This window comes from Vulpes lagopus, chromosome 15 (assembly GCF_018345385.1).
Source record: "Vulpes lagopus strain Blue_001 chromosome 15, ASM1834538v1, whole genome shotgun sequence".
In the NCBI taxonomy this organism is placed as follows: Eukaryota; Metazoa; Chordata; class Mammalia; order Carnivora; family Canidae; genus Vulpes; species Vulpes lagopus.
In genome coordinates this window covers 33,589,920-33,878,277 of record NC_054838.1, presented here as the reverse complement: position 1 = coordinate 33,878,277, position 288,358 = coordinate 33,589,920, and the positions used below count along the sequence as shown (strand labels likewise).

General features: G+C 38.9%; 4 protein-coding genes across 9 annotated transcripts; 1 reads left to right on the top strand and 3 right to left on the bottom strand.

Annotated features, from left to right (window-relative positions):
* Positions 1-8,585: 8,585 nt before the first annotated feature.
* On the bottom strand, positions 8,586-9,470 carry LOC121476069 (single-pass membrane and coiled-coil domain-containing protein 3-like). The gene is made up of 2 exons (XM_041729812.1): positions 9,403-9,470; positions 8,586-9,207 (listed from the first exon to the last, which is right to left on the bottom strand). The coding sequence occupies exons 1-2, from the start codon at positions 9,468-9,470 to the stop codon at positions 8,586-8,588; spliced, it is 690 nt and encodes a 229-aa protein (XP_041585746.1).
* A 56,446-nt stretch (positions 9,471-65,916) lies between these two features.
* Positions 65,917-117,471, top strand: CCDC90B (coiled-coil domain containing 90B). Of its 3 annotated transcripts, none has more exons than XM_041730215.1 (9): positions 65,917-66,447; positions 72,831-72,950; positions 73,949-74,052; positions 96,758-96,811; positions 97,505-97,546; positions 97,638-97,709; positions 98,016-98,069; positions 99,873-99,987; positions 116,983-117,471. In XM_041730215.1, the coding sequence occupies exons 1-9, from the start codon at positions 66,348-66,350 to the stop codon at positions 117,036-117,038; spliced, it is 717 nt and encodes a 238-aa protein (XP_041586149.1). In that variant the 5' UTR covers positions 65,917-66,347; the 3' UTR covers positions 117,039-117,471. The 3 variants fall into 3 exon arrangements, with proteins under 3 accessions (XP_041586149.1, XP_041586148.1, XP_041586150.1); XM_041730214.1 differs by having other exon boundaries at positions 65,919-66,447; positions 96,758-96,859; XM_041730216.1 differs by lacking the exons at positions 65,917-66,447; positions 72,831-72,950 and adding an exon at positions 88,058-88,168 and having other exon boundaries at positions 96,758-96,859.
* A 1,934-nt stretch (positions 117,472-119,405) lies between these two features.
* Positions 119,406-189,328, bottom strand: ANKRD42 (ankyrin repeat domain 42; the record flags this gene model as incomplete). The annotated part of the gene is made up of 12 exons (XM_041729913.1): positions 119,406-121,863; positions 125,411-125,552; positions 128,642-128,768; positions 143,694-143,866; positions 147,504-147,609; positions 152,493-152,618; positions 157,158-157,358; positions 171,691-171,826; positions 173,703-173,822; positions 176,796-176,903; positions 184,999-185,162; positions 188,275-189,328. Coding segments are annotated over 12 exons (2,547 nt in total), but the record flags the coding sequence as incomplete, so codon positions are not given.
* A 7,579-nt stretch (positions 189,329-196,907) lies between these two features.
* Positions 196,908-220,278, bottom strand: PCF11 (PCF11 cleavage and polyadenylation factor subunit). Of its 4 annotated transcripts, none has more exons than XM_041729987.1 (16): positions 219,758-220,278; positions 215,912-216,037; positions 213,835-214,023; positions 213,308-213,502; positions 211,089-212,206; positions 210,509-210,689; positions 209,915-210,398; positions 207,811-209,375; positions 206,083-206,182; positions 202,911-203,030; positions 202,209-202,314; positions 200,419-200,602; positions 199,762-199,917; positions 199,407-199,499; positions 198,859-198,894; positions 196,908-198,017 (listed from the first exon to the last, which is right to left on the bottom strand). In XM_041729987.1, exons 1-16 carry the CDS (start codon positions 219,947-219,949, stop codon positions 197,802-197,804), a joined length of 5,061 nt encoding a protein of 1,686 aa, XP_041585921.1. In that variant the 5' UTR covers positions 219,950-220,278; the 3' UTR covers positions 196,908-197,801. The 4 variants fall into 4 exon arrangements, with proteins under 4 accessions (XP_041585921.1, XP_041585922.1, XP_041585924.1 ...); XM_041729988.1 differs by having other exon boundaries at positions 202,209-202,311; XM_041729990.1 differs by having other exon boundaries at positions 197,108-198,017; positions 202,209-202,311; positions 210,308-210,398.
* Positions 220,279-288,358: the final 68,080 nt, after the last annotated feature.

The following is a 288,358-nucleotide window of genomic DNA, read 5'->3' as shown; positions in this document are numbered from 1 at the left end:
AAAACATCAAGCCACTCTCTCTTGGAAATGAAATTTAGCATTCCAAGCTGCCATACTTCATTTGCTCCAGGTACAAAACCATCTGAGTATCTTTCTCACTATGAATCAAGATACTTTCATAAGCAATAACTCAATTTGGAGACAATTGCCCTTGGGAAGGGAAGGATGCAGTACACTCATATTTACATTTCTGAAACTTAAGACATGGGCTCAGTCAGCTATAATTGAAAACCAAAGTGGGAGGGCACTCCTACAGTTCATGCTGAGCCATGCTTGGCTGGGGAGGTGACCAGATTCACTTCACAGTCCTCTAAGTGGAGAACTTCACGTGAATAGGCACAGATTCCCTGTCAAAATTCCTGGGCTTTAGTTTCAGAACTTGCTGTATGATAGGTGTCTTTCTGGGCAAGCAACCTTCTCTCTTTGCATTTCAATAAAATAAGGGATTTGGGCTCTCTGACCATTTGAGTCTCTTCCAGCTGAAACTATATTTTATAAACCTGGAATTCATTTTGGATGCTTACAGAGGATTAAGTAAGGCACATTAAATGTCATAGGTCACTTGCTGGTTTGTTTTGTCTGCTGAATTTGTTTTTTATAAGACATCATTTTTCATTGACTTTTTTCATCTTTAAGGGGGTGATTTTACTTAGGATTTAACACTCTGTATAGAGTATGGCATGTTGTCGATATGTGGATGAATATTTTTTACATCTCTGTAGCATTTTACACTCTCCACAGCAATTCCACTCTCATTATCCCCCTGGTTTTCACCATTAGCCCCTGAGATCAGAACAATATTATTGAAGCAGTGAGGAAAGGCATGAATTTTGAAATCAAGGAGCCTGAGGACAAATTCTAGTTCAACCCTTTAGAAGTCCAGAGATCTTAGGAAAGTTTCTTTTTTTTTTAATATTTTATTTTATTATTCATTCATGAGAGACAGATTGAGAGAGAGAGAGAGAGGCAGAGGGAGAAGCAGGCTCTATGCAGGGAGCCCGATGTGGGACTCGGTCCCGGGACTCCACGATCATGCCCTGGGTGGAAAGCAGGCGCTAAAGCGCTGAGCCACCCAGGGATCCCCCTTAGGAAAGTTTCTTAACTTTTCTGAACCTTCCAGTTTCCTTATCTACAAAAAGGAAAAGATGGTAACAATAAAATGAGGTTTTTTTTGTATGAAGCACCTAGCAGCCTAATAGCTGGTGTTCTCCTTTATCTTGGGAGGCAGAAGAAGGCTAGAGAATAGGAGACTCTAATAAGGTTAAGAGCTACCCAGGGCAACATCAAACAAGAGGGAGGTGAAGACTGATCACATTTGAGACACTTGGAAAAAATGTACTTTGATTTTCTCATTTGTTTGAAAGATAAGGAATGTATACATATAGTAAGTGGAGAGGGACTGAGGAAAATGTCAGTCTACACTGGCCAGCTCAGGAATTCTGGAACATCTAGGCAGCCCAATCATTCATCCTTGTATCCAAGGAATATCGAGTATTTACTATTAACAAAAAGACTTGCCAGGCCTCTAGTGGGGAAGAAAAAAAAAGAAATTTGGGGGTTAGGATGAAGCCCTAAAGGCAAAGATTTCTTTTCTCTGTACCTCATGGAAGTGATGGAGTTCACAGAGCTGGTGATAGGCTCTGGGAGGGTTTCTGAGTCACTGGTTCACTCTAGCACTATCCTGGGTACTAGTCAGTTGGACTAGCCCTCTTATCCTCTTGAAGTTGCAGATGGTCTGGAGGGAACACAGCAGTGACCCGGGAGAGATATGAGGATTCAAACAGAGGTGTCACTGAAGGGAAGGTGCTTCTGTGTGGGAAGGTCACATATGCTTCCCAGGGAAGGTGATGTTAGAGCTTAATCTTCAAGGTAAGGCTTATGAAGAGTTGACCAGACTGATGAGGGGAAGAAATCTCTCCAGGCAGAGGTGAGATGGAGCCTAGAGCACATAAGAAACCACAGATAGTTAGGGATTTATGGAGGCGTAGAAGGGGCAGGACCAGAGAGATAGGTGGTCAGGAGGAGGAGATCCTAAAGGCTTTGAATGAAATCAGAAAGGACAGAATGCTATAGGCAGTGAGAATCCAGCGTGAGGAAATGAGGAAGTAATCCATCCACTTGCTCTTGGAGAGATCCTGCTAGATCCTGGACCTTCGTGGGAGGGAAAGAGAATGAAGGCTAACCAGATGCAAACTCACGGAAATTTCCTAGTCACCTGAATGGGCAAAACTCTTGGTTATTTTTCTTTAAAATTTAGAGGGAAATTAATCACTTCTCAAAAACTTCTTATTTCCAGGCAGCTGTTTTAGCAGGCAGGACTTGAAATGAGTTTAAATGTTGTCTTTCTCACTTATTATCTGTGTAGTAATGGATAGTAATGGACAGATTTCTTAAACTGCCTGCCTCAATTCCGTCATCTGTTTAACGACAATTTTCCTATCTTGAGGGGTTATTGTGAGACTAAGATAATGTATATAAAGGGCTCATGTTCAAAAGTTAACTTGATAAGTGATATCTATATTATTCCAGAGTCAGTGCTCCAAGTTCATTTAAATATGACTTAATTTAGGGTGTTCAATCTATAAAAATTCAATCTATTTGTGGCAATCCAGGAACACATTTACCCTTTAAAGGGAGATGCGCTAGAGTCTTCTCTGTAACTCTCTTATCTGTCCCTGAAGGTCAAATTCTTAAAATGTTGGGTGGGAGTTGAAGAGGGAAAATAGGCAGGAAACTGTTAAATCATTCAATTATATGTTTCATCTGAATCGTTTGAATCATATGACGACACCTAACCTTTCTCAGTTTTCCTTTGATTTTTCTCTTTATAGCTTTAGTCACCTCAGACAAACCAATTAAACTTCATAAACCCTTGAAGGATTATGTGTTCCCAGCTCAGCCTCACTTAGAATTTCAAATGAGACGCCATCTTCTCAGAGAATACTCAATTGTTCCTTTATCAACTCCTGTGATTTCTCAATGTCAGTCACTCAGGCAGCCTTTATTAGGTGATTTCTATTCTCAGTGGATAACATAAAAAGGAGAAAAAGGCATATCATTCAGATGCAGAATTAACAGTCTGGGCGCTTTGCAAAGCCTCCACAGGGCTTTCTATACCTTACAGTTTAAAACCACCTTACAGTCTACAAGTCACTTTGCAGTTTTTAAGGCACTATAGTTTTTAGTCCTTGCAGGAACTCTGGTATGTATTACAATCAGCATTTTGCAGATGAGGAACTTTGCTCAGTGAAGGTTTATGACTTACTCACAAGATCTAGATTTTGCAAGAGGCAGAATTGGTGCTTCATCCCAGGTCTCTCTGACTTGAGGTTCAGCTCTGCTAAAACACAGTGGCCTGAAAACCTGAGCCTGAGAAACTTCAATGAAAAGGCAAATTATCCTAAGTTTATTTAAAGACCTTTTGCAACCAATGCAGCTACATCTTCTCTAGAGGAAATGTAAGTAGACTTACTGAGTTACCACAATAGGTGAGCACAGTTTGGAAATGTGTCTCTGTTTGCTTAACAACTGCAAAATGGTTTAAAGGCTTAAAAAGAAGTTTTCTTTTTTTTTTTTTTTTAAATTTTTTTTTTTAAATTTTTTATTTATTTATGATAGTCACAGAGAGAGAGAGAGAGGCAGAGACACAGGCGGAGGGAGAAGCAGGCTCCATGCACCGGGAGCCCGACGTGGGACTCGATCCCCGGTCTCCAGGATCGCGCCCTGGGCCAAAGGCAGGCGCCAAACCGCTGCGCCACCCAGGGATCCCAAAAAGAAGTTTTCATTTAACACATGTTTATTGAGTTCCCTGTGAGCACCTGACACCATTGTACGTATTGAGAATATGACAATGAACAGAATAGACAAAACTCTCTTGCGGAGCTCACACGCTAGAGGGGGAGATGAACAGAAAACAAAAAAAAAAGCAAATATATAAGATGGTGATAAGTGCTGTTGAGAAAAATAAAGCAGGAAAAGGATTGTGGGGTGCTGGGAGGCCAAATTTGGATGATATAGGCCTCCATAAGGAAGAGCCTTGGAGCTGATGTGGGGGGAAATCCAGCCTCCACCACTTAGCAGCCTTGAGTTTTGAGGAGTTATTTTAATTACCCCACGTGAGCCTGTGTGTCTTCATCCATTGGGCCTCACAAGGTTATTAGGAGACTCAGTAATGAAGGTAGTACTTCGTGCACAAAGTAAGCATTAGTATACTTCCCATCTCCCCATTAACACTGTTCAAAGATAAGCTGAGGCATATGTTGGGAGGAAAGCTTTTCCCTTTTGTCCTTCTAGGTTCTTTGGCTGACCCTAACAAGTAAAATGACACAAGACAGATAAATAGGAGGAAAACAAACTTAATTTCATGTGTAAGTGATCTCATAAAAATGAGACTCAAGTCACCAAAGCAGGCAGCTTTTAACCCTTTTAGACAAAGAAACAATAAATTTGTGAAGAGTTAACAAGACAAAGAAGTTTGGGCTTGCTGCAGCAAATTAATGAAGAAGTAAGAAGATTTATTTATACAGTCTTCTCATCCCTGAGTTCTCTCTCCGGCAATAGGTTACCTCTACACTCAGGTGTAGGGAGGTTACCTTTCACATAGGAAATTTATTTCCTGCTCTCAGAGGACAGAAAATTTTCTTGCACTGGCTATTTCTTAAGTAGCTTTAACTCAAAATAATCAGTATGCCAAAGTGGCATATTTGGGGGCTGCCTATCCTAAACCAAATCACATATTGAAATTTTTAATAGTTTATTTGAGCAAAAATCAGTTCTATTTGGCAGCACCAAAATGAAAGTGGTTAGGAATACTCCACCCACTGGAGTCAGGGACCCACAGAAGTTGTGAAGTAATAATAAGTGTTGTTTTGAGGCGATTTGTTTTGGGGCAATTTGTTTTGCAGCCACAGATAATCAATAAACCTCTCTTCCTTAATCATATTTTATTCACATTTTGGACATAAAAAAGCCAAACAAATGTTTCATCCTAATTTTGAATTTTTTAGAACAGATATCTGAAGTGTTGATTTCAACTTTTTTACCTTTTTTCATCCTCCAAATAGAGATCTGTATGACTCAAAGAGATGTTGATGGATTCTCATGTGAAAGAGCTCTTGAGTTTAAGAAGCTTTCATATAAATAGGGCATATATTTTTTTAAATAAAAGTAACACTTGTGTTTAAAAATATAGAGAGTAGGGCAGCCTGGGTGGCTCAGTGGTTTAGCGCCACCTTGGCCCAGGGCGTGATCCTGGAGATAAGGGATCAAGTGCTGCGTCAGGCTCCCTGCATGGAGTCTGCCTCTCCCTCTGCCTGTGTCTCTGCCTCTCTCTGTCTCTCTCTGTGTCTCTCATGAATAAATAAATAAAATCTTTTAAAAAATAGAGTATACAGAATTAAAGACAAAAGATATTTTTCCTAATCCCAGTATTACTTTCTAGAAACTATGACTATTTTTTAAAGATTTATTTATTTATTTGAGGGAGAAGGAGAGAGCATGAGGAGGGACAGAAGGAAAGAATCTCAAGCAGACTCCCTACTGAGGACAGAGCCTAACTGGGGGCTCAATCTCACGATCCAGGGGATTATGACCTGAGCTGAAACCAAGATTCAGACATTCAACCACTGAGTCACCCAGGTGCCTCAGAAATAATGACTATTAATAAATTTTTATAAATATTTATTTATTCATTTTAGAGAGAGAAAGAGAATGAGAGCTGCAAGCAGGGAGAAGGGTAGAGGGAGAGAGAATATTCAAGCAGACTCCCCACTGAACATGGAGCCCAACATAAGGCTCAAATCCAGGACCCCAAGAACATAACCTGGGCCAAAATCAAGTGGGCCACTCACCCAACTGAGCCAGCCAGGCACCCCTAACACATTTTTAATCTTTCTAGGGAGTCAGTTTCTTACACATATACCACATAGGTCCTTTTCCATGTATACAAATGGAAATAAATTATTCATACTATTAGATGCCTTGTTAGCACAGTAGGAAGCACTTCAGTCTCGTACTATTAATTTTTTCCCCCTAATTCACCCTGGAGATCTTCCTTTACTAGCCCATATATACCTACCTTCATGGTTATTTTGTAGTCAGTGGTGTGATTGTATCATAATTTAACTAGTTCCTTGCTTTTGGACCTTTAAATTGTTTTCCTTCTTTTTTAAAACTATTAAACATAGTGCTTTAATGACTTACACAAGACAGTTAAGTCTATAGAAAGATTCTTAGCAGTGAAATTGTGGTTTAAAGTATGTATATTTGAAGTTTTTATGAATATTAATAAATTCCTCTTTAAATTAATGCAACAGGATCCCTGGGTGGCGCAGCGGTTTAGCGCCTGCCTTTGGCCCAGGGCGCGATCCTGGAGACCCGGGATCGAATCCCACGTCGGGCTCCTGGTGCATGGAGCCTGCTTCTCCCTCTGCCTGTGTCTCTGCCTCTCTCTCATCTCTCTCTGTGTGACTATCATAAATAAATAAATAAATATAATAAAATTTAAAAAAAATTAATGCAACAATTTACAATTCCATTTTCAGTATATGAAAGTGCCTAGGGGGTTTTGTGTGTGTGTGTGTGTGTGTGTGTGTGTGTGTGTGTGTGTGTGTTTTATCCACCCTCACCAACACTGGGTGTTAACAAACTTAAATTTTTGCCCATCCCATAAATGAAAATCACAAAAAAATGTTTCTAGAAATAACTCAAAGAGCTTTGGTTGGCTTCTGACCAGATGCTTTTATTTTCAATGTTTTTTTTCTGAGGACTATTAGTCAATACATATTTCAAGGGATTTTACCTTTAGATTTTTCTGATGATCCTGTGATTTTCTTGTCTGAGTCAACACATAGTCCATGGCACAGTGATACTTTTAACAACAACAACAAAATGTCAAGAGCATGATTTTAACCCATTTTACTGTGAGTAAACTCCCTCTTAGAGTAAGTGTGAGATATCAAATAGTTTCAGTGGGTGATACTCATTGCAGTGAAACTCAGTATCAGGGGAAGACATTCCACATTCAGAAATAGACAACAGACACAGAGGAAAGTCACTAGTAGGCCATTAGATACAAAGCAAAAAATTCAGAAGACTAGTGATATTCCTCTAAGATATCATTTTTTTTAATGTTTTTAAATGGATCAGGTTTTCATCATATATTCCTTATCTTTTCCTCAGGAAAAAGACCCAGATTTCTGAAAGCAAAAACATTTCTTAGATTTGTTTAACTTGAAATCTCTTTAAGTATAGGTATATGATAGGGTTGGATGAAACAGAAGTTAACAAGAAAAAAATATGGAAAATCAAGGAAAAGAAAAGGAAGATAGCTAACATCTTAGGGAGCACCTATTATTTGACAAATGCTTTATGTCATTATCTCTGAATATTCACAAGATCCCCACGAGATGAATCTTGTTATCCCTAGGTTCATTTGCTGGGGCTGCCATAGTAAGGTACCACAGACCAGGTGACTCAAGCAACAGAAGTGTATTGTCTCAGAATAGCACAAGAATGGAAGAAGTCTGAGATCAAGATGTTGGCAGAGTTGGTTTCTCCTGAAGTCTCTCTCCTTGGCTTATAGGTGGTTGTTTTTCCCTATCTCTTCACATGGACTTCCTTCAAGGTGTTTAGATGTGAGGCAGCATGAATGTTATAAATATGCACTACAGGGACTTAACCTACACACTTTAGCAGTGGTCAACAGACCATAGACCACACATTGCTTTTATAGTCACTCTAAAAAGTAAAGAAGAGTGCCAGATGTGATCTTGGTAGGTGACACTAAGCACATTGCCAAAAATCAGAGCATGAATGTATGGGCTGCACTCTGAAGGCAGAATGTGATGTGGGGTCAGTATGCCTGTATATTGTATTTATATTCCCAAGTTTTTTTTTTTTTTCAGGGTCTTCCAGTTTATTGAAAATTAGCGGGCAGCCCGGGTGGCTCAGTGGTTTAGTGCCGCCTTCGGCCCAGGGCATGATCCTGGAGACCCGGGATCAAGTCCCACGTCAGGCTCCTTGCATGGAGCCTTCTTCTCCCTCTGCCTGTGTCTCTGCCTCTCTCTCTCTCTCTGTCTCTCATAAATAAATAAATAAAATCTTTAAAAAAAAATTAACCTTAAAAACTGAGGGTCAAAATTATGGTAGTATTTCTATTTCACTCAAAGTCCACAGTTAGTGTCTAGGCAGAAGTTACTAAGTACATCCCCTTAGAACTAAATGATGTCTGAAGCTAGTGGCAGAAATAAAAGTCTCCTCATTCAAATAAATTTTAATGATTTGGGGAGTTAGAAAAGGAAAAGGTAACCCCCACGCCCACAGCATTTAACCTAAAGTTGATCTGGTAGGGCAGAGTAAGAAGGGATCCTGGGATATAATCTTTTACCTCTAGCACCAACCAATGTAGGCATTTGTTGTTGATACAAAACTCTGGAGTCATCTAATTTTAGCATCTCTTAAACCATCTTTCCAAATTGTTAACTGTATTTCTATCCATGTTGGAAACGCACAGAATATGAACCTAACCAAAGGAGCAAAACACTATATTGAGATGTAGAAAAATATTCCAGGGGCACAGTGGTTGTTCATTTCATTTGCTGGTTCACTGTGTTGGTGACCTCAGTAATGGCATGACGATATTTTTCTGAAGCTGACTTGAATTCCACCAGATGTATCTCATAACTTTTAATGGCTGCTTGAAGCTGTGTTTTCTCCACTGCTCCCAGGATGGCACAGAATATCATATCTATGCCAAGACGAAGAACAGCAACTCCTATACTACCAAGGAGAGAAGCACCAATTTGAGCTAACACAGTGATCAACTTGTTAATTATGCCAGTTGTGACAGTTGAGCCTACAAGTTTAACAGCGACCGCACTGGCTGCAGAAGTAGCTTCTCCCAGGATGACTGAAATGACCTTTTGTATTATTGCAATTTTCTCTGTTTCCCTTCCTTTAATATCTCGAAGTTTTCTGTAAAGTGTTGGCTCTAGTTTATCTTTCAGGGCGTCATCAACCTTTTGCAATTCCTTTTGGATTTTCATCATGGCTTGGATGATGATGTCAGAGCTTTCTTTGATGGTCCCATCTCTTTTCATCTCAACAGAGGCCAGCTTGTACCCCAAGTGCATGTTTAAAACCCCAATCAGCTTATTGGTGGCATGGAAGCTATCAGATAGGCAATCAAGAAGCTGCTGGTGGGGATCCCTGGGTGGCTTAGCAGTTTAGCGCCTGCCTTTGGCCCAGGGTGCTATCCTGGAGCCCTTGGATCAAGTCCCGTGTCGGGCTCCCAGTATGGAGCCTGCTTCTCCCTCTGCCTGTGTCTCTGCCTCTCTCTCTTTCTATGTCTATCATGAATAAATAAATAAAATCTTTAAAAAAAAAAAAAAAAGAAGAAGCTGCTGATGAAGACAGTTTACTTCTTGGCTTCTCCATGGGTTCTCTGGATAGAGGAAGTCACTCTGAGCCATATTTCAGATATAATCTATTTGGGTTGTAAACTACACAGATCTGAACTTGGATTTCTTTTTTTTCTCCTACAAATTTTCCATTCAACTTTTTCTCTTTTTTTGATCCTAGTTCTCAGATATTATCATGAAGTGAAAACTCCAATTTCTGACTTTGAGTTTGGAAGACCATCAACTACATTCCAATTCGATATTTAGGTGAGAGGAGTCTTTCTTAGCCTGAGAAAGTATGAAATATCTATTCCCAAGTTTCTATACTTATCCAACCTAACACCCCAGATACATATATTCTTCCTATAATTATATATAGGAAGACAGGTGTAACACCATGAAAAGTACAATCTTAAAGGGGCAGAAATTTATTTATTAATTAGCAAGCATTTATTCAACAGGCAGGATAGGCACTAGGAATAAAAATATCAGCATGACACAGCCTTTGCTCTGGAATTAGCCACAGTCTGATGAGGGAAGGTACTATGATGTGAGATGGAGAATTCATAAGTTACAGACAAGGTCTCAGTGAAAGGCTTGGGGAGATCACCAGTGAGAGAGGACTTTCAAGGGGTGGAGGTTACAGAAGATAGGATCTGGAAGGCAGTTATTGAATTGGTTCTTTCATTCTGGTTATACTTCAAAACTACAGGAAGAGATTGGATTCACCTCTTTTCATGGAAATGTTTAGAATACTTCTCTTCGTGTTTTTATGTAATTTGGACAGTGAATCATGGATTGTCATGATTCTTTGAAGTTTTTTGAAGGCTGGAAACAGACCTAACCCAAGCACCTTGGAGAATCTAACACATAATTGTCACTCAGAAAGCATTTTTCCAACCAGATGAAACTATATATATATACAAGTTAAAGCTCTTCTCAGTATTAGACTTCAGTTTACTTCACTATAAAATAAAAGATATAGATATACTAGACCTGGTAATTTCTGAGGTCCCTGCTAGTGTCAACAGTCTATGACTTCACTTTGCATACTTTCTTAGAATATTCATTATCTTGGGTCAGTTAAAGTCAAATATTTGCAAATTAATTTATTATAAACCTGTGGATCCCAGCTGTTGAGAATTTGGCAGATGGCTGATTTCTTTCTGTCTAGAGCAGCTGAGGCTATGTCTATGAGATGTCAAAATAACCATTGAGCTCTGTCAAACAGCTCATCAGTGCTGATTGAAGAGAGGGCAGCCAATTCCCCAGTCTGAAGGGAACAGTCAGTTTAGTTAAAATGCTTACTCTTATGACCTCAGGCAGATACAAATCTCACTCACTGGCTTTTTAGTGTCCTCAAAGGCACTGGCTCAACATCCCTGCTAATCACTGGAAAAGGAAATTATGATAGAGATGCGTGCCTTGAGATCATTTATGTAAAAGCATTTTGCAACTATACTGTGCCATCAGAATATGACTTACTATATTACTGTTAATAGTGGTGGTCTATGGAAAAAATCTGGAAAAATATACAGCAAACTGTTAGCAGTATTTATATGTAAAACATGAGATTAAAAGATACTTTCTTAGATATGTGTTTCTATCATGTTTGAATACAAAGCAATGAATTCATATAAATTTTATACCAGAAAAACCAGCTGAGAGAAAAAGATAAATAATGTGACCTCCTCTAAGTGTAGTATTGTTTTTGGAAAAAATTTAACAACCTCTCGTCCCTGGACAGGGACTTGCTTGTAGTCCTGATGTTGCCATGTACTAGCTGGTGGGGACAGCTCAGCTACCTAATATCTCGAACCTTATTTCTTTATGTGTAAAATGGGGATAAAACTGTCCAACCTCCCGGACCCAGTGAGAGAACTTAAAATATAAACCTGAAAACACAACAGCCTAAAGAAAATCAAAGAAGTATTATTATCTTACTGGATCTTTCCAGCAACTGCATTGTTTTTGGCTAGATTTCTTATCTCTCAATTTATGAATGATACAACAAAAACCCAGACAGGTTAAGTAAATGGTGTTCGACAAGCAGGCTAAGTTCGCCCAGGGGTTTATTTTCTATTTGCATATTTTTATGCAAATGTTTTTATGCATCTGTTTGTTTGCCTAGGCCTATGGTATCACTTGCATATCATTTTCTTAAAAAAAAAATCCAAAAAAAGAATACAAGTATAGAACTCAGTTAAATCTACCATTAGCAAAAGAAAAGAGCCATGGATTCAAGCCCTATTGAAGGCTGCCAAAAGTAATTTTCCCCAGCTTTATTTATCTCCATAAAGCAATTAAGCAGAAAGCACAAAAGAAGGGAGAGGAAAAAATAGCTCATTTTAAACTTAAAGCAAGCTGTATTCTTTGCGTGGTCTCTTCCCTTCCCCCAAACCCCACTTAAGCTGCACCCTCTAGAAATGCCTGTGAGTTCTTAACATATTGAGGCTCCATCTCACATTTCACAGTTCCTGAAATGACAGATAGTGTACAGGTTGTCACTGTGAATGGCAGATCCAAAGGCTGGGGGCTTAACTGACTCCATCATTCAGAGGGGAATTGCTGAAAGCTATTTCTTTGCCATTCCAGGTAGGCATGGTTGGCTCTACCTCCAGCCAGTGTTTGACCTTGGACAATGCCTATAACATTTTTGAGCCTTCTTTTTTCTTATCTGTAAAATAGGTATCTTGATATGTACTTCATAGAGTTGTTTGCAAGAATTATATGAGAGAATGTGTATAGGATTAGCTGAAATTAATACTAGAGTACCTGGTGGGGGGGGTGACATATGGTACAAGCTCAAAAACTGCTTATTGCCTCTAAGAAGCATGATGGCATTAAGGGTTTAGTCCTTTGACGCTGATCCAGGCTGCATTAAGTGCCGGCTCTGCCATTTACTGGTGTGTACTTGACAGAGTCATTTTATCTTCTCTCCTCCTGTCCTGTAGGGTGGAGATAATGGCAGTGCCTATATCATAAGGGTTATAACATGCTTAGAACAGTGTCTGTTAAATAAATTGCAGTGAGCTCATACATTATCTAAACTGCCATGTGGGAGCTAAGGAAGCAGAGGGAACCATCTGAGGCACACTCACTGCACAACTGTCCTATGATCCAACAGCACCCCACACCTCTGAATCCATCTCTATTCCTTCTGGCAACTTCTCACTCCCCACTTTCTCCTCCCTCAGCCACCTGCCTTCTGTCACTGACTTTGTGCCTGTCCTTGAGTCTCTTCAACAACCACACCCTGCATTCAAATTCCTCAACAGAAAGGACCTTTCCCTCATGGCTCCCTTTTCCTAAGTCACCCCAGAAGTGTTTGGCCTCCCTCATGAACAGTTCTCAGTGATGATGACCACAGTTGCAAAGTCATAATCCAAAGCCCAGCAACCACTGTCCCAGGAATGTGTCCATAGATGTGGTGAATGTTTTGAATTATGGTTTTGTAACAATCATAGCAATAAGTGGTATTCTAGAGGAATCTATAAAGTGCTTGGAAACCCAAAGGCTGTTGTGCCCAAGATTGCGAATCCGAGAAACCACCAAGGAGCCGATACTGATGCAAGTACATGAGGGTTTATTTACAAGCTCGAGCTTGGGTCCAAGTATACTCCATACAGCAGAGCAGGGACTTGGACCCCGAGACTAAGAAGCATAGTAGTGTTATAGGGGTCCGTGGCCAATGAGATTGTAACATACGCAGAAAGTTGCACAGTCATGTTGGTCCACACGCAGGTGGCCAATTGAATTATGATTCACCCTAGGTGACCATTTGAACTGGCCTATTATTCTGGTTAGAATTGGCACACAGGTTTGGCGGGCAAAAGAGGGGTTTTCATTCCTTGGCAGTTAAAGGTCAGAGGTCCCGCATTCCTATGTGTGCTGGTTTCTGATAAGGTTGTGCTTAATAGTTAAACTAGGGTGAGGGAGTGCCTTAAACAACAGGCAGGTCGTGTGGGGGTTTTACGTGAGACGGCAGGTGTAGCACAAAATGGAGTTAGTCCTGCTCTGCTTGTCCAGGGGTAGGGGATTTTTGTTAGATTTCCTGGGTCCCACAAGGCAAGAAAGGTAGGTTAGCCCTGGGGCAGAGTTGGGAGAGCATGCCCAGAGCAAGGCTCATTTGAGCTGAGCCTGGAGGGATGAGTAGAAGGTTGTAGGGGGACAGGATGGGGAAAGTGTTCTAGGCAGACGGCAAAGGGTGGGCAGATGCAGGGAGATGTGAGCAGCGGTAGCCTGTGCACCTTCCCTCACACGATTGTCCACTCATCTCTCCTACACCTTTGACAGCACTTTTTATAAACTTCTCACTTCCACTGAAGCTTTCAAAAAAATGCAACTCAACTTTTCTGCAAATAAGTCTGTTTCATATTTCATCAATTTATATCCCATGTTATCGAATTATATAGTAACCACCACCACAGTGGGAATGAACAGGTGAGGATCATGTAGAACTAACTCATTAAATAGTAACTGATAACTAGTAACTCAATTAGTGGGAGTAAACGTCCACACACACAGTAACCTCTGAACTGCAAGAACCCCACTTTCCACAGGTGTCACTGAGAACGTTTGCAGAGGAAACCCAGAGCCCCCACTGACTTGGGAAGGTGGTAATGTGAAGATTAGGTAAGAGGGTCCAGGGATGCATTTGGGGTCTTTGGGAAGAAAGATGTAGACTAGATACAGCAGCACTGCCACAGGTGACCAAGGCTAGATACAGAAATGCTTCTTGGGGACCTCCTCTCTTCTGGGCACTCCTTGGACTAGTGGGCAGTGGGCAGTCCACCTGCCTGTCACCACCAATCTGGCCTTGCCCATAAACTCAGCAGTTCTTAAAGAGACAGTTCCTCTGATCTCCTGCAGGCTCGCTTCCTGCCATCTGGTAGGAGGTGGTGGTAGCCATGGAGTTTTGCCAGATCACAGCTCTGTATATACCTGGCAGATAGAAGGGAGTTTTGCATTTTATGGTGGAAGGGGGAGACTTGGAATCCCTGTGCTCATTGTTCATGGCATGCCATGACTTCAGAAATAATATATACACAAAGAAGCATGTTAGGCTTGGCAGACCCCCGGTCCCTGAAGCCATGTGCATGCAAGAACAGCCTGTACTTCCTGGGAAGCTGGCCCCACTCCCTTTATGGGATGCTTGCCCAAGAAGACAACAGACCTGGTCTGCCCCTGTGGCCTGGTAAGAAAGGCATGCCAAAGCAGACATGTCAAGTGACTAGGGACAGAGAGAACAAACAATAACATAAAAATCAAGGAGGCTCAGGCCTCAACCAGAAGAGAGATACACATGGAGTGAGCTGGAATTCTATAAATGTGTGGTGACTAGATAATATATCCCTCTTTTGTTAGGTGTGTGTGTCATCCTGCCCTTGGGAGCCACCAAGCCTTCCCTGTTTGCAAAGCATGGTAACCTATAATTGCTAATGTTAGGATGAGTCACAATAACTTAATTGTGTGCTTATTTGTTGATATCTGCATCAAAATGAAAATCCCACAGGAGGCAGGAACCATATATCTTATCCTTAGATTTTCAGGAACTAACAGACATAAATGCTCATAATCATTTGACAAATGAATAAAGGAATGAAAAAAATGAATGACAGTTTTAGAACATTTTTTTAAAGATTTATTTATTTATTTTAGAGAGCAAGAGAGCATGAGTGAGAGGGGCAGAGGGAGAGAGAAAGGGAATCTCAAGCAGACTCCCTGCTAAGTACAGATCCTGATGCAGGGCTCGATCTCAGGACCCTGAGATCATGACCTGAGCCAAAATCAAGAGTTGGATGCTTAACTGACTGGGCCACCCGCACATCCCTAGAACATTTTTATAATCACTATCACACTTGATCTTCTATCTAAAACTCTGTGAGTTAGGAAAACAGGCTTGGGGCGCTTATTTGATTCAGTGTCTGCCTTTGGCTCAGGTCGTGATCCCAGGGTCCTGGGACCAAGCCCCATATCAGGCTCCCTGCTCAGCGGTGAATCTGATTCTCCCTCTTCCTTTGCCCCTCCGCCTGCTCATGCTTGCTCTATCTCACTCTCTTTCAAATAATAAAATCTTGAGGAAAAAAAAGGAAAAGCAGGCTTTAGACACCCCATTTTATAGATCAGAAAGCAACCTCAGTGAGGCCCAAGTAGGATCTGGAGTCAGTGACAAAGCCTTTTCTCAGAGCAGAACTTCAATATCAGATCTCCTTCCCTGGGAAGAATCAAATGAGAAAGTATACCCTCCTGATGGGGAAGAGGAGACAGAGATCTCTGGTGTGACTCTCTGGCTTTGTGGACAAGGACAGTAAGGCCTTGAGAGCTAGTGGCAGAATGGAGGCTTGAACCCAGATCCCCCAACTCCTAGCCCAACACACTGTCATTTTCAGCACACAGAGCCTCCCTCTGCCTATCTGAGTATTGGTCCAGTTGATCTGGATGCTGGTACTGACAGAGTGACAGGCAGGAAAACGATGATAAAAGGCCAGAACAGACAGCATGGTGCCTATGTTGCTGTCAACCATGCCAAGAGCGGGGCGGTCACCAGCCCAGCTGTGCCAGACACTGTTTTGGTCCTGGCAGCTGAGAAACAAACTGAATCCAAAGAAACCGGATTCTTCTGTTGAGTTTTCTTCTCTGGAGTCTCAGCAGCTTTTCCTTCACTTAAAAATGAGACTTCAGTTTATCCTCCTACCTTCTCCCACATATCACATTAGCAGATATTTGTCCCAATAACAGGAAAACCATGCCCATGATTAGTGCTGTAGCCAGAGTAACTTGCAAAGTTTAAAAGAGGTGAAAGCGAGACAGCCCAGCAAAGCAGCTCTCATATAGGTCATGCCCTAGGATTGGCACCACTGAGACCCCACCCACACACCCTTTGTCCAAATCTAAGTCCATCAACAATACAGAGTTTCCAAGACACTACAGCTTTGACCCTGCATCCATCTGTGGGCTTTCTCTAGGACGTAAAATTTGTTCAGCCTACAAGGTAGCCCAGAAGTATCATCCAAGGACAGTCTTCCACCAATGAGAGACGAGAGCCCAGAAAAATGCTCCAGCTTCCACACCTCCAGATGAGACAATTTAAATAATTACCCAGGTGGCAACTTATCTAAATAATTACCCAGGCATCTTTTAGCAGAACACATATAACTTCCTGATGCTGGGAGCTATAGGAGGCATTTTTAAGTGGTTTCTCATCTCTGAAGGTCCAACAGAGCCAGATGACTATTTTGCAGGACGCTGTAATCATAATGATGGTTCCCATTACATGCCAGGTGTTCTGCATTTCTCATCTCTAAGTCTTATAATAGCCCCATCACAACAATATTATCATTCCTCCATGTTACGGACGTGAAAGCTGAAATGTGGAGAAATTAAATTAATTTAAAATTAACTTGCTTAAGGTCTCACAGCTGGTCAGCAGTAGAGCCAGAATACAAACTTGAATCTGTTTAGCTTTGAAGGAAGCCTGTGAGTTCTCTCCAACTATCTCATGGTGTCTTCTAGAGCTTAGATTGTATTCTTTCCCACACTGCATTCCAGAGAAAAGGGTAGGTTGAGATAGGAACTGAGAGTCCAGCTTCAAGGAAAGAGTCTGATCCACAGTGTCTAAGGATCCTTCCAATTCTATGGCTCAAAGACAAAGAGATAACATTACCATATTTGTGCTTGCAATCATAAAATCCTCTATACAAATAATTTTCTATTAAACCTCAAAAATTTCTCTGATTCTCAGTTTGCAATGGCCTATGATTATTTGTTTCTATTCACCTCTCCTCACCTCTCTGTACCCCATCTCTAATTTAAAGAAGAGCCAAAATGTGCAACCATTATGAACTTCCTGGAAGAGGTAACTGGATGATTAAAAGCTTTATCTAATGCAGAAGTGGCACATTTTTTCTGTAGGGGACCAATAATAGTATATATTTTAAGCTTTGTGGATCACATATGGGTCCCTCTCAACTATTCGACTTTGTAGCATAAAAGTAGCCATTGAAATGAAATGAAAGAACATGACTGTGTTCAAATTAAACTTTACAAAAATAGGCTGCAGGTTAGATTTGGCCCTTAGGGCCTAACTTCTCAACCTTCTGACTTTGTTGCTAGAGACAAATAAACAAAGGAGAGTTAATCTTTAATGGATATAAAGTTTCAGTTTGGGAAGAACTATAGATGGATGGTGGTGATGGTTGTACGATAATGTGAATGTACTTAATGACACTGACCTGTACACTTAAAAATGGTTAAAATAGTATGTTTTATGTTATGTATATTTTGGTCACAATTTTTAAAATATGGTTAAGAAAAGTATGTGTATAGACAAGAAACTTGGAAACACAAAAACATTTGCTACATTGGGGTAGGCTGTGGGTGACTTTCTCCCATATGTTTGTTGCTATAAAGTGTTTGCAAAGAATAAAAACTTTAGAGAAAAAAAGTGGGCAAAGGACATGAATAAACTCTTCTCCAGAAAAAGATATACAAATGGCCAATAAGCACATGAAAAGATACTCAACATCATTAGTCATTAGGGAAATGCAAACCAAAATCAGGAGGTACCACTTCACATATACTACGATGGCTTTACTACAAAAATAAATAAATGACAAGTGCTAGGGAGAGTGTGGAGAAACTGGAATTTTCATACACTGCTGGCAAGAATATAAAATGGCGTGACTGTTTTGGAAAACAGTCTGGCATTTCCTCAAAAACTTGAATACAGCATTACCATACAACCCAGTATATACCTTTGTTCCTAGTTATATACTCAAGAGAAACGAAAACACATGTTCATGTAAAAAATTATACATGAATGTTCACGATAACATTATTCATAATTAGCTTACAAGTGGAAACAGCCCATCAACTGATGAAGGGATAAACAGAATGTGGTATATCCTTACATCCCTCCCACCATCAACCCAACTCTTCTTGTTTTCCCATCTCCTTATCATCCGCCAGATGCAAGATTCTGTAGGTTACTTCAGGAGACAGGAATGACAAAGACAGTTTAACAGCTACCAGCTAGTGCCACAAGTTATTTAGCTCCAGCAATGACCTGGGAACAGAATTCTGAAAGCTGGACCTCCAGGTGACTCCTGATGGCTAGAGTAGCTCTTTTGCATGTCACTTCTGCTAACACCTAGGCCACACATTTGCTTCACTCACACTTCTTGGATGAGTGTAGCAGAAGCTAAATATATAAGAACCACTCTGTCATTTCTCAGCTCCTTGGCTTTCTGGGAGTCCTTTTCCTATTCACAGAATGGCTTTTGAGTGGAAGTTTTCTTCAAGACCCACGAGCTGTGACTTTGCGCAACGAAAGTAGCTGCAGTAGGTCTTCTATATCAATGCTCTGCTCACCTCAAGTCCTGATAAGTTTGGAGGAATCTTCAGATTGCCCAGTTCTCTGCTCTCAAACATGTATATTGACAAGGACACTGGTCAAGAAAACAAGACTCAGCCTCTCTGTAAGGATTGTAGGGGTCTTGAAACATCATTTATTCCATATCCCTGAATTTCCATTATCTCCTACTCACAGAGACAGAACATCACTTTCTTTTTCTTTCTTTTTCTTTTCTTTTTTAAGATTTTATTATTTAGAGACACCTGGGCAGCTCAATAATTGAGTGTCAGCCTTCGGCTCAGGACATGATCCCAGGGTCCTGGGATTGAGTCCCATGTCAGGCTCCCAGAGAGGATCCTGCTTCTCTCCCTCTGCCTGTGTTTCTGCCCCTCTCTGTGTGTCACTCATGAAAAAGTAAATAAAATTCATGAGTGACACAGAGAGAGAGAGGCAGAGACATAGGCAGAAAAAGAAGCAGGCTCCCTGCAGGGATCCAGTGTGGAACTTGATCTCAGGATCCTGGGATCATGACCTGAGCCAAAGGCAGATACTTAACCACTGAGCCACCCAGGCACCCCAGAACATCACTTTATTGACAGTATTTTAAGTTCTGGCAGTTACTAGTATGTGCTCTTTCATGCCCTTTACAAAGTACTTTCACATCAATTATTTCCTTTTTGTGTATGTGCCTTTTTTTTTTTTTTAGTCTAAAATCGGCCATTTAGTTCATTAAGTTCTCCTTTATTATAAAAGTTAATACTATAAATGTCTCTCTAATTACTGATTTACCTGAACCTCAAAAAAAGTTATAGTCATTTTGTTATAAATATTCATCTCCATTATGCTTTCTCACTTAATCCATAAATTATTTAATAATGTGTTTTTTATAATTCCTTACCAGTTTCTTTTTTAGTTATGACTCCTTGCACCCCACTCCTTCCCCCTAATTTCAATTTCAGTACTCCCTTTAGAGGTTCTTTCAGAAAGGGTCTATGAGTGATACATTTTCTCATCCTTTATGTGAAATTGTTTTCATTTTTCCCTCCCTGTCCAATGAAAAGTTAACTATGTATAGAATTTGAAGTTGGCAGTTACTTTTTCTCTCAGGATTGAGAAGATACTTATTCCACCATCTCCTGGCCTTTATTGTTGACATGGAGAAGTCTGTGGATTCTCTGTTTTTCCTTCTGACCATATTTAAGATTTCTTATTTAAAAAATTTATCTTTGGTATTTTGCATTTTTACTATAAAGTAGCTATAGTATATATTTTAAATTATTGTTATTATTTTTAATATTGCTTGGGACTCTTGGGGTTCTTAAATCTGAAGATGTCTTGCATAACTTCCAAAAAATCCTCAGCCATTATTTTTTAATGTTACCTATTATCTGTCTCTCTCTCTCTCTCTCTTTCTCTTTTTTTTTTTTAGATCTATTGATTTATTTTAGAGGAAGGGAGAGGGATTGAGGGAGAGGGAGAGAAGCAAACTCCCCACTAAGTGAGGAGCCCAATACAGGGCTCCACACAGGATTTCATGTAGGACTCGGATGGGGATCAATCCCACAACCCTGAGAACACAGCCTGAGCCAGAACCAAGAGCCAGATACTTAACTGACCGAGACCTCCAAGTACCCCTATCTCTTCTCTTTTTTATTTTTAAGCTCCTATTTTTTTTAAGTAGGCTCCATGCCCAATGGGAGCCCAATGTAGGGCTTAAACTCATGACCCTGAGATCAACACCCTGAGATTAAGACCTCAGCTGAGCTCAAGGGTCAGGTACCTAATCAAGTGAGCCACCCAGGTGTCCCTTGAACTCCTATTAAACTTCTATCCTCCCCATTTATTAATATTTCACTATATTTTCAATATATTTATCTCTCAGTGCTCATTTTCTCTTTGCTCATAAATTAGATTCAGTGGTTCTAAAAAACAGTTTAAAGGGACACCTGGGTGGCTCAGTCAGGTAAGCATTTGCCTTCGGCTCAGGTCATAATCCCAGGGGCCTGGGATTGAGCCCCACATCAGGTTCCTTGCTCAGTGGGGAACCTGCTTCTCCCTCTCCTCCATGCTGAGGCTCTCTCACTATCCCTGTTGTTATCTCTGTCTCAAATAAATAAATACAATCTTTTAAAAAAATAAATAAAAGCAGTTTAAAGAATCTGTTTTACCCATTTACTGACTTAAAAAATTATCACAGCTCTCCTTTATTAGAGGCACAAATCATTTTTTTTTTTTTGCTTTAGTTTTATAAATCCTCTGGTACTTTTAAAATCCACCTGCTCTTTTTTGCACAGTGCCTTTCTTTTCTTGGAATTTCAATTTCATTTTTGTACTTCTTCAGCTATCTTTTAAAAATACTTACAGTCTCTCATACCATTCTGTTATAAAATTCTTGGAATGCTCTCATTTTTGTTCATTTTGGGATTTTTGTTCATTGCTTTATTATGGATTTTAAAGTTTGTGATCTTAAGCTCATCTCCAACCAGGCTTTGCTATTAGAATCCTGTAGAGCTCAGGGTGAGGGAGTGTTCCTCTGAAATGAGATTGTGGCAAAAGGCATCAGGAGCCAACTTGAAGCAGCTCCCACTGGACACATATGGAGCATAAATAAAAAATAATATCTAGGGGTGCCTGGGTGGCTCAGTCAGTCAAGTGTCTGCCTTCGACTTAGGTCATGCTCCACAGCAGGCTGCCTCCTTAGCAAAAAGCCTGCTTCTCCCCCTCCCTTGGCTGCTCCACCTGCTTGTGCACATGTGTGTGCTCTCTCTCTCTCTGTCAAATACATAAATAAAATCTTTTAAAATAATAATATCTATAATTGTTTGGGATGTGTCATATATATTTAAAGTTGAGTTATGGCACATTAAAAATTCTATTAGTCACCTTTGGAAGTGTACACTGTGTAAAAGTAACTAGAGTTGATAAGAAGTGTTTCTTTATAGAAGAATTCCAACTAATAGATGAAGAAGCAATAATACTATGAGAAATCACTATTTTGTAATCTCAGTTGATATAATAGTTGTCAATGATCATCGGTGACTGCTAATGTCACAGAGAAGTATGCATGGTCAAACATGCTTTTAGATAGAAATACATAACCCGGGATCCCTGGGTGGCGCAGCGGTTTGGCGCCTGCCTTTGGCCCAGGGCGCGATCCTGGAGACCCGGGATCGAATCCCACGTCAGGCTCCCGGTGCATGGAGCCTGCTTCTCCCTCTGCCTGTGTCTCTGCCTCTCTCTTTCTCTCTCTCTCTGTATGACTATCATAAATAAATAATAATAAAAAAAATTAAAAAAAAAAAAGAAATACATAACCCCGTTGTCACCATTGAAACTTTCATCACAAACAAGGACCATGAAGTTTTAGGTCTTAAATAGGAGAATATGATTTTAAGCACTTACCATGTGGATAGGCCATTAAGCTTGCTTTGTACTGAGTTATCAACACTGTTTTTTAAAAGGCAAGTCCCTGAGATTGAATAATTTTCCTATAGCACGTAGCTATACAATTCAAATATAATATCTTGTATTCTGGAAGCCCGGTTATTTGGGTGCATCAGAAATCTCAATGTGTTGTTTTTTTTTTTTTTAATATGCTTCACAGGTAACAACCCATGCCTACCCACTGGGTGACGACATGGTGTTTACAGCCATTTGTACAACAACCTCCTATACCCATCAATCCTGCCCCTAGGCATATAAACCCAGCTTTAAATAATCTCATAGAGATAAATATATTGAGAAAGAAATTTTAACACCCACAGACATTAGCAGGACTTAGTTGAGCCAATGGCGGAATTATGGCATTTTCTGTGAACCCAAGCATAATTTTACAATAGCAGTTTATTACTCATAGTCTTAGAGGATGCTTAGAGCCATAGAAAGAAAGTAGCCAGGCCTTGACGAGAAATAAAATCAGGCATTTCAAGAGAAAAAATCCTAGAAAAGTCCATTGCAATTGTCCTCTTCTGACTGATACAATGAATTTTATTAGTTCCTTTGTATTAATGATGTGGGGACCTAACCAGTTCAATCAAAAGTCCTTGTTTTTAATCCTCTCTGCCATTTGTTTCTGGTACATCAGGTTCCTGGGTCTTTTGTGAAAAGGCTGGGAATGGGGATCCCTGGGTGGCGCAGTGGTTTGGCGCCTGCCTTTGGCCCAGGGCGCGATCCTGGAGACCCGGGATCAAATCCCACATCAGGCTCCTGGTGCATGGAGCCTGCTTCTCCCTCCGCCTGTATCTCTGCCCCTCTCTCTCTCTCTCTCTCTGTGACTATCATAAATAAATAAGAAATTAAAAAAAAAAAAAAGAAAGAAAAGGCTGGGAATGAAGGGCAAAGTGTCATCATCTGAATGGAAATCAAGCATGAGAACGTATTATAGGCCCAGGTGAACTGGAAATGAAATAAACAGTCACTATACCCCAAACAGGAAACCACTAATTAGATTTTTTTAGCTGAGCATAAATGCCTCCTAAGCTGCATGTTAATACAGAACTCACTGTATATTGATTCAATTTACTTGAATTAAAGGATGCACTGGCTAGATGTGTCCCCAGAGGCCTAATTGTGCTGAACATGTTACATCAATGGTTGTATTGAAATGTAAATAATGCCATGAGCCACTGTTTGTGTCTACAGTGTCTTGAAGCTGGTCATTCTAAATTAGAATTTTTACTTTGGCCTTGGGAAAATGTCAAAAATGGCCAGAACTCATTCCTAGATCAGACAACTACATCTATATTAGTAAAACACAAAGTAGGCCCATAAATTTAAGTCCCTGGACCAGTCTGATAATCTGTTAATTAAGAAACTCCAGCCATGAAACAGTCCTCAGTAAGGGTGTGAGATTGACAAGCCCTAGGGTTGTTGTCCGGTGACCAAAAGCTCTAACGCATGGGCTGCTTAAGACAATTGCATTGTATCAGGAGGGAAGCAAGAAGGATCAGAAGGGAGCCCAGCAAGGACATAAAGAAAGAGTAAATGCAAAGCAGGGAACTATTTTACTTGGTGGAAATGCAACGCAGGAAGCTTAAACGCATAGCCCTTGAAGACATAAGCCTAACATTTCATCTTCACATAGCTGAATTCAATCCACCATCAGAATAAACTGAGAGTCTATCAGAAATACAGAACTTGAAGGATAGGGCAAATATGGTAGGTGAAATTCTAACCATTGGAGATTTGTTTTATGTTGACCACTGTTACCAACTCCATCAAGAATATTTGTCTATTACTGCATACCTAAGTACATTCAATGTTTCCTCCCACTTGATTCCAAAAGGAATGATAGAAAGCAAGTACTATTATTTTTCCCTTTTTTCAGATGAGGAACTTTGAGGCCAAGCCCACACAATCAGGAAGGGGCAGAGCCAAGATTCAAACCCAGATTGGTTTGGTTCCAGTGACCATGACCTTTTCCTCCACTATACTGTTCTGGAGAAAATAAGAACTTGTCATAAATTGTGCATAATGATAACTTCTGACCCCAGATGTAACCTTGGTTGAAAGCTATGCATCTTGGAGTGCCACACAACTATCTGACAGAGGGGCATGAGGAGAAAAAAATCCCAAGCGAGTTGAACTTTGGAACAAAAATGTTAAAGCAGACTATAAAGAAAATCAATAGATTTATCCAGGTGAATAATTAACCCATTCCTAAGGAAATAGAAATGTAATAACTATATTTAGACAACCCAGTAACAAAGATGCAGTGTATCCTTCAAAAGGAAAAAAGAATGGCAAATCTCATATATCTTGGGAACAAAAAGTCTTTGAAAAAAATACAATGGAAAATTTTCAAATTAAAAAAAAAAAAATTAGACCAAAAACAGAAAGCAAAGCCAAAAAATAGTAGTCTAGGCACAGATGAAAGACTTTGTGAATTAGAAGACAGAACTTTTTAAATTAACCAAAATGTGGCACTGAGAAGCAAAGGGATGAGTAATATAAAAGAAACATTAAAAAAACATGGAGAATACATACCAAAAGAAAGTCCAACACAGATCTAATAGAATGTTCAAAAGGAGAAATTAAAATAAATGGAGAGAGAAAAATCTTCAAAAAAATTATGATTGAATTTTTGTCAAATCCAGTTTGTTCTCATACTTCAAAAGTTCAAGGACCAAGCAAGATTTTTTAAAAACATACTACTATAGCTCAGTAAAACTTGTGAAGATTAAAGATCAAGTAAAAGTATTCAAGCCTTCAAGAAAATGAGAATTGATTGGCAGGAGTGAAGAGTAGGAGCAGCTAAGAGACAGTGACGTAGTCCAGGTTAAGAGATGGTTGGATAGGACTGGACCCAAGGGCATTGTTGAGAAATTAACTCATTCAGGATATATTTTGGAGGTCAAAACTAACAGAATTTTATTCCTTTGTCTAATAAAGATTAATGAGTGCCGATTATATGTCCACATTCTGTTTGCTAGAGATGTAGCAGTAAATAAAACAAGTAGAGTATGAGGGAAAGAGAGTAATTAAGATTGATTCCTACATTTGAAGTTTCAGCAGTTGGATGGAGAGTGGTCAGTTTCATTGAGTTGGGGGCAGCAATTAGCCCTAACTGAGCCCTATTAAAATATATATGGTAGGTGCTTTATTAATATTATTTAATCCTCACAATAAATTTATGAGATACATATTTTATCCCACTATTTTATACACAGAGAGGATAAATTAGTCCAAGACATTGCAATGAACTAAGTCAATATTCAAACACAGGTCTGTTCAAGGCCATACCACACCAAACAGCCTTATGATTTACAAAGTGTTTTCAGGGCACCTGCATGGCCCAGTCATTTAAGTGCCTGACTTTGGCTCAGATCATGATCTTGGGATCCTGGAATCAAGCCCTGTGTGGGCTCCCTGCTCAGCAGGGAATCTGCCTCTCCCATATCTTCTGCCCCTCCCTCCCTCTCTCTCCCTCTCTCAAATAAATAAATAAAAATTTTTTAAAAATTACAAAGTGTTGTCATACCTGTGCCTTGATTCACTCTCACAGCAATCTCATTAGATAGAGAAGGAGCACTCATCATTTTCCCTATTCCATGAATAAGGAAATTAAAGTTTAAAGAAGTTCAGTGACTTGTCCTGGGTCATGCAGGTAGTAAATGACAGGTCTTAGACTCATACGCAGGCCTTCCCTTCTCCACCATCTGTAATCTCTCCAGTATACTTTGATGATGTCTCTAAAACCAGAGCCCAGGTAATTTCAGAGAGGGCAGTGAACAGTGTTCCATTCCTGATAAGGAGGAGACCCTGAAAAGAGGCAGAGAGTAAGGAGAAGAAGAAAGGAAATTTACCAAAAATGGATAAAGGCATCAAGCTTCTCCAAAATCATTGTATCTCAAAGATTGGTCTCTGGATTATTAGCATCAGCATTACTTGGGAAATTACTAGAAATGGAAATTCTTAGGCCCCACAATGGACATATATCAGAAACCCTGGGTGTAGGCCTGGCAGTCTGTTTTTACAAGCCCTCCGGGTTTTGCTGATACAAGGCAGAGTTTGAGAAATACTGTCTTAAATCATTGTCTTCCCAAGACTATGCCCCTTTTCTAGCCCAGCTGAGTAAGACCCAGCATCCTTGAAGTCAACTGCTTCTATTTCTAGCAGAATAGTGTGAAAATGATGCTTAAGTCTGACACTGAAACCCACATCTGAAACTTTAGGGAAAAAAATTAAAATAGAGCTTCCCCAGCAAACCCTTACCTAAGATATCTACCCTTTTCTTCAGTGTGTTTGTGAACCCTGACCTTCTAAGCTCAAGGTCTGTAATTTAATTTTTCTTCCTAATTTTATTGTCTTGCCTTACAGCATGTTCTGCAAGGGTCCTTCCAGGAAATAACCAGGTTAGCTCCATGCCGATTTCAAAGTTGAATTAAGTAGCATATTGATGTGGCCTCCAGAAGATGAAATTAGTAGTGTGTCATCAGATATTCACAATCATGAACATTTTTTAAGATTTTATTTATTTAGTTATAGAGACAGAGACAGAGTGAGCATGAGCAGGGCAAGAGGCAGAAGCAGAGGGAGAGGGAGAGGGAGATTCCACACTGAGTGCAGAGCCGGACACAGGGCCAGATCTCACCACCTTGGCATCATGACCTGAGCCAAAACGAAGAGTGAGATGCTTAACTGAATGAACTACTCAGGTGTCCCCCTATTTTAAAGACTCTTGGCTTCCTCACCTTTAAATAGTAATCCTAAACTTTCAGGGTCATTGTGAAGACTAGACACAATATAGTGTTTGTCACCAGTATATGCTTAATAAATGGCATCTAACCTTTTGATATTCTCAGCTTAACCTATTATATCTAAATTTCCTAAATGGCCCCAAGTAAAATTTTTCACTCTAATAAAACTATGAATGTCCTGGGAGAATAATAGGAACTTAAATTTTTAATTTTAAGAATCTTTAAATAAAGGAGAATAAGCACAGTAAAAGAAACCTCATATTTCTCTTTTTCTCACAATACACCAAGTACGATGGATAGTTCTTAAAGGCTGTAGGTTGTCACTATCTAAGTGGCATGGAAGAGAAGGAATCACTAACAGAATGTCCCTGGTAGGGGAGTAAGTGTGCACAAAGTGGAGCCCTTGAGGACTACTAGGAAAGTGAGTGGTTTCCATCTTACCTCTTCTCTACCAGAGAGGGTAATGCATGTGTGCGGCCTGTGAACTCAGACTGCCTGCCTTGGAATCTGGGCTCTTCCTAGCTGCATGTTCTTGTGCAAGTCACTTAATATTTCTGTTTTTTTTTTAATATTTTACTTATTTATTTGAGAGCGAGACAAAGATAAAAAGAGAGCACAAGTGGGGAGGAGAGGAAGAAGCAGGCTCCCCACTGAGCAGGGAGCCCGATGTGGGTCATGATCCCAGGGTCCTGCCGAAGGCAGATGCTTAACCAACTGAGCCACCCAGGTGTCCCTCCCTTAATATTTCTGCACCTCATCTCTAAAACAGAGACCAAGCAGCACTGAAATTACCTGGCACATGAGATTAAAATGTTTCCGATGGTTTCATGTGATCCAAGCACCATCTAAATTTAGATGTATGAATGTGTTTGATCCTCAGGAAAATCAGTCCTAGGAACTCTCATCATTTTACAGCTAAAGAAACTAAGTACAAAGAAGTTGAGTGATTTCCCCCCAGGGTCCCATAGCTAGTCCGTTGCAGGCCTAGGATTCAAACCCAGACAGTCCGGATCCAGAGCCTTCTTTTTATCTACCATTCTATATGTCTCCCTTACAACACAGAGGAGCAATTATAATTACCACCACCACCACTTCTGCAGATAAAGATGTAAGGTACTTGTTCAAACTGCAAAACAGACATTGACTAAGCACCCACTGTATTCAGAACACAATGTCAAGCACAGTTCTAGAACTTTGTCTCTTCCTTCAGCAACTTCTAATCTATTTGAGGAGATTAGATACACAGAAGTAGGCCAGAATTTGCTCGCTACTTATCAGATGTGCAAAGGAAAATGAGGAGGAAGGAAGGAGAGAGAGAAAAGGATCCTGTAGCTCTCATTTCCTATCATTTCTTTCACCTTGCTCTCAAGCACTCATCCCACTCATGTGATGGGGGAGGATGTGAGGGGAAGTTGGAAAACTTAAAACCTAGGGGAAGATGTGCTGCTTCTCTCTGTTTCCTTCTAGTTCCTGCTGCCTCTGCTGTTCATTGTTCCATGACTAGCATCCTGTGGGCCTTCCTCTTTCTCACCAAAGTTAGAGACTGAGGTCTTGCTCACTAGCTTGACTCTACCCTGGATTTCACTGGAACCACTGGTCCTCCAAGGCATCTGCAAGTGCTTTGAGGTCACCAGTGTGGGTGGATCCCTAGGACCACAGAAACCTAAAGCCAAACTCTTGGCTACTCCTTTTGGCAATTCCTATTCTACCATCTGAGTGCTTTGTAGCCAGGGATGCTATGCCAAATTCTGGACTTCTCTTTGGGGCTTATAATGTCTTTGGGTCCAGTGTGAGGAAAGCAGGGCACCAAATCATATGTTTTCTATCTTTATGCTTCTATCATCCTGTCCACTGGTCTACCACCATCCTCAATATCTGATCCCAGAGAGAGAGAGGAAGGTCATTTTTATCTGCACTTTGTCTCTCTTCCTGACTCCCTTCCTACACCCAGAACCTTCTGAAGGGTCTTCTGATTTCCTCTTCCCCCCAGGAAGGGACATGCCTTATGTCATAAACTCATTCCAGCCTTTTGGTCTAGTCTTATGAGAGAAAAAAATTATGGGAAAATAAACAATTGAAAAGAGGTGAAAATGCAGCAGGATTTATTTTGAAAATATTACGTCTGTTACATAGACAAAGCAGTAAGCTGCCACAGGGGGTTAAGCACGCTTGATAAGGTGCTTAACATTCAAAGGAGTTCAAGAAAGGACCAGTCATCAAAGTTAAGGTAATCCAGGAAGGCTTCCTGAAACCAGTGAGATTCAGGCTGAGTTTTAAAAAAATTTATATTCCTTGGACAAATAGAAAAACCTGAAGCTGGCACCACAGGAGGAGAAAACCAAGTGAGCAACGGCATGGTGTGTCTAAGGTTTCCTGTGCACACCAGTTTGGAAGGAGCAAAGGGTTGTTTAGGGGAACAATGCAAGACAAGAGATGGTCCTAATGGCCAGCTCATGATGAACTTTGAAAGCCAGACAAGGTTCTGTCTGAACCTTCTGTCAAATGTTGCCTTTTCTGTTCTCAGAGGAACCCTATTATGTAGGCAATTCCTGTAACCCCATTTTACAAATGAAGACACAGAGGCTCCAAGACATTCAGTGGCTTAAGACCAAACAGCCAGTTAGTTGCGAAACTTTTTGTCACCAAGTCTCAATCTTCATACAGACAAAATGAAGTTATATTTAATGGCCAGCACTTCCATCTTCCCCAATGATGTCTTGATGAGAAGTTGGTACCCATATACCCAGAGTCATTTTCAGCCTCACCAACACACACACACATGCACACACAGAGTTAGTCTAAGATGAGCATGGATTCTTTATGCAGCTTGAACTTTCATTGTGTGTTGTAGGCATGACAGATACTGTTGGTGCTCACAGCTGAAGGCATACTGAATTTTCTCCTCGACATTTCTACGGATGTAGTTTACCAAGCAAATCCCTCTTCCATATTCCATAGGCTCTGGAAACATGACTACACAAGGTACAATCATGTAGTGTTGCTGTTACAAGCCCCATTCAATTTACTTTGAAATGCGATTAAAAATTGCTTCTGTCAAAGTACAGGTCTTGGAAATGAGAAAAGTCTGTTGGGTTGTGGCTGTAGCTGATGGGCTGTCATTGCTTTAGGCCATGGATGGAGACCAGGCAAGGCAGAGGGCTCAGCTTGGGGACAGTCTGTGGACAGGGGATGAATGTAAGGCTGTAGGGAAGCTAACAGACACAGGGATGGTGGGTAAGAGCTCAGAAGGGACCAGACTAAGTCAGAATGCCCCTCCCAGCCTCCGCTCGAGGCTCCCTCCTATCATTATGATGACTAAGACTCTCAAAGCAGTATTCCCTCTCTATTCAACATCTCCACTTGGGAAATTAATGAAGGTCTGGGTATCCTTGAAATGTTTACATTCTAAGTTTCCCTTAGCCTAATTACAGACACCTCATCACAATTAGGTTAAGTGTATCTACTCCCGATCCTCATCAATTTCTAGCACAGAGGTACGGATTGTGTGATTCACTTTTCTCCTTTCCTTTTCATTTCCTATTTTTAGCTTTTTCTCTTCAACTTCTTTCAGAAAATGGGGCGGAATTCTCAGCTGACTCTGTATCTTAATGGACTCCTGTTTCTCTCGCTTTTTTCTTGTTTTTAAGCCTATTTACTTATATCATGTAATCATAGCTGCAAGAACAAGCCCTTTCTTCTCTAAACCCTGCACCAATGCATTTGAGACAGGAGCAAAGTATATTAAATGTCAGGGCTTTTTAGCAAATATTCATTGTGAGAGTCGGCCCTTGGGTGCCACACAGAGAAGGCCGTTCTAGTCATAGGTGTTTACGGGCAGGCCACTACATGAACTCAGAGCTCCCTCCAGCTCTCAGATTCTATAAGGCAGGCCAGCTTCACTGGGTTTGACATGAGTGCTGTCTTAGCATTTGTCTGCCTTGTTTTCTGCACTGGACTATAGCACAAAATGAGATCCTTTCTGGTCTCTGTCCCCAAGGACCATCTGTCCATCCAGAGGGGTGCACAGACATATTATTGCTTTTTCTTACCTTTTGAGCATATTATTCAATTGCTACATCTCAAATTCAATTTTGCACCACTTCCCCCTACACAGTGGTCCTCAGAATACATTGTTTTCCCACATCTTTGGACATTTACACTTTGATCTCTCTGCCTAAGACACAGCCCTCCTAGAAAACAACCCCTGGAAAGTCTTCCTTAAGTCTTCTCACAAGCGTACAGATGCTTCTTTGTGCTTTCATATTTCATACATGCAACCAACTTTTAGGGTAATCTTCATACTGGAATAGAATTGCTTTTTCAGAATAGAATGTCTGTTTCCAGAGAGGATGAGGTGCTGGTGAATAAGAACTGCATTAATCACGGTCTCCAGAGAAGCAGAACCAACAGGATGTGTGCATATGGAGAAAGAAAGTAATTTATTTGAAGAAATTGGCTTATGTTATTGTCAACACTTAGCAAGCTGAAAATCTGATGGGGTGTGGGGTGGGAGATGACAGGCTAGAGACTCAGGAAAGAGTTGCTGTCAAGTCCAAAGGTAGGCTGCCATAGACCAGAAAAAGGCAATGCTTCATATGAAGTCTGATGGCAGTTTGCTGGAGAATTCCCTTTGATCAGGGGAGGAGGTCAGCCTTTCGTTCTATTCAGGCCTTCAACTGATTGGATGAGGCCCACCCATATCAGGGATGGCAATCTGTTTTACTCAAAGTCCATTGCTTTAAATGTAAATCTCATCCAAAAACATTCTCACTGAAATATCCAGGATAATGTTTAATCAAATATCTGATCCGCATGGCCCAAACAGGTTGACACATAAAATTAACTATCACAGGGACTTTGCCCCACATTTGTCTTTGATGTCCTCAGCATGCAAGCAAAGAATTAATAGACAGGATTCCTGTTGTCTCAGAGACTTGAAACATCCAGTGTAGTATGACCCACACATTTCTTTTTGACTTATTAGATTACAAAATAACCCTATTTTAAAGATTTTATTTATTTATTTGAGAGAGACAGCATCAGCATGAGCAGCGGGAGGGGCAGAGGGAGAAACACACTTCTTGCTGACTAGGGAGCCCAACCTGGGGGCTCAGTCCCAGAACCCTGAGATCAATGACCTGAGCCAAAGACAGACACTTAACTGACTGAGCCACCCAGGCACCCTCAAATACTCTTTATAAAGTAGTAGTATTCTATTTAGGAATTGATGGAAAATCTGGACCTGTAGGCAAAAATGTTAGGAATGAATCCTGTTAAGAGAAAAATAAGTCTCTGTCCAGGAATGAGAAAGGGTGTGTCATGGCCATCCCTAAAGCTGAGACATGTGATATATCCTCTTATGGCCCTTCCTCAAGACCTCTGAGTGGAAATGGAAATACATCCAGCAAGGACTTTCAAACTAATCCCGGGGCACAGCCTGCACCTCCTCTCCCATTCCTGTTACTCTTAAGCCACATGAACCAGAGGTAGAGATAGTCATTGATGGAGTGCGAGGTTCTGTCTGATAAATGCAGAGAAGCCACTTTCCTATTTCCTCATCCTTTGGTCTGTGTTTGACTCTTTAAACCCTATGTATGTCCCCTGGACTCAGGGGGAGAAGTGGATTCGAGGTGCCATCGTAAATTGTACTAAAATTATACTCAAAAGTAATAGAATGTTTTTAAAAGACCCATAATGATATCATAATACAGAGACCACGTGTGAGCATTCTATCTAACCAGCAATAAAAGAAGATATTCCTAAAGTTGCTTGAAGATTTTATTTATTCCAGCACCTTGTTAAATGGCATTAGTGAACTGAGCTCTTACTTTGGGATTCATATTTGTGGTTTTAATGTAGCTGTAAAGTTTTCAAGAAGAGCAAAGTGAACACTTACTCATTCATTCAAAACACATTTATTGGGCAGCCCTGGTGGCCCAGCGGTTTAGTGCCACCTTCAGCCCGGGGTGTGATCCTGGAGACCTGGGATGGAGTCCCATGTCAGCCTCCCTGCATGGAGCCTGCTTCTCCCTCGGCCTCTCTCTCTCTCTCTCTCTCTGTCATGAATAAATAAATAAAATCTTTAAAACACACACACACACACACACACACACACACACATTTATTGATGCCCTGGGTTAAGCCATGAAGATGAGTAAGAACTAGCTTCTGTCTTCAAAGATCCCGGGGTTGGGGGGTAGGGGGAGGTGGAGGCAGCCATATACATATGGTTTGGTAGCATTGTGTTAACAAAAAACTGGAAACCAACCAAATGTCTCCATTAAAGATAAAATGGAAAAATAATTAAGAAGTAGGCCCATAACCCCTAAACTTCGGAAACTAAAAGTGACTTCATAACTTATTTGGCAGCAGAGCCTGACATGAACTAACATGAAGCTGCTTAGTATCTGTATTATTCCACTTAGAGTGAACATTTTCTACATTTTAACTAGAAATATTCACGTGTTTGATTACCAAATGTCAATCAAGACCTTACTGGGAATGTTATGTAATTGATGGAATATATGTCTTACTACCTTTTAAAAAACAAGCAAAAAAGACTTTATTTGGGGGACACCTGGCTGGCTCAGTCTGTAGAGCATGAGACACTTGATCTTGGGGTTTGAGTTCAAGCCCCACATTGAGCACAGAGCTTAAGAAAGATAGGAAGGGAATGAAAGAGAGAGAAAGGGAGGCAGGCAGGCAGGCTGTATTTGGAAACATATCTGGCCCCAGGGATTTTTACTAAAGTCTGAGGACCTGCATATTCATATAGTGGGATTCTACTAGCAATGAAAATGAAAGAGCTGCATATCAACATGGTTGAATCCCAAAAGCATGCTGAATGAAAGGAAATGAGTCACAGAACAAAACATCCATTTTGATACGTTTCCCTAAAGTTCAAATCCTAACAAACTTAACACTATATTGCTTACTAATACACATTTTTTACCAGTAACTAAAATTGTAACTAAAAGCAAAGGAGTCATACACACAGATTCTGAAGGGTGGCTCCTCTGTGAGGAGGAGGGACCCACAGTATGAAAGTGATAGAGTAGTTGGTGCACTAGCAGAATTCTGGCACAAAAGCTTACTGAAGTCACTGCAGGCAGGATCCCCACTTGGGACATGTGAGGGAGCATAGGAATGAGCCAGTTGGGAAGAGAGATGGAGTTATAGGCTCTGCTAATTGGGAGGTTGCTATAGCCCCCCTACAATGACTTCTTTGCAAAATTGTTATATTGAACCCATGTATAACAGGACTGGTAACTCTGTTTTCTAGGTTTTTCTTTCTCTTTACCCTAGTTTTAGCCTCACATGCCCTGATTAGACTACAGTGGAGTTGCTTCAGATAGGAGCTGGCAACAGGGGATGGTCTAAAAATAAAGGCTGCAGTGGTATGGGGAGCTCTGATGAGAAAGGATGCAATTAATAATCTCCACTCAACAGGAAGCCAAGGTATAATTGATTCATCTCTAAGTTTGCATTCCAGATGTTATGAGCATTTCAAACAATTTATGAGAATTGCTAATGAGAATGCAAACCAATTTGATATTCAGAACAGTTAGCCTCATTAAAAACTCATCACAATCTCTACTCACAATCCCTCTACCTCATTCTACTTTTGCACACAGAAGCTGCCTCATTGGATCTGACTGTGATGAGCAGAGCCTGAGGATGGAATTGCAGAATTCTTAAATGTCATAAACTTTACAGTCAGATGGCAGTGCCCTCAGTAGTACTTGGGGAAAACAAAGTTGTGATTGGGAACAGTGGTAATGGAAAATATTATCTATCACATTATCCTCATTGTAACTCACTGCAGATTTTCATTCATCCATTTATCCACTCATTCTTTCCTTAGACAATGTCTTAGGCACTGTGCCAGACACTGTAGGTTGGAAAGTTGAATATGGTCCATGCCCTTAAAAGTGCTTCCTATTAGAATTTAATATAAACAAAAGAATAGATGATTATAAGCAATATAATTAGTGCTGTTATAAACACAAGGGCCACCCGCTGGACAATTCTATAGAATAGATTGCTATTTATTAATAGAATAAAATTGACTGTGTTCCTTGGAGATGTGCATTAAGAGGACCAAAAGTGCTGCTAAAATACAAGGAAGTGCTGGGCAAGGACAGAAAGGGCTCCACTAGAAGGTGGTATTGACCTGAGTTTTGAGCAATGAGTAGCAACTTCTCACATGAAAGAAGGAAAGGAGGAGAGAAGCATGAAGGAACAATTTTGTTCCATATGAAATAAGGTTTGTTATTCTGCTTGAATTTTTTTGACAATGAAGATATTGTTTCTATTCCCTGGCAGTTCCCTTCATTCTTGAGAATTTTTTAGGTATTAAGAGTCTGTAATTTCCATTTGGACAAGAGAAAATTCACAGGGTCCAACAGACCCACTATATGTAACTATCCTGGGTAATCTGGAATTTGAGAGCCTATGTGGGAACAAATAAATGTAAAGAATAATAAATATAACTTCTATTGCTTGAGTGCCCACTCTGCACCAGCCCCTAAATGGGACACTTTATAAATAACCTCTCAGTGAGTCCTTGCAAAAAATGTAAGTGGTGTGCTTTATAGATGTTGTGCCTGAGGCTCAAAGCAATAATTTATCTGTCCTAAATCACAGAGATAGTAAATGAAGGACTAGTTTTGTTTGATTTCAAAGCTTTGCTTCAGTGGAAATGAAATGAATTAAGAAATAGTATAGCTCGGGATGCCTGGGTGGCTCAGTGGTTGAGGGTCTGCCTACGGCCCAGGGCATAATCCTGGAGTCCTGGGATTGAGTCCCACATCGGGCTCCCTACATGGGGCTTGCTTCTCCCTCTGCCTGTCTTTGCCTTTCTCTTTGTGTGTCTTATGAATGAATAAATAAAATCTAAAAAAAGAAATAATAAAGCTCTAAGAAGTCATACAAAATTCTCCCTATTCAGGATCTCTCTATTTGTAGTTGTGTAGGAGAATCTAATCCACTCTGTTGCCTCCCATGACCCACTGAAGGACCCACCTCTCCTCCCGTAAATGTAATCAGAGTAAAATAATAGTTTTTAAATTGTTTCCTTTTAGAACCTTATCTCAAGTGAAGCACATTTTGAGAAGCATTTCCAACACGTCTTTATAGGTACAAATCATCTGTATAACTTCCAAAGAAACCACCAGACAATAACTCTGGCTTCAATAAAATAACTAGAAGTTATTGTGTGTAGTGGATTTTATTACTGGTGAGAGTTACACAAATATATCCCACTTTCTCCATTGTATAACAACAGAGCCTAGAAAGCACATTGTCCAATAGCTCAAGGGAATAAATAAACAACATTGATATTGAACCACAATATCCCCTGGCGTAAACAACAAAAATAAGCCTTCACTTTCTCTTTTAAAAATTCTGAACCATTGCTTCCTCAAAACATTTCTGAATCAGAAGCTTGAGTAAAAAGACATTCTCCTGTAACAGTCAAGGTTCTCTAGAGAAACAGAATCAATAAGCTGTATATATAGAGAAAGAGAAGTTTATTTTAAGGAATTGGCTCACACGATTGTGGGGGCTGGCACTCCCAAATCTGCAGGACAAACTGGCAGGCTGGAGACTGAGGGAAGAGTTAATGTTGCAGTCTTGAGTCTGAAGGCCATCTGGAGGCAGAATTTCTCCTTTCTCACAGGACCTGTCTCTTCTCTGACAGCTTCAAATGGATTGAATGAGGCTCATCCACATTTTAGAGGGTAATCTTCAGTCTACTGACTTAACTGTTAATCATATCTAAAAAATACCCTCACAGCAACATCCAGACTGGTGTTTGACCAAGTAACTGTGTACCACTGACTAGCCAAGTCAATACATAAAATTAACTATCACATCTCCCATATCCCAAATCTCAGTAAATGGCATGCACAACTGCCCAAGTAAAAAATATGAAATATTCTAGATCCCTTCTCTTCCCTCATCCCACATACCCAGCACTAACTTCTAAATATTTCTAGACTTAGTTCCTTCCTCCTCATCCCCATGCCTATCACCAAACAAACGTCTCCTACCTGATATATTAAAATGGCCACCTAACAGGTCTTCTTGCCTCCTCCTCTTATGTTTTGGAACTCTTTTCCCATCTTAAAATGCTTCAGTGATCCTTCATTGTTTTCTAGATAAAATCCAAACTCCCTGAATCATCACCTACAGGCCCCTCAAGATCTGGCCCCTATCTACTTCTCCTTCATCTCCTTCCTCTTAATCTTACACACTCCAAACATGGATAGCCACTTGCAGGTGCCAAACACTCCATGAATTTTTCACATTGTGGTGACAGTTCACATGCTGCTCTCTATGCTGGTAATGTCTTGTTCCTCTGGCAAATGTCTGCTCCCCCACTATCACATCCCAGATTTCCCTTCTTCCCTGATGATGCCCATTTTGCCACCCACACCATGTACAGTACATAGTTACATTCTCCTTTTGCTAAGTTCCCATGGTACTGGGTTAATACTTCTATTAATGACATTTCATACACACATAACGTGTCTATTTATATGCTTGTCATCACCATTAATATGCAATCTTATTAGAAGATTAGATTTTTGTCTTTATTTTTGTATTCTCAGTTCAAAAGACAAAGCCCAGTATAGTGCCCATCACTAAGCAAACACCCAACAAATGTTTGTAATGACCTTTTTACTGGTTTGTAAACATCTCCTTCTAGATTTAAGCTCTTTAAAATATGAGAAAAATAATTGTGTATTTGGCTTACCTGATGCTTGGCATAGTGCCTGGTGTGTAGGAGACAGCTAATAAAGATTGGTCCAGCGAATGGGCACTTTTGCCATTAAATTTAATCATCTCAATCTCACGCATTCTTCAATTTTTCTTGTACTGAAGTCGTCAGCGAGGTAGAAAGGCTCTTTTTGGCCTACTTTTTTGTTGTTCTTTCTCCTCTTTACCCTCAGCCATCCTAGGGCTAGTAGAATATTGGATACATGCCAGGGACCCAACTGATAATTTCTGATTAAATGATGATTAGGTTTTACACCTATTCTTGTGTATTCTTTTCTCTGAAGCAGAGCTTCCTTGTATCAAAACTTAACCCTGAACCTATTATAGTGAACTGTCGAAAATCAGGCTGAGTGAATCTATCCAACAAAGTCCACTCTGTCCAGAAGAGACGGAGTTCATATCTCTTGTGTTTAACCTGTACACATCTCAGGAAGCCACACATGCACACTCTCCAAGAGGATTACATTTCATCCTGATGCTCAGATGAATGATGAGGGCAGAGACAGTCAGAGGGAGGAAAGCCTCTGTGGAAGAAGAGAGTTCCATGTAGGTATCTTGGGGTGAAAATAAAGCCAGAGCTTCATGAAGTTGTGACTTCGTCTAGAACCAAAAAGCAATACCTTACTCCAAACTAAGCAACTCACTGGTACCTCTTGGGCACACATCATCTGGAAAGTGCCTTTTACATCAAGAGTCTTTGTTTAGACTTCTCGGCATCCTAGCCACACGCACAGCTAAAGCTCTGGACTCCCATATCTCACTCCCACTTTGACTCCTCACTTCTTTTCTATTCCTTTTGAGTTTGTCTCCTGTTTCTAGGTCCAAGGTCAAACCTGCAGGACCTAAAAACAAATATGACTTCTCCAATGTGACCCTCTTGAATGTGGTTTTATAGAATAAGCAGTTTATCAGAATGAGAAGAGCAGGGACTTTGGGTTAAAACAAATTTAATAATAACTACTCCACAGACAGTGTTTTAGTCCATTAAAGCTCCTATAACAAAATGCCATAAACCGAGTGCCTTATAAACAACGAACATTTCTTTTTTAAAAAATATTTTATTTATTTATTCATGAGAAACACGAAGAGGGCGCAGAGACACAGGCAGAGGGAGAAGCAGGCTCCATGCAGGGAGCCCGATGTGGGACTCGATTCTGGGATTCCAGGATCACGCACAGGCTGAAGGCAGCGCTAAACCGCTGAGCCACCAGGGCTTCCCACAACTAACAATTCTTTTTGCAGTTCTGAAAACTGGGGAATCTAAGATCAAGGTACTGGCAGATTCAGTGTCTGGTGAAAATCCATTTCCTGGCTCATAGATGGCATTTTCTTGCTGTGTCTTCACATGATAGAAGAACTAGGGAGCTTTCTGGGATCTCTTTTATAAGGACATTAATCCCATTCATGAGGGCTCCACCTCTATAATTTCAGCACCTCCCAAAGGCCCCACCTCTAAATATTCCATTGGCCTTTTGTTAGGTTTCAACACTATGAATTTTAGGGGAACACAAACATTCAGATCATCACAGGGTAATTTTGTGTATTAAATGAGATAAATAAGAGTGGCTATTATTATCATCATTCCCCTCTTTCTCCATCTGTATCTCCTGGTCCTCCAACCTAGGGGTAGATGGGCGTATAACTAGACCCAGCCAGTTGTCCCATGCTTTCCTTCTAGCCACAGTAATTAGTTGACAAATGGGCATGTGGCCCAGGCATAATGAGCTCAATGTTTATGAGATTTGAAAACGGATGATGGGAGATTGAGTCTCACTTTTCTTTGGAATCATAATGACATAATATTCAAAGAACAAAGTCTATAACCATTTTTACCAACACATAGGAAATCCCTGGCTGAGAACTAAGCCAATAGACAAAATCCTAACAGATATACAGGACTATGTCTTAATATGTCTGAACTTCAGAATCCAGCAGTACCTAAAGCTAGCTAGGCTCTTAGTTTTTCCAGTACATGGATAATATATTATCTCTCTTTTCCTTACTCTAATTTGCATTGGATTTTCATAATAGGCAACAGAGTATAGAGCTATATAGAAAAAGTGCATCTCCTCAGATTTCAGTGGCCAGATTCCAAAGGTGAGCATTAAGGGAAAAGAATAAAAGTCCCTACTTACTGCTGTCTTTTCTCAGATCACATACCATCTGGCCTTTCTGAAAAACTGTACAGTCTAAGATTTACTGTATCATGTATTATATATCAAGAGGATATATAACAGGAAGGGTGATAAGTTTTGTACAAAAGGATCTAAAACATTTCTCAGCCAACAAGAAAATCAGACCATGTCTACAGATCCATCCATCTGTGTATCTGTCTGGGTCTGGTCAGAAAAAGAGAAAACACTCTAAGCATTTCAACAGAAGGACCCTAATATAGAGGCCTCCTTATGATTTATCCTGGTATTCAGAGATCTTAGAAGCCATGTAATTCACCTCCAATTTTGTATAGTGAGAGAAACTGAGGCTCAGAGAAAGGGCAGGCATGACCAGAAGTAGAGCTCTTAGAGCCAGATCAATTCTAGATTCCTATCCAGCCACCACTTGTCCCACCAGAAAAAGGGCAATCATGCATTTTCAATGCCACCAATACCACCCCTTAGAAGCACTGATAGTGTTAAGACACTGGACTTTAAGGATCTTCTTCTTTCATGCTTTGAGATCCTGAGTAAGTGACTTACTTGCTCCTCAAAGTGTGCCCTCAGACCAGCAGCCGCAGCAAGACCTGTGAGGTTGTTGGAAATGCAGAATCTCAAGCCTCACACCAGACCTACTGAACCAGAATCCAATTTTAATGAGATCTTCAGATAATTTATATATACATTAAAGTTTGAAGACTATTGACTTAAATTATCTGAGCCTCAATTTCTTCATCTGTTAAATGAGATAATAGTACCTACCTTGTGAGATTGTTCCAAAAATTATCAGTAAGGTATCTTGGAAACAATAAGATGCCTTGTCTTAAAAGTTCAGAGATTTTCTTCAAAGAGGTTTAAAACTCAGCCATCTGGCAGCATTAAAATAAAGGAAATCTCCATATATGGTTTCAATTTAATTCAAATATCTTATAACTTATGGTAATGATTACAGCAGGAGCTAGAAATAATTCAAATTAAGAAATAATATATTTAGTTGTTGGCTCTTGGGAGAGACTGCCTGGCTTTGCTCATTCCCTAGAGAGGCAATGTGGAACAAGGAATTTACCCTCACTAACTTCAGTTTCTGCATCTATAAAGTGAGGATAATGATGCATCAGGTAGTGATGAGAATTCTGTAAAATAATCCATGTGAAGCACTTGGCACAGGGCCAGGCACATGGCACATTTCCAAAGAACATCAGCTGCCAACACCACCATCATTATCTTTGTCACCATCATTCACAATCATGTCCTCAATTATGTTACCCAATGACTGTGACCTGAGAAGATCTCAGCACAGACACTCCTGATGAGAGACAGGACAGGAGCCTCTCCTTGACATGAATAGTCAATTGAAACCTTCATTTTCCTTCCATAAAGATATACTTATCAGTGGCGAGTAAACTCAGATTTCTCATATTTAAACTTCTTTAACTCCTTACTAGTTCTCTTTGTCCTGGCTAATTAAGTAAAAAATAAAATTAAATAAAAAATAAAAATAAAATAAAATAAATTTTTTTGCAAAATGTCTTATAGAGGAAAGCTCAAGATGGTTACATACAGGCTGCTAACTATGTTTTTTATCTCCTCCAATGGAGCATTAATTGTAGCATTTCAGCTGCTGAACAGCTACATCCAGTTCAGAATTACTAACTAAATTTTCACAAAGTTTTTATACTATCTGCAATGTGAATTCTCCATAGGGGCTTTGCAGAATACTAGGATTCTAGTTACTTAATTTATTCTCCTGCCCCACAAATTATATAGAAAGAGCCACTTCCATCTTTCATATCAGAACAAGTTCCAGAAAAGGAGATTTAATCAGCTCACATTTGGGCACACATACTATATTACCTCAATACCACCTTTAGGAAGTGACTGAGTCCCAGAGATTTCGATAGCTTAGTAAATGGTAACTCAGTGACCTTGGTAACTGGCCCAAAGTTGCATAATTGGTCAGAAAGGGCAACATTCAGGTCTTAGAAAGTTCCAAAGTCACAGAGTCCAGTGTCTCCCCACCCATAAAATGATGTTATTCTTCCCAGTGTTTGAACTAACTCTTCTGCTGTAGTCCAAGCCTAATCACTCTTATCCTGGCACCTGCACACAAATCTTCAGTAATTCCTTTTTAAGTCTCACTCACCTTCCCCTTCTCACAGATATCTTTTTGGGAAAAATTAGTCCAACCCTACTAAGCTCACAACCTGCCATCTTTGAATGGGAGGAGGTGGACCAAAGTGTGATCTGTTCATTCCCTTGAGGGTTAGGGTACAGAAAGGGGAGCCTATAAATTGTGAATACCCTACAATAACAATCTAGGTTTTTCCATCTCTGAGCAAAAGGGAGTAATTACAGACTCTTGCTTTTGTATTACACCCAACAATTTTCAAAGCACATTCACATCTTTTGAGCCTCCCAACCATCCCATGAAGAGGGAAAAGCAGGAATTATGGTGCCTCATCCTTTCAAGTGAGTAAAATGAGGCTCAGAAAAGCTAAATGGTGACAAAGCAGGAAAGACTATCCACTGGAAAAAGGACACTCTCTTCAATAAATGGTGCTGGGAAAATTGGACAGCCATGCGCAGAAGAATCAAACTGGACCATTCTTTTACACCATACACAGAGATAAACTCAGAATGGATGAAAGATCTAAATGTGAGACAAGAATCCATCAAAATCCTAGAGAAGAACACAAGCGATACCCTTTTTGAACTTGGCCACAGCAGCTTCTTGCAAGATACATCTATGAAGGCAAGGGAAACAAAAGCAAAAATATATTATTGGGACTTAATCAAGATAAAAAGCTTCTGCACAGCAAAAGAAACAGTCAACAATACTAAAAGACAACCTACAGAATGGGAGAAGATATTTGCAAATGACCTATCAGATAAAGGGCTAGTATCCAACATCTATAAAGAACTTATTTAGCTCAACAGCAAGGAAACAAACAATCCAATCATGAAATGGGCAAAAGACACGAACAGAAATTTCACCAAAGAAGACACAGACATGGCCAACAAACACATGAGAAAATGCTCCGCATCACTTGCCACCAGGGAAACACAAATCAAAACCACAATGAGGGATCCCTGGGTGGCTCAGCAGTTTAGTGCCTGCCTTCTGCCCAGGGCATGATCCTGGAGTCCCGGGATTGAGTCCCACATCAGGCTCCCTGCATGGAGCCTGCTTCTCTGCCTGTCTCTGCATCTCTGTGTGTGTGTGTGTGTGTGTGTGTGTGTGTGTCTCATGAATAAATAAAAATAAAATATTTAAAACACAAACAAAACCACAATGAGATACCACCTCACACCAGTGAAAATGGGGAAAATTAACAAGGCAGGAAACCACAAATGTTGGAGAGGATGTGGAGAAAGGGGAACCCTCTTGCACTGTTGGTGGGAATGTGAACTGGTGCAGCCACTCTGGAAAACTGTGTGGAGGTTCCTCAAAGAGTTAAAAATAGACCTGCCCTATGACCCAGCAACTGCACTGTTGGGGATTTACCCCAAAGATACAGATGCAGTGAAAAATCGAGACACCTGCACCCCAATGTTTATAGCAGCAATGTCCACAATAGCCAAACTGTGGAAGGAGCCTCGGTGTCCATCAAAAGATGAATGGATAAAGAAGATGTGGTTTCTGTATACAATGGAATATTACTCAGCCATTAGAAACAACAAATACCCACCATTTATTTCAACGTGGATGGAACTGGAGGGTATTATGCTGAGTGAAGTAAGTCAGTCAGAGAAGGACAGTCATCATATGGTCTCATTCATTTGGCAAATATGAAAGAATAGTGAAAGGGAATAAAGGGGAAAGGAGAGAAAATGAGTGGGAAATATCAGTGAGGGTGACAGAACATGAGAGACTCCTAACTCTGGGAAACGAACAAGGGGTGGTGGAAAGGGAGGTGGGCGGGGGATGGGGTGACTGGGTGACAGGCACTGAGGGGGACACTTGACAGGATGAGCACTGGGTGTTATGCTATATGTTGGCAAATCGACTCCAATAAAAAAAAATATACAAAAAAAAAAGAAAGAAAGAAAGAAAGAAAGAAAGAAAGAAAGAAAGAAAGAAAGAAAAGAAAAGAAAGAAAAGCTAAATGGTTTTTCCAAAGTCACAAAGCTAGTGAGCAGTCAGGCTGGGACCAGCTGGAACCAGGCTATCTCTCTCACACAATGGAAAAGAAAGCTCAGAAAAAAAAAAAAAAAAAAGGAAAAGAAAGCTCAGGATAGATCATGCCTTAAGCTACTGTTAGAAATGCTCTGATCATCACTTGCTGCTTTAATGGAGATAAACTGGCAATCAGCTGAGAACAGGAATAGAACATGAACCTACCATCACAAGGAAGCCTGGGGTGGGACTAGATGTAGAAAGCAGGAGTAGAGAGGAGTTACTAGGACAAATATCTCAAACTCCATCATTTTATTAAGACAAGATCAGACCATGCCAAACCAACCCATTTGCAAGTGTTTTGGGCTCTGGTCCTAGACCAGGTCCCTGGGGAACAGGAACTTTTTTAAGTCTCCACTGGCCAGCACTCTGCTGGGCACAGAGTAAATTCTTATACAGGTTTCATGAGTTAATTGATTGATTAATATGTGTCCATACTAATTACTGGTTTTCTTTCATAAGGTCATTGCTTTCACCTTTTGTTTTTTCCCCTCTATTGTCCTCAACCTCTAGCCCAGGTCAATGTCAAATAGTGAAAGCTTATCACTTTTACTTATCACTTTTAGCTTATCAAATAGTGCAAGCAGCCCTGGTCCTGAGACAGCAGTTCTCAGCTGAACCAGCCAGCAGTTCTATTGTTCATTCCTCTCAGACACATCAGATTTGACACTTCTCCCAGCAGAGAGATTTCTTGTTGCAAAACAAAATGAAATCAATACAGTTTTATTAGCCATCCAGTGTAATAAATTTGACCCAGATGACAGCCTCTAGGCTGAGTCTAGGCTGAGTCTGAGATCCCAAGGAATGTGTCTAAATATTGTCCATACCTCCAGCCCTCTCCTCTCTGTCCTGAGCATAGTCACTCTGATCCCATCCTTTATCACCTCCACCTGAACTTCTGCACAGTCTCTTAATCACTGTCCCAGTCTTCGCTCTCTGCCCTCTGCCCTTTCTGCACCTGGTCTCAACATTTCCCCCATCTATGGCATTCAATGTCCTTCACAATGTGCACCCCCCCACACACACCCCCGATTGATTTCTCACCCATCCTTCCTCGCTTGACCACCTACAGATCAATGGAGCCATTCCCCAGATAGCACATGAACATCTCCACCTCTGGGCTTTGCTCATTCTAGTCCCTCTGCCTGGAAGGCCCTTCTCTGCTTCTTTACCAGAAGAATTCCTACTCATCTTTCAAGGCTCAATTTTTCTGGGAAGCCTTCCCCAAGAGCTCCCAGAACAAGATGGTTACTCTCTCCTCTATGTGCTCTCAGTATTTTATTTATATCCTGATATCTGGCACATTACCTTTTAATTTTCATTTACCTGTCTATTTCCCCGCTTGTAAATCCCTCTAAGATGGAGTGTCAATCAACCTCTAGACATCCTTGAATTCCCCATGCCTACCTTAGGATCCATACCAGGCACACAAAAGTGTGTTGACCTGCACTGAGAGAGTTACTGAGGATTGCCCAAATCTCTGGAGGACTCAGGAGCTATTGATTGAGGCAATGCACATGTTTCATGCTGGTAAGAACTACTGACAGTTAAGGACTGTCCTAAGAGTATACAAACCAGTGAAGCCTTTTAGAATACAATATAGGAAAATATTTCAACAACATTTTAAATGTGCAAACTCTGACTTGGCCATTCTGCTTCTAGAAATTCTTCCTATAGATATTCTCACATTCGCTCACTAAGCAATACCTACAAGAATATTCAGTGCAGCTTTACTCATAACAGAAAAAAAAAGTGGGTACAATTTAAGTTCCATTAATAGGAACATCAGCTAAAAGGATAATGTGTAACCTATACCATGTAATACTATGCAACTAATAAGAATAAAATAGACCTGTAGGTACTGATTCAGAGATGTCTGAGACATGACAGTGAGAAAAGCAAGTTGTGGCATGCTGGAAAAAAATACCCCAAACTGTTAATAGTGGTTATCTTTAGGAAATGGTATTAGAGAACAATTTTATTCTGAACTTTTTAGATTTCCATACTTTTTTATTTCCAAGCAAGCAATACATTTATAATAAAATACACCTTTTTTAAATTAAAAAAAAAATTTAGCAGAAGCCTCCCCACCACCTCTCCAGCTTTCTGACTGGGTGGTCTGAAAGATAAAGCCTGGGACTATCACAGGCTAGAAAAGCTAGAACCTGCTTTACTGCAGGTGCTCCATGAAGGAGGCACAGCTGTAACTGATGATCTTTACCGGTTACCAATCAAGTCCCTTCTGCTTAAACTTGGTGGCTGTGAGGGAAGGTAAGGAAGAAGAAGAGGGGGCAGATGGAGCTGAGCAAGAGGCAGGTAGGTGGAGAATTCTGACATCAAAAGCTGCCTCTGCTTCTTTGTCCCCTCAAGGCTGCATCATCCAGACTGGAATAAGAAAAGAAATGAACTGCAGGGACATCTATTAACTGCAGAAACAATCCTCCACCCTCACTTAGGGTGGCATCCCCCTCATCCCCCTATTTAGGTCCTGGGCAGGGTCAACCACGACAGAGAATTCTGTAGACACAGAAGCTGGCCTACCAAGTCACTGCCTGCAGAAGGCAGACAGGGACATATCTCCTTGGAAAGGAAAAGGAGAAAACCACTGAGTGAATTCTATGAATTGATAAATCGCCTTATCTAATCTTCCTCTTTGGATGTGTCCTTTGTTTCTGCTTTAAATGGTGGAAAAGGGTACATGTCTAACAAGTTTAGTCAAAGAAAAAAGCAGACCCTGAAAACGAGTGTTAAGCTATATTATAGATGCAGAGAAGATTATTAAAATTATGAGAAAAAATATGAAAATATTGCTTTTTCTGATAAATTTAAAGTCTAGATGAAAAATACCACTCTATTAGAAAATAGACATTGCCAACAATACTCAAGAAAAAAAGGAGAATTTCTGAATTAACTATCAATAAACAGGGAAGATTTTTTTTAGAAGAATCTCAGAATATCCCCTTTTAAAAGACCGCAAGTCTAGACAGTTTTGCTAGAGAGTTCAATTAAATCTTTAGAGAATAAATCAAAGGCAACAGCAACAGAGAGCTATAAAATACCCCCAAATAAGCTTAATAATATGAAAAAAACAGTAAAACTTACTGACAGTAGGTTTTGATACACCATATTCTGAATTAAAAGGCTTGATATTATGAAAATATTGATTTTCCCTAAACTGATCTATAAATAGAACTCATTTCCAAGAATAATTTCAGTTGGATTTTTTTTAAGATTTTATTTATTTATTCATGAGAGAGAGAGAGAGAGAGAGAGAGAGAGAGAGAGGCAGAGACACAGGCAAAGGGAGAAGCAGGCTCCATGCAGGGAGCCTAACGTGGGACTCGACCCTGGGTCTCCAGGATCAGGCCCTACCTAGGCTGAAGGCAACAGTAAACCGCTGAGCCCCCTGGGCTGCCCATCAGTTGGATTTTTTAAGAGAATTTGGAAAGAATGGGGAATACACTGAAAAATATTTTTAAGTTTTAAATCATTTCAATCCAAATATCACCTTTACTTATCATTTTCTTTATAAAACTTGTGTTTTCTAGCTAAGAAGCACCACTTCCTTATTTTCTCTTTATTTCTATAAGTAATTAGCTTTCTCTTGTTGAACTATTTCATTAAAAAAGAAACAAAATTCATTATACTGATAAAGAATGGTATGTTTGACACTTGTTACATACCTCACCCTCTGTATGAATGCATACAGTAGATATTAACTCATTCATTCTGTCCATTCCTGTATGAGATACCTTCAGTCATGAAAAGTACCATTTCTTTACCAAAAAAGTACCAAATCTCCACCATTGAATCTGAACATCCCAATATAAAAACTGATTAAATTGAAAAGGAAAAATTTTTTTAGAATCAGTGAAGGATGCTATGATCCCCACAATATCCATAAAAAAATTTTAAAAAGCTTGTTCAGATTTAAGCAACTTCTCTGCTGGTTTCTTCCATGCTCTGGCTTGGAAACAACTTGTGTGGATTGTGTTTCCACTTCCATCCCCTTCCCACAGTTAGAGCTGGTTCTTACTTGTTCATTCATTTTTAATTAAGCATGTGCATAAAAACTACACCACACTCTTCCTAGTAGAAGCATCCAATTTACTCAATTCCAAAAAGGCCATACCGTCTCAGGGACCAGATTCTCTGTGTTCAAAGACAATTCTAATATTTCATACTACCTAAGGACAGGACCCCTATTTCAGGTACTAAATAGAGTTTCCCTTTTATGGCAAACCTCTCATGTTTGGGGGAAGACTGAATGGGAATACTTGAAAGGAGAAGCAGAATTCCTTTTTTTTTTTTTTTAAAGTAAGTTTGATTTCTCTATGCACCAGCCCTGTACATATGTGAATGCAATCCTGTTCCCCAAGTCTCATCCAAATTAAACTACACTGTCCCTTCAATCCTATTTTTTCTGACATGATTTTTTGCAATGTCATGGGCTGAGCTATTCTGTCAAAAATGCCATTTGTAACTGGTTCTTTTCTTTTCTTTTTTTTTTTTAGTTTTTATTTTAATTCCAGTTAGTTAACAGAGTAATATTATTTCAAGTGTATAATATAGTGATTCAACACTTCCATACACCACCCAGTGCTCACCACAAGTGCGGTCCTTAATCCCCATCATCTATTTCACCCATCCCCCCACTCTGGTAACTATCAGTTTGGTCTCTACAGTTAAGAGTCTGTTTCTTGGTTTCTTTCTTTGTTTCTTACTTGGGTATGTTTCTTTTAAAATGATATGTATTACTAAAGAGTCAACATAGAAAAAAAGATTATGAAAAAAATATTCACAGCAGAAACTAGAGGAAGGATTACTATTTCTCCAGTATATAAATGCAACAAAATTATATGCCATACACTACAATATATAATTTTTTAAAATGTATGATCCCAATTCATAACTGGACAGAAGATATGAGGCCAAAATTCATACAAGAGGATTTACAACTAGTAAGCAAACATCTAGAGAAATAACCTCATTAATAATAAAAACAATAAAGACTGAAAGTGATTATGAGGTGCCATCCTCTACAAGAAATTAGTAAAGAAAAGGAAGTTTTTGTCACAATAACATTCAGTGATGGTAAGGGCACAGAGAATTCAAATACCAGGATAAATTTATACAACTTATTTATAAAACAACTTGACAATATATAAAATAAGCAATAATATTTATGTTTTTATCCAATAAAGTCAGTTTTAAAAATTGAAGTCAGTCTTAAAAATGGAAAATATTTTATATTGTTTATAAAAGAAGCCTCAAGGGGCATGTGGGTGGCTCAATTGGTTAAGCATCCAACTCTTGGTTTCAGCTATAATCACGATCTCAGGGTTTTGAGATTGACCCCCGTCGGGCTCTGCACTCAGCAAAGTCTGCTTGAGATTCCCTCTTTCCCTTACCTGTTGCCCCCCTCCCCCCTCCATTCACTTGCTCTCTCTTTCAAATAAATAAACAAAATATTTTTTTAAAATTTAAAGACTCAAATCTCCAACAATAAGAGATTGGCTTTAAAAATTCAATCTAAATGGTCTAATATAATGGTTTAAAAGCCTCTGTATGCACATGAGAAAATGGCAATAATGTACAACTCCTATTAAACAGGCAATAAAGTTACTATTAAGTTTTTTTAAAAAGTAAGCTATAAAGTTGTATGTACACTGTTAATTTTTTGTACTATGTTTTAAAGGAAAGAACTCATAATAAAAAGAACTAAATAAATACACCAAAATGTAAATAATGTTTTGTTAAGATAGTGGAATTACTTTTACTCTTTTTTTTTTTTTTTTTTTTTCACTCTATCTGGAAGAGTACATGGTGATGGTGCTGTACTCTGGGAGGCTACAGTTGCAGAAATACCTAACACCTCTGCAGGAAAATTCAGTTAAGTGAATCTCTGCTTTGACTAAGAAATTTTATCAAAAGCATTTTTAAAATCACAATAATGCATTTATTTCAAAAGCGAGTATTGCCAAAAACAATTTTCCTAAAACCACTTTACTCCAGTTTCTGGAGGCTGGTAAAAACATATCAGTTCGTGAGGAATGCATATATACTTGTATAAAAAAAATGTCATGGCTATTTTCATTTGGGAACAGATCTTGCAGTTGAAATTATAAATCTGTGCCATTTTTACCAGAAGAAGATAAAAATATTAAAAGGACAGCCAGGGTGATATCTCGTTAGGAATAACTTCCCAAACAGCTTCTTTGCTTTTCTTACTCCACATGCTCCCTATGGTGGAAAGGGTCTGAGAGACCCTCCAATCTCACTTGGGACTCTGACCCAATTCTGACAGTAAATAAGACCTTGAGGAAGTTAATTTAACTTCTCTAAGCCTTAGTTCTTTCATCTGTGAAGTGGGAATGAAAATACTGAGTTACAGAGGTGTTGTATTGGAAGGAGTAAGTGAGAAAAGGTGCGATTACAAGAACCTTGCAAAGCAGATGGTTGGACCCAGTACAGTATCCCATCCTCCTAACAACCCACAGGGTTCTTGAGGGATATGTAAGTGAGAAACAAAGTCCAGCAAAAGAACACCCCTTACTACCAGGAGGCCATGAGAGCCAATGCAGATTAAGCTACATGGAGGGCTCCTTTGTCTACACAGCCTGGATGGCCAGTTCAGAGCTGAGTGGTTTCCCTTGCTCCTTCCCTGTTGGCCCACTGGAGAATCCCAGCTCTTATATTTCACATGGAGAGCTAGGACCAGTGCAGAAAGGGCCCTGGACAACAAAAGAGCCTGAGCACACAGGAGCCAGAGCAAGAGGGCATCTTGCAGGCTTGCCTAGGTAGTAGGGCTCTGGGCTTCACAGGCTATGGTAGGAAAAACAGCTGCTGGCCTGTCTCACCTTTACCCAGCACGGAACACGGTGTTCCAGGAACATGAGAGAGCAAGAGGCAGAGGGCTGCTGTGTTCCCTTAGCAGGAAACACTGGAGAAGAAGATCCTAAGAAAGCAGCTCTATGTAAGATCTTTACATGGTTCAACACAGGGGTGCTTGCCTGGCTGGCTCAGTCCAGAGCATGCAACTCTTGATCTCAGGGTTGTTAAGTTTGAGCCCCATGTTGGGTGTAGAGATTACTTAAAAATAAAATCTTTTTTTTGAAAAGATTTTATTTATTTATTTGAGATAGAACAGTATGGGGAAGAGGGGCAGAGGAAGAGAGAGAAGCAGGCCCTCCAGGGAGCAGGGAGCCCAATTCAGGGCTCAATCCCAAGACCCTGAGATCATGACCTGAGCTGAAGGCAGAAACCTAACCGAATAAGCCACAAGTCACCCCTTAAAAATAAAATTTTTAAATGGTTCAGCCCAGTGGATGCTCCCCTCCCTCAAAACACATGCAAACATGAGCGATGTGTAGTGATGCTCTTCCTGCATAAGGACAGGATAAGGCAGCAGCAGGGTCTGACGAGAATACCACCCCCACACACAACCCAAGTAACACGAAGAACTGATAAAGAGTCAGTCACACAAATTCTGCTTCCCTTACCCTTCTGGGCTCTTGGCATTATTGATATGAAGGGGAGAGTGGAGCTTATCTATTCAGGGCGGGGTCTGGGTTTCAGCTAATTGGGAGTAATGAGGGAATCTGAAGCAAGTTCCCCCCAGCTCTCACTCTGGAACCAGCTCTAGAAAGGATAACAGGCCTATAGCTAATCTCTCCCTCGAGTCTTGTTCCCCTCATATTCACTGTCTACACTGCAGCCACAGAGATCTCCAAATTGTTCATCTGATCACGCCACAGCTCTACTGAAAGTGCTTTGGTTCTTACTGAGTACAGAATAAAGTTCAAGTTTCCTGGCATGAAACTGTGGAAGGAGCCTTGGTGCCCATCGAAAGATGAATGGATAAAGAAGCTGTGGGCTCTCTATACAATGGAATATTACTCAGCCATTAGAAATAACGAATACCCACCTTTTGCCTACGTGGATAGAACTGGAGGGTATTATGCTGAGTGAAGTAAGTCAGTTGGAGGACAAACATTATATGGTCTCATTCATTTGGGGAATATAAAAAATAGTAAAAGGGAATAAAGGGGAAAGGAGAGAAAATGAGTGGGAAATATCAGTGAGGATGACAGGACATGAGAGACTCCTAACTCTGGGAAACGAACAAGGGGTAGTGGAAGGGGAGGTGGGTGGGGGTTGGGGTGATTGGGTGATGGGCACTGAGGGGGGCACTTGATGGGATGAGCACTGGGTGTTATACTATATGTTGGGAAATTGAACTTCAATAAAAAAAATATACACACACACAAAAAAAGTTTCCTGGCATGGAATTCAAGGCCATCCTGTCATGCTCTGCCACTCGCTAGCTCTATGACCTTCACTGGGTTCATTAATTACTCTATGTTTATGCTTTCTAATTTGTAAGCCAAGAATAATAGAGTCCCTATCTCACAGGGATTTTGGAAGGATTAAATGGCATAATGCACGTGTTTTTCTTAGAGCATGGTATATGAGAAACACTCCAGATATTTAGCTTTTATTACCATCAGCAGTACCATCAGCACTATTATTCCAAACCTATGTTCATGTTTTCCCTTTGCCTACAATGACCCGCCTGACCTCGTATACCAGCCAGCTCCTACTCATCCCTCAAGATCCAACCCAGCATTGCCTACCCCAACCCGACTTCTCTGAATCCCTAGGCTAGGCACAGTTCCCACAGCTCAGCTCTATCATGACACTCAGCACACTGTACTTGTCTGTGATCTGCCTCCCTCGGCACCCTGAGCTCCTCAAGGATGGGGACTGTGCTGTAGTTGTCTTTGAACTGCCAGGCCTAGCAGTGCATAAATTATACCATTTTTTTTAAATTTATTTATGATAGGCACACAGTGAGAGAGAGAGAGAGGCAGAGACACAGGCAGAGGGAGAAGCAGGCTCCATGCACCGGGAGCCCGATGTGGGATTCGATCCCGGGTCTCCAGGATCGCGCCCTGGGCCAAAGGCAGGCGCCAAACCACTGCGCCACCCAGGGATCCCCTAAATTATACCATTGATTTTTTTTTTTTTTGGATGGAAATGACCCTAAAAGTATCATGCATCCAACACTATGTGAGAAACTGTGAGGAAGACAAGAGGAAAGGATGAATACTTAGACTACAGGAGTATATATGCTCAATATATATGCACAACCCTGCTTCTGAGGCTCTGGTTCCTTAATGCACCTCCTGCTCATAATGCATCCCCTGCACCTCTTGGGCTCCTTTATGCCTGTGTTCAGGATATCTCCCTTCCCCCAAGGTAAGGCCTGTCTTTCATCTCTCCAAGGGTGGATTCACACATCCATTTTCCTTACTACTACATATCTCTTCAATAAATGCCCCATTCTTGGGGCACCGGGGTGGCACATTCAGTTAAGTGACAGACTCTCAGTCTTGGCTCAGGTCATGATCTCAGGGTTGTGGGATTGAGCCCTGCATTGGGCTGTGTGCTCAGTTTGGAGTCGGCTTGAAATTCTCTTCCTTTCCCTCTGCCCCTCCCTCTCATGTGCTCCCTCTCTCTCTCTTTCTAAAGTAAATAAATCTATTAAAAAAAAAAAAAGGAAATGTTCCATTTTTTTTGTTCTCACACCAACTTCAATGCCCAAGAGGCTGGAGAGCAGGCCTTCACACACTCCTGACAGCCATGGAGCTGGCATGACACTTTGCTATGGTCACTATTTGCTTAGTGCTTGATCCTTCAGAAGGAGGGTAGGACAAATCACTGCTCAGACATAGACTCAGATTTGGGCCAGCAGATCCCACACTGTTATTGAGGAGACAAAATAAATGAAATCTGAGCAATTTAGGCCCTGGAAGCTCATTCACATATATGTCCTTCTGATTTCAGTAGTATCCTCTCCAGCTCTTTCTGTGATGATGATTTTCCCATCCTCTACCCTTCAGAAAGGACCTACAGTGCAGCCTCACATATGCATTTCCAGCCTCAAGTATCTGCCACAGTAACTAAGGTACAGTGAAAACCAAGTTCTTTTTTTTTTTTAATTTTTTTTAAAATTTTTATTTATTTATGATAGTCACAGAGAGAGAGAGAGGCAGAGACACAGGCAGAGGGAGAAGCAGGCTCCATGCACCGGGAGCCCGACATGGGATTCGATCCCGGGTCTCCAGGATCACGCCCTGGGCCAAAGGCAGGCGCCAAACCGCTGCGCCACCCAGGGATCCCCGAAAACCAAGTTCTTATTATTCCTTCCTGTCCTGATTTTATTAACAGTTTTACACTTGCTGTTACTTAATTTTCTGTTCTTACACTGGCTCACATATTACATCTAGGAGGCAACCTGCCACATATTGACCCACAAAATGAGAACCTAAAAACTAAAAGATAAAACCAAGAGTCTAGATAAAGCTAAGAATGATTTTAATCACTCTTCAGGGATGTGAGAGGAGAAGAAGCCTGTGCAATCACCACCATCAGACCAGCTAATTTCCAAGGCCTTCAGCTCTGAGAATTTTTGTGAGAGTGGCTTTTGCCTAGAAGGATAATCTTGTGATGGTAGGCCTAGCCTGATTCATTGCCAGGATCTATACTCTCTTGTCTGCCAGTGGTTGGGTGCTGGGGCTGCTGCTTTACTCCTGCCTGCAACACCATGCTCACTTGGCACCTAGAGCTAGCCCTGTCCAGAGGCAGGCCTGAGAGTTTCAACCTCAGCATCTCTGTGCTATTCTTTAGTACCTGCACTGACCCCAGGGGCAGGACCCATGCCTCTGCACCTCTCCCAGCTCAGGCCCTAAACACAACAGGTTCTCAGAGCTTGTTCTCATTTATTGTTTGCTGAATGAATGAGGCAGTGTAGTTCCCTCTGTCTCATCCCCATCCCAGCAGCCTTCCCAGCAGCCCCACTGTGGCAGACATGGTGGTGAACTGGTTTATGTGGGGCTCTGTAGAGTGCTCTGGACAGAGGCTGCAAAACTAAAAACAGAACTGCCCAAACTCCTTTTCCCTGAAGTTCCAAATGTGATTTAGTTTCTCTCATCAGATGCCCTGGTCTGAAACTTAAATTCAGAACAGAGTTGCATGGGGAGAGACACACAGCATGAGTTCTCAGGGTAGAACAGAGTCAGACCTGCCTTGGATTCAGAGGCAACAACTGTGGCAGCAGCTTCCTGATTTGGGCAAAGGCAGCAACTCTACAGTGTGATTTGAGGGAGTCATTCCTGGAAGCTTGAATGATATTTTTTCTTTGGTCCTCCCAGCAATTCTGAGAGCCATAAGTGCTTTTCTCCAAGCCCCTTTGTGCCAAACAGGTGAACAGATTTTGTTATTTCTAACTATGACCCCTCATACCCTTTCAGACTGCTCCTGGCCTTTCACCTTCCAAAATTATTCCTCAGACTCAGACTCACACTCTTCATCATGGATCAGTTTACCCAAGACATACTAAGAACTTGCTCAGCTCAGGATCCTGGGCTAGATGCTGGAGTCATGGGCATGGATTGGCCTAGTCACTGTCCTCCAGGGGTTTATAGTCTAGTGAGGCAACTAATTATGTAACCACATATGTATCCATCAAAGAGAGGGACTCCCAGAAGGTTTTATATGAGAGATACTTATATTCCGGAAAGCTCACTTGGAAGGCAGCCTTTCACCAATCCACAAGTGTTCACTGCAACTACTCTGAGCATCTTCTGGAAAGTGAAATAAAGATGAGTAAATGTTTTATGAGGTGAGGAATTTTTAAATCTACTATGAGAAAACATTTGCTCACTATAATGAGGCTGACTTCCAGAAGGACAACAAAACACACACATGCCCCACCAACTCTACCCTGTTTCTTCATAATATAGGCTTCCGTTCATTGCTTACAACAGTAAGAGATCAAGATCTTACCCACATGTGGCTGCTTGAAAAAAGAATGCTCCTTGTCTTGGAGATTCTGATGGCCACATTGTACCATTTCAATCCTATTTCCTATTAATCTTTCCTATGTAATCTTTCCTAATAATTACCTTGAGGCTTGGGAACATCCAGCTTTCACCATCCTGGAAACATGACCTGCCCTATTTCCTGTGCCTTTCCCCCTCTTTAACCCTTCATAGGGCTCTCCTGCCTTGTCAAAATTATACCTGGCTCAACTGAGTACGGAGATCCTTGACATATGCAGATGTTAACATTCTCCATTTTGAGCATTTTCTTTTTTAATTAAAGATTTTATTTATTTATTCAAGAGAGACACAGAGAGAGGCAGAGACAGGCAGAGGGAGAAGCAGGCTCCACGCAGGGAGTCCAACGTGGAACTTGATCCTACGTCTCCAGGATCGCACCCTGGGCTGAAGGCAGTGCTAAACTGCTGAACAGGCTGCCCCATTTTGAGCATTTTCAAATCACCCTAAAGGTTGAAGACCTGGGCTAATTTGAAATTTTGTTAAGGAGAGAGTTTAAATCACTGTCGGTTTGGAGCTGGTATACAGGAAAGTGTTACTGAGCCAAAAGGATGGTGAGATGATTTTGTATAGACAAGACCCTGGAGAACAAAAGAGGATAGAGAATGGTGGCTCTTCCTATCTCCACCATCACCGTTATACTACTCTGTTAGAAAAGAATTTGTAAGAGAATTGACAAGAGACTGGAATCTAGTCCCTGCGTCCCAGTAAAAGGGTCTAGGGAGATGTAAGTTAGTCTCTCAAAGAAGGGAAAAAAGGAAGGCTGTGTGGGGCAGATGGCCAAGGACCAAAGGACCACGGGAGCAGGACCAAAGCATTGCTGATTGGAAATCAGGGGTCAGGCACAGTTGTCAGGGAGAAGCTCAAATCCTTAGGGCCAGAGAGCTGACCAGGAACCCAAGAGTCTAACTTCAATTGTATTTCCATAGTCCTTTGTCACATCTATGAATAGAGCCTGATAGGATCACAATATTTCTGTTATGTGTTTTCTGAATTCTGTGGGATAGTATGAAGCTATAGAGGATTCCTCAAGTACAGACATCTCAAAGACCTTGGTAAGTACCCTATGAAATGTGAAGGTCTGCTGGACTTGGTGAGTGCCTCCATCATGGTGCCCATTACTTGGGGGAGCTGGGGATCCTACCTTCTCCAATAGACAGGCCAGTGACTTTGTTTTGATGGTCTTTCCTGCTCTCTATGGAACCACAGATCAAAGTGGGGCAGTCATGGCACTTGTCCAGTTGACCACATTGATTGGTCCGGAAGCAAACTCAAATTAAAGCTGGCCTATGAAACTTTTCCCTCTAGATATTTGGACATGAGACCAGAGAAAACTCAGTCACTCTCTCTCTCTGGCAGCCAAAGTCAGATGTAAACTTCAGAGCTGTCAGGAGCTGTTTTTCTGCCATATGGGAGAAGCCAGACTGTAGTTGAAGAATAGTAATAAATACTAACACTTTTAAAACACCTTCTATGTACTGGGCACCATGCCAAGCCCTTTATGTGCATAACACCCCCAGAGGTAAATAATATGATTATCTCTGTGAATGAGGAAACTGAGGCAAAGCAAAATTAAGTAACTTGCTCAATATCAGATAGCTAGCAAGTAACAAAGCCTAAGGTCAACTGGCTCCAGAGCCCATCATCATAACCACAATTCTACCTTGTAGAGCTGGCAGGCATCAGGGAATAAAAATAAGAGATGACAAGAGACCTGGTCATTTTCAAGACCCTATTCCAGCTGTTCCAGGCTGCATATGGAACCATTCTGCCCTGTGTGTGTAGAGGAGGACATGTGCAACCAACTCATGGTTGGCTCTCAGGGTGAGTTTCTGCCACTAGCAACCAGAAAATTCCTGACAAACATAGTGTCTCCCCAACATGTAGCATGGTGTCCACCACCCTCTTGCTCTAAATCTTCCTAGACAACTCAGTAAGATACTCGACTGGACAACCCACGTGCGATTCCAAGTCCAAATAAAATCATATTATTAAAACCTACCAGTATCCTTCCAGTGCCCTAGGAGAAAGTCAAAACTTCTCTATGTAGCATACAGGGTCCTTCAGGGTCTTGCTCCTGCTTCATTTCTCACCATTTCCCTGCCCCTTTCCCATGTGATCTACGACTAGAAAGAGAAAAATGAATTTCTGTGCTCTTGTGTGCTCTTCCAACCCCACCACCGTTTTATCTAAGCTCACCCCAATTGCTCACAAGTAGTGTGCAATGATTGGTGTCTGCTTCAGTCCTGCTACTATCTTCTCCAGAGACTGAATGCCAAAGGCAGAAGTTCAAGACGTTAGCACTCCCAAAAAAGGACTGCTCACCTGGCTGACTTCCAAACACTGTACCGCCAACATTTCTGTGCTTCAACTACCAGAGATTTGCTAATTAAAATGACATATGAGAAAGTGCCCTGGATGGTGCCTAAAACATAGTAGTTGCTCAGCATGTGATACTATCTTTTCCTTTTTCCCCTCTCTTCATCTCCTGGGGTTCCTATTATTGAAATGCTATTGTCCTCATCCTGCCCTTATGAAGGCAACTCACAACAGACCCCTACTTCATCTTCCCTGTGGCATATCTGAGAACTATCAGGCCTCCTGTACAAGTGCTAGTATCTGACAAGAATGGTTCAAATCCTAATGTTTTTAGGTCAATGTGGGTGCTAGTCTGGGGTCTGGGTCTGTGTGGCTGCAGGTGGGTATCAGAGAACATAGCTGTGAAGAGGGAAGAGCTTCAGAGCTTCAGAGGCTGACACCCCAGCAGACTCGATTGGGCCAACCCACACAGCACCTTTCCCTGACCCTAGAGTCACTATAAAAAGAACAAGCTCAAAGCAGGCTGTTCTGGAAGTACCGTTCCATCTTCATAGCAATTCTATTTGTGTCAGCTGAAAAAAGAGGGCTGGAGCATCCCATTCTGGTACAATTGGAACAATTACCCCTTAAATGTGATAATTACAGTTTGATCATTTTGTAGGCAAAGGCGAGATTGGTTCCAAGATTTTTTTCCTCCTTGTTGGAACTTTCTGTAAAGAAACTGCTTATGTTCCAGAGCCACAGGCTTCAGATTTCAGATCCAGATGTGAAGGTCCCTGCTCTCTAAAAGGACATAACTTCTGATATTTATCTTTTGTACTGTGCTGCTGTATTGAGGAGTGAGCCAAGGCAATTGTCCGGGTAATTTAAACCAGAAGAGCTAGGCCTTTGCATGTGCCCATCAACTTAAGAGCTGGCCATCTTGTCAGAAATTATACTGACATCTTGGTATCCACTTGACCAAGGTGGCAACATAGTGGTTTGATCAAGGCTTTAAATGTAGAAAAAAACCAGTATTCAGATCATATATTGTATCTATAAGCTGCATAACTGGTCTGCCCATTCTGGACATCAGAATTTTATCTGCATGATTCAAGGTTTAGAACCTTAATCATGGCCACAAAAAAGCTGAGAATAAACAAACCTGACCTAACAAATAAAACATATAAAAATTATTATGGGGGATCCCTGGGTGGTGCAGTGGTTTAGTGCCTGCCTTTGGCCCAGGGCGCGATCCTGGAGACCCGGGATCGAATCCCACGTCAGGCTCCATATATGGAGCCTGCTTCTCCCTCTGCCTATGTCTCTGCCTCTCTCTCTCTCTCTCTCTCTCTCTCTGTGACTATCATGAAAAATAAATAAAATTAAAAAAAATTATTATGTAAATTTTTAAAGCATAAGTATACATAAAACCAATTATAACCACCACACTGGGATGGGAACGTATCTTCAAGAATGGTGAAACCATTTGATCCTTAGCCAGGTATATCTAAAGAAATATTTCTGCCCTCTTCCTGTCTAGAAGGTCTTCATTTGTCATCCTGATTCTGCATTATGATCCTTTCCTAGGCCCACAGAGCCCATGTTCCACACATACTTGCCTTTAATGGCCACCTGTTAGTGTTGAGGTTTTAAGAATTCTCAGTCTCTCTTTCTGGAGTATTTCCAAGCTCATCCCTTAAGTGCTGATAGAATCACTATAACAGTATTTCTATGGTTCATTTATGGCCATAATTCCTAATATGACAAATACTCACAAAAAGTTCAAATTTAACGAGGTTCACAATCCTGCTGAGCTTTCTGCAGCTTCTTGGAGCTGAGCAGTGTCACAAGTGTCCCTTGGGCATTAGAGGAAGGAGCACCACCTCCAGGTCAAGTGCCATCTTCAGGAGACTCCTACCACCCAGAGGCTTTCTACCCCAGGCCACTTTTCACTCCTGCCAATAGCACTTTGGAGTATTAAAGTTTCTCCACTTCAAATTCTCGTATATCTAGCCACACCTGTTCTGTTCATCTGTAGAGGATACTCTTTTTCATCTCTGGGTCTTCCAAAAGCAAATGTCTACCCCTTTCACAAGGAATTCCCCATCCACTTCAAAAAGAAACAGATCTTCCCTCAAAAAATTGAACAGAATTACCATATGACTCTGCAATTCCACTCCTAGATATATATCGAAAGACTGAAAATAGATACTCAAGTACATGTACACACATGTTCATAGCAGCACTGTTCATAATAGTCAAATGTAGGTAGAAACAGCCCAAATGTCTATCAGTGGATCAATAGATAATTATATTATATATCCAAAAAAATATTATCCAGCCATAGAACAAATGAAGTACTAATCTTCTACAGTGTGGACAAACCTCTGAAACATTATGCTAAATGAAAGAAGCAAACACAAAAGGTTGTGCATCAAATTGCTTTTATATAAAATACCCAAAATAGATAAACCCACGGAGACAGACTGCAGGTTGGAGGGAGCTAAGGGCTCGGGGGAGCAGGGAGTGGGGAGAGCCTGTTTACTGGGTAAAGGGTTTTCCATTTTAGCGATGGAAACATTTTGGGACTAGATAGAGGTGGTGGTTGTAAAACATCGTGAATGTATTCAATGCTACCGAATTGTTCACTTCAAAATGTTTAGTTTTGTGTTATATGAATCTTACCTCAAAAAAAAATTTTTTTTTTAAGGAAAGAGGCTAAGTTACAGAAGAAAGAGCTACCAGTAAAAGAAAGACCATCTTGACAGTAGGAGCTGAAAAGAGGGTAAGAACGATGGTATAAAAATAACGAAGAGCCCGCCAAAACTCCCCACGGTGGTGCAGCTCAGCTCTGCACAAAGTCCAGGGCTCCTGTCAAGAGCCAGGCAGGGCAGCAGGTGAAGGCCTGAATCGGGAGTCTGGAGCCAGAGCTCTGCCACCCTGCACTGGCTCCTCTCCACCTCTGGGTCTCCGCCTCCCTCAGCTCTTGGACCCATTACCTGCTCAGGAAATCAAAGCTCTTATTAAATGGGCATTCAGAACAGTTCCCTGCAGGGTAGGGAAGGAGTAAGAGAAAGTGAGCAAAATGGGTGTTGGGGGTGGAGGTGGGTGTCATTGGAAATGTCATGACTGGCACAGGATCTTGATGCATGAGAAATGGCGTATGTGCTGCCCCTTCCCTCTTCTGCATCCATAGCAGACATTGCCAGTCAACAATGGGTATTCTTTCCCATGTGGCCTCATACAACTCAATGCTTTGTTCCAAGCAATCGGTCGGAGAGACTTGTCATGAAGATGAAACCTATTTACCACTCCTCTGAGAAACTCTGTTTTCTTGAACAAATGAAAAAAAGATGTGGAATAGCTTCTTGGAGGATGAGAGGTCATGTGTCCCTCATAGTAGCCATGATCTCACAACCCATGCCCCATGCCCAATGGACACAAATGGTGGAGGGGTGACAGTGTGACTTCTCTGTCCCAAGTGCAGAATGTTCAGTTCTGATCGCCACCTCTTACTTGCTCTGTGGCCGGGGACATAGGTCACCTCACCCTTCTGAACCTCAGTTTCCCCATCTGTAAAATAGGAGCAATAATACCCAACTTATGGAGTTGCTAAGGAGCTCGAATGTACTTATGTATAGGAATGAGCTCACATGAAGAGATAAAGCAACTCCCATGTATCAGGAGTTCTTTGAGAAGAATGTCTCACTCTATGGTTAGGGAGGGGAACACTTGGACCACATGAGGCTTTGGTGAGATTTGCCAGCTCTCCTCTACCCCAGTGTAGAAACTGGGCCCTGAAGATGAGGAGACCCTGAAATCCTATTTCCCAGCAGGTCTCTTTGAGATCCAAGGCAGCCTACTGTCCCATGAGGAAGGTTTCTTTGATCAGGCTCTGCAGGTAAGGGATTATTTCTTGCCAGGAAAGAGAGGTTCTCGAAGATCCTCCAGGTCAGTATCTGGGACAGGAGACCTCTGTGAAGTATATGGCCCTGACTCATCAAGTCTAGACAAGAGGACTAAGCAAATAACAGGCAGAGACCCTTTCTTTTTAATCCAGTCCCCAGCCTAACACCCTTCAGCAATTCATCTTTATGTACAGATGGAGTCAAAGAGAACTTGAAGGCCAGCCCCACCTTTTCCACCCTCCCCTTCAGAATCCCTCTATCCTCAACCCATTGCTCCAGCCATTCTTTCAAACGAACCAAACTCTCTCACACAAAATTCCTGGCTTTTGCAAGCAGTGTTGATTTTTGCACGCCCATACCACCATCCACCAAATCCACTTAACCAAATTACTCATCCTTGCAAATAAAAGACTTCCCAGAGCTCCCTGCTTTGGGTAGTACAAGCCTCTCTTACACATTCACTTGGCACCCTGATCCTTCACCATAGTATTGTTTACAACTAGTAACAGTATTATAGTATTGATAGCAATATGGGGGCAACAGATTATGTCTTATGTCTGGATCCTCACAGCTTAGCAAAGTGCCTGATATCATAAATAGTACTCAATAAGGATGAATTGAAGGAATAAATTAAATGAATCATCAGTGAGAGACACTATCAGGCATGATGTAACATTGCAAAATATAATGATGTTTTAACAATTCTTTTGTTTTCTTTTTCTTTCCTTTTAATCTTTTTCCTGATTCACTATAATCAGCAAACTTGTAATTGGTTGCCATTGCCAGCTTCCTAGTACAATCAGGACAAAAAGGCCCCAGACCTGTGAGGGATGAGGGTTTGTGGTCCCTTTCAAGATACGAAAAATATGATATTAACATAAAATAGTACAAGGGCCCCTGGGTGGCACAGTTGGCTAAGCCTAATGATCAAACCCCACATCAAGCTCCAAGCTCAGCAAGGAGTCTGCTGAAGTTTCTCTCTCCTTCTACCCCTCCCTGTGCTCACTCTCTCTCTCAAATAAATAAATATTAAAAAAAAAAAAAAACAAGCCAAAACTTTTGTGACAATGGGCTCCTCTGATTCAAGGATTATACAAAAACTATAAAATTAGTTGCAGAATTAAGGACAAATGATTGTCTTCTGTTCTGTCCACATACTCCCCCTAGTGTCAAAAACTCAAAGTAAACTAAGGAAGGAAAAGGAGGGCAGCCTCAGTGGCTCAGCGGTTTAGCATCGCCTGCAGCCCGGGGTGTGATCTTGGGGACACTGGATCGAGTCCCATGTCGGGCTCCCTTTGTGGGGCTTGTTTCTCCCTCTGCCTGTGTCTCTGCCTCTCTCTCTCTGTCTCTCATGAATAAATAAATAGAAGCTTTTTTAAAAAAGGAAGGAAAAGGAGCCCACTGGGTCCCATCTGTCTCTCAAGGCCTCATTCACCTGATTTGAAAAATACATTAGGATTTCTTCATATTACCTATTCTGACCAAAAAGGACCAATGTGAGGAGCGGTCCGGGCTGTATCTTCTCTCCTTGAAGTCACCAGAGCTACATCCTCAGAGCTAGAAGGCCACTGACCATCTCTTGCAGTTATGTCCAACCTGGGTTCCCAGACCTCTGCACTTCAGAAGAAAAAGTATTGAAGTCCTCATGAGGGACCTGGAATTTCACATGCCTGAAGAAATTGTACCATCACTGGAGATGAAACTGAAAACCACCAGAGAAACTGGCAAGTACTTTTACCTTCAGCTGAATGTTATCAGTGTGGTGGTGGATCAGTATTGTCTATCTTCTACTCACCAAATGGTAATTATCCATGTCTTAAAATAAAAATAGGAAAACAAGCAATGATTCATATATGTGATTGATAAAGAGTGTAAGATATGTTTAAACTTGGGGCTCATAGGAATAAAAGTGGCCCTTCACAATGAAAAAGCTAGGACCCACTTCCCCGCTAAGCTATTGGCCTGTGAGGTGTGAATAAATCAGGCTGCTTTCAGGGAGAGAGCACTTCTCATGGCCAGGCCACTTCATCAGGCATTGGGAGGAGCATTGATTCATAAGCCTGTACTAGTGACTGGCAAGTAGTATTTCCTGGAACGGTACTCAATCTAGCTATTACCAGTTTGGGCTTAAAAACATTCAAAATCTCCTGAGAGTCTATTGTATAAACCCAATTCCTCAGTCTTTTTTATTCTTGTTTTCAGTGTTGTCTCCCCCAACATTGCTCCATCTTCCAAATGACTTCAATGTGCCGGTCTATAAGGTCTCCTCACCAAACTGTGACTATACTTTGAACATTTACTGATTCATTCAACACATATTTACCGAAGGCTCATTCTGGGCCAGGAGTTATGCCAGGTGTTGGAGAAAACGGTGACGGATAAGAGTCTGCCATCACGGAGGATACAAATAAGAAGAACAAGTGCACGGGCAGGGACATGGGCTGCTTGCTGCAGGTGATCCATGAAAGAAAATAGGATTGGCCCTTCTTTGGTCACGTGACTAATCAACTATTTCTGTCCTGGAGGTTTACAGTAATGTAAATAATAACCAGGAAGTGTGAATACTTTATATATTCAAAAGTATACTTTTTCCATAATCATTACTTAAGGTAATTAAAAATATCGTGGTCCCACTTACTGGTCTCTATCTTCCAAGTAGTCTGTGAACTTCTCCAGAACAGTGATCATCCCTTAATTGACAGAATTACAATCATATTGGGTATACATACACTATGTATATATCATTACTTTAATATACGTGTGTCTATATAAAGATTTTTAAAATGATTATGTCATATTAATGATTATATAGTATTCCATGATTGTATAATATTCTCATTTGTATAATAATTGCAACCACATGATTGCATAGTATTCCAATTTGGGACAGTAGTGCAAGTTGTTAAATCACATTGAATATTTAGATTGTTTCTAATGTTTTACTGTTATAAATAACATATGGGTTGTAGTTTTTAAAAACCTTAGCTACATATATGATTTTTTTTTTCCTTAGGATAAAATTTTTAGAAGGGAACCTCTGGCTATTCGCCTTTTTAAATTTCATATATATTATTAATTTTCAAACGTATTGCGCGTATACTCTTGCCAGCAGTGTGAATGACCCTATCTAATTACATATTTGCTGGGATCAGTAATTCTTTTTTTTTTTTTAAGTTTAATAAGTAAAGCTGGTAGCTCTTTATGTTTGCTTTCATTTAACTGGTGCGATTAAGTTGTTCTTTTTTTTTTTTTTCCTTCAATCTTTAATAGCCATTTATATTTCCTTTCCATAAATTGCCTGTTAAAGCCCTTGCTGGCAGGAACCAAGTGCTGTTCCTTTAACGTGCCTCCGTGCTTAGAAGGGTGCTTGTTATGCAGCTTGCCCACAAAGCTTTGAAAACAAACAGGTACAACAATCCAGGGCCAACTGTTTACATCCTTGTGAGAATAATTAAGCCACTAAAACCTAACGATTGTGACCACTTTAGAATTTACGAAGAACATATTAGCATATCTGGACCCCACAACTACTGTGTGTTGTTGTTTTCAGCGTATTTACTGGGTGGAACAAAGTGGTGAAAATCAGGTCCACTGTGGCAACAAATGGTTTCCGCCGAGACAGGGACGACGTTCGTCCTCCTGTACACAAGAGGGCGAAGCAGTAGGTCGTGAAACAGCATGAATGAGGCCCTCTCTGGACTACATTTCCCAGGTTTCTGCGCGACCTCCCGGAACGCTCCGCGGACGAGGATTTAGGTCCCAGGCTTCCGAGCGGTAGGATGTGACTCCGTCTCTCAGCCAGGCGCGCGTGATGGCCGCTGGCTTTCTCAGGGAACTCTTGCTGTTGAGCTGTACCTCATTGCTAGGAAACGGCTGCTAGAAGGTTCTCAGACGCGGTCCCGCTTCCTTAGGGCGGTAACGTCGTGCGCCGGTCGGGAAGGGGCGGTGGGAGGAGCGGAGCCGCTGTGAACCATGCTCCTGGACTGTGGGTCCGTCTGTGAAGAGGCCCATCTTTGCAGGACGGCGGTTGGAGTCCGCGCTGGCGGTGCCTTGTGCGGCAGGCGGAAAACTACACTTCCCAGCATCCTCGCGGTGCCAGAACTACCTTGCCCGAAATCCTGAGCGTGATTCCGCCAGCCTTTCGCCTCCTCCCGCCGGCGCGAAAGCAGGAGATGTGGAGTCGCTGTGTTCGGTGGCTCCTGCGATCTGAGGGTCGTGGGGACCGCCGGGTTTGGAGCCCCTGCGGGCCTTTCTCGCCGGCCTTGCGGAGAGGTGAGACGAGGGCGACTTGTCACCAATGCCTGAGCGCTCTCTGAGGAGACAGCCAATGGTTTCTGCTTGCTCGGCCGCGCGGTTAGGCGAGAGGGTCACGCCCCTCCCGGCCCCGCCCGTGGCTGGCGACCCCGCCACTGGGTCTTGCCCGGTGGCTTTGGGGCGGGAAGGGGGAGGGCCGAGTAGAGGACCGCCTTCCCGTTCCGATACCGAGCCTCTGAGAGCCTGGGGTACCGACCAGGCCTCCACAGTGCGAGCGCCCCCCAAGCCGCTTTCTCAGCTCGTTTGCTCCCGGCTGTCTAACGAGGCCCCGCCCCCTCGGAGCTCTCTCGGGGGCGATCTGTGTCCGGAGAGTTGTGGTGTCTTTCGTGGCCTGTTCGAACTTGGGTCGTGGTATTTGGGCGCTGTCTCGAGTCCACGTTTTTCGTAGACAACAGCATACATCTCCGGTCAGGCTGGCTTTATTTTCGTTGTAATTTCTAGTAGTCTGCAATCATGTAGCAGCCATTCAAAACAGAACGTGAATTGCTGGAATCCGCAAGTGTCGAACTTGTTGGCAACTCTTGGCATTGTGTCCTGAAGGACGTCTGACTTTATGCTGAGGGACAATTCCAAGATCTCCCCTCACACACACACACACACACACCCCTTTATAAAAACTAAGGCTGTCCACAGAATAGGCACTTCGTACTAACCTTGGCATTCTCTGTTCACTTTCTTAAATCTTCATTGCTGTGTGAGGTGAGCCACCCAGTGCCCACTGTACGTGGTGCCATTCTAGTTGCTTCATTTTACTCAGGAAGATTGCAGCTGATCTGCCGCCTATTAGACCGTGCTGTTGAGCTTCCAGTGAATGTCACAAGATACTTCGTTACATATTTTAGGTGTTTACTCCGCATACACCTTATGATGGACTTTACAAAAAGGAGGTAGCATTTTTTTTTTAACCCTGGGAAACCACCCCATTCTCAAACTTATCTTTGTAAATGTTGAGAGATAATGTGTTTTCATTTGAGTATGTAAGCAAAGTATATTAAACAGTTTTGGAGAATGAACTTTGAAGTACTAGAAAGCACTTCATAAGTAAACAGTGATGTCTTACATATTTGCTGAGTTACCCTGCTTGAATCTCACTTTCTTGGAGAAGTCTTTTTTTTTTTTTTAATATTTTATTTATTTATTTATTTATGAGAGAGAGAGAGAGAGAGAGAGAGAGAGAGAGAGAGAGAGGCAGAGAGAAAGGCAGAGGGAGAAGCAGGCTCCATGCAGGGAGCCCAATGGGGGACTCGATCCTGGGACTCCAGCATTCCACCCGGAGCTGAAGGCAGACAGACGCCCAACCGCTGAGCCACCCGGGCACCCTGGAAAAAATCTTAAGTGCCTCTTTACACCTAATGTGATTTGTGTCCATCATCACTGAACAAATGTTAATTGAATGCTTGCTGTGTATTTTAAACTTGCCTAATAATGTCAGTGATCAAGGAATTTGAAAACCCTGAACTGTACCCACAGAAGGATCTGTTATTTAGTCCAATTTCTTTTTTAAAGATAAATAAGAGAAGGCATGGGAAGGTGAAGCAATTTGTCTAAGTTTTAATAGTGTTGGATTCCTATTTCATTACTGTTTCCTAAACTTAGCAAAATAGAAACCCTGGGGGTACTTTTTAAAAATACATAGTTTTAAGCCCTACTCCAGAACTACTGAGTCAGCATTCAAGGGTGGAGCCCAGGGATTTCTGTGTTATTTATTAATTTTGGTAATTGTGATGTACCTAGCAAAGCATATGTCAACAGAACAGCATATAGAAATTTATATTAATAACCAGCTATGTCACTGAAGTGTTACAATTCTAAAGTTAACACTAAATTAATATAAAACTTGTGGCTTAAAAAAACAACTTGTGGCTTAGATTTAATGAGACAGCATTTTACATGTGTTAATCAAAAGTAAAATCTGGCCTTTTCTGGCAAAGAGGCAGCTTGGTGCAAGGTAGACTAGAGTGCTAATTCAGGATATACAATTTAACAGCTTTGTGATGCTGGTTAAGCCTTTCAACCCTGAGTTTGTTTCTCACTTTAAGAAAACCACAACATAGTATGTATGAAAAGGAGGGTTTGGGGTTTTGTACAGTTGTGGAAGTTCTGGGAACTTTTAAGGATCTGTTATCCCACCCTGAGCTAAAAACAGTGATTCTGGTTACTTCCTTTCCTCTACCTATTAATATGCTTGCAAAGACTTACTCTTAAAAGTGCTTATGAGTTATTCATGAAGCTCTACTGTGGATATCAAATTCCATTTCCTTATTCCCTCCAAAGAAGAGTACTCTGAAAGTCCTACTGTAGGGGAGGGTGTTGACACCTACCTCTTAGGATTGTAAGGATTTAGCCAAAGATTACGTAACTATACAAATACACCTAAGGAATGAATGTTCACAGATCACTCTGTATTCTCCACACCCTCCTCATCCCCAGAGTAAATAGAGCCCAAGGTAGAAGTAGCAAAGGGAGCTCATGCCTTTGTGAATTTTGCTCATCCTGTTCCTCGTGTCTTATTAACTCCTCTTTAAAATTTACTATAATTGGTATCTTTTCCAAATAGCCATTTTAAAAAATATTTTATTTAAATTCAAATAATATGTAGTGTATTATTAGTTCACAGGTAGAGTTCAGGAATTCATCAGTTGCATGTAACACCCAGTACTCATTACGTCAGGTGCCTTCCTTAATGCCCATCACCCAGTTCCCCATCCCCCCACCCACCTCCCCTCCGGCAACCCTCAGTTTGTTTCCTAGAGTTAAGAGTCTTATGGTTTGTTTCCCTCTCTGATTTCATCTTATTTTACTTTTTCCCTCCTTTCTCCTATGACCCTCTCTTTTGTTTCTTAAATTCCACATATGAGTGAAGTCACATGTCTTTCTCTGATTGACTTATTTTGCTTGGCGCAATACCCTCTAGTCCCATCCGCGTTGTTGCAAATGGTAAGATTTCATCCAAACAGCTATTTTTACCCCTTTATTCTCATTGAGGGCCAAATGTCTCTCCTCTGTATTCCCTAATGGATATACCTTGATGGCACATGATTTAAAACAACAGCCTTGCTTTTCATTGTACCCACAACACCTAACACAGTTCTTATCAATCAGCAAGTACCTACTGAGCACCTGGAATTGTATTAGGCATTGGGGATTCCATGATGAGCAAGAACAGGTGTAGTTCCTGCTCACAGGGACTTTATAATCTAATATAGTGGTTGGCAAAATTTTCCTGTAACAATCCAGGTTGTATTTTAGGCATTGTGGGCCATATGGTCACTTGCAACTACTCTCGTCATGGTCGCTTGAAAGCACCATAAGTATAAAGGACTGGCCATTACTTTTTCATCATTTGGCCATTACTTTTTCATCATTTGAACTTGACTTTATATGTAGATACTGTTTAAAATTCTCATGGTTTTCATTCATAAGTAAATGAACATGGCTGCATTGCAAACCACACTGGTTTGCTGATCTGATCCCTGACCTAGTAGGAAAGGTGAAGAGTTAGCCATCCTATAAATGTGTAAGTTGTGAGGTGTGGCACAATAATAATGTTCTAGGATACTGTGAGAAACCCTAACAAGAAACACCTGCCCTAAAAGAGCACAGCACTTTTAGGCAGGCTTTCTGGTGGAGGAAACATTGAAACTGAACTTTGAAGGATAAATATGAGCAAGCAAGAAAAAAAGAGAGTTTTCTCAAGTTATTAAGGGAATTAAAGAATTAAGAGTCCTTGAGAGTGGAGGGCCAAAAATGAGCACGGTGGGACATGAGACCACAGGAGCACCCTGCAGAGATTTGTAGCCAGTGTTGGGTATTTATATGATCTCCCATTATCAGTAGGAAGCTTCCCTTTGTGGAAGGAAGAGGAATTGAGCACTCATCTGCATAGCTCAGAGACCATGAGATTTCAGGCAGTTATTTCGCATTTCTGAACCTGTTTTCCTCATCTATAACATGAGAATTTTAAGAATAAATAATAGGTGTGAATGCGGTATCATGTTATATAAATAATATTCCCCTCCCCTGCAGTAAACCCCAAATAAAATACTAAACTTCTATTCAAGGATGAGTAACTATGGATACAAATCATTCTGAATGCAATTGTTACTGGAAATAGTACTGAAATCTGCCCCTTTTTTTCCCTCTGATTTTTTTCTTTTCTCTTCCTCAGGTCTAATATTGACACACAAAGGCACATCACTTAATCACTTAACTCTTCTAGATGGCACTCAAAGCCAAAAAGGTTGCTGACCACTGTGCTAATGTGTGTGTGTGTGCGCGCGCGCGCGCGCACGCACGCAATATTGATCCACCTTTACATCTTATCCCTATTATCTCTAAATAGAATTTATCTGAGTATTTGAATTGATGTAAAGGACTGGTCATTACTTTTTCATCATTTTAGAGTTTATATTTAGGTACTGTTTTTAAACATCTCTTTCCTGCCTACTAGTCCACAAAGTCAGTGAAGATATCAGTTATATCTGGTTTTGCTCATCATCCCCTGTGCCTGGCACTCAAGTATTTGTTGGCTGAAAAAAAATACACAGGAAAGAATCACAGTTTCCCTCCACTACGTAGCAGAAAAGTAATATCTGAGGTTGCAGCTGTGTCTTTTAAGTGTCTAGATATCTTAAGTGGTTTAAGATAAGAAAGAGCATGAACATTGGAGTCAGAAAATCTGAATCTGAATTCTGCTTCTGCCAATGACTCTGTGACTTTAGGTAAAATGCTTTACCTTTTCTAGATTAGAAAGAAAGTTTTGTTTTTTCTTAAAAAGGTGGATGATACCACCTTGCCTTCATAGTATATAAAATATCTAGTATATGGGGCACCCTAGGTGCCTCAGTCTGTTAAGCATTTGCCTTCAGTTCAGGTCATGATTCCGGGGTCCTGGGATCAAGCCCGGGTCAGGCTCCCTGCTCAATAGGGAGTCTGCTTCTCCCTCTCCTCCAACTGTTTGTGCGCTTTCTCAAATAAAATCTTTAAAAAAAAAAAAAAAAAGTATAGTACCTAGTGTTTAATAGTTATACTAATTAGCTGTTATTTTATTTAATACGTAATAGTAATGAAGTTCTAGGTAGACAGAGTTCTTTCTGAAAGAGAATATGTTTTAATGAAATTCATCACAATATATGGAAAAGGACCATACTATTGTTTATGTTAAAAATTGGAAATTTATTGAAACGGGACATTTGTTGCAAAAATGAGCCAATTTGCTAGGGCTTTTATGTTGATAGTAGTAAATACTCCAGGATTTTTTTTTAAAGGTCGTATTTATTTATTCATAAGAGATACAGAGAGGCAGAGATATATGCAGAGGGAGAAACAGTTTCCCTCTGGGGAGCCCGATGCGGGACTCGATCCCAGGACCCCAGGATCATGACTCGAGCCAAAGGCAGATGCTCAACCACTGAGCCACCCAGGTGCCCCTTTATTCCAGGATTTAAAATCACATTCATTGATTGTTTCAACAATAAAATATCGTAGCCAGTTATTTGTCAAGCACCATTCTAGGTACTGAAGGCACAGTGATGAAAAATGGAGCTTACATTCTGGTTCAGAGAGACAAACCAATGTCAGATTAGAGCTGAGAACTATGATGGAAATAAAATGGATATGTAAGAGAGTGGGCATTCAAAACGCTACTTCAGGGGCACCTGGGTGGCTTAGTTGGTTAAGTGTATGCCTTTGGCTCAGGTCATGATCCTAGGGTCCTGGGATCAAGCCCCATGTCAGAGCCCCATGTTGGGCTCCCTGCTCAGTGGAGAATCTGTTTCTCCCTCTCCCTCTGACCCTCCCCCTCCCCCTGCTCATGCTGTCTCTTGTTTTCTCTTTCAAATAAATAAAATCTTAAAAAAAAAAAAAAAGCTACTTTATATAGGGATGTAGGTATAAATAATTACCGTAGCTCTATGAAAGACTTCTGAGCCCCTGGGAGAGTTGAGTGGTTTCTACTTTTCTAGTAATGAGAGATCTGGCAGTGATATCCAAAACCTTTGATGTATATTACAACTTTTACTGACTCTTAGCATATCTGAATACTAAAAGAAAGAAAGAAAAGAAAGAAAAGAAAGAAAGAAAAGAAAGAAAGAAAGAAAGAAAGAAAGAAAGAAAGAAAGAAAGAAAAAGAAAGAACATTTACTGAATGTTTGCCATGTACAGAATAATGTTAGAACTTTTCAGATAAAATGGTGGGCTGCTCAGAGGAATCTGTTTTCTTCCTTGAAATTACAGAATTGCTAAGAGCTGGAACTGTATGGTAAATAGAAGAAATGCTTTAGAAGGTAAAGGGTAATACTTGTGTTGATTACTAAAAGGAAAAAATATGTTTTCCTTTTTAGACTTCGTCACCACCACAACCAAGGAAGGATATGATATGAGGCGAGTGGACATAACTCCTTTAGAACAAAGGAAATTAACTTTTGATACCCATGCACTGGTTCAGGATTTGGAAACTCATGGTGAGAAACAAATACCTCTTGAAAGAGGAATATTAACGACAGTCATAGTAAATTACCTAGTGAAGATAATATTATTATGAACAATTAAGAGTCCCTTTAAATACAAGTGCAATCCATACAGGGGAATATTCTACAGTCATAAATTTGGTGTTGCTTGAAGAATACTTACTAATGTGAGAAATATTCAAGATTAAGTGAAAAAAAACTTTATATAAAATTACATGTATGATTTCAATCATGTAGAAAAGAAAAACTAGTCTCTAGGCTGATAATAAAGTTCACATGGAAGTTCAAGGACTGTTTAAGAATAGCAAAAAAGAAAAAGAACACAAAAGATTACCAGATATCAAAACAGTAATTTAAATTATGTGATAGTACAGGAATAGAAAAGTTGATGAATAGAATGGCATTCAGATAGACAGATACAGATACTTTTAGCAAACAATAAAGAAGGCACTACAGATTAGGGAAAGGAAGGGCTGTTTAACAAATTGATAGGATACATGACTAGCCATTTGAAAAAATAGGTAAGATACGTGTACTGAAAAATAAGTTCCAGATTGATTAAAAGTCAAATGTTAAAAAAAAAAAAAAAGCGAAAAGCTACTAAAAACACTAGAATACAGACTATTTTAAGACTTTTAGATTGAGGAAGCAAAACATAAAACTCAAAAGCAGAGGAGACTGACAGAAGTGACTAATGAAATACTTCAATTTGTATATCAAAGGGTATCATTCATAAAGTTAAAAATATTGGGAACATACATGACAGTCTATTGCTTTAATATACGAAGAGTTCATAGAATTAAAAAATTCGGTAATCTTATAGAAAAATGGGCAAATTTTAGGCAATAATAAAGTTTCTTGGCTGAAAAAGTGAAATTTTAAATATAAATAACAATGCATTGCCATTTTGATGAAGAAAGTTATCCTAGCTGTTTATGTTGCTGTGGATATGCATTTTTTAAAAAGTGTAAATACATATTTTCTATATACAGGATTTGACAAAGCACAAGCAGAAACAATTGTATCAGCATTAACCACATTATCAAATGTCAGCCTGGATAGTATCTACAAGGAGATGGTCACTCGAGCTCAACAGGTAATATTTTCATTATTACCAGTTCTGACAGTTTCATCAGATGATCTTTTTTTTTTTTTTTTTTTTTTTAAGATTTATTATTTGTTCATTCAGAGAGAGAGAGACAGGCAGAGACACTGGCAGAGGGAGAAGTGGGCTCAATGCAGGGAGCCCGACATGGGACTTGATCCCGGGTCTCCAGGATCACGCCCTGGGCTGCAGGCAGTGCTAAACCGCTGCGCCACCGGGGCTGCCCTGATGATCTTTTTTATACTGCATCTCCAACTACCCACTCAACCTCCTAAACACAGCTTTATCTTATTCTCTACAGAGGGTCCAAAGAAAAAAAGCAAAACCCTTTAGAAAAGTCAGTATCTAAAGAGTGGGGTGTTAAAGTCCCCTACTTTGTTTAATTACTATTGATTAGGTCCTACATGTTTGTTTTAACTGTTTTATCTATTTGGGTGAATAAGTATTTACGATTATTATATCTTCTTCTTGGATTGTCCCCTTTATTATGATACAGTGTTCTTCTTTGTCTCTTACCATCTTTGAAAGTCTATTTGGTCTAACATAAATGTTACTACTGCAGCTTTCTTTTGACATCCATTTGCATGGTAAATGTTTCTCTGTCCCCTCACTTTGAGTCTAGGTGTTTTTAGGTCTGAAAGGAGTCTCTTATGGGCAGCATATAGATAAGTTAAAAAAAATAAGTTTTTTTTATCCACTCTGTCACCTTGTGTCTTTTGATTGGGACGATCAGTTTATTAACATTTATTTTATTTATTTTATGTATTTATGTATCTATTTATGTATTTATTTTTAAGATTTTATTTATTCATGAGAGAGACAGAGAGAGAAGCAGGCTCCATACGGAGAGCCTGACGTGGGACTCCATCCGGGGTCTCCAGGATCACACCCTGGGCTGAAGGTGGTGCTAAACCGCTGAGCCACCCGGGTTGCCTTTATGTATTTATTTTAAGATTTATTTATTTTAGAAAGAGAGCAGGAGCAGGAGGGGTGGAGGGAGAAAATACTCAAGCATACTTCACACTGAGCATGGAGCCTGATGCAGGGCTCAATCTTACAACCCTGAGATCACAACCTGAGCCAAAACCAGTACTCAGGCACTCAACCGATCTTACCACCCAGATGCCCCCTACTATATTTACATTTTAAGTGATTATTGGTAGATATTTTTATTGCCATTTTGTTACTTGTTTCATGGTTGTTTTTGTAGTTTTTCTCTCACCCTTGTATTTCACAGTTTGCTGGCTTTCTTTAGTGATAAACTTGGATTCCTTTCTCTTCTTTATTCTCTGCACATCTATTACTGGTTTTTGATTTGTGTTTACCATTAGGTTGGTATATAACACCTTGTCCATACACCAGTCTATATGAAGTTTGTGGTTACTTAAGTTTGGACCCAATTTTTACTACCCACCCCCACACATATTAGGTATATGATGTTATATTTTACATCCTTTTATTTTGTGATTCCTTTGACTGACTTTTACTTATTTTTACTGCTTTTGTGTTTCTTGCTTTTTTCATACTCTCACGTATGGTCTTTTTGGTCAACTCATATAGTTCCCCCTTTTTTTTTTTCATATAGTTTCCTTTATTAATTCTTGTAGGGCTAGTTAAGTGGTCATGAACTCCTTTAGTTTTTGTTTGTCCAAGAAACTCTGTATCTCTCCTATTCTGAATGATACTCTTGCTAGATAGAGTATTCGTAGATGCATATTTTTTTTCTTTCAGCACTTTGAATATCAGTCATGCCACTCTCTTCTGGCCTACAGAGTTTCTGCTGTAAAACCCACAGATAGCCTTATGGAGTTTCCCTTGTATGTAACTGTCTTCTCTTGCTGTTTTTAAAATTCCTTCTCTATCACTATTTTTTGTCATTTTAATTACTGTGTGTTTTGTTGTGGACCTTCTAGTCTGTTTTTTTACCTCTCTCTCTCTCTGCCCGCAGCTCCCTTCCTATGGCAGGGGACCCATGGGATTCAGTTCCCTACAACCTCTGCCTTTTCTCCCCTCTTCTATGGGGCCTCTTCTCTACATTTACTTGTGGAGTTTGTTCTGCCAATCTTTGGGTCATTTTCTGGGTTATTTGCATTGATATTCGTGGGACGAGGAGAATTTAGGGTCCTCCTACTCTGACATCTTCCCTGAAAGTCTTAGCTATTGACATTTTTAATAAAGTAATCTATTTTTGTTTAATTTTTTGTTTATTTATTCATGAGAGACACACAGAGAGAGGCAGAGATATAGGCAGAGGGAGAAGCAAGCTCCTTGCAGGGAGCCCGATGTGGGACTCGATCCCAGACTGGGATCACGCCCTGAGCTGAAATCAGACGCTCAACCTCTGAGCCCCAGGTGTCCCTAAAGTAATCTATTCTTAAATCAGATTTTTAAGTTTACTTAAAATCAGTGAATTAAAACTGGTTTGCAGAATTTTTATAACATTTTTTTTTAAATTTTTATTTATTTATGATAGTCACAGAGAGATAGAGAGAGAGGCAGAGACACAGGCAGAGGGAGAAGCAGGCTCCATGCACCGGGAGCCCAACGTGGGATTCGATCCCGGGTCTCCAGGATCGCGCCCTGGGCCAAAGGCAGGCGCCAAACCGCTGCGCCACCCAGGGATCCCTGGTTTGCAGAATTTTTATACTGGCAAGACAATTTAAACCTACACTCAAAATGTTAAATTTTGGTGTTTTATTACTAGTATATGAAATTAAGATCATGGAGCCTAATCCAATTGCTGACTCCACCTCTAGCATAGACTAAGGCACAAAGATGTCATGAAAGATGGCTTTGAGGCTTAGGGCCATCAGGCATACAAAATTTGTACTTGATCACTTCAGAAATACTATTTTATGTCAAGTCTGCTCAATCCAAGAACTCAGTTATGTTCTCATTTCATGTAAAAACTGAGTTATATTCATTTTCTTCACAATAGTTAAAAAGATAACACAATAGATTTGACTAGTTGATAGTGGATTATATTTTTCTTATAATTTATTTTATTTTTTTTATTTTTTATTATTTATGATAGTCACACAGAGAGAGAGAGAGAGAGAGAGGCAGAGACACAGGCAGAGGGAGAAGCAGGCTCCATGCACCGGGAGCCCGACGTGGGACTCGATCCCGGGTCTCCAGGATCCCGCCCTGGGCCAAAGGCAGGCGCCAAACCGCTGCGCCACCCAGGGATCCCTATATTTTTCAAATAGTACTTGAAGATGGACACCTGTGCTGTTTTGTAGGCTTTTTTTTTTTTTTTTTAGATTGTATTTATTCATGAGAGAGACACACAGAGAGAAGCAGAGACACAGGCAGAGGGAGAAGCAGGCTCCATGCAGGAAGCCCAATGTGGGACTCAGTCCCAGGTCTCCAGGATCATGCCCTGGGCTGAAGGCAGGCACTAAACTGCTGAGCCACCTGGGCTGCTAGGCTTTTTGAGTTACAGACTATATTTAAAGGAAGAAAGGGAAATAAAAAGAGGCAGTTGGGGCCACAGTACAATTCCTTATTCTCAAGTTCATATTTCATGAGAAATCTATAATTACATATTCAACTTCTTTCTATGTAGTCTTGGTAATAAAATAACATTTTTATTAAAGATTTGAATAACGTTATAGTTAATGTCTTAGAGCTCCTTTATAATGACATTTTGGGGGAGTTGTACTGATATCCCTTAGAAACTACTTCTGTATGATTTCTGAACTAGTTCTCATGAGTATTCCAAGCAAAACTGCGTAAAAGAAAATGAACCACCTCCCCAGAACATAGATGTGGGTTGTTAGGGAAGGCAGTAGAGTCAGGGATGTCTCTTGTACCAGTAAAAATACTTTTTTATATTATGATGGGATTTTTTTATTTGAGTATAGTTGAAATATAGTGTTACATTAGGTGTACATGATAGTGATTCAACTTCTCTATACAGTATGCTATGCTCCCCACAAGTGTAGCTAGTACCTACCATCTGTCACCACACGATGCTAATTAATACACATTCCCCTTCATCCATTTTGCCCATCCCACCCCTTACCCCTTCCAGGGTTGTTGAGCACAAGGACCAACAGAAAATTCCTGAGATGTTGTATGGTGCAACTTAGTAAACTTATTTAAGTAACAAAGGAGCAGGACCTGTGGGCACAAAGGGCTGCACTTTTTACTGTACAAAGCTGGTGGTTATATGCTTAGTACTTAAGGGAGAGGGGACAGAGAGGGAGTATTAGATCATAAATGTCTTTGAATTTCTACTCTTAAAACTACCTTTGTAAGACTTCTCTAGTGTTTATCATTCATTTGGTTTACTATTAACTATCAGTGAGTTATACAGGCAGTCATGAGACCTTTAAGGATGTATCAACCGGCACATAGTTGATCTTTATCAAAACTGCAGGTTATAGATCAGCCTTCAGGGCCAAAGATGAACATTTTTCTTCTTCTATTCCTCATCACCTCCCATCCCCTGCCCTCTGGTAACAGCCAGTCGTCTATATTTATGAGTCTATTTCTGTTTACTTTGTTCCTTTCTAAATTTTCTAGATTCCCCATATGGTGTTTTGTTTCTCTGACTTATTCACTAAGCACAATATCCTCTATGTCCATCCATGTTGTCACAAATGGTAAGATACCGTTTTTCTTACCACTTACATCATTTCATATATATATATGTATACACACACACACACACACACACACACATATATATATATGTAAATAAATATATGTACTACATCTTTATCCCATTCACATATCCCAAATGTTGATGGACATTTCATTTGCTTTCACATCTTGGCTTTTGTAAAATAGTGCAGTAAACATAGGGGCATAGATCTAGTTAAATAATAAAAATTCAAGTAAGTAAATTTTAAAGATCTAATTGACTTTATTAAAGTTTATGAATTGAGCAGCATCCAATCAAACAAGTAGAGGGAGAGCTCCAAAGAGCTGTATAAAATGAAAGGTTTTTATATAGGAGAGTGGGGCAAGAAAATTACTAGCAAAAGATAAGGATTATTTCAGGCCGAGGCTGCTTTCCTTTAAAGGAAAAGCAAGGTGTCTTACACGGATTACCTCATCTTTTCTTAGGGGTTAAAGTGAGCCCACAGGCCTGACTCATTCATTGGCACTGATCCAAAAATTCCTCACCACTATTTCTGGGAGATGTAGAAACTGCATTTGAATTAGGTATTAAGTCCCATTTTGGGAACTCAGTCCAATTGACACCATTTGGGGCCTGTGGGGGTGTTTTTTGTTGTTATTTGCTTCTTTAACAATTCCTCCATGTTGATCAGACTCTGAACTCAATTTAGAGAAGTGATCAGATTTTAGGATTGGCACCACTCTCAGCCACTGCTCTCAAGTTCCCACAGTTTTTGTTGCTCTTCTTTGTGAATCCATAGTTCATGACATTTTTATTTAACCTCTGTGATATTCACAGGTCATGTCTTCTAGTTCACATTCTTTAAGTTGGTTATTTTTTGTTTGCTTGTATCATACATTTTCCAGTCTCAGATCATTTGCCAAGTGGTTAGCAACTGCAAACATACATTTTAAAGCTTTTGAGAGAATATAATACCCCAGGGAAATTATTATGTGTACTATAAAAGGATAATTTCCAATATTTGGAGTATACTTTAGAGCCATGGTCCCTAGACCCAAACCAATAAAAATCAAGTAGGTCAAAGAAAGAACCAGTGGAATGAGTTGCCTTTTTTTTTTTTTTTTTTTTTAAATGAGTCGCCTTTTTAAGCTAAGTGGCTTGTTCTTATGTAATTGAGTTTTAACTTCCCCAGAAGTGTTATATCCAGGCACTGAAGATGGTGTTGGCCACAGCATAGACACCTCCTTACTCAGCTAGAAGATAATCAATAGCTATTCTATTATCAAGGACAAGTTTGGCTACAGAATTAAGGATCTTTGTTGGGCTCTATTGCTTTAGCAGATTTTATAATAATTTCTGAATTAAGGAGTTGTTCTTGATCATAGGCTCATTTACATTTATCCATAAACCGGGAATAGGGATCTGCCTAAAGGGGTAAATCCTGAATCACAAGGCATCCTTTTTTTTTTTTTTTAAGATTTTATTTATTAGAGAATGAGGGAGGAGACGAGCAGAGGGAAAGAAACAAGCACACCCTGCAATGAGCATGGAGCCTGACACAAGGCCCAGTCCCACAACCCCAAGATCATGACCCAAGCTGAAATCAAGTCAGATGCTCAACTAAACCAGCCACCCAGGTTCCCCAGTGGTAGATCCTTTTTAACTCAATAATGTAAATTCAAAGGAGTCGACCAATGAAATGTCATTTTGCTTGTGAAAAGTTAGGGGCACGCATGTTTTTCTTAGCCCAAAACAAAAGAGGTTACCACCCCTTAGCAACTGTATTAGGAGGTACATTATTTTTGCTGGCCAATACCAGAGAAAAGGAAAAAATGTCAGCTACTTCTCCTCCTTAGAAATTACATTTTGAGGTCTCTAGCATCTTTTAATTTTGCAGCATTGTTAGTGGTCTGGAGTACTTGGTAAAGTTCCTTTCCACAGGCCTCAAAGGCTTCCTTCTTCTGATGATATTCTAGGATAACCTGTCAGTAGGCTCTAGACCATAACTGACATATTCCTTTGAATTAGGATCCAGGAAGACTTCTCTAATCTGTTGATAACAGGCTTGACCATAAAACATTAGAGGGAGATTTACTATAGCTGGTCATACCAGCATGAGACAATAGGAATCTGCAGAATGTTGTATACTAATAAAATTCCAAGAAGCTTGTAAGTTTTGTGCTATAACTCCTATGATCTGTCCCAACAATATGAGTGCTTTGATCATTAGAGGTAGTGGAAAGTACACCCCAAGTGAGAGACACATTTTTTTTAAGAGTTTTGTTTTGTTTTTTACTGTGAGGGCATCAGCGTTGCAGCAGGGAAAGGCTTTTACCCATCCAGAAAACACACAATAACAAGGACACTGATAACCCATACTAAGTGGTGGGTGAATGAAATCTGGCTGCTGGTATTCAGAGGATGCAGAAGGCAGTCTGAAGCCTCTGAGAGCAAACAAAAGCAATTTTTCCAGGATTATGGACAAAACAGGTCAGACCTTGCTGGTAGTCTATTTATATAGTTTTACATAAGTCTTCACACCAATGCTTACTGATAATTTGAGTCATCTTGAACGTACTGTGGTGAGTGAAAGTACACAAAAAACAGAAAATGGGGTTTTGTCAGGGAGCTAGGAGGAACCAAGCTGCTGTCTTGGGCTGCCCATACACCCCTCTGTTTATTCCGTTTACAACCATTATTTGCCCATCTTAATTTTTCTTAATTCAGGAATACACTGTTACCATGTTATAAGGATGTTAGGATGGCAAAAGTCTGGCAGTTAGGTGCTATTTTTGCAGAAGTAGAATGGACTTTGTCCATGTGTGCCACAATTTTACAAATATAATTTTTTAATTTTTTATTTTATTTATTTATGATAGTCATACAGAGAGAAAGAGAGAGAGGCAGAGACACAGGCAGAGGGAGAAGCAGGCTCCATGCGCCGGGAGCCTGATGTGGGATTCGATCCCGGGTCTCCAGGATCGCGCCCTGGGCCAAAGACAGGCGCCAAACCGCTGCGCCACCCAGGGATCCCCAATTTTACAAATATAATGAAGGCTTAGTATTAAGTATTTGACAGTGCTTTCCATGTAATTTGCATATCAAACAAACCTAACAAATCTTTTGGTTTATGCAAAATCTTTTGGAATATGGTTTAACAATTTAACAAATTGTTTAACAAATCTTTTGGAATATGCCAGGTCAAAAAGACTTTATTTATTTATTTATTTATTTATTTTTGAAGATTTTATTTATTTATTCATAATAGACATAGAGAGAGAAAGAGGCAGAGACACAGGCAGAGGGAGAAGCAGGCTCCATGCCGGGAGCCCCACACGGGACTCGATCCCGGGACTCCAGGATCGCACCCTGGGCCAAAGGCAGGTACCAAACCACTGAGCCACCCAGGGATCCCCAAAAAGACTTCATTTAGAGTCTGATTTGGAAAATTTTCGAAAATACCAAAAACGACTTTTAAACATTATTTATTTTAGGGAATATGCATGTGCAAGCATGGAGGGAGGGGCCGAGGGGGGGAGAGAGAGAATCTTCAAGCAGACACTTTGCTGAGCACAGAGCTGGACTTGGGGCTCAATTCCATAACCTTAAGATCATGGCCTGAGCCAAAATCAAGAGTGGAATGCTTAACTGACTAAGCCAGTTAGGCACCCCAAAAATATCAAATAAGATTTTAAAGCACTTGCCTAAATAAAATAACATATTATTATGAAGCTTAATATTTAGAAGAGAAAGGAACTTTTACAGTCTTATCAAAAGCAGACCAAAAGTCCAAGAAAACTTTGTCCCTTTACTGGAAAACTAAATTCTAATTTTGCACTGGCTTACTTTTCATAGTAAGACTAATTTTTAAATAATAAAAACTTATTTTAAACAGTTTAACCACACATTAAAATTCCCTTTTCACCAAAAAAAAAGAAAAGAAAAATGTCTTCTTCACAAACCTTCTATAATTTTTTTTTCTGCATTCCATTTCTGTCCTATATTTAGTAATAAACGATTTAGTATTGTCTTATTTGGAATTTTTTTTCCAAAAGGTTAATTTTTATTTGAAACTTTGGATTTTATCATTGGCAACATACCATGTAAATTCTTTTTTTTTTTTTCGTTTTATTGTAGTTCAATTTGCCAACATATAGCATAACACCCAGTGCTCATCCCGCCGACTGCCCCCCTCAGTGCCCATCACCCAGTCACCCCAACCTCCAGCCCACCTCCCTTTCCACTACCCCTTGTTCATTTCCCAGAGTTAGGTGTCTCTCATATTTTGTCACCCTCACTGATATTTTCACTCATTTTCTCTCCTTTCTCTTTATTCCCTTTCATTAATTTTTATATTCCCCAAATGAATGAGACCATATAATGTTTATCCTTCTCTGATTGACTTATTTCACTCAGCATAATACCCTCCAGTTCTATCCAAGTTGAAGCAAATGGGGGGTATTTGTTGTTTCTAATGGCTGAGTAATATTCCATTGTATACATAGACCATGTCTTTATCCATTCATCTGTCGATGGACACCGAGGCTCCTTCCACAGTTTGGCCTTTGTGGACATTGCTGCTATAAACATTGGGGTACAGGTGTTCCAGCGTTTCACTGCATCTGTATCTTTGGGGTAAATCCCCAGCAGTGCAATTGCTGGGTCATAGGGCAGATCTATTTTTAACTCTTTGAGGAACCTCCACACAGTTTTCCAGAGTGACTGCACCAGTTCACATTTCCACCAACAGTGCAAGAGGGTTCCCCTTTCTCCACATCCTCTCCAACATTTGTTGTTTCCTGTCTTGTTAATTTTCACCATTCTCACTGGTGTGAGGTGGTATCTGATTGTGGTTTTGATTTGTATTTTTCCCTGATGGCCAGTGATGCGGAGCATTTTCTCATGTGCTTGTTGGCCATGTCTGTGTCGTCTTTAGTGAAATTTCTGTTCATGTCTTTTGCCCATTCCATTATTGGTTTGTTTCTTTGCTGTTGAGTTTAATAAGTTCTTTATAGATCTTGGATACTAGCCCTTTATCTGATAGGTCATTTGCAAATATCTTCTCCCATTCTGCAGGTTGTCTTTTAGTTTTGTTGACTGTTTCTTTTGCTGTGCAGAAGCTTTTTATCTAAGTCCCAATAATTCATTTTTTGCTTTTGTTTCTCTTGCCTTCATGGATGTATCTTGCAAGAAGTTACTGTGACCAAGTTCAAAAAGGGTGTTGCCTGTGTTCTCCCCTAGGATTTTGATGGACTCTTGTCTCACATTTAGATCTTTCATCCATTTTGAGTTTATTTTTGTGTATGATGTAAGAGAATGGTCTAGTTTCATTATTCTGCATGTGGATGTCCAACTTTCCCTGCACCGTTTATTGAAGAGACTGTCTTTTTTCCAATGGATAGTCTTTCCTGCTTTGTCAAATATTAGTTGACCATAAAGTTGAGGGTCCGCTTCTGGATTCTCTATTCTGTTCCATTGATCTATGTGTCTGTTTTTTTTGCCAGTACCACACTGTCTTGATGACCACAGCTTTGTATTACAACCTGAAATCTGGCATTGTGATGCCCCCAGCTATGGTTCTTTTTTAATATTCCCCTGGCTATTCGGGGTCTTTTCTGATTGCACACAAATCTTAAGATGATTTGTTCCAACTCTCTGAAAAAAGTCCATGGTATTTTGATAGGGATTGCATTAAATGTGTAAATTGCCTTGGGTAACATTGACATTTTCACAATATTAATTCTTCCAATCCATGAGCATGGAATAGTTTTCCATCTCTTTGAGTCGTCCTCAATTTCTCTCAGAAGTGTTCTGTAGTTTTTAGGGTATAGATCCTTTACCTCTTTGGTTAGGTTTATTCCTAGGTATCTTATGCTTTTGGGTGCAATTGTAAATGGGATTGACTCCTTAATTTCTCTTTCTTCAGTCTCATTGTTAGTGTATAGAAATGCCACTGATTTCTGGGCATTGATTTTGTATCCTGCCACACTGCCAAATTGCTATATGAGTTCTAGCAATCTTGGGGTGGAGTCTTTTGGGTTTTCTATGTACAGTATCATGTCATCTGTGAAGAAGGAGAGTTTGACTAATTCTTTGCTAATTTGAATGCCTTTGATTTCTTTAGGTTGCCTGAATGCCGAGGCTAGGACTTCTAATACTATGTTGAATAGCAGTGGTGAGAGTGGACCTCCCTTTTGTGTTCCTGATCTTAGGGGAAAGGCTCCCAGTGTTTCCCCATTGAGAATGATATTTGCTGTGGGCTTTTCATAGATGGCTTTTAAGATGCTGAGGAATGTTCCCTCTATCCCTCACTCTTCAGAGTTTTGATCAGGAATGGATGCTGTATTTTGTCAAATGCTGCCTCAGCATCTATTGAGAGGATCATATGGTTCCTGTGTTTTCTCTTGTTGATATGATCTATCACATTGATTGCTTTACGAGTGTTGAACCAGCCTTGCATTCCAGGAATAAATCCCACTTGGTCATGGTGAATAATCTTCGTAATGTACTGTTGGATCCTATTGGCTAGTATCTTGTTGAGAATTTTTGCATCTGTGTTCATCAGAGATATTGGTCTATAATTCTCCTTTTTGGTGGGGTCTTTGTCTGGTTTTGGAATTAAGGTGATGCTGACCTCATAGAACGAGTTTGGAAGTATTCCGATGATGCCCTGGGAGCCTGAGGGCATCATTGCATTCTATCTTTCGGAACAGCTTTAGTAGAATAGGTATGATTTCTTCTTTAAACGTTTGATAAAATTCCCCTGAGAAGCCATCCGGCCCTGGACTTTTGTGTCTTGGGAGGTTTTTGATGACTACTTCAGTTTCCTCCCTGGTTATCAGCCTGTCCAGGTTTTCTATTTTCTTCCTGTTCCAGTTTTGGTAGTTTGTGGTTTTCCAGAAATGGGTCCGTTTCTTCTAGATTGCCTAATTTATTGGCATATAGCTGCTCGTAATATGTTTTTAAATCGTTTGTATTTCCTTAGTATTGGTGGTGATCTCTCCTTTCTCGTTCATGATTTTATTTTTTTTATTTTATTTTTTAATTTTTATTTATTTATTTATGATAGTCACAGAGAGAGAGAGAGAGAGGCAGAGACATAGACAGAGGGAGAAGCAAGCTCCATGCACCGGGAGCCCGATGTGGGATTCGATCCCGGGTCTCCAGGATCGCGCCCTGGGCCAAAGGCAGGCGCCAAACCGCTGCGCCACCCAGGGATCCCTCGTTCATGATTTTATTAATTTGAGTCTTTTCTCTCTTCTTTTTAATTAGGCTGGCTAATGGTTCATCTATCTTACTAATTCTTTCAAAGAACCAACTCCTGGTTTTGTTGATCTGTTCCACAGTTCTTCTGGTCTCTATTTCATTGAGTTCTGCTTGAATCTTTAACTCTCTTCTTCTGCTAGGTGAAGGTTTTATTTGCTGTTCCTTCTCCAGCTCCTTTAGGTGCAAGGTTAGCTTTTGTATTTGAGTTTCCAGTTTTTGGATGGATGCTTGTATTGTGATGTATTTCCCCCTCAGGACTGCTTTTGCTGTATCCCAAAGATTTTGAACTGTTGTATCTTCATTTTCATTAGTTTCCATGAATCTTTTTAATTCTTCTCTAATTTTCTGGTTGTCCTTTTCATCATTTAGCAGGATGGTCTTTAACCTCCACGTGTTTGAAATCCTTCCAAACCTCTTCTTGTGGTTTAGTTCTAGTTTCAAAGCATTATGGTCTGAAAATGTGCAGGGGACGATCCCAATCTTTTGGCATCGGTTAAGACCTGATTTGTGACCCAGTATGTGGTCTATTCTGGAGAAAGTTCCATGTGCACTTGAGAAGAATGTGTATTCAGTTGCGTTTGGATGTAAAGTTCTGTAAATATCTGTGAAATCCATCTGGTCCAGTGTATCATTTAAAGCTCTTGTTTCTTTGGAGATATTGTGCTTAGAAAATCTATCAATTGTAGAAAGTGTCGTGTTCAGGTCTCCAAGTATAAGTATATTATTATCTAAGTATGTCTTAACTTTGGTTATTAATTGATTGATATACTTGGCAGCTCCCGCATTCAGGGCATAAATATTCATGATTGTTAGGTCCTTTGTTGGATAGATCCTTTAAGTATGATATAGTGTCCCTCTTCATCTCTCACTGCAGTCTTTGGGGTTAACTTTAATTTATCTGATATGAGGATGGCTACACCTGCTTTTTTTACCATTTGAATGGTAAATGGTTCTCCAACCTTTCATTTTTAGGCAGTAGGTGTCCTTACATCTAAAATTAGTCTTTTATAGGGGATCCCTGGGTGGCTCAGCGGTTTAGCGCCTGCCCAGGGCACGATCCTGGAGTCCCGGGATCAAGTCTCACGTCGGCATGGAGCCTGCTTCTCCCTCCTGTGTCTCTGCCTCTCTCTCTCTCACTCTATGTCTATCATAAATAAATAAATACATACATACATACATACAAAATAAAAAAAATAAAATGAGTCTCTTAGAGACAGCAAATAGACCGGTCTTGCTTTTTTACCCAGTCTGAAACCCTGCGTCTTTTGATGGGATCATTAAGCCCATTCACATTCAGAGTTACTATTGAAAGATATGAATTCAGTGTCATCATAGTACCTATGCAGTCCCTGTTTTTGTGGATTGTTTCCTTAGACTTCTTCTTTCCTTACAGAGTCCCCTTTAATAGTTCTTGCAGAGCTGGTTTGATGGTCACATATTCTTTCAGTTCCTACCTATCTTGGAAGCTCTTTATCTCTCCTTCTATTCTGAATGAGAGCCTTGCTGGATAATGTATTCTTGGCTGCAGGTTCTTCTCCTTTAGGACCCTGACTATATCCTGCCAGCCCTTTCTGGCCTGCCAGGTCTCTGTGGAGAGGTCTGCTGTTAACCTAATACTTCTCCCCATAAAGGTTAGAGATCTCTTGTCTCTTTCTGCTTTAAGGATCTTCTCTTTATCTTTGGAATTTGCAAGTTTCACTATTAAATGTCGGGGTGTTGAACGATTTTTATTGATTTTAGAGGGGGATCTCTCTATCTCCTGGATCTGAATGCCTGTTTCCCTTCCCAAGTTAGGGAAGTTCTCAGCTATGATTTGTTCAAATACACTTTCTGATCCTGTGTCCCTTTCGGTGCCCTCTGGAGCCCCAATTAAACGTAGATTTTTCCTTCTGAGGCTGTCATTTATTTCCCTTAACCTTTCCTCATGATCTTTTAATTGTTTGTCTCTTTTTTCCTCAGTTTCCTTCCTTGCCATCAACTTGTGTCTGTGTCACTCACCCATTTTTATACCTCATTAACCCTCGTCGTTAGGACCTCCAGTTTGGATTGCATCTCATTTAATTGATTTTTAATTTCGGCCTGATTAGATCTAAATTCTACAGTCATGAAGTCTCTTGACTCCTTTATGCTTTTTTCTAGAGCCACCAGTAGCTTTATAACTGTGCTTCTGAATTGGCTTTCTGACAGTGAATTGTAATCCAAATTCTGTAACTCTGGAAGAGAGTACTGTTTGTGATTCATTCTTTTGTGGTAAGTTTTCCTTCTCATTATTTTGCTCAGTGCAGAGTGGCTAAAAACAAGTTGTAATGGAAAAAGGAGAAAAAGAGAAAAAGGGGGGGGACAAATAAAAAACAAGGAGGGGTAACCTCTGATTCTATATACTCTAAGTCCCTAGACTTCCCCTGGAACTTTCCAGTGCTGCTTGGTCAAGAACTTGCTCTTCCCCTGTCCTTCCAGCTGGTCTTCTGGGGGAGGGGCCTGCTGGGCTGATTCTCAGGTGTGTGCACTTGGGGAGTTGCCCCGCCCCCTGCCAGGTGCACGGCTCAGTGGGAGCTGTTTATCCTATGAGGCCCCTGCTCCCTGGTGGCCTTGCTCAGTCCCAGGCACAAGGTGATACCAGGAGGAACAACAACAGTGGTAGCAGCCAGGTCTCCAGCCCTAGAGTCAGCTCCAGCAGTAACTACCACAGCTCCCAGTCCACAGGGGCCTGGATGTTCCCAGGGCGGGGCGGCGGATCTGCACAGCTCAGGGCTGCCTGGCGACAGGAGCGTCCTTGCTGCCCTGTGTCCTCCCGGCCTCCGCCTGTCCCAGGGGGAGCACAGGATCTTGGGCTGTGTCCCCCGGCCCCTTGGGCTCCGGGCCCTTCGCTGCTGGAATTGCGCTCTTGGGGCACGCAGTCGCCTCCACGCGGAGCTGCCACCTGAGCCACCCCTGAGCTGCTGCCCAGACTGCGCAGCCCCCTCTGGGCGGAGCTGCCGCCTGTGCCACCCCCCAGCTGCTCCTGGGGCCCCGCCGGGCATGTGCTCCAGCCCTTTAGGGAGCTCAGCCCACGCTGTGTGGCACGCTCTCCCCCGGGGCGCACTTCCTCTTTAGTGACCCTGGGAGCCTGAGGGCATCATTGCACCTCCTGGCATCCTGCCCGAGTTCCCTGCGAGCGCCTTTCCATTCGGGAAGATTGGTAAGGTTCCTGCTTCTCCAGGACTGGACTTTCCTGTCCTGGAGGCTCTCACCGACTGGCCTTAGCCTGGCTCCTTGCGGGGCCCCTCCCCCTTGGATTATTTTTTTTTTTCTGTCTTCCTACCTTGATAGAAGCGCTAACTCTTCTCACTGTAGCTTTCCAGCTGTTCTGTCTTTAAATCTCAGGCGGAATTCGTAAGTTTTTAGGATGATTTGAAAGTTATCTAGGTAAGTTGGTGGGGACAGGTGACTTGGGGAGCCTACTCTTCTGCCATCTTGCCCCACCTCTTATTTGGAAATTATCTATGTATTTAAACCTTTTATTGTTCTTAACAATTATATTTAAATTACTTACAGAAACTTTGTTAAATGTTAGAAAAAGTCAGCCATTATCCAAGGTATTGTTTTTTGGTGTGACATTTTCTTAGAGGTGGCAAACACTAACAGCCTTTAAACACTCGACTTTGTCCACCAATTTTTGTGGCTTATTGGCCTCCAAGATACCTACTAGCTGTAGCCTTTATCTATGTAAAACAAGACAAATGTGTACCTGAACATATTGCAAGTACTGTGAGCTGACCACAAGGCCCTGTGTGCATCATCAGCAATTCCTTAGAACCTTGCTGGGGTTTTCTGCATGGAGAATTGTGGTCTGAAAGCCTTGGCTCCTAGAAGACCCTTCTGCCGACTTAACTGGGCTCCAGGAATAACCATCTGCCATTTCAAGCTCACCTGCCATGTAAAGGAAAGCCAATTAGGTCAGGAGCTCAACTGAAAAACAACAAAAACCAAAGAGAGAGTACAGCTCAGAAATGAGGAAATTACCCACAGCCCTCAGAAACAGCAAGAAAGACTGTGAACTCAGAGGGTTTGTGGGTACCACGTCTGTGTTTCTTCTTCTCCTTAAATGCTGCCAAAAGTTTGCTTCAGTTTCCCACACTGCCGCCAAATGGCTAAATAACAAAAATTCAACCCAGTAATTTTTTTTAATTTTATTTTTTTTATTTTTTAAGTAATCTCTGTGCCTGGTGTGAGGCTTGAACTCATGACCCCGAGATCTGGAGTCGCATGTTCTACTACCTGAGCCAGCCGGGCATCCCTTAACGAAGTAAATTTTAAAGATCTACTTGGTCTTATTAAATGATTCATAAATTGGATATCTCATTTGGCAAATACAGTGTGGCTCTGAGGAGTTGTACAAAATAGGTTTTTATAAGAGGGTGGGGCAAGAAAATTATTAGCAAAAAAAAAAAAAGGGATTGTCCCTTAGGGTAAAAGCAAAGAATCTTATGCAGATAATCTCATTTTTTCTTTGATAGAGTGGGCCCATGTGGCAGACTCTTTGGCACTGATCCAAAAATTCCCTAATGACTAGTTAAGACTGTATTTCTGGAGGAGGTTGAAGCTGCCGTGAGATTAGATATTAAGCCCCAGAAAATTTTAACTGACACCATTTGGGGCCTTTGATTTTAACAGTCTTACTGATTTATAGTTTTTATTTATTGTTTCTTCAGATAAATACCCAATAGTGGAATTACTGGATCATATGGTATTTCTATTTTTCATTTTTTTGAGGAACCTCTATACTATATTGCACAGTGACTGCACCACTTTAAATTGGCACCAGCAGTGCATGAGGGTTCCCTTTTATCCATATCCTTGCCAACACTTGTTCTTTCTTGTCTTTTAGATACTAGCCATTCTGATTAGTGTCAGGTGATCTCATTGTGATTTTGATTTGCATTTCCCTGGTGATTAGTGATGTTGAACATCTTTTCATGGGTTTCTTGGCGATCTGTATATCTTCTTTGGAAAAATACCTATTCTGATCTGCCCGTTTTTGATTGGATTTTTTTGGTATTGAATTTTGTTCTTTGTGTATTTAGGATATTAAATCCTTATTATATACATCATTTGTGGCATGTGTTTTCTCATACTGTGTTGCCTTTTTGTTTTGTTGATGGTTTCCTTTGTGTGCAGAAGATTATTTTGCAGTAGTTCCAATATTTTTTGTTTCCTTTGCCTTAGGAGACATATCCATAAGTATGTTGCTTATGGCTTAAGGCTGATGACAAAGAAATAACTGCCCATGTTTTCATCTAGTTTTATGGTTTTATTTAGGTCTTTAATCCATTTTGAATTTATTTTTGTGTATGATAAGAAAGTGGTCCAGTTTTATTCTTTTGCACTCAGTTGTCTAGTTTTCCTAGCACCATTTATTGAAAATATTATCTTTTCTTCCATTTTATATTCTTTCCCTTATTTGCTATAGAATGCGGTTTTTTTGGTGGAGTTTTAGAGCTTAGGGTTTTCTATGTATAGTTTTAGGATTTTGTATGTATAGTTTCAAGTAATCTGCAGATAGTGACATTTATACTTCTTCCTCACCAATTTCTGACTTGTATTTCTTTTTGTTGTCTGATAGGCTAGGACTTCCAGTACTGTGGACTAGGACTTCCAGTACTGTGTTGAATGAAACTGGTGAGAGCAGACCTTTTCATCTTGTTCCTGATCTTAGAGGAAAAGCTTTCTATTATTCACCATTAAGTCTGACATTAGCTGTGGGGTTGTCGTACATGGCTTTTTTATGTTGAGGTATGTTCCCCCTGCACCCACTTTGTTGAGAGTTTTTATCATGAACAGATGCTGTTTTTTTGTCAAATGCTTTTCTTTACATCTGTTAAGATGATCATATGGTTTTTACCTTTCCTCTTGTTAATGTGATATACCACAGCGATTGGTTTGTGAATACTGAACCATCCCTGCATCCCAGGAGTAAATCAGACATGATCATGGTAAATGATCCTCTTAATGGATTGTTGAATTCAGCTTGTCAGTATTTTTTAAGAATTCTGCATCTGCGCTTATCAGAAATACAGGCTTGTTGTTTTCTTTGTAATGTCTTTAGTTTTGATAACAGGGTAATGCTGGCCACATAGAATGGATTTGGAAGTTTTCTGTCCTCTTACTTTTTGGCATATTTTGAGGAGAACAAGTATTAACTCTTAGAATTCACCTGTGAATCTAAGTGGCCCTGGACTTTGCTGGGAGTTTTTTGATTATCAGTTCGATTTCATTCCTAGTAATTAAGTCTGTTCAGATTTTCTATTTCTTACTCAGTTTTGAAAGTTTGTATATTTTAGGAATGTATATATTTATTCTAGGTTGTCCTCTTTGCTGGCATATAATTTTATAGTATTCTGTTCTAATCTTTTGTATTTCTGTGATGTCGATTGTTATTTCCCCACTTTTGTTTTTGATTTTACTTGTGTCCTTCCTCTTTTTTTTCTTAATGAGTCTGGCTAAAAATGTATCACTTTTGTTATCTTTTCAAAGAACTAGCGCTTGGTTTTATTATTATTTTTCTTTTGGTTTTTTTAGTGTCATTTATTTGTACTTTCATCTTTATTAGTTTCTTCCTTCTACCCCTTTGGGTTTATTCTGCCCTTTTTCTAGTTCCTTGAGATGTAGAGATAGGTTATTTATTTGAAATTTTTCTTGTTTCTTGAGGTAGGCTTGTTTCACTATGCATCTCCTCCTTATAACTGCCTTCACTGTGTCCCAAAGATTTTGAACCATTGTGTTTCATTTTCATTTGTCTCCATGAATTTTTTTATTTCCTCTTTGATTTCATTGACCCATTGGTTGTTTCATAACATGTTGTTAACCTCCATGTGTTTGTTTCTTCCACTTTTATTCTTGCATTTTATTTCTAGTTTTATACTGTTGTGGTTGGAAAAGATTACTTGGTATGATTTCAGTCTTACTAAATTTAGTAAGAGTTGTTTTGTGACCTAACATGTGATCTGTTCTAGAGAATGTTATGTGCTCCCTTGAAAACAATGTATAATCTATTTTTTGGAGGTGGAATGTTCTATACATATCTTTTAAGTCTATTTGGTTTAATATGTTGTTTGAAAGACCACTGTTTTCTTATTTTTATTCTGTATAATCTACCCATTGCCGTAAGAGGGGTATTAAAGTCTCCCAGGATTGTATTACTGTCAGTCTCTCCCTTTATCTATTAACATTTGCTTTATTATTAGTGTTGCAGTGTCAGGTGCACAGATACTTATAATTGTTATATCCTCTGTTGGATTGATCCCTTTATTATCATTTAATGCCCCTTTTTGTCTCTTGTTACAGTCTTTGTTTTAAAGTCAGTTTTTATTGACTTAATTATTGCTACCCAGGCTTGCTTTTTCTTACCCCCACCATGTCAGTTTGCATAGTGTATCTTTTTCCATCCCTTCACTTTCAGTCTGTATGTTTCTTTAGTACTGAGATAAGTCTCTCGTAAACTGCACATAGATGAGTCCTTTTTTTTTTTTTTTAAGACTTTATTCATGAGAGCTACACAGAGGTAGAGATATAGGCAGAGGGAGGAGGCGGCTTCCTGTATGGAGCCTGATGCTGGAACTCAATCCCAGAGCACTGAGCCTACCCAGGTGCCCTGTGATGGGTGTTTTTTTTTTTTTTTAAATCTAGTCTGTCACCCTATATCTTTTGATTAGAACACTTAGACCATTTCATTTAAAGTAATTATTGACATAATATGTTCTTTTTGCCATTTTGTCACTCTTATAGTTCTTCTCCATGCTTCTCTTGGTCTCTTGCTCTTATTCCTTGTGATCAATCACTTTAGTATTCTGCTTAGCTTTGTTTTTTTGTGTGTATCTATTACAGATTTTAGGTTTGTGGTTGCCGTATGGTTCCCATATGACATCCTAAGAACCTAGCAGTCTTTTTTTTTTTTTTTTTTTTAGAACTTAGCAGTCTTATATTAAGTTGTCACTTAAGTTCAAACACATGCTTAAAGAAATTCATTTTTATTTCCCCCTGCACATTTTCTGTGTGTGTTGTTATATTTTATATCTTTTTTTAAAAGATTTTATTTATTCGAGAGAGAGAGAGAGAGAGAGAGAGAGGCAAAGGGAGAAGCAGGCTCCATGTAGGGAGCCTGACATGGGACTTGATCCCGGGTCTCCAGGACCACGCTGAAGGCGGCGCTAAACCGCTAAGCCACCTGGGCTGCCTATTTTATATCTTTTTAATCTGCGAGTCCCTTTAGCTGATTTTTAGATATAACTGACTACTACTTCTGGCTTTAAAGTCTTCAAACTCACTTTATAAGTGTTTGCTGAACTACCTTAATGTTTGCTTTTATTCATGAAAGTTTTTCTTTTTTTTTTTTTTTGAAAGTTTTTCATTTTATAGTTTTCTTCTAATTTGGACCTCTTCTTTTCTCCTCAAAAAAAAAAAAAACAACCAATCATTTCATTATTTCTTGTAAATAAGAGAAATCACCTCTAATGGTGATGAACTTTTTAAACTTTTGTTTGTCTCGAAAACTCATCAATTCTGAATGATAACCTTGCTGGGTAGGATATTTAGGTTCTAAGTTTTTACAACATTAAGCACTTTGAAAATGTCATACTGTTCCCTTCCGGCCTATATAGTTTCTGCAGGGAAATCAACTGATAGTATTGGATTTCCTTTGTATGTATAACTCATTGCTTCTCTCTGGTTTTAAACTTCTTTATTTTTAATCTTTGACATTTTAATTATTTTGTGGTGTGGAGTTCTTGGATTCATCTTAATTAGTACTTCTCTGCACTTCTTGAACCTAGATGTCTCTTTCCTTCCCCAGGTAAGGGAGGTTTTCATCTATTATTTCTTCAGATAACTCATCTGGCCCCCTCCCCTTCTTCTTGTGGGATGCTTATAATGCAAATGTTTTTTCACTTGATATTGTCCAAGAGATCCCTTAACCTCTCCCCTCTTTTTTTTTTTTCTTTTTACTGTTCGCTTTGGGTGCTTTCCATTACCCTCTTTTCCATATTACTGATCTCTTGTTTTCCATCCTCTAATGTCTTGATTCCCTTCAGTTTATTTTTCATTTCATTTATTGTGTTCTTCAAATCTGATTGATTCTTTTTAATTTTGTATTTTTGTTCAAGTTCTCATCGAGTTTATTCACTCTACTGTCCAGTCCCATGGGCTTTATGTCCATAATTTTGAAGTATTTGTCAGGCGTATTTCTTATTTCCATTCTAATTAGGTTTCTGAGGTTTTGGCTTTGTTTGAAGCAGATTCCTTTGTTCCTCCTTCTTGCTTTACCTTGTTTGTTGCTGTTAATTATGTGCAACAACTACTTTTTAAAAGTAGAATGATATTGTATCTAATTGTCCTTTGTGGAGAATGTGTGTCTGTTGACTTGAGCTGGCTTTCTGACTATGTGGATGTCGTGGGCTTGGGTCCTGGGGCACTTCATGGTAGGGCCACTTTGGGGGGATATACAGAGCCAAAGCGGGTACAGGCTGGGATAGTCTGATAGCTCTCCATGTAGACTGCACCCAGGCCAGACAACTGGTGCTATAGTGGGTTTTGTCTGGAGGCAATCCCAGGGTACTTGCCTGGTAAGACAGCTAAAGTTGAAGAGGTTTCATTCTGGGCAGTCTTGGAGCCCTCCATGGAGCTAGTGCCCTGGCAAAACAGCTTCATCTTAAATGAGTATGGGCCAGGGTGGGTTAGGGACTTTCCACACAGAGGGTACCATGGGAGAACAGCTGATGGTGAAATGAGTGCAAGCCAGGGCTTCCCCAGACCCTTTGTGTAGGTGAGCTAATTTGGTAGGTCCTGGGCTGCTTTAAGCTGGGGGTATCCTGGCAAATTATCTGGAGGTGAAGTGGTGGGGGACTGGATTACTCTAGGGTGCTTTGCACCTATGTCAGTGAGTTAGCTGTTGTGAAAACTGACCATGGATATTCTGGTGTGTTACACTGGAGCCACTTTCATGGACACTGTGTTGGTTTGGGCTAGGGACCTAGTGCTCGTTGAGATGGTAGGCCAGCTATGGTTCCCAGACCCTGCTCCCATCTGTGCTCTCAAGGTGGAGGGGGAAGATAAACAGTGATGCTGACCAGTGCCTGAGAACCAGAGAATTGCAGCAGCTCCCACAGTGTTTGGCAGAGTTCTGGGGCTGGATCTTTTATATTCTAGTTACCCTTTGAAACCTCGTAATTTTTTCTGTATCCCAGGGCAGACAAATCTGTTCATGGTCATTCAGCACAGTCTCTTTCCACTGTAGTTCTGTCGGGATTAGGGGTTCACTTCGTGACTGTCTCTCTCTCTTGCCTTTCTGTATGTGGTACATGTTTTGCTGTGCAGAAGCTGTTCAGTTAGCCTGGTGTTGTTGTTTAGGAGTAAATGCTTTATAAATAGGTGTAGATTTGGTGTGTCCATGAAAGAGGTGAGTTCAGGGTCCTCATATGTGGCAACCTTGGATTGGAACCTCTTTATTTTGATATACAGGTTTCATATGGTTTGGTTTGGTTTAGTTGGCTAAGCAAGATTATATTTTGTAGCATAACAACAGATTCTTTTTTTTTTTTTTTTTTTTTAATTTATTTATTTATAATAGTCACAGAGAGAGAGAGAGAGAGAGGCAGAGACACAGGCAGAGGGAGAAGCAGGCTCCATGCACCGGGAGCCCGACGTGGGATTCGATCCCGGGTCTCCAGGATCGCGCCCTGGGCCAAAGGCAGGCGCCAAACCGCTGCGCCACCCAGGGATCCCAACAACAGATTCTTTTACATTACATGAAAACAATTTTGTGTGAGGTAATGCCATTCCAGATCACTAGGTTATTTTGTTTTCCAGGAAATAACAGTACAACAACTAATGTCTCATTTGGACTCCATCAGGAAAGACATGGTAATCCTAGAGAAAAGTGAATTTGCAAATCTAAGAGCAGAAAATCAGGTGATACAAGTTTTAATTTATTACTAATAAAATAATGATTTTATGTGGTCATTCAGTTACCAAGTTTTTAGGTCAAAGTATACACATGCTTAACCATACTAATGTTTCTATGTATAAATCATAGTTTCTTGACCAGAGTTAAGAGTTGTGCCTTACACATGTAAAAATCATGTGGAAGGGAAAATCTTTGAGCTGTCTAAATGTTATATAAAATTTCTAGTACATTTTATATGTTCTTAGAATTTAAAGCAATGTGACATTTTCCATTTTAAATGATTCTGTACTAATTTTTTGTCAGTTAAAAGAAAACTTTCTGTATTTCAGTTGGAATTTTGTTCGCTAGCTTAACTATTTTTAAATTTAGATTATCAGTCATGGTTTAAAAGTAGAATAAATAGATAAAATAAAACTAGAACAAATACTTTCTTTACTTTTTTACTATCCATAATTTCTGAATATGATGAAGTATTTTCTGAATATGATGAAATATTATTTCCTTTTTTATCTAGTTTTAGTTAATGTTTGATTAGAAATCTGTAGAGGTTGTCTGGCTTTTACTACTGCAAGGTTTCAGATTTATTGAATAAATCATGCTGTAGGTATTTGGTATAAATGGCAATTGAATGTGATTTTTCTTATACCTAGAAAATGAAAACTGAATTGGAACAAGTTAAGCAGCAACTGATAGTAAGTTTAAGTATTTTTCTCACTTTCAAATAGTTTATTAATTTCTAAACATTATGAGATTGCTTTTTTAATATTTTTATTTTCTTTAAAGAATGAAACCAGTCAAATTAGAGCAGACAATAAACTGGACATCAACCTAGAAAGGAGCAGGGTAACTGATATGGTAATGTGCTTTCTTGGTAACTTCTTTTTAGTTCCTTCTAGTCTTTTTTATTTTCTTTTTTTTAAGATTTATTTATTTATTTGGGGGAAAAAAAGTGTGAGCAGGGGGAGGATCAGAGGGAGAGGGAGAATCCTAAGCCAACTCCATGAAGTACGGAACCCAGAGCCCAACATGGGGCTTGATCCAACAAGTCCAAGATCATGACCTGAGATAAAACCAAGAGTCAGAGACTTAACTGACCTAGCCACCCAGGTGCCCCACCTTTTTTAAATTTTTTTTTTTAACCTGCTTCATTATATCCTTTAGTTTACAGATCAAGAAAAGAAACTTATGGAAGCAACCACAGAATTTACCAGAAAGGTAAACTAGTATGTAAAAATTTCTTTTATGCCACTTTCATGCCCTGTGTAACTGCTCTTATGTGTGGTACCTGAATTGTCATCTCTGTCAGAAACAAGCTTTCCAGGTAACATATTTTATAACTTAATTATTTTTATATACAAAATAACTATTTTTTGAAATAAAAGGATTCACCATTAGTGTTTAAATGAGGACAGAGGTTCAGTTACATACGTTAAAGTTTTTTAAACTAACAGTAAATAATTATTAAGTGCTTATTATATATAAGATACTGTTTTATTTGCTTTACTTCTATTAATTCTCCCTATCAGCCTCTAAAGTAGGCCCTCTTTATTCCCATTTACCAATTTGGAAATAAAGCCCAGGGAGGTTGGAGTCACAGAACTACTAAGTGGTGAAGCTGGAATGTGAACCTGGATTCTAAACTTCGTACTCCACAACTGTTTTATTTCCTCCTAATCCTGAATTGTAATCATTGTTTAATCTCTGTGGCTTGAGTAAAACCCAGCTTTTGACTCCGCCTACTTTCCTTAAAAGTGATTTGGTCTATGTTCTAATAGAAGAGACATCACCTTTTTTTTTTTTTTTTAAAGATTTATTTATTTTAGAGTGAGAGAACACAAGCCAGGGAGAGATAGAAGGAGAGGGAAGGAGGGTCTTTTTTTTTTTTTAAGATTTTATTTATTTATTCATGAGAGACACAGAGAAAGAGAGGCAGAGACACAGGCAGAGGGAGAAGCAGGCTCCATGCAGGGAGCCTGACACGGGACCGATCCTGGGTCTCCAGGATCATGCCCTGGGCCATAGGCGCTCAACCACTGAGCCACCCGGGCATCCTACGGAGGGAGTCTTAAGCAGACTCTATGCTGAGCTGAGAGCCAGAGGCAGGGCTCAATTTCACGACCCTTAGATCAGGACCTGAGCCAAAACCAAGGGTCAGTAGCTTAATTGACTGTACCACCCAGGTGCTGTGAGACATCACTCTTTGTTAATTATAATTAAATAGAAGGGAATGTCTCATTTGTCTTTCCAAGTATTCTGTTCTCTTTTCCTCTTGGCCAGATAAAAATCAAATTCTCTCAGAGCTAATTTCTGAGCTCCATGTACCATCTTAGCTCTCTACCTACCCCTTATCCCCTATACACATAGCATTTGGTGTTACCCAACAAAAGCATTTCTGCCATTCCCTTTCATATTGGTGCCAGTTGACATTATAAATGTTTTTTTTATAATTGTGCAGAAGTTTTAACTGTGGTGTCCTAAGGATTTTATACACATAAAAGTGTTCATAGGGGATCCCTGGGTGACTCAGCAGTTTGGCGCCTGCCTTTGGCCCAGGGAGTGATCCTGGAGTCCTGGGATCGAGTCCTGCGTCAGGCTCCTTGCATGGAGCCTGCTTCTCCCTCTGCCTGTGTCTTTGCCTTTCTCTCTCTCTGTCATAAATAAATAAAATCTTTACCAAAAAAAAAAAAAAAAAAAGTGTTCATAGTTCTAGTTCCTTTCCTAGTTAGTTTATTATATTTTAGGTCTCAAATTTCTTACTATGAGGCTTTTAGTAGACAGTACCCAAAATATGATAATCCAAAGAAACAAATACTAAGAAAGGATCTCCACATATCAAAAGTAGAAGGAATATTTTGTCAGTGTGTAATGTTCATATGCTTTTTCTATCACTGTGCATTACTCTTTCCCCAATTAAGACTTCGGCATTACAAAGTTAGCCCATAAATAAAGGTTTCTAATGTAAATGTTTGTGTCCATAATACACAGGAACCGAATTGGTCTCATTCTTATTTACTGCAGGATACCCAAACCAGAAGTATTATTTCTGAGACCAGTAATAAAATTGACACTGAAATTGCTTCTTTGAAAACACTGATGGAGTCTAACAAGCTTGAGACAATTCGTTACCTTGCAGGTAAGGTAATTCAGTATCTTGTTAAAATTCAGTTAAATTAATCTGAAGATCTAATTGGCTTTTTAAAGTGATTTGGGCAGCCTTTTATCTAGCAAGTAGAGGGAATGGAAGCTTGATGAAGGTTTTTATAGGAAGGAGGGTGGGCAAGAAAGTTACTAGCAGAAGAAAAGGATTGTTCTAAACAAGGTCACTTTCCTATAAGGATAAAAACAGGGAGTCTTGTACAGATTACCCTCTGGGGGAAGGGAGAGGGCCATGCGGCAGACCCATTATCCCTATTGGGACAATGCCCGACTAGTCAGTTAAGACTACATTTCTGGGAAAGTTTAAGCCTGAGTGACACCATTTTGGGCCTTTGGTTTAACGTTCCCCGATCAATCTCAGCTTACCTGAAAAATATGATCAGAATTTAAGGCTTTAGTGCTACTCTCAGTTACCACTATTTTGTTATTTTCTCTGGTATTATCGGGGAGAAAGAATGTCCTCTGCCTTTCTGGCTGGACTAGGAAATTGACATGAGACAGATTAACAAGAGAAAACAAATATGAAATTTCAAAGATATTCAGGCAACATGAGGCTTATATGACATCCTGAGCTAAGGAAAGGAGGGTAGGGGGTCTGTTGATACAAAAGGAAGGACAGCCATTTGGAAAATAAAAGTTGTGGTTACGCAAATAAGTCTCCTAAGATTCTCCTAAGATTCTTCCTAAAGAGGAATCTCAATTAATAGCTCTGTCATGATATAGGCTTTCCTTTCTGTAAATGTAAACTTTAGGCAGTTAATGGGGGATGTAATGAGCTTTTCCTCAGTCTGCTGGGTTTTAATTGCTTTTAACTCAAAGAAATGTTCATGGGCTAAGTGGCCCATCTTATGGCAGCCTGCCCTTGGCACTTCCCTGAAGTTTCACACATTTAAAGTTGAGTGTTGATAGATTTTTCCATCTTGTTGAACCAGTCTGTTAGTACTGGCAATAGATCAGCTCAGTTAAACTCTTTAGGAGGTCATGATGCATGTGGGTATATTCTCAAAGTTAGGCCTATGATTTAATTAAATGAGTAATCAGATGTTTCGTTCTGATAGAAACAAAACAATGGTTAATGACTGGATCAATATTTTTTGAGTTCTGAGGGTAGCCAGTTGTCACTTGTCGGTGTCAAGCTGAAATCATCTTCAGCTAGAGTGGGAACAAGCAGTGACAGTCTCACAGATTTTACTGGTTTATAATTCAAATGTGTCTGATCTTTTGAGAGGCCCCTAAAACAGACATGAATGTTGTCTAGATGTGAGGTAATGTGATTCTTCTGAAGGTTACATCAAGTTTTTATTTGGTTGGCAAGCCTTCAGGGAAAGGGGCAGTTTTAGGTCTCAAATGATTCCAAGGGAGAAAGGTAGGAGAAAAAATTAAAAATGCTAGTTTAGAGAGTTGTAGCCAGGCACTGGAGGAAACTAGAGATAATTCAGATCTAGTCTAGTTTTTGATGAACAGTATTAAAATCTAATACACAAGTTGCTAGGTTTTTTCCAAAATGAATGGCAGAGAAAAAAAAAAAAACGGCAGAGCCAGGCAGTAGGTTCGAGAGTGCTTTAATGGGGACCGCTCCCAGGCAAGGTTCCGTGACTCGGAGAGGTGGCCCGAGTTACAGAAGTCGCACCGGGGTTGGGGAGTGTGGGGGTGTTTAAGCCTTATTGGTTCCTAATTGCCAAATTAGGCAAGGGAACACCGTGTCCCTAGGTGATTGGTTGGGGGTGGGGATAGTACAGATGATGGGGGTGGTCCCTGGATGGAAAGTCCTGGATGGAAAGTTTCGGTTTCTTGTCTAGGCTTCGATTTACTGGAGATGATGTGGTGGTCATGGCTGCTTTGGCGGGAAGATCAGCCATTTTGACCAATATGAGATGTCCGCCATTTTGGGTGCCCCTCTCAGCCAACCCAACACAAGTGTGTTTTTCTTTCTATAATGTCTGTTTCTAGCAAAGATAGCCAAATTGACACTAGTTGGTTTGCAAAATAAGTTTAGTTTTAAAAGAACTTGGTTTGATTAAGTTACATAAGTGCAGCAGGAATAGCAGTTGACCATATAGGCTCTTTAAACCTGCTATGCTGAAGCTATTCATAAGGAATTTCCAGGTTAACAAAGCTAGAGGCCAAGCCAACTACTTGCCATCAGACTTCACCTGAAGTACCTATAGATTTGGGTGAATTCTTCTCAAGAAATGATCTTCATTACTTACCTGGTAAAGCTGCTGGGAACTCTGTAGGCAATGTTAGGCTAATATTTCCAAGGGGGCTTTATAGGCTTCAGTGAAGTCCTTAACACTGTCTGGTCCCATCTGAGTCTATGTAAATCTGTCTAAAAAGCCTTAATACTACTACCAATTTTCCCATTGTGTCCTGTTACAAGGAGAATATACTGTTATTTAAATTATGCAAACATACTTCCTTGAAAATAGAACACTTACTGGGTTTCTGAATGCTGGAGGGATAGGATAAAGAGAAAAAGAAAAATGTTTGCTGTGAATCAGCTTAAGAATATGGAAAAAAACATTTTAAAACAGTGTTTCAAAGTTGTAAAAATAATTCTCCATTCAGTCCGATTTTTTAATTCTTGTTCTGCTTGAATCTGCTTTTTTAACTAGTTCAGAAATTCTTACCTGGTTCAGTTTTATGATCTTGAGTCTCACTGAAGACATTTGTATTAGCATCAGAGTGAAATAGTAACATAATAAGACTTATACCAAATTCTCACAAAATCTTTTAAATTTTAGATTATGGTCCAAAAACTTCAGAATTTGATTTTTTGAAGTATATCAAAATATATTTTAAAAGTTTGAACATTTGATTAAATAGGATCACAAATTATTATGAAATAGTATTTAATTATTTAACCAAAATGACAATAAAATATTTCAAAGGGAAATAAAAATGGTTCCATCATTGTGAACAAAATGTAGCTTTTTATATTATGACTCAACCAAAGAATCTGTCATCTGTGCTTTAAATGTAAAGAAAGGCTTTGTTGATAATTTCTTATTAGAGCAGACCAATAGTTTAAGAAAATTCTGTCCTTTTAACAAAGAGAAAACAAACTTATTTACTTACTTACATTCATTCACATCTTCTCCAGTACTGACCACACATAAAATTCTTGTCGAAAATTATTGTTCCATAAACCTACAACTTCTTTACATTCAGATTTTGTCCTAAATTTTCCCTCTTTTAAATAATCATCCTCACTTTAGGACAAAATTATTTTCTTTTCCTTCAGCAAAACTGTATTTTGTCAATCTGAAAAAAAACCAAAGTAGGTTAGTAAATGCTTTTTTTTTTCGTCTTAATGAGGGCTATAGCCTGGGAGAGTCCTTCCACATCATAGATACAAAAGGGAGGGTGTCTATGTGCTTGTAAGCAGTTCTGTATAACCTGTTACGGTCCTTAAAATTAAGGTTTATTGATTTCCATAAAGACATAAAGACCCTTAGGTCATCTTAATATGTTTCTATCATATCTGATTTGAAAATATTGCTGAACTAGTCTTCTGCTTCTACCTGTTTGATTTCTCCTTGAGGTCACTTGAGACCTCAGGTCAGAGATGGCCAACATTGGCTGCAGTTTTAGTGTACGATCTCTTTACCCAAAATACCTATCTTACTCTTCCCTACATACAGAGTTGTTTCCCTTATTTCCATCTGTCTTAATTACATTTATTACTTTCCTTAAGTCTTAGAAACTTTAATTTCTAGTGAAAACTAAGTAGTAAGCAATTGTGAAGTGTTTTGTGAATATATTTCATAATTTCTAGAAACATGCTTCATAGTAAAGCACAAAACGGTTTCTCTGTAATAAAAGTAGAGAATTTCCAAAGTAAGCACTAGACATAAGATAAATTCATTAAGTAATCTAGATACACTTAATTCATTATTTAATTTAGCAAAACAGTGAAGTTTCTGAAGTCTCAGGTTACCAAAGATTTTGGAAGCAATTAAAACTTTACATGCAATGGGGATCCCTGGGTGGCTCAGCGGTTTAGCGCCTGCCTTCGGGGTAGGGTGTGATCCTGGAGTCCCGGGATTGAGTCCCACATCAGGCTCTCTGCATGGAGCCTGCTTCTCCCTCTGCCTGTGTCTCTGCCTCTCTCTCTCTCTCTCTCTCTCTCATGAATAAATAAAATCTTAAAAAAAAAAAAAAAACTTCATATACAAACCTTTTTTTATGTTATTTACTTTTTAACAATCATGTTTAGACTACCCACAAAACTTCCTGAGGCAGTAAAGTCAACCACTGTGCTAAATTTATTTTCTGATAAGTTTTGCAAAGGAGATAACATGAGCTTATTTAACTCTTGCATAACAGACATGTCTTTAACCAACATCTTTAAATTAGCTTTAATACTAAATAATCAAATGAACTTGAAAAATATTTGGGTTAGTTTCTAGCTTTCTGGGTTTTAGAATACCCAGTCCTTACAAGCACTTGCCTTCAAACCAAGTAAAATAGAGCTTTTAAAATTTTAGTATTACCGTCTAGTATATAGACAAATATACAGACAAGATGCAAATAAAACTCTTATAACTTTTGTTTTTACTCATACTTGTTCAGATACTTCTCCCTAATATTTATATGTCAAAGAATAGCTCTTATGTCCTAGAGATGATGGGGGTAGAAAATATACATCCCAAAGATATGGAGAGATTATCCAAGTTTTCTCTAAGGTGGAGATAGACCTATCTGCTTGTTATTGAAGGTGCCAGAATCTGGGCACCATAGCCATTTTAGAAATAATGCATTTTTAATTTTCAGTCACAGGCAATTGTGGGCTCTATTTACATTTTGAAGACATGATAATTTCAAGGGACAGTGAAAGAATGCAAAACAAATTTTCTTAAGTGCAGGACAATTTTGGCCCAATATTCTGATCTTTTATAATATCTACAGACATTGTGAGAGGTATAGGTGGGCTTTGATTTTTTTCTAGAGTTGGATTTCTAGTTTTAGAGAGATTTGTAAGATAAAGACAGTTGTTACTAATTCCCACAGAATTGGATTATGGCCTGAATATCAAGGGCTTGGCCTTTTTTTGCTAACTAAATTTGCTTTATATCCGATTTTTTTTTATTTATTTATTTTTAAAGATTTTATTTATTTATTCATGAGAGACAATAAGAGAGAGGCAGAGACACAGGCACGGGGAGGAGAAGCAGGTTTCATGAGGAGAGCCCGGTGTGGGACTCAATCCTGGGACTCCAGGATCACCCCCTGGGCTGAAGGCAGGTGCTAAACCGCTGAGCCACCCAGGGATCCCCTATATCAGATTTTTAATTAAAACTGGGATCAAAAGTTTTATGCCTTTGTAAAATCTTTCTAAAGCACTCTAACAGGGCAGCCCGGGTGGCTCAGCGGTTTAGTGCCACCTTCAGCCCAGGGCATGATCCTGGAGACCCAGGATCGGGATCGATTCCCACGTCAGGCTCCCTACATGGAGACTGCTTCTCCCTCTGTCTGTGTCTCTGCCTCTCTCGCTCCTCTCTCTGTGTATTCTCATGTATAAATAAAATCAGAAAGAAAGAAAGAAAGAAAGAAAGAAAGAAAGAAAGAAAGAAAGAAAGAAAGAAAGAAAGAAAGAAAGAAAGAAAGAAAGAAAGAAAGAAAGAAAGAAAGAAAGAAAGAAAGAAAGAAAGAAAGAAAGAAAGAAAGAAAGAAAGAAAGAAAGAGAAAGAGAAAAAGAAAAAAAAGGAAGGAAGGAAGGAAGGAAGGAAGAAAAAGGAAAGAAAGAAAGAAAGAGAAAGAGGAGAGAGAGAGAGAGAAAGAAAGAGAAAGAGAAAGAAAAGAGAGAGAGAAAGAAAGAAAAAAGAGAGAGAGAAAGAAAGAAAGAAAGAAAGAAAGAAGAGAGAGAGAAAGAAAGAAAAGAAAGAGAGAGAGAAAGAAAAGAAAGAGAGAAGAGAAAGAAAGAAAGAAAAAGAAAAAGAAAGGAAGGAAGAAAAGAAGAAAGAACTTTAACAAAAGCCTTTTTTGGGGGGTGAACAGTTCAGCCTTGGTTTTTCTGTTAGTCCCTGACTATTGGCCTTTTGCAAACCATTTGTAGGAAGGTCCAGGAGAAGTTTTGGTCATTGTTCTTGTCTGAAGCGGGGGCTGTGAATAGTCACTAATCTTTTTAATTCTTCTCTAAATTTGGTAGTCTTCTAAAAGTAGGGTAAAAGGGCTTTATAAAATATTTTCTGAAAATAAAATAAAATAAATAAAATAAATAAAATAAATAAAATAAATAAAATAAATAAAATAAAATAAAATAAATAAAATAAAATAAAATAAAATAAAATAAAATAAATAAAATATTTTCTGCTGTCCAGGGAACACGATTCCTGTTGTGGCATATGGTTTAAGATCTGCTTGTAAAGGACATTACATAGGAATGCCTGAAGCTAACAGACCCTGATTACAGAGCCCTGGAAGATAGAAGCAAAGAGAGCCTGACTGCCAGTCTTGGGTCCTTTTGTTAACATTCATTGTCTGGTTTCAGCATTTATTAGGAACTTTTAACCTAGACATTAGGCCAGAGTTTTCTGTGAATCCTGTAGGGAAATGGAAGTTAAAACAAGCAGTTAAGAAGGGGCATTTAATGTTGGATGTGGATATTGATTTTTTGTCTGAAGTCTGATTTCTCTTCATCTTATCAGGAGAGTCCCTAAGGTGATAGCTATTATAGTAATACAATTGAGAGCTCTCTATAAAATATTTTTAAAATATAATCAATTTAAGGGATCCATTGTCTAGGCATTGACAAATAAGATCTATCAGTAGTAACTCAAATCAAAGCCTTTTAAATGACTTAACCAAAGCTACAAGAGGCATCCAGAGAAGAGTGTAGATAATGTAGCCCTCGTGATCCAAAAGTTTACTCCCAAAATTAATCTAAGGAAGCAAAGTCTTCATTGCACAGGTTGTAAGGATAATGCAATGAAAACAGTGTCTCTAATCTCCCACAAAAATGTGAGACAAATGTGAGACTCCTCCTGTCACAAACCCACTAATCTGTGACACCAGCCAAGTGCCACTTAGGAATGGGACTTTCCAGCACTAACAAGCAACAAAGGTCCCTATGGCCTGGGACCTCTCATAAAAAAGTCTGCTGAGAGCTTGGCTGGACAGAGTGACTCAGAGCCTATCTATTCTACTGGTCATCAAGGTGTACCCTGGTAAGTGCACCCTCTGGGTAGTAGAATAAAAAGAATATTCTCAGTGGTCATAAAGCCAAGCTCTTAGGACATAAAATAAGACAAAAGGAAAACAATCATCCAGTTTTTTCTTGTAGCTAAGCCTTGGGTCTCTTGGAGCTACCTGTAATACCTGGGAGGTTATGGTGTGGATTGTGAGGATTGTGTGTTTTACAGTGTACTTACTGCCCAGAAATTTTCTTGAAGTTGACAAGTGACCTGTGTGAATCTAGCCTATTAGTGACCAACCTTTTTTTTTTTTAACTTTTCTTTTTAATTTTTTATTTATTTATGATAGTCACACACAGAGAGAGAGAGAGGGCAGAGACACAGGCAGAGGGAGAAGCAGGTTCCATGTACCGGGAGCCTGACGTGGGATTCGATCCCGGGTCTCCAGGATCGTGCCCTGGGCCAAAGGCAGGCACCAAACCGCTGAGCCACCCAGGGATCCCGTGACCAACTTATCTTAACTAGGTGTAGCAAGTGCTTAACAGCTTTCAAGTGCCAAACTCATGCCCACCAATTTTGTGGGTTTGGCTTCCAAGATGTGTTCCTTAGCAACAGTTTTTACTTCATGTATGACAAATGACATAAGAGACACAGGAAAACAAAGGATGAAATAGATCGGTAACCAAGGAGTACTCTACCAAATTTACCAAGAATCACTAAGCACTAGTCAAAATCACGTTAAGTCAGAGACTCTAGAAGGAATCACCTTTTTAAGCCAAGCAACCTGTTCTTTGATCTTCTGTAACTGAGTTTCAATTTACCCAGAAGTGTTACTCTAGGCACAGCAAATGTTCACATCACAGACACAGCTTTACTCAGCTAAAAGATAATCAAAAGCTATTCTATTATCAAGGACAAGTTTGGTTACAGAATCTAAAGATCTTTGTTGGGCTGCTATTTCTTTAGCAGTAGATTTTGTAATAATTTAAGAATTAAGGAAAAGTTATTGATCATAGCCTCATTTACATTTATCCGTAAACCAGGAAATAGAGATCTGCCCAAAGGAGTGAATCCTGAATCAGAAAAGCATCCTGGCATAAGTCCTTTAAATTTAGCGGAGTTGAAACAATTAAATACCTTATTTTGCTTATGAAAAGTTAAAGGCACAGTTAGATTTTCTCCTGCCCTGAAGTAAAAGGTTGTCTCAATTCCAGAGGTTACCCCACATTAGCAGTGACCTGAGAGATATAGGTGAGTGTGTATTTATTTCTTCCCAGGCCAATACAGAGTAAAGGAAAAGAGGAAAAAGCTTTTATGTTTACTTGGAATGTGAAGTCTTGATATGTCATCCTGGGCAGAAGCATTCTACCTGGATGTCAGCTACTTCTCTTTACCGTCAATTTGATTTTGGGGTCTCCAGCATCTTCTAGTTTTGCAGCAGTGTCCGTGGCCAGGAGTACTTGGTAAGGAAGGTCTCTTCCACCAGGGCTCAAGGCTGTCTTCCCCTGGTGATGTCTGTAGAATACCTAGTCACCAGACTACAGATTGTGACTGACAGTTTCCTTTGAATTAGGATCTAGGAGGCCTTCTTGAACCTGTTGACAACAGGCTTGACCTTAAGACATTAGAAACTTCCTATAGCTTGTCATACCAGCATGAGACAACAGTGAATCAATGGAAGGTTGTATACTAATAGAATTCCAAGAATTTGCAAGATTTTCATAAGCTCTTAAGATATGCACAATGAAGTGGGTTTAACCTAGAGCATTGATCACTACAGAAGAGACCATGGAAGGTAATACTCCAATGAGAAATATTTTCTACATTTTTTTTCACTGTGAGGCATAAGCCTCGCAGCTGGAAAAGGCTCCAGAAAATGCATATAAGAGAACACTGATAACCCGTACAAAAATGATAGCTGAAGTCTGGCAGCAGGTATTGAGAGGGTCCAGAAGGAGGTCTGAAGCCTCTGGGAACAATTTTTCCAGGATTATGCACCAAACAGGTCAGGCCTTGCTGGTAGTCTGTTTTTGTAGTCTTTTACACAAGTCTTCACACTGAAGTCTATTCATAATTTGAATCACCTTAAACGTACTATGGTGGGTGAAAGTATTAAAAAAAAAGAAAAGAAAAACAGAAAATGGAGTTTGTCAGAGAGCCAGGAAGAACCAAGCTGCTGTCTTAGGTTTTCCGATAGTGTGACTCTTATTTACAGCCACTGCTTACAGATCGCATCTTAATTTTTCTGATTCGGGAGCACACTGTTGCCATGTTAAAAGGACCTTAGGATGACAAAAGTCTGGCAGTGAGGGGCCATTTTTGCAGAAGCAGAATAGACTTCCTCCACATTTGCTTCATCTCACAAATGTAAAGGCAGCTTAGTATTATTTGACAAAGCTTTCCATGTAATTTGCATGTCAGATAAGCCTGATTGGTATAACAAATCCTTTGGAATATATCAAAAAGCCTTCATTTAGAATTTGATCTGGAGAAATGTCAAAATACCAGGAAAAGGTTTTTAAAACACTTGCTGGACAGGATCACAAATTATTATGAAATTCAAATATGAAAGGTAAAGAAATTTAGTGTCTATCAAAAGCAAATTAACAGTCTAAGAAAACTTTGTCCTTTTTAGAGGGAATACCAATTTCTAATTTTGTACTAGGTGACTTTTGATACTAAAACTTTAACTAAATTTAAGGTTCCTTATCCGCAAACTTTTTACAGTTTTTTTTGCCTACATTCTGATTTTGTCTGTTTTTTCCTCTTTAGAAAACCAGCCTCACTTTGGACAAAATTACTCTTTCTCCTCAACAAAAGATAATCTCCATTTCTCATGTTTTTGTTTTTACGAAAACACATCCTACTTTCCTGGCATAGGGAAATTTTTCCCTTATTATTTTTAGTAACATTAATTACATATATTAATTAGAATTCTTAACCCTTAGAAACCTTAATTTCCAGTGAAAACTAAGTAAGCAATTGTAAATATACCAGTTTTAAATTTGAAAATTCATGAATACATTTCAAAATTTTTTGAATTATATACCTTTTAAAATTTTCTAATGTAGCTTTAATAATATCCAAATGTTTTTTTAGTTTCCCTGTAGTAGTAAACCGAAAGTAGTCCTATGTAAAACCTATGTAAACCATAGTAAACCTATGTTTTAGTAATTAATGTTTTAGTATTTTGTCTTATTTAAAAATGATCTAGATATTTAATGGATTTAACTTATTAGCTAAATTTTAAGGTTTCAGATTACCAAAAGGATTTGGAGAAACTTTTTAAAATTTTACTCTACTTGTTCTTTAAAATTATATTTAAGTTATTTATGAAAACTTCATTAAAACTTTAGGCAAAGTCAGCCATTATCCTAAACTATTATTTTTATTCATAGATCATAGAAGAAATGTAAACTTATTTGGCTAGTAAACTCAGGAAGAATAAAAGTTTTATATATAATGCTGATAACTCTAAAGACATAAACATGTCTTGTAAACCATCAGTCTTAAACTAGCTTTCATATCAAATATTTTTCCAAATCACATGAACTTGAAAAATATTTGGGTTAGTTTTTTTTTCTTTAAGTTTTATTTATTTGAGATAGAGCAAGAGAAAGAGCAGGAGCAGGGGGCAGAGGGAGAGGGAGAAGGAGACTCCCTGCTGAGCTAGGAGCCCAATGTGGGACTCAGTCCCAAGACCCTGAGGTCATGACCTGAGCTGAAGGCAGACACTTAACTGAGCCACCTATGTGCCCCAGTTTTTATCTTTCTGAGAATTTCAGAATCCACAATTTTTATAAGTGCTTGTCCTGAAACCAACTAAATAGAGCTCTTTTATAAGTTACTTATAGTAATACTATCCAGATGTAAAAAATAACATAATTACAATACACATGTAGACATAATTAAATACAGATGTAGAAATTAAAAGGGATGGTTGGGGGGAGGAGATGGTAAAAAAGATTGATGATCTTTGAATCGATATTGGAACCACAGTTCTGGTCCTATAAAGACTAGATGGGTAAAACAGGACAGCTATTTTTAATTCCTCAAAGAATTGGGCTGCCACCACAATGATAGCAAAAAACTGACAAACTCATCCATCCATCTGTGAGAATGTTTTCTTTCTCTCTGGACATATAGCCAAGGGGAGAAGGCCTAAAAATATTCCTATCAAGCTATCAATATCAGCTTTCAGTTTAGTTAAGTTGTTGATTATTGAGTCATTAAATCCTGTTAGCTTTCAGCTCGGACAAACAGTAAATATTTCTGGCAGTATTAAAGCACTTCATGGGCCCAAGAGGAGGGAGGCATCTTCAAGGAGGGTGTAAAACGATACTATCTTCACAAGGTGGAGAGTCACTCCCACATATGGTAAAAGGAAGAACCAACGACCTGCAAGTCCCAGAGCAGGAAGCCAAGCCATATTTAGAATGTAAAAATACAAAGCAAGAAGGAAACAGCTTTTCCCAGAAGAGAAAGGATCAGTAATAAATGAGTCTAGATTGAGAAAGGAAGTGGCAATGTGAAATTGTATTTCCCTCTCTCAAAATGATGACAGAAGTCTGGCAGTGAGGGGCCATTTTTGCAGAAGCAGAATAGACTTCCTCCACATTTGCTTCATCTCACAAATGTAAAGGCAGCTTAGTATTATTTGACAAAGCTTTCCATATAATTTGCATGTCAGATAAGCCTGATTGGTTTAACAAATCCTTTGGAATATATCAAAATTGGTTTAACAAATCCTTTGGAATATATCAAAAAAAAGGTAATTTACAAAAACTCTTGAAGATCTTCCCTCAGTTTAAGAAATTCTCTCCTGTGGCCCTTAGTTTTTGGCCTTCTATCAAGGAGGGGGAAAGATACCTGAAGGGGATCCTCTGTAACCTCGGGTGGTCTTACTTTTAAAGGTAACTCCCCTAACACTGTCTTTAGAGTGAAAAGGCAATTTAGACAGAGGATCACTGGGATGAATACTCAAAGGATAGAGAGGAATAGCAGGAGTTAAGGCATATTTTTTAATTAGTCTTGTTTTAGATTCCTTTTCTCTTTTTCATTAGCTTTTTTAGTAAATCTTAATGAAACTTAACGAATTTGGGGACCTTTTGGAGACTTCTGCTTGCCAATTAAAACATGTATCCGGTTCTGTCTAATTCGGGATCCCTTGCTTTCAGGTATACTTCTTAAATGAATGTTGTCTAATTGGAATGTTCCCCATAATCGCCATTGTAATCCCACATTGATGTCAGCAAAATTTTTCCATCTTGCGAGTTATTGGCAACTTCTAGGACTATAGTCTTTAGACATAAAATAAGCAAGTGTGCCAGAAGGTGGCATGCTCAACTCTGTGAACATAAAGAATCTCACTGCATTAGCTAGGCCTTTGGATTTCTCAGAGCCAAACTAATACCTAAGAGGGACTTGCCTCTGCGTTGGGGGTTGTACGTGTTTAACAGTGTGCCTCGTTAAATAGAAGTTTTCTTGAAGTTGGCAATGACCTATCAACCTACCCCATTCCATCTCATCCAAACACAGCAATCTTTGGGCTAGGTGTCAAGCACGCTGATAGCTCCTGTCAACCTCAGCCACCAATTTTGGCACCGTTTCAGTCTCCAAGATCCCCACTAGCTAGTAGCCTTTATTTACACAAAACAAGACAAACACTCACCTCAACACACCAGCAATAACCAAAATATATCACTGTAGACTATCCAACAGAAAGCCATGCATACTACCAGCAGTTCCCAAACTGGACTCAAGCAGACTTTACTTAGGGACTATGGACTAGAAATGAGGAAAGAACTAAACCAGTAAGCCCCAGTAACTGGGGCATGTAAACAGGAACTGGGGGAAGGATTCCAATGTCAAACTGTAGACGGAACCAAAGGCTAAGGACTGGGGCTCCATTAGAGCCTCCTTTGTTAGACTGATTCATTAACCCTGGGCTGGAAAGCCAGTTAGATGGATAGCTTGAACACAAAAAGCAGAGCTGAAACTGAGGGAGGCTTACCAAAGGCCCTCAAATGGGAAGACAGACCTTGAACTCTCAGCGTTTACAGGGTGCCATATCTGTGTTGCTCATTGTCCCCAGATGCCAAGAGACTTCAGATCTCATTGCCGCCACCAGATCTTTCTTTTTAAAAAACAAAACTGAGTAAACCAAAATGGAAGGTGAAAAGGAGGATGGGGCAAGTAAGTTATTAGCGAAAGAGAAGGATTGTTCCAGGCAAAGTCACTTTCCCTTAGTGGAAGAGCAGGGAGTCTTATGCAGATTACTTCATCTTCTTTTGGGGGATAGAGAGGACCCATGTGGCTGACTCCATGTCTAGGTATGACCACACTAAGGTTTAAACTACAATCAGATTAGGTATTAGGCCCCAGTTTGGGGACTCGGCCTAAGTGACACCTTTGGGGCCTGTGGTTTTCCTTTTCAACACAGTGTTTGTCAGAGAAAGTAATTGCTGTTGTTTATATTCAGATCTGTTGGCTCCTATCTCCCAGGGTAACCATGGAGCACAAAAGAAAAAAAAGAGCTAGGACATGTTTCCATTATCACAGCGCTGGAAGAATGGAGTTTTATAGGCAGTGTAGGATAGAAGTTTAACGGGAAACTGCAACCTACTCATAGGAAAAAGCATATGGATGTCAAATATAGAAAAACAAGTACAGGGGCGTCTGGGTGGCTCAGTGGTTGAGCATCTGCCTTGGGCTACAGTTGTGATCTTAGGGTCCAGTCTGCATCGCATCGGGCTCGCTGCTCAGCAGGGAATCTGTTTCTCCCTCTCCCTCTGCTCCTTCTCTCTCTCAAATAAAATCTTAAAAAAAAAATACAGAATGATGCAAAGATAAACTGGTTGTTCCACAATGGAAAAAAAATGAAAATTTTACTTTTATTCCTATGTTCTTCCATAAGGATTTGAGTAGACTTTAAATAAAGGCAAAAGTGATAGCAAGCATAGGGGGAAAACCACCTTCTACCTTGAATCCAGCTGAGCACAAATATTAGACACCCAAAAATTAGATTGTCACATACTGAGCTCAAGTGCCATGTAACCTGACCCAGTTACAGGGCCCAAAGGAGTGAGAAGAATGCCCTACTTTTGTAGTAACTTTTCTCTTCCTTTGTATAAAAAATAATGTGTTTTACTATTAGAGTATAGTCTTTCTAGGCTTTTTCTTCTGTATATAAATATTGCAGATTATTAAAAATAATAACTAGATTATATTGTACAGGCTACTTTTTCCAGATTTTTTTTTTCAATTTTTATTTATTTATGATAGTCACACAGAGAGAGAGAGAAAGAGAGGCAGAGACAGAGGCAGAGGGAGAAGCAGGCTCCATGCACCGGGAACCCGATGTGGGATTCGATCCTGGGTCTCCAGAATCGCGTCCCGGGCCAAAGGCAGGCGCCAAACCGCTGCGCCACCCAGGGATCCCCTTTTTCCAGATTTAACCTAATGTTTTATCTTTGCATATCAATTCATATGTATTTTTTTGCTAGAAAGTAGAGTATTCCACTGTATGAAAATGCCATAATTTATTTTTCCAGACCTCTATTAACAAACATTGTGCTGCCCAATTTCTCATTAGAAACAGTGTTGTAGGGATGCCTGGGTGGCTTAGTGGTTTAGTGCCTGCCTGAGATGTTGTATGGTGAGAGAGAGAGAGAGAGGCAGAGACTCAGGCAGAGGGAGAAGCAGGCTCCCTGTGGGGAACTCAACGTGGGACTTGAGGGATCAAGCCCTGAGCAGAAGACAGACGCTTAACCACTGAGCCACCCAGGAGTCCCTAAAATATTTTCTTTTTAAAATACTGAACTTCTGTTGAAGATTCATTTGAAAAAGAATTCTAAGGCTAAAGTAAGTTTTGAAAACCACTATTCTAGCAAAGTCTATGGAACCAGAAATCTTCAGTTCACTGCTGACACTCAAGGGAAATTACAAAATAGCCCAGTTTGCAGTGTTCATTCTCACTTTCAAAATGTATCTCAGAGCAACTGAGGTTAGGAGGAGCTTCAGATTCCACTCAGCTTCCTCTAGAATGTCTATGTAGATCAGTATCTCAGTTAAAGTCCCTTTTGGGGCAGCCCCGGGGGCTGGCTCAGCGGTTTAGCGCCGCCTTCAGCCCAGGGCCTGATCCTGGAGTCGCAGGATCGATTCCCACGTCAGGCTCCCTGCATGGAGCCTGCTTCTGCCTCTCTCTCTGTCTCTCAAATAAATAAATAATCTTTAAAAACAATGAAGTCCCTTTTGCCCTCAGCTTGAAGGTGGCAGTGGTCTCCAGAAAGCTTTCTTTCAGTAGTTGGTGAACTAGGCAGACTTGAAAAGACTTAGTGGCTGTGACAAAAGAAATTAACAAGTCATTGTTTACAAAAATACTTTTTCTGAGTACCTTCCTTACTTTTTTCACTGAGGATTTGGAACCAGCCATTCTAAAGCATTTTCTTTCTTCTACTTTATCCTTCAAATACATGTTATTGCCACTTTTACTGTTAAGCCTTTTAGGAAATTAAAATCCCATAATCTCAGTGGAAAGGTAACATCATAAGTGGATCTATTGGGTGTAGGATACCTGTGATGTCAATAAAACGGTAATACTCCACTTTTTCACATAACTGAATTCAATCGAGCAGAAGTAGAGAAAATGAAAAAAAGATACTAATAAACCCGTAGCATTCAAGATCTTGGATTTTTCCCTTAGAGAAGAAACCCTTATAAAAGGGTTTAGATTTACAATTTAGAAATTGTAAGCAGTTTGGTTATTTGGTTTTCTAGCATGTATCAATCAGGACTCTTACTTTCAATGATCATACATCCAACTTGAAGCAGCTAAGGTATAAAAAAAATTAGTTTACATATTGAATTAAGGAAGGGTAGAGGTATAGCTTGACCTCAGGTATAATTGGAATCCCAATTTACTCTGTATATTGTCTCTGAATATCTGCCTCATTCCCTTAACGCCAGCTTTCTCCCTACATTGGAAACATGGCTACTAGTAGCTTCCAGACTCCTATCATTCCAATTTCACCAAGAAAAATTACCGCTTACCCTTTTTCCAATTCAGAACATCCCAGGGAAGGCCCATTTTGAGTCCGACACCAACCACCCTTTGACCCAGATCATTGTTGCCAAGGAGATAAGAGCTGTAAGATAATGGCAGGTCCGCTTGATCTCTATAGTCAATGTGGCACATTCTGTTCTAAACAGACAAGTAATAAGCTAACATTACAAAGTACTTAAGGGGTACCAGGTACCTGCTCACCTGAGCATCCTATTGTAGGGATTGTCCTCAACACGTCATAGACCATAAACAGCAAATGTGAAAGCAGTTTGAATAGCAAAATAACACCAAGACATAGTAACAGTGAACAACAGAAATGAGAAACTTACCGCTTCTCTGCCTTTAAATGTGCTGAAAAGGCAATTAAAGCTTTCTTCTCATGGATGATATGCATGTCTATTTTACTAGCTTAACTACATTTTTTAATACAAATAAGGTTTTTCCACTTCTCAGATCTAAAATTGGATTTCATAATTATTTAGTCATTGCTAATGTTAATGACTTTAAGCATTGTTTATGGATTCTAACTTGTAAATGGTCATCCTTATTCTGGTTTAAGATACAGGAAGCTTTTAAGAATTGGTATTAATCCTGCTCTAAAGGATATACTCCATCCTTAGCATAATTTCCTGGGGATAAAACACCTAAGGTAGAGAATTGGTTGGATTTCCTTTGTTCTTTGCTCTTCGTTTAATTTGAAGATGACAATACTGTGTTTGTCTCCGCAAAATAATCGCAAATGTGTTGCCCGTAATATGGCTTCTTTTCACAGCCTCCGTGTTTACTTGCCTGGCAATCGCACTGGGATTTTACAGAATATGGAAGTAGAGTAACTGCAACGCTCCTCTTACTGCTGCTGTGGGCTTCTTAGAACACTACTCCAGGATACACTCTGACCGTGAATGTTGCAGCAGATACTTAATACAAGATTATTCAAAGTACATATGGACTAAAAATAAATATTTTAGAATGGGAAGAGGTGTTTTAGGTTTGTATTTGTGTGTCTTTATTATGTTGAAAAGCTGTCTTTCAAAACCTGATTTGAGAAAAAAAGCCTTTTATCTTTATCCTTTTAATAGTTCATAGAAACTGATCCAGTTTTCTTGTGTTTGCTTGAACAAATGTATGTCATATAGAATTTCTTTGATGTCTGCTGCAAATTTAAAAACTGTTCCCAAGCCTACATGTTATTGTATTCAGCTTTCCTGGTAACTACTGCACAACTACCTTTTCATAGAAATAAAATCTTGTTATAACAAAATTGTTTGGATTTTAAAGGCAACTTACCATATATAGAGATTGGGTTTTTTGGTAGTGACTTAAAACAATAAACTTTAATGTGTGCCCTAGTGCAACTGTATGACACTCGGTATGAAATCTTCGAGTTGCTATGTCTTGAGCTCTGCATATTACGTATACTTCTTATTTTTTTGATTGACAAAAGCCAGTTTATCCCTGCTTTTTAGAAACCCATCTTATATTACATAAAGTGAAGAGATGTTATGTTTTATTTTTTTATGATTCACTTAAATTCAGTAAACTTGTATTTGGTGACAAACTAGACTCGTTATATAAGAACTAGTCAGGAGTCGGTATAACTTCACTGTGTTTGAAAAACAAATCAAATTTTATAATTCCCATTTTGTCAATCTGTAAGAATTTAGATGCATGTATATTTAAAAGTATGCAGTTTTTTTTTAATTAAAAGAAAAAAATGAGGCAATGGAAAAAGCAGTGGTCACCAACACTGAACTTAGTGATTGTCATTTTGTTGAATAATAATAGCCAGTGACTATACAAGAGGGAATATGCTAAATCATAAATATCAACGCACTGTTTTTGTTTGTTTTTCCACAGCAGTCCCCTTAAGTGGGTGGTATTATCCCCTATTTGACAGCTGAAAAAACAAGCTACAAGAAGTTAATGTCACACAGTTGTAACGTCACACAACTGAAGTTGCCAGGGCTATACAGCAAATAAGACACACTCTTTTTATTTTTTTTCTTTTATTTATTTGACAGAGAAAGCACAAGCAGAGGGTGTAGCAGGCAGGAGAGGGAGAAGCAGGCTCCCCGCCAAATGGGGAACCCGAGACAAAGCCCGATCCCAGAACTCCGGGATCATGACCTGAGCCAGAGGCAGACATCTAACCAACTGAGCCAGCCAGGCACCCAAGCCACAGTCTTTAAATGCCGTGCTCTTTCTTACTCATTATTCTAGTTATCTACAAGTTGAGGCCTCTACCTCGAGTGATATATGCCACATTATGTTAAGGAAACAAAAATAGAAGTGAAAAAGATGGGTTTTTTTTGGTTTTTTTTAAATATTTATAGCAGCTTTATTTGTTTTTTTTTTTCTTTTTAATTTTTTTTTAAATTTATTTATGATAGTCACACAGAGAGAGAGAGAGGCAGAGACACAGGCAGAGGGAGAAGCAGGCTCCATGCACCGGGAGCCTGACGTGGGATTCGATCCTGGGTCTCCAGGATCACGCCCTGGGCCAAAGGCAGGCGCCAAACCGCTGCGCCACCCAGGGATCCCTGAAAAAGATGTTAAAGAGATACAAGTAGAAATCTTTTTTTTCCCCATGCCTTAGATTTGTATTATGTATGTATGTATATACATATATGTATTTTATATATATGTATTTGGTCTTTGTCCCCAGTTCCTGGCACAGATCTCCTAAAACCCTTATACTTTCTTGATAGGGGTAATTACCAACTTCTGTTTTCTTGGCACACAGCTCCTAAAATCCTTCAAATCTCAATGATAAGAGTATGTTTTGTTTGTATGCTAAGATGACAGGAGGCTGGGAGCCCATATATAACTTCTGAATGTGGACTGGTTGCCAAATAGACCAAAGAATGATTCCACGTTGGAAATTTTCAGCCTCCCTGCCTCCCAACTCAATCTCAGGGAAAGGGAGAGAACAGGAGAGGAGCTGGAGGTTGAGTTCAGTTACCACTGGCCAAAACAATGAACATATCAAGGTGCTAGGAGGGTAGCACACCAAGAGGTCACGGAAGCTCCACGCACCTCTCACTCCACACCTTGCCCTCTGCATCTCCATTTGGCTGTTCCTGAGATGTGTCCTTTTTAATAAACTGGTAACAGTGAAGTGCTCCGAGTTCTATTAGTCATTCCAGCCAATTGTTGAACATGAGGAGGGGGTTATGGAAACCCCCAAATGTACCGCTTCTTAGAAGTACTAGTGACAACCTGGAACTTGTAAGAGAGTGTCTGAAGAGGGGACATTCTTGTGGGACTGAGCTCTTAACCTCTGAAGTCTGACACTAACTCTGGGTAGTGTCAGAAGTGAATTGTTGAACACTGATGTCCAGAAAATCCAAGAATTAGATTTATATAACCTGACAATAACATATATGTGAGTTATGATTAAGTACAGGTAATTTCAGAATTGTATTACAATTTTGATTCAGCTGCTATATTAAGACCCAAAAAAATATTCTGGTTTCAATAAAGAGGTTTAAATTCTCTCTTCCCTACAGTCCAGGTGTAAGCATGCTCAGGCTGATACGTTAGCAACATGGTATCAGGGCAAAGGACCCCTCTTATCTTACTGTTCTACCATCCCTGGTGTTGCCTTCATTCACGAGGTCCAGTGACTCACCACCACACCCACACTTCAGAAGCAGAAAGGAACAAGAAGTGAGTAAGCCTTTCTCTTTAAGGTCATGACCCTAGAGTTACATACACATCATTTCTGCACAGACTCTGCTGGCCACAACTTGGTGTCTTAGCTGCAAAGAGATTAGGAAGTTAGCCCTTATCCGGAACAGTGCCAAACCCAAGTAAATCCTAACACTGGAAAAACGGAGAGCACGTACTGGGGGTGACCAGGGAACCTCTTCCTCAAGGGTGCATGCTTCTCTGACAACACTCTTCTAGTGATTTCCTATCTTACTGGTACAGAGAGAGACTGGAGGTCTAGCCATGAGAAAACTGGAGCAAGTATAACAAACTACAGAGTTGGGATCAATTTTAGGGTCACCAGGCTGGAAGGAAGAAGGTAGGCTGTGTGTATAGTCCCAGAAGGTGAGAAACTGGATTCGGGAGTTCCTGTAGTGGTTCAGAAAGCAGAACTTTCCCTGCCAAGGTTAGAATCCTGGCTCCATGTGCTGTGTGATTCTGGGCAGATTACTTAATTTCCAACTGTATACAATATACCTGCCTGTCTCCTCCTGCTGTGGTGAGAATTAAGAGAGAATACATAGAAAGGACTTGGCACAGATCTCACACATAGTATGTACCAAATAAACGTTTTATTACAGATCGAAGGCTTAATGGAAAATGACAGAGTAACTAATAATTATAAAGATTATCAAAAGGATAATAAATAAAGCATTTTTTTAAAACTTGCTCACAGACCGTTGACCAGCCTGAACTGGTCTAGCACTCAAATTGATTCATGTCAGGGCAGACTGGTCCTGATGACACTGTGTCAGAACGGCCTTTAAACGTCCACAGGAAGTACATGCCAGGGCCCAGAGGGTGGGCAGTCTAGTGCGTAATGAGAAGGCTGCTGCCAGTGAAGCCCAAAGCCAACAATCAGATCTTCAGGGAGAGGCAGGATCTAGACAGCTGCCCCAGACAGTTGCATGTTGACAACATCGAGGAGGAAGTGGGTAAGAACGGAAGGTATGAAATCAGAAAATGAAATGAAATGCGGTGGTGGTTTTTTTGGTCAGCAACATCAGGTGGGGAAAAGGGAAGAAAGAATAAGAAAGCCATGTGTTTTTTATCCTGCCCAGTCAGCCTCGTTTTTATATTGGTTTCTTATAAAGCTGCAAGACAGAACAATGGTTGTTTTGTTTTTGTTTTTTAATTTGAGAGACAGAGCAAGAGGAGTGAGGTAGCAGCAGAGGCAGAGGGGGAAGCAGGCCCTCCACTGAGCAGGGAGCCCAATACTGGGCTCAATCCCAGGACCCCCGGAGTAGGACCTGAGCTAAAGGCAGACACTTAATCAACTGAGCCACCCAGGTGCCCCCAAGGGTTGAGCTCTAAAACAGGTTATATAGGTATTCTTAGCAAACACTTATTTTGGGGGGCATTTTTCTTCTACAAGAGTGAATTGTTATTTTATATAAAACTTTCCTGAGATATTTGGTAGTTACTATAAAGATACCCTTTTCTAAAATTTACTCTAAATTATTGCATTTTCTCCCAAGTCCAGATACTTTGTAAAAGTCATTTGAAAAAAAAAAAGTCATTTGAAAAGTTAGAAAATGGTACGCTCTAGAAAGTAGAATTTTTAATGCCTACATTTCTCTTGATTACTAGACTGTACTACCTTATATTTTAAAGTTTGTGTGAATATTTGCAAAATTAATTACTCATAAATGTAAAGTCTTGCTTACATAACTATATAAAAAGTATACTTGGAGGGGGAGTACAGCTGAGTGTATATAATTTTAGCAATCCCTTTGATAATATGTATTTCTGCCTTCAGAATTGGGACAGATAAGAGTAACTGAGGAGAATTTGTATAGATTAACATATCAATTTAAAAATCAAGCAAGTTTATTTAAAGTTATTTCACTGATTAGTACCTTCTCACAAAAACTCCCCCAGAAGACACCTTTTTCTTTATTTGCCTCTTCTCTTTGCTTGACTCACAAGAAGAGTCATCTTCCTACAAAGGAAAAGAAGGCCAAGTAAGATACATACACTAGACACAATTTCATCTTTCTACATTATCTGTTCCAAAAGAAAAAATTCAATACATTCAATTCCAGATTAAATTTCTCTTAGGATTTTTACGTAAATAAATTCTTAAATCTCAAGACCAGTACATCATATTATGTGCTGACTCACAGACTAGAAGACACCTAGAGAAATCAACCAGACCTGTCTCTACTGAATACATCCCCAAAAAAGAACACCTCATTATTTGTTTTGTTTTTTTTTTAAGATTTTATTTATTTATTCATAGAGACACAGAGAGAGAGAGAGAGAGAAAGAGAAGCAGAGACAGGCAGAGGGAGAAGCAGGGAGCCTGACGTGGGACTCAATCCTGGGTCTCCGGGATCACTCCCTGGACTGAAGGCGGCACTAAACCATTGAGCCCCCCGGGCTGCCCCATTATTTCTGCTTTTATCTTAGCCTAACACTTCTCAATTTACTGCTCACTGACGTGGGGAGAGCCCAAGGCTAGAACTGCTTTTCCCTGAGCTGTTGCAGCCCAAACCTTTACGCTATAAACATAGTTGCTGTTATCAAAACAGTAATAGTTATTATCAGAAACTAGTTAAGTGCATTATATATGTCAAACTATCCTAAGAAACTACCCTGGGAAATTTTTTTCCTGAATAAAAATTATAACAGATTGTTTTACAGGGGAAGAAGTCTTAAAGGTACAGCTGAATGCAAGTATAGGTCCTGACCAGATGGTGGCAGGAGATTTAGGCAGAATTTTTTGAAGAATATATAAACGAGCACTGACTCTTAAGTTCTTTTTATTTATACTTTATATATTTAGACTCCCAAATAAACTCCTCCTACTCTCAGAAGCACTGGTCTCTACACATTTATCTACTGACATTGTTTATTCAACTTGAATAGAGAAAATGAAAGGAAGGAAAAAGGAGAAAAGGATATGCAGAAGGGGGAATATACTACTATGAATACTGGTAGATAGAAAATACCTCAGTATTTCCACATAGTATTTCATTTCACATCAATTCAATCTCGAGAGAGAGGTGTTATCCCCATTTTAAAGGTGAAATTGAGACTCAGAAGCTTTTGTACCAAGACTATAGCTGCCATTAGAGGTTGGTAACATTGCTCATTTACAAAAATTCAATTAACCTAAAAACAGTGCTGCAAAAAATGATGGGCACAGTCAGCTCTCCTGAAAACCTACACACTGTTGGTAGAGAGCAAAGGTTTGAGGAGGATGTGCTGGAGAGTATGGAATCACATCCAACCCTGAAAAGAGACACTTTGGAGTAAGAAAATATTTTAAACAGCTACTAAAAAATAAAAGTTTTGGGATCCCTGGGTGGCGCAGCGGTTTGGCGCCTGCCTTTGACCCAGGGCGCGATCCTGGAGACCCGGGATCAAATCCCACGTCGGGCTCCCGGTGCATGAAGCCTGCTTCTCCCTCTGCCTATGTCTCTGCCTCTCTCTCTCTGTGACTATAATAAATAAATAAAAATTTAAAAAAAAAAAAAATAAAAGTTTTATAGGTAGACAAATCAATTTGGAATGACTCAAAAGAAGGTGAAGCTTGGGTAATCTCTGAAAGATCTAGGAGCTGGACAAAACACATGTTCCTGTCACAGAGGTGGGGTCAGCAGAGTTCCTGCCCCAGGGTGAGAGGGAACAACTGGTTCGGACTGTAAATGGCAGCTGATGAAAGGTATGTGTCCACCGGTCCTCTAGCCAACACCCTGTGACTGCGTGGGCTGGCCTCTCTATACCAAAGTTTCCCTAGGGGCTGAGGGTGGTACAAGGTGAGCACTGCAAAAAATGAAGAGACTACGTTAATTATTGTAACTAACTGCGACTCTTGGAAAATTAAGGACTGGTGAGATACCAAAACAGAGAAAGTGTTTGAATTTGTATATGCAGAGAAATACACATAAATGTTTGTAAATGGATAGAATGTTTGTCAAACACGAAGCCGACCAAACAACAGCTTCCTCTGGAGAGTGGGACTTGGTGTGGGAAGCAACAACTGCTGTTTTTAACATTTTACAACAAGCACATAGACTATTTTAATATTTTAAAAGTGGTTATTAAAGAGACTAGTGATAAGTTTATACAAAATAAAAGGAGCCAGGAAGTTTTTTGTTTTTTTTTAATTAATCAGATTTGAGGTGATACAAGTCTGAAACGAATTAATTCACCCATGATGACTGAAGAAAACATTTCCGTATGGAAGGAAAATATGAAGCGTACCTGAATCCCTATACTGTGTCACACGAGCTTCCACAAGGGCCACATCATGGCTATCTTCACTCACAGAAGAGAGTGAAAGTCATACAGTGTCCCCCGGGGTACCTTCTGCCCATCTACTCTGAGACTAGGTGGCCTGAATACAAGCACCACTGGGGATTTCTTGCTGTCACTTTCACTCTATTCCCTATACTCTACCTGCTTTTCTGTATTTATTCTTTGTATCTGTTTCTCATATTCATTTCTTTTCAGCTTCCTTCTACAGTTATCCTTTTTGTCACTCAAAAGCATTTTTCCGTATTTTAGAGCCGTGTTCTGAATTCCAAATTCATAATTCTAGCTAGAAATTATGAAAAGAGCTAGGGGTTTAGGGTCAAAAGCTAGAGATTAAATACTGGTCCCACCATTACTAGCTGCGTGAATTTAGACAAGTCACTTAACCTCTCTGAGCCTCAGGTTCCTCACATGTTAAATTAGGGCAGAAGAAACTTTGCAAAGGTGGAGTATTACAAGTGTCAGCTTCCATTACTCTGTAATCTGAACAAAGGGATGCTGTGACACCTCCACCCTGGCTCCTTTTTACTCACCAAAGTTCTTTGAGGATATGCTCACTTTGGCAGCACATATACTACAAACTTCTTTTGATGAGCTGAAGCTTTCTTATATGGACTCCATTCCACTTTATTTTGGCTATTCAGAACGTTAAAATATACACTCTGAGAATTCTTATCACTGCTTGTAAAAAAATATTTTTTCTTTTTATGTCTTAATAACACCTACTGTACACTTAGGAATGAGGATGCTGTTCTAACCAGTACATATGTATGTATGTGTGTGTACATATAAAGTTTATATAGTTATAGATATAAAGATATAGCTATGTAGAGAGATATATTCCTTTAATCTTTAAAGTACTTTACAGAGACAACTGGGTGGCTCAGCAGTTGAGCATCTGCCTTTGGCTCAGGTCGTAATCCTGGGATCCTGGGATTGAATCCCACTCAGGGCTCCCTGCAGAGTGCCCGCTTCTCACTCTGCCTATGTCTCTGCCGCTGTCTCTGTGTCTCTCATGAATAAAATCTTTTTTTAAAAATGTACTTTACAAAGTATAAATTATTATCTCCAGTTTAAAAATAAGTCAGGCTAAATCACTTGTCCAAACTACAAGAGGTTGTGGCCAAGAACCAAACCCAAATAGTCCCAGTCCAAAGCTCATATATACTCTTAGCTACTCGTATATACTACTTGAGAGAGATAAATGTGCTAAGCAGGACACCAACCACAGCAAAGTTGGGAACCTGAATCTTTTCCAGTGTCTCCCTGAGTTGATCCACCTCTGCACGATATTCATCCAGCTGACCTTCTAATTTTTCTCTCCGGAGCCGTTCGTACTCCAGCTGGCCCTGCAGCTCCTTGATAGTCCTGTCAAAAAAAGTTATTCTCAATCAATCTCCAGTACCAACAACAATTATCTGTGGCAACAGTGAGAAGCATCCATGCACTGCACTGAAGGCAAATAAAACAATTTCCTTGACAAATATGAATGAAGAGTCTGCCATGGGCCAGCACTGATCTAGACACCAGGGATACAGCAGTGAACAAAACAGGCCAAATGTGTCCTCCAAAAGAGCAGTGGAGGGAGAAAGACAACAAAGAAACAAATATATGGCATGGGGAGGTGAAAAATGCTAAGGGAGGAAAGCATACATCAAGAAGGAGTATCATAAAATGTTGTCAAGGAGAGGATTAACACTTCATACACAGTGGCCAGGGAAGGCCTTTCTGAGAAGGGGTCTTCTGAACAAAGACCTAAAGAAAATAAGAGAGTTAAACAAGCAGACATCTGGGGGAAGAGCATTCCAGACAGAGGAAGGAGCAACTGTAAAGACCCTAAGGCAGAAGTATGCTTGACGAACTGAAAGAAAACCAGAAGCCAATGTGACTGAATAAAGAATAAAAGAAAAGAAAGAGTAGGAGGTCAGAGAGGCAAAAGGGAGCCAGAACAAGCAGGGCCTTAATAAGTGATGGCAAGGATCTAGGCTTTCACTCTGAGTGAAGTGGGAAGCCATTGGAGAGTCTGAGCAGAGAAATGGCATGATCTGACTTAGATGTGTTTTCTTTTGCTTTTTTTTTTTTTCCTGTGTCCTGCCTACTTATCTCTCTCCCCAACACCCCTGCAACAACTGATCTTTTGTTTGTTTGTTTATTCATTCATTTAAGACACACACACACACACACAGAGAGAGAGAGAGAGAGAGAGAGAGGCAGAGACACAGGCAGAGGGAAAAGCAGGCTTCATGCCGGGAGCCTGACATGGGACTTGATCCCGGGTCCCCAGGATCACGCCCCAGGCTGAAGGCAGGCGCTAAACTGCTGAGCCACCCCGGGATCCCCTGTTTTTGTATTTATTTAATGATCTACCAGTTACCAGGAGTAAAATACACAAACATCAACTGAACAATTCAATGAGTTTTGACTAACGTGTAAACCCTGTAATCACCACCACTACCAAGATAGAGAATATTCCCATTGCCTCAGAAAGTTCTCCTATGCCCCTCCTAGGTAACTTTCATTTCCCATAGGAACCACATTCTGAATATCTATCATGTTAGATTAGTTTTACCTATGCTTACAAATGAAACTGAGTATTATGTGCTTTTGTGTTCATGGCTTCTTTCAGTCAACAGTATATGAAATATTTATTCAGTTTTTCTTGACAATTAGACCTAAAAGCAGGAGTTTATACCTAAAGAATAAATGTCTTAAGATGTACTCAACACAAAGTGAAGAATCAATGCTAGAGATGCATTAAAGCTCACTCAGAAGACACACTGTAATCTCAGCTGACATGAAACGACAACCTGGCACAAAGACTAAAGCAATCTTGGAAAAAAAATTAAATCAAAATTGATTTGGTTCAAAATCACATCAATAGTATAACCATTTCACAGTGAAATGCAAATATCATAATCATCTTAGGTAACAGGTTTGAAATCAAACTCAAGCTCAAATTCTGGCTTCATCTCCCACCCTTCCTCCTCCCCTTGTGACTTCATGCAACTCACTTCACCTCTGTAGTAAGTCTTGGTTTCCCATTCATTTAGTTAACATAGTTCATGGCACTGTGAAGACTGCAAAAGATAACGTATTATCCTTTGCAGCTTATCTAATGCCTAGTACACAATTAGTGCTCAGAAGTAATACAAGAGCCATAGAAGTACTAATCTACCTGAGAAGAGAAGCAAAGGAAACCAAAATTTAAAGTACCATAGGGAAGGGTACCATAGGGAAGAGTAACACATTAATCCTTATCAAAGATCTAGACATTACTAAGGTGAATATATTTACCAGACCTCTAAAGCTACATTCAGAAAAGGGTGGAGGAGCTTCTGAGGGTATGAGGGAAAGAAACTCAAGCAAAGCAGAGAGTCCATGTGTGTTGCTCTTTACAGATCCATGTTCTGATTAAACCAGAAGTCTCCTGTCCTGTCTCCCTTTGTTCCCTGTCCACTCTGGAAAGCAGAGAGGTGGTAGGAGGAAATAAACATGAGGCATCCTCTATTCCAATAGCCATTAATTGGGACACTACCAAATATGCAGGGAGGCAATTCGGGGTGCAGAAAGTGACAGGTGAGGGCAGCTCTGCAACTACTCACTGCATTTAGACACGACAGCATTCTCTGGGCATGACAATCAAGGAGCACAGGACTGGGTCTCAGATTTGTGAGTAAGCTCAATTTGATAGGAATGGTTATAGACTATTGGTTGAAAAGCTCAAAGTGATTTCAGAAAAAAAAAAAAGCCTTGGGGCACCTGGGTGCTTCAATCGGTTGAGCATCCAACTCTTGATTTTGGCTCAGATCATGACCCTGGGGTCCTGGAATGGAGTAAGTCTGCTTGATATCCTCCCTCTCCCTCTGCCCCTGCTCATGCTATCTCTTGCTCGCTATTAAAAATAATTTCTTTTTTAAAGTCTTAACTCTATAGAGCTTCAATTTTACAAGATGAAAAGAGTTCAGGAGGGGTGCTTGGGTGCTCAGTTAGTTAAGCATCTACCTGCAGCTCAGGTCATGATCTCAGGGTTCTGGGATCGAGTCCCTCGTCAGACTCCCTGCTCAGTGGGGAGTCTGCTTTCCCTCTCCCTCTGCTGCTCCCCCTGCTTGTGCTCTCTCATTCTTGCGCTCTCTCTCTTTCTCTCTCTCTCTCAAATAAATTAATAAAATCTTTAAAAAAAAAAAAAGTTCAGGAGATTGGTTGTACAAAAGTATGGAAGTACTTAACACTACTGAATTATACACTTAAAAATGGTTAAGATGATACATTTTGTGTTAATGTGTATTTTACCACAACTAAAACTAATATTAACACCTTCTCCATCTAGGGGCTTAAGAGGAAAACTGGATAGAACCTTATATTCTTTATTAAGGATGGAAAAACAAGTTGTCAACAAACCTTCACATGGCATTTAGAAAGGTAACTAAAACAAACCATTAGAGTTTTGAAGACATTACTTTTCAGACTCGAGCTGTTCTTTCTTCTGCTTTAGATCTTCTTCTGTTATCCCTCCCAAGTGTTTATAGTTGCTCTCAGCAATATCCAGCAGGTGTCTCAATTCAACAATTTTCTTATAAGCTCTCACTGCAAGACAAAGTTGAATAGGAACTTAGTTTAGCCAGAGCTCATGTGCTCACAGGATGCTGAGCCTGAAATATATGCTGCTTCTAGAGCCAGTGCCTGAGTGCTCTGGGAGGGACTGGAAGGAAGGTGGCATATACATAGGAGGGTAAATATCAGTAACAGAATGTCACAGTAACAGGACCAGGTTAGCCAGTCACAGCATCCTCTCAACACTTAACACTCTGATTTCTCTCTCAATAGGTTAGAGAGCTGCAGGTTCCAAACTGCATTATGTCGGAATCAACTCGGGTGCTCTTTAAAAATGTATATTTGTGTCTCATACTAGACCTACAAAATCAGGTATTGGTACTTAGAAAAAGTCCCTCAGACAATTTTGATGGGCAGAAAGGGTTGGGAACCACTGCAGCCACTAACAAGCAAGTAGAAGAAATTAAAAACAAAAAAGTTACAGAAGAAAGATCCAAAGAACTAAGGCTACTTAGCTTATATAATAATTCTTTAATATTTGAAGGCTATGTTTTGAAAGAACTGTTCTATGAGGTCATAAGAGGTAGGATTAAATGAAATTAGCTCCAGAAAGAGAGATTTTTAACTCAACAAAGGAGAAACTTTTCAACAAACAGTAAGAACCAGGATGCCTGGGTGGCTCAGCGGTTAAGCACCTGCCTTCGGACCAGGGCATAATCCTGGAGTCCTGGAATCGAGTCCCACATTGGGCTCCCTGCATGAAGCCTGCTTCTCTCTCTGCCTATGTCTCTGATTCTCTCTCTGTGTTTCTCATGAATGAAAAAAGGAAAGAAAAAAAGGAAAGAAAAGAAACAGAACCATCATGTATTTCTAGACACTATACTAAGTTCCTTATACATTTTAATCCTCACAAGAACACTGTCAGATGAAAATGGGACCTCCGAAAGATAATGAGTATCTTGTCACTGAAGGTGACTGAGTAGATGCTGGATGACATGTGACAGGAATGTTAAGAGTCAAACTTCAAATGGGCATAGGGCTCTGTGATGTCATAGCCCTAAATATATTTTACTAAAGAATGCTTTGAACTGAGGCTCATATCCAGGAATTCTGGGATGACAAGAAATCCAATCAGTCCTCTATAGGTACTCTGCCAAAGTCTAGTGGCCCAAGAAGAGGCCATCTTGTCCTTTGGGTTTTTCTCTGGAATAAAATTAAATAGGAACAAGAAAACAATACATGATTTCATACTGTCACCACATGCAAGCACCTGAGTTAGGTATCAGTGAACTTCATGGTATGCCAAGGGGCTGAGAGTTCATTTGTATCAAACACACCAGAGTAGGAAACTGTTCTAGTGACATTCTTGGTCTTTTCTAAAACATCTTTTCAAAATTTTGAGGTTCACTGGCAATGATCTCTTACTCAAATAATTTCAGAAGTAAACTTAAAGTCTATAAATCAACTACTCATTTTCTGAGGCTCTAAGTCCTTGCTAATTCTCAAAAGAATCAGCAAAAAATTTAAGCACAAACAAAAAAATAAAAAGTAGGTAAATCGAACTTCATTGAAATTGTAAATTTTTCCAAGACTTCAGCCCAAGATGACAACATAAGACCCTAAACTCACCTCCTCCACAGACCTACCAAATCTACACCTATTTATATAGCAGTCGTTCCTGAATAAGAACTGAGGGCTGACTGAACAGCTTCTGCACGAGAAAAGATGGAGAGACCACATAGAGAACAGCAAGAGACACAGAGACATGGTAACAAAGGGAATCCCCATTCCTGATGTTATGAACCTCAGTGGGAAGGAACTAACTACTGAGGGAGTATGAGCAGATTCATCTGCCCTAGGCATAGAAAAAAAGCCAAAGTTTAAAGGGGCAACTAGAATATAAAGGAACCACATGAGAATCCCCAAACAGCAGGGCACCTGTTGGAATTCTCTCTGAATCAGAAGGGCTGACAAGCTGCACAGTTCACATTCCCACTCTGCTTTGATAGCAGAGATAGAAGCAGGGTCTGAATGCCATAGTAAGCCTGGGGCCCCTAGCCCACACCAGCCCCACCAGTCCCACCACAGCAGGCCCCAATGTTGGTGCACACCAAGACACTCTGGCCCGTACTCACTACAGCTCCAGCCAACTCACCAGCATGACACAGGCTTAAAGGGCCCTGGGACATTGAGACCCATACCATGATTCAAGATGACTTGCCAGGGCATTCCAAGCACAGTGCAAGGACCCCCAGGCCTGCATCCACCTCAGCTCCAGCTGTTCAACCAGGGAACTCCCTGAAGGGAGTACCTTGCGACACCCTGACTTGCATCTACTTCAGTTTCAGCTCTCCTGCCAGGGTACACTCTGCAGAGATCAGTGAGACATCCTGCCTTGCACCCACTTCAGCTCTAGCTGTCCTGCCAAGGTACCCTAAGTCCAAAGAGCCCTGAGCCTCACTCACTTCAGCTTCAACTTTCCAGTCAGGGTGCCATCTGCAACCAGAGCCCCAGTAATACCCTGGTCTATACAAACTAATGCTCTGGCCATGCCACCAGGACAGCCCCAGCACGGAGTGCTTTGGGACTTCCATTTAACCAAAGCTCCAGTCAGCCTGCCAAAGTCAACAGGTACACACAGACAACACAGGGGGTATCCCTACATAAGGCCACACCTTCGAGTTTAAGAGAAGCAGCTGTTCTGCCTATTTCATAGAAACAACACAGAAAGCCAAGTAACATGAGAGGGAGGAATATGCTTCAAATGAAAGAACAAGATAAAACCATGGGAAAAACCTAAATGAAATGAAGATAATCCACTTGATAAATTGTTTAAAATACTGACATAAAGATGCTCATCAGACTGAAAAGTAGATTAATGCACTGACACCTTCAACAAAAAAAAGAACCAGAGTTAAAGAATGTACTAAATGAGACTTAAAAAAAAATTAGAGAGAATCAACAGTGATTAGAGAATACAGAACAGATCAACAATCTGGGAGACAGGGTAATGGAGAACACCCAAGGTGAAGAGCAACAAGAAAAAATTTTTAAAAATAAGGATAACTTAAGGGATCTCTTGGACAACATCAAGTGAACAAATATTTGCATTATAGAGGTCTGGAAGGAGAAGAGGGGGGGAAAAAGGCAGAAAACTTATTTGAAGGTGTAATAGCTAAAAAAATCCACAGCCTAACAATGGAAACAGACATCCAGGCTAGGAAGCCCAGAGAGTTCTAAAATAGATGAAATCAAAGAGGTCCATACCATGACACATAATAATTAAAATGTCAAAGATTAGAGAGAAAGATGGGAAGATGGTAGAGTAAGAGGACTCTAAGCTCACTTCATCCCATGGACACAACTAGGTAACACTCACATCAGTATAAATAACCCAGAAAAAGACCCAAAGAATGGCAGAACAAACTTCACAACTAAAGGTAAAGAGGAAGCCACATCAAAGAGGGCAGGAAAGGAGGAGACACAGTGGAGAGCAAAATGGACCACAACCATCAACAGTAAGGAGGGAGACACCAGCCCAGAGAAAAGCAAGAATGACTATCACACTGGGGAGCCTACACAGGAAAAACAAACTCCCGCAGCATTTGGCACTGAAAGCCAGAGGGGCCAAATTTTTTGAGTTCTAAAAACCAGAGACTTAAAGGATGTAATTTTTAAAATATGTGGCCTTAGTTCTAGAAGAGCCTGGAGAGTGATAGAAAGCTGAGTCCTCGCCTTAAAGAGACAGCCTGACAAACAGCCTGTGGATATATAGCTCAGAAGCAGCAATTTGAAAAACTCCAGGGACAAATGAGAGGGACAATTATTTACTCATCTCAGAGAAGTCCTGGAGGGGTAGGGATCACAGGAAAACCTCATCAGGAACAAAGATGCTGGCAGGCACCTCTCCCTCCCCCACCCCAGCATAAACACAAGGCCACCTGTGGGAGCCTGCAGCAGTTGGCACAGGGCCAGCAGTCAGTAGTACCTAACTTGCTCACACCAAGCCCCACCCACCTGTGTATTAGCGGATCTGCCCTTCTTAGTCACTTTTTGCCTCGGTCCCTGTTCCCAGTAGACCTGCAAAACTTTTACCAACACCATGTCATCCCACCTGTGAGTTTTATGGGGCCTTGATCCTCACAGCGGCAGCAGGTCTCATTTCACAAGCAGACCTGCACTCACCTTGTTAAAACTGTGCACCTCATCCTGGCTAGGGACCAAATGATGTCTACAACAGGCAAAGAGAAAAGACAGCCTCTGCAGATAAATGAACTTAGGGCAAAAGCAGCCAAGACACAATAGTAGGATGCATGTAACACAAAAAGGAGACACTCTCTGAAGTGCCTGGTTCTGGTGAACAGTGGACACTGCATGTAGGGCACTACAGGACCTATTCTTCTTAAGGCCATTTCTTTCAAGAGGAGCAAACATAGCAGACTTTCCTAATACACAAAAACAGATACAGAGAGGTAAACAAAATGAGAAAACAAATATATCCCAAATGAAAGAACATGATAAAACCACAGCAAGAGACCTAAACAAAATGGATATAAGAAAAAAGCCTGATAGAGAACTTAAGCTAATGATCATAAAGATACTCATTGGACTTGAGGACAGTGGAGAACATCAGTGAGATCCTTAACAAAGAGATAGAAAAAAAAGAATCAGAGATGAAGAGCTCAATAAATGAAATGAAAAATACAGTAGATGGAATAAATAGTAGACCAGAGGAAACAGAAACATCAATCATTAATCCGGGGGACATTGTAATATAAAGCAACCAAGCTGAACAGGTAAGAGAAAACAAAAATACAAAATGAGAATAGACATAAGGAATTCAGCAATAATAATATTCAGAATTCAATAAGAAATTGAATAATATTATTCAAGCATAATAACATTCACAATGTATGAATCACAAAAGGAAAAGAGAGAAGGAGGCAGGAATTTTATCTGAAGAGCTAATAGCTGAAAAATCCCCAAATCTGAGGAAAGAAACAGAAATCCAGATCTAGGAGGCACAGAGAACCCCAACAAATTCAACCCAAGGAGGTCCACGCCAAGACACATAGTAATTAAAATGGCAAAAACTAGCAACAAAGAGAATTTTTAAAGCAGCAAAAGAAGACAGTTACTTACAAGGGACCCCCCCCCCCATAAGCAGCTCTTTCAGCAGAAACTTGGCCAGCAAGAAGAGAGTGGCATGATACATTCAAAATGCTGAAAGGAGAAAGATGGCAGCAGAGTAGGAATACCCTAGGCTCTCCTCACTCCACAAATACATGAGATAACTATTAAACCCTAGGCTCTCCTCACTCCACAAATACATGAGATAACTATTAAATCATCCTAAATATTCCCAGAAACTAACCCAAAGACTAGCAAAACAAACTCTACAACTAAAGGTAGGGAAGAGTTCACAATGAAGTAGGTAGGAAATACAGAGACATAGTCAGTGGGGAAACAGATGCTGGCTGCTATGGCGGGGAGGGAGCCAGGGTCACAGAGAAAGGCAAAAGAGAGAAGGGCACAAAGGGAAATGCAAAAAGAGAACATTTCCCATAGCTATTGGCTTGGAAAGGAAGAGGGGCCGAATTTTGTGAATTCCTGCAACCAGAGGAGATTAAACCCTAGGAGTTTCAAGTGTCAGTGGGCTGGAATCTGGGAGCATCCAGAGGCATTGGGGCTGCTCTTAGAAAGAAAGCAGGCAAACAACCTAAGGACAGATAGCCTGTAAACAGTGATCTGAAGAATGAATGCCTGGGGACACAGTGTGGAGATTATTTGTTCTTCTCAGAGTATATCCCTGGGAGGCAGTATTCACAGAGACACCACTCCAGGGACAAAGGAGCCATTTCCCTCCCCTGCCCCCCAATATAAACATAGAGCCACCTGCAGGGAAGCACTACAGCAGGACACTGGCTGTCTAACTTGTTTACACTAAATCTCACCTTCCTGTCCTCTGGGGCCAGGTGACTGCCCTTCTCAGCCAAGCATTCTTCAGTCCTAGCATGGCAGGCCCCTCCCCTACAACAGCAGCACAAACTCCTTCCCATACCACATCTTCCAACCAGAAGGTTTTGCAAGACCTCAGTTCCGGTGGAGGTGGTGACAGGTCTCATTTCACAAGCAGATCAGAGCACACCTAGTTAAAACTTGCCATATTCAGGCCAGGGATGAAACAATGCACCCAGCAGGCAAGGAGAGCCCCTGTAGAGGACTAGCCAGAAGGATAGACCAACCAAAACACAACAGAGTGCACACAGCACACATCAGAGATACTTCCTGAAGTGACAGAGCCCAGGCACTACGTGATGTCTTCTTCATAAAGCCATTACTTTTGGAAGCAGGAAAAATAACTGGCTTTTCTAACACACAGAAGCAGGCAGAGACTAGACAAAATGAAAATATCTAAGTGAAACATATAATTAACATGCCTGAGGAACATTCTAAAGCAATAATCATAGGGATATTCACTGGACTTGAGAAAAGAATGGAAAAATCAATGAGACATCTACCACAGAGATAAAAGAGTTAAAAAAGAATAAGAGATGAAGAGTGCAATAAATGGGATTAGAAACACACTTGATACAATGAACAACAGACTGGAAGAAGAAGAGGGACAAATTAATGACCTAGTAAAACAAAATAACAGAAAGTGATGAAGCTGAAAAAGAAAATCATGCAAAATGAAAATAGATTTAGGGAATTCAGTGACTCCATCAAACATAGTAACTTATTATTTTTACTATAATAACTCATTTTTATTATAAGAGTCTCAGAAGGAGAAAAGAGGAAAGGTGGCAGAAAATTTATTTGAAGAAATAATGCTGAAAACTTCCATAATCTGGGGAAAGAAACAGATACTCAGATCTAGAAGGCACAGAAAATCCCCATCAAAATCAACAAAAGCAGACCCACACCAAGACATATTGTAATTAAATTTGCAAACTATAGTGATCAAAAATCTTATAAGCAAGACAAAAGAAATCAGTAACTTACAAAAGAATACCTATATGGTTATCAGATTTTTCAACAGAAACTTTGTAAGCCAGAAGAGAGAGGCAAGATATAATGACTGCTAAATGAGAAAAACTACATCCAAGAACTCTATCCAGGAGGGTCATCATTTGCAATAACAGGAGTGACTATTTCCCAGACAAGCAAAAGCTAAAAGTTCATGACCAGTAAACCAGTAAAAAAATATTAAAAGGGACTCTGAGTGGAAACAAGAAACCAAAAGTGACAGTATAAAGGTAGGAAACACAAAAGGAGTAAAACTGAATGTTTATGTAAAAAATCAGTCAAGGAAGTCTCACACACACACACACACACACACACACACATACAAGATATAAAATAACGTATATCCAAAATGTAGGAAGGAAAGCAGAAAAGAATAGATTCAAGCTGGGACACCTGGGTGGCTCAGTGGTTGAGCATCTGCCTTTGGCTCAGGGTGTGACCAGGGGGTCCCAGGATTGAGTCCCACATCAGGTTCCTCACAGGAAGTCTGCTTCTCTCTCTGCCTGTGTCTCCACCTTTGTCTCTGTCTCTCATGAATAAATAAATAAAATCTTAAAAAAAAAAAAAAGATTCAACTTAAATGAACATCAACTTAATGTACATTGCTATATGCAGAAAAGGTTATATACAAACCTAATGGTAAGCATATAAGAAAAATCACTAATAAACATGCAAAGAATAAAGAGAAAGAAATCCAAACATATCACTAAAGAAAATCAGCAAAACATGAAAGACAAGAAAGGATCAAAGAAAATTTCCAGAAATGATAAAACAAGTAATAAAATAGCAATAAATACATATCTATCAATAACTATGTTGAATGTAAATGGACTAAACACTCCAATCAAATGACACAGGGTATCAGAAGGGATGAAAAAATTAGACCCAACTATATGCTGCTACAAGGCACTCATTTTAGACCTAAAAATACCACCAGATTGAAAGTTAGAGGATAGAGGAATACTTATCATGCAAATGGTTGTCAAAAGAAAGCCAGAGCAGCAATACTTATAACAAAAAAAACGAGGCATTAAAACGAAGACTGTGACAAAAGACAAAGAAGGACACTATACAATAATAAAGGAGACAATTCAATAAGAAGATATAACAACTGTAAATATTTATGTAACCCAACACAGGAGCACTCAAATACATAAAATAGCTCATAACAAACATAAAGGAACTAATTGATAATAAGACAATAATGGTAGGGGACTTTAACACCCCACATACATCAATGGGCAGATCATCTACACAGAAAGTCAACAAAGAAACAATGCCTTTGAATGACTCACTGGACCAGATGGACTTAACAGATACCTTCGGAACATCACATCCTAAAACAACAGAATACACATTCTTTTCAAGTGTACATGGAACATTCTCTGGAATATATCACATATTAGGACTCAAAACAGGCCTTATCAAATTCAAGAAGATCAAAGTCATACCATGCACCTTTTCTGATTACAACATTAGGAAACTAGAGACCAGCCACAAGCAAAAATCTGGAAAAAAATACACAAAGGTTAAACAACATGACACTAAGCGATGAATGGGTCAACAAGAACATCAAAGAATAAATGTAAAAACACATGGAAACAAATGAAAATACAATGGTCCACAACTGAGATGCAGAAGTTGTTCTGAGAGGGTAGTATATAGTAATAAAGTCCCACTTCAAGAAACAAGAAAATTCTCAAACAACCATCTAATGGAGCTAGAAAGAGAAGAATGAATGATGCCTTATGCCTGCAGACGGAAGGAAATAATAAAGATTAGAGAGGAAATAAATGATATAGAAACTAAAACAAAACAAAACAAAAACAATAGAAGAGATCAATAAAACCAGGAGCTGGTTCTTTAAAAAATTCATAAAATTGATAAACCTCTAGCCAAACTCCTCAAAAAGAAAAGAGAAAGTACCCAAATAAAATCACAAATGAAAGGAGAAATAACAACTAACACCACAGAACTACAAACGATTTTAAGAGATTATGAAAAATCACCACATGCCAACAAATTGGACAACCTAGAAGAAATGGATAAATTCCAAGACACAAATAAATTACCAAAACTGAAACAGAACATTTGAACAGACCAATAATCAGCAAAGAAATTGAATCAGTAATCAAAAAGCTCCCAACAAACAAAAGTCCAGGACCAGATGGCTTCATAGGTGAATTCTACCAAACATTTAAAGAAGAGTTAATACCTATTCTTCTCAAAATATTCCAAAAAAAATAGAAAAGAAAGGAAAACTCCCAATTCTATTCTATTCTATAATAGCAAAACCAGATAAAGATGTCATAAAAAAAGGACAATAGGCCAATATCTCTGATGAACATAGATGCAGAAATCCTCAACAAAATACCAGCAAACTGAATCTATAGAATTTATCCCTGGGTTGCATGGGTGATTCAATATTTACTAATCAACCCATGCGACATATCACATTAATAAAAGAAAGGATAAGAACCATATGATCAGATCATTTCAATACATGCAGAAAAGGCAACTGACAAAATCCATTCAAGATAAAACCTTCAACAAAGTAGGTTTAGAGGGAACATACCTCAACAAAATAAAGGCCATATATGAAAAGCTCACAGTCAACAACATTCTCCTAAATGGGAAAAACCTAAGAGCTTTTGAGCTTTTCCCCTAAAGCTTTTCCCCCTAAAGCTTTTCCCCTAAACAAGACAGGAATATCCACTTTCACCGCTTTTATTCAACATAGTACTGGAAGTCCTAGCCACATAGTATTGGATGTCCTAGATGCACCAAAAGGCATCTAAATTGGTAAGGAAGAAGCAAAACTTTCATTATTTGCTGATGACATGATACTATGCATAGAAAACCAGAAAAACTCCACCAAAAAACTGCTAAAAATGATAAATGATTTCAGTAAACTCACAGGGTAGGAAAATCAATGTACAGAAATCTGTTGCATTTATATTATACCAATAAAGAAGCTGCAGAAAGAGAAATTAAGAATCCCACTTACAATTGCAATAAAAGAGTAAGATCCCAAGTAATAAACCTATAAACCTAACCAAAAAGATGAAAGACCTATACTCTGAAAATTATAAAACACTTATGAAAGAAATTCAAGATCACATTAAGAAAAGACATTCCATGCTCATGGACTGGAAGAACAAATATTGTTAAAATAACTGTACTACCCAAAGCAATCTACTCATTTAATGCAATCCTATCAAAATACCAACAGCATTTTTCACAGAACTAAAACAGTCCTAAAATTTGTGTGGAACCACAAAAGACCCCAAATAGCCAAAGCAATCTTGAAAAAGAAAAGCAAAGCTGGAGGTATCACAATTCCAAACATGAAGTTGTATTACAGAGCTGTAGTGACCCAAACAGTATGGCACTGGCACAAAAAGAGACACACGCATCAATGGAAAGGAAAAGAAAACCCAGAAATGAATCCATAATTTTATATTCAATTAATCTTTGACAAAGTAAGAAAGAATAATCAAGGAGAAAAAGAATGTCTCTTCAACAAATGGTGTTGGGAAAACTGAACAGCAACATGAAAAAGAATAAAACTGGGACACTTTCTAACACTATGCACAAAAATAAGTTCAAAATGGATTAAAGACTCAATGTGAGACCTGAAACCATACAATTCCTAAAACTCAGGCTGTAACTTCTTTGACATTGGCCATAGCAACTTGTTTCTAGAAGTGTGTCCTGAGGCAAGGGAAATAAACACAAAAATAAACTACTGGGACTATATAAAAATAAAAAGCTTCTATACAGCAAAGGAAACAACAAAACTAAAAGGCAACCTATGGAATGGGAGAAGATATTTGCACATGACATATCTCATAAAGGGTTAGTATTCAAAATATATAAAGACTTTATAAAACTTAACACCCAAACACACAAAAAAAATCCAATTTAAAAATGGAGAGAAGATATGAATAGACAATTTTCTAAAGCAGACATACAGATAGCTAACAGATATAAGAAAAGATGTTCAATATCACTTATCATCAGGGAAATGCAATTCAAAAGCACAGTGAAGTATAACCTGTCAGAATGGCTAAAATCAACAACAGAAGAAACACAGTGTTTGGTGTTGATGAGGACGTGGAGAAAGAGAACCCCCTTGTGCTGTTGGAGGAATGCACACTGGCACAGCTACTGTGGAAAACAGCAGGAAGGTTCCTTAAAAAGTTAAAAATAAAACTACCCTACAATCCAGCAATTGCACTACTAGGTATTTACCAAAATACTACAAAAATACTAAAAGGTATATATGCACCCCTATGTTTGTAGCAACATTATATACAATAGCCAAATTATGGAAACAGCCCAAGTGTCTATTGACTTATGAATGGATAAAGAAGCTGTGGTACATAGAGGTGCCTGAGTGGCTCAGTTAGTTAAGTGTCCGAATCCTGGTTTTGGCTCAGATCATGATCTCAGGGTCATGCAACTGAGCCCCGCCTTAGGCTCTGCGCACTCGGTGCAGAGTCTGCTTGAGATTCTCTCTCCCTCTCCTTTTCCAGCTCACATGTGCAAATAAATAAAATCTTATAGGGCAGCCCCGGTGGCGCAGCGGTTTGGCGCCGCCTGCAGCCCAGGGTGTGATCCTGGAGACCCGGGATCAAGTCCCGCAACGGGCTTCCTGCGTGGAGCCTGCTTCTCCCTCTGCCTGTGTCTCTGCCTCTCTCTCGCTCTCTCTGAATGAATAAATAAATAAATAATAAAATAAAATAAAATCTTATACACACACACACAATGGAATATTATTCAGCCACAAAAAGAATGAAATATTGTCATTTACAACAACATGGAGGGAGCTAGAAAGTATTAGGCCAAGGGAAATAAGTCAATCAGAGACACAAATACCATATGATTCCACTCATACACGGAATTTAAGAAACAAAACAAACAAGCAAAGAGGGGGGAAAAGGAAGAAGGGAGGGAGAGAGAGAGAAAAAGGTATATGAAAAGATGCTCAACATCAATAATCATCAGAGAAATACAAATCAACAACACAATGAGGTATCACCTCATACAAGTCAAAGGGCTAGTATCAGACAAGAAATAGCAAGTATTGACAAGGATGTGGAGAAAAGGGAACACTTGTGCATTGTTGGTGCAAATATAAACTGGTATAGCCACCATGGAGGTTTCTCAAAACATTAAAAATATAAATTTAAAAATTAAAAATAGAATCAGTAATTCCACTACTGGGTATTTACCCAAAGAAAACAAAAACACTAATTAAAAGATATGTGCACCCCTATGTTTACTGCAGCCTTATTTACCATAGCCAAGATATGGAGGCAAACCAAGGGTCCACTGATGAATGGATAAAGAAGGTATAGTATATATAGATATTTACAATGAGGTATTACTAAGCCATAAAAAGGAATAAGGTCTTGCCATTTGTAACAACACAGATGAATCTAGAGGGTATTAGGCTAAGTGAAACAAGTCACACAAAGACAAATGCCATGTGATTTCACTTATTTTTGAAATCTAAAAACCAAAACAAATGAACATACAAACAAAAACAGATTCTTAAATACAGAGAACTGGTGGTTGCCAGATGGGAGGTGGGTGGGTGGATGGGTGAAATAAATAAAGGGGATCAAGAGGTACAAACTTCCAGCTTTATTTTTTTTTTATTTTTTAATTTTTATTTATTTATGATAGTCACAGAGAGAGAGAGAGAGAGAGAGGCAGAGACATAGGCAGAGGGAGAAGCAGGCTCCATGCACCGGGAGCCTGATGTGGGATTCGATCCCGGGTCTCCAGGATCGCGCCCTGGGCCAAAGGCAAGCGCCAAACCACTGCGCCACCCAGGGATCCCAAACTTCCAGCTTTAAATAAATAAGTCACAGAGATGAAAACTACAGAATAGAGAATAGAAGCAATAATGTTGTAAGAATGTTTGTGGCATATGGTGACTATAGTTATTGCGGTAAGCACTGAGTAATGTATAGAATTGTTGAGTCAATATATTGTGCCCCTGAAATTAAAAAAAGACACTATATATTAAATTATACTTCAACTGCAAAATGTAAAAACAGAATCCACAATGAGATACCACTTCATACTCACTAGAATAACTTTAATCAATCAGAAAAACAATAACAATAACAAGTATTGGCAAGGATGTGGAAAAACTGGAACCCTCACTCAAGCATCCCATCGTTGGTAGGAATGTTAAATGATGCAGCCACTTTGGAAAACAACTTAGAAGTTCCTCAGAAGGTTAAACAGAGTTACCAAATGACTCAGCAATTCCAACTAATGCCTAGGTATATACCCAAGAGAAATGAAAATATACATTCACACAAAAACATGTATATGAATGTTCACAGCAACATTATTTACAATAGCCAAATTATACAATCTGTATATAATCTATACAAACAGAAAATGGATTAGCAGTTGCTTAGTAATAGGGTTTGAGGGGAAAGAAGAAAGTAGGTAATAGGGAATGGTTACTAATGAATGTGGGGTTTCTTTTAAGAGTGATGGCAATATTTTAAAAAGTATTATAGCAATGGTTGTACATTCTGTGAATATACTAAAAAACATCAAACTATGTACCTCAAATGGGTAAATTGAATGGCATGTGAATTATGTATCTCAATAAAGCTCTTAAGGGTGTCTGAGTGGCTCAACTGGTTAAGTGTCCAACTTCTGATTTTGGTTCAGGCCATAATCTCAGGGTTGTGGGATTAAGATGCAATGTGGCTCATTCCTTTGGTGGGCGCAGAGCCTGCTTAAGATTCACTCCCTCTCCTTTTGCCCCTCCCCCCATTCTAAAACTAAGTAAATAAGTCTCTTTAAAATAAAGCTATCTGGAAATTCGGAAGGGATCATTAACTCTGAGCATCACTATAGGGTGATCTCAGTGGGCTATTTGTTGGAAGCCTCTGGTATCTTCGGGTCTTTCCTTGCTTGCATTCGCTGGCAAAGAGGCTTTCACCATTCCCTGGAGAGTAACGATCTACCTGACAATGTTCTGGGAACTCTTACAAATTTTTTTTTTTACTTCCTCGTTCATCTGTCCTCTCCCTCTGCCTCTCCCCTCTACGCATGCTCTCTCTCTCTCAAATAAATAAATCTTAGAAATTAATTAATTACTTAATGTGCTTGGGGTTCTGTCTCTTCCTCTCCCTCTATCTCTCCTAACCCCATTAAATAATTACTTACTTAATTAATCAGGCCATCCTTCAAAAATAGTCCAAATTCCACTTGTGAAAAGCCTTCCCTGCAACTCTAACCCTGAGTAAACAGTCTTTTTAAACTCTGACCTATTAGCCCAGGCCAAGAATCTAAGAGTCAATCTTGATTATTCTCATTTTCCAACACCTCAGATTCAAATCTATGAGCAAATCCTCCCTTCTATCTTTTTTTTCTTAAGATTTCTTTTTTTTTTTGAGAGAGAGAGAGAGAGAGAGAAAGAACACTCAAGTGGGCACAGATGGGGTGAGGAGAGGCAGAGGGAGAGAAAGAGAGAAAATCTCAAGCACATTCCATGGGGCTCAATCCCACAACCCTGAGATCATATGTACAACAATGTCTGGCACACAGTAGACACTCAATAGATATTTGCTATCATTCTCTGCAAAAATAATTTGCCAACTAACCATGGAAATCCTTGAGATGCTTACTTCCCTGTTCCCTATGACACACTTAAGTAATTTTTCCTTCTATGTAACGTTTTCCTCCTTGCAAGACAGAGATCATGTCTTATATTCCTTATGTGTAAAAACCCCTAGTACAAACATTTGTACTAGTCTGGTTCCCTGAAAACATTTCAAAATATTTTAGTCTGCAGATGGTAAATGTCTTTAGAATAATTTCCAGATTTGTGGTAAAAACTGGCTATGGTATTTCTTAAACAGTAAATCACAACAGAGTTGGCACACTTACTTCTAGCATCTGTCTTATCCGACTCACTTAGACATAAATCATCTTTGGCATCAGTGCTTCCCTCAACACCATGTCTTAAAAAAAACTTTATATCATTTTCATCAATTTCATTATCATCAATGTCATACTTCTGTAGCCCCTCTAATAGCTTCACGGCCGCTAAATGGGCAAACCTGTAGAAAAGAACAAGTAATTAACAAGATCCACAATCTTCTTCAAATTCAAACTTCAGGGTACCTGGGTAGCTCAGTGATTGAGCTTCTGCCCTCAGCTCAGGGCATGATCCTGGGGTCCCAGGATAGAGTCCCACATTGGGCTCCCCGGAGGGAGCCTGCTTCTCCCTCGGCCGATATCTCTGCCTCTCTCTCTGAGCCTTTCCTGAATAAAGTAAACCTTTTAAAAAAAAATTCAAAGTGCACTTTGCACTTAATTTAGTGAATTATATTCTGTAAGTATGCCACCAACCCATCTACCCATAAAGGAGCAAAATTGTACCTGAAGTCAATTGTACCTGTAGTTCTTTGAGCTACATCCAGCTCAAAGAGTTACTGGACACTAAGGGCAAATAGTCATACTAAAATCTAAAAATAAAATCTGTTCCATAATTTTTATTGGCAAAAATCCAACTGTGAGAGGAGACCTCAAGTCAAAAGATTATGTGAGGGGCCCCTAGACAGAGCTGCTCAACTGAAAAGAAAGCCCAGAACCACCCTACTTGTTACCTATATTTACTACCTTTTATGATGGCCTGTTTTAGATAGCAGAAATAGTTCTTGCTCCAGTTTTAAGGTTAGCTATAACTCTAGGCACCATAATTTTCATCTTCCTTAACTCAAAATACTTGGCATGGTTTTGAAATTTATTGAAAAAGCAGTGACTTTTCCATCCACTTTTTCTATTTTCTTTGATCTTTCCCACAACTCTATGAAGCTTCCAATAATATATGCTTGGTTTTGGAGCTGGTGTTATGATTGCATGTAATCTGCAGTTTCCTCACAGGCTGTGAAATGTTTAATGTTTTCTCTTATGACACAGAGAAATACTCATTAAACACAAAATCTCAAATCCTATTTTTTTCACATACTTATATAACTACATGCACACATATATCCTTGTCTTTCACCAGGTATTATAATTTTTTAAAGACACAGTAACAAACAAACATTTTAGGTAGTTTTAAGGTTAATAGAATTAATTATCTCTACTACTAGAGTATAATTTAACAGCTGTCATTTACGATTACTTCCTTTATGCCAGATTCATAGTGTTTCTATATCACTACATGCATTTTGGTGCATGAATTACAAAAATTCTAATAGGTATATAGTAAAATCTCATTGTGGTTCTAATTTGCATCTTCCTAATGAAAATGATTGTGAGTATTTTGTCATATACACTTTTACCATCTGTACATTTTCCTGTGGTGAATAAACAAACTCAAATGCTGGCAGGATAAGAAACAAAATAAACTCTCATCCAATGCTGGTGAGAATGCAAATTGGTATGGTCACTTTCTTTTTTTTTTTTTTTTTTTATTTATTTATGATAGTCATACAGAGAGAGAGAGAGAGGCAGAGACACAGGCAGAGGGAGAAGCAGGCTCCATGCACCGGGAGCCTGATGTGGGATTCGATCCCGGGTCTCCAGGATCGCGCCCTGGGCCAAAGGCAGGCGCCAAACCGCTGCGCCACCCAGGGATCCCGGTATGGTCACTTTCAAAGACACTTTGGCAATTTCTTATAAAGTTAAACATATTCTTAGCATATGACCCAGTGATCCTACTCCTAAGTATTTATCCAAGTGAACTGAGAACATGTTCACACAAAAAACTGTATGTGAATGTTTATAACAGCTTTGTGCAGAATCACCATAAAATAGATATAATCAAGATGTCCTTCAACAGGTTACTGAATTATCAAACTATCGAATACTATGGAATTCTACATCCAATGGAATAGTACTCTGTAATAAGAAGGAATGAGCTACCAATACACATGGAAGAATCTCATGTGTCATTATGCTGAGTGAAAGAAGCCAGATATATGAGTATGTACTATATGATTCCATTTATATAAAACTCTAAGAAATGCAAACTAATGTACAGTGACAGAAAGCAGATCAGCATTTGCTTGGGAAAGGGAAGTGGAAAGCAGTGGAAGAGATTACAAAGGAGGCTCCAGGAGACTTTGGAGAATGATGGATATGTTCACCATCTTGATGGTGGTAATGGTTTCACAGGTATATACATAGGTCAGAATTCATCAATTTGTACTATACAAATATGTGTACTTTGTCATAACAGCAATTAAACCTTGATAAAGCTGTTTTCCAAAATAAAAAGAAAGTGGGCCTGAGTTGATAATGATCCTAGGTATGTAGTACTATGCTCCAAGGCTTCAAAGAAATCCCTCAAAAATTTTAAGGAATGTGAACTCATAAAAATTGCAGAGCAATTCAATGAATGATTAGCATTGAATGATTAGCATCCTGTCAGGCCTCATTTGCAACTTTTAGCCCACATTCCTACTTTAGATTCAAGCAGTTCTGAACCCCATACAGTTCTTCAAACATACAAGGTATTATCTTACAACTCTTCCTCCTTCAATCATCAGCATAAATGTTGCTCCCTCCAAAAAAAAAAAATTTTCCTGACCTCTGTATAAATTGTCTCCCTTCAGTTTTCCTCATATCTTTCACTATCATCTGTATTAACATTTCTCCCCCAAAACTTTCAAATAGGAAGACCAGACACTTTTTCTCCATGTTCTTACTATATCTTTTGTAACACATGTTACAATGATAATAATAATTATGTATGTACAGTGTCTCTTTACAAGATCGTAAACCTGGGGGCAAAAACTGTTTTTTTCATCTTTGTAATCTTAACATTAAGCATACCAGTAGGGATACACTAAGTATATAGGAAGCTAAATGAAAAATAGCCAAATAAGGGGAACCTGGGGATAAGCATCTGCCTTTGGCTCAGGTCATGATCTCAGGGTCCTGGGATTGAGCCCTACATCAGGCTCCCTGCTCAGCTTCACCCCAAACCCATGTTAGATAAAATCTTTATTAAAACAATAACAACAACAACCAAATGAACAAATGGATGAGCTAAATTTTCCTTGAGCAGGATACGCTCAATAATAAGTGCTATATTTAATTTAAATGTAAATACCAAAATTTGCTTCAAAACCTATATGACTCCTTTTGATTACTCCTTTTAATCACATAGTATTTCTCAACAGGTACAAGCATTTAGGTGAAACAATTCTTCATTCTGTATCCCTGTTCTTTTTTTAAAAAAAAGGTTTTATTTATTTATTCATGAGAGACACAGAGAGAGAGGCAGAGACATAGGCAGAGGGAGAAACAGGCTCCCTATGGGGAGCCCAATGCAGGACTCAATCCTGAGACCCAGGGATCATGCCCTGAGCTAACGGCATAAGTTTAACCACTGAGCCACCCAAGTGCCCCTGCACCCCTGTTCTAAGCACTGTAGAATGTTTAGCATTCCTGGACCTGAACTTACTATGTATCAGTGATGGTCTCCACTCATGTGACACTCCTCCACACATTTCCAAATTCCCTCCCCAGCCTCTCAAGGGGATATTAATACTTCCCAGTTGAAAACCATTACTTTAGTGAGAAGAATTGATATGTCATCAAAGGTCAATTCAGCTTGAAAAGTGTCATCCCATCAGCATTTGATGGAATCGTATAATTCCATTAAATCCTCAGAGTTTTCTGAGTGTAAGAGAGTATACACAAAATTTTAAAAACAAAAAGTAGTAAAGCAGATAGGGATACCTCTTAGCCACATCACTGGGTTTCTCCCCTGCTTTGTTGGTAATATTACTGTCTGCTCCCATTTTAATCATCCACTGCAAACACTCTATGTGGCCTTGTCCAGCAGCTGTTAAAAAAAAAAAAAAACAGAAAATACAAAAAGTTATTATTAGTAACAACTGTCTAAAATCTCAGTCCCATTAGAGAGTAGTTTCATAAATAGTGATCCTTGTAATAACCAACAAAAGTTGGGCAGATATTATCAGCTGTTAATTTGTGTATTCATTAGACAAACATTTAATCAAAAATCTACTGTGCTCAACTCCTACACAGAGGACCTTACACACAGATAGAAAAGTTGAAGCTTGAAGAGGTTATTTAATATCACACAGCACGCAAATAATGGATTTGAAAATATAATCTAGGCTTTCTCAATCCTTATCCAGTGTTCATCTGCTGCTACCTATAGCTGCTGACTAATCTTGCAGCTGACCAGAATGTGAGTGCAATCCAAGCCCGGGGCCCACACTGACTTTGAAAATCTTGTGTCATCTTATGTAAACAGGTTATCCTTCTGATTCTCACAACTCAAAATTATAGGCCCCTCACTTATTATCATCTGAACTGTTTACCACCTTTTTCTAGATCTTGTCCTTAACACATGTACCCAGGATTAATTTTCACCTCCACAACTTTGTTTATGTGTCTTCTCGCCTAGTTCCCAGGGCTCAACTACATGTTCATCTAGCTTCTATCCATCCTTGTAGATCCATTTGAAGATTCAGGAGAACTGGGGGAGGGGGGAAACCTCAACAGACTTAAAAGATTTGACTTTAGATGCATTAGATAGTGAGCCTGGAGGACAGGACAGAACTTAGCAAATGGCTGGCACATACAGACCCTCAATATATGTCTATAAAGTTGATGAATGAATAAATGAATGAGATTAAGAACATGTCAGCTTTGCTCTTACCAGCTGTGTAATCTCAGTTAAGAAAACTATCCCTCTGGACCTCAATTTCATCTTTTACAGAGATGCTTTCATATTTAGAAGGAGGGTACACTGCTGCTTCATAAAATTACAATAAGGATTAAATGTGATGACAGTTTTATACCCTGTTAAGTATCATATAAACATAAGATATTATTTCTGAATTCCCACCAACATTTCTAATTTAACCTTTATCAACTTCTTCTGTTCCTCAGTTTCTACTCCTGAATTTCTACTGCATGTATTTTAAGAACCAAATACTTTTAGCCATTAATTACATCCTGACTTCTACAAATCTCTAGCTGTCCATGGTTTAAGTATGCAGCTCCTTAACAATAAGGTCTGGATCTCACACTGTCTATATGGTGCTGACATCTGATTGGTGCTGAATATAAGTGCCTCTGTAAAATGAATCAAAGACAAGAAATATTTGGTATGTCCCTAGTTTCTCAAAAAGTGAATCCACCTCCAAAACTGGCAACAGAGAAAAGAAGACACAAAGTCTGATACAGTGACAAAATAACCCCCTTACGTCTGTTACTATAAGGGTTCTTCTACCCTTCTCTAGTTCACTCAGAGCCATCTGTCAAACTCAGTTGGCCCCTGAAAATCCTGGGCTTTCTTGCTCTCTCCTACAGCAAATCCAAAACCAGTTAACCAAAAAACAGTACATGATTATAAGATTTCCCAGACCCCTAGAAATAACCTCACTTTAGACAAAAAGAGCAACATATTCCATCGTTAAGAGTTACAAAATGGTGTTTATGAATCACAGATAATTGTTTTATAAGATAGAATGAGCTTAACTAAACACTTCCATTTTATTACACAAGTAATCTTTACAAAGGGGGGAGCAGAAGCTAAGTAACTTCTCTAAAATGAAATACAATAAAAGGAATTTTACTCAAGATCCTTATTGTACATTCATTAGGCTATGTTAATTTGATCTGTTTTTTAGAAAACAGATAAAATCATGCAGTGACTAGAAATTTTTAAGAAATTTAACAATCCTCAAATGACTAATAGGAATGCCTCAATGATAGACACCACAGCTTATTTACTAAATCAAATTCAAAATTAAAGAAAAATAAACAGATTAATCAATGTGGGAAATGTGAATTAAGTTATAAGGAGACATTAACTTTTATTTACCCAATTTTGATATAATCTAAACATAAAGATGTTTGTCAGGAATGGTAAATGTACACAAAACGCTCCTCCCCCCACTTGTAGCTACTTATCACAGCCCCCCAACCCCCACCACACTCCCTGATTCACCCCTGGCCCTAGGAGTCCTCAACAGACTGACTGACAAGACAAGGGGTGAAGGACAAACACTTCTGGTTACTCAGTTTCACCCTCCCATCTTCTCACAGTGGCTGCATCCACAACACCCTATTGTTACACATCAAGCCCTTTTTTTTTTATTAGAGTTCAATTTGCCAACCTATAGCATAACACCCAGTGCTCATTCCATCAAGTGCCCCCCTCAGTGCCCGTCACCCAGTCACCCCCTGCCCACCTCCCCTTCCACCACCCCTAGTTCATTTCCTAGAGTTAGGAGTCTTTCATGTTCTGTCTGCCTTTCTGATATTTCCCACTCATTTTTTCTCCTTTCCCCTTTATTCCCTTTCACTATTTTTTATATTCCCCAAATGAATGAGACCACATAATGTTTGTCCTTCTCCAACTGACTTATTTCACTCAGCATAATACCCTCCAGTTCCATCCACGTCAAAGCAAATGGTGAGTATTTGTCGTTTCTAATGGCTGAGTAATATTCCATTGTATACACTGACTACATCTTTATCCATTCATCTTTCAATGGACACCGAGGCTCCTTCCACAGTTTGGCTATTGTGGACATTGCTGCTATAAACATCGGGGTGCAGCCACTCTGGAAAACTGTGTGGAGGTTCCTCAAAGAGTTAAAAATAGATCTCCCCTACAACCCAGCAATTGCACTGCTGGGGATTCACCCCAAAGATACAGATGCAGTGAAATGCCGGGACACCTGCATCAAGCCCTTTAGAACATTCTTCCAGATTCCTCATTTCAATCTTTTGTCCAGTAGTGAAGAAATGACTGAGAAAGGCTGAAAACTAGCCATCAATGAAAACTTCATCCTTCCTATGAAGATGCATTATAAGTACCATGTCACACTTATCTTTGCTACGGTGTCTAATAATGCCCCACATACACATTAGTAACAAAAAGTGATCATACCTAGGATATGAAATGGGGGCTTTGCTTCAGGACACCACATTTTAAAATATATATATATATATGTAGTGCACATTTTAAGTTTCCTGCCCATTCACAAATCCCATGGTGAAGAGCCAAACCCACAGACAGCCAGCTCAGATAGAGGAGTAAGATTATCCAAGTCTAGGACAGTGTTTGCCAAAATGGGAATTTCTCTGAGTATAAGAGGAATCCTCTCTGCATTCCCCTTCTTTTTATTCCACCTAACCTCTCTCTTATAAAACTATTGGTATACATGATGTTTAGATTCTATACTGAAGATTATGGATTAAACCAGCTTTAATCATTAAACTAAGAACCTAACCAACAGGAACATAATCTGTGATTGGGCCCATCAGAAGTTATTGATAAAATAAAATCTAACTCAAACACATAATGCATTAACTACCCTACTGTCTTTTTACTCTAAACTGTTTTTGGTTTTTTTGGGGTGTTTTTTGTTTGTTTGTTTGTTTTTTAAGGGTTAAGTAATCTCTATGCCCAACATGGGGCTACAACTCATGACCCAAGATCAAGAGTTCCATGCTCTATTGGCTGAACTGGCCAGGTATCCCTTTACTCTTAACACTTTTACAAGAGTTACCTGCTATTACATTATGAAGGACCTTATAATGTCACAAATAAAGCAGAATGGAAGTTTCAGATGCATTAGGTTAAAGATTTGGTTATTGATTTTATAAATAAAAGGAAGACTAGCACAAACAAATCCTAGAATACATACTCCCAACAAGGAGGTGACAATTTGACAAAGTCTAATTAAAAAAGTAAAAAAGCTAATTAGTATTTTAGAATTCCACACAGAAGGAAGGAGAGAATGCAGAGAATAGTGGTGGACATCTTGAAAATGTGTGTGGGGGTTTTTTTTTTAAAGATTTTATTTATTTATTCATGAGAGACACATACAGAGAGAGACAGAGACACAGGCAGAGGGAGAAGGAGGCACCATGCAAGGAGCCTGACGTGGGACTCAATCCTGGGACTCCAGGATCAGGCCCTGAGCCAAAGGCAGATGCACTCAACTGCTGAGCCACCCAGGTATCCCTTGAAAATGTGTTTAAATCTAATGTTCGGGATCCCTGGGTGGCGCAGTGGTTTGGCGCCTGCCTTTGGCCCAGGGCGCGATCCTGGAGACCCGGGATCGAATCCCACGTCGGGCTCCCGGTGCATGGAGCCTGCTTCTCCCTCTGCCTGTGTCTCTGCCTCTCTCTCTATCTCTCTGTGACTATCATAAATAAATAAAAATTTAAAAAAAAATAAAATAAAATAAATCTAATGTTCATTGATATTTCTATGGAAGTAAAAACATTTTTGCAGAGTACAAGAAAAAAGAAAATTCTGCTTTACCTTTTTTTCCAAACTCTGCTATACCTTTTTTTCAAATTCTGCTATACTTTTTTTTCAAACTCTGCTATACCTTTTTCATGCTTTAGCAAGAATAGATCATTTTTAGTCCGAAGAAATAATAATCCTAAGAAACTTCTCCAGCAGTGAATTTCATATCTTAATATGTCAATGCCATAAGAGAATTTCCATTCGAATTACTCTAAATGTGATAGTGAATTTCTAGCATCATAAAAGGAGTAACACACTAAACTGAAAATTAAGTATTCTGTGTACCATATAAGGTAGACTGATATCCCTTAGGGTATTAGGAAAACTTTCACATTTTCACATGTTTCTGAGGGATAATTATATTAAAGGTAAATAACAGTAATTGTGTCAGAACTGAAAATGAAACAGGAATCATAACTCACCTTTATGCATAAGAGTTGATCCATTATTATCACGTTCATTAATATTAATTACTCCATCTTCTATTAATTTCTTAAGCATTTCCAAATCACCCTTAAAGGCAGCTACATGACCTGGAAACGCTAAGGCTAGGAATAAAAATTCAGCATTTCAGTCAACACATGAGTTCATTTGTTTTCCCTACCTTAAGCAGTCTCATTTCAGATTTCAATATTAACTCAATTATGATGTGATATTGGAATTAGTTCGATTGATGCAATGACAAGTAATAAAATGAGAATCATAAAATAAGATTATTATTAATTGCATGGCCCTTTCTCCCTGCAAGACCTCAAACATGCCAAGAGTAGTACTGTACCAGAACTATTCTTAGCAATATTCCACTCTCCCTCAGACCACCACAAAACACAAGAAGATGGTCATTTTCAGTCCCTTGTAAAAAGACATAATTGGTTTAAATTCCTACATTTGCACATACCACTCTCCTCTGTTTGCATGGAAACGAAGAAAGCAAAATTAACAGGAAGCAGATAAAGTATATGTAAACAAATACATATACATAAACACATGCCTATGTAAATGTACCTGACCTAAGTGCCTAACTATAAATACTTAATAAAATGTTTTTAAAGATGACTTCATATATTGACCCCTTCCTGAATCCAGCCGTGGTAGTAAGCACTTATAAGGAATGCCTCACCATAACCCTCTTAACAACTTTGAGATATAGTTATCCTCATTTTTAAATGTGGAAAGGAAAGAGAATAGCCAAACAGTATTTTTAAAGATTTCTTTATTTTAGAGAGATGGCACAGTGGGAAGAGGCAAAGGGAGAGGAAAAGTCTGAGGCAGACTCTGTGCTGTGTGCAGAGCTCAAAAGCTCAATCTCACGACCCCAAGATCATGAATTGAGCTGAAGCCAAGAGTTGGGCACTTAACTGACTGCACCACTGAGGCAACCCTCCAAGGAGTATTTTTAAAAGAACAAAGTTGGAGACTTACACTACTTGTTTTTAAGTCTTACTATAAAGCTACAGTAATCAAGGCAGTTGCAGTATTGGCAAATAAACATATATATCAGTAAGACAGTACACAGAGGCCAGAAATACACCCATACATATATAGGCAATTGATTTTTTACAAAGTTGACAAAATATATCAATGAAGAAAGGGAAGCTTTTCCAAAAAACTGGTGCTAAGACAAGTAGATATATGTAGGGGAAAAAAAAAAAACAATATTTTTAAATAAACACTTTATTTCACTCAAAATTCCAGATAAAATTTAACTTGATATAGATCAAAGATCTGAATTAAAAAGCCAAAACTGAGAAACTTCTGGGAAACTACAGAAGAATATCTTGGACAAGTATTTCACAGATAGGACACACAAAAAAATGACCTGTAGAAAAGATTGATAAATTGTACTTTATCAAAATTTACGACTTTTGTTCTTTGAAAGATACTGCCAAGGGACACCTGGATGGCTCAGGGAGTTAAGCAACCAACTCCTAATTTCAGCTCAGGTCATTATCTCAGGGTCATGTGATCAAGCCCTGTGTGTCAGACAGCTTCACACTGAGCACGGAACCCGCTTAAGATTCTCTCTCCCTTCTTTCTCTGCCCCTCTCTTGCTACTCCTGAGCTCAATCTCTCTAAAATAAATAAAATTCAAAATTTTATATATTTTATATATAAACTATAAAAAGAAAGATACTACCAAGAAACCAGGCAAGCTTCAGAAAGAGAGAAAATATATGCCATAACATATAACTAACAAAACCTAAAGAACTGTCAAAAGTGGGATCCCTGGGTGGCTCAGCAGTTTGGCGCCTGCCTTTGGCCCAGGGCGCGATCCTGGAGACCCGGGATCGAATCCCATGTCAGGCTCCCGGTGCATGGGGCCTGCTTCTCCCTCTGCCTGTGTCTCTGCCTGTCTCTCTCTCTCTCTCTCTCTATCATAAATAAATAAAAATTTAAAAAAAAAAAAAAAAAAAGAACTGTCAAAAGTCAGTAATGAGTAGACATACAACTCAATTAAAAAATGGGCAAAAGAATTAAACAGACACCTCATAAAAGATACACAAATGCTCTTTTGAAAAGATGCTCAATATCATTCGTTTTCAGGGAAATATAGATTAAAACCACACAGTAAGATAACACTACACACCCATAGAACAGTTAATAAAACAGACTATATCAAATGTTAGCAATTCCATGGAGCAAATGGAATTCTCATACACATAAGTGGTGATGTAAAGCCATACAACTACTTTAGAAAATAATTACACAACTTTTTTTTTTTTTTTTTTAAAGTAGGCTTCATGCCTAGCATGGAGCCCAGTTTGGGGCTTGAACTCATGACCTGAGATTAATACCTAGGCTGAGGGGATCCCTGGGTGGCGCAGCGGTTTGGCGCCTGCCTTTGGCCCAGGGCGCGATCCTGGAGACCCAGGATCGAATCCCACGTCGGGCTCCCGGTGCATGGAGCCTGCTTCTCCCTCTGCCTGTGTCTCTGCCTCTCTCTCTCTCTCTCTCTCTGTGACTATCATAAATAAATAAAAATTTAAAAAAAAAAAAATTAAAAAAAAAAAAATACCTAGGCTGAGATCAAGAGCCAGATACTTAACTGACTGAGCCACCTGAGTGCCCCAGTTACACAACTTCTTAAAGTTAAACATAAACCCACCATACACTCCACTCCTCTGTATTTACCAAGATAACTGAAAACATATATGTAAATGTTCAGAGCAGCTTTATTAACAATAGCCCAAAACTGGTAATAATCCAATGTTCATCAGCAGGTGAGCTGGTTTAAAACAAAATAAAACAAAGTATATCCATATAATGGAATTTTATTTAGCAATAAAAATGAATATATATAATATACATATGTATATTAATAGAATCTCAAAATGGTTCTATTAGAAAATTCAAATTAATCTACAGTGACAGAAAGCAAGTAAGTGGTTGTATGCAGCCAGGCTAAAAGTAAGGGTAACTACAAGGGGATATTAAAAATATTTCAGAGGTGATGGAAATGTTTTATATCTTGATTGTGATGTTTTCAAGATACATCAAAACTCACCGAACTGCACACTAAATGAATACAGTTTATTATATATAAACCATACTTTAATAAAATTGATTCTAGGGGTGTCTGGGTGGCTCAGTTGTTTCACTGTCAGACTCTTGACTGCAGCTCAGGTCATGATCTCACAGTCCTGAGATTGAGCCCCAGGTCCGGCTCCATGCTCAGTAAGGAATCTGCTTCAGGAATGTCTCCCTCTCCCTTTGCCCCTCCCCCTGCTCATGCTCACTCACTCTCTCTCTCTCTCTCTCTCTAAAATAAATAAATAAATTCCCACCAAACATAAAGAGTGTAAACTCCTACAACTACTCTGATGAAGAATATAGCAATCCCTATTTATACTGAAGATGGGCAGATCCCACCAAGCAAACTGCATATCTATTTACCCAAGCAGAGCTCTCAGCTCTCAGTCTTCAGAAAAGATAGGCAGTACCTCAAGAAGCCACATCCAACAATCCCAGGGTGCCATACAAATATTGTCTACATGGGCTATGTGTTAAAAAGGTACTGAAGCACTTCTCTGAAGAATCTCTTGTATGTATGGAGACACATACAAGAATATCCATGACAACACTGACTGTAATAGTGAAAAACAATCTAAATATCAAATTGGAAAATGAATAATGATTTTCATAAAATGCAAAACTATACCTACATTTAAAAAGAATAAACTACGATACTTCCATCAACCTAATAAATCTCAAAAACATAGTATTTTGTGGAAAAAGTAAGGAATAGAAGAATGCATATTGTTTTACACCATTTTCATAAGATTTTAAAAGAAGTTTCAAAGACTGCTAGTTGTCCACAAAAACAGTCTTCCTTCAATAGTAAGGGAGTTGTAGCTGAGGTGAGTCTTCTCAGCAAGGTACTGAATCCTCACAGCTAATATGCCCATGTGACTCAACTTTTGCCAATGCAATGTTAGCAAAAGTGATGAGTACTTATTAGGCCTTGAAAATCTTACAGTCTTGCTCCCTCCCCCCACCTCCTGTTATATTCTCTACAACCAAAGAGAGCTAGTGGGGAAAAAAAAGCCAGTTACTGAATGACTGCACAGCACAGATTCACTCTTCAACCTGGGCTGTCATATAAATCACTAAGCCACTGAATTTTAGGTCATTTTAGTCTATTACTTCAAAAACACACAATAGTGTATATTATTGTGGTACATATACACTAAATATAAAACCTGTAGAATGGAATTATAAATCCAAAACAATAGTTACCTCTGAGAAGGAAGACAAAGAAATGAGTGATATTAAAGAGACAGAACCAAAAATAATAATAATAGAACCAAGAAGCTTTAAATCTATAACATTTTATCCTTAAATCAGTGGCACAGAGAATGTTCATTACATTAATCTTTATATATTTCTGCCTAAAATATTTTATAATAAAGAAAAACGGAATGAATTATAAGCAACATATTTATATAACTACAATGGACAATTATAGTAATATATTTAATTAAATGGACAATTATAAGTAACATATTTAAATGTAACATTTGCCCTATAATTTCTTTTTATTCCACTTACTCATTAAATGCTAAAACATTTCAGGGCTTATTACTTACTTTCCTGATCTCTCGGATCACTTCGTTCATACTCAGCCCCTTGGATAAACTGCAAAATGTTCTGTTTAAAGAACCTCTGGGCCAGATCCAATACATTTTCTCCATTATCATTGAAGGCTTTTAAAGCTTGTGTTATACTGTTCATTCTACTGAGTAGGAATTTAAAGCAGTGAAGGTGACCTTCCATGGCTGCTAAGTGAACTATAGGTGAGAGAGAAAAAAATAAATAAATTTTTAAATTGATGATAAAGTAACTTGAAGAAAGAAATAACAACACTGGCTTTCGTTCTCACAGGAAGATGACTGTCCCTTTCCTATGTAACAGGAAAATACTCTGAGCAAGGTAACACCTTTTTTCAGAGCCTACAAGTCTTTACTCGACCTTCAGGTCATGCCAAAGCAACATACTAAATGATTAAAGAGTTACACATACTGTGAATGTACAGACACCAGAGGAGAGACACCAAACAGAAGGCCCCAGAAATTTTCTTGAAAAGTGAAATCTCAATTATGCATCTTATAATTACATGAGAAAATACTTGTTATGTAAGATAGATAATAGGTAATTTTTTTTTAACGTTTTGGAAAAAAGTGCAGAAAACAAACCAGGTCACCATGAAAATATGAGTGTTATTCTTATCACTATGGATTTTGTCACTTTTCCATATACATTGATTCTTTTTATTTAAAACAGAAGACTGGATCAAAACTGCAGACAAAGCACACACACTACCTCACCATTTCTATTCTCAATCCTTGAAAATAGAAGCCAAAAAAGACTAGAAAAACAAACAAGAACATCAAGAACACACAACAAATTTTAAGGAAGCCCTGAAAGAAAACATAACTGAATCAGACTAAAGGAGAGCCACAACCCAAAATCTGCAAAAAAATTGGAATGCCCCAGAAGGGGTATCACAAGTTTAGAGGCAGTGATTACAAAGAAAAAGGGAGCCTTCACAACTCTGGAGAAGTGACTATTTGGGAAACAACCCAATCAACATACAAACCTTGCCTCTGGAGGAGTAGGGCAGTGCCTAAGTGACCAGTATAATGCAGGAGAAACAAGATGTAATAATACCCAAAAGAAAAGCTGCAGGCACACGCCACTCTACACTTTCTCAGATGAACCTAAAAAAAAAAAATTAAAACTCCCCATAAAACTTGAGATTCTTCCAACAGCTCATTCATCATATATACACTTAAGTCTTACAGGCATTGTGAACTTAACATAATAAAAACAACTCCTCATCGCTCTTGCATACCTTTTCCTTACATAGTTTCCCCCATCTTACTTAATAGGAACTCACTTTTCTCCATTGTAGTTCATGCCCAAAACCCTGGAGCCATCCTTGACTCCTTTCTGTCACTCTCAACACCTTCATCAATCAGCAAATTTTATTGGCTCTATCTTTAAAGAATATACTGACCCCAATTACTTCTCACTATCTTTGTTGCCTCTGCTCTGCTCCAACCAAATAGCAGCATTAAATTATTGCATCAGGCTCCCAACTGCTATATTTCTACCCTTGCTATCCCTATACCCACACTGCAATCTATTACAAACAAAACAGAGAAAATGTTCTTAAATGTAGTCAGATCATGTCACTGCTATGCTCAAAATCTTTCAATGGCTCATGTTACCCTGACCTCATGATCTATTACTTACTCTCTCACTTCTGTTCTAACCATACTGACTCACTGTTACTCAAATACACTCCTGCCTCACAAACTTTAACTTGCTGTTATCTCTTCCTGAAATACTCTTTCCCTGTGATGGTCACAAGACCTGTTCCAACTGCTTCAGTCTTTATCCAATTATCACTTCCCCAGGGAAGTCTTACCTGACCATCCTATTTTAAATTTCTTCCTCTTTAACATTCTACTCCCTTTTCTGATTTTATTCATACACATATCCCTACTTAATCGTAATTTATATTCTTTTGGTTATTGTCTCTGTCCTCACCAACACCACCACCGTATGAAGGCAGGGACTTTGTCTGTTTTATTTGGTGTGACATCCCTAGCACCAAGAAGAGGGAATGACACATAATAAATACTCAGTAAATAAATGCTGAATTAGTAATTTAAGATAGAGATTTGAATACAAGCAGTCTAGTATTGAAGCCACATTCTTCACCTCTATATTATACTATTAAAAATTAGGGACACCTGGGTGGCTCAGCGGTTGAACATCTGCTTTCAGCTCAAGGCATGATCCCGGGTCTAGGGATAGAGTCCCGCAATGGGCTCCCTGTGGCAAGCCTGCTTCTCCCTCTGCCTAGGTCTCTGCCTCTCTTTGAGTCTCTCATGAATAAGTAAAAAAAACAAACAAACAAACAAACAAAAAAAAACACTAAAAATAAATAATAAAAAAATAAAAATTATATTCTATATGGTCATAAAAAATTATACATTTTTTAAGATTTTATTTATTTATTCATTCATGAGAGACACAGAGAGAAACAGAGGCAGAGACACAGGCAGAGGAAGAAGCAGGCTCCATACAGGGAGCCCGACGTGGGACTCGATCCTGGGTCTCCAGGATCACACCCTGGGCTGAAGGCGGCCCTAACCGCTAAGCCACCCGGGCTGCCCAAAAATTATACATGTTTTAAGAAATAAAAGTTGGATTTTTTTTAATGAGCAGGCAGAAAGACTTAAAAATGATTAGACATATTTAATAAAGAATCAAATAAGAATGAAATTGCCCCCTACCATGTGTTACAGAAAAGTCAACTCCAAGTGGACTGGAAATCCAAATGTGAAGATAAAATAATAAAATTTCTTGACTATAAAAGAATGTCTTCATGATCAAAGAGTATGGAAAGACTTTTTTAACAGGATTCAGAAAGGACTAACCATAAAGGAAGAGTTTATTAAACTTGACTATACTACAGTTAAAACTTCTATCATCAAAAGATATCTGAAAAGAATGAAAAGGCAAGCCATAGAATGGAAAAGACATTTAAATAAAACACATCTAAGTGACAAAAAGCTTGTATCTAGGTTACATAAAGACTCCTACAATTAATTTTTAAAAAAGCAAGAAAACTTAATAAAAAATAGGCAAAATATGTGAACTAGTACTGCACAAAAGAAAATAGCCAGGAGTACCTGGTTGGCTGTCAAAAGATCATGCAACTCTTGAATTCAGGTTGTGAGTTCAAGCCTCACATTGGGTATAAGTGTTACTTAAAAAATAAATATATTGTTAAATAAGAAAAACAACAGTAAACATTTTTTAAAAAGAAGAAATAATAAGATGGCCATTAAGCATATGAAATAATTTTTTATAATACTGATCAATAATTATTTTAAATGTAGATAAACTATTAAATACTCCAAAAAAAAAAAAAAACTCCAAAAAACACAGGGTGAGTGAATGGATAAAAAAACAAGACCACCTATATGCTGCCTATAAGAAACTCATTTCAGACCTAAAGACACATACAGACTGAAAGGAAAAGATGGAAAAAGATACTTCACACACTACTGGAGGTAGGGGGACAAAAGAGCTGGAGTAGAAATACTTTCACCAGACAAAATAGACTTTAAAACAAAGACTAATATTACTCAGCCATTAGAAACGACAAATACCCACCATTTGCTTCGACGTGGAAGGAACTGGAGGGTATTATGCTGAGTGAAATAAGTCCATTGGAGAAAGACAAACATTATATGGTCTCATTCATTTGGGGAATATAAAAAATAGTGAAAGGGAATAAAGGGGAAAGGAGAGAAAATGAGTGAAAATATCAGTGAGAGTGACAAAACATGAGAGACACCTAACTCTGGGAAACAAACAAGGGGTAGTGGAAAGGGAGGTGGGCGGGGGGTTGGGGTGACTGTGTGATGGGCACTGAGGGGGGCACTTGGCGGGATGAACACTGGGTGTTATGCTATATGTTGGCAAATTGAACTCCAATTTAAAAAAATAAATAAAAATTTTTAAAAAAACTATACAATAAACAAACGACATTACATAATGATAAATACTCATGCAATAAGAGAGTTTAACAACTGTAAATATCTACGCACCCAACACTGGAGCACCTAAATATATAAAGCAAATAGAACAGACTTAAAGGGAGAAATTGATAGTAATACAGTAATAGAATGGGACTTTAAAACCTCACATCAATGGATAGATCATCCAGGATGAAACCAATAAGGAAATAGTGGCTTTGAACAACAGATCAGATGAGATGGACTTAACAGATACATATAGAATATTCCACCCCAAAACAGCAGAATACTCATTTACTTCAAGTGCACATGAACATTCTCCAGGACAGATCAGATTTGGCCACAAGTCTCAATATAAATTTAAGAAGATAGAAATCATATTAATTATCTCTTCCAACTACAATAGTATAAAACTAGAAATCAAGCACAGGAAAAAAATGGAAAACACCACAAATATGTGGAGGCTAAATAGTATGCTCCTAAACAACCAATGGATCAACATATAAATCAAAAAGGAAATTAAAATACACATGAAGACAACAGAAAATTGAAAGCAAAATCTTTGGGATGCTCCAAAAGCAGTTCTAAGAGGAGTGTTTATAGAGGGATATAGGCCTTCCTCAAGAAACAAGAAAAATCTCAATCTAAACCTACACCTAAAGGAACTAGAAAAAGAATAACAAAGCCCAAAGTCTGCAGAAGGAAATAATAAAGATGAAAGAAGAAATGAATGAAAGAGAGACTAAAAAGTAACAATTGTAATAATAAGAAAAGATTAATGAAACCTAACAGCTAGTTCTCTGAATAAAACTGATAAACCTTTAACCACACTCATCAAGAAAGAGAGAACTCAAAATCAGAAACCACATGGTAAAGGGGCACCTGACTGGCTTAGTCATTAGAGCACATGACTCCTGATCTCAGGGTTATGAGTTCAAGCCCCATGTTCAGTGTAGAGATCACTTAAAATTTTTTTAAATCTTTTAAAAAATGAGGGGCACCTGGGTGGTCAGTGGTTGAGAGTCTGCCTTTGGCTCAGGTTGTGATCCCAGGGTCCTGGGATCAAGTCCTACAACAGGCTCCCTGTAGGGAGCCTGCTTCTCCCTCTACCTATGTCTCTGTCTCCCTCTCTGTGTCTCTCATGAATAAATAAATAAAATCTTTAAAAAATAGGGGATCCCTGGGTGGCTCAGCGGTTTAGTACCTGCCTTCAGCCCAGGGCGTGATCCTGGAGTCCTGAGATCGAGTCCCATGTCGGGCTCCTGCATGGGGCCTGCTTCTCCCTCTGCCTATGTCTCTGCCTCTCTCTCTCTCTCTCTTTCTCTGTGTGTCTCTCATGAATAAATAAATAAAATCTTAAAAAAAATATTTTAAAAATATGTTTTTAAAGATGAAATGAAATGAGAGAAATAACAACTGACAGCACAGATATAAAAATTGTATGAATGACTATGAAAAATTATATGTCAAATAATTGGAGAACCTAGAAAAAAAGGATAAATTCCTAGAAATATAAAACATTCCAGAACTAAATCAGGAAGAAATAAAAAATTTGAACACACTATTTACTAGTAAAAAATTGAATTGGTAATCAAAAAAAAAAAACTCCCAACATGGGGATCCCTGGGTGGCTCAGTGGTTTAGCACCTGCCTTTGGCCTGGGGTGTGGTCCTGGAGTCCCAGGATTGAGTCCTACATCAGGCTCCCTGTATGGAGCCTGCTTCTCCCTCTGCCTGTGTCTCTGCCTCTCTCTCTCTCTCTCTCTCTCTCTCTCTCTCTCTCTCTCATGAGTCAATAAATAAAATCTTAAAAAAAAAAAAAACTCCCAACAAAAAAAATAATGTCCAGGATTAGATGGATTTACAAGAAGGAAGAGTTAACATCTATTCTCCTCATAATATTCCAAAATATAGAAGAGGAAGGAAAACTTCCAAATTCATTCTTCAAGACCAGCATTACCCTGATACCAAAACCAAAGACACTATAAAAAGAACTACAGGCCTGTATCTCTGATAAACATAGACAAAAAATTCTCAATAAAATATTAGGAAATTGAAATCAATAATTAATTGAAAAGCTCATTCACCACAATAAAATGGGATTTATTCTAGGGAGGAAGGATGGTTCAAAATTTGCAAATCCATCAATGTGAAACATAACATTAATAGGAGGGAGGATAAAAATGATAAGATCATTTCACTAGATATAGAAAAAGCATTTGACAAAATACAACATCCATTCATGATAAAAACTCTCATCACATAGGTGGAATAGAAACATCTCAACCTAATAAAAGCCATATATGACATATCCACATCCAAAATCATACTCAATGCTGAAAAACTAAGAGCTTTTACTCTAGATCAGGAACAAACCAAGAATGTCCACTTTCACCACTTTAATTCAACAAACTACTTGAAGTCCTAACTACAGCAATCAGACAAGAAAAATAAAAGGCATCTAACTCAGTACGGAAGTAAAACTGTCATTATTTGCAGATGACATGATACTACACATAAAGAAAACCCTAAAGACTCCACCAAAACACTATTAGAATAAAGTTAGTAAAATTGCAGGATACAAAATATGCAGCAATCAGTTGCATTTCTATACACCAATAATGAAGCAGCAGAAATAATAGAAAACAATTTCATCTACAATTGTACCAAAAAGGATACCTAGGAATAAATTTAACCAACGAGATGAAAGACTATTACTCCGAAACTGTAAGATGTCAGTGAAAGAAACTGATGATGACACAAACAAATGGAAAAATAGGCTTATGGACTGGAAAAATTAATATTGGTAAAATGTTCATACTACCCAAAGCAAACTACAGACTCAATGCAATCTCTATCAAAATAACCAACAGAAAAAATAATCCTAAAATTTGAATAGAACCACAAAAAAAAAAAAGTAACTGAAGTAATCTTGCAAAAGAACAACAAAGCTAGAGATATCACAATCCCATAGTTCAAGAATAACAACAAAGCTACAGCAATAAAAACAATATGGTTGGGATCCCTGGGTGGCTCAGCGGTTTGGCGCCTGCCTTTGGCCCAGGGCAGATCCTGGAGTCCCGGGATCGAGTCCTACGTCGGGCTCCCGGCATGGAGCCTGCTTCTCCCTCCTCCTGTGTCTCTGCCTCATGTCTCTTTCTCTATCATAAATAAATAAATAAATCTTTAAAAAAAAAAAAAAAAAACAATATGGCAACAGCACAAAACAGACACACAGATCAATGGAACAGAAGAGAGAGCCCAGAAAGAAATCCACAATTACACAACAAAGGAGGCAAGAATACACAATGGGGAAAAGACAATCTCTTCAAAAATTGCACTAAGAAAACTGGACAGCCACAGGCAAAAAGATATAACTAGATCACTTTTTTACACCATATACAAAAATAAACTCAAAATGGATTAAAGAACTAAATGTGAGACCTGAAATCATAAAATTCCTAAAAGAGGGCAGCCTGGGTGGCTCAGCGATTTAGTGCTGCCTTCAGCCCAAGGCGTGGCCCTGGAGTCCTGGGATCGAGTCCCACGTCGGACTCCCTGCATGGAGCCTGCTTCTTCCCTCTGCCTGTGTCTCTCTCTGCCTCTGCCCCTCTCTCTCGCTCTCTCTCATTCTCTCTCTCTCTGTGTGTCTCTCACAAATAAATAAATAAATCTTTTTTTAAAAAAAATCTTTAAAATTAAAAAAAAACTCCTAAAAGAAAACATAGGCAGTAATCTCTTCAACTCGGGCCTTAGCAACATATTTATGGATATATCTCATGGGCAAAAATAAAATAAAATAAAATAGTGGGACTATACCAAAATAAAAAGCTTTTGCACAGCAAAGGAAAACATCAACAAAACAGAAAGCAACCTACTGAATGGATGAAGATATCTACAAACGATATCCAGTAAGGGTTTAATTAACCAAAATATATAAAGAATTTATACAACTCAACACTAAAAACACAAATAAATCAATTAAAAATGGGCAGATCTGAATAGATCTTCTTTTCCAAAGAAGAGGTACAGATGGCCAACAGACACATGAAAAGATGCTCAACATTACTCATCATCAGGGAAATGCAAATCAAAACCACAATGAGATATCACCTCATACCAGTCAAAATGGCTAGTGTCAAAAGTAAAAAGAAATAAGTTTCGGAGAGAATGTGAAGAAAAGAGACCTCTCAATGTACTGTTGGTACAAATTAAATTGGCACAACTACTATGGAAAACAGAGGTTTGGGGGTTTGGGGTTTTTTTTTTTTTCTTTTTGAAACCAAAAAAATTAAAAATAAAAATGCCATATGATCCAGTAATTCCACTACTAGGTATTTATCCAAAGAAAATGAAAACACTAATTCTAAAAAATATATGCACCACTAGGTTTATTGCAGCCTTATTTTCAATAGCCAAGATATGGAAATAATCTAAGTGTCCAGAGACAGATGAATGGATATAGAAGTGGTATATAAATATATATAGATATATACGCACAATGGGATATTATTCAGCCATAAAAAGAATGAATGATATCTTGCCATTTCAACAAAATAGATGGAACTAGAGTATTTTGTTTTTTTGTTTTTTGTTTTGTTTTGTTTTTTGGAACTAGAGTATTTTGCTAAGTAATATCAGTCAGAGAAAGATAACACATGATGTCCCTTATGTGTGAAATCTGAAAGACAAAACAGGAAAGAAAAAAAAGACAGACTCATAACTACAGAGAATAATATGGTGCTAGGGAGAAGGGTTGAAGGGATGGGAGAAAGAGGTAAAGGAGATTAAGAGATACAAACTTCCAGTTACAAAATAAGTAAGTCATGGAAATTAAAACTATAGCATAGGAAATATAGTCAATAATATTATAATAATGTATGGTGACAGATGATACTTATCATGGTAAATACTGGTAATATATGGAATTGTCAAATCAATATGCTATACACCTGAAACTAATAAAGTACATATGTCAATCATACCTCAATTAAAAAAAGGGTGGGGAGAGACAGGTACAAACTTCCAGAAAAAAAAATGGTGTTCTAAATAATTAATCAAAGAAAATGTTAATTAAAACCACAATGAAAGGCAGCCCTGGTGGCACAGCTGTTTAGCACGCGGCGTGATCCTGGAGACTTGGGATCAAGTCCCACGTCGGGCTCCCTGCATGGGGCCTGCTCTCCCTCTGCCTGTGTCTCTGCCTCTCTCTCTCTCGCTCTGTATCTCTCATGAGTAAATAAAATAAAATCTTTTTTTAAAAAAAAATTTTAATAAAAATAAATAAAACCACAATGAAGTATTACACCCAAAAGAATGACTAAAACAAAACAAAAAAAATTTAAAAGCAAAACATTAATTTCCAAATATACAAAAATTAAGAGTTCTTACCAACACATCTTTACTTTATGAACAGTAAAGGGTGTATTCCAGAAAGAAGCAAAACAATTCCAGACAGTAGTGTAAAGGGATGGAAGATGAGGCCAAGGAGATAGGTAAGAGCCAAATTAGGAATATATAGCATGCCAAGCTAAGAAATCAGAGCTCCATAGCAATGTAGGGAGTTTTTAGGTGACAAAATGATTTGATCAAACCTGTTCATATCATTCTGCCTGGATGGTCCCTTCATTGTTTGCTACTTAAGATTCTTTTAAGACATAATTCAAGAATTATTTTTAATAATCATCACTCCATTATCACTATGATCTATCCCTCTTCCAAATTTCTACAGCACCTCTTGGAAGAAGACAGGGTGTTTAGAGTATAGGTCTCAATTGGCCAGCTAATCACAGCCTAGCCAACTGCAGTTGGCAAATTAACTCAAATACACTAATGTCTACTGTTTATAATATTATTTATAAACAGTCTGGGAGGTGGAGCTGTATGAAGTTAAAAAATAACAACATTAGACAGCAGATGAAGGAAATAGCTGGTGGAAGAGTAAATCCAAGTTCAATTTTGCCAATTTCTCTTTTGCTGATATGGTTTCAGAAAGAAATTAATCACATGAGAAGTACATAACATAGGTATAAGAGTAAAAAATGCTCAGGTCAACAAATTTAGTTTTCTGAAGGATTGTTAGAATGATGACAGTTTAAATTTCTTAAATGCAATCATTAAGTTTACATTAATGAGAAACCAAAACATTCACTTTTGTGAATACCTGGAAGGTTTCCATTGTAGTCCACATCTTCTATGCCACATCCCCATTTAACTAGAAGTTGCAAACAGCCAAGCCGCCCGTGAAAAGCTGCATAGTGCACAGGTTTCCATTCTCTCTTATCAGTCACACTAGGATCCTAGAGGTAACATTCACAAGAACTCAGTTTCTTTCCATTTGTAGGAGAAATACTAAGTCTAGCAGTTTAATTCTGCAATTGAAAATTGGAGGTGTTCTTAAAAATATAAAGCAAAAAATAAATGTAATAGAAAAATTTACTATAATCACTGATTTAAACATATGAACTAATAAGATACTAATGAAATTTTATTAAATAGTCTTTTATTTATTTTTTAAAGATTTATATATTTATTTATGATAGAGAGAGAGAGGCAGAGACACAGGAGGAGGGAGAAGCAGGCTCCATGCCAGGAGCCTGATGCAGGACTCGATCCTGGGACTCCAGGATCGCGCCCTGAGCCAAAGGCAGGCGCTGAACTGCTGAGCCACCCAGGGATCCCCTAAATAGTCTTTTTAAAAAGAACTTTACTAGATCCATAAAAATAGTTTTTCTTCAAAGATTTTATTTTTTTCAGAGAGAGACAGAACATAAGCATGAGCCGAGGCAGGGGCAGAAGGAGCAGCAGACTCCCTGCTGAGTGGAGAGCCTGACATAAGGCTCCATCCCAACCCTGGGATAATAACCTGAACGAAAGGCAGATGCTTAATCCACTAAACCATCAAGGCATCACTAAAAATAGTTTTTAAAAAGGAACTTGGGATGCCTTGGATGGCTCAGTGGTTGAGCATGTGCCTTCGGCTCAGGCTATAATCCCAGAGTTCCCTCAATCCCAGGATCGAGTCCCCTATCGGGCTCCCTGTATGGAGCCAGCTTCTCCCTCCGCCTATGTCTTTGCCTCTCTCTCTGTGTCTCTCATGAATAAATAATATATTTCTAAAAATAAATAAAAAATAAAAAGGAACTTAACTAGAGGTGCCTGGGTGGTACAGTTAGTTAAGTGCCCAACTCTTGGTTTCAGCTGGGGTCATGGTGTTGGGGTCATGGGATCCAGCTGAGTCAGACTCCATGCTTAGCACAAGGTCTACCTGGGATCTCTCCCTCTCCTTCTGCCTGCCCCCCCTCCCACTGTGTTTTTCTCTCTCTCTCTCTCTCTCAAATATATAAATCACAGGGCATCTGGGTCACGCAATCCATTGAGTGTCAGGCTTGGTTTTGGCTCAGGGCATGATCTCATGGTTGTGGGGAAAAAGCCCCATGTTGGGCTCCATGCTCAGCATAGAATCTGCTTGATATTCCCTCTCCCTCTGCCCCTCTCACTCACGTTCTCTCTAAAATAAATAAATCTTTTAAAATAAATAAAACTTTTTAAAAAAAGAACATAACTGGCCATTGTACCGGTCATAGGTTCCTGATCAATAAAATGAAAGAGATGGATTCAAATGATGCAATTATATCCTTGAAAGTATAAACAAAGAGTAAATGAAAAAAAAAACTTAACAGGCCCTTCACTTTTTCTCTAACTATAGAAACACCAGCTCTTACCATAATGTCTTCGATATAAGTAGTTATTTTCTTATAAGTTATTTTTTTTACAATGACTGGGTAATACTGAAAATAAGTATCACAATAAATGAAATTTCTGGGGATAAAAATCACTTTCTAAATTAGTTTATGAACAAACAGGTAAACACACAGAAATTCAGAAAGATTTACAATGACTGGTTAAGATGAGTTTAGAAGCTTCAAATTCTTCCCAAACTCTGAACTGAAGAACCCATCTGAAATACTTTGTGCTGCTAAACTGGGTCTTTTTGAAGCTTTATCTAAATTATTGCTCCCATGTTTAAAGACAGAAGAGCAGGGATCCCTGGGTGGCGCAGCGGTTTGGCGCCTGCCTTTGGCCCAGGGCGCGATCCTGGAGACCCGGGATCGAATCCCACATCAGGCTCCCGGCACATGGAGCCTGCTTCTCCCTCTGCCTGTGTCTCTGCCTCTCTCTTTCTCTCTGTATGACTATCATAAATAAATAAAAATTTAAAAAAAAAAAAAAAAAAAAGACAGAAGAGCAAGAGACCGAGATCATATTACTTTCTCCAAAGGTCATATAAGTGGGCTTTAAAAACGATATCCAGTAAGGGTTTAATTAACCAAAATATATAAAGAATTTATACAACTCAACACTAAAAACACAAATAAATCAATTAAAAATGGGCAGATCTGAATAGATCTTCTTTTCCAAAGAAGAGGTACAGATGGCCAACAGACACATGAAAAGATGCTCAACATTACTCATCATCAGGGAAATGCAAATCAAAACCACAATGAGATATCACCTCATACCAGTCAAAATGGCTAGTGTCAAAAGTAAAAAGAAATAAGTTTCGGAGAGAATGTGAAGAAAAGAGACCTCTCAATGTACTGTTGGTACAAATTAAATTGGCACAACTACTATGGAAAACAGAGGTTTGGGGGTTTGGGGTTTTTTTTTTTTTCTTTTTGAAACCAAAAAAATTAAAAATAAAAATGCCATATGATCCAGTAATTCCACTACTAGGTATTTATCCAAAGAAAATGAAAACACTAATTCTAAAAAATATATGCACCACTAGGTTTATTGCAGCCTTATTTTCAATAGCCAAGATATGGAAATAATCTAAGTGTCCAGAGACAGATGAATGGATATAGAAGTGGTATATAAATATATATAGATATATACGCACAATGGGATATTATTCAGCCATAAAAAGAATGAATGATATCTTGCCATTTCAACAAAATAGATGGAACTAGAGTATTTTGTTTTTTTGTTTTTTGTTTTGTTTTGTTTTTTGGAACTAGAGTATTTTGCTAAGTAATATCAGTCAGAGAAAGATAACACATGATGTCCCTTATGTGTGAAATCTGAAAGACAAAACAGGAAAGAAAAAAAAGACAGACTCATAACTACAGAGAATAATATGGTGCTAGGGAGAAGGGTTGAAGGGATGGGAGAAAGAGGTAAAGGAGATTAAGAGATACAAACTTCCAGTTACAAAATAAGTAAGTCATGGAAATTAAAACTATAGCATAGGAAATATAGTCAATAATATTATAATAATGTATGGTGACAGATGATACTTATCATGGTAAATACTGGTAATATATGGAATTGTCAAATCAATATGCTATACACCTGAAACTAATAAAGTACATATGTCAATCATACCTCAATTAAAAAAAGGGTGGGGAGAGACAGGTACAAACTTCCAGAAAAAAAAATGGTGTTCTAAATAATTAATCAAAGAAAATGTTAATTAAAACCACAATGAAAGGCAGCCCTGGTGGCACAGCTGTTTAGCACGCGGCGTGATCCTGGAGACTTGGGATCAAGTCCCACGTCGGGCTCCCTGCATGGGGCCTGCTCTCCCTCTGCCTGTGTCTCTGCCTCTCTCTCTCTCGCTCTGTATCTCTCATGAGTAAATAAAATAAAATCTTTTTTTAAAAAAAAATTTTAATAAAAATAAATAAAACCACAATGAAGTATTACACCCAAAAGAATGACTAAAACAAAACAAAAAAAATTTAAAAGCAAAACATTAATTTCCAAATATACAAAAATTAAGAGTTCTTACCAACACATCTTTACTTTATGAACAGTAAAGGGTGTATTCCAGAAAGAAGCAAAACAATTCCAGACAGTAGTGTAAAGGGATGGAAGATGAGGCCAAGGAGATAGGTAAGAGCCAAATTAGGAATATATAGCATGCCAAGCTAAGAAATCAGAGCTCCATAGCAATGTAGGGAGTTTTTAGGTGACAAAATGATTTGATCAAACCTGTTCATATCATTCTGCCTGGATGGTCCCTTCATTGTTTGCTACTTAAGATTCTTTTAAGACATAATTCAAGAATTATTTTTAATAATCATCACTCCATTATCACTATGATCTATCCCTCTTCCAAATTTCTACAGCACCTCTTGGAAGAAGACAGGGTGTTTAGAGTATAGGTCTCAATTGGCCAGCTAATCACAGCCTAGCCAACTGCAGTTGGCAAATTAACTCAAATACACTAATGTCTACTGTTTATAATATTATTTATAAACAGTCTGGGAGGTGGAGCTGTATGAAGTTAAAAAATAACAACATTAGACAGCAGATGAAGGAAATAGCTGGTGGAAGAGTAAATCCAAGTTCAATTTTGCCAATTTCTCTTTTGCTGATATGGTTTCAGAAAGAAATTAATCACATGAGAAGTACATAACATAGGTATAAGAGTAAAAAATGCTCAGGTCAACAAATTTAGTTTTCTGAAGGATTGTTAGAATGATGACAGTTTAAATTTCTTAAATGCAATCATTAAGTTTACATTAATGAGAAACCAAAACATTCACTTTTGTGAATACCTGGAAGGTTTCCATTGTAGTCCACATCTTCTATGCCACATCCCCATTTAACTAGAAGTTGCAAACAGCCAAGCCGCCCGTGAAAAGCTGCATAGTGCACAGGTTTCCATTCTCTCTTATCAGTCACACTAGGATCCTAGAGGTAACATTCACAAGAACTCAGTTTCTTTCCATTTGTAGGAGAAATACTAAGTCTAGCAGTTTAATTCTGCAATTGAAAATTGGAGGTGTTCTTAAAAATATAAAGCAAAAAATAAATGTAATAGAAAAATTTACTATAATCACTGATTTAAACATATGAACTAATAAGATACTAATGAAATTTTATTAAATAGTCTTTTATTTATTTTTTAAAGATTTATATATTTATTTATGATAGAGAGAGAGAGGCAGAGACACAGGAGGAGGGAGAAGCAGGCTCCATGCCAGGAGCCTGATGCAGGACTCGATCCTGGGACTCCAGGATCGCGCCCTGAGCCAAAGGCAGGCGCTGAACTGCTGAGCCACCCAGGGATCCCCTAAATAGTCTTTTTAAAAAGAACTTTACTAGATCCATAAAAATAGTTTTTCTTCAAAGATTTTATTTTTTTCAGAGAGAGACAGAACATAAGCATGAGCCGAGGCAGGGGCAGAAGGAGCAGCAGACTCCCTGCTGAGTGGAGAGCCTGACATAAGGCTCCATCCCAACCCTGGGATAATAACCTGAACGAAAGGCAGATGCTTAATCCACTAAACCATCAAGGCATCACTAAAAATAGTTTTTAAAAAGGAACTTGGGATGCCTTGGATGGCTCAGTGGTTGAGCATGTGCCTTCGGCTCAGGCTATAATCCCAGAGTTCCCTCAATCCCAGGATCGAGTCCCCTATCGGGCTCCCTGTATGGAGCCAGCTTCTCCCTCCGCCTATGTCTTTGCCTCTCTCTCTGTGTCTCTCATGAATAAATAATATATTTCTAAAAATAAATAAAAAATAAAAAGGAACTTAACTAGAGGTGCCTGGGTGGTACAGTTAGTTAAGTGCCCAACTCTTGGTTTCAGCTGGGGTCATGGTGTTGGGGTCATGGGATCCAGCTGAGTCAGACTCCATGCTTAGCACGAGGTCTACCTGGGATCTCTCCCTCTCCTTCTGCCTGCCCCCCCTCCCACTGTGTTTTTCTCTCTCTCTCTCTCTCTCAAATATATAAATCACAGGGCATCTGGGTCACGCAATCCATTGAGTGTCAGGCTTGGTTTTGGCTCAGGGCATGATCTCATGGTTGTGGGGAAAAAGCCCCATGTTGGGCTCCATGCTCAGCATAGAATCTGCTTGATATTCCCTCTCCCTCTGCCCCTCTCACTCACGTTCTCTCTAAAATAAATAAATCTTTTAAAATAAATAAAACTTTTTAAAAAAAGAACATAACTGGCCATTGTACCGGTCATAGGTTCCTGATCAATAAAATGAAAGAGATGGATTCAAATGATGCAATTATATCCTTGAAAGTATAAACAAAGAGTAAATGAAAAAAAAAACTTAACAGGCCCTTCACTTTTTCTCTAACTATAGAAACACCAGCTCTTACCATAATGTCTTCGATATAAGTAGTTATTTTCTTATAAGTTATTTTTTTTTACAATGACTGGGTAATACTGAAAATAAGTATCACAATAAATGAAATTTCTGGGGATAAAAATCACTTTCTAAATTAGTTTATGAACAAACAGGTAAACACACAGAAATTCAGAAAGATTTACAATGACTGGTTAAGATGAGTTTAGAAGCTTCAAATTCTTCCCAAACTCTGAACTGAAGAACCCATCTGAAATACTTTGTGCTGCTAAACTGGGTCTTTTTGAAGCTTTATCTAAATTATTGCTCCCATGTTTAAAGACAGAAGAGCAAGAGACAGAGATCATATTACTTCTCCAAAGTCATATAAGGGCTTTAAAAAGTCAGAAAGAAGTAACTAGGCTACCAAATGCTACTCCATTTATAGGATTACACATTCTCACATGTTAATAGGAATCTCTTACCACTCCACTTCGGAGCATTATTTGTAAAGTGAAAGAATGTCCATGTGTTGCAGCAAGGTGTAAAGGAGTGCATCCACGATCATCTTGAGCTGCCAAATTTGCCCCATTGATTATGAGTGCCTAAAAATAGAAAAATAGAAGTTTGCATAAATATATATGTTAAATCATAAGTGTGATATAATAGGCATTTTTATATAAGTAATAATGTAACATTATTATATAAGTTCTTACAGATGTGCCACAAAGTATGAGAAATTCTTAGTTAATCCTAAGAAAATGTTTGAGATCTTTTTTAACCATGCCTAGAAGGTATTTATAATACCTGATTTCACATTCTAATTAGAGCATATAATTTATAAGGCACACTTTTCAGAAAGATTAATAACCATTAAGTTAAATACTTCAATGCTAAGCTAATAAGCTGAAAAGTAAACTTCCACTATTTCAAGACTTTATTTATTTATTCATGAGAGATGCAGAGAGAGAGAGAGAGAGAGAGGCAGAGACACAGACAGAGGGAGAAGCAGGCTCCATGCAGGGAGTCTGACGTGGGACTCTGTCCCGGGTCTCCACAATCACACCCCGGGCTGAAGGCGGTGCTCAACCGCTGAGCCACCTGGGCTGCCCAACTTCCACTATTTCAAAAGGGGAATCTTTTATTAACTGGGTTTTTAATATACTTTGTAAAAGGATTTCATTATTAGAGTAACTAGTTCTAGCTCCAAATCAAATTTCTAACTGCATCTGAGGAAATTCCATCTCAAATTATAATTGGCCTAGTTTCTGTCTATGAATTATATCATATACACAGCACACCCCTCTATATAATATAATCAAGTAATCAAAAAATATATACCAAGTAATCTGTTTATAAGAATTATTAGTTAATATTTGTTAGTTTTACTCCCATAGACTTGCTTTTTTTAACTAACCTATATTTACCAGTAACTTAGCAAAAGACTCAATCATAATTCCTATCAAAAGTTTTAAGAATAGTTTCCATAATTAACTACTCAATAATCATCACAAACTATACTAAGTGTTTACTGTGTATTAAAAGTCACTATAAAGAATATGAAGACATTTCAATTTAGGGAATTAGGACACATGTAGAGACAAAGATAATCAGTTATACAAAGCAGTCTTTGATAAGCAACAACTACACAGTATAGTACCAAAAAAGAACCACAAAATCTCTGAGAATAAAAAGATAACTTTCAGGGAGACAAGGACAATGAGAGTGATGGGAATGGTTTGATCTAATGCTTAGAGGAAGAAAAGCATCATTTGACCCTGATGTCCCCTGAAATTACTATTGCATTTTCTTTTTCACTGCCCACTTCTCAAATTAATACCTCAATGCCTCAACTTCAAATCCACCTGCAAATGGGGTGCCATCCCTACCACTGCATGGAAATACAGCAAACCTCACCCTATAGTGAGCTGTCAAGTCCAGTGGCATTTCCTCAGTTTTATCCTGTAACTCTGACACTCAACCTAACACTTCTTCCTTCATCTGTACAGCCCAATGGACCTCTGACTTCCTCCTTTGAATTCTTTACTCATTTCTCTTCCTACGATCACTACTAGTAACATTCTTTAACATCCAATCCTCAATACTCTATTCTCTTCCCTATACTTTATTACTCCTGAAATCTTTGTCTTTAGCACCCTTTTCAACTGCCTGGACCTTCTGCGCCTGAATGACCTACAGGCGCCCTAAACATATGCCAAATTGAACTCAACATTTTTGCCCCCCTATCTCCTTGCCTTTCAGATTTCTCTATCTGGAAAAAAAAAAAAAACAGATTTCCCGATCTGTAGCGCTATCATTATCTGCCATTCTGCCTCAAAACTTTAAAATTTTCCCAATACTCTGTCCATGCCTGCTTTGCAAGATGTCTTCAATCATTTTCTTTCTTTCCCACTGCCACTCCCTAATTTTGCCCTCTGTGGGTAGTGATGACACCAAAAGTCTCTAGTCTTCTTGCCTCCAAACTGTCTCCTCATCCTAGGTAATTCCAGATACAGACCTTGTTTGAATAATTTCCTAAAATACTGTTTTCATTACTTCATTCTTCTGTTAATGTTCATGTGCTTGTGTATATATAAGTATGTATGTGTGTTCTATGTATAAGACTATATAAAAACTCTCTTTCTTCATAAATGAGTCTTTTTTCTACTTCTAAGACATTTTACATACCTGGCTATCCAAACTAAATTCGTAACAGTATACAACAAAACGTCTACAACTTAGTCAAACTCATATAATAGTTTATCCCTGAATACACGTAATCTTCAATTTGAGCACTTTATGTAGAATTATAGCACACAAGTTATCTAAATAAAATTTAGGTTCAAATCCTGGTTTTGTCACTTACTTAGGCAAGGTACTTAACTCTCTGAATCTGTTTATAAAAAGGGGAACTCATATGATTGTTGTATTAAATGAAGTAATGTTTGGGAAAATGTAATTCACACATTAAAAATGATAATCATTATTTTTCATCACTTCTTACCTTTCTAAAATCAACCTGTTCTTTTCAGCTAGTTGAAGTTTTATTGCCTCCATTAATGATGTCTCTATCTTCTTATCATTAGAATCTTAATCATAGACGATACTTTGTATTGTTTTATAATACACTGAGTAAAGAACCTGTCATTCCAAATAGAATCTTAGGCTTCTTATAGGCAGGAACTTAGACAATTATGTATTCCTCCAAATTCCAGTCTATTTCACTACATTGATTATACCTAGTCTAATAAGCTAGATCCTGCACATATTAATATTTAACTCTGGCCAGGAAATATATTAAATAAGAAATGTTAGGCATGAAAAGCTATTGAGATAATCTGGGCATGTCTATGACATCGCTTAAAACAACCCATTAGCCAACTATTTCAGAGATAAAAGGATCCCCAGTCCTACACCATTTGTTTAAGCTGTATCTGATATCAAATATCTGAGTCATGGAATTCAGTAAGTTCTTGTTTACGGATCAAATTACTAGAATAAAAGCAATAGCCCAACAAAACTAAGCTAAAGTAATTAAACGTATTGATTTTTTTTAAAGTAACCAAAGTTATCATTACCTGCATACAGGCATCCTGACCTCTGATTGCAGCTATGTGAGCTGCTGTCCAACCTCTCATGGTTACTTGTGTGGTATCAGCTCCATGCCAGAGAAGCCAGTGAAGACACTAAATTAAGAAAATAACATGTTAACAAGTGATAAGGCAGATTTTTTTTTAACATCTTTAGATCTTTGAAATTTAGTCTATCATCATGAAATACCACAGCCTGGGAAGCCCCACAAGTAAATGAAGGGGCTAGGTTTAAGAAAAACAAAAGCACAAGAACAATGAAATGGTAACCCCCACTTGGGTCTTATTTTTGGGTCAACAAAGGAAACAGTGGGAGCTGTGGCAAATTGGATATCAAATTCCTTGTCCATAAGGTGTAAATGCTACTTAATCGCAGCCAGTTGTTACTGTAAGTGCAATACTGATCCAAATCTTATATTTCACCAATACTCTGTAAGCCAAATAAAACACATCTGTGAGTCAAATTCACTCAATGGCTGCCAATTTGCAACCTCTGCCACAGATCTTTTTTTTTTTTTATTTTTCCCCAAACCTCTTTTTTTTTTTTTTTTTAAGATTTCATCTATTTATTCATGAGAGACAGAGAGAGAGAGACAGAGAGAGGCAGAGACACAGGCAGAGGGAGAAGCAGGCTCCATGCAGGGAGCCCGAAATGGGACTCGATCCCGGGTCTCCAGGATCACACCCTGGGCTGAAGGCGGCGCTAAACCACTGAGCCACCCGGGCTGCCCTGCCACAGATCTTTAAATGGGCCCAGATTCTCCTGTATCAAAGCAAACATTGTTATTCTGATGATACTCTCTAAAAAAAAATTTAAGTGGCTAAAAAAAAATGGGGGGGAGAGAGTCAAATGCATCTTCATTTAATATCTTTTTTTACTTATAGTCTCAATAGAATACAGTACTAGAGGTCTGTGCCACATATGGTGTTACAGTCTTTATATGTTCAGGTTTGGAGAGTTTATCTTCAAGAATTTTCTTCTTAAAGAATTGATTGTACGTTTGGGATATACTATCACATCAGTCATAGCCATATCATTTGTTGAAAGGCTTACCATTTAGGTATCATTGGCCTGTCACAGAGATAAATGGCAAATAAAATATAAAGATAAAAAAAGCCCAACATCACTACTAATCAGAGTAAGTCATCCATTTATCAGCAAATATTTATGGAGAGACTACTACATGCTAACACTGTTCAGTTACAAGAGAATAAAACCACTGCAAACATTCATATAACAAGTTCTTTATTTCTTGGGCAGCCCGGGTAGCTCAGCGGTTTAGCACCGCCTTCAGCCCAGCGCATGATCCTGGAGACCTGGGATCGAGTCTCACATCGGGCTCCCTGCATGGAGCCTGCTTCTCCCTCTGCCTGTGTCTCTGCCTCTCTCTCTCTCTCTCTCTCTCTGTCTCTCTCTGTGTCTCTCATGAATAGATAAAATTTTAAAAAAAAAACAAAACAAGTTCTTTATTTCTCTTGAGTAATAAATATGTGTATGTAAGATTACTGGAACATAGATAAGTGTATGGTCAACTTTAAAGAAACTGCCATTCTGTTTTCCAAAGTGGCTATACCATTTTACACTTCCACTAGCGTGATATAAGAGCTGCAGTTGCTCCATATTCTTGCCAATACTTGGTAGTATCGTATTTTGTTTTTGTTTTGCCATTCTAATAGGTATGTAGTGGCATCTGATTGTGTTTTAATTTGCATTTCCTTAATGGCTAATGATGTGGAACATCTTATCAAGTGTTCAATTGCCATCCATATGTCCTCCTGAAGTGTCAAAGTCATGTCCCCATTTAATTGGGGTTTTGTTTTATTACTACTCAACTATGAGAGTTCCATATAAAGAAATGATTTGCAAAGATTTTTCTCTTATGTTTTCTCCTAGAAGTTTCAGAAGGTTAAATTTTAACTTGTTTATGATCTGTTTTGAGTATATTTTTACAGAAGGTGCCAAATATATCATTTTCTCACACTATTCCACTGTGCCATTACCATTTAATGAAAACATTATCTGTTCTCCATTGGATTTCATTGGCATCTTTGTCAAAAATCAACTGATCAATCAGTAAGACTTCAGAAATGGCTAAGTGAAGAACCTGGCAAATCCTCCCCAAGGAACAGTAATAAAACTAGACAAAGCAGGGGGCACAGTCAGTTAAGCTCAGTCAGTTAAGCATCTGACTTCAGCTCAGGTCATACATGATCTCAGGGTCCTGGGATCTAGCCCTGAGTCAGGCTCTGCCCCCCAGCAAGGATTCTCCTTGTTTCTCTCCTTCTGCTCCTTCCCCCACTCACATGTACTCATTCTCTCTCTCTCTCAAATAAATAAAATCTTCAAAAAAAAAAAAAAAAACTTGACAAAGATGTCAAAAACAACCATTTAAAGACTCTGGGAATTCATCAGAGGTAAATAACAAAATAAAAAGCATTTACTCAAGAAAATGTTCTGAATCTCAGTAAGAACAGGAGGAGTCTAAGCAAAAAGCCTGAGACTATAAATTATTCCTACCCTGAGCTACACGTGCAGAAGTTTTACCCAGCTGACCAGCTCCACTGCCTTGCTGGAGGGACTGAAAATTCCATGCCCAGGGACATAGTTAAAAACAATTCCAAATCTCAGGGGCCAAAAACCTGGTAAAGCCAACATCAAAGCTTGTCTGAAGTCACAATACTGGTGATGGCAAACAGCAAAACTAAAGACCACCCAGAGAATTAAAGAAATATCCAAGAAATGAGACATCAAGTAGGCCTTACTAAGATTCCACTTATCCTTTGTAATCTACAAGACCATGTACATGTACAAAGCTGCTTATATTCAGGAAAGATTGAAGAGGCTAGACATCCCTGGCTAAACATAAAACCTTGCAAACACTAAAAAAAGGAAGGAAGGAAGGAAGGAAGGAAGGAAGGAAGGAAGGAAGGAAGGAAGGAAGGAAGGAGAAAAAGAAAAAGAAAAAGAAAAAGAAAAAGAAAAAGAAAAAGAAAAAGAAAAAGAAAAAAAGTCAAGGTGACTTGTAAATTACTTGGACTTGGAAAACATTCCCCAAACCACATAGACTCAACAAAAGATGGAATCCTTACTGTCTCAAGGCACTTAAGCACAACCTCTGATCAATGACCCAAAAGTGACTCTTAGGAAGCCAGACTTAAAAATACTAACAAGGAAAAAAAAAAAAAAAAAAAATACTAACAAGGGGATCCCCAGGTGGCTCAGCAGTTTGGCGCCTGCCTTCGGCCCAGGGCATGATCCTGGAGTCCCGAGATAGAGTCCCACATCAGGTTCCCTGCATGGAGCCTGCTTCCCCCTCTGCCTGTGTCTCTACCTCTGTGTGTATGTGTGTATGTGTGTGTGTGTATGTGTGTCAGGAATAAATAAAATCTTAAAAAAAAAATACTAACAGGAATTTTTAAAAACTAAAACAAACAAAAAACTGAGTAGTGGGATCCCTGGGTGGCGCAGCGGTTTGGCGCCTGCCTTTGGCCCAGGGCGCGATCCTGGAGACCCGGGATCGAATCCCATGTCGGGCTCCCGGTGCATGGAGCCTGCTTCTCCCTCTGCCTATGTCTCTGCCTCTCTCTCTCTCTTTCTCTCTCTCTCTGTGTGTGACTATCATAAATAAATAAATAATTGAAAAAAAAAAAAAAACTGAGTAGTGACTACATATTGTGCAGGAACAGACCTCACACAATTAGTCCAAGCAAACCAACAAGAAAACACATAGCAAATCAACAAGAAAATACATAGCAACAAGCACATCTGGTAGGGATGGGGTGAATAGGATCAGACTTCAAAGCTGCTACAATACATAATCTAAACTGTACAGTTTTCAAAATGTCCAGGCAAACTAAAAAACTATGAGATTATAATTATTCAAAGAATATGTGACCCATACACAGAGGGGGAAAAAAAAACAATCAATAGACACTGTCTGGAGGGCCCAGATGTTGGATGTAGCATGACTTCAGAGCAGGTATTATAAACAGCTTCGGAGAACTAAAAGAAATTATTTTTTAAAAATTTATATTTGGGATGCCTGGGTGGCTCAGTTGGTTGAGTGTCTGCCTCTGGCTCAGGTCATTATCCCAGGGTCCTGGCGAGTTTGCTTCTCCCTCTTCTTCTGCCCCTCCCCACTTGTGCTCTCTCTCTCTCTTAAATAAATAAAATCTTTTAAAAAATAACATCTTCAATAAAAATTAATACACACACACTCATAAAAATGTATTGTTTGAATTAAAGTTTTGCCTAATTCATGATATATATGAGAAACAATTCAATCTCAAAGTTGCAGATAAAAATGAAGTATATGAAATTTAACTAAAACTATAAATATCTATGTTTTAAAGATATAGTTTAACTAGTATAAATAAATATAGTATATTTATTTATAAGATTCATTTCAATTTTGAATAAATTTAACTATTTTAGATTCATGAATATTCAAATATTGATTCCCATCCACATAAATGAAATATTATTATATTTCAAGTTAACTTCAAAATGTAAAAGATGTAATTGGAGAAAATGAAAAAAGAAAATATACAAAATACAAAGAAAGAGACAAATCATTTTTAAAAAAGAAGGAAGGAAAAGAAATTCTGGCAGTCAAAAATATATTTGAAATAAAAAGTTTACCACAGGGGCTCAAGAACTGATTTCATCTGACAGAAAAAAAAAAAAAAAAATGAAGTCTAATAAAGCACAGTGTTTACCAGTTGTTTCTTTAGTGATATTTCATATTATCAACATAAGTACCACAGTCTTAAGATATTTCAAAAGAATAACAAAATGTAAAAGCATTAATATAGTACTCAAATATAAAATTAGGAGATGATCTTTAAATGGGAAGGCAGAAAGGCACCAAAACCTTTTGGTTTAGATTTATTTTTGTTAAAATTCAACAAACATTTCTGGAATATCTGTTCTAGACACACAATTTAATTCAACAAATTCAGCTATACAGCAAACATTAAGAATTCAATGTGCCAAAAAAAAAAAAAAAAAAAGAATTCAATGTGCCAGACACTATGCCAGAAGGAAAAAAAGAGAAATAAAACCCAAATGATACCTTCAAAGAGCTCAAAATGTAAAAGAGGCTCAAAGTAATAAATAGAAACAAATATAATTTTAAAAATATGTGTAAGATTTAAGGGTAGCTCCTGGGTAAAGAGGATGTTGAGGGGAGAAAAACAGAAGGCCATATGCCAAGTGGGTGCTGTCTGACCTGGTTTTCAAGCAAGTAACCAATAGGAAGAGATGAAACCAAGCAGATAAAACAGCATGTGTCAAGTCTATGGTAACATGAAACAGCAGACTAGTGGGGGAAATGACAGTAGTCACCCGTACTACAGAATAAAACAATGGGAAATGAGGTTGGAGAGAGAAGTCCCTTCTATTAAATACCTTAAACTTTATCCTATAGTGGACAGAGTCACTACATGGATTTATTTTTTTTAAGATTGTGTTTATTTATTCATAGATACTACATGGATTTAAAGGTTTCAAGTAACACCAGATATTAGTTTTAGAGCAGTAACTTTATATTGAATATGAACTAAAGGTAGATGAGACAGAAAAGAAAGAAATCAATTAGCTCTAAAGCAGTAGCTGCTAGGAGATGGAGAAGACTAACTCAGGAGACAAAGATGGAACAAAATCAACGATCTAGTAGTAATCAGTTCCACTGCATCAATGTGCATTATGAAGTACACTTTCCTACAAATGTTGATATTGTGTGCTTCTGGAAAAAATGGAGACAATGTAATAATGATGCAAAGTCATTAGCCTGGAAAACTACGAAAGGGAAGGAAAAGAATACTGGTTTAGTTTTAGACCAATTTGAGATCCTATGAGCTATGCATGAGCTATTGATCAAACATCTGATATAGAAGCCAGAGCTCAAGAGAAAGCAAATCCGTGCTTACTATGTAGTAGTGATAAAGCCAAGGAACTCTAAAAGACTACCTAGAGAGAGGATATAAAAAAATAGGACAGAAAAGGTCATTAGCAGAAGAATAAAAAGTACCTGTATTTATAGAGGAAGCAGAGGAGGTCAACCAAAGACTGAGAGTAATCAGAAAGCCTGAAAGGATACCAGGAAGGAGAGGAAACCCCATCCTATTTGAATATGGAAGAATAAGATCATTACTTCCTCCCTCTTCAAAATCTTTAAAAAAATAATAATAAAAGAGCAAGATAAACAGGAAGAAAACCCCATCTTTGATGGGGGAGACATCTGAAACCACAGAACAGATGGGAAAGCTGCCAAAATGTAGATCCAACAGGGATTCAGAAATAAACAAAAAAAATACTCCCCAGCATTACAAACTCATCAAGACACATTTCTCCTAGGTGACACATTTCTCCTAGGAAGACACTAAAAGGCCAAAGCAAAAATCCATGTTTACAACAATTCAAGCAGGGCACACAAACTGGTGGAGAGTATAAAGTTATCAGTATAAAGTTATCACTCTAAAACTAACATCTGATGTTACTTGAAACCTTTCTTAAGTCAATGTTAGTGACTGTATCCCCTGCAGGATAAGTTCAAGCTATTTAAATATAATTCTCTGGGCCAGATTTGGTTCCAAGAAGCAGAGAAGCCCAAACAAACAAAAATCACACAGTTTCTCTGTGTGAGAAAGCAGTCTTTGTGTGGCAGGGGAAAAAAACGGACTTTATAGTGAACAGAACTACGGCAGCCTACAGGCTGGGGAAATGTAGTAATGAAAATAAGCTACACACACACACAACCCCAAATCATGAGGAAAAAGTCCAATGGGCTTTGCACACAACTCAAGAATTAAGTTTTGCATAAAAATACTCAATAAGCACTGCTTGTACTAGCTAAAAATTGAGACTAAATATCCATCAATCAAAAAGTGGATAAATTCTAATATTAGTCTTAAGAACGCATTATCATAACATGTCTGAAAGAAATGGAGTGGGCAGCCCAGGTGGCTCAGGGGTTTAGCACCACCTTCAGCCCAGGGGCTGATCCTGGAGACCTGGTCCCATGTCAGGCTCCCTGCATGGAGCCTGCTTCTCCCTCTGCCCGTGTCTCTGCCTCCTCCTCTCTTCTCTCTGTCTCTCGTGAATAAATGAAAAAAGAAAAGAAAAGAAAAAAGAAAAGAAAAGAAAAGAAAAGAAAAGAAAAGAAAAGAAAAGAAAAGAAAAGAAAAGAAAAGAAAAGAAAAGAGAAATGGAGTACATAAATGTAACCACATAGTTAAGACTCAAAAATACATTGTTGAACACAAAACGCAAGCTACAAGATGATACATATGTATGATGTCGTTTACATAAAATGTCATTAAAAGCAATAATATAATCATATGTAATAACAAAATATAGATGGGAACATTAAACACCAAATTCAGAGTAATAGTTATCTCTGGAGTTGGAAGGAGAGAAATGGCACCTGAGAGGGGTGCTAAGAGACTTCAAATGCAACTGTAATATCCCACTTATTTTCTAAAAATCTAAAATAACTATAGGAAAAATGCTAGGATTAATAGAACTAGATATTCATATATTACCCTCTGTAAGTTACCGTCAATGTTCGCCTTTGAAACTTAGCCACCACATTGTGAGGAATCACAAACAAGCCCCAGGTGGAGGGACCTCACATAAAAACCCACACGGAAGTATACCTGGGTGGCTCAGCGGTTGAGGGTGGGCCTTTGGCTCAGGGCATGATCCCAGAATTCCAGGATCGGGATGGAGTCCCACATGGGACTCCTTGCGGGGGGGGGCCATTTCTCCTCTGCCTGTGTCTCTGTGTCTCTCATGAATAAATAACCTTAAACACACACACACACACACGAAGAGGAATTAAGGTGGCCAACGTATAGCCAGTATCTCCCATCAGACATCTGTATGTGTGAGCCTTCTGAAGATTCCAGCTCCAGCATTTAAATCTTCTAGCTGAAGCCCCACACATCATGAAACGGAGATGTGCCTTCCTTGAGATCCAAATTCCTAATTTACCTCTGAGCACAAAAGGTTATTTCATGCCACTACCCTTTGGAATAACTTGTTACAAAGGCATAGTAACCAGAACATCAAATATTAGAATTGAAAAGAAAAATATTCCCAGTGCCTAGCATAAAATCTCAGTCCTAGTTGCTAAATCTTCAAAACTGCTAACCTTACTTCAGCTTAATAATGTATACAGCTTCTTACCTCCAAACTTCCAGAATGTGCTGCCCAATGTAAAGGGCTAAACTTGTGGAGAATGTCAACTTCATTAATGCTGACTCCTCGTTCTATTATATCTGAAAGCTGCTTTACATCTCCAGCTCGTACTGCATCATGAATGCTACCAAAATGCACCTTCTTCCGGGCACCTACTGAAAATCAAATTGCTTAATATATATTATAAATCTAAAAAAAAAAAAAAAAAAGACTAAAGCAATGATTCAAAAAAAAGCACAAAATCACTTTGGCTTTCCAAACAATTTACTACACGGATGTTTGTGATTAACATCTTAATGCCATTTAGCTCTAACACACAAAGAGCATAGAAGTTATCACTCCCATAGGTACAAGAAAAGCTGAACAAACTGAAAATCAACAACTTTTCTTGGACTTATCAAAGAACTAAGGTCTCAGGGCCAACTGCCTCCTTGAGTCTGGAAAGACATATAAATACAGAGAAACACAAACAAGTTCAGCTTACCTGAGCAAAAGCCACTGGAACCATAAATTTTGAAGCACTGAAATGATAATTTTGACACGTCTTTGGCAGGAAAAGGGGATAAGTTATAGTTCTGAACTACAACCCAGGGCATTCGCCATAACAAAGGCCTACTCTCCAGTGGTTTTACCAAAGCCTTATCTCACATAGGCTGATATATTCTATCAATATGATTTTTCTTATCCTTCTCATATGTACTACACTAAGAAAGGGTCACAATGTTTACTTCATACACTCCATACACTCCAGTGGTCTTATATTTTATAACGTTCAAACATGAAGACTACCTTGTGATTGTGAAATATTTTAATGTGCACTGTAAGCCAGAAGTAAAGCATGAAGAAACAGTTATTAGAGGAGAAAGGAGCATAAAGTTTAATCAAGACATTTCCTAAACAAAAAGGCACGATTCCTCACTTCAAATTGTTTTCAAAAGAACTCACCAACATTTCTGGTAGATAATCTACTCAATCTTGTACTACTACTCTCTCTCTCTATATATATATATATATACACACTACTATATATATATATATATATATATATATATATATATCCTTTCTCCACAACTCAAATGTTAATTTCTTTGAGGGTAGAATCATAGCTTATACCACCCCTTAATAAAATGCTACACATGTTACTCAAAAATCCTTTCTGAGCATCTATCATGTACCAGGCACTATGACAATATGATGGAAAATGGACATGGATTTAATACATTTTCTTTCTACCAGCACTTTAAAATCTATTTGGATAAAGCCGATAAGGTAATAAAACCAACAGTAATGCTCTAAGTATAGGTAAAATTAAGATGGTGGAGGAGTAAACATTTGAGTAAGACCTTTAAGAACAATAAAGATATATACACATGGGGAAGGGTGCAAGGAAGGTAGCAAAAATAACCAGGCCACTTAATAAGTTTAATGATTTTAATATCCTAGGCCAGACCTTGATTCTTCTCCTTTAACTTAGTACTATAAGATCTACAAATGATGTTCTACCCACTTTAATCCATTTTATACAGAGACACTATCCTGATCCCTTCATACCTCTACTCCACTGTTTCTGATTATCCACTGCTGGTCTAGAGAACAAAGTCCAAACTCTCAAAATGACAAGACATACCCTCCCATAACTTGACTCCATCTAATTTTATAGCCTTTTCTTTTTCACCACATCCCATCCCAATTCATTCATTCACCCACTCAACGTTAATTTGGTGTCTACCATAAAGATAAGAAGATGAAGATAACATGGTCTCTATCCAAACTCACAGAAAGATACAAACAAATTATAAAATAATGTGGTAGGAGCAATGACAGAAATATTCTTAAAAATTTATGAAAGCACAGAAGACTTCTAACATAGCCAGGAAGAAAACGGAGGAAGAAAGGATTTCTGGGGAAGGTAGTATCTAAAAATTAATCTTCAAGGGGAGGACTGGGTGGCAAAGTCTGTCAAACATCTGCCTTGGGCTCAGGTTGTGATCCTGGAGCCCCAGGATCCAGCCTCACCATAGTCTCCCTGCTCAGCGGGGAGTCGTCTTCCTTTATCCCTCCCTGGGTTTGTGCACGCTCTAGCTCTCTCCAATAAATAAAACCCTGGGTGGCTGAGCGGTTGAGCATCTGCCTTCAGCCCAGGGCGTGATGCTGGAGACCCAGAATCGAGTCCCACACAGGGCTCCCTGCATGGACCCTGCTTCTCCCTCTGCCTGTGTGTGTCTTTCTCTCTCTCTCTCTGTCTTTCATGAATAAATAAAATCTTAAAAAAAAAAAAAAAGAATTAAAGGCATCCTCGACAGCATGAACAGTAGGATGTAGTCAAGAAACCACAAAACAAAAAAAAAAAAAAAAAAAAAACAACCATCCTACTGCTGAAGGGGATGTAAAAAGGTGTCCAGCTTAGTTACCTGAGTGGTGTGGTGCCATTAAGATAGCAGACATCAAAGGACAGAGTGGACATATGGATACAAACTTTGCATGTGATGACTGAGATGCCAAAGGATCAGTTTCAGAAGGGAGCTGTATATATGAGTCCGCAACAGATCTCAGTGTTCGGTGTCTCTGTTTTTTCTGATACCCATCCTCAACCCATACTGAAGCCAACAGCACTCTACTCTTTATAGTAATTATCCCACTAGTTATTATTTGCTCAGCATTTCTCTTTCCTCCGAGAAGGTAAGGAATGTGCCTGTCTTCTTCAGTGATATATCCTCAAGATATAGCAAAGAGTAGGCACTCAAATATTTACTGGATGGTTGAGCACCGTAGATTTCAGTAGGATTTAAGACATAGTTTTTCATACCAGAAAAAAAGCATCAGGGGTGGCATTATCCGGGGGAGGGGGGGGGGTAAAGACAGCATTTAAGGAGGATGGAAGAAAACTCATCTAAGGGAGAGGCAATAGAGAGTAAGGAAGAAAACTAGGTTAAGTCTAAAGTCATCTCTACAGAGCCAAATGCTGCGGAGAAGCCAAGGGTCCCTAAGATTTAACAAACGTTTATGTCAATCTGGGCAAGAACTCTCAGGTATAGTGCAGGTAGAAAGAGAGGTAAGCTGAAGTGAGGGAGGATGAGAAACAGATGAACAGCTTTGGGACCCACTTAAAATTGGTCAACTAAAAAAAAAAAAAAAAAAAAAAAAAAAAGGTCAACTAAGGAAAATTAGGAGTAACAGCTGAGAAAGGAAACTGCCATAAAGGGCCAACGCTGATGTGGGTGAGGCGAGTGTCAGAGGCCAGGGCGAACGTAGAGTCTGACTCACATGGGGTTGCAGTCTCCCTAGAGAAGGTGGAGGGGCCTGAATCAGACACCCCAGGCATGGTGCGATCCCTCGGACTCCGGGGAGGAGTCGAGTCCAGGCCCCTGCTGCTTCGGCGGTCTTCACTTGCTGTCACCCACGAACCGCTGCAGCGGCTGCCTTCGTCGTCGCTAGGACCCGGGCCGCGGTCTTCCCGGGTTCTGTCCCAAGAGCCCCCGCAGCGGAAACCCTCGTCTTCACTTTCTCTATCCCAGAAGCCCCTGAGGCAGCGGCTGGCGTCTACGCTGCCGCTCACCCCGGAGGAGTCGCTGGCCGCGTAGCCGCGGTCTTCGCTTACTCCCTCCCAGGAATTGCTGAGGCTGTGGCCGCCATCGACGCTCCCTTCCTCCCAAGAGCCGCTGAGGCGGCGGCTGCAGTAGCCACTGCCTCTCTCCCCGGGGTCGCTGGGCTGAGAGCCCCGGACTTGTCTGACACCCTCCCAAGGGTCCCTGAAGCACCGGCCGCGGTCTCCTCGGACCGGTCCCTCACAATCACTAGTTGGACGGCTGCCCACTTCACTTAAATTCGGGTCGCTGCTGCTGAAGCCTCGGTCTCCCCGTAAGCTCTCCCAGGAACTGACGTGACGGCGGCCACCATCTCCCCTAACTCTCTCCCGAGAGACATGGCCCAGGTCTTCATTGACCCTTCTCGAGTCAGTGCGGGAGAAGCCGGCGTCTTCACTCAACCTTCCTGTAGAGCCCCTACAGCGGTGGCCGCCGTCGTCACAGATTCTTTCCCTGTCTTCGCCGGGACTCAAGTCCTGGTCTTCGCTAACTCTTTCCCTTAACTGGCCGCCACGTTGGCCGTGTCGGCCGTTTGTCTTCCACACGCGACAGCGAGGGAGGCGGCCGCCGTCCTCGATTGCTACTCCCCGCGAGTCGCTCTGGCGGCGGCCGCCGGAGGCTGGTACCCGCTCCTCCGAGTCGCTTTCCAGCGTCCCGATTCCAGCCAACTGCTGCAAGCGGCGCGGGAGCCGCGGCCTTGGAAACGGGTAAACTTCCGGCGTGCTGCGGTCATTTCCGGTTCCTCACGGCCTTGCGTCACTTCCGGCTTCTCCTCCACCTTTTCCAGGGCTTCGCCTCTGGAGAAATCGGCTGGTGGTACGGGCCGGCGCTCCTGAAGTTCGGCTCGGTCTCACTCCCGGCGTGCCGAGGCCCTGTCTCTCTAATGGCCTGGCATCCGTCGCGCCTTCCATGCCTCAGCGACGCAGGTGGAGGCTCCAGGACTGCGGTTTGTGTAGGTGACCTGTGTGGCGCGGGCCGGGCGGGGCCTTTCTTCGTCCTTGGCAGGCCGAGTGTAATTTTTCAGTGTTTGTTGGAACATTGGCGGAAATGTGTTCTGACCCTGTTACGCACAGGTATGGAGAAAGACCGAGGAAGTTAGCAGCTGCACCCGCTCTCATTATTGAATGCTTATTAGTGCCAGGCTCTTGGGTAATTGCTTGGTACTTAATTCTCACAATAATTTTATAAGGTAGGTGTTGTCCCTGGTTTGTAGGTGAGGCGATTCAAGGGGTCCGTAATTTGCTAAGACCAAACAGGTAAGTTGTGGGAGCCAGTATAAACACAGGTCAGTAGTCAAAAGACCGCTCCAAGGTTCCTTTTAGTGTAAAGTCTTCACTTTCAGTAGTTTGGCCCAAATCCTTTTCTGCAGCCGTATTGCTTAATATGTATTCATTCTTCCAGTCACTCTATTGAAAATACATTGGGGGGCGCTTGGCTGACTCAGTTGGTAGAGAATTGGTAGAGAATGCTACCGGTGATCTCAGGGTGGTGAGTTCCAGCCCCACGTTGGGCATGGAGCCTACTTAATAAATAAAAGAAAGAGACTACATGGTTCGGATTTAATTTAGCAGAGCAATTAGAATTATCTGCCCTCCAGGGATATCACCTACCTCGATTCCCCCTTTTACCCTGTTTTTTTCCCATCCTTATTACCTTGCCCCACGTCTTGTTTTTAAACACATTTGGGAAATTCCCCTGAAGTACAGTAAATTGGTTTTCTTTAACTTCCATAGCCTCTTGTAATATTAGCAGTATTAATAATCGTCATGTGGTGAGTTCATGAGTCTGACACTGTAATAAGCACTATGTATTAATTTTCTTACTTAATCCTTAACCTACCAGAACAGTATGACTCTTCCTTTTTACAGATAGAGAAACAAAGTACCAAAGTTAATTGCCTGAAGATTCACAGCTAGTAAGTATTAACTGAATTAGGTGTCCGATCTAATCTTTGATTTTGCCAGACATACTTCTCAAAGCCTTTGAATATACACAGCCTTTATTAGACTACTTATCACGTTATATTATAATTAGCTATTTAGCAGTCATGCCACCTCCCCAACTCTGAGCTTCTGGAAGGTAAGGATTGTATCATGATTCATCTTGGTGCTCCTGACATTCTGAATACTTAGTTCAAGGGGGAGGGCTTAGTAACTGTGGTTGTGGGTTAGCAGGTGGCTTGATGAGCAGTTGATTGGTGGATGAACTAATAAAATCATTAGTCATCTCAATCCCCTTATTTTTAGAAATAAGGCAGCTAAGGTGTTTTGTCTTGCCAGACATCTATTGAGTTATTATAAGGGCCAGTTTCTATGCTAAATGATTTGCAAAGAGTTTCAAACTTAATCTGTATTATTATTTCTGTTTTTACAGATGAAGAAACTGCTCACATTTGGCCAAGATCACATAAGTAGGAGGTGGGGAATTGGACGGCACTCTGACTGACTCCAAATTAATAGTTTGTAGCCAGTTACATAATAATGGTAAAAGGCTTCATTTGTTGCTGTGTTATATGGATAAACTCACTGAGGGTTAGTACACCCTTAAAGGATACACACATGCCAGGAAGGATCAAAAAAGAAAACTGAAACAGCAGAGAAGCAGAAAAAATAAAATCTCCCAAAATAAACTTGAGAGGGATTAAAAATAAAAGCAGATATTAATTAAATAAAATATAAAATTGATAATAACTGCTGTTTGAAAAGAACAATAGACACTTAGCAAATATAAAGAAGGAAAGAAAACAATAATGGAAACAAAGGAACATATTACAGATATGAGGGACTCCCAAAATTAGAAGTGAGTCTCAAGTAGCTTTATACTAATAATCTTGAAAATTTATTTGGACAATTTTCTAGGAAAATACAGATTTTCAAAAATTGGCTCTAGTTAGAAAACCTTAATAAACTGATAATCATGAAAGAATATCATGTATATCCTTGACCAAAGTCACCAGGAACAAAGCATAGAGAAGAATTGAGTATGTCCCAACTATGAAGGGAGCATAACCATAACAGAATCTAAACAAGGATAATGAAAATTTTTAAAAAAATCTCAGTCTCACTTATGAATACTCAGGTGAAAACCTAAGGAAATTATGAAGCCAGCAGTGCATTTAGAAAATAATGTCATAACCAAATTGGGTTAATCCCACCAATACAAGAATAGTCAACCTTAGTGAAAATTTTCTACATTAGTAGATAGAGAAAAACTATGATTTTAATTGTTACTGAAAAAGCACTTGAAAAATTAGGATTTATTACTGATTTTTTTAAGAAATACAATTCATAGGGCAGCCCGGGTGGCTCGGCGGTTTAGCGCTGCCTTCAGCCCAGGGCCTGATCCTGGAGACCCGGGATCGAGTCCCAGGTCAGGCTCCCTGCATGGAGCCTGCTTCTCCCTCGCCTGTGTTTCTGCCTCTCTCTCTGTGTTTCTCATGAGTAAATAAATAAAATCTTTAAAAAAGAAATACAATTTATATTAAGCAAGGAACAAAAGTTTAACTGGATGAAGGTATCAACCAGAAATAAAACACTTAATGTCATGATCCAGGCTATCTCCTTCATTCATACAATTCAACATTGTTCTGAGAATTTTGAGTCCAGTGTAATAATAATCAAAATAACTAAGGTATGAAATTAGGAAGAAATTAAGATAAATGATATTATCTACCTGGAAAATCAGTAAGACGATATTGTCAGGAAGATGGTAAGCTCAGCAACATACAGAAGATTTTTTTATAAACGATATAAACAAAAATAAACTAGATATAATCAACTTTTAAATGTAAAGAACTCATTCACATTAGCAACAATGGTGAAATCTAGAAATCTATCAAGAAATAAGCAAAGTTTATATTAAAAAATCATAAAACGAAAAAATAAAAAAATCATAAAACATCATTTATGGGTGTTACAGAAGATCAGAACTAAGTGAAAAGATACACTGTGTCCCTACATGAGTAGGCTCAGCATTGTAAAGATTCTACTCAGATTATAAATTTGTTGCCTTTTAAGTACAAATTCTAACAATTTTTAGTGGAAATCAAGATTTTCTTTTTATCTGGAAAAATGTAAGTTTAAGATTAACCAAAATGTTTTTTTAAAAAGAATGAGAATTTACCCAAATACACATCAGAACTACAAAGCAGTGCTGAAATAGAACTGGACAAATAGTGGAGCAAACTAAAGTTCAGAAATAACCCCATGTATACATTTATTACAGAGATGGCATTTCAAATAGAGAAATATAGGCTCTTCATTTTCATATGCAAAAATTTCAGAAGAATTAAAGATATTAATAAAGTGCTAAAAGAAAATACAGAAATTTGTTTTTATACATCTTAGGAAGGCCTTCCAAAGCAATACAAACCCCAAAGACTAGAGAGAAACAAACATTTAAAAGGCTACAAGAGGGGGTAGCCCAGGTGGCGCAGCGGTTTAGCGCCTCCTGCAGCCCAGGGCTTGATCCTGGAGACCCTGGATCGAGTCCCACGTCAGGCTCTCTGCATGGAGCCTGCTTCTCCCTCTGCCTGTGTCTCTGCCTCTCTCTCTCTCTCTGTCTCTATGAATAAATGAATAAAATCTTTAAAAAATGCTACAAGATAATAGTACCATGAAATTGAGACCAGCAGTAGACAATGTTTATTATCAAGTCGGAAAAAGAGTAACTCTAGAAAAGCTAATTAGCAAGAAGAGTGATTAAAAATACCAAAAGCAAGAACACCGGAAACTAATGAATGTTCCATGTCAACTACAAGTTGAGGAGAAAAAAAGCAAATTAACAAAATTTACTCAAACATTGAAAACAAATGCTCTGCACATCACTATGATAAAAACTAAAAGTGGATAATGAGTGTTGGGAGAAGTCTGAAGCTCCAGGTGGTAAGAGATTAAATTGCTGTGATCCATAAAGGACAATTTGGCAGTATCTGTCAAAATTCTAAATATACATTACCCTTGAGTTGGGAACTATCCAGCTGTAAAATCTTACAAATAACTTGTTCTCTTGGAGTATGATAGTCCTTGAAACACATTATGGTTGTACATAGACAACCCATCAGTGAAAATTGCTAAATTATGCTACATTTCTATGAAATATTACCCAGTTGTAAAAATGAAGATCAACATCATTAATCAACATGGAAAAAAGAGTTAAATAAAAAAAGGCGAAACATGCGATCTCATTTAGTATTTTAAAATTTGTGAAAATTTTTCAAAGGATCTATAGAAGATTAACTCAGTGGTTATAGAACAAGAAAGATGTGAAAGGAGACTGATTTAAGTTTTACAAAAATTCTTCATAGGTAAAAATACAAAAGCATAAGAAAACATACTGTTATATAAGAAAAAGAAAGTACTTTTAAGGGAATGTATGGGTCAGGAAAGATTAAGAAGCTGGTTTTGGCAAGGAGTCACTGGTAACAGGAGTTAAGATGTAAAAACCCAGAATGCACAGGATTTCGAGGTAAGTGAGGGACTGATTGAAGGAAATGTCTTAAGTGAAGCATTCCCGAACACACTAAAGTGGGCATCTCACCATTACAGAAGTGGAATTCTTTTTAAGTAGGAAGCATATGGTTCCACCTCTCCGTTTTTCCAAAGAGGGTTCTGCTTAATCCTCCATAAATCAGCTTTTTGCCTTCAGTTCCAAAGGAGGGAGCAGGGCCAACCCCAGGCCAAAAGTTAAATTAAATGCATTTTGGTAACCATTTTCCTTCTGCCTAAATACTCTCTTGCAAGCATTCTTGCTCTCTCTTTGGTGTGCACCACCAAACTTTCATCCCATAGGTGCTTTTTGGCTTTTTTCTTGCTCTTTCCCACCTGCATGGCATAGTGACCCCATATAGGATTGGGAGAAAACCCTACTTCTACAGAAGTTCAGGCCTTTCTTATAGCCTGACTTTCAATTTCTACCTCCAGATAACCTCTTTAGTCTGCTAAAACTCTCCATTTGCAGGTATGGTTAGATGCCTTGTATTTGTAAACCACTTGGAGCATTTAATAGTTGCTAAATAGGTTGTAAAGAAAGTTGACGGGGAAAACAAAACTATAATCTAGAATTACCTATTTTAGGTTGTTAATTGAAAAACTTCTAATATTATATAAATAGGTTTTTTGGCCAAAGCTTATTTATTTTTAGCTAAATAAGATTACTTTGTAGTATTTTCCAGAACAGAAAAGTTAAAACTAGGTTTGAAATAAGCAAGTTATATTAGAATCAACATCATGGAGGATTATGAACAATGAATTTTGTAGGTTTTAAAAAAAATGCTTTTATTCTTACAAACTTCATCTATTACTTCAAAAGACGATATTCCATCTTACCTGAGGCTTCCTTTGGCTTTCCTTGCTATACTTTCCATTGTAGATTACTTACAAGTTTTAGTTCCCAGTAATATGTATTGACTATTAATTTAACATCTTTTGGGGTTACAATTCAGTGTTGCTGCTTCCTAGATCAGTTATCAGATCTATTTATTTAAATCAACTGGTTTAATTCCGATATAATTGACATTATTTAGATGTATAACTATGGAGCTTCTTAAATAGTGGAGGTGTCTGAATGAGAATCTACTAAATGAGACCCTCCAAGGAAAGTCTGTTCTTCATACTCACGGATTCTAATGAAGTAAAATTTGGAGGCCACACATCTGAATCACTACCCAATATCCAGCTTTCTACTCAATAAAACTAGGAATCGGATTTTTCAATTCCAGCCGTAAGTACCTGTGATCATCTCAGAGAAAGTATTGTCCCTCTGCCACTCCAAAGCTAATTCCTTTTGTGCTGTTATCTCTTTCCAACTCTGAAACTGGCCTATCCATCATCTGTCTTTCTCATTTTTTAATATACATGTTAAACGTCTTTGTCTCATTCTAACTACAATTAAATCTCCAGTTAAATTTCATGAAGAATAGCTCTTACAGCTTTGTCACCTCTCACCCACACAACCCATTGCAATTGGTGTTAGCACCCACATTCACCTGTTCTTCAGTCGATTGTTAGGGGATATTTCTCAATAGTTCCATATTTTTTACTTGGTTTATACTGCCCATTGTTTTTTTTTTTTAACCATTCCTGTTTTTTACCACCAATAGTGCTTCTTTCTCACCTTCCTACCTAGGAGTCTAAATGTTTGCCCCTCAATGACCTGTCCTTGATCCTCTTCCGTGATATGGATACTCTTGGTACACTGCTAGGTTTGAATGTCACCTTTCTTTTGTTAGATACTTTTAAGCATTTGATAAAAGTTATCCCAAAAGACACAACAGAAAATTTTGCTTACATTTTTGGATTCAGATCCCAGCATTTCTTCCATGAGTGTTCATGTATATTCGTAAGTTCAGCTATCACATAATGTGTTTTTACCTTTGGGGGAGGGAGGAGTTATTTACTTATTTAATTATTCATTCATTCGAGACACAGAGGGAGAAGCAGGCTCCATGCAGGGAGCCCGATGTGGGACTTGATCCCGGGAGCCCAGGATCATGCCCTGAGCGGAAGGCAGAGGCTTAACCACTGAGCCACCCAGGCATCTTCTATTTTTACCTCTCAAATCCAGTGGGCACCTACCAGTTTTTCTTACTGTCAAATAGCATTTGACAATCTTTTAAAATTTTTATTCACTTGATTCTTCAATAAAAAAAGATAACAGATAGCATTTGTTTCAAATCTCTGGTGGCTCCCATGCTCACCAGTGCAATATGGACTTTTAAGCGTGACCAAGAATATAATCTTCTATGCAAGGTTGTGGGTTTTAGCTATATAAAAATTTTTTGCATTTTTGAAAAAACATGTGTTTTCAGATGTTTATGTTTGTTGTCCATTCTCCATAGCCAGCCTTCCCACCAATGTGGACTCCACTTCTAGTTATCCACCAAGACCAAAATACCACCCCCTCTATAAAGTCTTCTATATATAACCCGCTTCCAGGTAGTTAGGTTTACCTACTTAGGGTTTGTTTTTTTTAATTGCAGAAACAGTACAAATAAAGCAAAGCCAGGTCTGCAACTTTCTGAGTTGTTTAGTCTACACTGGGGATACCATCTACTATGTAGGATTATCTAATAAATACCAAAGAAAATACATATTAAAAATTTGCCAGTGCCTACAACATAGTAAATACTTCACTGACTTTTATTTTTTTATATGCCCATCTCCTCCAAAAGATAGCAGAAAATAATCTTGCATCTCAGAGTTCCTGGCTTATAGCAGGTGCCATGTTCACATTTTAAAGGACAGTAATGAACAAAGACATAAAAAGAAGTCACATTCTAAAGCCATTCAAGAAATAAAGAGATACAAACTGGAATTTTCTTCATCATTCTATTTATTACATGTATGAATATTAACATCTCATGGTATCCATCTAATTCAGTCAAAACCAACAAAGGAAAAAGGTTAACCATGTTTCAAATGAACATTCTTACAGATTCCCCTGTAACTTAAAATAGAAATATGTTCATCTGCATTAAATCGTTTGACATATTTGAAAAATGTCATTTAAAAAAAAAATCACCTTTAGTACTTAAATATATTTGTTAATCGTTTGATGGCATCAGTGTCCAAGTTCAATAAAAGTTGCTTCATTAGATACTTTTCAAAAATGGACATCTGGATGGTTCTCTATAGCTAGAGATATATATATGCAAAGTCCTATTTTGTTTTTAAAATTTTCTCAAATCTGGCTTTTCTATTTGAGAAAAGTCCTGCAGTGCTCTCTCATACCCCTCTTTTCAAGGATAAAACTAACCAGAATTTGCTTCTTTAGCTGTGGGAAGCTAGTAGAAAAAAAAATCTTACGTTGAGGTTGCTGTTTAATTCCATTTCACCCAATAAAAAGTACAGAAACACTGTCTTTATTTGATGGTGTGCATAAATATTACACTCCATGGATAGCAAAAATATTTTTTATTTATAATTTACAGTTTCACAAGTGAAAATCGTACATTTTTACACATACAATTTCATTTTGTTAAATTTGCACACATCTACAGAACTTTCACACAACAAGCACCTGAAACTGTGCAGGCAGTAGGAAATGCAAATACTAAAATGTATTTATTAACCAAATGATAGCTGAAGGCCCTGCCTCAGCTAGACAATTTATATAGATATAGGTCTATATATACATAAAAAATTCTTCACCTTCTAGATCCAACAGCAGCTTTTTTTTAAAAAGAAAAACATACCTTTCTCATTTTATTTAAACTGACTCGACTGTATCATTTTCTGTTTTAATTTCAGTGGGTGTTGCTATGCTTTCCTCTGTACAAGCTGGTGGGGTATCAATTCGTTCTTCCTTAACTTTGGGACTTTCACAGGGTTCCTGCAATTCGTTTTTGACAATGTTCAACATAATGTTCAAAGGGTTTTCAACTGGTGTCTTGCTGGGAGATGGTGTACAATCAAATGAAGATGTCTACAAAATGAAAAACCCTGTAAGTTCTGATTAAAGCTCAAAAGTATCACATTTAATATGACATTTAGTTTTAGGAGACCCTTGTATGGGCAAAGAAACATACCAAATGCAACTGAAATAACTGCTTCCCCATGAAACACTGTAAAAGCAGCCAAATAAAAGGCAGACTGAGCATTTAATAATATGTACTCAGCAATGATCTAAGCTAAGAAAAGCAGTAACCAATTTAAGGCCAAAAGAAGCTGATGAGACATACCTCTATACTTAACCCCTACATGTACCCTGAATCTTTTGTGACTATCCAAATTTCAAATACTCTGACCTCACAAACCATCAAACCATCCTAGAACGTCCTTAAATACATCTTCCAAATTGCCTCCTGAACCAGTCAATGTGTTGTTTGGCATTAAAAAAAATGGTTACTCTCAAATATGAAATTTGAACTTCTAAGATCAACAGATAGGTCTTTCAGATTTTGCATGTGAGCATTTAAAAATTATTCCTGATATATAGCAAAGTAGGAGGAAAAAAAAAAAAGTAAATGCTACTCTTAACTCTAGAAATCTGTTCCCATCATGATCCTTATGTTCAGTTTCCCTCACATTCTCTAGGCCTACTGCTCTAGTGAAAGACCTCAAGATTCAAATGAATAGAATGCAAAAAATACAGAAATTTCAAAACTTAGATCCTATCAATCCTAGCACCAATATTTGGATGAAACCTAAATGATTCATCAAAACACAAAACAGCTCAAAACACATCAATGAGGTTAAAATAACAATATTGCTGATAACAAAAATAAAATTAATGTAAAAGAGAACATTGACCAAAAAGAACTTACATTTTGATAATCTTCATAACATGATGGATGATAAATCTGAAGCAAAAAAGAAAAAAAGTAGGTATTCACAAGTATATTCATTTCTAATGGACTATTCTAATGATTCTTTTTTTGGAAATTTACACCAAAAAATAGCTCTTTGAAAAGGTGACAAAAATCACAAATGTGAATAAAGGGAGTTTCTTCCCAAAGTCTCCTTAAACTTGCTTTTTTACACATTTAAGTAGGTAACATGGTATACTTTTAAGATCGTAACAGTTCTTTATGATGAAATATCAATTCAGAATTAAAATAGTGTGGTTAGACAGAAAGACTAACCAAAATCAGAAGACTCAGTCTGGGTTTATCATTAACTAGTTATGCAACTTCTTATATAAAACAAGTATAGAACCAGTTGATTGCTAAGATACCTTCCAACTCAAACACTCTATAACTGAAGATCAAAACACCTTTGTTATAAAAATCAAAAAACAAAAACATTTTTCCTTCAAAATGGCAAGCATCCCCTACAAAAAAAAAGTTAACACTTAGAAAGAACTGAAAATTACCTTTCCATCTACTCTAATAGCATTTTTCAAATGCCATTCCTCCTCCTCTTCATCCCAGTATTGTTCAAACTGTTCTTGACAGATTTCACAACTCTAAAATAGAATAACAAAAAATGAAATTTATAAAACAGAACACATTCAATCACATGACATAAAAAAATATAAACATTTTACTAAGTGAAAGAAATAAGAGTCATCTGGAAGTTCAATATATAGTACAGATACAAAATAACTTCTAAGGACTTTGCATTCCTCCATGCAAAAATACTTAACATTTCACTGTTGTTGGTCACTGATAAGGAAGAGGAAATCAGGGGCATGACCAGAGGTAGAAAATTTAATATTCTTCTCTTACCTCAACTGCTCCAGCTGGTCCAGCAGGTACACTTTGGAACTCCTTTTCTTTAGCAGCCTCCTGAGTCTTGAGCACAACTTCTTCATGCACCTTTTCAAAAAACTGGCTCTTTGCACGTTCTTCCAAATCAGCTATTTCCTCAAATTCTATCCAGTCCTTAAAAAATGAGTTGATTTATAAAAAATATTTTGTTTCTAAACTTTTACTGCTTCTCTTTAACATAAAGCCAATGAAGGATTACATTTGTCTACAATATACTTTATATGGATTTTTTAAATATACCTTCTTCATGAACTCCATAACAAACAGAAAGCAACTATTAAACTGGAGATCTTAATGTTCATTTTCCATTACCTCTAAAATTACAACTACTGATTTTAAACAAGATAAAGTTCACATAGAATTTTTTTCCAAAAAAAGAAAGGTCACAGAAAAACTGGAATTTTAGAGTTAGAATAAACTTATGTCCTACTCTTACCTCAACAAAAAGCAAATACATACTCTTTAAATTTATTTAAAAATACTTTTACATTCTAGGGGTCAAATCCTATTCAGAAAACTCACAAGATAGCTCCTAGCAATTATTTAAACTAATATGCTTATAGAATGATAGGATTTAAAGGTTAAAAGAGGGTTTGGAGGATATTGACTACTTACTGTTAAACTGTAGTACCAACGTCTATGAGTGACTTTTCTGCTAACATCTTTCTCAGTTCTATTTTGCCGATAATGCCAGTCCAAGTGATCTGCGTATACATCTGTCTGTGATGTTGTAAACCTCATTCCACAAGAGTAACACTGTATACCAGTGTATAGTCGATTTATAACACTATCATAACGTCTATTTTGAAAAATACAGAAATCATCTTTAGTTTGGTAACACGGCTAAATGGCCTTTTAAAAAGGCAGTTACAAATATCTCAGTTTTCTATATTTTAATAATGGTGAAGCCATTATTATGTGACAACAAATAATGTTTCAGCCAGACTTGGGCTGAAACAATACCCAAAGATCAGTATTATCCTAATAGTTTGTCACTGACCCTCTTTAACTTTGGTCAATGTTATTTATTTATTTTAATATTATTATTTTTTTAACTTTGGTCAGTTTTGGAACATGGAGTCCATCCTCTGACAGACTTGGCCCAGTTACTTCCTTTCTAGATAAAATTGGAATGATCATCATCTGCTAACTGCCCCACCCTCATCTGAAGAAAGGTGAAAGTGGTACAGAAGCGATAATAGTAGTATAGATTACTAAAAGAAAAATTATACTAACTGGAAACTGAGGTCAGCATCAGTTCTGACAATTCTGGGCTCCCTATTTGGAAAAGCCAACAAACTGAACACAGGCAGTTATTAACTACTAATACTGAATAATGATTTAATAAAAATTGGTTTTATAACTATGGGGAAGAGTTGGTAGGACAGTTAAAAGAGCTAGCTCAATCTTCATTTTCAAGAAGTCAAGAGATTGCCCAAATGTGAGAAATCAAGAAATATGACAAATCAGAAAAATATCTTTTAAGAAATAGAGAAGTAAATGCAAGGAACAGTACCAGAAGAAAGGGATGCCATCTTTTATTATAAGCCTTTGTTGTAAGCCTTTCATTATAAAACTTGAATTAAGTGAATTACTTTGGAAAAAAAATTGATTTTAATAGGAATAACCCATTTAAGTGTCTATATTTTTATAAAGTACCATAAGGATATAATGAGTCCATAAAGCCCTTTAAGTTTTATATGTGCGATAAAGGCAACAGAATATTAGGAAAAAAATATGCATTAAATATTAAGAGTGGTTATAAATGTGAGAAATGTAGGTTAATTTTATTGATTTTATTTATTTGAATTTTCTAATTTTACTTTCCCTTTTTTTTTAAAGTAGGTTCTATGCCCAAAGTAAGCTTGAACTCATGACCTGAAGATCAAGAGTCACATGCTCTACAAACTGAGCTAGAGAGGTGCTCCAGAATTTTCTAATGTTCTACAGTGAACATGCATTACTTATGAAATGAAAATATTTTTTAAAAATTTCTTAATACTCAACTATAAAAATCTCATTTTCATATCTTCAAACAAGAGAAAAAGAATAGCAAATACAGAAAAAATGATTAAGAGAATTGAAGATATAAAAGACATGATTATCAACAGCTAGTATTTCAATTCCCTGTATTTACTGTATCAAACACAGATATTAAAAAATAGTAATTTGGAAAAGGCCTTTTGACCTAAATACTTAGGCAGCAGATATATTTTAAAAAGGAAATTTAAAAGCTTCCTGAAGCTTATGCTACATATATTTTAGTACTTAAAAAAAAAAAATGCTACCTAAATTTCATAAACATTAAGAAGGGTAAAACAAATAGCACTAACAATGACATCCACTGTTTAATTAAAGTCACTGTCCTTTTTATGTTTGGAAAATTGGAAAATTAGATTACATACTGTTTCAATTCTTCAATTGTAAAATTGGTAAGATCTGGAACATCTTGATCTTCATTTTGATCTTCCTCCTCTTCTGGGGGAGGCTGAGCAGCAACTTCACTTACTTCTTCAATTGGAAAAAAAATAAACTTCTCAATACCATCCTCTAAGCATTCTTTATAGAGGAACATTATAGTGTTATAAAAAGAGAATCTGGGTGGGGGGTGGGGGTGACTGGGTGACAGGCACTGAGGGAGGCACTTAATGGGATGAGCACTGGGTGTTATTCTATATGTTGGCAAATTGAACACCAATAAAAAATAAATTTATAAAAAAAGAATCCCATCTTGTCTATTCATTGTATTTACTGGCCAAGGAAACTAATATAATTATTTTGATAAACGATACTAGGTCTGATTTCTTAAAAGTCCATTTTCACATGAATTTTATTTCCTCAATATTCAAACTATTTTAAAAAGCTAAAATAATGAAGAATAATAATGAGTCTGCACATGACATTTGCAGGAATGTTAACTGAAACAATGTCCACTGTAAAGGTATTAGTGCCATCATAGAAAATTTTTAAATAATTTCATTATAAACCAATTATATTTGATATTCGGAAAAAAATAAATTATTTTAAGAACTTTTATCATAACTTATATAATACAGCTTTATAAGTTAATGAACTTTCATAAAGATCAAGTATAGAACCATACTTACGTGTTGTAGCTGAATCAGGCTGAGACAATTTGAGAATTCCTGTTTTTAGTAGTTTTGAAAATAATTCATTTACATCCACCTGACTGAGATGATTATCAGGATATGCCTTAGGAAGAGCTCCTTTAAAAAAAAATAACACTCTTAAATGAAAGTTGAACTTAAAGATGCATATTATACTAAGCATTTTTTAAGTTTTCTTCAAGACGCCTATCAACAGGATATTTGACAAACTCATGTTAAAGATGAGTGTCATTATCTCAGAAGCTCCTAAAATGAATTTTTCATTTAGGTCATTAGCAAGTCATCATCTCTTAAAAATATACTCTAGGATAATACTAAAAGCTAACACTGAAAACATTGATACTTCACAAATGTTTATAAGTACTTTATATGTATTACCTAAAAACAAAAAATGACAGTATTATGTACTTTTGCCTAATTAAATTCATGCCAAAGAAAAGCAGAATACACAGAACAGAAAGCCTCATGCTCCCTTCTATTTAATGTAGCACCACCTCTAGATCCAACTTCCCACTTTTCTCATTTTCTAGTTCTCATTTTCTAACCATATTGGGAAAGATAGTTTTATATAGATGAACCGATTGCTATCTGTCAGCATAGATTTCTGGAGGGGGGGGCGGGGAATACCCAAAGCCTAAGTGAAAGTATTCCTGCCCCCACCTCCATGACTACCCAGGGGAACTAAGGCAGGAAGATGAGCCATGTGGCTCAAAGATACCTGCCCCTCTGACCTTTGCTGAAGTACTGCCCTTGCAAAGTACCTCAAGCTACTGCTGAACAGGTGTCAGGGTTATTAAAGCTTCAATAATTTGACTAAATGAGACAAGGATAACAGTCTCTAAGCTCACTGGTGAGGCATCAATCTTATATATTTTGCTAAGCACTAAGTAATCTTTTTTTTTTTTAAGATTTTATTTATTTATTCATGAGAGACACAGAGAGAGCGCAAGAGAGGCAGAGACACAGGCAGAGGGAGAAGCAGGTTCCATGCAGGGAGCCCAATGTGGGACTCGATCCCGGGTCTCCAGGATCACACCCCGGGCTGCAGGCAGCACTAAACCGCTGCGCCACCAGGGCTGCCCAGCACTAAGTAATCTAATAATTATTATTCTTTAAACTATAAACACAGTATTTTAATGTATTTGTATGTCACTATTATACATCTCACTAGACTTGTAGAAAAAAGTTCTAAACTACTAAAAATTGAGGGCAGCCCGATTCTTATAAATAAGAATCATCCTAACACAATGCCTAGCATACAGCAAATGATCAATATGTTTAAATGAACAAATGAACATGGGGCGCCTGGCTGGCTTGGTGGCTTGTGCTTCCAACTCTGATTTTGGCTTGAGTGGTGATCTCAGGGTTGAGTTCAGCCAGTAGTCCCCTAGAGATTCTTTCCTTCTGCCCCTCCCCCTGCTCTCACTCTAATAAATAAATCTTTTAAAAAATGGATGAATAAATGAAAATATATTTACTACTAAGAAAGGGGTATTTTTACTTTCATTTTAGAAAAGAAACTCTAAGAGAAGCTGAATATAGAACACTGAATACTTTTCACAACTCTTTAATAGTAAGCAGAACTTGAAGAAGGCAGACAATATATAACATCTCTCTCAATACCTCCTACCTAGAGGAAAAACATAGTAATCTCTGTGACACTGCTATGCCCTGTATGTATACACATGCACCCCAAGGCTGTAAAAGCAGAAAGCAAAAAGAAAATTTGCAGTTTTTAATCTCATACAAAAAGGAAAAAAATTTGCAGTTTTTGCACACTATTTCATGCCACCAACCCCAATACAACAAATCCTCTACTCAACAAAAAAATTTAGTTCTAAAGGAAAATACATTAATACAGCAAAAGTTACAAAGTACTTTTGCATATACTACCTTATTTGATTCTCTTAAAAGAAATTCCCAGGCAAATACTGACTTTATTGTCTCCTGTCTTTGGGGAAGCAATTGAATCAGAGAGAATATTTGTTTATAGTAGTATAGTTTCTAATACTCTGGTCTTCTGACTTTAGATCCCAATTCTTTATTTCCCTTTTCATTATAGTGACAAAAAAAAAAACCAAACATGAAACTATTATTTAATACTAATTGTCAATCCAGAAATTTTTTTTAAAAAAGCTTTCAAATCAATTAAATGAATTCCTGTGATGCCACAGTTTAAGAACTAAAGCATAAACTAGAGCTTGGCTAGGACTTTCCTACCTCAGAATTTCTAGACAACTCCCCTAAATTTGTAAGCAAATTGTGCCACACTAGAGCCACGTTTCTGAAAATGTCTGTTTTAATGATTCAGAAATAAAGTACCACTACAATTTGGTAGAGCTAGTTCTCAGTACACTAAAACTCTGCAGTTATTTTACAAATCACAATTTATATACTTTCCATTTTTCTATTAAAGCTAAATTTCACTTTTAAAACTCCCACATCCAAAATTGTTATTGTATCCATAGCAATATTGTTATTATGCTTCATTTCTCAGTAACAAAAGATCTTATCAGGGTACTTGGCTAGGGTGTCACATTTTTTGTCTACTTCTTTCTTTTTTGTTTTGATTTTTTTAAGTAAGCTCTAGTCCTAATGTGGAGCTTGAATTCAAAACCTCAAATCGAGTCACATACATACTCTACCAACTGAGCTAACCAGGTGTCCCATTTCTACTTTTTTAACATATCATGCACAATTTTTATTTGAGAGCCCATAAAGACATATGAATGAATCAAATTTATAAGGCAATGTCCCCAGTATTCACTTAATGTTTACTGGATTATCACATATACACAAAACCAAAACTAAAATATCAAATAACTGAGATTTCTGAGGTTCATTTACTTCACCTTACCAAATATCACCTTTCTACTCCCACTCCTCCCAGCTTCCCTTCTCTCCTTTTTTTATCCTCTACAAAATCCTGGCTAACCATCTCCAGTTGTAAACAGGATCAGTTACTATGCACACTATGATGCTGAATACACATCAACAATGTACACAAAAGAACAAAAAATTCCAGCCAGATTAAATTTCTCTAAATTGTGTAGACCTCCTCAAAATGGTCATTTTGTAAAACTGACAAAGTAACTACTCAACAAAACAGTATCTATATTTTGAAAAAACACAAAATTCAAAAAGTACATACCCGAAGGATTCTGAACAAATGCTCCAGGATTTTGTGGATGAACCGGCAAAAACTGTTGTCCTTGGCCAAATGCTACTGGCTGAGCAACACCACTAAGAACCTTTAAGAGAAACCTTGGTTTTAAGAATATCCTTTCTGTATTTTAACTAAAACTTTGGAACATTCTAATCATATAAAAATACTGACGATATCATAAGGCTTGGTCTCTATAATAAAAATTTACAAGTGTAACTTGAATGGGTCATTTCATTTCTAGACTTTATACAAAAAAAAAAAATACCTTCCCTTACCTGTTTCACAGAATTATAAGGAACTGAGAATAAATGTGAAGCTTCTTAGAGAAGTTTAAGATACTATGCAAATGTAAGGTAGCCAAAAGCTGTGTGACCTTACACAAATCACTTTACCTTGCTGGTGCTTTCCCTTATTTTACAAATAGAACTAATATCCAGAGATGTGACCTGTACACAATCGTAATGGCTAGTTAACAGCAAAGCTGAGGCCAGAACTCCTGACCTGATTCCTTCCTACAGATATCAAAAGCCTGATTTAATTATCAGTCTATAAACTCTGTGTTGATCATCCTGCGTGGACATCATACTTGGTTGCAAAGTAGATTGTATAAGACAAACAACTACTATACAGGCATACAAATACTATATTTGTTGTCCAGAGTGAGGTAGGACTTCTATATGTTGCTGCTATGTAAACAAATATCCACTTACAAGCCCTGTTCAGCATTCCTAACCCTTAATAGTATGTATAGACAATAAAAAAAAAAAAAAACACTAATTCTGTATAATGTAGGAACAAGATTAAGTCAAGTCCCATTGTAGAGTATCTGTCAAGAAGAGCATCATTTCTTTTAAGAACATACAATAGAGTATATCTAACTAGGCAGGCCTTTTTTCTTCAAACCATTTCAATACACAATTTAAAATATATGCAGAAATACAAAACAATACCGTGATGTAATGAATATAGTTGAATGACAAGTCACAAGCTTCCTGTGTTTACATTAATATGACACAACTGTTTCAACTGGAATGACTGAAAGGGTGATGAAGTAGAAAAAGAAATGCTGCAAAAACATGGGCAGCTGGGTTTTAATTTAGACCAAGAAAGTTTTTAGTCCAAAAAATCAGCTCTCTGTTATGTTAAAGGGCTCAACAATTCTACAATGTAGTACAAGTCCATGAAACAAACTCACAATTATATAATACTTTACTAGCTTTGAAATCAAAAAAGAAAACACATGATGAGGAAGCAAAGCATGTGTGAAGGCAAGGGATATATTGGGAAATCTCTGTACTTCACAGCTCGACTTTGTTATGAACCAAAACTATCATGATCTCAGGGTTGTGAGATCCAGCTATTTGGGATTCTCTCTCCCCTTCGGCCCCTAGCCCCTAAAAACCCACCCTCCACCCCTAGTTGCAGGCTCTTTCACTCTCTTAAAAAAAAAAAAAAAAGCACACACGCGCATGTGTGTCTGTGATAGAGACGAGATTTCTCCAGACCTTGGAAAAGCTAAAATCAGTTTTGGATTTAAATTGCAAATTTAAGCCCCAGAGACTCTCCTCCCACTTGCCCAACATGTGGACTTTGAAGTACCTTAAAAACTTCCCAAACTACAGAATAAATTATTTCCGGAAAATCTTCAAACCCTAGAAATGTTAAAAACAGTTATCTGCATATAACATTTTAGAGTAACTACAGCGGACTTACCTGTTGAGATGCCTGAATATTTCCTACTGTTATTGGAGCAGGTAAATTGCCAAAGTTTCCAAATTGGGAACTCTGAAGATTCTTTTCATCAAAATAGTGTCCAGAAGCTCTGTTAAGGGGATTGGAGAAACTCTGGTTTCCAGGGCCATGTGGTCCATTAAAATTTGGTCCTTGAGGTGAATCAAACATTTGTTCATGTCTTTGGAACTGCAGTCCTTGGGATGGGGCATTAAAAGCATTACCAGGTGGATCATTATATGGACCAGTCTGATTGAAAGACACCGATTCAAGCCTCTGTGAAGGATGATTGTCAAATCGTGTGCTTTGAAGACCAAGAGGAATATCAAATCTTGATGCTTGCTGGTGTTGTGGACCATCAAATCTCTGAGGTACACCATCAAATCTTGGTTGAACTTGCTGTCCAGGTGGTCCATCAAATCTCTGTGGTCCTGGCTGACCAGTTCTTTCAAATCTAGGACCTGGCTGCCCATGTAATCCATCAAATCTTGGCAAGAGTGATGGCTGACCTGGCTGCCCATCAAACCTTAAAGCATGACAGCCTTCAAATCTTGGACCACCTTGACCCAGAGGCCCTTCAATTCTGAGGCCACCTCCTGGCACAGAAGGACCCTCAAACCTCATTCCACCTCCTTGTTGGACTAACGGTCCTTCAAACCTGATCCCAACCCCGGGTTGACCATGTGGACCCTCAAACCTAAGGTTCCCACCAAGTTGATTATGTTGTCCTTCAAACCTCAAACCAGCTACTGACTGACCATGGGGGCCCTCAAACCTCATTCCAACTCCCTGCTGTAGCAAAGGCCCCTCAAATCTGATCCCACCTGCTGGCTGACCATGAGGTCCATCAAACCTAATTGCAGCCCCTGATGGACCATGACCTCCTTCAAATCTAAGTCCACCTACAGGCTGACCTCGGGGATTATCAAATCTAAGTCCACCCACCGGCTGACCATGAGGTCCCTCAAACCTTAGACCACCCACAGGTTGACCCCGATGTCCCTCAAACCTGAGACCACCCACAGGCTGGCCCCCTGGTCCTTCAAAACGCAAACCACCTGCAGATCCCTCAAACCTCAGACCAGGGGAACCTTCAAACCGAAAACCACCTCCTCCTGCTTGACCAATCGGCCCCTCAAACCGCAGAGGTGTCCCCACAGGTCCTGGAGGACCTTCAAATCTCAAAGGACACCCACCTCCTAGCTGACCTTGTGGTCCTTCAAATCTCAAAGGGCCACCACCCCCCATTTGTCCTGGTGACCCATCAAACCGAAGAGAACCTGGTGTAGGAGGTCCATCAATTCTAGGGCTTAATTTATTAGGTCCTTCAAAAATCATCTTGGTTGGGCCATCTCTTGTTACTGATGGCCTACTAGGTCCATCAAATAACGGTCTATCTTCAGCTAAAGCTGTAAGTCGCTGATTTGTATCAAGGCCGGCAAATCTTGATGCTGGGCTATCTACAAATGGTTTATCTGAATCTTCATATCTAGGTCGCTTAAGTGGAAAACGATCATTGAATGGTGATCTCTGTTCTTCTCGTACACCTTTTAAAAAGAAAAAAAAAAGTTATTTTCCCTGAATCTTAATTTATATCAAAATATCTTCAATCTTCTCTGTTCATGTAAATGTTTAGCCAAAAATATCCAAAACTATCTCATTTTATTAGGGGGGAAGGAAAAGATAGCATCATCAAGCAGCAGGTATGAAGATGCCCTCTACAGTCAGACACACCTGGGTTAAAAAAAAAAAAAAAAATCCCCATTCTGTCAACTAATTAGACTTTGAGAGCAAGTTATTTAAACCTCTCTGGTCTTGCTTCCTATCTGTAAAATGAGAGAATACAGATTTAATTGGGTTATTGTGAGGATTAAATCAGATTACATAAATGAAGAACCTAAGAAAAGCACCTAACAGAGGGTGGCCTTGTAAATATTAGCTCCCTTCCCTTCCCTTTGAGGGAAAAAAATGAAACAAAACAAAAGGTAGTCTGAACAGTCACAAAAATCCATCCCCACTTAGCTTGTTCATTTTCCCTTCACTGCTGTGTGATTCAATAGGCATAATCTGATTTAACTTTTTCTACCTTTAGCAGAGACTTGCTCGTCATGTCTTCTCCGGCCCTCATGGGGTGAAAGATTCTCAGCATAAGTACGACTCCCAGATATAGGAGAAAGACGTCTTGCTCTTTCACTAAATTGTTCTTTTCTGTCAAACTGTGCTCCACTATTCCTACTTGCATGTTTACTTTTGGATGGCTCACATTCTATTCCAGACAACAAGGCATCAGTCAAAGGGTAGTCAAAAATATCAGGATCTAAGAGATCAAGTCTTGGAAATGAATGCTGAACCTGTGTCCTTTTCAGTTTTGCTTTATGTTCATAGTAGGTTAATTCAGCATCAGATAAGAGAGGTTTCTTTTTTAATCCACCTTTATTTTCTTCTGTAGGACTATCCCGTACACTGCATCTATGTTTACCTTCTTGATACTGAAATAGCTGTCGAATTTGATGCACAACAACAAGGAACTCATCCTGTGTAATTTCACCAGATGCTAAACGTTCACTCGTCTGCATAGGGGTGATAAAAGGAAATCAAATATTTTAAATATAAAAAGTATTTAAAAAAAAAAAACTTAAGACAAAAGAGAATAATGACTACAAGTGATCATAGTAACTACCTTTTGAAGTAATTCTCTTTTGCTTGCAAGAGTTAACTCTTTAGGAATCTGAAGATTGGCATCTACACTTAATCGATGCTGCTGCTTTGGGGCTCGAGGTGACAAGATTCCTTTAGTGCTTGACCAGCTCTCCCTATGCCTTAGATGAGGAGATTTACTATGTTCATCACCCTGTTGTAAGCTGAAACCATAAAAGCAGTATGTTACTTCATAAAAAGTGTTTAAATTTCTCAGGACCAAATTCCAAAGGATCTGGTTAAAACAAATATATGTAACTATAAAAGTTAATTAAATGATTAAGAGCATAGTATCTGAAGTAAGGAAAATCACACATGAATTCTAATTCTTGCATGTCCTAGATGTGCAGCTTTACGTAGATTAGTTGACCTTTCTAAACTTCAGGTTCCTTATCTGTAAAATAGGACTAATGATGGTATTTCACCCAGAGTTACTAAGAAATAAATGGAAAAATAAAGTACTAGCTATAGCATCCAATAAGTACTACTCAATTTTTAAATTAACATTGTATTTTAAAGTTAGTACAATTTATTTTACTCGATTAAAAATGTTAACATCCTACCTTTTATTTTCTTCCCAACCAGATTTCCATCTTTTGGTAGACTTGGAACTTTGCCAATTCTCTATATTCTCCTTTGGTTCAGTGCCGGACTTTGTAGAATGCTGGTTTGCAGCTTCTTGTGGTCGTTCCTCTTCCGTCTTTTTTATTCGCCTCGGATCTCGAATATCTTGTTTATTACTTCTCTTAGCATTTCGCTCTTCCCTGGAAGGTAGTGTAAACTCTTCCATATGTGACTGCTTAACTCCTGATTGCCGGATCTTTCCAGCTTTGGGTGTCGAAGTTGGAGACATACTCCTTTGCCTTCGTTTGGGTGACCGTCGGTCTCTTCTCTTCGGAGAATGTATAATTGGTGACCGAGACTTGGGTGATCTCGATCTTGATCGCTTTCTAGTACTTGATCTCCCTGGTTTTGTCCCTTGTTTTTCTGAATCTTCTGTTATTGTATCCTGCTTTTGTACAATGCCATTGATGATTTTATTTCTACTTCCAACCAGTCTGTGTTCAGATGACTTCATGTGTTCATCTTTATCCTTTTTTTCTGCGGCTTTTCTCTTCTCTTTTACATCATCATCTTTGCTATCAGTCTTATCCTGAAGATGTTTTTTTAACCTTGGATCTCTCTTGCTCATATCAGACACCCTTGTACTTTCAGATTCTTGATTTTTCAAGTCTTTTGTGTGGGATAATTTGTTTTTCAAAGGTGATGGTGATTTAGATTTAGATTTAGATTTAGAATCAAATTGGTCAAGTTCTTTTTTTGTTATTTTTTCACCTGATTTACTTTTCTCTTGCTTGGATGAATTTAGTTTATCAGAGGGTACAGTTTTACTTGTCTTAATATCAGATTGGTTCAATGTGTTCATTAGGAATTCTTTCCTATGACTCTGATCTTTTCCATGCGAAGAATGTTGACTCATCCTATTGAGACGGGGATCCCGGTTAGTTCCTTTCAAATCCTGAATTTGTAATGATGGACCTGGACGGCTTTTCTCAGGTTGCACAGGAACCTGGTGTGGAGGTTTAACTGCCATAGGGGGAATCTGTGGAACATGTAATTTGGATGGTGCAGATCCAGGACCTAAGTTAGATGTCTCCTGCTGAACACTAAGAGAAACTGCCTGAAATAGAAAATAAATGTTCATGTTAATACATAAAATGGTCCAGACTGTCAGGAGACAACCAAAATCAAAAACTAAAGAATGTAATGTTTATTCAATAAATCCATTCAATACAACATTTACACTGTATACTTCTAGTGTTTAAAAGTAGAGATTAAAATGAAGAGAAAGTTCATGTACCTATGGGGCTTATAATTTATTAGTCCTCTGCTTTGGAGTTTTTATAATATAATCTTCAAGTAGAATGAAAAAATATCCTCCATCTTCCTAATTATTCAGGATTCTGAGCCAGACTTCTAAGAAACTGCTTAATAAATCACTGCACCACAGGTGCACAAGTGTCAAAGAGCAGAGTCATTCCAGCTAAATTTTATGTCATAAAATAGTCCCTCCTAAGATCACTGATAATGGACTTATAAAATTTTGCCTTCCTGTAGTTCCTTACTCTCAAATTCAAGTGCTAAGTAAAATAACTTAGTAAAAGGTCATTTATGCATGGAAATATGTAACCTTCTTATCCTCAGTTTTGTGATGGCTTTTCTTTTTATTTATTTATTTATTTTTAATTTTTATTTATTTATGATAGTCACAGAGAGAGAGAGAGAGAGAGAGAGAGGGGGGCAGAGACATAGGCATGGTGCAGGCTCCATGCACCGGGTGCCCGACGTGGGATTCAATCCCAGGTCTCCAGGATCACGCCCTGGGCCAAAGGCAGGCACCAAACCGCTGCGCCACCCAGGGATCCCATGTGATGGCTTTTCTTTTGTAGGTTTCTAACAACCAGATTTCTACTCATGAGACCTAAGCTCATAAAACATTAAAGACTATACAAAAACATTCACAGCACACCTTCTATCTGGGACAGATATTAAATTCACATGCTAATAAAGTCTTAAGAGATAGCAATTTAATAGAAAGATATTTGAAAAAAAATAGTGTATAGCCATTCAAGTGGCTTTTATAATAAATAATTAAAAATCTGGCCTAATATAATTTGCAAAACAAATAGAAAAAATATACATACTAATACAATTCAAAGTAATAATTACTTATCAGAAGACAGGCTTAAAATATTTAAAATGCCAAACATCCTCTACTTACCAGTTGTGCCTTAGCTTGCTCTAGCTCAAGCTCCAGCTTTTTCTGCTGAAGTTCTAATAACTGTTTTTGTTTTGCCAGTAACTGTTGCCTTATTAGTTGTTCTTGGGTAAGATTCTTTTGTATATCAGGAACAATTGGAGGCGTAGAGATGCTAGGGGAACTGACCACTGTGCCAGGTGTTGTAGGCTCTTCAGGCTATAAGAAAAAATAATGTGTTAAAAAAAAATATTTCACAGCTAAAAATGAAGCTAAGGGAAACTACAAATGATCAGCTTCTCTCTTAATAAATACTATTCGTAATCATAAATGGCCAGTCATGTTTAAAAGAACACAGAAAATTTTTCAAAAATTTAAAAACCAAAATAAATAGATTATTGTAATACCTAAACAAGAATATATTTTTAAATGCACTATGAACCTGAGTGGAAAAAAGAATTTTCTTAGCTAAACTATTTCAGCACAGGTATTCTTGAGATTTCTTTCTGGCACGAAATTTTAGATAAATCAAAATTCACATTAAAACTTACCGACTTATTTAAAAACTTAGGATTCACATGGATGCTAGATGTATTCACATTGGGGGGCAGAGGCTTAATAGGCCAAGCAGGATCTAACGAATTGACTCTGACATCCAGGGCATAAAGTTTCTTCAAAGGGAATATTTCATCCCATGTGGAACGTAATTTAAATAAACTTTTTCTAGTATTTTCATCCACCTAGAACAACAGAACAATTCTATGGCTTGTTAAGTTACTATAGAATGTTTTAAATATTAAGTATTAAAGGTACATAAATCTGTTCTACTCAATATAGCAAACATACTACTTATGCACAAATACATACAGCAGTAGTAAGTTATTAAAGGTGTATTTGGTTTGTAAATGTAAAGCTAATAAAGAAATTTATCCCTCAAAAAAAAAAAGACAAATTAGTCCCTGCCTTCTAGTCTTCATGAAAGCAAACAACTAAGCAATTCTTCATATTTTTATTAATACAAAATGTTTCCAAACTCTAGGGCTTGATATAGCATTCCTTGTTATTTTTACTCTGAACTAGTTCACCTGATGGCTTAAATTTTATTAAAACTATCTCACTAAGCAGTCTTCTGCAATACAATTTGGTTGGCAACTATGAATGAGTTATTTGTGATGTGGAAAGTACCTTAAAAATTGAAAGTCACAAAAATCTTACCCACTGATGAGCTTCAGTTTTATAGAACTTAATCTGCTCACACTTGTGATGGGAATAATAACTGATATTCAAAAACTAGCCATCAGAGAAACCTCTTACTTGGGATACTAAAATTTTACTTAATTTTACTAATAAAGCCTTGACCATATTCAAGTCTTTAGAGAATTATACTTAACTATAAAGTCATTTTCATCAAATGCAGTGTCAAGGCCGTATCAGATTCAGTAAAAGGTATTCTACCAAACACCCAACTAAATTTGAACATCATAAAATTCAAACAAGGGAGGCTGGTTTAGCTCCTCAACCTCTGTAACACAAAGTTGGCTTTTCCTTAGACTACAGCTTCAGGAAAGCAGTATTTAGCCAAGGTCTACAATACACTGTTAATTAACAGGCTCTTTAATACAATTTGAAATACAGATTTCCAAATTTCTTCTGCATATATTTACTAGCAGTATTTTTTCTGAAGAACTTAAAAAAATTACTCAAGTAGCAACTACATATTTTCTGCTCTAACAAACAAGTAAAATCTGATAATAGTCCTTTCAGAATTATCCCAATTCTCCAAGTCTACAAATATAAGTTCTCCAAACACAACAGGTGCGGCTAATAAAATATAAGAACTACCAATTTTGTGTTAGGAAACAATATTTAAAACTAAATTGCTTATGAATGTCCTTTTGCTCAATGTGAAAGATATAAAGCTTGACTGGAAGAGAATTGATTACTCCAGCAAATCAAATCCCTTGTCTTCCTCAGTATACTACTATATTAACCAAACTACCAGATACAATGTTATGGAAGGAATTTGCAATCCCTAGGTATAGAAACTAACAAACCTTTCTTCTCAACACTAAGGGACCTTAAAAAGGATTTCCAAAATAACCTAATGCAATTAACTGGTCCACCATTCACACATACCTAGAACATTCACATTAAATATACGTGAACAAAGTAACAAGAGGAAACATTTCGAGGAAAAAAAAAAACAAAACACAAAAGTTTCAGGCACCAATCACAGGTTGAGACACACTGGAAGACCACGCTTTTTTTAGATAGGAACAGTCAACATCCTAACACCAGAAGCCTAACAATGAAATTTGAAGTACTCTTGACAGCTTCAGATCTTTTTGCCCATGTCTTAGAGACGGAACAGATCTTCAATCAAATGAACAATTAAAAAAAATTCTAAAAGCAAACCCATCTATTCTTGAATGGATAATGTAAAACCCCTAGAATCTGCTAAAAAAAAAAAAAGTCTAATATTAAACACTAACTTTAGCATGGTACTTGGCAAACATCCAAGAGAATAAAACATTTCACCACCCAAGAAAACCCAACACAAAGACAAGTATTTATTTAATCAGGAACACATTTTTTTAAAAATTCAAATGTTTCTAAATGCATATATACCTTTTCAAACACACAAATAAATGTTGCAACTAGATTTTTAGTAAAGGCAGTGAGATACTCTCTTCCAACGTTTTTCACGATAGAATCCATAAGGTACATAACAGGAAGCTTCTCTGAGGAAGGAGCCTGAAGTGATAAAAAGAAACTGAGAAGTTTAGTATAATGAATTGTCACCACAGAATTACTTTCAAAAGTGAGTTTTCAAACCTACAATACAGACTTCTATCTTTGTTGACACTACTTTTGAAATAACCTTTATGAAAGTTAAATGTTCAAGCAATTTCTCACCTCTTACAATGATCTTTAGTTGAGCATATAAATAAGCTCAAAACTACAAGAAAAACCAGTCTTTAGTACATTCATTTTACACTCAATGGAATTTCAGGTTCATATGGTTAAAAAAAAAAAAAAGTGTTTTAAGTGACCACAGGGGAGTTATTTTCTGTAACCCAAGTGTAAGCTTTGTGACTCACATTAACTTATAATAGTGTGCCTAGATTCAAGGAGTTTCCAGACTTCTGGCAGAAACCCTAATTTCCATAGGCATATTTTATATGTTAAAGTCTATGACACTTTTGTTACCTGTAGAATCATTAGGATTACTTCTCTATAATCCAATGAACAAAGAAATTAAGTACACTTCACATATGAAGTTAATGGCAAAAAAAAAAAAAAAAAAAAAAAAAAAAAACCTCTTAAACTTGCACAAGAACATGCAGGAAGGTGCAAGTTGTTACTGATACAAGAAAAACTGGATGGAGCAGCTGCTGAGTCATGTAAATCAGGTCGAACTTGACTCTGGAAACCAGGATTTGTCCTGACGATTTTCTTCACAGCATGGACTCTCCGTCGAAATATTTCTCCTCTGACATGCACAAACCAGAGTTTCTAAATTTGTGCAAAGCCAGTGTGGTGATGCTGATACAGGTGGCCCTTTCCAAAGCAAAGAAATGTTGCCCCAGTTCAACTGCAATGCCTACCCACCACTGGCTTTTAGAATGTACAGCAAGTTTCCAGAAAGCATCAGCAGGTTCACAGACTTGAGGAGCATTAAGACACGCCATATAAACTGTTAACTCCGACTCCACAGGAGCACCCATGATTTAAAAACAAAAACAAAAAAATTATCCCCATTTACCCATCCCATGTGTATCGGAATCTTAACCCTGAACGACACTTACCCATAGCTACCTGTAGCTAGGGTAGGCTCACAGTTCTGCAGTACACAATGCCATATTTCACAAAACCAATTGCCCATACAAGTGTGTGGAAGTGCTCTTGCTTCTGATAACACCTTTACAACCAAAGTTGGCCAAGGAAACCTTTGAACGGCTTTGTATGAAAAATTTCTTTTAAGGTCCTAATAAAAGGGTTCACAAGGCCACTGCATGTGGGTAAACTAGTAAGTACCAACATGTCAAATGCTTTATTGCTGTGTCTTTATCTTACCATGTCATGTTTTACACCATTTTTAGTCTTTGTTGTACTTAATGAAGACGGGCTCTTTAAAACCAAAATCTGTTCAGTAGGCTAATTTTTTATTGTACAAGTGAATCCCGTATGTAATAGTTTTTCACTACTACTGCCTCATGGGAGGAGTCAAATCAGGTGTGAATCCTTAAGTTTAGTAATGCTGAGACGCTAGAGAATAAGGACACAAAACATTCACCTCCAGAAAACACAAAACCAAGCCAGTTTGCTACCAAATGACAGAAAATCCCTCCCTCCCCTCACCCTCAACCCCAACCCTGATTATTTCCCCAGTGACTTTTACATCTTTTCCTCAAAACCTGGCTTTCCAAAAATAACCAGGAAACGTGTTCCAAAAAAAAAATTTCAGCTTTTATCAGCAAATAGTCCATCTATTTTCACCACTCTGTGTAGCCATACACAAATACAAATTTTAATGTGGTCACTATAGTCAGTTTTCACTTCTCGAAGGTCTTCTGGATCCATTAAAAACCAGCAAGGTAACTGTTGAGTGACAACCTGAACTGCTAAATATTAGGCTCTGTGGAGTATTAGTAATTCCAAAAATACTAGGTAATTAGATTTTTTAAATCAATGTTTTTTTTAAAAAAAAAAAAACGTTAAGTGCAGTTTTGTTTTTTAAAAAAGGCATTCAATGTCAAGTTAAGCCTTCAACAAGGCAAAAACTAAGTTTTCACGTCCAACATGTTTGTGGTATCAATAAAGAGGATGTTGAGTACGAGAAATGCTTCCTTAAGTCTCATACTTTAAAAAAAAAAAAAAGAACAATAGCTGTTTCACATTCACAGGAAAAGGTGAATGAAGACTTGCATTTTAGCTGTCAGACTGAGCATGACAAAGTTGTTGGGCCCTTAAAAACAAAACAAAAAACAAAAAAACCTTTACTTTTTGTCCTCTTTAAATTAAGGTATGAAAGGACCACCTGAAACCGTGTATCTTGTGAACACATTTACCCAAAAGAGTGGATGGAACCTAAAGAATGAACCCAAGTCACTTAAAGACTTTTGTTTAAAACACACAACCACGTAGATAAAAATAAGTCTTGGAAACAGATTCTACACCTTACAAAGGTAAATAAAAAAGACAAATACATATTTTATATGTTTTATTCACAAATTTTATAATACCAGTCACACATTTCAAAACCATTTATTAGAGTCAGACCACTCAGTTGTACACTAGACAGAAACCGCCTCTAAACAATATATTGGTGGTTGTTGTTAAAGTGGCCTTTTAAAAGGGGTTCACTCTGCTAAAAGGAGGCTCATCCTGTTAATTTCAATCACTAACAACTAGAAAAAACTAAACCGTAAGTACAAGCTTGAAAAATAACTTAAAACGTAATACTGGGAAGCTATTAGAACTCATTATGATAACTAAGTTTAACAGTAACTTAAATGACATATCGCTCCCACATGAATCCACAGAAGAGGAGGACTACAGGGAAATAAAAGGGTGGCAGAGGACCACTTCTGTCAAGGGGTGAAGAAAAGCACGTCTTCACTATCAGGGAAGGGAGGAAAAAAAGAGAAAAGGAAGAGGAGGAGGGACTGAACTTTTCAAAAAAAAACTACAAGTACGTGTTACCCACTGGGCCAGTTCTCCACCTACAGGTTGGATAAGATCTCCTCCCCCCCACCCAAACCCCACCCTCACCCCCAATTTCCCGTATTTGGGGGCAAATTAGACCCTCCGATAGGAGAATAAAAGTTATAGCTAGCCGCCCCCACCCCAAAACGGGGCTGACGGGTGTGAGCAGCTGCCTGGCTGGCAGGGAATGGATTCTCCTCTCTTCCCTTTCGCATCATGTGCTTTTCAGGCGCCATGTTGGGCTCCTAACAGGCGGCTGCTCCACTCGGGGCCAATTCCCTATTCCCACCCACCAACAGCTCGCTCCCAGGTCCCCCTTCACCTCCTTCCAACCCACAGAGCACAATTACCCAAAAGGGTGCGGGGGGGGGAGGGGAGGGCGGGGAATGGGAGAACCACCACTCCCCACCTTCCCGGGGGTTAAAATGGTTTTAACTCTTACTTCCCCACACCACAAACTGCCTTTAAGTCTCCCCCTCCCCAAAGGGGTCTATTCAAAGCGTGTGTGTCGGGATATACAATGCGGTGGCCTAAATAGGGAGTTGGTAAGCGGAAGTAGGACTCCACCCTTCACCCTCCCCACTCCCTCCCCCCCGAGAGAGGCCCACGCTCGAAGCCTGGGCCAAAGACCGAGCCTGAGTTGGAGGTGGAGGGTTGGAGAGGAGGAACACTGTCCCCCTTTGGATGGAAGCGAGACCTGGGATGAGGCTGACACTAAAATCAGGGAGTATTAGAAGAATAGGAGGCTGCGGGGTGTATAAAAACCTTGGCGGTTTGGGCCTCGATGAGAGAGACGATCTCCTTGGCGAAGGGCAGGTTCTCCTCGGCTAGAATGGTCAGCATATTGATGTGCGGTTTGCTATTGAAGGTCAGGTCTTCGAGTGATGATTGATAATCCCGACAGGCGTCCTCCCGGGCCCCCGCAGTACCGGCCTCGGCCGGCGTCTGCTCTGACATTGCGCCGCGGCCCCCCTCCGAGGTCCGCCGCAGCTGAAGCTGAAGCCGCTCTCGACACCCCGCCTCCCTTCCGACTCCTCTTCCTCTCCCCGGGTCTCTCGCGGCTCCGGCTTCACCACATGCTGACCGCGGAGGGGGGTTGGGGGACGACACAGGGGGAACCTCGGGTGTGAAACGCCGCCGTCTCAGGGGTGATCTCCGTCCACTTCCAGCCGCCACAGAAGCTTCTTTCTCCACAGACACAAAATGGCGGCGGCAGTGGCGGCTCCAGCTCCGAAAATGTCTGTGTTCCCAACCGCTGCGTCGTGCGAAATGAGCAAGGGGAGGGGAAATGTGCGGTAAAAGGGCGGGGCCGTTGGTTAAACCAGGCGTGATTGGCCCGGCCGGCAACGTCACAAGCCCCGCCTTCGGCCCTTCCGCAGGACGTCGTGGCGCCGCCTTCTTCTACGGGCCCTGCCCGGGCTTTCGCAACACCTCCTGCTCAGAGGTGCGGTGAAACAGACGGCCCCTCTCATTGGCCGATTCATAAGGGACTGTTCGGTCATTTGTTACCATAACAACCCGTTCGGGGAGGCCAATAGGCTCGGGGAGGCTGTTCCCGAGGCCCAACCCAGCCAGTTTCAGCGGAAAGCTCAGCCGTTCCCCCCTCCGTCCCTCCCTCTGCAGCCCCGGCCCCTGGGCGGTTCCGTCAATCACCCTCCCTCCCGCCGGCCCCGCCGGCCGAGGCGGGGGGTGGAGGCCGAGCCGAGGCTTTCGGCGGGGCCGGGCCGGGCCCGCCCCGCGTCGCGCCTCGCGGCTCAGGTGCTCCCGGGAGGCGGGCGGGTGGAGCTGCGGGCGGCATGTCCGTCCCTGCACCGGGACCCGGAGTGAGACGCCGAGTTAGCCCGGAACCTCGGGAGGAGTCTGGAGAGCGGGCGCCCGCGCGGTGCTTCCCGAGCTACAGACAAAAACACCTCGGCCGGCTTTCTCGAGTCGAATCCCCAGGAAAACGCGCTTTTTTTTCGGAGGTTGCGTGCGAGAGGCTTTTCCCTGGGGACTGGGAGATCGTGGGGAGCCGACTGGGATCTGTAGGGTGTCCCACGACAGCCACACCCAGCCCCAAGCCTGAGAGCCCCTCTTCTCAGTCTTCACTTCGAAACAGCCTTAGAATACGCAATTTGGGGCACGCAAGAAAAAAAAAATACACATTTTACTTGCAAGAGTCTTTCCCGGACTTCTGAAGTCCTATGTGGAGGTTGAGAATGATGCTCTCGAGGCGAAAGCATTCAGATAGTCCTGCCGCGCAGCGGAACTATCATCCCGGCACGATAAACTAAAAGGGTACTTTGGGTTGTTTTGTTTTCATTGAATAGATGGTAACCTAAACGGAGTCTAAAAAAATAGGTATTAATAATTACATAAAATTTGCTTCACAACCGCCCTCCTTTGACAGCTAGGCTCTGCAGAGATACTTTGATCCCCAGTAGAAACCGCTCCTAAGAAATAAATTAATTCCTTTATTTGTCCCATATAAAGTAATATTTTCATGTCTTTTTGTTGTTGTTGTTTGGCTTTTTAAAGCAGCTTACTGTATGATACACTGTGAACTGCACATACTTAAAATGTACAAGGCTGCGTGACCTGATGCCGTGTTCCGACGTGGTATCTCATAGGAATGAGAAGTAAAGCCTGGGGGAGACGGCTTATCCCTTCTCTTTAGAAGCTAAGAAATATTGTTAAATAGATTTTATTGATCTCAGTAATTTCATACATTTGCTCCGGGTGATGTTTATTTAAGTAGGCTCTAGCCCAGCCTGGAGCCTAGGGGCCTGAACTTAACACCCTGATAATCAAGATCTGAGCTGAGATCAAGAGTCAGCCCCCTAACTGAGCATTAGTGGCGGTATTTAGATATAACAAACACAGTTAAAATAAAGGAACTTTCAAACTTCCTGTTTTCTGGAGGAAAATGTGGGGGTAAAATAATCCTCCAGTCGTTTTCCTTGTAATTTTAAAGGTGAATTTAGTTACTAAACTTTAAGCTATAAAAGCTATCTGCCCTTCGTTATCTTTTTATAATCTGTTAGCAGCGAAGTACACTTTAAAAAAGGTTTTTAGGGGTGCCTGGGTGGCTCAGTCCCTCAAGCACCCCAACTCTTCAGCTCAGGTCTTGATCTCAAGGTCCCTAGATGTAGCCCTTCCTCTAGCTCTGCACTCAGCAGGGAGTCTGCTTGAGACCCTCTTTCTTTCTCCCTCTGCTCTTCCTTCTTGCGTGTGTGAGCCTGCACTCTCCCTCTCTCATGCACACAACTGTGGGAAGGGGGAGAAGGACAATATCCAAGCAGACTACCACTGAGCTCTGAGCCCAGCTTGGGGTTGGAGGTCATAACCCATGAGATCAGGACCTGAGCAGAAACCAAGAGTTGGAAGCTTAACTAACTGAGCTACCCAAGTACCCCAACTTTAAAAAATCCTTAAAAAGATAAAATAAGTTTTCAAAGTTCAAATTTGGCTTCTATTGTATCCCTCACACAGTGCACAGAATAATATATGCTTGGCATTTAAATCAGATCTGTGTACCCTCAAAAAATGTGGAAAACTCAAGTGCTGTAGCAATCTTTTTCAAATCATGTGCTAAACTGCAGGAAGAATCTTTTCTGTTTATTTTATTTTTAAGTAAGCTCTATGCCCAGTGTGGGGGCTTGAACACACAACCAGAGTTCAAGAGTTGCATGCTCCACCAACTGAGCCAGTCAGATGCCCCAAGATTTTTTTTTCCTATCCTCAGGACAGACCGCAAATTAGATAATCAGTATTTTTAAATATACGAATGAATGAATACAAACTTCTCCCATGATAGTTTCAGTGCCAATTCTTTCATCAGAATATGCAATTAATGCACTCTTTGCACCAACCTGAAGCCCAGTTATCTGCCCTCTCTAGGCTAGGTGCATTGGTGAACATGGTAGGCCCTTGGCTTGACCTTAATGAAGTTTATAATCTTATGGAATAATATGAAAAAGTACTGCATCTGACAAGGAAATGGTGGGTATTCCAGAGCTATTTCAAAAATCAAGCCCACTAATTATTGTGTTTCCACAAAATAGAAAGCCTTTCCATTTTTTTGAGGAAAATAACTATACTCCTCCCTTGGCTCACAGAGTGTTTACAAGAGGAGTTAATTCCTCCCCAAACAACCTCTGTTCTAGGCAATCAGGTACCCTTCTGCTGTAAATAATTAATTGACACTGCCAGCAGGTGGAATTTCCCCTTTAATATGTGAATCCAGTGTGTATAAATAATATGCATGAATAATATTTACATTTATTTGTACATGTATATGGACATACGCACACACACAATTGACCTGTGAATGGCACGGGGGTTGGGGCACCCACTATCTACATGGAGGAAAATCTACATATAACTTTAACTCTCCATATACTTAACTACTAATAGCCTACTGTTGACCAGAAGCCTTACCCATAACATAAACAGTCAATTAACACAAATTTTGTATGTTAGATATATTCTATACAGTATTCTTACAATAAAGTAAGCTAGAGGGGGGAAAATGTTAAGAAAATCATAAGAGAAAATATTTACAGTACTGTAAAAAAAAAAATCCGTCTGTAGGTGGATCCACGCAATTTAAACCTGTGTTGTTCAAGGGCCAACTGAACATATGTGTGTGCATATATATGTATATGTATATATATAATATTTACACATTACATATATATATTCTTACTAAAAACATGAACAAGCTTTTTGCCTATTTAAACATTCTTTAAAAATTTTTAATTAAAAAAAAAATATGTATTTACTTAAGAGAGAGAGTGATGGGGCAGCCTAGGTGGCTCAGCGGTTTAGCACTGTCTTCAGCCCAGGGTGTGATCCTGGGGACCTGGAATCAAGTCCCACTTTAGGCTTCCTGCGTGGAGCCTGCTTCTCCCTCTGCCTGTGTCTCTGCCTGTCTCTCTCTCTCTCTCTCTCTTTCATGAATAAATTAATAAAATATCTTAAAAGAAAGAGAGAGAGAGAGTGATAGAGCATAAGCAGGTGGGGAGGGGCAGAGGGAGAGGAAGAAGCCTACTCCACACTGAGCAGGGAGCCCCATGCGGGGCTCAATCCCAGGACCACAGGATCAGGACCTGAACAGAGGGCAGACACTTAACCAACTGAGCTACCCAGGTGCCCACCTATTTAAACATTCTTTATTGCTTACACATTTTAGGATTACAAAAATAACTCATTCTAAAAAATTCAACTACAAGTACATAAGTTAAAAAATGACAGTTCTCCCTCTCTGCCCTCAACAACAGAGTAACTACTATTCTCAGTCTAATGTGCATCCTTCCATGCCTTTTTCAATGAACACACACACAAACAGGATGCATATAACTTTTTATTTTTGATCTTTACTAAAACAGGATCACTATGTATAGTTTATTGTTTTTTAAACACAGTATCATGGACATTCTTTCATGAGCAGTCCTAAAACTATATAATTCCAAACGTTTGTTTTTCAATTTTGTAGTTTAGGAACATAACTATCAAGAGAATAGAGCCATTCTGGTGTTAGTTCTAAAAGAGACCCTAAAACTGGCATATAGTAGACATTCAATGAAAATTTGTTGACTGATCCAGAACTTCTGATTTCAATTTCACCTTGCTTGTCCTTGTTGTATTCCTCTGGTTCAAATAGGCAAAATGGGATTAGCTGAGATCCTACAATAGAGGTTGGACTTGACATTACAGAGTTTAGAAAAGGGATTATCAGGAAGGGAGGTGACAATTCAAATGTTGTGAAAGACAGTTCATAGTTTAGGGGCTTAAAATGTTTATTTTGTCAGCAACACTAGTCTTAGCAATCTTTTTACATAGTCTCAGAAAAATATGACTGAATGGAAATAATTACTCGATCTTAAGTTTTGCCCCTATATATTTATCTTGACCTTTTGTCATTTCCTTCCAATTGTGGATCAAAAAGCAAAAGAACATGCAGCAAATGAATACTAACATAAAATCTCCCAAATATTATTTCATAACAAAGTATAGATAGATTTTCTCACTAAATGCTGTTCGTTTTCTCATTTGTTCATTCAGCATGACCCCTGCTATCAGGGAGCTCATGGTCTGCTGGGTGAGATAAACAATTAAACCAATGATTACCATATAAAAGATGACAAGAGTCATACCATACAGTGTGAAAAGATAGCAGCATAGACTGGGAGCATGAAAGAAGCATCTAAATCAGACAGGAGTGAATTGGAGTATCTAGATTAAAGAAGAAAAAGCAAAACAAAAACAAATCAAAACTAGAGGTAGATCAGGGTTTTGTGGAGCTCAAAGTATATACAATTTGGAAGATATTCTGAGAGAAAAAGAACACAATAGGATAAATATAAAATTTTATGGCCCATGTAAGGGAAGTTTCGCTAGTTTCACTGTATATCCACCTATTTGAAAAAACCTGTTCAAAGGAAATAGATCTTTGAGATTTGTATTTTAAAAGAGACCAAAATGTGTGTATGAGAGTTTTTGAGATAAGAACTAATCATTAGTAACCTCTTATGAGCTTTATAGTACAAGAAATGGGAGTCCTACGAAGGATTTTTGTGGAGAAGGAGCCAGATTTTTGCATCAAAAAGATAATTCTGGCAGTGCCAGGTTTGGTAACGATTAAATTTCATTTCTTTAAAAATACTTAAGGTTCTCTTCTTTGTGTGTTTAAGTGGAAAATGATGTAGCTTAAAGAAGGGTAACAGTACAGGATAAGTTTCATTGTGGGTAAAGTGGATATACATCATAATTTGTTATTTTGACATATAGGTTTGTTTATAAAGTTTACTGAGAATTACATGAATCAGTTTTAATTAACTGCATCACTTTCTAAAATTCATCTCCCAGACTGTATCATAGTTGAAAATCTTGTGAGCCAAAATAAAAAGCTCTATTATTCTTATCATTTAAGGAGTTTTCTGGCACTGACTTTTGCTTTGAGAGGTCCAGTTCATCTAATTCCAAGACTGTTCTGTGCCAGGAAATAATTTAGGCCAAGGCAAGAATAGAGCCAGTTATCAGATAACTGAATATGTACATGTATTGCTTTGAGAAACCATAACTCAGAATAGTGGTCCAAAGCATGAAGTCTGATAAAATGGTTTCATTCCTGTCTGCAGCAGCTTCTTAGCCTGATGACTCTAAGACAGTCACTTAACTCCTTTAAGGCCCCATTTTCTCATATGTAGAAAAGAATTAATGACAACTCTCACCTCAGAAGATTATTACGAGGATGAAATGAGATTATATACTTTTGTATGACTTTAGCCTGGTATATTTGATCCAGCAGTTTCTAAGAATACAAGACATCTTTACTCACACATGTAGGAAATAAAATGTCTAGAAGACTTCATTTCCTCACAGTTTGAAATTGCAATTAATTGAAAATGAAATGTCCAAAAAAAAAAAAAAGAAAGAAAGAAAGAAAGAAAGAAAGAAAGAAAGAAAGAAAAGAAAAAAGAAAATGAAATGACCATTAGCAGAGAACAGGTTAAATTACAATACATCTCGGGAATCCCTGGGTGGCTCAGTTCTTTAACACCTGCCTTCAGCCCAGGGCATGATCCTGGAGACTCGGAATCGAGTCCCACATCAGGCTCCCTGCATGGAGCCTGCTTCTTCCTCTGCCTATGTCTCTGCCTCTGTCTCTCTCCTCTGTATCCTTCATGAATAAATAAATAAAATCCTTTAAAAAAAAAAATTACAATACATCTCATCTGTGCAGTAGAACAGCAGTTCTCAAACTTTTTATAGCTTCAGGACCATGTTGCCCTCTTAAAAATGATTGAGGTCAGCTTTAGTTTATATAGATTACATCTATCAATTTTTATCATTTTAGAAATTATAAAAATATTTATTCATTTAAAAATAGCAATTATAAACCCTTTACATGGACTATAAACTACATACTTTTTAAAATAACTATGTTTTCCAACACAAAAAAAAATCAATAAGAAAAGTGGTATGGTTTATATTTTTGCAAATCTCTTTAATCCTCGGGTTAATAGAAGACAGCTGGATTTTTATGTCTGCTTCTGCGTTTATTCTGTTGCAATAAAACAGGACATGTAGGCTCTGGAAAACTCCATGCTACTTTACTGAGAGTAAATAAGGAAAATAATATTTTAGTGTTATTATAAAAATAATTTCTGCCTCAACCCTCTCCTATCATTTTACTAACCACTGCATGGGAATATTACATGGCTTTTTAAAATAATGAGGAAGCTCTTTATGTGTTGCTGTGGAACAATCTCTAAGATACATTGTTTAGTGAAAAAGAAATAAAAGCAAAATAAATTTTAAAAATAAATAAATAAATGTACAGAACCCTGTAATAGTATAGTGCATTTATTTTAAAGTCAGGGAAACAGAATATATCCATATAAATACGTATTATGTTTGTATGTGCAGGTAATATCACTGAAAGAATATACCAAAAACTGGTAAACTAGTTGTCTCTCAATGTGCATCCTGGGAAACAGGGTGAGAAGGGAGCTTTTTATTTCATTTGCTCTTTTGCCTTTCGAACTTCCTACCTTATGAAAGTATTAACTAATCAAAAAATTAATTTTCTTTAAATATTTTACTTATTCATGAGAGACCCAGAGAGAGAGGCAGAAACATAGGCAGAGGGAGAAACAGGCTCCATGCAGGGAACCTGATATGGGACTCGATTCTGGGACCCCAGGATCACGTGAGCTGAAGGCAGATGCCCAACCACTGAGCAACCCAGGTGTCCCTTAAATTTGTTTTTAGAGGAGATGTATATATGCTTTTCACAGTGACTGGCAGATGCTTAATAAATTATACATAGTGCCTTTTTATCCTGAGGTAAAATAATTATCTTATTTTTTAAAGATTTTATTTATTTATTTATGAGAGACACAGAGAGAGGCAGAGACATGGGCAGAGGGTGAAGCAGGCTCTCCTCTGGGAGCCCGATGTAGGACTCAATGCCAGGACCCGGGATCACAACCTGAGCCAGAGGCAGATGCTCAGCCATTGAGCCCCTCAGGTGCCCTTAAAATAATTATTTTAAAAGCTTTTTAACATTAGGGAAAATGTAAAACAATTGAAAATTTTGTATTCTGAATATACGTGCTCTTATTAAATTGACTTAGAATTAAATACACAAAATCTAAATATCCTGATAATTGTGGTTATTTTATTTTTATGATTTTTAAGAAGATTTTATTTATTTGAGAGACAGAGAGAGCATGTATGAGCAGGAAGAGGAACAGGGGAGGGAAAAAGAGGGGGAAGGAATCTTAAGCAGACTCCATGCTAGCACAGAGCCTGAGGTGGGGCTTAGTTTCACCACTCTGAGATCACAATGTGAGCCAAAACCAAGAGTCTGATGATTAACCAACTGAGCCACCCAGATGCCTTAATTGTGGTTACTTTAAATTTGTTGTTAGAATGACCATAACAACCATAGAGATAAGCAAACAGATGTCTGAAAATAATGTCCAATTTAATCATGTAGCAAATAGATGAGCAACCTGATCAAGAGAGAAACCCTAGACAAATTAGAAAATTTCATGGAGGGGATCCCTGGGTGGCGCAGCGGTTCGGCACCTGCCTTTGGCCCAGGGCGCGATCCTGGAGACCCGGGATCGAATCCCACATCGGGCTCCCGGTGCATGGAGCCTGCTTCTCCCTCTGCCTGTGTCTCTGCCTCTCTCTCTCTCTCTCTGTGACTATCATAAATAAATAAATAATAATAATAATAATAAATTTCATGGAGCCAAATAAGCATTAAATTTTTTTTAAATGTCTAATACTGAGGCACCTGGGTAGCTCAGCTGGTTGGGCATCTGCCTTCAGCTCAGGTCATGATCTCAGGGTCCTGGGATCAAGCCCCACATCAGGCTCCTGCTCTGTGGGAGCCTGCTTCTCCCTCTCTCTCTGCTGCTCCCCTTGCTTGTGTGCTCTCTCTCTCTCTCTCTCTTAAATAAATAAATAAAATCTTGGGCAGCCCGGGTGGCTCAGCGGTTTGGCACCGCCTTCAGCTCAGGGTGTGATCCTGGAGACCCAGGATCGAGTCCCACATCAGGCTCCCTGCATGGGGCCTGCTTCTCCCTCTGCCTGTGTCTCTGCCTTTCTCTCTGTGTCTCTCATGAATAAATAAATAAAATCTTTAAAAAATAAATAAATAAATAAAAATAAAAATAAAATAAAATCTTTAAAAATAAATAAACAATAAGTGTCTAATACTAACCATTGTTTGAAACAGTTTTGCTGCTTATCAATCAACTTTAAGCTCTCAGGGGCTTTTATTTTATTTTATTTCACTTTATTTTTAAAGATTTATTCATTTTAGAGAGAGTGCAGGGGAGAAGGGCAGAGGGAGAGAGAAGAGACTCTCAAGCAGACTCCCTGCTGAGTGCAGAACCCGACCGGGGACTTGATCTCACAACCCTGAGATCATGACCTGAGCTGAAATCAAGAGATACACATTTTACTGACTAAGCCACCAAGGTTCCCCCTCTCAGGGGCTTTTAGTGACAAATTTGTATTTCCTCTTTCACAGCTCTGTAGGCTGGGTGTAGCTCTACGAGGCTCTACGAGGATCAGTTAGGCTTGACTCCAGGCTGCTGGCTGGGTGCAGGCCTGCTCCACATATTTCCTCATTCTCCTAGGACCAGAGGTACCTAGGACATGTTCTTCTCATGGGGTAACTGGAGTCCAAGAGACTAAGCAGAAACATAAGATGCCTCTTGAGGTTTTTGTCCTGGAACTGGCACGCTCATCACCTTGGCCCACATCTCCTTGACCAAAACAAGTTACAAGGCCAGGCATGTATGTCATCAGTTGGGGTGAGGAGAGAAGTCTTCTGCCTCCTTTAGTGAGAGACATTGAAAAGTCCTATGACTGGGACGTCTGGGGGGCTCAGTGGTTGAGCATCTGCCTTCGGCCCAGGGTGTGATCCTGGAGTCCCGGGATCGAGTCCCATGTCGGGCTCCCTGCATGGAGCCTGCTTCTCTCTCTGCCTGTGTCTCTGCATTTCTCTGTGTGTCTCTCATGAATAAATCAATAAAATCTTTAAAAAAACAAACAGACAAAAACTAAAAGACTTGAAAAGAAGCAGGGCAATGAGACCCAAAAACATGAGGAAAAAAGTCAATGGAAACAGATCCAAAGATGACCCAGACATTGAATTAAAAGAAAAGGATTTTATTTTATTTTTTTTAAATATTTTTTTTTAATTTTTATTTATTTATGATAGTCACAGAGAGATAGAGAGAGGCAGAGACACAGGCAGAGGGAGAAGCAGGCTCCATGCACCGGGAGCCTGACGTGGGTTTCGATCCCGGGTCTCCAGGATCAGGCCCTGGGCCAAAGGCAGGTGCCAAACCGCTGCGCCACCCAGGGATCCCAAAAGAAAAGGATTTTAATACAGGTACACCCTGTTTTATTGCACTTCACTTTAGGGTGCATTACAGATAATAACTTTTGTACAAATTTAAAGTTCGTGGCAACTCTATGTTGAGCAAGTCTATTGGGGCCATTTTCCCAACAGCATTCGTTTACTTTGTGTCTCTGTGTCATCTTTTGGTAATTCTCATGATATTTCAAACATTTTCATTATTATTATGTTTGTTATGGTGATCTGGGCCAGTAATTAGGAGTCGCTGAAAGGTTAGATGATGGTTAGCATTTTTTAGTACTAAAGTTATTTTTCAAGTAAAGTACATTTTTTTAGACATAATGCTACCACATACATAATAAACTATAGTACAGTGTAAACACAATTTTTATATGCACTTGGAAACAAAAAAATCATTTTACTCACATTATTGCAATATTTGCTTTATTATAGTGTCTGAACCTGACCCTACAATATCTCTGAGGTATACCTGTATAGCTATTATAAATATGTAAAAAAAAAAATTGAGGAGAAATGAAAGAAAGGAAATTTGAGAAATTTGAAGAAAATGAAAGAAAAAAGATTTTAACAGAGAAATTAATCTCCAAAAATTGGAAATTACAGAAATAAAAGAAAAATATGAAGTTACAAGTGTAGCTTAGTAAATTTCTGGCCATTATTTCCCATTCACCTTGATTCAATATGTGAGACAGTTTGCTTTTTTGTTTTGTTTTGTTTTGTTTTTGTTTTTGTTTTTTTATTGGAGTTTGATTTGCCAACAATATGTGAGACAGTTTGCTATAGCTGATCGACACCTTGATCTCATCAGCAACATATTAACATGCTGGCTCTAAAGTAAATCACTTCCTCAGAGGATTTGTTTCATTTTCTTTATGTTAACGAATATTTTACTTTTTTGCCAAAAGTCTGTGAATGCACCCTGTTTAGGACTCATGACCTTATGCACAGCTTCATCATCTGAACATTTCAGAGAGTTATATTACAAACAAACAAATAACTTTATTTTTAAAATTGTTTTTGTGTTTACAGATTAATCCAGAAAAATCAGCTGCCCTATGATCTCAGAGGAGCCAGGGTTTTCATATGTTTCTTTTTATTCACTTCATTTTAAATCAAAGGAAAATTCTGATTGTAAGACATTTTATATGGTTTGATTATTACCATCCTTGAAATGTTTTCACTCTCCATGCAACAAATCAAAGGCCTCAACAACCAAAGCCTTTTCTAAGAACATCTGCCTCTGAACCAGAATTATAACACTATGCCTCAGATAATATACTTTATACTTTTTATGGTATGCTGAAAGAACTCTCATTGTTTTGAGATGAATAGTATTATTTAAATAAATTGAATATTACATCAATTTAAGTAAGTCACTTTTTAAAGTACTATCTGTGGGAAGCCTGGGTAGCTCAGTGAGTTTAGTGTCTGACTCTTGATCTTGGCTCAGTTCATGGTCCCAGGATAGTGGGATCAAGTCCCATGTGGGGCTCCAGGCTGAGCTAGGAGTCTGCTGGAGAACCTTTCTCTCCCTCTGCCCCTTCCTGCCTCTCTCTTTCTCTCTCTTTGTGTGTTTCTCTAAAATAAATAAATAAATGAATAAATCTTTTTTAAAAAGTACTATTTGTAACTTTAGAGAATTTTGTGTATTAGAGAATCTGACACATAACTTTATAATTTTGAAACAAAAATATGTAATTGAGAGGCACTGGGTGGCTCAGTCAGTTAAGCATCTGACTCTTGATCTCAGGGTTGTGAGTTCAAGCCCTGAATTTAGCTCCATGCTGGGTGTGTAGCCTACTTAAAAAAAAATGTAATTGAGTAATTGATTTTAGACTTAAAAAACAATTTTACACTTCTTAGATATTGTTACAGTATTTAAAAGAATTCAAGAACTTGAAAAGGTTTTGCTTATGAGATCAAGCATTTAAAGTGCTGAAAAGAAAACAGAACATATTGGGTTTACAAATGCAGTTTAAAAGTTTAAAGAAATGCAATTAAATATGTTAAAAATAGGGCAATGCAATTTATAACATTTTTTAGGTGTATAAATAAAATAATTGAATTTGTTATTTTAACTTAAATACATAATGAATACCAAGTTTTTTTGTCATCTTAATATATTGAATATTAATTTTTAAAAAGTTCAGTACTGGTAAAAAGTCTTTTCTATGTACAAAGCAACTCTTGGACAGTTAAAACTTCACATTAATAAAAGTCCTTTGTTGAACCAGATTAGGCAAAAAAAATTAAAAGTATCTTTGATTATTTGAAATGAATCTATCATTTTTTTGTTTAAATACCGCAATAATCACCCTGTTAGTAATCCTGGAATACATTCTTAACAGCCTGGTCTTTTTCACTTTGCCTAAGATCTTAGAGGCCAAGCAGTATGGTGTAGGTTCCTACTTTCTTCTGCAGCCAGAGCCATCATTCTAAACATCTGCTGCAGAAACTTGACTCCTTCCAAGCCCCACATTGCCCCGGGGATCAGGCCCTCAATCCTCCAGTGCTTGTCTACACCTGAACCTCAGGAAGCCAGTCTGCCCTGATTCTCTATATTCTAGCCTCTTAAGCAAAGCTCTAAGGCTCTTCTTTTCTCAGGGCTTTAGCAACGACATCCTCTGCTTGGATTGCTTTCCTCAGTATTCCCCAGCCCCATGATGTGCATGGCTACTATCCCTTTCCCAAAGAGGCTTTCTCTGATCCTTCAGACTAGGTAAGGACTCCTGGTTGTAAGTCTTTGAAAAAGCTCAACAGGAACCATCTCTTCATCATAAGGCTGTTCAGACAACTTTAACCAATCCCCTCTAAATTATACTTATGTTGCTTATTGTGTTTAACGATTTTGCACAATGACTCAATCAACACCTCTATATATTATTAATATATCACCCCAGATGCTGTTGGCACCCCACAGATATTCCTTTGGCGCTCCGTGTTTCCTTATACTTGAGGATCACTTTCTACTTCAAGCACCTGTGACTCCTCCACTTTAGGCTTTCTCAGTGGAAGGAGAGAGTTTGGTTCAAGCATGGGCAGGGCATTAACAACCCAGCAGCCCACCATCCAATGATGGATGGGGATTCATGGAAAACTAACTCAACTTCTTGGGTAAGATACCTCTGAGCAAATTCTGTATGGTCCTCCTGAGTAGGATTGAGACCCAGTTGCCCACAAATTAATCTGTCAATTAATTTCACATTCTGTATAGTTTCGAGCCCTTTCCTCTCTCACTTCCCTGTGCCTTCACCAGTGTTTCTGGGGTCACTGTCCAAACAAACCACCTACACTGAAATCCTTGTTCAGGAACTATTACGGGAAGAACCCAACCTAAAATATTATCATATCTTTGCTTACTTAGATTCACTTGATAATTACTAACGTAATTGGCTCAAGGGGTAAGCATTTTATTTTTTTAAGATTTTATTTATTTATTCATGAGAGACACAGAGAGAGAGAGGCAGAAACATAGGCAGAGGGAGAAGCAGGTTCCATGCAGGGAGCCCCATGTGGGACTCGATTCCGGAACTCCAGGATCACACCCTGGGCCTGAAGGCAGGCACTCAACCACTGAGCCACCCAGGGATCCCCCAGGGCAAGCATTTTAAAAGTTGAATCTGTAATGCTAAATGACAGATTTGCATTATTTTTGGCTCTCCAAAAAAGCTGGTGTACAGAATTCTTATATAAAAGGGCCATTTTGAGATGCCTGAGTGGCTCAGTGGTTTAGCGCCTGCCTTTGGCCCAGGGCGTGATCCTGGAGTCCCAGGATCCAGTCCCGCATCAGGCTCCCTGCATGGAGCCTGCTTCTCCTTCCGCCTGTGTCTCTGCCCCTCTCTCTCTGTTTCTATGTCTAGCATAAATAAATAAATGAATAAATAAATAAATAAAATATTAAAAAAAATAACAAGGGCCATTTAAATTTAAAAAATTTTTAATGTATATCCTATTTCTTTCACATAAAGTTTGGGATATATTTCTAGCAGGGCGCCACTGTTTGCCAAATTATTTACTAGGATCTTTTGGTAGCTTGAGAGAACAGGGGCTTTGGAGTCAGGTAAACTCAGGTTGAAGTTCTGGATCTAGTTACTGGCTTGTTAATCTTACTTGTTAACGATGTGACCTTGGCAAGTTATTCACGTCTCTAAGCATCATTTTCTTTATGTCAGAAACAAGTAAAATTAAAAATAATAATAATACCAGTTTCACAGTATTAATAAGACTATATAGTTTAAAAAATAGTACAGTGTCTGAAGAGCCCAATAAAGAGTAATTATTATTCTTACTGGAAAGAAAAACTAATGATTTATTCATACTTATGTCCTATGGTACCAAGCACAGTACATGGGACCTAGAAAATGCTCAAATGTCTATTGAATTGAATTACCTAATCTACACAGCTGTTATAGATGGAATATGTATAAAAGTGTTTTGAAAACTAGAGGGATCCCTGGGTGGCTCACGGTTTGGCACCTGCCTTTGGCCCAGGGCGTGTTCCTGGAGTCCTGGGATCAAAAGTCCTCACGTCGGGCTCCCTGCATGGGGCCTGCTTCTCCCTCTGCCTGTGTCTCTGCCTCTCTCTCTCTCTCTCTCTGTCTCTCATGAATAAATAAATAAAATCTTAAAAAAAAAAAAAACTAGAAAATTCTGTAGAAATGTAGTGCTACCTGTCCCCTACCTAACCTTTGGCTGATCAAAAGCCTTACTTCTTTTTCAGAGAATAGTTGGCTAAATGAGTGTCACTCTTCCTGATATTCTCAAAATCAGTATTTTGAGGCATTTTTCAACTTTGCTTTGTGTGAAACTGCCATTTCTGTGTCTCCTGCTTCCAGCTGCCTCACTGATCTGTCAAGAGCAACTGCTTCAGTATGGACTTGTACTGCCAGTCATACTGAATCACGCTCCACTAGGCCCATGGGTTTGTGTCACAGGCAGTCAGACTGGGTCAGAAGTATAGAGATTTGACCCAGAATTTTTGAGACAGTCCAAGTTTCAGATATCCAAAGATTTTCAAAAGATTTTTGTGAATTGTTATATTTATTTTTCCTATAAGTGTATTATCAATTTATTCCTTCCTTCCTTAGATTTTTATTGAGTACCTATCGTGAGATAAGCAAGTTATAATATTGAACAAGACAGATATGATCCCTGCCCTCATGGAGCTTACAATCTTGTAATTACATGAATCACTAGATAGGGTTTAATTTTTATGCTTTTTATAAGACTTTTTGTATAAATAAGTTCACAAATTGGAAAAAAGTTTTTAAGGCTTGTGTCCACATTTTTTCATTTTAAAAAATATGAAATGGCTCCTGGGTGGCTCAGTTGGTTTAGTGTCCACTCTTGATTTCAGTTCAGGTCATGATCTGGGGGTCATGGGGCTGAGCCCCACATTGGGCTCCACACTAGAAGGAGAGCCTGCTTGGCGTTCTTTTTCTCCCTCTCCCTCTGCCCCTCCCTCACCACTCTAAATAAATAAATAAAATAATGAAATGAAAAATATGGTCACTTTAGCTGTGAAGAGGTGCATAGGATCATGTAAACTTTCCCAATAGTCCTCTCAGAAAGAGGAGGAAGAAGAAGAAAGAGAATTTTATTTTAGAACCAGGCACTTCACTTAAGTTATCTAATTAAATCATAACAACTTGAGAGGAAGATGTTCTCATCTCCATTTTAAGAAGAACTGAGACTCGGAGAGGCTAAATGTCTTGCCAAAGTCTATCACTAACAAATGCCTTTGCTAAAATTAGACCCCAGCACTGCCGGATTCTCTGACCCAAGCTCTTTCTCCAGCCTCATTCTACCCCAAATTAAGCAACCAACTAATAAGTCAAACAAGTATTAGCAAATGTTATGCACCATGGGTGAGTACAAAAGAATGTGGTTCTTAAACTCCAGGGGCTTAAATCTGGTGTCACACAAAAATAACATGAACTAATCTAAGTGGACTCAAAGTACAATAAGAGTTCCCAGAAAATACACATAAATGTGGCCTTGAATGGTTCAAACAGTTTCATAGAAAACAGATAAGTTGGCAAAGGATATAAATAGACATTTTCCCAAGGAGGACATTCAGATAGCCAACAAACACATGAAAATATGCTCACCATCACTCATCATCAGGGAAATACAAAACAAAACTACAATGAGATATCACCTCACACTTGTCAGAGTGGCTAAAATCAACAACACAAGTCACAAATGTTGGTGAGGATGTGGAGAAAAAGGAATCCTTGTGCACTATTGGTAGGAATACAAACTTTTATAGCCATTGTGGAAGACAGTATGAAGTTTCTTCAAAAGATGTAAAATAGAGGGGTGCCTGGGTGGCTCAGTCAGGTGAGCATCCAACTCTTGGTTTTGGCTCAGGTCATGATCTCACCTAGTGAGATCAAGCCCCATATGGGGCTCCATGCTCGGTAGGGAGTCTGCTTGAGATTCTCTCTCTCTCTGTCCCTCCCCATGTTCATGTGCTCTCTCTTTTTCTCTCTGAAATAAATAAGTAAACCCCCCCCCCAAAAAAAGGAATTAAAACCATATCATCCAGTAATTCACTACTGGGTATTTACCCAAAGAAAATGAAAACACTAATTTGAAAAGATATATGCACCCTTTTGTTTATTGTAGCCTTATTTATAATAGCCAGGATATGGAAGCAATCCAAGTGTCCATGGACAGGTGAATGGGTAAAGAAGATGTGAAATACATACACATGCATATATACGTATATACACAATGGAATGTTAGTCATAAAAAAATGAAATCTTATTATTTTCAACAACATAGATGGATCTAAAGGATATAATGCTAAGTGAAACAAGTTTGTCAGAGAAAGACAAATACCATATGATTTCACTTGTTTGTGGAATTTAATAAACTACAACCAAAAAAAAGGGAAAAACAACAACAAAAAAGAGTCTTAAATATAGAGAACAAACTGGTGGTTGCCAGAGGGATAGGTGAAATAGGTAATTGGAATTAAGAGTATACTTACTGAGGGGGCGTCTGAGAGGCTCAGTCAGTTAAGCTTCTGCCTTCAGCTCAGGTCATGATTCCTGGGTCCTAAGTCAGGCTCCCTGCTCAGCAAGGACCCTGCTTCTCCCTCTCCCTCTGCCATTCCCCCTGCTTGTGCTCTCTCTGACAAATAAATAAAATTTAAATATATATATATATACTTATTGAAATGAGTACCAAGTAATGTATAGAGTTGTTGAATGATTATGTTGTACACCCGAAACTAATATGACACTGTATGTTAATTATGCTTGAATAAAAAAATTAAAAATAAATAAATAAACTAAAGGGTTAAAAAAAAAAGAGAGGGAGAGAGAGAGAGAGGCGGGGGGGGGGGGGGAATATATCTAAGTTGCCCTAAATTCTTCCAGGCTTACGTAGTTCCCATCTGGCTGAGTGATATCTCTGATCATATTGTATTCAATGAGTTTTCCTGCTTCCTTCTCTTCAAGAATATGAGCTCATTTCATTAACCTTTGTGTTTGCACAATCTAATGTAATACCTATTACATAATAGATAGTAGGTGTTTGAGAAAAGTTGAAATAAATCAAGATGGCTTTCTAGAACTGGGCGTGGAGGGATATTTAAGATTAACAAGGGAAGCATACTCTGGGTGAGGGTGAGGGTGGGGGCAAAGTTGAGGAAGAAAGATTGAATATGGTGAGCTAGGTAGAAGTAGTCTGAATGGAGCAGAGGAAGAAGTCTGCAAAACTAAAGGCCATAATTGTTCCAGTGTTCATGGGGGCACCTGTGACCTGGAAAGGAAAACTTTTCAGTTCAAACAATTAACCTGAGATTATAGGGACCCTAAGGCAATGGGAAAGGTAGTCACAACCATCATGAAAACAGAAGCAGTAGGAGCACTGGAGAATCATGCAAAATCTACTCATGATCTCCCAACAACAACCCAGACCCTCTGCAAGCAGCCAGCCCAGAGGAATCAGACTGTAGCTATCACCTCATCAGCGCTGCTAGACTGCATTCCAGGGCCAGTCAGCGATCCCATCTTTCCATTTGATCCTAAGTATAGCTCTAGGTGAGGCCCTTGAAAACATCCCTGCCCTTCTTCCACCCTCCCCACTAAATCATAAGGACTCCCTCTCATTGGCTGAGTTGTTAAATTCCTTAGCCTACTAGAGCCAATCAAGGTGAGACTCAAAGGACAAGAGAGAAACAAAACAAGAGAGTTACACTGTTGCTCACAAAACTAAGAGGAGGCCTAGTTTTAGAGGTTGAAGGGAGCAGCCTTCCTTCCACCTGCTGAAGCTGTATAGGCCAGGTCTCAAGCACAAAGATGCCTGGGATTTGGGCTGTTATTTAGTATTGGATTTGCTGGGGGCAAGGAAAGGCCTTGTCATAAATATTAATCCTGGACTGGCTATATCAGAGGAAAGGAGGGATTCAAGATGAGGGGCCTCCAAATGGAGGACAGTGTCCTACAGAAAGGGATGATTGAGCTAAAGCTTCAGATTTAAGTAGCTGTGTGTCTGGTGGACGAGGGAAGAAGGCATTCCTGGCAGAATGAACAGCTTATGAAAAAGCATGGAGGAGTGAAACTGTCTGACTTCAGTATAATCATTACAGCCTAATCAGCACAAGAGTTGCACTTCCTGGTGCAGCTATTTCCATCAGCACACCTACCTCTGCAATTTGCACCGGGTCCATTCATTCCTTTTTTTCATTCATTTTGCAAATATTTAGCAAGCCCCTGCTATATGATGGACTCTGCTCCAGGGGCTGGGAACACAACAAAACAAGCAAAATTCCTGCCCTTAAGGAACCTATATTCTAGTGGGAGGAAGTAGGAAATAAAATATAATAGATTAGGGAATGATAAAGCTTATGTAAACAGTAGGCACTATAGCATAAAATCTCAGTTCCAGAAATATACTACTTAGTATTTGGCTGTCTGTAACAGAAAAACCCAATATAACAGAGACTTACACAATATAGAATTCATTTCTTAGGTGAAAAAGGCAATCTACAGCCATTATGACAAGTTATCAAAGTTTTCAGAGACTCAGGCCCCTTCTAATTCTCTATTCCACCACCCTTAGGGTGTGGCCGTACCTGTCATGTTCCAAGATAGATCCTAGAGCTCCGGGAATCACATCATCATCCAGGCAGCAGGATGGAAGATTAGAGAAGGGTGGGCCTCTTCCTTTTCAAAAGATAAATGAAGAACAATATATCATTTCTAGTTACTTGTGGTTCTACCTAGCTACAAAAAACTTGTAAAATTTTTTTTAACTGAGTACCAATGAACTCAGGTAAAAATGAGCATTCTGCTTCTGAAGAAGGGAAAAATGAGTACTAGGAAGTATTAACAGTCAAGATCCCAACAGGAAACAATCCAAAGTCAAGGCTGATTTATTTTCAAAGAGACTTTTTCTTTTAATCCCCTTCACCTATTTCACTCATCCCTCCACCTACCTCCCACTGACAACCATCAGTTTGTTTTCTATATTTAAGACTCTGGGTTTTTTTTCTCCTTTTTCTTTGTTCATATGTTTCTTAAATTCCACATATGAGTGAAATTGTATATTATTTGTCTTTTTCTGATTGACTTATTTCACTTACCATTATACCCTCTAGATCCATCTGTGATCTGTGTTATTCAAAATAGCAAGATTTCATTATTTTTTATTGGTAAGTAATATTCCTGTGGGGGGGGGGGAGGTATCACATCTCTTTATCCATTCAGCTATCCATAGATACTTGGGTTGTTTCCATATCTTAGCTATTGTAAATAAGGCTGCAATAAACATAAGGGTGCATATATCTTTTCAAATTAGTGTCTTCATTTTCTTTGTGTAAATACCCAGTAGTGGAATTAATGGATCATATAGTATATCTATTTTTTTCATTTTTTGAGGAAGCTCCATACTGTTTTCCACAGTGGTTGCAAAAGTTTGCATTCCCACCAATGGTGCACAAGGGTTCCCTTTTCTCCACATCTTCACCACACTTGTGTTCCTTGTGTTTTTGAGTTTAGCCCTTCTGACAGCTGTGAGGTAATAGCTCATTATGGTTTTGACTTGCATTTTCCTGATGATGAATGATATTGAGCATCTTTTCATGTGTCTAATGTCCATCTAGTTGTCTTCTTTGGAAAATGTTCATGTCTTCTGCCCAGCTTTTAACTGATTATTTGTTTTCTTAGTTTCTTGAGTTGTGTAAATTCTTTACATATTTTGGATACTAAACCTTTATCACATATTATTTACAAATATCTTCTCCCATTCAGTAGATTTTCTTTTTGTTTTGTTGATTGTTTCCTTTGCTGCACAGAAGCTCTTAGTTTTGATATCACTCTCATAGTTTGTTTTTGCTTTTGTTTCCCTTGCCTCAGGAGACATATCTAGAAAAATGTTGCTAAGGCCAATGTCAGAGGAATTATTGCCTGTGCTCTCTTCTAGGATTTTTATAGTTTCAGGCATCATATTTAGGTCCTTTAATCCATTTTGAGTTTATTTTGTGTATGGTGTAAGAAAGTGGTCCACTTTCATTCTTTTGCATGTGGCTGTTTTCCAACATCATTTGTTGAAATCATCTTTTTCCCATTGCATATTCTTGCCTCCTTTGTCAAAGATTAGTTGGCCATATAATCATAGTTTTATTTCTGGGTTCTCTATTCTGTTGCATTGATCTATCTGTGTGCTATTTTTGTGCCAGTAGCATATTGTTTTAATTATACTACAGCTTTGTAGTATATTTTATAAATTTTTTTTTTTTTTTTTTTTTATTTATTTATTTATTTATTTATGATAGTCACAGAGAGAGAGAGAGAGAGGCAGAGACACAGGCAGAGAGGCAGAGAAGCAGGTTTCATGCACCGGGAGCCCGATGTGGGATTCGATCCCTGGTCTCCAGGATCGCGCCCTGGGCCAAAGGCAGGCGCCAAACCGCTGCGCCACCCAGGGATCCCTGTAGTATATTTTAAAATCTGAGATTGTGACACCTCCAGTTTTGTTATTCTTTTTCAAAATTGCTTTGGCAAGTTAAAAATAGATCTGCCCCATGACCCAGCAATTGCACTCCTGGGGATTTACCCCAAAGATACAGATGCAATGAAACGCCGGGACACCTGCACCCCGATATTTCTAGCAGCAATGTCCGCAATAGCCAAACTGTGGAAGGAGCCTTGGTGTCCATCGAAAGATGAATGGATAAAGACATGGTCTATGTATACAATGGAATATTACTCAGCCATTAGAAACGACAAATACCCACCATTTGCTTCAACATGGATGGAACTGGAGGGTATTATGCTGAGTGAAATATGTCAATTGGAGAAGGACAAACATTATATGTTCTCATTCATTTGGGGAATATAAATAATAGTGAAAGGGAATAGAGTGGAAGGGAGAAGAAATGGGTAGGAAATATCAGAAAGGGAGAGAGAACATGAGAGACACCTAACTCTGGGAAACAAACAAGGGGTGGTGGAAGGGGAGGAGGGCGGGGTGGGGGTGACTGGGTGGCAGGCACTGAGGGGAGCACTTGATGGGATGAGCACTGGGTGTTATTCTGTATGTTGGCAAATTGAACACCAATAAAAAATAAATTTATTATTAAAAAAATTGCATTGGCTATTCGGGATCTTTTGTGGTTCCATACAAATTTTAGGATTATTTGTTCTAGTTCTGTGAAAAAATGATGCTGGTATTTTGATAGGGATTGCATTAAATCTGCACATTACTTTTTTTATTTTTTTTTATTTATTTATGATAGTCACAGAGAGAAAGAGAGAGGCAGAGACACAGGCAGAGGGAGAAGCAGGCTCCATGGACCGGGAGCCCGACGTGGGATTCGATCCCTGGTCTCCAGGATCGCGCCCTGGGCCAAAGGCAGGCGCCAAACAGTTGCGCCACCCAGGGATCCCAATCTGCACATTACTTTGAGTACTATTGACATGTTAACATTATCTGTTCTCCCAATCCATGAGCAAGTACTATCTTTCCATTTGTTTGTGTTATCTTCAATTGCTTTCCTCAATGTTTTATAGTTTTCAGAGTACAGGTCTTTCAAATGTGGAGATCAGGGTCCCACAAAGCACAGCGGGGACTAGTCCTATCTGTGATGTTTCCCACCCAACATCCAAAGGGATAAAGAAAGTGAGGAGAAGTAGAAAGGAAATGGTAGAGTTGACTGCCTAGAAAGGAACTGTGGCCTTGGTGGAGGGACTCAGCCAGCCAGAGGTGGCTCTGCCAGGAGGAAGCCAAGGGAATAAATGCCCTGCCCTCTCTTGCTGCTCTCCCTCCACTCTCATGCTGAGACTTCCTTATGCCACCTTAATTGAAAGCTGGAGGGTACTGAAGCCCTAGGTGTTAGAGTGGGGAAGGAAAGTGAAGGTGGATCTAGGGGCAAACAGGAAATATTAAGTACAAGAGGCAGTGGCAGTCTCAGCCACAGGGACAGGTCTGGAAACACCAGACTCCTCTTTCCACCTTGAGTTTTGTGCTCAGTCCTATTTCTCTCACATGGGGCTTCTTCATCTTTATGCTTTCTCTCATGACCCTTAGGCCTTCACCCTGTCCCTAATATACTATTTTGACTCTTCCTGATGAAAGTTCTACCTTTCCAACTGACAACACTTCATTGGATTATGTCCAACCTCTCCATCTAGCACTAAACCCTCTCTTACTAAGAAACTATCCTCATGGGATGCCTGGGTGGCTCAGTGGTTGAGCTTCTGCCTTTGGCTCAACTCGTGATCCTGGGGTCCTGGGATCCAGTCCCACATCAGGCTCCCTGCAGAGAGCCTGCTTCTCCCTCTGCCTGTGTCTCTGCCTCTCTCTGTGTGTCTCTCACGAATAAACAAATAAAATCTTTTAAAAAAAAGAAAGAAACTATCCTCATAGGGCATGCTCCCCTTTCAGTCTATTTCTGTTCTGAGTAGGATTAGTCCAAACTCCATAAAAAGTCACAAGTTCTGAAATACAGTTCGTGGATAGTGATGCAAATTCAAACACAGCAAGTGTCATCATCCATTTGGCACCTGCCATTTTCTTCCTAATCTGCTATTAACTAGAATCTGGTCTCTGTGTTTGGGCTAGTTTAATTCTAGGGGTCTCATAACAGAAAACATAAATACTTCCTCAAGCTTAACAGTCACTGTCTTGATGTTCTCTGATGAAGACACTGATGATCAATTCAATGAATAAACTCTGGGAACAGGGCAGTCAACCTAGGCACAATATCTAATTATGAGATGAGCACCAAGGAGTGCCTGGTTGGTTCAGTCGGTTGAGTGTCCAACTCAGTTTTGGTTCAGGTCATGATCTCAGGATCCTAGGATTGAGCCCAGACTCAGGCCCCACACTCAGCAGGGAGTCTGCTGGAGATTCTCTCTCTTCCTCTCCCCTTCCTCATGCTTTCACGGACACATGCTCTCTCTCTAAAAATAAACAAATCTCTTTTAAAAAAAAGATTTTATTTATTTATTCATGAAAGACACACAGAGAGAGAAAGAGAGAGGCAGAGACATAGGCAGAGAGAGAAGCAGGCTCCATGCAGGGAGCCCGATGTGGGACTTGATCCCAGGACTCCAGGATCATGCCCTGGGCCAAAGGCAGGCACTCAACCGCTGAGCCACCCAGGAATCCCAAAACAAATAAGTGTTTAAAAAAAGATAAGCATCAAGATACGGAGTAACTGTAAATCCTGGAGAAAAACCTTGGATGTTATATAAAGATCAAGCATGTCTGAGAGTTTCCTCTCATGGTTGGTTTTTGTGGGAAGTCTATTTCTAAAAAGGCTAAAAAATTTTAAACAAATCCTGAGATCATAATCATTCTGTTTCTACAGGAAAATTTCCATTAAAACTTCAGTATGAATGTATTCAAAACAGAATTAGAATTCTTGGGATCCCTGGGTGGCGCAGCGGTTTGGCACCTGCTTTTGGCCCAGGGCGTGATCCTGGAGACCCGGGATCGAATCCTATGTTGGGCTTCCGGTGCATGGAGCCTGCTTCTTCCTCTGCCTATGTCTCTACCTCTCTCTCTCTCTCTCTCTGTGTGACTATCATAAATAAATAAAAATTAAAAAAAAAACAGAATTCTTTCTTCTTTGAAGCCCAATATCATGTTATGTGTGTTTCTCTCATTTTTAAAAATAGACTTTAATTTTTAGAGCAGTTTTAGGTTCACAGCAAAACTGAGAGGACGGTACAGAGATTTCCTATTTACCTCCAGCCCCACATATGCATAGCCTTTCCCATATCAAAATCCTTCACCACAGTAGTACATTTGTTAGAATTGGTGAACTACATTGACACATCATTATCATCCAAAGCCCAAAGTTCAGCCATCCAAAGTAAACATTAGGGTTCACTCTTGGTATAGTACACACTGTGGGTTTGGATTTACAATGACATGTATCCACCATTATAGTATCAGACAAAGTAGTTTCACTGTCCTAAATATCCTCTGTGATCCACCTACACATCCCCTCTGCCCCCTTCACCCCAGGCAACAACTGATCTTTTTATTTTTGCCTTTCCCAAAATCATATAGTTGGAGTCATACAGTATGTAGCCTTTTCAGACTGGCTTCTTTTACATAGTAATATGCACTTAGGTTTCCTCCATATCTCTTCATGGCTTGATAGTTCATTTTTTTTTAGCTGTGAATAACATTCCACTGTCCAGCTGTACCACAAATTATTTATCCATTCACCTACTGAAGGACATTTTGGTTGCTTCTAAGCTTTGGCAATTATGAATATAGCTGTTATAAAAATCCATGTGTGGGTTTTTGTGAGGACCTAAGTTTTCAACTCCTTTAAGTACATACCAGGAGTGTGATTGCTGGATTCTATAGTAAGAAGAAAACGTTTAGTTTTTTCTTTGTTTGTTTGGGTCCTTTTTGTTTTGTTTTGTTTTGTTTTTTTAGAGAGAGAGAGAACAAGAGAGATTGAGTGTGGAGAGAGAGAATCATAGGCAGGCTCCACACCCAGCATATGGCCTAACTTGGGTCTCTCTCTCTCTTTTTTTTTTTTTTCTAACTTGGGTCTCAATCTCATGACCCTGAGATCACACATGACATGAGCCTGAGCCAAAATCAGAATCAGATGCTTAACCAACTGAGCCACCCAGGTGCCCCATATTATGTTTAGTTTTTAAGAAACTGCCAAACTGTCTTTGAGAGTGGCTGTACGATTTTGCTTTCCCATCAGCAATGAAAGGAGTTCCTCTTGTTCCATATTCTCACCAGCATTTAATGTTGTCAGTGTACTGGATTTTGGCCACTCTAATATGTGTGTAGTGGAATCTCATTGTTGTTTTAACTTGCATTTTCCTGATGACATATGATGTGGAGCATCTTTTCATATGTCTTGTGTTTCTCTTTTGATATTTACAGTGTTTTTCATTTTATTTTAGTGGTATTTAGGTGCTTGCTTTATCCTTGATATTAGCTTCACCCTATGACCTTTCCCTATCTAAGGATACTTCAACATATTTCATAGTGTTAAAAGCTATTTGTCCAAAATTTGCCAGGATTGTTTCAATTTCACTCTTTTCAATAAAAGTAGCATTACTTATTTTTCTACTACTGTAAGACTTTTCAAATTAAAAATAATAGTAGTAGTAGTGGTGGAGGTGGTGGTACTACTACTACTACTACTACTAATAGAATCTTGTATCAGATATCTCAATTTTTTTATTCAGATGGCTTCCACAGTATATTGAGCCAGAATATCTAAAAAGAACCTAATAAATCTAAATGACACACACAATAAGGGAACGTAATGTTAAATTACCTTATATAGCAAGATAATTCATTGGAAAGCTCAGTGTATGTTTTGCAGTTAATTTATCTTGAGTTCAATACTCCATAGCTGCTCTGTCCAAGGTGGGTCACATGTTAACGAGTCATCACTAGGACTGTGGTTCACCTGGCAAATTGGTTTAAAAAATGCAGTTTTCTAGGTCCTATCCCAGATATTTTGATTCAGGTGGTTGAGAATAAAACCTTAGAATCTATATTTTAAAAGAGCATTCCCAGAAAGAAAAAAAGTTTCTCTGGGGTGACTTTTTAAAAAATTATTTTGCTTTATAGCTTTGTTTTCTTTTCGTAATTTTTCTACATTGACGATGTATTGCTTTTTTAAATAGGAAAAGAAAACCAGTACTTTATTTTTGTTAAAAATAAATCTATCAGGGGTGCCTGGGTGGCTTGGTTAAGCATCTGCCTTGGCCTAGGTCATGGGTCCTGGGATTGAGCCTGGCGCTGGCCCCTTCCTGCTCAGCAGGGAGTCTGCTTCTCTCTCTCCCTCTGCCTCTGTGCTCTCTTGCTCTCTCTTTTTCTCTCAAATAAGTAAATATAATCTAAAAAGAAATCTCCCAGGCTGTGTCCTGGAAAAATAGCTTTTGGCTATGTTCCAGCACAGAGTTTGGAGGCTTAATTGACTTACTTTCTTGGATATTGAAGCAAACTTAGAGTTACTTCTTGAGGCTTCTTGAGGTACACTTTTGGCCTATCCCCTTTTAGATTACTCCCAATCGATTGACAGATTTGACAGTTATTTTCTGAAAGTTGCAAGCGTTGGCAACTTTAACTCAGGTCCCAATTGGTTATTCCACCATTAACTGTTTTGCTGTTATTGTTAGTTGCTTATTTATCAAGAGAAACTATTCCATAACCCAGTATTCATGTTTCATAGTTCAGGAACACAGGTTAATACAAGCTTCCACGGAACTCAAAGAAATTCTTTACATTCTAACATCACTTTGCACTCTGAAAGATATCAGCCTATCAGCCACATCCTTGAATCTTTTATGGAATCATAATCTCTGTAGAAATCTGTGTATGCCTTCTTTCTTGGTTTGGCCACAGCAGATTTATAGAAAGCTGCAACCCTCAGGATACAGCAAATGCTCCAACAATATGAAATCACAGGTCCTTGGCCAGAAGGCCTCGCAGCTTTCATCAAAGCTCAACACCAACCTCAAACCCAGCATCCTTCCTAAATGATACAGAAACATCCATCATTAAAGGCATGAAATGAGGAATTAGGTCTGAACTAGATGAAATAGGGGAAAGGTAGAGGTTTAAGTCCCTTGATTAAATGAAACAGATAAGAATAGTGCATAATGTGTATAGATTATTTTCTAAAATGTGTATAGTATTTTCTAAAATACTTGCTTAGCAATCATGGTCCTACTTTTTAATTACAAAAATTATATGTAGCTACAATTTTAAATTAATGCATACTCATTAAATTCAATTTTGAAAAACAGAAAAGAAGAAAATGATGAATTACCCATAGGCTACAGATTAAAAAGAACCACTGTTACGTTTCAGTTATTTCCATCCTTTTTTTGTGTGTGTGATATAAATAAGACTATACTATATTTTGAACATCGTCTGTGGTCTTGCCAATTTTATTAACTTATACCCTGGGACTGTAATTCCCAAACTTTTCATCATTAAGGACTTTTTCTTTTTTTTGTACACATAGACCTCACCCCCTGCCATCATGGATCCTAGATTTTGAAAAATATTGTCAACCAAACTACATTAATTCACAATAATTACTTGTTTCATTATTTTTAAATAGTTAAGACCGTCTGTCATGGCCCATCAAAGCTTATCTGTCCCACTGAGTTGACCATTACAAACCCGAATTTACCACTTTCACAAACCCTTTAAATTCCCAGGAACCCTACATGGTGAATTAGTCTCATAGAAGATATATTTGCTAAGTTAAGATAAATTTACCCTAAACCCAGTCAAAATTATCACTACAAGTCTAAGTAAGTAATAAATAATTTTTTTTAAAAAGATTTTATTTATTTATTCATGAGAGACACAGAGACAGAGACAGAGACAGAGAGAGAGGCAGAGACACAAGCAGAGGGAGAAGCAGGCTCCATGTAGGGAGCCCGACGTGGGACTCAACCTCGACCTCGGGTCTCCAGGATCACACCCTGAGCCAAAGGCAGACACCCAACCGCTGAGCCACCCAGACATCCCAGAATCCATTTGTTCTTATGCTAACTACTCAATCTTCACTGTGGAACCAGAAATTTTTCTTGTTAAAAACATGCCTTGAAATGGAATCATTTTGGAACTTCTTTTTAAATAGAGGTTCTGCTTAAAAATATAAAATGTGTGGAACTTCTAGTGGTCACATTGTTTACTTCAAGAAAAGTCAGTGTTGGGCAGCCTGGGTGGCTCAGCGGTTTAGCATCACCTTCAGCCCAGGGTGTGATCCTGGAGACCTGGGATCCAGTCCCACATCGGGCTCCCTGGCTTCTCCCTCTGCCTGTGTCTCTGCCTCTCTCTCTCTTTCCCTCTCTCTCTCTCTCTCTCTCTCTCTCTGTCTACTTGAATAAATAAACTTTCTCTATTAAAAAAAAAAAAAGAAAAATCAGAGTCCATAATGATTTCAATAAGAAATATCAACATAAGAGGCATCAACTATACTCCTAGCCACATCCTTGAATGTCTTAATAAGGCACACAGAGCAAAACCTACCCATATGATGAGATGTTAACATCACTGAATCAGAGTTAAACACAATTGAAGACCAGAGCTTTTACAATTGGTCTTTATCTGGTGTCATTAAATCGATGGATAGAGCCACAGATTAGCTAGAACAAAATGCTCTTTGGTCCCTACCAAGGCTTTAAGGTGGAGCTACTAATTTGGTGTCCCAAAGACTTACTCTAAACGTCATCCTCCTCATACTCTGGGGTATTTATTATTACAGAGTCTCTAGCTCTGGGGGAACTAGACCCTTGACAGTAAAAGATAACCCAGTTTTCCCCTGGCTCCTTTGCACCAGACTGAGTTGGAATTTTAGCCAACTGTTTTGATCAGAATAGGTAAGGGGTGCTTTTCTGGGAGTGTGTCGTGATTTGCTTTACTTTGGTCAAAGGGATAAGAAGGAAAGACTTGAAGATTTTTGGTTCCTACTATGTATGAGGCATAAGTGAGAAAAGTAGAACACAGCAGTTATGAGCCTGAACCCTGGTACTACATACAGTGCCTGCTCCACTTCTTACTAAGTGTGAGACAGTAGGGATGTCAATTTCCTCATTAAAATTGGGGTTATAGGAGCCTGGGTGGCTCAGCAGTTGGGCACCTGCCTTCGGCTCAGGTCGTGATCCTGGGATCTGAATCGAGTCCTGCATTGGGCTCCCTGCGAGGAGCCTGCTTCTCCCTCTGCCTGTGTGTGTGTGTGTGTGTGTGTGTGTGTGTGTGTGTGTGTGTCATGAATAAATAAATAAATCTTTAAAAAGATAAAATAAAATTGGGGTTATAACAGTACCTGTTATGAGAATTAAATGAGATAATATTTACAAAGTGCTGTTAGTTGAGTCCGAAACACAGAGTAAGTGCTATGTGTTTGGTAAGTTTATTTTGATCATGTTTAATGGGTTTTTTTTCCTCACTGAATTATAAAACTCCACAGAATGAATAAATCTGGGAAAGAGAAGAGGAAATTCACATTTCCCTTTCTGTTAGAGAATGCCCTTATATCTACTCTGATTTAGATTGTATCTTATGCTTTACACACATTTAATTCCAACCTTCCGAGACAGATGTTATCACCTTTTTACAGTCAAAGAAGCTAAAGCTCAGAGAGTACAGTTTTGGAAACAGATTCAAATCTGGTCTAATGACAAATTCCATACTCACTAACTCAAGAGTTACAAGGATATGGAAGAGAAGATCTTGTGCTGGTCACATGGCTACATTCTCCTGTTGTTTATCTCTTATCAGTAGCTCTAAACTGTTTAACGTATGTTTCTGAAAAAATACAAGGACATACAGTTGGGGTGCCTCCATGGCTCAGTTGGTTAAGTGTCTGATTCCCGGTTTTGGCTTAGGTCATGATCTCAGGGTCGTGAGATCAAGCCCCCCCCTGTCAGGTTCTGTGCTCAGTGCAGAGTGTTCTTGAGTTTCTCTTTCCCTCTCCCTCTTTCTTCTGCCCCTCCTGCTCATGCTCTCCCTTTCTCCCCCTCCCTTAAATTAATAAATAAATCTTTAAAAAATGCAAGGACCTATAGTCAATTGGTCATTCATCCTACTTTCCTAAAGTAAATACAGATTTATGTGAGAGAAAAAGAAAAGAATAATAACTATATTCCAGCAGGGGTTAGGGGGAGAGTAAAGGAGTAGGAGGGATGAAAGAGGGAAGAAGAGGAAAATAAAGGAAGGTATTTCTGACTAATAAATACTATAAATTTAATTTATATGACTGATGAACACAAACATACAGGGAGGATCATAAGGAACATAAAATGAGCTTCTGCCTGGAGGAAAGAAAAGGCCAACAGACAAGCATATCACAGGCTACCAGGAAGCACCCATGTGAACAGACTCAGGTGCAGTCATGCATAGGAAACATTCCAAGGACAGATGAGTTTCAAGCCAGGTCTTAATAAAACAAGAACAAGAGTGAAGAGAAGACTGGGACCTATTGTCAATGCTGCTGACCTTCAGGTAGGCTGACAAATCAGTGGCTTTTGGAGTTGGGCTTTGAAAAATGCTGTTCAGATGCTTACGAAAGATTGTTCCATTAGACAAAGAGTTTAACGAGGAGGAAAAATGGAGAGAACAGATGTGGAATAGGCAAGAGGAAGGAAGAAGAGAAAAAGAGAATGGGGTCAGTAGAGAAGACTATTAAGGGTGCATATTAAAAAGATCAGACCATCAGCAGATATTTTAATGTAGCACCTACTATATGCAGAATATTGCAACTGTCTGCTGAGGATACAACAGAATAATAACACAAATACCACCTTTTTTGAATGTTTATAAAACATGAGATCTATGGTAGCAAGTTACATACTTTTTTTTTTTTTTTTTTTTTCTGTTTTGATCTTTACAGCCTTACGAGCCTAAGTCTCTGGGCTTGAGAGGTTAGTCACAGCTAGTTAGTGGCAATCCTGGATTCCTAAACCAGGTCTATGAGTTAAGATAAAGTACTTTCCTTCTCTTCTCTCCTCATCTATCTTTAATTTTTACAGGATTTTAAAAAATGCATTTGTCTATATTGTTAATTGTAAAAAGGATCCATATTTGTTGTAGAAAACTGGAAAACACTTTTTATACAGTAAGAAGGTAAAATGATTTTTCAAATCTATGCTATTTTAAAAAGTATAAGAAACATCCTGCTAAAGCATGTGTGGAAGATCCTGTTCCTGCACTCATATCAGCATTGACTATAGTCTTTTTTTAAAATGCCCATTTGAAGGGTTCCTGTGTGGTCTGCCTTTGGCTCAGGTCATGATCTCAAGGGTCCTGGAATCCAGCCCTGCATTGGGCTCCCTGCTCAGAGGGGAGCCTGCTTCTCTCTCCCTCTGCCCCTCCCCCTGTTTGTGCTCTCTTGCTTGCTCAATCTTTCTCTCTCTCCCTCTTTTAAGATTTTATTTATTTATTCATGAGAAACAGAGAGAGAGAGGCAAATATAGGCAGAGGGAGAAGCAAGCTCCATGCCAGGAGCCCAGTGTGGGACTCGGTCCGGGGACTCCAGGTTCACACCCTGAGCTGAAGGCAGACACTCAACCACTGAGCTACCCAGGCATCCTGCTCTCTCTCTCTCTCTCTCAAATAAATAAATAAAATCTTTTTTTTTTAAAATGCCCATTTGATAAAGGGAAAGGAAGCTCATTGTTATTCTAATTTGCATTTCTCTAATACTACTGAGGTTTTATGGCTTTCTATGTTTCTGGCCTCTTCTATTTTGTGTCCATGTGCGATACACTAATATGTTTTCTTCATTTTCTTTTGGAATGCCTGTTTCTTACTGATTTGTAAAATTATATTAAGAGTTTTAATTTTAGGGACGCCCGGGTGGCTCAGCAGTTGAACGTCTGCCTTCGGTTCAGTGTGTGATCCCGGAGTCCCAGGATCAAGTCTCACATTGGACTCCCTGCATGGAGCCTGTTTCTTCCTCTGCCTATGTCTCTGCCTATGTCTCTCTCTCTCTCTCTCTGCCTCTCATGAATAAATAAATTAAATATTTTTAAAAATAAATAAAAGATAAATAAGAATATTAATTTTATTATATGTAGCATTTTCCCTAATTTCTCTTGTTTTGTTTATAGAACATTTTGACATAAAGAAGCTTTTCATTTTTGTATAATCAAATCTATTGAACAATTTGTGTTTTCCTCTTTTGCTTTCTTCCCCCTTGGAAAGGTTTTCTCTACCCCACGGTTGGCTGTGTTGTCTTTAATGGGGCTGGGTTGTCTTCTAATGGGTTGGGTTTTGTTTTTGTTTTTTTTTTAAAGATTTTATTTTTTTATTCGTGAGAGACACAGACTGAGAGAGTGAGGCAGAGACAAAGGCAGAGGGAGCAGCAGGCTCCACGCAGGGAGCCGGATGCCGGACTCAATCCCAGGACTCCAGGATCATGCCCTGGGCTGAAGACAGGTCCTAAACTGCTGAACCTCCCAGGGATCCCCTGGGTTGGGTTTTGAAGGAGGCAAGGGACTTGGACTGACCCAGAGGAGGAGGAGGAAGGGATTTAGGGACTCAGGGCAAATGCAAAGATGGGGCTGACTTAGCCAGGAACAAGGATGAGGCCCAGGGATTGGCAAATGGAAATTGGATTGCATCAGTCTATGGAAGGCAGACAGGAAAGGAAACCATAGAGGGTTGGGGCCTTGAAGGCTGGGTTGTGGAGGCTGGTATTGATTTGGTAAACAGAAAATGGAGGTTTATGCCAGCTTCTCCCAAAAGTGAATCCCAGATGGGAAAAAGACAGTAAATAAGCACAAATTTGCAAGAAGTTGCATGGATACAGGGAACCAGAAGAGCTGAGACACTGTTGCTGTAATCCAGGCCCCAGGTGATGACATATTATATTGGCACATATGGCTAGAGAAGTGAAATGGAAGAGGCAGGGCCAGGAAATGTTTCTGTAGGGAAAACAACAACAACAAAAAGAACAGCAATAAGAACAAACTGAGGACTTAGTGATTTGTTACACTAGGAGACACACAAAGGATAGAGGCTGTAATTTCTGGGTGCTGATGGCATATCCACAAGCACCCATCCAGTGGCTGCGATGAGAGAGAGCAGCTTGCTGGTGGAATGAAGGAAGCTTGATATCAAGCAGGAAACTGAGGCATTTGATTCTCTCTTCCCCAATACATGACTATGAGCAAGACCGGTGCCTAAAGGAAGATAAAGCAGCTTTCTGTCTCCTTAGGGATGTTTGGGGACCGACTAATTAATGAGCACAGTGCCTCAAAGGTATCATTTTGAGAAATGACAACATTCATGTTGGTATCATTGCTTATGGTAAGACCCTTGAAGAAGGGTTACCAGATAAAATACAGACCTCGGTTATGTTTGAATTTCAGATAAACAGTGAAAAAAATTTTAGTACAAGTATGACCAAAGGCTTACAGGGGAGTTAGTTTTATCTAAAAAAGTATTTTTTATCTGGAATTCAGATTTAACTTAGTGTCCTTTATTTTTATTTGCTAAATCTGGAAATCCTACCTATAAGGGGAGATTCCAGAAACTTCCAGGAATATGGAAATTTGTACTAGAGGTTGGTGACATTTGGAAAATGGAAAACATGGCAGGAAATGTCAACTTCCCCAAGAAAAGAAGATACAAATCAAGTGGGAGGAAGAGATGATAAATGCTGAATTGATGAATTAACTAATTCTTGTTTCTTGAGCATTTGCTTTGTGATGCACTGGGTACTTTGAGGGCTTCACTCAGGAGCTTACAATGAATTTTAAATTCATTCCTCGAGTCAGTCACTTAACAAGCATGTATTCAGAACTTATGTGCTGGATTCAGGCCTTGGCGCTAACTTACCTGATGAAGAAGATAGTGCTGTAGCTTAAAACAATAGGAGAGACTAGAATAACTCAGGAAAAAACATTTGAAGACCAATTCAAGATGGAATATAATGGGGAATCAAAAGTGTGGCTTTTAAGAGCAACAGCATGAACTAAGAAATGTCTCCTCTATTTTCAGGGCTTTCCTTAGTTAGCTTAGAAAGGTCACCATAGTTCAAAGGAAGTTGTGATCAGTTGAAGGTCACACATTAATTAAAGGACAGGGGTTTTGAGCCAAGCCTTGAGTCACTCTGAAGCTCTTTCCATGGCACCACACTGCTGCTATAAGGAAGAGCTCATGAAACATGCCAATTGTTTGCCCAGACGTGAACATGAAGAAGTCTGTTCTCAGGAATATCTTGTGAGAAGAAAGTGCTGAGCAGGAGCATTCCCCCTCCAGCCTCCTCTTTTGTCCTAAGTCCCCCAATTCTTTGGGAGAGGAATTTCTTCTGTGACACAGTTGAAAGTGTTAGGTGAGCTTTCCTAATGAGAATGAAAGTTGGTGAAGGGTTCCTTCCTTGACAGACCTGGGAAAGCTGACCTAGCCCCTTCCTTGGGCCAGAGTTCTCCTTCCTGTCCTCCTCCGCCCTGAAATGTCAGTGCCTCAGCCTCTGATACAGAGTGGCTGGAAGGTTATCAGATGTCCACAGCCCATCTGCTGGGAAATCTGGCGCCTCACTTACAGCGCTGTATCCTTAGGGCACAACTAGTAAAGGACCAGCGACAAAGGGCTAGTGTTTTGTTTTGTTTTTGTTTTTTTTTAAGATTTTATTTATTTATTCATGAGAGACACAGAGAGAGAGAGAGGCAGAGACACAGGCAGAGGGAGAAGCAGGCTCCATGCAGGGAGCCCGACATGGGACTCGATTCCGGGACTACGGGATCATGCCTTGGGCCAGAGGCAGGCACTAAACTGCTGAGCCACCCAGGCGTCCCGGGGCTAGTGTTTTTAACAGTACTTCACGATTTATGAAGGGCTATAACCCACGTATTTCTCTTGTTACTTAGAAAAATCCTGGGAATTATTTTCAGATGGAGAATCCAGATCTCAGAGATGGTAGGTGATTAGTCCAAGTGCACACTGCTTAGAAATGTCAGTTAGGGTTGGAACTTGGGGTGTAGGTTCTTCTAATCCTAAATCTCACACTTTGCTCACATCACAACCGCCTGTCTTCTCAGTAATCCCTTGCAAACATACCAATGAAGTTGCTGGGGCCCATCTTCTGAAGACTTGAGCCCTTGGATATGAGAACTTATTACACGGGATTTGCCTCTGACTCTGATTCTTCTTTCTCTGGTAATATGAACTACAATTTACTGAGCACATTCTGTGTACCATTCATCATTGTGCTAAGCAGTTCACAGGCTCCATCTATTTAATCTTCACTACCATCTTGTATGTTTATATATACGATGTGTGTGTGTGTGTGTGTGTGTGTGTGTGTGTGTGTGTGTGAGACTTGCTCAACCTCACATACTAGTAATTGTTTTGGCCAGATTTCTAGCATTCTGTACTTCATTATTATTGCATATATTTATATTACATACTTTCACATTCCTCTTTCTAGACTGTTGTTCTTATCTTTGAAATGCACAAAGTGACAGGCAGACATGCTTTCATTTTCAAATTTTCTTTTCTTTTTTTTTTTTTTTAAAGATTTTTCATTTTCAAATTTTCAAATTTCTTTCCTACCTATTTGTTCTGTTACAGGTATAAGAAAAGAACAAACTATACTCCCCAAAAGGACTCTCAAATTTAGACTTTATTTTACTAGTTGATGAAGAACAATCATTTGTGAATAGTTTTAGGATCATGTTTATATTTCTGCTGTAAGTCAAAAATATTTGTTTAAAGTCTTCAAAGCTTAACTGTTGATTTATTCAGGTTTAAACATGTTCTTTTCCAAAACAACAGTCCTGCTTTCTCCAAAAATGTTAGTCTTTCAAGAAGCTACATTTAATAAAGACCCTACCACAGTTTCTCAATTACATGTGAATGGCTCACTTGTTTAAGAGAGAGAGAGAATGAGCGGAGTGAAGGGGGCGCAGAGAGAGAATCCTAAACTGGCTCCACTCCCCAGCATGAGGCTCAATCTCACTACCCTGAGATACAACCTGAACGGCAATCAAGAATCAGATGCTTAACCAACTGAGCCACCCAGGCACCCCAGTGAATGGCTCACTTTTTAAACTTCAGGTGAGGGATGCCAGGGTGGATAAGTGGTTGAGCGGCTGTCTTTGGCTCAGGACGTGATCTCTGGGTCCTCGGATTGAGTCCCATATCAGACTCCCCACAGGGAAGCCTCAAGATGAAGGAGAAAGTCACAACAAAAAGAGAGGGACTGGGGCAGGAATGGGGTTTGGTATAGCTCCTGACAAGGAAGATCCAGAACAGAGTCCCTGCATGCTCACCCTTAACATTTATTTGAGTAACAAAATATTTACTGAGCACCTACAGTGTGTATATATATTGGCTGTATAGGACCCTGGCCATACCCTCCCAGCACATAGAAGTAGACAGAAAAGTTAATAGGTAATTTCAAATTTCCTCTTCCTACACAAAATGCATGCAAAGTATAATAAAGGGTCAGTGCCTGGTTGGACACCATTGATTTGACTCTTTTTTAAGGTCACGTATTTTGAGCTTTCACTATTTGCCTGGCAATGTGCTAAATAGTTTTAGAGTCTTCATCTAAGACTCTGTTTCCTTGTCTGTAAAACAGAGGCAATAAAGCTCACTACCTTTGGGGTTCTAGTAAAGCAGATGATAGTAATAGCTACATTCTGTTGAGAGTGAACCCTGTTCCATGCATCCTGGTTAGTGTGGTAATTATTTTATTCAACCCTTGCCAAACCCATGAAGTGGGCACTTTTTAAAATTTGTTTTTTATTTTTTATTTTTTTTGGTGGGTGCTGTTTTTTGACCACATTTCATAGGTAAGCACATTGAGGCTCAGGCTGGTTAAGTAAAGTGCCCAAGTTCACACACAAAAATATAAGTGGCAAGAGTTTGGATTCTAATATACATTGGTCAGAGGTTAAGCTATGTGCTCAATTACGGATCCATGGTATGTTCATATAGTAAAAGTATAAGGAGATTCTAATGCACACTTTGGCAATGGCTGCTTTCTGTTGGTGGTCTCTAATTTATTCTGAAACACTACCGATAGTTTCAAAAATTAAAATCTAAACTTTTCTCTGTAAAACCCCATTAGACAGACTTATTTTTGACCAAACAAATAGAAAAACAAGGCCATCCCTTGGGGGCCTGGAAGCTAAAGTGAATACATTTCCACTGCAAGCTCTGTTTCTGCCTTAATTAATTTTTTCCTGGTTAAAAATAGGTGTTTGGTGACCTCTAGGAGGAACCTTGAAGGGGAAAAATGCTCCTAAGGACATAGACTGAACTGAAAGTGAGAAGGTGGAGAGTGGGAAGGGAATTAATATTTATTAAACTCTTCTATAGGCTAGCCATCTTAAGTATGTTATTCACTTATTTTGGTCAACGAGATTTATTGACAATCTACTGTGTGCTTGGAACTGTGCTGATCACAATCTATCAAATTCTCACCACAACACTGCAAAATGAGGATACAGAACTTCGAAGAAGTTAAGTAATTTGCCCAAGGTCACATGATCAGTTGTTGACAGAATCTAGTTTCAAAGTCTGGTCAGGCTACTTACAGTCTGTGCTTTTTTTTTTTTTTTTTTTTTTTAAAGATTTTATTTATTTGTTCTAAAGAGAGAGAAGCGAGCAGGGGGAGGGCAGAGGGAGAGGGACAAACGGTGACGAAGGTCTCCGTCCCAGGACCCTGAGGTCACAACCTGAGCTGAAAGCAAGAGTCAGACACTTAACCAGCTGAGCCACTCAGGCACCCCAGTCTGGGCTATTTTCATTATACCTTTCTACTTTCCCCAGGTGATGCTGGGAAAGGATTCTCTGAGATTTTAAGTTGACAAGCCCAAGTTTAAATCCCAAATGATGGACTCATCCCTTGTTCTCCATTGGTTGACTCATACTTCCAGATAAGGTGGAAAGTCAGGGGAGACCAACAGAAGATTTCTGTAAGAAATCTTTCTTATAGATTCAGGAAACGAAATGTTGGTTTAAGCACTATTTTGTAAAGTTTTCAATAACTTCGAGTTTGGCTTTCAAGAAATAAATGCCTTTTAGGCATTGCTGATTGCTATGGAAAGTCTCTAAATACCAGAGTTCCCCTGAGGCTGGAAGTTTTGCCATGAGCGCGCAGTGTTTGCACATCTCAGAGGCAGGTCACTACAGTTGGTGGGGACACAGGCTTCTTCACTGACATGTGACAATCCTCCAGGCACAAAGGCTGGGGGCAACTCCTGCTCTGAGCAGTCTAAATGGAGCTAGAAACAAGAGGCACTGAGTAAAATGTTTCACAGGATAAACCACAGGGTTAGTCTTTCACTTGCCCCTGTCAGCTATGTAGACAAGCACATGTTTTTAGAATGTTTTGAATTATCCTCTTACGCACTGGAAAACAAACATCAAAAAACCCAGCTTGCTCTTTAATTCTGTGGTTGCAGTGTTGACCATCACCATCTCATTTTTTCCTTCTTAAATTGCTTGGCATGAAGAACACACAAATCAAAATAGTCTACCTTTCAGAAAAGAATTTACATCTCCATAATATCTGGTTGCTTAAAGAAAATGATTTACATCAATAAACTTTTATTGAGTTCTTAACATGCGCATTTTGTGATAGTGGCTGATGTTAAAGCAATGAATGGCTCTTGCTTTCAGGAAGTCTCCCAGTCTAGTGGGAAAGCATAGATATGCAGGGTAATACTCAGAATCCAATGTAGGGGGCATCTGGGTGGCTCTGTGCTTGAGTGTCTGCCTTTGGCTCAGGCCGTGATCTCAGAGTCCTGGGATCGAGTCCTGCATCAGGCTCCTTGTGAAGAGCCTGCTTCTCCCTCCGCCAGTGTCTCTGCCTCTCCCTGTGTGTCTCTTATGAATAAATAAATAAATACATCTTAAAGAATCCAGTGGGGGTATTTTTCACATCTGAGGTATTCTCAAGGAAGGCTGCAGGTTGCTAGTGCCAAGTAAATCTAGGCTTATATCCTTACTTGCTTCCTAGTGACACAGGCTTCAATCAGATATTCTCATCAATCATCAGTTTACCCCTCCACAAGAGATAAACAATGCCATCTCATAGGACTGTTTTGAGATATAACACAGTACCAGACTCCTACACTCTCTTATTCTCTCTCATAAATAAATAAATAGATAGATAGATAAATCTAAATAAGTAGATAAATCTAAAAAAGCCAAACCAAGCAAAAACATCTTTGTTTGACATCAAAGATAAAAGTTGAAGGAGACAAGATCTGTGCAATAAAGATTGGACATTAAAAGTATTTAGGCAAGGGGATCCCTGGGTGGCGCAGTGGTTTGGCGCCTGCCTTTGGCCCAGGGCGCGATTCTGGAGACCCGGGATCGAATCCCACGTCAGGCTCCCGGTGCATGGAGCCTGCTTCTCCCTCTGCCTGTGTCTCTGCCTCTCTCTCTCTCTGTGACTATCATAAATAAAAAAAAAAAAAAAAAAAAAGTATTTAGGCAAGGTGCACCTGGCTGGCTCAGGCAGTTGAGCATGCCACTCTTGATCTCAGGGTCGAAAACTGAGCTCCACGTTGAAAGTAAAGATTACTTAAAAAAATAAAATCTTAAAAAAATGTTTCCCTAAAAAACAAAAGTATTTAGGCAGGAAAAGTTGACTCATAATCAGAACTGTGTTTTGAGAAACTCTACACAGTGTGGAAGATGGATTAGAAGTAGCAAGATTGAAAACAAAAGTAGCAGGGATCCCTGGGTGGCTCAGTGGTTTAGCACCGGCCTTTGGCCCAGGGCACGATCCTGGAGTCCCGGGATCGAGTCCCACATCGGGCTCCTGGCATGGAGCCTGTTTCTCCCTCCTCCTGTGTCTCTGCCTCTCTCTCTCTTTCTCTCTCTCTCTATCAAATAAATAAATCTTTAAAAAAAGAAAACAAAAGTAGTGAGACTGGAGAGTAGGGTATAAATTAAAAAGTTGTTGCAATAATCTAAGCAAAATAAAATAATATACTGAACTAAGGCATTGCCAGGAAGAATGGAGATGATGAAACCAATTTGAGAAGGCTTTTGGAAGCGGAATGACCCAGTAAATGTCCAATATAAAAGAAAGAAGTAATTTAGGGGAATGAATGGATTAAAAAGAAAGGAAGTTCATGGTAAGTAAAGAATTTGGCCTCTAGGGGCACCTGGGTGGCTCAGCGGTTGAGCGTCTACCTTTGACTCAGGTGGTGATCCCAGATTTGGGCCCTGCATCAGGCTCCCTATGGGGAGACTGCTTCTCTCTCTGCCTATGTCTCTGCCACTCTCAATGCATCTCTCAGGAATAAATAACATCTAAAAGATACATAAATAAAATAATTTGGCCTCAAATATTCCTAAACACTAAGGGTTTTCTTAAGTGCATATATATATATATATGAAAATAAAAGAAATGGGGGTGCCTGGCTGGCTCAGTGAGTAAAGCATGTGACTTGATCGATCTCAGGATTGCAGGTTCGAGCCCCCATTGAGTGCAGAGATTGTTAAAAATAAAATTTTAAAGAATACACACACACTGCATTTATTCAATTTTACAGTAACCTCTATTAGAGAAAACATTATAATCCATTTAAATATTAAAAAACCCAAATTAGAAAAGTAACATGCAAAATTTTTTTAAAGAACTGTCAGATTGTCCTGATTCACATCAGAATGTGAAGTCAGACATATCTGACTATAAAACAAATGCTCTTTACGCTATTTCAAGTCACCATATTTCAAGCATAGCTTAAAGGAAAGATTTAGGGAGAGAAAATGATCTTACATCATGCAGGGAAGCAAACTGCCCACAACACTTGCAAAGCACCAGGAAGTATTCCCTGAGCTACTGTATCATCAGTTGAGTTTAAATCTGACAATTCTCAGAGGAGCCCATTATAATTCACAGCTGTCTCCACTCAGGATTGACCAGGGTCACCCTCTTTACAGAAAAAAAACCTCGTCCCTTTCCCCCTGTCATTTCTCTGCAACTCATTTGGGAAAACCTGTCAGATTGTATTATGTCTTTTCACACTGCAAATATAGTCACATTCAAATGTTGCACAAAAATGCCTCACCAAGAAGATAATATGTTCATTAAATATATTGACCGTTAAATTGGATGGGGATTGTGAACACATAATTAACGTAACTACTTTGGAAGAGTAATGGGCTGTTGGCGGGTGGGGGAAGCCTGATTATTTGGAACTGGATGTTATGTAGTATGTGTAAAAGTAGACTCCGTATTACTGCCTGTCTTGAAGAAATCATAATTTATATTTTACTCTTAAAAGTAATCAACTTGCTAGCTTCCTCCCATGTGTATTATTATTTGATCCTCGTTCTTTTTATTGAAAAAAAATGCCTTCAGCCTTGTAACCAGCTAGTGTTTGCTGAGCCTAGCAAGGGAACTGATTGCATGGCTATTTAGTTTTTTGTTCCCAAAGCTAATTATACACTTTATATACTAAGTCCTTAATGAAGACAGTCTTTTAAAAAAGATAAACACTAAGTCAAAACCAAAAATATGAACAAAGATACCTAGCAAATGAACATTAACTTCCCGGGTATTGAATTACAAAAGTAAAGATTTTTAAAAAATGACATAGTAATGCCTCAGAAAAATAACACTAAAGTACAACTTTTAAGTTTCCCAAATTTGGATCAAGATAAAGAGGGAATTTGATAGGAGATCAGGCTAAAAAAAAATAATAAGGAAAAGAAGATAAGAAACCCAAAAAGTGATGATCATCTTTGCAAACACCTGAGGAATAAGCTGCCTGTGGAGAGAGAGGTCAGCCTTGTTCTGACAGAGGATTCAGACAGGAAACTAGAAGTCGGGTTCTGCCAGGAAAGAGATTTACTAAGAGAGTTGTTCCTCCCTCTGGGCTTCCCCAGGGAGGGGAATGAGGGTTGATTATTCATGTTTCCTAGAGGCCTGTATAGTACCTGAGAAAGAGCAGGGTTCGTGGAGTGAAATGAACAAATGGAACGGGCTCTGTGAGAGGTAGTGAGTTCTCCATCACTAGAGGTAGTTAAGAATTTGGAGTGAATCCGAGAAAACATGGGGTTAGCATATGCAGTTGATTATATTTATGGTCCCTTCTAATTGTGATTCTTGTGTTCTAAGTTTCCCAAGAAGTTTGCATATCATTAGTATAATATGATCAGCCTGTTCTCTGCCATGCTTAAAAATATATTTCCAGTCTACCCATTTCTGTCCATTTCTGTTGCCACTCTTTTAGCTGAGGCACCAGCTTTTGGTATCTGAACTACTGTACTAGACTCCTGAAATGGTTCCTTAGTTTCACTCCTGCAGTCAATGTAGTCTTTATTATTGCACTTTGAGTAGATAGCCCTTCTGTTTAAAACTCCTAAATGGAAAAAAATTAAAAAATAGAAAGTAGAAAAGAGGAAGTAGATTATATGTTGTTTATAGATGATATAACTGCTTACCCAGGGAAAAACAAGACGATCAACTGAGTAACTATTATAGACAAGAGAATTTAGGTTGGTGATCGGATTATAAAATTAACCCACAGAAAAATTAATGTGCAAACTTCAAGCAAATAATGACCAGTTTGAAAATACAATGGAGTAAATATTTTCATTTGCAATATCAACAAAAAAGACAAATGTCTAGGGAAAACTCGTTAAGAAATGCACAAGGGCTATATTAAAATGCTAAGGAACACAAAAGAGAGGAGGTATTTTATAATTTCAGAGTGAAGAAAAGCAATAAATAAGTTACCATTATTCATACACTATATGGTTATATACATAGAAAATCCAAAATAATCTACAGAAAAATTACTAGAATTAAAAAGTGAGTTTAAGAAGGTTGCTCGATAAAGACCCAGTGAACAAATCAATTGTATTTCTATATGCCAACAACAGGAATGAAATTTTTAAAAAGATAACATTTAGAATTGCAAAACTTAGGAATAAATTCACACACACACAAATCTGTAAGATCTCTACATAAAAGCTATAAACTTTATTGAGAGACATTGAAGAAGATCTAAATAAAGGGAAGGCTAAGTTTACTATGTTCATGGATTGGAAGAGTCAATGATTTTAAAGATGTCAATTTGCCCCCTATTAACTGTAGATTCAATGCAATTCTAATCCAAACCCCAAGAAGACTTTTGTTTTATTTATATGGACTCTGATTTTAAAATTTATAGAGACATGAAAAGGACCAATAGCCAAGACATTTTTTAAAAGATATTTTATGTATTTATTCATGAGAGACACAGAGAAAGGCAGAGACACAGGCAGAGGGAGAAGCAGGCTCCATGCAGGGAGCTGACATGGGACTCGATCTGGGGACTCCAGGATCACACCCGGGCCAAAGGCAGACGCTTAACCGCTGAGCCAACCAGGTGTCCCTAGCCAAGACATTTTTGAAAAAGAACAAGATAGAAGTAATTGCTCTAGCAGGTATCAAGACTTATTATAAAGCTATAATAATTAAACCAGTATCTTAATGGTGCAAGGAAAGAAAACAGAACAATAGAATAGAACAAATAGAACACAAAGCTGAGAAAGGAACTGTCAAATGATTTATAACAAAGGTGGTACTTCAGTTTGTTTTTTTTTTAATTTTTATTTATTTATGATAGTCACACAGAGAGAGAGAGAGGCAGAGACACAGGCAGAGGGAGAAGCAGGCTCCATGCACCGGGAGCCCGACCCGGGACTCGATCCCAGATCCCCAGGATTGCACCCCGAGCCAAAGGCAGGCGCTAAACCACTGCACCACCCAGGGATCCCAAAGGTGGTACTTCAAAACAGTGGTAAAGGACAGTCTTTCAATAAATGGTGTTGGGTCATTAGATATCATATCCATATGCTAAAAAAAAAAAAAGGAAAGACAATGTACAAAACTATAAAGAAAAGCAAGAAGTTATCACTGAAAATTCAGGGTGGCGGTTACATCTTGATGGGTAGGAAGGGCCATAAGGAGGTTTTGGGGGGCAGCCCTGGTGGTGCAGTGGTTTAGCGTCGTCTGCAGCCCAGGGTGTGATCCTGGAGGCTCCGGATCGAGTCCCACATTGGGCTCCTTGCATGGAGCCTGCTTCTCCCTCTGCCTGTGTCTCTGCCTCTCTCTCTCTCTCTCTGTCTCTCTCTGTGTGTGTGTGTCTCTCATGAATAAATAAATAAATTCTTTCAAAAAAAAAAGGAGGCTTTGGGGATGCTTAGCAGTGTTCTATTTTCTTGATGTTGATGATGGTTACATGGATCTTTGCTTTGTGATCATTCCCTGAGTTATACATTTTGTTTTGTGGACTTTTCTGTACATGTTTGTATTTCACAACTTGAAAAAGTGTTTTTAAAAACCCCTCTCTCTAGAGAGAAAACAAATATGGCAAAATGTCAACAATTGCTGTAACTGGGTGAAGGGTGTATGGGTATTGTACTATTCTTTCAACTTTCCTGTAGATTTGAACATTTAAAATAGTTGGAGGAAAAAAAATCAAATAAAAATTAAAGAGTTGGAAGAAAATCTCTTTTGATCTAAGTCTTCCTGTGGCCACTGCCCCCTTTCATTCCCTTAAATTATGGCAAAGCTCTTTGGAAGTATCTAGAGTCAGGGTCTCCCATCCACTTCCTCCAGCCTTCTCCTGAACATACTCCTACAGGACTTTGCTTCCCACTACAGAAGTGAAACTGCTCTTATCAAGGTTACCAATGACCTCTATGTCACTAAATCCAACGATCATGTCTCCGTCCTCATCTTTATATACAATCTGCAGCATTTTACACTGTAGATATCTCTCTTCCCTGAAACATTTTCTAGTTTCCAGGACACCTGTCTGACTTTTCTTTTACTATTCCACATGCTTCTTGTCATTCTTCTTTTCCTTCCTCTTCATCTTCCCTGATTTCTAAATATTGGAGTAGCCCAGGGCTTTGCCCATGGGCAACATATCAACTCTTCAAATCTTTAGTTAAATGTAATTTTTTTCAGGGGCACCTGGATGGCTTAGTCAGTTAAGTGTCTGACTTCAGCTCAGGTGATGATCTTGGGGTCCTGGGATTGAGCCCTACATCAGGCTCGTGCTCAGTCTGCTTGTCCCTCTCCCTCTGTCCCCCTTCCCCACCCCCCACTCAAGCTCTCTCTCTCATATAAATAAATCTTTTTTTAAAGAGATTTAACATTTTTAAAAAAGATTTTATTTATTTATTCATGACAGACACACACACAGAGAAGCAGAAACACAGGCAGAGGGAGAAGCAGGCTCCATGCAGGGAGCCCAATGTGGGACTCGATCCCGGGATTCCGGGATCATACCCTGAGCCAAAGGCAGACACTCAACTGCTGAGCCACCCAGGCGTCCCAAATTAGATCTTTTTTAAAAATGTAATTTTTTTCAGTGAGGACTTGTCCGGCCGCTTTTATCTAAAATTGCAACCCTATACTTAACTACTTTTCTTAGTTTGTTAAAATATTCTCCCTGGGGTGCCTACCATGCTCAGAGCATGTGACTCTTGATTTTGGGGTTGTGAATTTAAGCCCCATGTTGGGTGTAGAGATTAGTTAAGAAATTAAATCTTGGGATCCCTGGGTGGCTCAGCGGTTTAGTGCCTGCCTTTGGCTTGGGGCATGATCCTGGAGTCCCGGGATCGAGTCCCGCATTGGGCTCCTTGCATGGAGCCTTCTTCTCCCTCTGCCTCTCTCTCTGTGTCTCTCATGAATAAATAAATAAAATCTTTAAGGGGCTCTTGGGTGGCTTAGTCAGTTAAGCATCTGACTCTTGGTTTCAGCTCAGGACAGGACCTCCGGGTTGTGAGATCAAGCCCTGGTTCAGGCTCCCTGCTGGGTATGGAAGCTGCACAAGATTCTCTCTTCCTCTCCCTTTGTCTCTCCCTGGGCACACGTGCACTCTCTCTCTGTCTCAAATTAAGTAAATAAGTCTTTTTTTTTTAATATGGCTTTAGAGTATATTACCTTGCCCACAATATTGCCATATATTTTTTAAGACTTTATTTATTCATGAGAGAGAGAGAGAGAGAGAGGCAGAGACACAGGCAAGGGGAGAAGCAGGCTCCATGCAGGGAACCTGACATGGGACTCGATTCCGAGTCTCCAGGATCACGCCCTGGGCTGAAGGCGGCGCTAAACCGCTGAGCCACCCGGGCTGCCCAAAATTAAATAAGTCTTAAAAAAAGAAAAAGATCTTAAAATATTCTCCCTAGCACTATCTAAAACTGCTATTTTTACTTATTTATTTTGTTTACTGCCTGCCTTCCCCATATAATGTAATTTTCAAAACTTATTTTCTGTACAGGCAAAACTAATGTAACTGTGTGGGTTAACAACACTTTAAAAAAAAAAAAAAAGCTACTTTCAATGCTATTGCTACATGTCTAGATCCTGGAACAGAGTCCAGTATACATTAGATATTTAAACAGTGTTTGCTGAATATTTAATGAACTGAACTTAAAGTAAAAGCCATAGTCCTAGCTTATAAAACACTGCTTAATTTGTCATCTGCCAGTCTCTCCACTCTTATTTCATACTTCTTTAATTTCTCTACATATACCAATCCCTGTCCCACTCAGAGACTTTTGAATTTACTGTTCCTCTGCTGAGAAAGAATTTCTCTGTTTAGTTCTTTCAGAGTACTCATCTATTACAATCTACTTATAAATTTATTTGATGATCAATTTTTTGTTGTTTTCTACCGTTGGTAGAATGTAAGCTTCATGAGGGTAGGGGTCCAGTCTGTTCCTTTTTCTTGGATATATCCCCCAGATCTAGCACCGACTTGGCACGTAGTCGGTGGTCAATAAATGTCTATTGGGTAAATGAATAAACAAATAAGTAAATACATGACGAAAATAACTTTCTCAGTGTTTAAAGCATGGATCAAATAGACACACAGAGGCTGGGCCATCAGTATTCAGAGGACAAAGGACATTTGTCCGGATGCCGCAAGAGCCGAAGAAGGACATACTCAGCATTCCTTTAGAGTCAACTTCCTTAGAAGATCCTTTTTTCCTCTGAATAGTCTGACCAGTTACTGAAGGATAAAGAGCAAATGTAAAAATAGTCCACCTGCACCAAAAGGGCTCATTTTGATGTACCAATCAGAGATGTTTTGAAATGCTTGGTTATGGACAATTAAGGGATGAGTGGCCTTTGAGACTCAGTAGTTTGTGCTTGAAACAATGATGGCTGTGTGGGAAGAGGAGTGGGAGGGTAGCTTCCTGGGGGAGGGGAAAGCAAAGTACACTGTGTGTCCAACCCACTTCTCCATTTATATTATTATTATTATATGTTTGAGATCAGGTTTTACAGCAAATTAAGATCAGGCTTAAAGGGAAAAAGAAACCACAAAGGAAAATGCACTTGGAATGGAGAAGTTAGAAGGACAGATGGCCCATCAATTCCATGAGAAGGAGGAGCCATTAAGGACTGGGCGCTTCACTTAAATGACACTATCGAATCCTTATGATAATTTTTCATGGTAAGTATATAATTTCCATTTAACAGATGAAGAAATGGGGGTCTAGAGATATGAAGGATTTGTTCAAGATTACACACAAAGTAAGCAGCACCTTACTTTAAACCTCCATCCCTCTGATGCCAAGCTTCAACATTTCTCAAAATACTTGGCAGTCTGCCTCCTGGACCCCCAGAACCATGATGCCTGAGATGATTGCCCCACTTCTTTTTGTAGAGCTAATTTATAATATAGTTCTATCCATTCTCAGTGACTAGCATAGTGCTTAATACATAGTTGGCTCCTCAATAAAGATCTATTGGAAAAAAAGAAAAAAAGGAACAAATGAACAAAGGACATGTCTTAAACAATAGGACTTCCTTTATGAATCCCATACTGAGAACCAAAAATATTTAGTTCCTGGAGGTCTTCTTCCCCACAACAGCTCTCCAGAGAAAGAATGTCTTTTTAAATATAGCATGGAAGACCTGGCAAAAAAAAACCAAAAACCAAGTCAAATCCAAAAAACCTGCAGTCAGTTTGATATTGTGCTCTACGCTGATCTGGGAAACACTGGTTGTAAAATCTGTAGGATTATCTTTTAGTTGTGTAATAGTTGCCAATAGCAATAGCTAGCATTTATTGAGTACATACTATGTGCTAAACATAGTGCTGAGCCCTTTTCATGTTTCACTTTATCCTAACAAGCTTAAGAGAAAAACATTATCTCATTTCATAGGTAAGAGAAAGGAAGTTTGGCTTGACCATAAAAGTTAATGGCCAATTTATGAGGCCGCAAATACTATAAAGTCCTTCTTTTTCTCCTTTCTCTCCCTCCCTTCTCTTCTTAAGGTAATAAAGTATGATTAATCCTACAGAAAGTCAATTGTTTAAGAATAGAGGCATCAGGAAAATATCTGTTCAATAAAGACTTAAGACATTACATTTGCCCTGATGAATGTGGTAGGATAGGGCTGCTCTCAAAAATGCATTGTTCTTATAGAAGATAATCCATCAAATTTGATATCAAAGGCCCTGGATTTGAATTCCAGCTCACATCTGTGAACCAAAGACTGTGGATCTTTGGTTGCCATTAACATTAAAGAACCTCAGTATTCTCTCATAGGAAATGGAATAATACAAATCCTTTCCTCTTGGGCTTGTCCTAAAGGTCAAAAGAAGGAAAGATTTATCAATTTAAGAAAGTTTTTGCTTCTTTAAGCATGACTTTTAAGATAGGTATCCTTTATCATATTAAGAGGTTCTCTTCTATTCCCATTTTGGTAAGAGTTTTGTTTTTATAAATGGATATTAAATTTTATAAAAGATTTTTCTGCATCTATTGTAATGACAGTTTATGTTTATCCCATCAATCACTTAAGGTATAAATTACATTTTGATTTTTAAAAATATTAAACCAAACTTATATTCTTGATATAAATGGTTATGAGGTATATTTTGGATTTGGTTTGCTAGTATTTTGAGATTTTTGTATCCATATTCAAAAGTGAAATTAGCCTATATATCCCACTCACCTTTGCAAAGTGGGTTTTACAACTCTGTTTCAGTTGTGACTCTTAAAAAGTTGAATAACTGAACAATGTTATATATAGCTAGTTGGTAGCTATGCCAGGGCTGGAAATCAAGTTTGTGTGCAGATAAAGCCTGTTTGCTCCCTCTAAGCCACATAGTTCCTGTGAACATCTATCTAGGGTTCAAAACCAATTGCTTAGCTCTTAAATATTTTGAAAATATGAGGGGAGGAACATAAGGGTAATAGCAACAAAATGTCCTGGAAGGCTATGCTAATATTCTGATTCATCAAAGTCAAGAAATAATTTATCTGCGTTTGAGGAGACAATGTGAAGCCAAGAGCCTAAGTAGCTATCTATGCAATGCCATAGGAATCAACTTTGCAAATAAGTATGAAGAAAAATATACAATAGGAAAAAGGAAAATACAATAGTAGTTGTTACATCAAAAATATGATACAAGGGACACCTGGGTGGCTCAGTGGTTGAGCATCTGCCTTCAGCTCAGGGCCTTATCCTGGAGTTCCAGGATTGAGTCCCACATTCGGCTCCCCACATAGAGCCTGCTTCTCCCTCTGCCTGTGTCTCCCTGTCTGTGTGTGTATATCTCATGAATAAATAAAATCTTAAAAGAAAAAAAAATATATAAAATACAAGATCATTGAGAGACAAAGGCCAAATTATAGGAATTCAATTTCTCAACATTAAAAATACAGCTCCAGCTAAGTACTATAATGTCTAGAAAATGTGTTAAAGGAAACTACTCAGAGAAATAACTTGAGAAATCTAAAACACACATTTTAGCTCTTGGATTTGAATAAGTGAGGAAAACCTCTTCAAGATGGAGGAAGGAGGGGTGCCTGGGTGCCTTAGTTGGTTGACCATCTGACTTGATTTTGGCTCATGTCATGATCCCAGGGTTCTGAGATGGAGCCCCACATCAGGCTCTGGGCTCAGCATGGAGTTTGCTTGTCCCTCTCCCTATGATTTTCCACTGCCCACCCCCCTCAAGTAAATAAATACAATTTTTAAAAAGAGATGGAAGGATTCTCAGTACAGAATTAAAAATGTATTTGCACTTGTTACATATTTTTATACAACTTAAGAGAAATGTGAACTGGTAGAGCAGGTTACAGAATATGAGGTACAGCAGGGGGGTTATCTTCATTTTTCTAGGTATTCCCGAGTGGGAAATACTATGAAAAGCTTTGGAGGGACACCTGGGTGGCTCAGAGGTTGAGCGTCTGCCTTTGACTCAGGGCGTGATCCTGAAGTCGCAGGATTGATTTGAGTCCCACATCGAGCTCCCTGCATGGAGCCTGCTTCTCCCTCTGACTATGTCTCTGTCTCTGTTTGTCTCTCATGAATAAATCTTAAAAAAAAAAAAAAAAAGAAAAGAAAAAAGAGCAGCTTTGGAAACCAGAGTGTATGTCAGTGATTCCTGACATTTTCTCATACTTTACCCAGAGGACTTTTAGATATTTGCCCAAAAGCTCTTTCATAAAAGTAACCTTCATCTTTCTTAATGAGGTTAATCACTTTTTTTGATTATGTATCATGTGCCAGACACTGTAAACAATTTCTCTCCCTTCTCTGAGTTATCAAATCTTGTTGTGTTTAGTCAGGATACATGAACTGCTGTAACAAACAACCCCCACATCTCAATGACTTAACACAGTAAGTTTATTTCTGGCTCAGATCACAATCCAATACAGGTTGGAGTTCAGTGGAGGAAGATAGAGGCCCTTGCACTACTGGTTTTGCTGGATCCTTTCATGGATGAGGGAAGAGAGCCTGGAGAATTGCAAGGGCAAGTTTCATGGGTCAGGCCTGAAGGTGATGTTGATCACTTCTGCTCATTTTTCATTAGCCAGAACAAAATAATGTGGCCACCAGGAAATGTGGTCCTTTTGTGTGCCCAGGAAGAAAAGGAAAATGTTTTGGTGCACAGTTAGCTTCTACTACTCTAGTATATCACACAGAATAAGGGATTCTTGTAAATAGTTTAGCTCACCATCTCTATGCACAGTGAAGGTTCAATAGCATCACATTAAACTTCTTAGTGAGGTAGGTACCGGGATTAATCACTCTTATTTCAGAGCTAAGAACAAACTACAAGAGGTTGTTGATTTCCCCAAGTTGCATTGATAGTAAGTAGCAGAACTGGGATTAAGTCAAAGTAGGTCTAACAAAATCCATTTTCTAAAAAAAACTAGAATGTATTTCTTTGAGGTAATTAATGAATGTAGGTTCTGCCTTTATACAGACAGGCCACATTCTCAAAGGTCCAGATATGCTCAGCTCTTCTGATTTCCTGTGAAGTCATACTGTACCATTTCCATCTGTTGTTCATAAATGAATCTGGACCAATCATTGCTAAAAGATAAGTTTGAATATTCCCACCTCATGGCCACAGGTCTTGTTGCTTAGACTACTGATCTACAAAATAGAGTGTGTGCACTCTAGAGGTATGAAAGGCAATCTGGGTTGTGGCAAGAATTTTTCTTCTTTTTTTTTTTATTAAATCCTACAGAAATTTCTTTTTTAATATTTTATTTATTTGAGAGAGAGCGAGAGAGAGCACAAGCAGGGACGGTGGCTAGGGAAAGGGAGAAGTAGGCTCCTTGCTGAGCAGAGAGGCCTCAATTCCAGAACTGCAGGATCATGACCTGTGCCAAAGGCAGACGCTTAACTGACTGGGCGGCCCAGGCACCCCAAGAATTTTTCTTATACATGATTATTCATTAAAAATTAACCTCTATTAATAGAGTTTGGAGTCTCCACCCTGTCCCTTTATTTGGTGTTCACACGTCATATGAGGTTATAAATGGGAGTTCTTTCACTTTCAGAAGTTAGTGCCATAGTGTAGTTCCAAAGAGTATTTAAGGGCAGCTGGGTGGCTTCAAACCACCCCACTCTTGGTTTTGACTGGGTCATGATCTCAGGGTCATGGGATTGAGCCCTCTGCACTAAGATAGAAGTTCCGAGCTCAGCAGGGAGTCTGCTAGATTCTGACTCTCCCTCTGCTCCTACTCATGCCCTGTGCCCAGTCTCCCTCTCTCAAAATAAATAAATCTTTTTTAAAAGAGAACTTATGGACTTTTTTTCTAAGCTAATTTTTGCTAAACTAAATCTCACAAAATGAATAACTGGTTTAAAAAGATTACTTTAAAAAACTGAATTGAAGATGATACATAAGAAGACCAAAAATGTGCGAACTGACACTTCTACTTAGTATCAGTCATATTATGATATTAAACACAATTATCAGGGACATCTGGGTGGCTCAGCGGTTGAGCATCTGCCTTCAGTTCAGGATGTGCATGATCCTGGAGTTCCAGAATAGAGTCCCAGATTGGACTCCCTGCATGGAGCCTGCTTCTCCCTCTGACTGTGTCTCTACCTCTCTCTTTCTGTGTCTCTCATGAATGAATAAATAAAATCTTAAAAAATAAATAAATACAATTATCATTTAATAAAATCTGACTAGTTGACAAAAAAAATCTAAAACCATTAAGTAGCCTATTTGAAATATTTATACTGGGATCCTTGGGTGGCACAGCGGTTTAGTGCCTGCCTTTGGCCCAGGGCGCAATCCTGGAGACCCGGGATCGAATCCCACGTCGGGCTCCCGGTGCATGGAGCCTGCTTCTCCCTCTGCCTGTGTCTCTGCCTCTCTCTCTCACTCTCTGTGTGTAACTATCATTAAAAAAAAAAAAAAATGAAATATTTATACCCATTAATAGTTTGTCCTGAGATAAAATAGTATATTTCAACTTCATTTAATCCCTTACTATTTTTTTTAAATATTTTATTTATTTATTCATGAAAGACACAGAAAGAAAGGCAGAGACACAGGCAGAGGGATAAGCAGGCTCCATGCAGGGAGCCGGATGTGGGACTTGATCCCAGGACTCCAGGATCACGCCCTGGGCCAAAGGCAGGCACTAAACCGCTGAGCCACCCAGGGATTCCCCAATCCCTTACCAATTTTTTATTATATATCTGCATTTCAGAGCGGACATCTTATCTTAGAAGGTAATATACATATATTGAGAGTATTTGCCCGAATTAAGTGTACACATAATTTGAGATTAGTGGTTTAGACAAAGCCTTTCCACCTTGCTCTAGGTAAGAGGTCTGAACTGTGAGGGGCACCTGGGTGGCTCAGTTGGTTAAGCACCTGACTCTTGATTTTGGCTCAGATCATGATCTCAGCATTGTGAGATCAAGCCCCACGTTGGGCTCCATCCACAATGGGCATGGAGCCTGCTTAAGAGTCTCTCTCCCTCTGCCCATCCTCTCTTCACTCTCTCTCTCTTGGAAAAAAAAAAAAGTTCTGGCCTGTGAACACAGTAGTGACTAATACCTAATGATCATGCAATAGTAGTTAGTGGCAATTATTGTTAGTTCAATTACAAAGCCCAAGCAGGTACAGATACTTCTGATGCAAACAGATATTATTTGTATAGAACCCCCACCATTTCAAGTAAACATAATCCAGTCTTACTGCAGTCCTTTTGCCTGCAATTATAACATTTTCTGAGATTATAATGCTTGTCATAATGCTAATCCCTCTTAATGTGACTTGAGGAGACCCAGAAAGACTATTCTTAACTCCTCCTCTTAGACTAGCAAAAGCCCCCTGCATCATTCTTGTTCAAAGCCCCATTACTAGCTTTCATTCCTCCTGTAAAGAAGACAAACTTTTCTCCACCCAGGCACAGCCCCGCCCAGTTCACCTTCCCTGCTCTCTGCAATCACCTAGTATAAACCTCAATAACAGCACAATGAATGTATATATTTATGTGTCTGCCTGCTGTGTACATTCCAGAGGGGATAAAGGCTATCTTATTCAGAGGCTGTGGAGTGTTGACCAGTCTCAGCCATGCTACTGAACTCCTTTCAACCTAGGGTCTCATTAATAAAGTAGGAAAATACTTTGTAGTGCTCCTGTGAACATTAAATGAGTCAATATATTTTAAAAATATTTGGCTCATTTTATGTATTCAAAAAAGTTGTTACTGTTTCACCATCCCTGCTACTGAATAATGTTTTTTGAATATATGTTAAGTAAAAGAAAAATGAATCAATTAATTTAAGCCCAGTCTCTTATGAGTTTTCTCTGAATGTTTTTCAAGAGAATTTACTGTCTCAGGTACTGTGATATATACTTTATACTCGCTTTAATCTTCACAACAATTATATGACGTAGGCACTTAATCCCTATTTCACACATGAGAAAACTGATGTCTAGTAATCAATTTATTCATAGTTGAGTGTTAGAGCCAAGATTGGAGTCCAGTTCTAACTCTAGGATTCATATTCTGAACTGCTGCACTTACTGTAGAGGAATACTTAAAATTTAAATACCCAATTTTAAGCATGCTTAGGGCTGGTCTTGTGGTTTTTATTGCCAAACCTAGAACAAGCTGTATATATTTGGGTTCGGAGCAAACACTGCCTTGGTCTTTTGCAAACACTTCCTGGAGGCCATCCTGTTCCCTCCTCCACAAAGTTTTTTTTTTCCCCCCTCTGAACAGCAACGTGCATAGCAGTGCCAGGAATCAGATCCTTTGAAGTATACAGCCCATGAAATTAACCTGCCTGGGCCTTGGCCCATCGGCCCCCTGAGTCAGCTGGCAGGCAAAAGGGCCAGAGGCTCAGATGTAATCAGTTCCTGAACAGGTTCAACCACGCCACCTCCACCTTCTTCAACTTTTGTTTCCAACCTGATTTCGTGAGAAACTTGTTTGCGGGGGAGGGTACCACTTCTCTCAGAAAAAGGCTGAGTATCTCCCCCTTAGTCCCTCCTTTATGGCTTCCCTCACTATGGGCAACCATACTAAATTCGCAAATGACAGCAAAGATTAATGTTTATTAATGCTAGAAGCTTTGGTAGTGTACTGGAATGGATTACAGACATCAGAGTCAAATCAGCCAGGGTTCAAAGTCTCAGCTTTGCAATATTTTTGGGCAAATGGTCTAATCTCCTTAAATTCCAATTTTCTTTCTTTTGTTTTTTTTTAAGATTTTTATTTATTTATTCATGAGAGACAGAGAGAGAGAGGCAGAGACACAGGCAGAGGGAGAAGCAGGCTCCATGCAGGGAGCCCCATGTGGGACTCAATCCCGGGTCTCCAGGATCACACCCTGGGCCGAAGGCAGGTGCCAAACCGCTGAGCCACCCAGGGATCTCAAATTCCAATTTTCTTATTGTTAAATTAGTGATGACAATTATTAACAGTATTTTATTGTTACTACAAAGATTCAGAAACATATGAATGAAATAAATGCAAATGCACTTGGAACAATGCTTTTGCTTGCAAGTAAGCACTCAAATGTTAGCTATAACTGTATAGCCTAAGGTCCTTACGTATACAAGGGAGACTCTGTTGCTCTTCACCCAGCAATTAAAAATCTCCTGGCACATAGTTAAGTGCTCAAAATATTAACTCATTTAATCAGCAAACTCCCTATTTTTTACTCTAATAACAATGATAACTCAATTTTCCTCCATCACAAGCCTGGATGAGATGCAGTCTTGCTGTCAAGTAAGAGCACAGGAGATATTGGAGATTAGATAAGCATTCAAATAACTTCTATGTACTAGGCCCTGGATTTTATATCAAGGTAAGGGCTAGTTGTGTTTAGCGAACTGCACAGTTTACACAACATTCAGTTTTCCTTTAACCAATTTGATCCTCACAACTTTACGGGGGAGTTCTCATACTGTACTTGGAATTATTTAGAACAATTTATTTAAAAGATTTTATTTATTTACCCATGAGAGACAGACAGACACACATAGGCAGAGGGAGAAGCAGGCTCCACGCAGGGAGCCCGATGTGGGACTCTTTCCCGGGACTCCAGGATCACGCCCTAGGCTGAAGGTGGCGCTAAACCACTGAGCCACCCAGGGATCCCCCTAGAATATTTTTTCTAGTAAGTTTTACAGGTCATTCTCTTCCATTATAAGACAAGGACATTTTTTTTTTTCATTATCTTTCTCCACCCAGATAAAATTTCACAGATGAGGATACTGGACACAATATTTTAAGTGTGTTTCTGAATGAGAAGTACAAAAAAGAAAAGAAAAAAAGAAAGAGGAATCATTGCATTTAGAAAGCCAGAGATATGATTGATATTCACATAAAATAAGCTTTAGGCCAAATCTTAATTTCTTCATCTGTAAATTAAACAATTCCTACTTCAAAAACATTAAAGAGGGATGCCTGAGTGGCTCAGGGGTTAAGCATCTGGCTTCAGCTCAGGGCGTGATCCCAGAGTTCCAGGATCGAGTCTCCACATTGGGCTCCCTTTGTGGAGCCTGCTTCTCCCTCCACCTAGGTCTCTGCCTCTCTGTCTCTCAGGAATAAACAAAATCTTAAAAACCTTAAAAATATAATGCTAATCTTTGGTTATAGTACATATTAATAAACCAAAAAGTAAGTTGTATATAATTTCTGCTCATAAACAAAACAGTCAGGAGGCATGGTGTGATTTTCTCAAATCTATAAAGGATCAATAGAGGATGACAGCTCTATAAGCATTACAAGTTAATGGAATTAGGCTTCTTGGCTGCTTAGATATCCAGAGATATTTCTAGGGCTGAGTTTTTTTTTTTTTTCCTTAAGATTTATTTATTCATGAGAGACAGACTGAGAGAGAAGCAGGCTCCTCACAGGGAGCCCGATGTGGGACTCAATCCCTGATCACAGGATTACGACCTGAGCCAAAGGCAGGCATCCTAAGGGCTGTTTTTAACTTGGGACACATGAATAAATTGCAGACAGAAAACATTCCAAAATTATGGATTTTGCACAAATACAGGTGTAGAGTTACTTAGGGCAAGGAGAGGAAGTTGGCGGTTTTTTACTCTGTTGTGTTTGTGTAATGGGAAAGGAGACATGCTAGGTGGGTCTATAGCTTTTATAGAATTCCTAGAGGTTCACGGACCCAAAGAACCACTACTTTTAAGGACATGAGAAAAATCCCTATTCATTCAATAAACATTCATCAAACCCTATGTAAAAGCAGTATACTGTTTGTGCCCTCATAGGGGAGAATGACAGGGGAAAAAAATATTCTGAATAATTCCAATGATTTGTGGGATGAAAGAATTTTTTCCTTTTGTTATCAAGATAAATAGGCTCCTTTCCTGTCTGCTTTTGTCAATGACCTAAAGATAGGGGCACATAAGGTACCTAGCACATAGTAGCCCCTCAAGTGTTAGCTCCTTTCCCCTCACTTCCAGTTGACAGCCTTCCCTTCTTCTCCTCTCTAGTGCTACTTTTAATATTTACTGGAATGAGATCTTGCCGTAGGAATATGTCATCCAGAATGGGAATAGAAGGCATGGTGTGATTTTTCCCATACTAGTACACCTATAAAGGCCAGTAGCACTATAAAATTTCTTAAATAACAGGTCATATACCCTACATTAAAAATTCTGGCACACAGAAGTACTGAATGAATAGTGACTAATGACTTAAAAAAGCAAAACCAGAATAGGTACAGATCCAGAAATGAGAATAGAAGTAACATTGGTTTTAATAGTATTCATAAACTGTGAAACTGTAAGGAAACTTAAAATATATAGTCTTTCTACAGATGAGAACACTGAGGGCCAGAGCTAGATCACTGAGGCCCAATTCAGATCAGCATTAACTTTACTCGTTAGACTTTAAAATATATTTAATCCGGGGATCCCTGGGTGGCGCAGCGGTTTGGCGCCTGCCTTTGGCCCAGGGCGCGATCCTGGAGACCCGAGATCGAATCCCACGTCGGGCTCCCGGTGCATGGAGCCTGCTTCTCCCTCTGCCTGTGTCTCTGCCTCTCTCTCTCTGTGTGACTATCATAAATAATTAAAAAAAATATATTTAATCCAACCTTATTTTTTAAAATAGATGATGAAATTAAGGCTCAGAAAGGGAAAGTGACTTTTCAAGAATGCATTACTGGCAGAATCAGTTCTAGAATTCCAGGACTGTAGCTCCAGATAATGACCGACCAATCTTTATGTGAAGGCAAGGCCACCCCTCTTCAGGACTCATCTCTTCTTTGGTGCCCTGTGTCTTTGAGAACCCAGGGACCTTATACTACTCAAAACATGCTACCCTCATCCTTCTATGCACGTTGTTCCACAGTCAGGCCCTAATCTCCTCCTTTAATTCCTTTTTTTTTTCTATCTTCTTTTAAACCTAAAATACACACACCACACCCACACCCACCCTTTACCTTTTCTGAATCTGAATTCTTTTCAGCAGCCTGATCTACCAGCTAAAGTGTAATGACTTACAACGGTGTAATGGTTTAGACTGTCCTTGGATATCTAGATTTCTCCAGAGGCTTATCAGAAAAGGTACTTAACCCAAAGACATACTTCTTTTGATAAGTATGTACATGAAACAAATCCTACTTTTTGAAAATTTTTACCAAAAATTATGAAATATATAAAATTGTAAAAGGGGGGGGCACAAAAAAACTTTTTGAAGTGATAGAACTGCTCTGGATTTCAATTGTGATGGTGATTACAGGACTTTCATACATTTGTCAAAACTCATGAAATTATATACCAAAAAGAGTGAATCTTACTGCATGTAAAATTAACAAGAAGTTTTAAAAAAGAGGAAAAATCCCACAGTCCACTGATGCCCCTTAGTTCTCCTGCCCAAAGACAATCACAATGCAGTAATGGTTTTTTTTTTTTTTTTTTGCAGTAATGGTTTTATGAAGAATAACCTAATGGTGAAAGTTTAGTCACTGAAGCAAACTTACTGGGGACATATTTTTGGAAATTTTTTAGTCCTCTTAAACCAGGAAATATCCTACTCCACTATAACATTTTATTATACTGCAGTGATTTGTTTTTGGCTTACAAGTATTTTTTTCCACCTCTCCCCAAGAGAGTCCCAAGGGCATGTCTGTGCTTAATTATCTTGGTATCTCTAGAATCTACCTAGTATATCTGACATCTAGTGGATACTCAGTGAATATTTCTTTTTTTTTTATTTAAGATTTTATTTATTTATTCATAGAAACACAGAGAGAGAATGAGAGGCAGAGACACAGGCAGAGGGAGAAGCAGGCTCCATGTAGAGAGCCTGACGTGGGACTTGATCCAGGGTCTCCAGGATCACTCCCTGGGCTGCAGGCGGCGCTAAACTGCTGCACCACCGGGGCTGCCCTCAGTGAATATTTCTGAAGAAATGTGTCCCATTTTAAGTATAAAAGGATATATGAAAATAAACACAGTATAGCTCCTGCTCTCAAAGAAACCTGCAATTTAGTGGTTCGTGTACCCTCAATATAGTTACTGCAACAATATAAGTAGGAAGTAAGAGGGCAGAAGGTAGGAAATATTGAGTGTAGATGATTATGGAAGCCTTTGATCTTAATGTTCTATTACAAACATTAGAGCTATAGTTGTGTAACAAGGGACCCTTTAATGCCCTTACAGAGCTGTGGCTGATGATGAAAAACATTGCCAGGTAACAGGAAAACAGACCAGATGGATGTGGTCTATCTAAAATACCTAATTTTATTTTTTAAATGATACTGAGGTTAAAACGGTTGACAAGCTGCATCATTTTAGAGTCTGTTCCTAGAAAGAATCAGGTCCCAGAAGATAACGATAATTAATGTCACGAAAAACCAAGACATTCTGGGTTACCCAGCGGGCTCAGTCAGTAAAGTGCACAACTCTTCATCTTAAGTTAAAGCCCCACATTGGGCCTAAAGCTTACTTAAAACAACAAAAAAACCCCACTGAACAAACAAACCCAAAAACCTGTCATTCTGAAGACATTTCACAAGCTTCCTTTAGAAGATAAGTGTTACAGGAATGGCTTAGTGGTCATGGCATTAAACATGACATAAAGCTCAGCTATAAGTAAGATTTTATTCTCAAATACCATGGCCCTCTATTCCTCCCTTTCAGACTAGTTATGATATACTGGGAATCAATGACTCCCATTCAGTCTTCTGCCTGTGCCAGGGGAAGACAGAGCTCATCAATTAATGTATGTTCTATTTCCTTCATTGCCTGAAACAGTCCACGAGTAGAAAATCTGTTACAAAAGCATCAGGTGATAAGAGGCGGTAGAAGTCAATGCTTGCTTACAGGACTAAGCAATCCATCAAAATCTTAAAATTTAACAACTTATTTATCCATTAAACAATTGTTGCACGCCAACTGTGTAGGTTTCAGGCAGAACAGTATGTTACCTACTGGTAGCAGTAACATCTGATTGGTTTATGAGTCAGTCATTTTGCGGCTTTGCGCTAAAAGGTAAGGAGATAATGCTTATTTGCACGAAAGAAACTTGAAGTTGTGACAAAAATTTTTAAAAAGGGAAAGAAGAGAGAAAATAGAATCAAGCTGTTTCCTAGACATCATAATCAGCTTTGAAGGAGCACTGTGAATATTAAGGGTGATTTTCTAACCCCCCATTAAGCTACAAGTTATCACTGGTTCTATTTTTTCCAAGTCAACAACCAATGCAGTTATTTATAATTATTTTCAAAACCTAAAACTGTTGTGTGACCTGCACAAGAGGTACAAGGTAAAGAGAATGCTGGAAATTAAAATAGTTCTGTAACATAAAGACTCCTAACTCGGGGAAACGAACTAGGGGTGGTGGAAGGGGAGGAGGGCGGGTGTTGGAGGGGAATGGGTGACGGGCACTGAGGTGGACACTTGACGGGATGAGCACTGGGTGTTTTTCTGTATGTTGGTAAATTGAACACCAATAAAAATTAATTAAAAAAATAATAAAATAGTTCTGTAAAGTCTCAAACATAGTGTCACTGTTTATTTCTACGTACCAAATCACCTAGATCACTACTCCGGAAAGGAAGTAACTATAGATGGACAATCCCTTGGGATTAGGTGTGATGCAGAATTCAGAAATCCTTGTAGTTTAGAATGGCAAGGTCCATACATCATAGATTATGAAATGCCCCAGCAGGGTCCAGGGCAGCACACTGTGCTTCTGCAGTGAAGTGAATGAATGTTCACTCCTAGTAGCATAGGTAAAGCCTACAAAATGGCTTCACATTAGTACAAGTCAGGCCATGTTTTATTTCACAGCTATTCAATCTCTTCATCTGTAACACTAAGTCCTGTTTAACTTCAGGTTATGGATTAACCAACATGAGTGCTTCTGTATCACATGCTTATTTAAATATTGGTCTGGTTCTCCTTGTGACTCAAGATGACTGAGGGCAGCCCCGGTGGCTCAGCGGTTTAGCGCCGCCTTTGGCCCAGGGTGTGATCCTGGAGACCTGGGATTGAGTCCCACATCGGGCTCCCTGCATGGAACCTGCTTCTCCCTCTGCCTGTGTCTCTGCCTCTCTCTCTCTCTGTGTCTCTCATGAATAAATAAGTTAAATGTTAAAAAAAAAAAAAAAAAAGGACTTTGAAATCATTCCTCACTTTTATTGACATTTTCTTAGTCCAAACTGCTTTACTGCCTTCTAAACAAGCTGTGTGACAACATACCCAGTCACAGTAGGTGGGAAGAATGGGCATTTAAAAAACGCTATTAGCTGTAAATTAACAACACAAACCCCTGAAACCTTCAATTGTTTTTCTTGGAGGGTAGAATATAAAAGATGAAAAGATAAGTACATTGTGAACACAAAGAGAAAATGATTGTAGCATTGACCATAACTTCTCTGTATTTAAAATGTGTGTCGGAAAAAAAAAAAGAAAAGAAAAAATAAATAAAATGTGTGTTGGCCAAATGGGAGAGAAGATACTTCGGTCCGGGATATTCACTTCATGTGTTTCTTTTCCAATTCCTTTAATAGTAATGGATGACTCTGGGCAGATTTGTGCCTTACTTTTGGAATGATGTCAATTCTCACCTTCAAGGACTGTTGAGTGACAATGGTAGCTAAAAATACACTTAAGATAGCACTTACTAGCTTTCTGCTGAACAGAAAATAAATTATCCCTCTTTATTCACTAAGGAATTTCCAGTTTGTGGTAGATTAATGCTGAAACATTTCAGCACAGCATCTAGAGAAATGGAGACAAATAGATCTGGAGCTGATCAAAGGAACACAGATTAGATGAGTGTGGCAGGTACTTGCCTAAATTTTTGGAATACATTAGATACAACGAACAAAACAGACAAAAATCCTACCCTCATGGAGCTTGCACACCAGTAGAGCCACTTAATGGTAGTCCTGAGCTTTTACTATACACCAAGTGTACTACATACAATCTTAGATACTTTCATAAAACAGCAGCCTCTCCTCCCGTTCACCCATGATGAAACAAACAAATGGAGTGCTTTAGTACTTTTTCTTTTCTGGAGATAAATTAGTATTTTTTTAAAAAGGGTTAGTATTCACCAGGAGAAACAGAACTTCCTTAAATCCACTTTATTGTGTAAATATTTTGAATTATGAAGGCATCACAAGGTTTTCAGTGCCTAGGTACCTAAAGATCTCATTTAGGCCTTGGATGCGTGAAAAAGAAAAAGTTCCTAATTTAACCAGGGTTCTTAATAGAATTCAGTGGGTCCATGAATTTGGATGGGGAAAAAGTGCATATTTCCAATAAATAATAAAATTTGAATGTAGGCAACTGATCACAGTAGTGCTAGCAGCAAAAGATTAATTTTAGTTCACAGGTGAACTATATTTTCATATATTACAATTGTTGGGAACAATTTGAAATATCATTGATGCTTCTCATGTTAAAATTGCAGATTAGCGCTGTTAGATCTTGTTAATGAGTCAAAGCGTATATATTTCTATATAAAATTTTTTGGCAACTATCACTGGCTCTTTGTAATCCAATATATTGTACTTTACACACTTAAAAACATTTTTCTTGGGAAAAGTGATCCATAGACTTAACTAGATTGACAAGAGTCCATGCTAAAAACTTTAGACTCAAAGTTTAGAGGGTCATAGTCATTGAATCCCCAGGGCCTTTAACTTGGTAATTACTCAACAGATACTTATAGAATCAGAGAAATGGATTTAGGATTGAAACTGTGCCACAAGTATTGATACTTTGGACATCTCTAATAGAGTACTGTAGGGCTTCTTATTCAAAAAAACCTTTCTTTTTTTTAAAAAAAAGATTTTATTTATTCATGGGGGGGCAGAGACACAGGCAGAGGGAGAAGCAGGCTCCATGCAGGAAGCCTGATGTGGGATTCCATCCTGGGACCCAGGGATCATGCTCTGAGCCGAATGCAGACGCTCAACAGCTGAGCCACCCAGGTGTCCCCTTATTCAAAAATTTTAAGAATAGAGTAAAGCTTAATTTTTTTCTTTTATCAAATGCTATAGATGAAAATATAATTTGTTCATTTCCCTAAAAAAACCACATATCTGTATTATACACCTTAATTAAGCAATACTTGTTCATGTGATTGGGTTTTAATTTTCACTGAATATGCATATGCAGAAATACTTTTTAAATTTTGGCACATGTCTTGGAATAACAGCAAGAATAAGAGCTACTGAGGATGAAGGAAAGACGGAGTTAGGAACACAGAGGGGGCCTATCTGTAAAAGTAACTTTGACAAGTTATTTCACCTTGGTGCTTTCAGTTAAGATTAGGTAGAGAGAAACCATCTGGTAAATTTATTTAAAACGCTAATCCACAGGAGCACAGTCAGTTAATCATCTGACTCTCATAGGCTCAGGTCTTAATCTCAGGAGCCTGCTTAAGACTCTCTCCCTTCCTCTAACCCTTCCCCATATGCTCATGCACATACATGTGTGAGCTCTCTCTGAAATAATCTTTAAAAAAAAAAAATGCAGATCCCTGATCTCACCCTCAGATTTTTATATACACTACTATAAGTGTGTATAAAATGTATAGTTTGTACCACTTTAAATGGTGTAAACCATGTATAATTAGTATAAAATTATACATTTTATACTAATAGGGTATAGTTCTATTTTGACCTCAACTAGTTCATAAATATTTTAACAGCATGTTCTCATCAGTATTATTGAAAAAATTACTTTCCAGTTATCTGTGAACTATTAAGTGCGTTTGAAGTGAATTCTACAAAGTACCAAAATAATTTCCAGAAACTTAGAGTTATCTCAAGTTACTATGGGGGCATATATAACTTTCAAGTTTCTACGGAAAACCAGAATGGTCAAGCACATAAATGAACCACCTATATGAGGTCTACTTTTTATCTTATACTATTGAGCAGTTAGGTATTAATACTTAATACTGACAATAATCACTCACATTAACTTAGTAGTAAGTAGGTGTATCAAATAGGTTTCTCAATCTGGGTATAACTGTTTCCAGAACAATAAACAATTACACAGTTAACACTTACTGTTTTCATGTCTTTTCCTCCCTCCAAACAGTTGGAAGTGGTAGAAGAGCATCGGGTAGGCTTAAATTCACCTGAAGTAGGTATTAGCTTAGATATAAAGTGTTAACTTGGGGAGTTATGTTGGATATAAGGGTCCTTGCACTATGTATTGCAGTTCAAAATGAAACTTGTAACAGAGAGCAATTCAACTGGTGGCCACAAGTCTTTCCTTAGGAATACCTCAAGTTTTTTCTGGTGCCTATCTCTTCAAAAGAAATGAAATCACATTTGGATATGTTGACAGGCTCTAGTAATAAACCAATTTCCTGTGGTATTTTTGATTATACTGAATCCTTACCTGCCTTAGCTATTCCTTTCTTTTTGCTGACACCTTCCCATTTATTCTATTAAATGTCTGAAGGGAAATAGAAGCTCATTTAAATTATTAGGTAATGACAGTGAATTCAAACAATGGAAAATTTAGTTTATAATCGTCAGAAATGGATTTTCCACTTTTCGTTGAGGGCTCTGTTGCTGTAGATGTTACTTTTCTCTCCTTGTACATTTTTGTTTCCACAATCATACCTTCCTCACACAAATAATTAAAAGCATCTATCTCAGACTACTCCTCCAAGTAATGTGTCTTGGTAATCATAGTTAGGCAAAAGCAGACAAGTTTTGTTCAAGTTTAATTTGGTCAAATGAGCACTGTTTTTCTCTAACAATGGTTGTGAGGATCCCAGTCAGGTTTAGTTGGTAAACACTGATATTGTTATAAAGGACAAACACCATCTTTTTAGGACCAGTAATTTCTCAGAGGAAACTTAGGTTTGTTTTTTTTTTAAATTTTTTTTTAAATTTATTTATGATAGTCAGAGAGAGAGAGAGAGAGAGAGAGAGAGAGAGAGAGAGGCAGAGACACAGGCAGAGGGAGAAGCAGGCTCCATGCACCGGGAGCCCGATGTGGGACTCGATCCCCGGTCCCCAGGATCGCGCCCTGGGCCAAAGGCAGGCGCCAAACCGCTGCGCCACCCAGGGATCCCCGAAACTTAGGTTTTTGGTCATTGCTACACTTTTTTGGAATCATCATAAAAATGCACTATACTTTGAGCAGAAGATTGGTTAAACAGGCAGCCATAAAATCCCTCAAAGGAACAGGAACAAATGGAATAGAGAGGGAAAAAAAATCAATGAAAAGTATGAGAGTATTCATAGAAAAAATTATGTAAGTACTTCAGGCCTCTTCCATCTTTCCCCTGGCCCAATTTGGAAGAGTGTAGAATTCTCTTTGGGAAATGATCAAACTGCCCTGAAGTAGAGTGTGATTTTAGCCTCTAAGTACGAAGATTTAAATAAAAACCTTCTTTCAGTCCCACATACCCTCTTATTATTTTCTATTATTTCTTGCCTCTTCCAGAGCCAAACTTCATAAAATAGGTTATCCACATTCAGTATCTACTTCTTTCCCCATTCCCATTCATTCACTCCCTAAGCCCCCTGAAATCTGGCATCTCAAGTACTCAATTCAACTTTTCTATTACAAGCAACCCAGAACTCCAACAAATGCCAAACAGGTTCCAGAAATGTGAAAGAGAAGAGCAGAATTTATCTGGAAAATGAGAAAATCCAGCAACCCATCTCAGGCGAATACACAGCAACATGAAAAGCAAAAATAATTGCTCATAAAATATCTTAGGAGCAGCAGGAAACAGAGAAGCAAACAATTTTGGAAAGACAAACATGAATACTGAAAACAGGTCATGGGACTGAAACCCAAGTATAATAACCAGCATTAAATATACAAAGAGTAAAAAAAGCTGACTTGAAATGAAAATTCTTCCATTGAGATTGTCAAATGTAAAAGAGGGTAATAAATGTAAAGTTCATCACCAAGAGTAACACTTAACTTTCACTACATTCACAATTGTTGAGACAGTAGTCCATTGAAATAGCATGAGACTGGTAAAGGTCATTTATTACTAGTTATGCTGTTTAGTTTCAATATAGCAATTTTAATATAAGTGCTCTTGTATGTCAGTTATTTGTAGTTTACTTATACTCTACAAATTTAGGTTTTCCTCTATTTCTGTCTCATATATAAAATAATAGGAAATACTCACAAGGAAGGGACTCTAAACATTGAGCCAAGAAAATAAACATCATCCAGTTTGATGGGGACAATTACTATGGAACTATAAATCCCGCTTATTACTATACTAACAACTAAAAGTCTGCTGTGAGAGGAAAAGGAAGGAGGAAAGCTGAGGGTTTTTCTTTTTTTTTTTTTTTGGCTCCAAGTGTTAAAAATTTGTCACTTAGTTTATATCAAAGATTATGGTCACTAAATTTTATCTTCTGAGTATCTTAGAGTAGCTCAAAGTCCCCAGGCTATTCAATTTGATAAACACCTATGTGCTAAATTCATCAAATCAGGAGTGTTAAGAGGGTAACTGATGAACTTTCTTAAAAGGTTTTAAGATACAAGTCACTGAGGATTAATATTTACAGCAAGTTCAAATCCATATTGCCCCCTCTAAAGACTATATCAAGTTAAGAATTAAGTATGTGCCTATTTGCATAATTGTTTACAACTGCACATTTCTGTAGTTTCCTTAAAAGGCTTTATGTTCAGACATTTATATTTGATTAAATCCATCTTCATATACTTACTCTTGCAAGGAAGTATTTTCTAGTGCTACAATTATCCAGACCTATTAAAAATTGAAATAAAATCAACAGGGCTTGCTTTTCTGGTTAATCATTAACTATGGACATTTGGATTTTAAATCTTGGCCCAGGGTATCTACAGCATTTACCTTCAGTGGCCTATAAAATCCAGCAGCTAAAATTATGTCAATTTGTTATAAACACAATGAGTTAACTAAGCAAAATTAGAAAACCTACATTTTAGTTTCCTGAATATTAAGGCAAAGCAAAGTGTTTGAAATATGAAATATTAATTTCCAGAATGAGTTAAGATCTACCCAAGAGGTGCTAAACTCTATGTCATGCTTACTTTTGTTTATCAAGAATGTACACTAGAAAACATCTAATTTAATCTGAGGTTTGAAAAGATATCTTTTGGTAAAATGTTTTCCTCTTTAAGTTTGCTTATCTCAACTCTGATCAGGTTAGAATAATTTTTAATATAACTACTGGGTCTCTATCACCTTAGGGTTGCTGACATTTCATTTGAGATAAGAAAATTAATTCTATTTTGGAAAAGATACAGAAAGGCAGAAAACAGCTGTTTTCTCAAATTTCATAGCTTGGAATATAAAAGTATTACTTTAGAATTTTGTAAGATATGAAACAATTCTAACATTTTTCATAATTTAGAACATCATTTTCCTTCAGGGAATTAGTGATCAGGGAATGCAGTGATTCTGGGGCAGCCCCGGTGTCGCAGCGGTTTAGCGCCACCTGCAGTTTGGGGTGTGATTCTGGAGATCCAGGATCGAGTCCCACATGCGGCTCCTGCATGGAGCCTGCTTCTCCCTCTGCCTGTGTCTCTGCCTCTCTCTCTCTCTCTCTCTGTGTCTCTCATGAATAAATAAATAAAATCTTAAAAAAAAAAAAAAAACCTTTCCTTTAAAAAAAAAAAAAAAAGAAGACAAAGCCTGACTGTCATAATCAACCTAGGGCTTTTTCAAACTTCATATAGGTACACAAACTAAAGTTTTTATTATGCGATTTTTAAAAGATTTCAGTCAGGCGCAACTATAATCTCTTAGGAATG

What these genes read in the sequence shown, in the direction of transcription:
- LOC121476069 (XM_041729812.1), bottom strand. Translation starts at nt 9,470, where the DNA reads ATGGCTCAGAGTGACTTCCTCTATCCAGAGAACCCATGGAGAAGCCAA. An exon ending in GAAGTAAACTGTCTTCATCA is followed by an intron (nt 9,208 to 9,402) that starts GCAGCTTCTTCT and finishes TAAGCCACCCAG; the next exon opens with GGATCCCCACCAGCAGCTTC.
- CCDC90B (XM_041730214.1), top strand. Translation starts at nt 66,348, where the DNA reads ATGTGGAGTCGCTGTGTTCGGTGGCTCCTGCGATCTGAGGGTCGTGGG. An exon ending in TGGTCACTCGAGCTCAACAG is followed by an intron (nt 74,053 to 96,757) that starts GTAATATTTTCA and finishes TTTGTTTTCCAG; the next exon opens with GAAATAACAGTACAACAACT. An exon ending in AAGTTAAGCAGCAACTGATA is followed by an intron (nt 97,547 to 97,637) that starts GTAAGTTTAAGT and finishes TTTTCTTTAAAG; the next exon opens with AATGAAACCAGTCAAATTAG.
- PCF11 (XM_041729987.1), bottom strand. Translation starts at nt 219,949, where the DNA reads ATGTCAGAGCAGACGCCGGCCGAGGCCGGTACTGCGGGGGCCCGGGAG. An exon ending in TTATTTGTGTGTTTGAAAAG is followed by an intron (nt 214,024 to 215,911) that starts GTATATATGCAT and finishes CTGTTGTTCTAG; the next exon opens with GTGGATGAAAATACTAGAAA. An exon ending in ACAATTGAAGAATTGAAACA is followed by an intron (nt 200,603 to 202,208) that starts GTATGTAATCTA and finishes TTTTCAAAATAG; the next exon opens with ACGTTATGATAGTGTTATAA.